Raw genomic sequence first — 241,419 nt, forward strand, 5'->3', positions numbered from 1 at the left:
AAGAGCCTTCACCATTTCAACGGTGGATATCACCTTCCATGCATTCCAGTCTCAAACTTTTGGTTTGCTAACAATACTTGAGTAGGTATAATCTGAATTTTAGGCCTTGCTTTCACTGACGGTGTAGCTGGGTTTCCTAACCTTTTGAGGGGGAGTAGCTCAGAGCCTGTTTCCTGTTCTGTTTGTTGACCCCAATTGTAGCAATTTCTTGAATAAGGCAGATATACATGAAAAATCATTAGAGAATAACAGAGGATTTGTTGATCAGTGCTATTGCCTAGATTTTTGACTAGTACAGGTGTAAGATATTAAATATAACAGTTGTGGGCTGGGAAGGTGGCTTAGTGGTAGAGCACTTGCCTTGCATGCATGAGGCCCTGAGTTCAATTCCTCAGCACCACATAAGCAGAAAAAAAAAAAGCTGGAAGTGGCGCTGTGGCTCAAGTGGTAGAGCGCTAGCCTTGAGCTGAAGAGCTGAGGGACAGTGCCCAGGCCCAGAGTTCAGGCCCCACGACAGGACCCCCCCCAAAAAAAAAATCAGCTGTGCTCAGAAATGTACCTGGTACTGTTCCACACCTATCATTGAAAGCACATGAAATCTTCATGAATTCCCTGAGCTTTTTGCTCAAGGCTGGTGCTCTATTACTTGAACCATTGCTCCACTTCCAGCTTTTTGATGATTAATTGGAGAAAAGAGTCTCATGACTTTCCTGCTGATGCTAGCTTAGACCTGAGATCCTCAGATCTCAGCCTCCTGAGTAGCTAGGATTACAGGCATGAGCCACCTGCATCTAATGATTCACATGTAATCTTATTTGAGGTCTATACTATTCCTATTTCAAAAATTAGGAAAGAAGCATTGAGAGAATCCCAATCTAAGGTGACATCCTTAACAAGTGGTGGAGCTGATGCTGGATTAGCATCTGGCCTCAAATGCACCTGCCTTGATGCTTGATATGACAGGGGTAGTTCATCAATCACTTCAGTCCTACAGATGAAGCGATAGTCCATTCACCCAGCAGGCATTTACTAAGCTTTTTTTTTCTGCCAGGCAAAAAGTAGTACACAGGTCAATTCAATGTGTCACCTTGCCTAATGAAGTGTAGGAAGTCTAGTTTTAGGTAGTTTCAAATTATGAGTGTCACTCATTCTAAAAGATGACCCAAAAATAAGAAAAAAAATATCAGATATCTTCAGAATGCAAAATGAGAGAACCAGGACCTAAAACCTTCTCCTAACTATCCTATTTCCTTAAGCTCTTTTCCTCCTCGCCCCCCTCTCTTTCTGTGTGCTGGTTCTGGGCTTGAACTCAGGGCCTGGGAACTGTCCTTGTGCTCAAGGCTAATGCTCTACCAGTTGAGGATTAGCTCTCTCTCTCTCTCTCTCTCTCTCTCTCTCTCTCTCTCTCTCTCTCTCTCTCTCTCTCTCTCTCTCTCTCTCTCTCTCTCTCTCTCTCTCTCTGTGTGTGTGTGTGTGTGTGTGTGTGTGTGTGTGTGTGTGTGTGTGCTGGTTCTGGGCTTGAACTCAGAGCCTGGGAACTATCCTCATGCTCAAGGCTAATGCTCTACCAATTGAGCCACTGCTCTGCTTCTGGCTCTTTTTGGTAGTTAGAGATAAGAGACTCACAGGCTTTCCTCCTACAATCCTCAGATCTCAGCCTCCTGAGTAGCTAGGAATACAGGCATGAGCCATCAGCACCCAGCTCTTCTACTCTTTTCTTCCCCCATCACTCTCTCACTGCAGATTGAATTTCTTCTGTTTTCTGGTTCATGTAATCTACCTTAAAACACAGCCAAACACCGAGCTGTAACTCATATCTTACAGTTCTGTACCATGAGAGGTGGGGGTCAATACTTCCATTGCATTTTCAGATGAAAGACAACAATGACAAAAAGTAAAGAAAGGAAAGAAAATCTTCAGCATCACTGCCATGCTATTAAGTATGCATTGTAGTTCAGTCTAAGAGGGAAGAAGAAGGAAGATAATTTTTCTCCCTTAAATCACACAAGCACAGCAAATAGCAGTAGAATCATTTTCTTCTCTTGCCTTGGCTAGATGGCATCCGTGGAGTGAAGTGAACAAATTATGTGCTTTCCTTCTTCATTTCCAAATACAAAAGAAAGGGAACATTACAATAGTCATTTTTATTTAATGTACCAAGCCAAGTGAACAGCCCCCAGTGTGACTTTTCTCCCATTCTTCGTGAGGAAATCTTCAGCTTTAGAGACAGACATGTTCTCTCTTAGACTCCACACAATTCAAGTTCTTATTCGCACAGCAGGGTTCAATTAGCATGACACAATTTCACACATTCTTTCCCAAAGCAAAGCAATGTTCTTTGTCAATTTTTCATTCTGCTACATCACTTTAAGCAAATTCAAGAAATGTATTTGAAGCTCCCAATGTATTTTCCAACACCAGAAAACACAGTTAATTTTGAGCAAGAAGAATATTGTCAAAATGGTTTCGATAGCTTTCATTTATGTTAGAACCTGAAGTTCTTTGGTTATTAATACTCCTTTTTCCAGATGGTAATCTTTCTTCCCCCCTCCCCCACATTTCTTGTGCTGCCAACTTTAACATGACTCTGTTTCATTTAGAAATTGATTTTTTTTTTACTTTGAGATGATGGTGGGTATGAGTAGAAGAGAAAAGGTAGATTCCATGGACTAAGTAGAAAGTTCTTCTTGCAGCAATTTCTTCTTGTAGAAATCGCCCTGTGGATGTAGAATGTCCTTTGATTCCAAAATAATTGCACCCTCTACCTTTTGTTAATGATAAATAATTACAGGACAACTAGATGTTTTCTTGCTGAAGTCTTAAAAAAAAAGATTCATTACAAAGCAATTCTGGGTACCCAAGCTCTGAACATTCTTAAAGAAGAAACATAGATATTAGAGTAAGATTTGGCGAAAGGCACATTCGGTATGGACCTGATTTACGGCTGTGGTCAAGATGGTCACTTCTGTTCTCCGCATTTGTGTGATTGTCCTGACTGTTTGAGGCCAGGGTGACTGATGGATAAAAAACATTCCTGGAAGATGGTTTGGCTGGAGTAGTGTTCTAGTTGGTAAGTACGATTGCTATTTATAAAAATTTAGTAGAGACTTCTCACCCATTCCACAAGTATTCAACGTGGCATCCAGATGTAAGCACGGCATTAGACATCTAGAACAAAGCAGTGAATCAGGCAAGTGAATAGTGATTCGGGTCCACAGGGCATGGCCCAGAATTTGGCACAATGTATACAATGTGCTACAGGGGTAGCAGAGAAGGATAGGAAAGACTAACAGATCCAGTATCAGGGAAGACTTCTGTGAGGCAGAGATATTCAAACAGCCAGGAGATTTAGGAATATAAAGCCAATTGAAGAAGTGGATAAAAAGAAAAACTATTTGCAAAAGAAAGCAGGCATTTGAGAAGGTCCTGTGACCGAACTAGAATTGTTTCTAGGGGAACCATGTGTATAGGATGTGTATAGGAATTTGGATTTCAATCAGCAAGCTAGAGAACTAAGCAGCCATTGATGAATTTTCATCGAGGAGGAAAGCAATCAGAGCTTCACTTTAATGCTGCATTGAGAAAAGCGAGGAACATTTATGGTAAGATTATCTGTGTCGTTGTTCCAATGAGTAATGTTGCCTAAATAAAAGCAGATGTGCCCTGATCCAGTGAGTTTGAAAAAATAGAAGAGAACTTGGATTGATTTGGATAAGCAGGGCTGAGTGAAAAGATGTCAAGGATGAACTGTAAAGTGATTACGGGGAAATGGAGATGTTTAAGAGGAGAAATTCACAAATTCCATCTTGGACAGGTTGGGTACACTCTTAGCATCCCTGCAGCAGTGAGCCCAAATTGGCTGGCATATCACAAGAGGCTGCAGCTTGTATGACTTGTCATTGCTATTTTGTTAAGTTGACAGTTCAAGTTGAAGTCCTAGAGCTTGGGTGGAGATCTGAATCCCCAATAAACATTTGGAATTCATTGGAGAGGAAAAGGTAATGAAAAGTAGGGAATCTACAAGAAATAAAGAAGGGATAAGAAGATGCCAAAGGATATGGTGCTGGTTATGTCACTGACAGAGACTACGAAATTCATGAGATGGAGACTCACCTGATTTTCCTTCCTGGCACCATGAATGGACTTTTTTGTGTGTCCAACACCTGAAGTTAAGCTAAAATGCTGGGACCTACCCTTTAAGAACCCTGAGTAGTTGTTTAAGGATACAGGTGGACCTGTTGCAACAATGAGAAGTACAAGTTGTCATGTCCAAAATGAGCTTTACAACGTCGGTGTGGGGGGGGGGTGAAGGGGGGAAGGAGAAGGATTGGGATGGGGGGGAGAGGGGAGGCTGGGAAGTGATGTGAAGGGTAAACAAAGGAGGAGGCTGCAATGCTTGGTAAGAAATGTACTCATTATCCTTATCCTGCCCATGCAATTGTAACCCCTCTGTACAGTATGTTCACAAATAAAATAAAATTAAATTAAAAAAAAAAAGAACCCTGAGTAGATTTCTATTGGCAGTCATCAGGATTTTCTCTCATGCGTTATTTCTGTGATAATTATTTCTGTGTTATATTCTGTGATAATTATAACAGGGAAATGATGTCCATTCATTCTGTTTGAGACACCACTCTAAGAGATTTTGTGTGTGTGTGTGTGTGTGTGTGTGTGTGTGTGTGTGTGCATGTGCGCGCGCACACACTTGTCCCAGGTTTGACTGAGTACTGTCCCTGATCTTCTTTTGCTCAAGGCTAGCATTCTACCACTTCAGCTACACCTCCATTTCCACCTTTGTGGTAGGTTGTTGAAGAGTCTTATGTTCCTTCCTGCCTGGGCTGGCTTTGAACTGCAATCCTCAGATCTCATCCTCCTGAGTTGCTAGGATTACAGTCATGAGCCACTGATACCTGGCAGAGATTTTATTAGTTTATCTCATGATCTTCATTACAACAATATACTAGGCTCTACTGTGACCCCAGGTCTATGTGAGAAAAGGCCACCATACCCAGTATCTCCTTCCTACATGCTCTGAGTGTAGAAGTTGTGTTTCCAATTACATATGGTATTTTTGGTGCAGCTTGTCAGAACCCAAATTTCATATCAACCCCAACCAGCTGTAACATCTTGAACATGTTGCTCCAGCACAGCGTTCACACAGGTTAAGTGTTCAGGAATGACATTGTTACTCTACCTTACTTCCCATCAGTGAGACTTACAGGACATTCTGATGAAGTGATGTTCACAAATGGTCCAACTTTCCAGTACCTTTATTTAAGAATCCCTGCCTAAGTGGTTTGTTGATTTTTCTAAATTCAATATAGATGTCATGGTTTGTCAGCATATCATTTGCATTTGAAGTTGGACAGGAAGGAAAAGTCAACCACAGCCGCCCATACTGCCATACTGCTCAACACAGCTGAGTCTCTGAGAACTCTGACTTGTCAGCCAGCATCCTTGCTCCTTCCTCATTCAGGGGCCCTCCTGACTATGCAAAAGTTCATAGTAGCCAGGTGCCGGTTGCTCACACCTGTAATCCAAGCTACACAGGAGGCTGAGATCTGAGGATGGTGGTTCAAAGCCAGCTCAGGCAGGAAATTTCCCCATGAGACTCATCTCCAATTAAACACCAGGAACCCAGAAGTGGTGCTGTGGCTCAAGTGGTAGAGTGCTTGCCTTGAGCTGAAGAGCTCAGGATCAGTGCCCAGGCCCAGAGTTTAAGCCTTACAACCGACAAAAAAAGTTCATAATTTTCCCACAAACTGTTGTGAGAAACACTTCACAAACACAAGCCTCCTATTTTATCTATTGATGTGTTAGGTGTGTGTATGTGTGTGTGTGTGTGTGTGTGTGTGTGTGTGTGTGTGTTTAATGTGTGTACTATTTCTTATTTGAAAAATTATTAGAAATAACAAGAGCCCTATAACCTTGAAAGTTTCAGTCTAGTAATGAGAGAGAGAAGAGAGAGATTAAACAAATACAACAATGTTTCATATGATTTGTTAGAAAGATGAACCTGGAGAAGTCTGACCCCAAAAGGGAGGAGTTGGTCAGGAAAGGTTTTGCTAGAGAGACTGGATTTGTGCAGAATGTTGAGGTTTGCTTGTAGCCATGAGCTGGAAGATTTTTATGAATGCGCGTGTCATCTTTCAATACTGCATAGAGCATTGTGATTTAGCTTTCTTACTGTGCACCATTCAGGTATTGCGCCTGCCCTTGACTCAACTGGGTATCACTAGCTCATGTCTGAACTCACCTCGCCCCAGGTGGATCACTCCAGCACCACCTTAGTCAAGCCTAGCCCAGTGCTATCTATTTCTTTACTCTCAACTACATGCCATGGATTCTGGGTGCATTTTGCCACTATCTGTCCATTTCACATGCTATACACATTGATTCTTTTGTCTCTCTATAGTCACCCCCGATGTCCCAAATCCAAACACCCAGTGCTTTCTGTTTTCAAGGTGTTAACTTTACAATCTTCATCAGTCATTCAGATAAATACTATTTATCTGAATACTGCAATGTTATCCCAGTTCATACTGTCTTATCATTAGTTTATTCTTAGCCTCAAGGAAGCACATTGTAAGTATTTTATTTCTTCAACTTGGACAAGGATTTTTCCCTACCATGCTCTCTTCCTCCTTACACCTGTTCCCTGTCGATCATGCCTTTGCCCAGCTCTGCTTCATGGCTTTTAAAACTGCCCCTGGCTTCCCTGAGCCTTGCTGACACGTCTCTGTCTTCTGTGACAGTTAGTTAGTTTCACATCTGTCTTAATTCGTTGTGTGTGCCATGGTGTTGACCATGACATTGGAGTCTGGTTTCCCTCAGAGGAGTCCACCCCCATAAAAGCAAACACAGATCTTGCTTATATTCCCTCTGAAAAGCCCTCGGCACTGAGTCCAGTACACATCTTCAAAGAGTTGTTCAATAACTATCTGATAGCTAGTCAGAGAATGACTCATTTGTAAGTAATTTTTGTGGGTGAAAATTTATATTAACCATATATATTTTATATTTATCACATGGTAGGCTGCTGTGATTTTAGTCACTCAGTATTCAATAAAGCAGACACTAAATCCAGCACATGTTGAATAGCTATAATCACAATGACAACCCTGTGTCATTATAGGCATACCATGTCAATTGTCCCTCAGTACTTACTCAATGCCTAGAACTAGAGTGCAGTGATAAGCGAAAGAACCCCTGATGACCTTTTAAACTTTCATTTCAACAGGGAAGATAACTTGAAGCAAAAATTTTAATTACAATTTTGGCCATATGTATCATGAAAAGGCACTTTCTATGGTGATCATATGTGCATCATGGGTCTTTCCGGGTTTGGAAGTCCAAGGAAGTTTCACAGCCAAATCATGTGAACAAGCCTAATTTTCACAACTATAAGCAGGGCATGGAAGTCTGTCCTTTATGCCTTCTGCTTCCCTGCCAGGCCCTGCAGGATGAGTGGAAACAGCAGAGAAGGGGAAGTAGCTGTTTCTGGGTAAGGCATACATTCTGCATTAGCCAGGGCCAGGTGAGATGTGCAGTTCAAGTTGGTTTGCAGAGAATCTGGATATAAAGATAGCACACACCTGTAATCACCATACTAGGAAGGCTGAGGTAGGTCATGAATCTGATACTAGCCTGGCCTAAATAGTAGGACTGTCTCAACAGAAGAAAGAGAAGGCAGAGAAAGAGGAGAAAACAAGGAGGAGAAGACATAAAGAATAAGTAAGAGAAGGAAGAGGAATTTACAGAAAACGAAACTTAAATCCCAGTTCATGTATTTATATTTTTGTATTTTATTTATTTTTATTTTAAAGGTGGTATACAAAGGGTTTACAGTTACATAGGTCAGGTAATAAATACATTTTTTTCAACAGTGCTAATCTTCCCTCATTTTCTCTCAGTTTTTCCCTCCCAACCACCCTCCCCCATAAGTTGTATAGTTCGTTTTCCGCATAGTATATAGTGAGTGTCATTGCTGAATTAATTCACCCTTTATCCCACCATTTCTGTACTTCCTCTTACCCTCCCCAAAACAGATAAACTTACATACAAGACAAAAAGTACACAAAGCAAAAACAGTGGCAAAAGGGAAAAAAACACAAAAAGTAAAATAAAAAGCTTCTTGTTTTCATTTCTTGGAGTCCATTTCCATAAATATTATTTTATATGATCATATGCACATAGCTATTGAGTCTTTGTGATCCTCTCCTAAGAATATCCTCCTTTAGTCTCTCTGTGTAAATGTTTAGAGTCCTGTTTAATTTATCATGCCCAAGTATAATTTTATATCTTTTACCATCCATTGTGCTTACTTGTGGATTAATAGTCACGTTCTAATTACAACAAATAAGGGAAACCATACAACTTACGCTTCTTTGGGTCTGGCTTACTTCACTTAATATAATTTTTCAAAGTCTTTTTATTTTCTTATAAATGGTATATCATCATTCTTTCTGATGGAAATGTAGAATTCTGTTGTGTGTATATATACCACATTTTCTTGACCCACTCATACACTGAGGGGCATCTGGGTTGATTCCATCTCTTGGCTATGTTAGACAATGCTACAATAAACATGGTTTTACTGGTAGCCTTAATGTGGCCTGGTTTGTGGTCTATTGGATAAATGTCCAGGAATGGAATTGTTGGGTCTTTTGAGTTGTTTAGTCTTTTGAGGAGCCTCGATACTGCTTTCCAGAGTGGTTGAATGAGTTTACATTCTCACCAACAGTGCAGTAGCATTCCCACATTCCTGCCTGCATCTGTTATTATTAGTTTTCTTGCTGATGGCCATTCTTACTGAAATGAGATAGAATTTCAATATTTGGCTTTGCATTTCTTTTATAGCCAGAGATGTTGAACATTTCTTCATATGTTTATTGGCCATTCTGACTTCTTCTGAGAAGTCTCTCTTTAAGTCTTTAGTGCATTTATTAATTGGGTTGTTGTTTCTTTGAGGATATGTTTTTGGGATGCTTAATTTTTTGAGCTCTAAATATATTTTAGATATGAGGCTCTTGCCTGATGCATAGCTAGTAAAGGTCATCTCCCATTCTATGGGCTTTCTATTTATCTTGCTAACTATGTCATTTGCCATACAGAAACTCTTCAGTCCAGTACAGTCCCATTTACCCAGTTTTTGATTTGTTATGATTCTAAATCTTACTTATGAAGTTTTGACCTGTGTCTAGGAGCCCAAGTGTTTCTCTTATGTCTTCCTGTAATATTTTCAGGGTATCTGGCCTTACATTGAGGTCTTTGATTTGGAATTGATGCTGGTGCATGGTGATATATAAGGATCTAGCTTCAGTTTTCTACCCATGAATGGCCAATTTTGCCAACACGATTTGTTGAAAAAGCTGTCTTTCTTCCATCCAGTGTTTTTAGCCCCTTTATTAAATATTAGGTGGCTATAGGTCTGTGGTTTCATTTCTTGGTCTTTTTTTTTCTATTCCATTGATCCTCAGGTCTGTTCTTGTGCCAGTACCAAGCTGTTTTTATTACTATGGCTTTGTAATAGAGTTTGAAGTTTAGTATTGATATTTCTCCAGCACTGTTCTTCCTGCTAAGGATTGTTTTTGCTATTCAGGGTCTTCTATTATTCTATATGAATTTGGGATTGCTTCTTCTATGCCATTGAAGACTGTTGTTGGGATTTTGATGGATATGAAGTTGAATTTGCAGGTAGTTTTGTTGTTGTTGTTGTTGTTTTTAGCAGTATTGCTATTTTCACAATTCTATTCCTTCCGATTCAGGAGCATGGAAGCTTTTCCATCTCCTTAAATCTGCTTTAATTTCTTTTTTTTTCTTTTTTGATTTTTAAAGTTTTCATTACAGAGGTCTTTCACATCTTTAGTTAAGATAAGTCCTAGATTTTTTTGAGGCTATTACAAATGGAGTTGCTTTCCTGATTTCATTCTCACTTTTCTCATTTGCATATAGAGAAGCTACTGATTTTTGTGGGTTAATTTTTTTTTTTTTTTTTTTTTTTTGTCGGTCGTGGGGATTGAACTCTGGGCCTGGACGCTGTCCCTCAGCTCTTCAGCTCAAGGCGAGCGCTCTACCACTTGAGCTACAGCGCCACTTCCGGTTTTCTGGTGGTTTATTGGAGATAGGAGTCTCACGGTTTCTCCTGCCCGGGCTGGCTTTGAACCGTGATCCTCAGATCTCAGCCTCCTGAGTAGCTAGGATTACAGGCGTGAGCCACCGGCGCCCGGCTTCTGGGTTAATTTTACACTCTATTACTTTGCCAAAGTCTCCATCAGCTCAAGTAATGGGGTTCTTTAAATACAGGATCTACAAAGAGAGAAAGTTTTACTTCTTTCCCTATTTGGATCCACTTTATGTTTTTCTCTTGCCTTATTGCTCTTGCTAGGAATTCCAGTACTATATTGAAAAGGAGTAGATAGAGTGGGCATCCTTGTCTCATTCCTGATTTTTAACTTTTCATCATTAAGTACAATGCTAACTGTAGGTTTGTCATATACAGCCTTTATTATATTGAGGAATGTTCCATGGATTCCTAGCTCTTCCAACCTTCATCTATTTAAATACATTAGAAAAACTCCTATCCTCAGGGATACACCATGGAATTATCTTTGGTATCACAAAGAATTTTGAAGTGTTTACTGGAAAAGCCATGACCTTCAGTGTTTATACCCAGCAGACAAGGTAACTTTGATGGGCCCCTAATATCTTTCCTAAATAGCAAGATCAACTACTCCTGACCACCCACCTCATTTTATAGATAGGCATTATGTAAGTTTCCTGTCTGCCACTTCTGATAATGGGAACCAACTGTGAAATGCTGCTCTCAAAAAATGCAAAATGTAGCTATATATTTTACATCCAGTCAAAAACAGTTCACAGCTAAAATTGTAAGACAGACATGGGAAGGTGTGAGATTTTCTGTCCTGCCATTATATTCTAGAATATCATGTTCATGGACATGGACATAACTTTAAGACACAATCTCTTATCAAAATGAAATAATTACAGCTCACCAGAAAAACTCTTTCATTTGTCCATGTAATTTCTTGGGGGTTTCACTTAAATTAAGCTTACACTTATAACTAGCGTTGTTGCAGGAGAGGCGAATATTGTCTTTTGTATTAGGTTGATTTTTCAAGCATGTCAAGTCATGGATGTCATTTTCTCAGGCAGAGCGGTGCTTTGTGTACACACTCCAAAGCCCACCAACAGGAAGTGCCCCTCAGACACTTCCCATGTGAGAAATCAGCCTGCATTGCCGGGTTCATTTCAACTCTCTAAGGCTCCATTCTGATATCCTCTAGGTAACTGGCTAATTCTAACTCTCCAAAACCTTTGTCTTACCATGTGTTGCTCATAAATAGGCATGTCAAAGGCCTCCTTACGTGTTTTCACAGCCATCGAGTTCTGTGCTATCAGATTGCCCCATACTCTGGGTTGAGAGTACATAGTCAAATTCATTGTTGATACTCCCTTTCACCCTTTCTGCTTCATTCACGTCCCTTACCAAATAGGGCACCATCTCCTTCCTTAATTACCTTTTCTAAATCCCACATGTCTGTTTGAATCACTTTTATCCTTTATGGGTCTGCCCAAATCCTATCTCCCTGCTACAGCTTTGCACAAATTTTTCACCTGCCATATTCTCTTTCTTCCATTGCCATTAGAGTCATTTACCCCCCGAACCACAACCTTACATCACCATTCTAATCATTTTCTCTGTTTAAAATTTTAAAACAGAGAAATGCAGTATGCTGAACTTGGACTGATTGATGGATTGATTGATCATGCTGACAGTGAACTCTGAGCTTATGTGCTACCCTGAGCTTTTTTGCTCAAGGCTGGTGCTCTACCACTTGAACCACTACTGGCTCAAGGGTCTCATAGAATTTCTTGCCCAGCTGACTTTGAACTGAGACCCTCAGAGCTCAACCTTATAAGTAGTGAGAATTAAAAGTGTGAGCCACCAGCACCTGGCTCGAACTTGGATATTTTAAGCAAAGATAACTATCCTATAGCTGTTTGAATGAATCACATAGGTGACCTAAGTATTTTGATGACTAAACTATAATTCATGCTTCACAGAACAAGTGTCATAATGTACTATTCAGACTGTATTACTCATAAAGATAAGCATATATTATATTACTCAAAATATTGTTCACTGCTTATTTCATAGGTGAATATTACAGAATTTGAATCTAGAGTTCTTAGTTATCATTTATTATAACCTTGACATTTCATTAGGAGAGTACTGGAACTAAAATGGCACAATTAAGAAATAGAGGTGCAGCCAATCCAACCTTATGGTAAACATCAAGTGGCGATTTTCACCTTCTTTTCATCTTTCTATCTATCCTTTAGCCTGTTTTCTATATAACAACATTTTCCTTAATTTTAATATACTATGTATGATATATCTGTGCAAAGTGGACAGATCATATTCTACTAAATGTTTGCTCTAAGAAATGTATGTGCTTTCTTTTCTTATTTTCCAAGATTACTAAATTTTGAAAGCCTACTAAAACTTGCAAAGGACTTGCTATATTACCTGGCCAGGTGTTTCTTAACATCTCAACATTTCCATGCTAATTTTAAAACATTTATACCTAGGCATAGTGGCTCATACCTGTAATCCTAACTACTTGGGAGGCTGGGAACAAAAGGATGATGGACCAAAGTCCAATCTAGACAGGAAAGTTTACAAGACCCCTTCTCAACCCATTGTTGGGCACAGTGGCCAAATCTGTCATTGCAAGCTATGAGAGCAACTAAAATTTGGATGTTTATGGACCTGCACAGGCCAAAGAGTTCATGAGACTCTGTTTCCATGGAGGAAAGCTAGATACACTAGTAGACCTGTGATCCAGCAGCTACTGGAAGCTAGGCAGACCTAGACAGATGCTGGTGGCTCATGTCTGTAATCCTAGCTATTCAGGAGGCTAAGATCTAAGGATGGTTCAAATCTACCACGGCAAGAAAGTTTGTGAGACTCTAAGCTTCAGTTAACCACCAGAAAACCAGAATTAGAACGGTGGCTCAAAATAGTAGAATGCTAACCTCAAACAGAAGAGCTCAGGGACAGTGCCCAGGCCCTGAGTTTAAGCCCTATGACCAACCAAAAAAAGAACAAAAAGAAAGAAAAAAAACAACAGAACATAAAAGTAGGCAGATCAAGACTCAATTTCATGCTAGGGTGGGATGCAAAATCTAATTTTTAAAACCACTAGTGAAAAGGAGGGCTGGAGGTGTGGCGCAGTAGTATTGTGCCAACCTAGCAAGCGTGCACACACACACACACACACACACACACACACACACACACACACACACACACACACACACACACAGAGTATTTTTCCATGTAATTACTGAGCTCTTCTTCCAAAAGTAGAAGGAGGTGAAGTGGTACATGTTATCCAATGCATGATGCTCAGTGAATCTGAGTGGAAGGAAATCACATATAATATCACCACATAACTTTTCCAAGTTTTGAAAAACAAAACTAGATAGTTATATATCTCAATGTACAATTCTGAAGTGATCAACTCGGTGTGGGACCAGATGAGCATTTTGAGAGGTTTTTGGGTTTTTTTCCTAATGAAACCATCCTTATAGGGTTGTTTCTCCAATTGAAATGTATGCAAAAGTGACAGAATACATTGTGCTATAATTAATTAATTAATCATAGGCATGAGTGCAACATGTCCAAACTTTTATGACGTTTCAGTCCATGTAATTATATATATGTAGCTTGAATACGCACTACATCATGTTATCTGAATGACAGGAAATGACCATGTATGGAACCTGTGTGTGGTGTCAGGTCTGTAGTATTACATAAGGCCTTTGATGCAAATCTTGTTAGCCTGGTTATTTTTCCATACTAAGGACAAAAACTGTGTCCCATGGAACACTTTGTCTTGCCCCATCTCACCCACATCTGGAAGAAGTAACGAGAAGTTTTTCTCACCTCACACCAGCTCATCTGCATGCTAGTCAGTCATTTGTACTACTAGTCACTATTTTTTTTAAGTTTGCTTATTTTAATGCTCTGGGCTGGATATTTGATATTCCATCCAATTTTCCCCTCCAATTATTCTATTTTTCAGGCTCTATTTCCTGTGAGTCCTGATGCAGCCATACAGATGTGCTGCAATGGTGACATGAACTCATGACTGAGCCTGGGAGAGTCACTGAGACGGCCATCTTCGCTGTGACTTCTTGGGGTGCTCCCGGTGGGATAATCAAAGAAGGGAAACCCAGCATGAGCTTTGTCATGAAGCTGCACCGGCACTTTCAAAGGACAGTCCTGCTGCTTGCCACCTTTTGCATGGTGAGCATTATTATTTCTGCTTACTACCTGTACAGCGGCTACAAACAGGACAGTGAGTTCTCTGAGATGGCTTCAGAAGTAGACTGTGGCGATCTCCAGCACCTTACAGACAGGCTGATGAGTGTGAAGACCTCAAAGCTTCTAGATGCCTCGAAGACAGAGCCCGTAGTCCTGGTCTTTGTGGAGAGCCAGTACTCATCTCTCGGTCAAGACATTATCATGATCCTAGAGTCTACCAGATTCCAATATCACATTGAAATTGCTCCTGGAAAAGGAGATCTCCCAGCACTTACGGACAAAGCAAAAGGCAAATATATTCTCATTATCTATGAGAATATCTTAAAGTATATGCACATGGACTCTTGGAATCGAAGCCTTTTAGATAAATACTGTCTGGAATATGGTGTGGGTGTCATCGGATTCCAAAAGTCTAGTGAGAAGGGACTACAGAGTTTTCAATGGAAAGGTTTCCCCCTTTCCATCTACGGAAATCTTGCAGTCAAAGATTGCTGTGTTAATCCTCATTCTCCATTGCTTCGTGTGACCAAATCGTCCAAGCTTGACAAAGGTTCTTTACCTGGAACTGACTGGACAGTTTTTCAGATTAATCACTCAGCCTACCAACCAGTTATATTTGCCAAAGTAAAGACCCCAGAAAACCTTCCTCCTCCCATCTCTAAAGGTGCTTTCTATGCGACCGTCATTCAGGACCTGGGCCTCCATGATGGAATTCAGAGGGTTCTTTTTGGCAACAACTTGAACTTCTGGCTGCACAAGTTGATCTTCATCGACGCCATCTCCTTCCTGTCGGGCAAGAGGCTGGCCTTGTCCTTGGACAGGTACATCCTGGTGGACATTGATGACATATTTGTGGGGAAGGAGGGGACGAGGATGAACACCAATGATGTGAAGGTAAGGCTTTCTTATCTAAATTTCATTTCATCTCTCACTAGGGACCTGGAACACTAGATTTGTATCTTATTGGGAAGTTGTAGGATAACCTGGGAAAATTGGCTACCGTATCTCTCACCAAAGATCACCCAAGCAGATAATTTCCCTCTAGATCCAGGTAACTGAAGGTTGTTTTACAAGACTGAGTAGGGCAGAATCTTGAGATGGTTGTCTGTAGGTATTCATATCTACAAAGTAAAACTATTCATTTAGATCCTTTCTAAGAGCCACCTAGTTTAGAAAAACATGAATATAAATCTTAGCCCATTTAAGTATGAAACCAAAGTGAATGTGTTTTATTGAAAATAAATGTTTAGGAATTACAGCTCTCATAAGTAGCACATTCAGGTATTTTGGGGAGTCTAGTGTGTGTCTCCTTTTTAGATAGGTAGATAGATAGATAGATAGATAGATAGATAGATAGATAGATAGATAGATAGATAGATAGTGTGTGTGTGTGTGTGTGTGTGTGTGTGTGTGTGTGTGTGAGCGCATGCGTACACATGCTGCTCCTGAGGCTTGACCTCAGGCTCTAGACACTGTCCCTGAGATTTTTGCTCAAGGCTAGCATCCACCACTTGAGCCATAGCTCTACTTCTGGCTTTTGCTGCTTAATTGAAGATAAGAATCTCCTGAACTTTCCCGCTTTGACTGGCTTTGAACCATAATCCTCAGATCTCAGCCACCTGAGTAGCTAGGATTACAAGCATGAGCCACTGGGACCCAGATCTCTTGTTGTATTTTTTTTTGTGGGGGCGGGGGGTCCAGTCGTGGGGCCTGAACTCTGGGCCTGGGCGCTGTCCCTCAGCTCTTCAGCTCAAGGCTAGCGCTCTACCACTTGAGCCACAGCACCACTTACAGTTTTTTTTTCTTATGTGGTGCTCAGGAATCAAACCCAGGGCCTCAGGCATGCAAGGCAAGCGCTCTACCACTGAGCCACCTTCCCAGCCCCTCTCGTTGTATTTTTGAAACTAGAAAAAATAGGGAATGACAACTATTCAAGCATATTTATTCATGTATAAGCTTATAGATTTAAGGTGAGTTCAGTGCGCATTTGTGCTACATATATGTACATGTTGAACTGTACTTAAATTGCATTATATTTGCTTATTGTATAAAATCCCTTCCCTTAAACTGAAAGCAATTAGTTAATGATTGTTATCATTATGAATTGGTTGTTACCTAAACAACTAGTTGTTTAATATTAATGAAAGTAAAAGCTATCTACATTTGTCTTAGTTTCCCATTCTAAATGCTATAGGATTCTATCTCTGCGTGCCTAAGTGTTACTTTCTCATAAAAGTGAAAAGATTTTGATATATGGTTTTATTCTCTACAGTTCTGACCTTTTGACAGAAATCTTGAACTAAATCAGATGCAAAAAAAAAATCATCTTGAAACTGTGTCTCTTTTCTCTAGCCCCTAAATATCTGTTAAATAATAGAAATGTTCAGTGAGCAGTTAGCTAAGCTAAGAACACTAGAAGGACCATTTAATGCTGCCTAGTTGTGAAAAAGAAAACATCCACATTCCTGGCATGATTTTAGCTCAATTGAAATTAACTAATAAAGAAGGCTATACTTAAATTTCCATTAAATCTTTTGCACTTTGCTTTGAAAGTACAGCTAAATTCAAAACAAGCTGGTAGTTTGAACATTCATTCTGTATTTATGAATTACAAACAACATATTGATCCTTTCCAACATTTCCATTTCAAAGTACTGTGATGAAAAATGTAGTCTGAGTGTATATTTCTGTTTGTGTATATATATGTATATGTATATGTATATAGGTATACCTGTATGTATATATGCATATAAGCATGTATGTATATATGTATATGTTTATATATACATACATAGTTGAATATGCATATATATGTAAGTTCTGTTGGAAAACTTTTACTGGCCTCAGATAGGATTTTATAATATTCTAGATCAATCTTAGTTTCAACTTTCTGTGTCCCCTAATGACAAAATAAGAAATGTCTTTTTTTTTTTTTTTTTTGCCAGTCCTGGGGCTTGACCTCAGGGCCTGGGCCCTGTCCCTGAGCTTCTTTTGCTCAAGGCAAGCACTTTATCACTTGATCCACAGCAGCACTTCAGGCTTTTGCTATTTATGTGGTGCTTCATGCGTGCTAGGCAAGCACTCTACCATAAAGCCACATTCCCATGCCCAAATAAGAAATATCTTTTGAGCTGGGTGTAGAGTGCATGCCTGAAATCTCAGCATGTGGGAGTCTGAGGCAGGAAAATAATGGATTTAAGGCAAGCCTGATTACTATTTAAACTCATTCTAGAAAGAAAGGAAGGAAGGAAGAAAGAAAGAAAGAAAGAAAGAAAGAAAGAAAGAAAGAAAGAAAGAAAGAAAGAAAGAAAGAAAGAAAGAAAGAAAGGAAGGAAGAAAGAAAGGAAGGAAGGAAGGAAGGAAGGAAGGAAGGAAGGAAGGAAGGAAGAAAGAAAGAAAGAAAGAAAGAAAGAAAGAAAGAAAGAAAGAAGGGACGGAGGGAGGGAGGGAGAGAGGGAGGGAAGGAAGGAACGAAGGAAGGAAGGAACGAAGGAACGAAGGAAGAAGGAAGGGGAGGGAGGGAAGGAAGGAAGGAAGGAAGGAGGGAGGGAAAGGAGGGAAAGGAGGGAAAGAAGGAAGAAAGAGAGGGGAGTGCCTTTTGTGCTCAAATGATTATGTTGTTGTGTAGGATTACAAAGGTTAAAGGCTTTCTGGGAACATTCAAGAGGAATAGAAGAATATAGTATATATACTGTATGTAATATTCATATTTGGATAGGAAAACATTTTCTAAACTGTTTGCAGGCTTTAATTTCTTTTTTGTTGGTCATGGGGCTTGAACTCTGGGCTTGGATGCTGTTCCTCAGCTCTTCAGCTCAAGGCTAGTGCTCTACCACTTGAACCACAGCACCACATCTGGTTTTCTAGTGGTTTATTGGAGATAAGAGTATCATGGACTTTCCTGCCCGGGCTGGCTTTGAACCACAATCCTCAGGTCTCAGCCTCCTCAGTAGCTAGGATTACAGGTGTGAGCCACTGGCACCCAGCTTGCTTACAGGCTTTAAAAACATGTTTTTAATTATTTGGGCTTCTCAGACTACTTCTAAATTGCATCTGTGAGTGAATCTCAAAACAATTTATTACAGACATTTGCCTGAGAATATCAACATTCCTTCCTTCCTTCTTTCATTCTGACCTAGTTATGTCCTTAAGTGTTATATGTATAGCACTTGAGCATATGTATATATACACATACACAGGTGTATATGCATATATACTATATCTTTGTTTATATATCATATATAGTGTATATATATATATAAATCATAAACCATGTTCTCGTCCTTTAGGAAAGAGGATGGGAGAGACAGCAGTCATAGAAACACTGTTCAATATGCAGTACTTTCTCTGGTTGTAATACATGCCAGGCCCAGGCTCTGGGATACAAAGATAAAGCTTGCGTAAAGCTCACTATTTTGTGAGGTAGGTAAACAGGCAGATAGCTTGTGATATGGCAAGGCATAGATGTCCAAATGAAAATGCTATGTTACCTGGTTCTAGTCCATGATATACTGGCTCTATCAAGTCCACCAAAACCACTTAGGGTTCAGGGAAGAGTTCAGAGGTAAAACTAGAATGTAGTGATGGTTGTCTTTATACAAAAGACAGCAAGGGCTTGAAATTAGGAAACAGAAGTAGGAATGAAGAAATAAAAGGAATATAGAATTGTCTAGGAGGTAAAACAGAACAGCTTAATAGTTGGCTAAGAGGAGATAAAAGAGCATGCAACAGAGATGAAGTTTGCATTTGCAGCACAGGTGAACAATGGCTGGTTCCAACCACAAAGAGGAAAAAGACCATGGTGAAGGCAATGATGGATTATAATAAAAATCTCAACTTTATTGAAGTGCAGAGAGGATGTGCAGATAATTCACAGGTGTTGACTTATGAGCATGGGTGAGAAGTATAGATTTCAAAGTCATCGTACAATAGGGACCAGTTCGCAGCCTGGAACTGTGTGAAATCAGCCAGAGAAAGGATTTATAGAGCAATAAGGGAAGATGATCAAGTGTAAAATCTGGAGGAAAATCACCTTTCAGAAAACAAATAGAGGGTGAGAATCCATGAACAAGAGTTCCAAGGAACAGGCAGAGTCTAGGCAAGCATGTGGCTCAGGATGACAGGAACACGAAGCTTCAGAGAAGGTGGTCAGCAGTGGAAAATCCACCAGCAGATCCCACTAAGAGGACGGCATCGACAAGTCTTATAAACCCCATGTGTAGGTAGTAATAGAGGCATGAACCCAGACTGCAGAAAGTTTGGGAATGAACCAATAGGCCAATAGGAAAAGTAAGAGAATCTAGAGTGTTCAGTGGAGACACTTTCATATCACAGACAGTTGCTGGAGGGTTGTCTGTTTGAAGGTGACCGAAATCCAGGTTTTCCCAGGACTTGAAGGTATTCACAACTTAGACAGTCCTAACAATAGTTGGGAGTAGCCTAACTAAAGAGAGGAAAGGAATATCAAAACTCATAAAGTTGCCAGGCTCTGATGGCTCACTCCTGTGGTCAAACTACTGAGGAGGTTGAGATCTGAAGATGCGTGTTCAACCCCAGCACAGACAGAAAAGTTCATGAGATTCTTATTTCCAATTAACCAGCAAAAAGCAAGAAGTAGAGCTATGGTTCAAGTGGTAGAGAGCCAGCCTTGAGGTTCACATGGTAGAGTGCTAGCCTTGAGTAAAGAGCCAAGTGAGGACACAAATAAGAGCAGCCAGGAGGATGCTTACCTGGGCTCAAAACCCAGGGTGACTGGTGGTCTGACCCAAGTAACCGCTAGAGGTCATCTTTCATATCACCCTTCATCTCCCTGGTCCACCTTCTCCTCCTGTCCTCTCATTCACTGATGCTTTGACGTGTGACTTAACTAAAATGTAATCCTCACCAAGACAATATTTTCTCTTCTGTTTGCCTCACTGAAATATCCCCAGCACCTAGAAATGCACCTACATATTTACAAAGACGTCAATCTCGTTCTGCCTGAGGTCTATCTTTTAGAATAAACTGAGTGAGAATCTGTTCACCAATGCAGTCTTCATTTACCTTAGTCCTTTAAACAATGTTTGGGTGGCTTTAAATGTTTGCTTTACAGTTCTTCCTGTGCAAATGTTTCTTCACCTACTGGGATAACTGAGACTTTCTAGCAATCACCTAAACGTCTGTAATAGCAAAGTATCTCCAACTCCACTGGTCCCTAATTGTTTTATAACTGTTAAACAATTTTGACTGCTCCTATGAATACACATGTGTGCGCGCACACACACACATATATAATGATTATGTTTTCTTAGTGGACCACCTAGTGTTTCATTTGATCCAGTACATCTAAACTATATCAAATATGATTGTAATACACTCAATATCACCTCACAAATAACCAGTGTTCTAGCAACTATTTGATTATTTTTAGAGAATACTTTTTTGGGGGGAGGTTGTGGGGGCTGAACTCTGGGCCTGGGTGCTGTCCCTCAGCTCTTCAGCTCAAGGCTAGCGCTCTACCACTTGAGCCACAGCACCACTTTTGGCTTTTTCTGCTTATGTGGTGCTGAGAAATCGAACCCAGGGCCTCATGCATGTAAGGCAAGCACTCTATCACTGAGCCAACTTCCCAGCTCCTTAGAGAATGCTTTTTAGGAAATCACCTTATAGAACAAAGTAAGACAAGAACACCATTTATCAAAGAAAGGACTTTATCTATATTCATAATCTGCTTTTTTTCATAGTACTAGAACTTAGTGTCTCCTGCTTACTAATCAGGTGCTTGTTCACCTGAGCCACACATCCAGCCTCTTTTTGCACTGGTTATTTTTGGTCTCCTTTTATGACCAGGCACACATAGGTTGCAATCCTTCCAACTTGTGTTCCCTCTTGTTGCTCTTAAAACAAACAGGAGTGCACCACTGCACCCTAGTTGGGATGGTCAGCCACTTGTTGAGATGGAGTTTCTTGAATTCCTTTGGCCTGGACTGACCTCCAACTACCGTCTCCTGATCTCTGCCTCCAGACTTGCTAGGATCACAGGCTTTTGCTAACCTTCTTACTATCACCTATTCATTCTTAATTCACATTATTAAAATTGTTGTTGCATTGTGTGGTAGAAGGCATCTTCGTTACCGTTAAGTAGTCATTTGTTATGCAATGACATTCTAAAAGAATGGGTTGTAGAGCTAAAAATTTAAAAGGCAAAATGCTGCTACAGCATGAACACATCATGTAGAAACAACATTTGGTGACTTGTTGCCCTTTTTAAAGCTCTGATGCACTGGATCCTGTTGGATCATGACAAAGACAAGGGTCATTATTAATGTACGTCATCACCTGGGCCAGCAACACTCATTCATTGACTCACTGGCTGGGTTAGGAGAGTTGAGGCAGAAATTTCTGAATGAGGATTTAAGGTCTATAGATGCTCAGTTCTCACAGAATTATGAACACTGGCTCTCTTAGTGAGCCATGATAGAAATTTGAGAAGACACATGGATAGATAGGGGATGTATTTTCATAAAAGAAAGTACCAAAAAAATCAAGGAGAATATTTTTTTTTTACTATTTTCCTGTTCCTGGGTTAAGTATTTCTACTCATTAAAAGAGTTTCTTTCTATGGACATGGATTCTAAAAATAGAAAATAGAAAAGGAATTTCTCCTGTATTTCTGCTCTGACAGTTTGTACTGTTAGATTTTATAAATGACACAATTAGGTATGCCCCATGACTTTAAGTGTTTTGCACAGATGACTTTAAGTGTTTGGCTTTCACCATCATTTAATTTTCACCAGAATGCTATACAACAAAGACTATGGCTAGGAAGCTGGTGCTACCAAGATTCAAAGAGCAGGTTCACCTGGCTCTAGAATCAGCTTTTCCATAGCATGGTTTATGATACCTGCAGCAATGCCTTCCCACCACACCGGATATCCGGAAATATGTTGATGCTTTTCTGAATCTCATTTGAGTCTTCATCATGAATTTGAAATTTGAAAAAAAAAAAAGAAGAATGGTCAATCACCTCTTCAAATGCCTTGAGCCAAGAACACTGTTTGGCCAAGTTAAATTTTAAGATTGGATTTCACAAGCTCATCTTCCTAGACAGAATTTTCTAGTCATTTTGCCTGTAATTCTACTATCACAAGTTTGGCAGTTTGGGACAAATTAATATGATGTAGCCACAAGACCCTATATGTGTAGAAACATCACAATGAAACACGTTTATGTAATTAATTTACACAGAAATAGCCCAGAAATGCCCATAATGCAGGTAACTTAACTTTTTCCCTTCTATATACATTTAGATTTAAAAATCTGCATGATGTTCTAAGGTCTTTCATACAGGTATTCCTAACAATTTTTTAGAGGCACACAAACAAAATAAGAGAGAAATTCTAGAATATTGTCACTTAGCCTCTGAGAAACATGAAAAAATAGTTCAAACAATTTTTTAAATTTAAATTTTATTATCAAGGTGATGTTCATAGGGGGTTACAGTTACATAGGGTAGTGAGTACGTTTCTTGTCGAACTTGTTACCCCCTCCTTCATTTTTCTCCCTCCTTCCCTATCCCAAACCCTCCCCAAGTTGTGCAGATCATTTCCAACATACTATCTTGTGAGCATTGATGCTGCACGGCTTCTCCTTCTGTCCTGGCTCACCATTGTTGTTCCCCTTCCCTTCTCTAATTCAGATAAATGTGTCTACAACACCCAGGGTATTGTATATACAATATACAAATACAGTGACCACAGGGGATAAATCATAGCGAGGCAAGCACAAAAGAAAAAAAAAGAAATCACATAGTACATCAAAAACAACAACAACAAAGAAAAACCTCTTATGTCCATGTCTTGGAGTTCACTTCATTTATGTGGTCATATGTACATAGCTATTGAGCTAGTCTGCTCATCTGCTAAGATTAACCTAGATGTATGCCATTTATTACAAATAAGGGAAACTATGGGACCTATGCTTTTTGGGGTCTGGCTGACTTCACTTTATATGATTTTTTCCAAGTCCTTCCATTTCCTTACAAGTAGGATGGCGTCATTTTTTTCTGATGGAAGCCCAGGATTCCACTGTGTGTGTGTGTGTGTGTGTGTGTGTGTGTGTGTGTGTGTGTGTGTGTGTGTGTGTGTGTGTGTGTGTGTGTGTGCATGTGTCTGTGTCTGTGTCTGTGTCTGTGTGTCTGTGTGTTTGTGTATCAGATTTTCTTGTTCCATTCATCTACTGAGGGGCATCTGGGTTGGTTCCATATCTGAGCTATGGTAAATAATGCTGAGATCAACATAGTTGTGTTGGTAGTTTTAGTATGGCCTTGTTTCTAGTCATTTAGGTAAATGCCCAGAAGTGGGATTGCTGGGTCATAGGGGAGCTCTATATGGAGTCTTTTGAGGAACCTCCATACTGCTTTCCAAAGTGGTTGAACAAGTTTACACTTCCACCAACAGTGCAGTAGGGTTCCCTTCTGGTCACATCCCTTCCAGCATCTGTTGTTATGAGATTTCTTGATAATGGCCATTCTAATTGGGATGAGGTGGAATCTCAATGTTGTTTTGATTTGTATTTCTTTTATGGCCAGAGAACTTGAGCATCTCTTCATGTGTCTATTGGCCATTCTTATTTCCTCTTCAGAGAAGTCTCTCTTTAAGTCTTTACCCCACTTATTAATGGGGCAGTTGTTTCTTTGAGGATTTGTTGTTGGGGGGTTTAATTTTTGAATTATAAGTATATTTTTGATATGAGCTACCTGTCTGTTGTATGGCTAGTGAAGATCTCCCAATCTGTGGGCTTCTACTGATCTTGCTAACGATATCCTTTGCCATGCAGAAACTCTGCAGTTTAATGCAATCCTATTTGCCCAATCTTTTTTTGATTTGTTGTGTTTCTGGGTCTTTATTAAGAAAATTTCGGCCTGTGCCAAGGAGCCCCAGTTTCCCCTATTCCTTCCTGCAATGTTTTCAGGGTGTCGGCTTTTACCTCGAGGTCTTTTATCCATTTGGAGTTGGTTCTGGTGCAGGGTGATATATAAGGATATAAGAATCTAACTTTAGTTTTCTACAGATGTTTAATCAATTTTTCCAGCACCATTTACTGAAGAGGCTATCTTTCTTCTATCTTATTTTTTTGGCTCCCTTATCAAAGATTAGGTAGCTAAGTTCATTTCTGGGTCTTCAGTTCTATTCCATTGGTCCTCAGGTCTGTTCTTTTGCCAGTACCAAGCTGCTTTGATTACGATAGCTTTGTAATAAAGTTTGAAGTTTGGTATTGATATTCCTCCAGCACTGATCCTTCTGCTAAGGATTGTTTTTGCTATTTGGAATTTTATATTGTTCCATATGAATCTGTGGATTGCTTCCTCTATTTTATTAAAGAATTAGGTTGGGATATTGATGGTTTTGCATTGAATTTATAGATAGCCTTTGGTAGTAATGCCATTTTCACAATGTTAATCTTCCCAATCCAGGAGCATGGGATCTTTTTCCATTTCCTTAGTTCTACTTTAATTTCCTTTTTAGGTTATTGAAGTTTTCATAATGGAGGTCCTTCACTTCTTTGTTTAATTCCTAGATATTCGGGAGGGGCATTACAAAAGGAGTTGCTTTCCTGATTTCAGCCTTGCTCTTCTCATTGTTGGCATATAGAAAAGCCATTTATTTTTAAGGGTTAATTTTATACCCTACAACTTTGCCAAAGTTTCAGATCAGCTCAAGTAACTTGGGAGTGGAATCTATGGGATTCTTTAAATACAGGATCATGTCATCTGCAAAGAGAAAGAGTGTTAGTTAATCTTTCCCTATTTGGATCAGCTTCATGTTTGTGTCTTATTTCTCTAGCTAGGCATTCTAATACTATATTGAAGAGGAGTGGAGAGAATAGATATTCTTGTCTCATTCCTGAATTTAGAGAAAATGATTTTAGCTTTTTGCCATTAAGTGTAATGCTAGCTGTAGGTTTGTTATACACAGCTTTTATTATATTGAGAAATGTTCCATGGATTCCTAGTTGTTAAATACTTTTTCTGTGTTTATTGAGATGATCCTGGAGTTCTTGTCCTTGCTCCTGTTGATGTGATGAATTACATTAATTGACTTGTAAATACTGAACCCCTGGAATGAATCCTGTTTGATCACAGTGTATTATTTTTTTGATGAATTGTTGAAGTCGATTGGCCAGAATTTTCTTGAGAATCAAACAACTTTTTGTGCTTAAATTTCTATGGGCTATCAGGTATAACAGAACTAGAGACTGAAATACAAAATAAATATTGAATCACAGCAGTATAAAAGACATTATGAAATCTTTTGGCCTAAAATCCTGCGGGTCAGAGGGGCCAACATGGGGTTTCCAATGCTAACCAGAAGGCAGTGATCGCTCTGGGCTGTAGGTGAGAACTCAATGTTCTGTGTTCTACTGTCTGCCCACATTCCTTCCTCCAAAGGCAGCCGAGTGGTGGTGTACCTCTGTGCCTCTTCTTTATAACCACTTCTCTTTCCATCACCAAGCTGTTCTCAAACTGAACCTCTGGAAAAGAGCCTCTGCTTCTAAGGAACCATAATTCAATATCAGTTTCTTAATCATATTTCAAGCAGTACATGTCCAAAGGTTCCAGAATTAGAATATGATTGCCTTGGCTGGGGAAATGGGAGAAATATTGTATGTTTCTCAGGTATCCTCTTCAAGAATTTTTATACAGCCGGGTGCCAGTGGCTCACACCTATAATCCTAGCTACTCAGTAGGCTGAGATTTGAGAATCATTATTTGAAACTAGTCCAGCAGGAAAGTCCTTGAGACCCTTATTTCCAATCAACCACCAGAAAACCAGAAGTGGAGCTGTGGCTCAAAGTGGTAGAGCACTAGCCTTGAGCTGAAAAGCTCAGGGACAGTATCCAGAGTTCAAGCACCACAACCAAAAGAAAGAAAGAAAAATTTATACAAGTAATTCCTATCACAGAAAAACTTTACTGTAGTTCTCCTTGCTGGAGACTGTAATTTTGATTAAATATAGTAAAACTTTGGTTTTATTTATACTGGTATGTATTTATATAAACATGAATGCACATGTATGTGTATATGTGTGTATATACATGTATATACACACTTGTATATATGATTAAATAATTTGGCTCCCAAAGTCATGACTCAACTGGAAAATTACACTGATTACTGAACATCTTAACCTTCTAAGGGACAACAGGAAGAACAAATAACCTTCTCTTCGTTTAGTTAACTATAAGATTACTGTCTAGAAGCAGGTGTGTGATTACTACCAGGGCACTACTGTCTTAGTTCCTACTGTTTATGTTGTATACTTGCGTTTATTGTGAGATTTGTTAAAAGGTAACATTAGAAGAAAATTTAAGGGGACTAACAGAGTTACTTAAACATTGGTCATTGTGGTCACTCTAGTTCAGTTCTATTCTCTTTGACTCATCAATGTGGTCCTGTGTCCACCTCAAGTTCTGTGCCCTGGTTTTATTTCCTCTTTGATCTGTGTCTTAACTTGTCCCAATCTAAAACTGAGCTCCCTTCCATCTGTTTATTCCTCCACCTCCAGTGCCTCAGCTTTGATTCCCTGGTGTCTGTATGACTATAAAAATGCTTCTTTTCTCATTATCATACGTGTGCCCTCATTCTTGCGTAATTACCTGTCTGTATTTTTTTCTCTGAATATATTCTATTCTACTGAAGAGAATCAGATTTCAAATAAATGAAAAGATTTTTATGTAGAAATTAAGCTAGCTCATTAAGACAATGAATGGTATTCTATTTAAATGAATGCCAATACTTTCTTCATTATTCCTCACCTGAGATTAAATAATCTATATAACACCAGAATGACATGCAGCCATGCCATTTCTTCTCTAAGAATCCTAGGAAGGCATTTGAATTTACATATAAACCTTTGGTACTCTGAATAAATAAGTTGAGTGGTTTTAGTAATTAACTGTTCAAGAGTTAGAATTGTGTCATCAGAATAGGTAATACTTGCATCCTGCCAGACTTGAATTTCTGATGCACTAAAAAAATTGCCTTTTGAGTAATTTTCTGTAACATTTAAACAAAATTATTTGATAATATTTTCAAGAGAAAGTAGGCATTATAATGAAAAGACATTTTTAACTCCGATGTAATTGCTTTGACAAAATGGCTTATGTTTATAGTCAAAGGATTTTTGCATACTCTTCTAATCTGATCTAGAAATGCATTAAACATTGCAAGGGAAAAAGGGAAACAACAGAAACAGACTCTGCTGTTGCTTCCCTGATATGGTGGCATTGTCGTTGCAGTGAGTAAAGGACAAATGAACAATAGAGAAAGGAAAGCATTATTTTTCCATTCTTGCAGGAACTCAGATCTCCAATGGTGGTGTCACTTGAAACTTTACAAGAACTAATTAACGCTCAATCGCTATTCTCAGAAAAGACCCATCTGCTTATTGTCCTTGAAAAAGCCCTAGTTCCCTAAATGGGATCTGTCTCTAATGGATGCCAGTGACAGGGGTCTGCTCGTCAGCCCTCTGAGTAATTCAGAGCCTCCACAGAGGCCTGGGAAGCCCATGTTCAATGCTCAGTATTTAGAGACTGACACAATGTCAATGCAACATCCTCAGGACCAGGCCACGGCGACGAGGGTGATTCACTGCACATCTTTGTTTTCAAGCCATCGATGCATTTCAGACTAGCTCTCTGTTATAACTGAAAGCTTCTAAAAAGCAAAATCATTCCTGAATTTAACAAACCTTTCAAGTCACTCCCATATGACACATCCAAGTATTCATAACTGCACTTTGATTGTTGACAAGCCTAAGACATAGACAAGCGCTAACATCACCAGTGAGGAATTGACTTGCAGTTTGTAAATGAACGTAAAGCAGGATGCTACAGTTTGTTAAAGAAACAGCCCACGAACCTGCCACTGATTTCATCTTCTATGTATTTATTACCTGGATATACAGGTATTTAATCATGTCTCCAGGAGTCTCTTTTCATGAATTTCCAAACCATAGAAAAGTCCTCCACGAAAAAGCTCACACTGAGATGCAACCGCACACTTACAGATTTTACTTGGTCAACTCAAGGGAGACCAGCACACCTGGATGATTCTAATACCAGTGGTGGCAGTGTACAGTTGAGTAAATAGTGATTGAAATGCATTACATTTCATATTATTGCAGCATATGAAGAGCCGGGTTCTTTTGGTTCTTCTATAGAAAGTATGTTAAAATGATGTTGTATGGAAACATTTAATTATATATAATATACATATATTATTACATTATTATATACTACTAATTATATTATATATTATATTATATTACATATGTATGTTATATGTATCTATGTACTATAAATATGTGTGTATATATATGTATATATATGTATATATATACATATATATGTATATATATACATATATATACATATATATGTATATATATATATATATATATACAGTAACTTCCTTCCACCGATGCTTGAAGTGATTGCTTTTGGTGGAGGCCTTATCACTGCTCAGAGACAGGACCCTGGATCATTCTGATCAAGTACAGGACAGTACTTTGCTTCTGTGAGCTCCCAGGAGCCCATCAGTTAGATCAGCCAGGAGAGATTCCAGAAGCAGACAAGAGTTCCAAAAGCAAACAGGAGACTAAGAAATTGATTTTTTTTTGTGGTCAGTTGTGGGGATTGACCTCTAGGCCTGAGCCTTGTCCCTCAGCTCTTCAGCTCAAGGCTAGTAGCGCTCTACCACTTGAGATACGGGGCCACTTCCGGTTTAATGGTGGTTTATTGGAGATAAAAGTCTCAAGAACTTCAGTGCCCAGGCTGGCTTTGAACCGTGATCCTCAGATCTCAGCCTCTTGAGTATCTAGGATTACAGATATGAATCACTGGTGCCCATCTAGAAATTAGTTTTTAAGGGACAAAGAGAGAGATAAATTATTTTTTAGGTCAAATATTACTCAGATGTATTTATAATGAAACATCAAGAAAAATTACAAATTTGAGTAGGGGTGAACCATAGGGGAGACAGTAATAGCACACAAATGTCACCAAGGATGATATTTAGTTTAATATGATCACATAGGTTGTTTGTCCACATTTATTCCTATCTTGAAAATTATTCTCATAGGATTTTAGTTTTTGTCACTGACTTGTATGCTACTATCTCTTCACAAAATAAAAAAAAAACATGTGCCACTTGGGGCACACAAAGCTTCTGATTCTCCCCCTTGCTAAGACTAACATGTCAGGAATTCTTTTCTTTTCTTTTAGATTATCTTTAAGTAGTTATACAAAGGAGTTGCCACTTAACAAAGCAGTTTATAAATACCATGTGGCTTGGTCAAAATCATCCCTTTCAATATTCTCACCCATCCCTCTCAAACCCCCCCCCACTCTTCTTCATTTCGTAGGCTATGCATTGAATTCGTGACTTCCTTCTCTCCCCATTTCTGTTCTTCATTCATTCACCTCTCTCCCTTTGAACCCATCCTGCCCCTTTCAAGTACTCATTTCTTGGTGTTTATTTTGTTAAACTTTAAATTAACCTTTCTAAGGAATTACACTGTTTTCTCCTTTGCATCTGCCCCATTTCCGTTAATACATTTTTGTACACTTGCCTATCACCAAAAGAATTTACTCATATATTTATAAATTAATTCTAACTTCCACTTATGAGAGAGAATATGTAACCTTTGACCCTCTGGACCTGACTTAATGTAATTTCCATATCATGGCAAATAAGGAAATTTCATTCTTCCTCCTGGATGTGTAGAATTCTATTGTTTGTATATACCACATTTTCTTGACCCCTATCTTTAAGGCGAAAACCTTAACTACTTCACAGCCCATCTCCTATGAGAATGACAATCTAAGTAAATTGCCTACAATTCAGTAGGTCCTGAAAAAATTGAAGTTATTTTTGCTTCGTTTGTTTTTTAAAAATTATGAATGCAACACGCAGTGAGAGAAAACATTTGAGCACTACTTCAGAAAGAATTCTAATATGAATAAACTGAATTCTACCAAAGGTTTCTGAGTTATAAAACCATATGGGAGAAAGGAGACTATTTGGGGTCACTCACTCAGAAATTATTCATTCATGTTTACTCAGCGGCAGGCATTTTTTTCAGGAAATTGGTGATATTGTGGTATTCACACACACACACACACACACACACACACACACACACACACAAATGAACAAATTCAATAATCTTAAAGATAAGAAACCTATAATGAGAAAATAAATAAATAAAGCAAGGGTCAGTAAAATGTGTTGGCTGAGCTGAAGGATGCATCTGGACTCAAGGGCCTTGCTGATTTGAAGAATTTGGGTATAGAAATCCTCTCTGTTGGAACCCGTTTACAGAGACCTGAAAGAGAGAGCCTACCATAAATACATGGGTCCTCTCTGAAGAAAGTCCAAGTGGAATGAGCCATCAGTCAGCTAGAGTGTGAAGTACAGGGGATCAGATCAGAGAGGCAGGCAGTGACCAGATGATGTGGGAATCTCACAGGCCATAGTGAGAGAGGTGTGTGTGTGTGTGTGTGTGTGTGTGTGTGTGTGTGTGTGTGTGTGTGTGTGTGTGTGTGTGTGTGTGTGTGGAGGAGGGACTACAGCAAAGCATGGAACATGAGAACCCAGTTGGGCGGCCATTGCAGTCATGGTGCAGGTAATCGTGGCAGTAAGCAATCAGGATGGGTTTGAGGAGAGTTGAGTACAGAGCTGGAAGACCTCTATGGATGGTGGAATCACAAATACCATCTTCTCAGGTTTTCACCTGTCGATGTGGGGAAGGGTAGAGGAGTGTGTGCAGAGGTGGACCTCCATGGGCTTACATCCCATGTTCATCATTTAGGAGTCTTGGCCAAGTACTTCATCTAAGTACTTCATCTCTTTCCCTCCATTTCCTGCTCTGTAAAGCAGGATCATAACAGCATCTACGTCCTCATTATGCCTTAATGTTTAATGTATAAACAGATGTAAAATATCTGAAGAGTGTCTGACCCATGGTGTTGATTAAACATAGAAAGAGCATCGGGTTCTGTATTACATTTGTCTTTTGGTTTGTGATACCTCTTAGACGTGTCCTGGAGTTATTCAGATAGTCATATATCTAAGTTTGGAGAAGTCAGGTGGAAAAGTGCACATTTGCACATACCTGCTAGCATCTGATGTGCTGAGTGTGGAGGAAGTAATCTAGGAGAAGACAAGAGAAAAGAGGATCAGCAAGTGCTACCTCTTCTTTAAAGGTCACAGCTCCAGACACGTTTACATGGCACAAGCATTGCTTGAGAATTGGAATGCATTCTTTATTTTCAATTAATTCAATGAATTCATGAAATTTAATTAAATTAACTCATGAAAGTCTTCTTTGAAGTTCTAGATCACAAGCTTCTCCATACTTAACACCTCCATATCTTTTTCCATCAGACAATAGTCTCTTGGCCATGGGGTGATGTGGGGTCCCCTTTTATGTCCACCTCTGCCCCCATCCCCATCACCAGCTCTCTCAATAAATATCTCTGAGGGAAGTTGCTGAAAGAAATTAGGGTGAATAATAATACATTGTTTTGTGGCTCCATATAAGGATGTGCTACAACTGAGGATAGGGAATATTTTGTTCTAGGGAAGAAAATTAACTGAACTCATTTTATGGGAAGAAAATGTCATACTTTTAGAAACGCAAAAATGAACACACAGTCATAAACTTGTCTTTCTAGATGAAAAGTGAAAAAAAGATAATGAGGTTTTAAACTTGAACAAACTTGTGTTAAAGCTCTCTGATTCTTACTCAACACTTCTGAAGCCATCTTTTGGTCGTTAGATCGAGTCAATATACTATTTATCTCATGACATTTAAAAGGGTTATCAACTCTTGCATTTGTGCTTTCCGTAAGTAAAAGGCTCACGTGTTGATTTCTTTATTATTCCCATAAATACACTGTATCTTGGCCAGACAGAGTGGGGCACACCTGTAATCTCAGCATTCAGGATGTGGTAGGAGGAGGATAGCAAGTCAAAGCTAGCCTAAGCTCCATAGTGAGTTCCAGGCCAGCAAGACCTCTTCCTGAAGCAAACTGCATCTTTTGGGAAAGCTTTTCACACTTATTAATCTATTATTCTCAGCATGCAGACTATATTTATATAATATGTATCAGTTAACGACAGGAATACATGCTGAGATGTGTTTTGTTTATGCAATTTCACTATTGTATGAACATCTTCAAGCTTAGTTACACAAACCTCGATGGGATAGGCCAATTTTTTTTTACCTGGTTTCTTGGTGCAATTGAGAGATGTGGTAAACACGAGATGTGTGAGGCTTTGGGCAATGTAATTGGGCATACTGTTTTAGTTAGCATTTTTTATTAGAAAAATAATAATAATAAAGAAATAGAATACTAGCTACATAAAACCAATAACAGTCAGTTGTTAGAAGTCAGTAGTAGTATACATCATGTATGTGCTATACTGTTGTATGACCTGCAGTGCAGTAGATTAACTCCAGCATCACATTTTGCTACGATGTGTTGCTACAATGTTACAATCACTATGTCTTCCTTAGGCAATTAAGGAATTTTGTCTCCCCTGTAATATTGGACCACCAACATATATGAGGTCTGCAGCTGACCCAAAAACCAGCACATGCAAAATTGCATGCATAAAACTCAGTTTTAAATGATACATATAACATGTAAGTAGTAGACACATGTGTGTGTTGTGTGTTTGTGTGCATGATCTATAGATGCAAAAGTCTGTTACACCATAAAAACATACCATTGAGTTTTGTAATGGGGGTGAGAATGTTTTGCACCAATGCCTGATATTGACCTCAGTGACTAGACACTGTTCTTTTTAGCTTTTTCTCTCAAGGCTGGTGCTTGATTGCTTGAGCCACACTTTCGCTTCTGGTTTTTGCTGCTTATTGAACATGAGAGTCTCATAGACTTTCCTGCCCAGCCTGATTTCCAATCTCAACTTACAGATCACAGCTCCTGAGTAGCTAGGATTACAGGCATTTGCCTGTGGCTTGGTTGAGTTTTATTTAAGTATTTTCACTGATTTCCAAATTGAAATGTGTGACAAGATCTTTCACCTGTGACTGCAAGGATTTGTTACATGGTGGCAATTTGTTGTTTTTGAACCGATTTAGCAACATCCACAGGCAAGAACTGTTGTCTCATTATTTCCTGCCTCCTAGAGGGTGAATTGTGTTAATTAAGTATATTTAAAGAGGAAAAAATGCCTCTTTGCTCTATCCCATTAGGCTACTGTCTCTTTTCTTACTGATGCTTGCTACAATTTATTAAGAATTATACCTCACAGTAAATTAACCCTTCTTTCACCACTCAATTTGCCAGGTAGACACATTGCACAGTTCTGGACCAGCCAGTTGGCTTCTGGAAATTACAGATGTGAAACGATTTCCTGCAGCATTGAGCCTCAGAAGATTTAACAGGTTTTGTGAAGCTAGTACCAATGTTCATTTTTAAGCCAGGAGCAAACTTATAAATCATGTTCAGCACTGTGTACCTGTCTTTAGAAAGCTGTTTAAAGCCATGTATATTTATTAGTTTTTCCTGGTTTCAAGCAATATGTTTTTTTCTCTCCTCATTTCTTTGCACACACATACCACACACACACACACACACACACACACACACACACACACACACACACACACACACACACACACACACACACACCTATCACAAAGCCTGCCTGATAGAACATAAAACACAACCTTTGTGGATGATTGCTTTTCCTGCTTACATCTTTGTGCTATTGCTCCAGAAAGTACTTTAAATAAATTAGACCTTTTGCTGTAGATTGTTTTCTGGTCTCCTTTCTCCACTTGTCAAGAAGCATGAAGAGCCTGGGGTTTCACTTACGAGTGAAGCTAAGCCATCAGTCCGAAGTGCCACCCTCCCACTTGAGAAAGGACTTCTTGCTCAGCATGACAGCGGAGCCACAACCTAGCTTTTGAGCTGCTTCTCCAATTGTTCTTTTCTATGGGATCAATGAACAGGCCTAGATGATACAGCCACATGCAATGGGTTACTATATGGGAAGAAAACCCCAAACTTTTAGGGACCCAAATTTTTTGCAATAAGCGTGAATAACCTTTGCCCCAAAAGAAAATATCTTTTTTTTTTTTTTTTAACTAGGACTGGGGCTTGAACTTAGGTCCTGAGCACTGTCCTTAAGCTTCTTTTGCTCAAGGCTAGCATTCTACCCATTGAACCAGAGCTCCACTTCTGACTTTTTTGGTAGTTTATTGGAGATAAGAGTCTCATGGACTTTCCTGCCCAGGTTGGCTTAGAACCATGATCCTCAGATCTCAGCCTCCTGAGTAGTAGGACTATAAGCATGAGCCAGCCCCCAGCTCATCTGTTTCTTCAATACTATAAAATAGGCAAAGTTGCCCTTTGCTCCAAAGGAAGACACTGTTTCTATCTTTCAAGGCTGTTGACAAATAACCTTGAAAAGACAGTTCAGATCAAAGGCAGCTGGTGCCTTTGTGGTAGCCTTGTTCATGGACGCACACTACAATTTCATGATGCTCTCACCATAGGAACTCCCACAGTCAACATGGACCTTGGAGTTAGGAACCTGTTATTATGCATAGTCCTCTTGCAAATAGTTTCTCAGACTACTTTTGGAAATGAACTCCAGGAGATGGAAACAAGGTGCTTTTTCTTCCCATTGTTGTTGTTTGGTTGTTTTCTTTTCTTTTTGTCTGATTCGTTCACTGTCTCTGGGAGGGCAAGGGGAGCACAGAAATGGAGGAACAGAAGGTGGACAAATGCAGCAGTGGTGCTCACTAGACACTATGTTGAAAATGAACTATACAACTTGTGAGTATGGACAGGAGGGGAAAACTGGGAGAGAGCAAGGGAAGGGGTGACATTGTCCAAAAGGAAATGTACGCTTTACAAGCTTATGTAACTGTAGCCGCCTCTGAATATCACCTTTATAATAACAATAAAAATAATAGGTTTTTTAAAAAGCATAATTTATCAAGAAAGTACAGACAGAATGAGATGATCATTCTGAACACCCATTGTGTATTTTAACTCACTTCTTTGATCTAGTATGCCTCTGTATTCGTTCATTCATTGCTAATAGCATTTTTATAAGAAGAAGTATTAGATGAATGAGCTGAGATTCAGGCATTACTAAAGGCTCTACAGTTGGTGAATGGAAAAACAAGAGCGAAACAGATTCCAGCAGGATTTTGTTCTTTATGAACCTTTAACTACTCAGTCTTCTCTCAACCACCTTTCTCGTCTTTTGACATTGGCTATAGGATTGTAATCAAATTGATGCTTCCAGCTGTCTTGGAATTTCACCACCTTCAGAAATTCTAAAATGAAATAATAACAATTATTATTATTATTAATTATTCCCAGAGAAGCGTTCAGACAATAGTCTCAATACTGCCTAAAGACGTTTAGAATTCATATCATAACCTTGACATAGGCATGAAAAGAGTACCCATGGAAATTCCTCTGGTTGTGTAGTTGAAAGTTATCACAGTATTCCTGAAAATATTTTTATTCTGTTTTGTAGGACTGCCATCTGTGGCAAGCTTTACTGTGTGACTCAGATGTGATTATGAGGAGGGTGTTTATTTATTTCAGAGGCATACTCTTTCCCCGTGGCTGTGTCTGAATAATTTCTTGAACTTTCTTTGTAACTTTTTCATACTCATAAAGTCTCTGTCCCTTTCTCCTAGTGTTCTTAGTATTTCAATTTTATATCTTGCAATATTGTTTCATTCCTAGCACTTGTTTAAGCCCAGAGCTGTTTTCATTTTATGAGCAATTTTGAAGATTTCTCTTTGCATTGAGTTATGAAGCAGAGATTATACTCCAACCGTGTAGTAAATCTTTCCAGAGTTTGCCTTTGATTCATTGATATGATCCAGACCTTCTTGCGTGCATCTCCTTTGAAATCTTCATCCTAGTGAATTTTTTTTCCAGTACCTCTAACATCATAAAACTTAGTCATTCAGACACCGCCCACTCGGCCTCTGCCACCTTCTTCCTGATTGAAAGAGGCATTTATGTAGATGAGTCACCTCCTGCCAGCTTCACAAGAATTACATAAAAGCAATCTGCCAACCAGCTTGGCCTAAGGACAGAAAATCACAGTGAGTGTCAGAAGTAAAAGTCATTCCAGCTTGTGGAGAATCACAAAACAGAGCTCAGGACCTTAGCTCTCAGGACATCACGCCTTAATCTACCATTTCATATTAGAAGTGAGGGAGCTCCTAAGAGCTACAGCTTCATCAGTTTGGATAAGCTTCTTGACCTAATAATACTAAATCTATTCTAAATGATCTTGGTTTGTGGTAGAAAAATGCAAGTTTAGTTTATATCTAAAGAAAGATTATTCATGGGTCTGGAGACAGAACATGGATTAAAAAATAAAATATCTGAGCTAGGTGGCTCAATGCCAGTAGTCCTAGTTACTCAGGAGCCTGAGATCTAAGAATTGAGATTCAGTGCCAACCCCAGTCAGGAAAAGCCATGTAACTCTTACTTCTAATTCATTACCAAGAAGCCAGAAGTAGAGCTAGTCTTGAGCAAAAGAGCTCAAGGACAGCACCAAGGCCCTGAGTTCAAGACCTAGGACTGGCACACATACACACACATACACACACACATACACACACCCACACACACATACCACCACCAACAACAACTGAGTGATTGTGTCATCTCTCCATGCTAACACAAAAATATGAATGTGGAAAGATACTTTAAAGAATTTGTAGCAAGAAAACTTATTTTGTGTTCTTTTTCAAAAATGAATTAAGCCAGGTACCAGTGGTTCCCACCTATAATCCTAGTTATTCCAGAGGCTAGATATGAAGGATAGGGGTTCGAAGCCAACTAGACAGAAAAGTCTATGAGACTCCATCTCCAATTAACCAGCTGAAGGTGGTTCAAGAGAGGAAAGAAGTCAAGCCAGTGCATAAGGCTCTGAGTTCAAGCTTAGAACCAAAAGAGAGGACAAGAGAGAGACAGAGACAGAGACAGAGAAACAGAGAAGAGACAGAAAGGCAGAGAGAAAGAAGCATATTTATATACATTATATCTACAAAGTATATGTATTAAGGTGTTTTATTACTTCAAAACATCATCTATCCTGACCTTTATATACTCTGTGGATTTAAACATGTCTCTTAAGTGCATCTGAGCCATCAACCTCCATAAATGTAGTTTTTTCAATACTGGGGACCAAACCCAGGGTCTAGTGCATGCTAGGCAAGTGCTTTACCATTGAGTTCTATCCCTAGCTTCCTTAATATAAAACAGGGGTTTTTTAAAGTTATTTTCTAGGATTGGGAAGGTGGCTCAGTGGTAGAGTGCTTGCCTAGCACTCATGAGGCCCTGGGTTCAATACCTCAGCACCACATAAACAGAAAGAGCTGGAAGTGGTGCTGTAGCTCAAATGGTAGAGCTATAGCCTTGAGCGGAAGAGCTGAGGGACTGTGCCCAGGCCTAGAGTTCAGGATCCACAACTGACAAAAAAATAAAATAAAATTCTTATCTTTCCTCTTAAATGATATATATGGGAGCTTTGCAGATATGAATTTGTAAAATCATAAGCAAATCTGAAGGCAGGATTCCTTTTAATCTCCGAATCAAAATTAGAGCTTTCTACTCCCCATCATCCTTCTCCTAGTAGTCCAGCCTATAACACACATGTGAAGTTCTGCTGGACCCTCTTGGAGTTCCTGGCATTTCTCAGAGGTGGCTGAGATCCTTGTGTTGACAGATCTCTAAAAGGCAAGGCGCGGCTTCGCTCTCTCTCTCTCATTAATAAAGAGGATCTTGTCAAGTCCCACAGTCTCTATTCGTTTCTTCTCGGCAGCTCACCCACACACAGGTTCACAGATTCATGGAATCTCCAAGCAAGTTCCCTAGTGTTTCTCCAGACTGCCTGCCACAGTCCCTCAGAGCTGTGGGGTCTCCTGCGGCCCAGAGGATGGCCAAGCATTTCCAGTCCATCCTGGAAATTCAACACACAGCATTACGGCCCATTACAACTGGGACTTTGGCCACCAAACTAAAACTTATGTGGCTGGGTATGATGGTGTGAATGAGAAAGAGGATCTCTGAATGTGCACGCATCAGTCATTGCCCCGAGGATCATAGCCTTTGAAAGATTTCCTTCCATTTGCACAAGGTCCTTCTGTACATTTAAAACCTGTGCTTCTCCCTGGAAAAGAGAGTTCCAAGCCCTGAAGTCAAATGGCAATGCACGAGAAATTGAACTCACAGGGCCACTAATGGGGCAGGCAACTCAAAGCAGTACCTGTGGCTTGCCAGACACAGTTTGAAGACCAGCTTCCGTAAGAATAGAAGAATGGAAGAATGGCTCTCACACGTTAGAGCGGAGTTACAGAGTGACACTATTCTTTTTTTCTTTCTTTGATTTCAATTCCCACCTTCAAGCAGCGAAGTGGAAAGTGAGTTGAACAGTTGGCAACACCACATTAATCACCAGCTTGGGTTTTCTGTGAAATTAGCAGTCAAACCACAGGAATGACAGGCATGTAGGTAAGCCCCAGAGGTGATAAATATTATAATATAAACATATATGTGTATATTTATATATAGTGAGTAAAAATAACAGCAATTAGAAAAAAATGAAAGAATAGGTTTCACCATTTATCCTCTCAGAGTACTCACGGTGAGCATCTGGGCTGGTAGGCTGGCTACCTGCAGTTCCACTCAGATAATTCTCTGTCACTCCAAACTTGGGTCAAAATTGAATTTGTAGATTTCTCCCTTCAGGTGATGACAGTGATAATAACTTCTCTAGAACCCCTCATAAAACCAGAACTTAGAAAATGATCAAGCAGACCAGTGGCCAGACCAAGGTGACCTGCTGTCCGCTCAACTGGCATGTGTCCCTCAGCTGGTACAGCTTGGAGAAATCTCCAAGTTCCTGTCAGATCTAGGGTCCCTGGTCTCTTTATCTGATCTTACCAATGGGATCATATTGAATAATCTTTTAATGATGGTAATAATAATAATAGGTATGCAATCCCCTCTACTGACCAGGATAGCTGAGTGAGAGCTAAATTCACAGAATACAGATGGCAGCCACTTTATGATGTCCTCAGAGCTACAAAAGTTATGCATATTAAGTAGAAACCATAATTCACATTCCATTTGTTTTTGTTATTGTTGTGCTTTGTTTTGACAATACTGGAGTTTGAACTCAGGGCCTTGCACTTGCTCAGCTTCAGCCACACCTCTGATCCTGCTTTTTGCTTGTTAATTTGGAAATGGCGTTATCATGAGTTTTTCTGCCCAGGCTGCCTTTATACCCCCATTCTCCATATCGCCACCCATTGAGTAGCTAGGATTACAGGCATGAGATACTAACACCTGGCTTCAGATTCCAAATTTTGATATTTTTCCCGGGTTAGTGATACAGAATAAGCATTGTGCTTTTCACTTAAACTACATGGGAAATTGCATGAGACATATTCTTATTATTACTTTTACTATTATTTATTATTACTTTTACTATTTTTTTTTTGTCGGTCGTGGGGCCTGAACTCTGGGCCTGGGCGCTGTCCCTCAGCTCTTCAGCTCAAGGCTAACGCTCTACCACTTGAGCCATAGCACCACTTCCGGCTTTTTTCTGCTTATGTGGTACTGAGGAATCAAACCCAGGGACTCATGCATGCAAGGCAAGCACTCTACCACTGAGCCACCTTCCCAGCCCTGTTACTTTTACTATTATTATACAGTTTTTGCATCTAAAACTATGATACAATATGTTTTGTGCTAGATGATTTTGTTTAACTCTCGGTGTCCTGAGCACACTAAAGATAGGCGAGAGTAAGCTGGGTTTGGTAGTCTGGCCTATTAATTACATTTCAACTTAGGACCTTCTCCATGGATGTACCCTGATATCAAGATCAAATGGAAAATTATCTGAGCCAATGCCCTTCTGTTCTTCTCAGCTGACCCCAAAATACATGTGGTGGCCATTTGTGATTTGCTGTCTGTGGTGCCGGCCACGACCCCGGCTCACCAGCAGAAACACTGCGTGTTTGTCCAGGTGGCGCCTTCACAATTGCTCCAGGAATGACATTGGTTTTCACACAACCTACGAAAATCAAGAAAGTGCAATTCAATTTTTGCCTTCCCACCTTTTTAATTAGCAACATTGCGTTGTGAAAGGGGGTGTCATTTTGACATGTCTGTACATGCATATATATAGACACACACACACATATGCGTATCATACCTTGATTAGAATTAGCGCTCTCTCACCCTCTCTCCTTCTTATTTAACCAGTCTGAGCAAGCTTCGTTGTTTCATTTCACACACATTTGGCCACAGTCATTTCCCTTCACCCTCTCCTTCACCCTCCTTCCTCTCACCCCCTCCCCAGGGCCTGCTTTACTGCCCTTCCCTCAAAATTTTTTAGCATATGTTAATTGATCAAAAGGGTTTCACTGTGTAGTCTACACATTCATATACAGCACTTTAATCAGATTCAACCTTCATTCCGTTTGCCAATTTAATTGGCTGCTGATTCTTTGGCAGTGTAGTATTTTGTGCTTGCTGAATTTCCTAGTCATTAATCTCTTGTCAGATTTGTAGCTGATGAAGATTTTCCCCATGCTTTAGTCTGGTGACTATTTTCTTTGCTGGGCAGAAGCTTTATAATTTGCAGCCATCTCCTTTGTCTGTCTTTGTGCTTATTTGCTAAGCTACTAGAGGTCTCTCCTTTTATCTCTGAAATGTTTTATTTAAATTACCAAAAAGACTCTCATTATTTTCATGGAAGGCCTTTCTCAATGCTGCATACCACAGTGCCTATTTTCAAATAGATAGGCAATGTAATAGTGTCTTTGCCCCTCAGTTGAGAAATTTAACTATTAACTAATGTCTCTAGGTCCAGACTATTGCTGGCTCTCTAGTAGTTGTGTGCCGTTATAATAATATTTTATTAGCTCCTACTTAAGACAAACAACAAGGGATTATGGATCGTTCTAGGTCTATTAAGACACTAGATTTTTCATTAATGCAAGGAATGAAGAGCCTAATTCTGCATTAGTCCATCCATCTTGGGTATTATCATGCAATACTGGAAACAGACTAACTTGATAAAGAATCTGTTCTTTGTGACACTGGCAGGGGCTTAGCTCTTGTGCCCTCCAGGATGACAATCTTCTGTCCCAGACACATCTTTTCATTCCTTTCTTGACCAGGCTGTGGATTTCCTAAATTTTTCTTCTCTGCCTGCTTTTACTCCTGAGTCTCACTATAATGCTGAAAGTGGCCATTAAACACCCATAGGAAAACCAGGTTGGTTTTTAAAATTTAAATCTCCTCTGCCCAATATACTAGTCTACTCTTTTTAGTTTTTCCCCCCAAATTATTAGGACACAGAAACAATGCAGACAGATTCTTCACTGCAGTGTAACCTGAACCAACATGGCCTTTTCTTCCCAGTTTCTTCTCATTGGCATCGCCAAAGCTCCAGCTTTGTCCTAGCCTGCTCCTCCAGCCTTTTTCAACCTCTGCCTGCCATCGATTGCAATGCTACCATCCCATTCTCTGGGCTGTGTACGGTAGTAGCTCTCTCCTCCAATGTCTGTATCACTCCATTTGTCAGAGTCAGACTAACTTCCTAAAGAAAATAGTTTGTCCTGCTCATCATTTTGGAGGCTGAAAAAAAAATCTAAACAGGATGGTGCCAGCTTGGGCAAGAGCCACTCCCCACCCAGCAAGGCTGGCGCCCCACAATTAGCCCATCCACCTCGGACTTTCAGATTCTGTCTACATCATCATTTCAACATGATAGCCTCTGAAGAACATGTAAATATAACCAAACCACAGCAAACTGCTATTTGAGATCTGTGATATTGAAAATATTGGCATAGTAAGAATGCATCCAAAGTCTCTTAAAAGATTTTTTTCTTTCCCTTTTTGTTCCTTGTGCTAGTACTGGGGTTTGGATTCAGGGCCTTATGCTCTTGAGAGGTTTTGGGGTTTTTTTTGTTTTGGTTTTGTTTTGTTGTTGCTGTTGTTGTTATTGTTGTTTTGGCTCACAGCTGGCGCTCTACCACTTGAGCTATGCCTCCAGTTTTTGCTATTTTGCTAGTTAATTGGAGATAAGAATTTCTTAGACCTGTCTGCCTGGGCTGGCTCCAAATTGCAATTAGATCCAAGCGTCCTTAGTAGCTAAGATTACAGGCATAAGCCACCAGTGCCTGGCATCTCTTAAAAGTTATTTAACTAAAACCATCACTCTACAATAAACCTAGAAGTGGACAAAGTGAACAGCTGAAGACTTGTTTCTATAAACAAGTTATTTGATGTGTGAATTCTGTCTTCCTTAGTAATGGCATATAGAGCTTCTTTTTATGCTTTAGGGAATTATGTAGAACCTATGGGACAGGACCAATTGTATCAATGGCTAAGTTTGAATTTTAGTTTTATTTGAGCCTCCCTTTCTAAGGAAAGTTAATTTTCTCCTTAGGAAAGTGGACCTGTGTCACACTAGACTCTCTCTAGAGCAGCTAAAGGGCACTGATGACAAGTGAACTGGGTCACTGAGAATAAATGACTGTTTGTGGATGAAATAGAATAACTAATGTAATAGTATTTATTCCAGTTTGAGAGTCACTTACCGTACCAATTATAACTCAAACTGCAAATCAAACTTACAACCTATGAGTAGCAAAATTACTGAGAAGGGCCTGAGTTTACAAAGTAAGCAAATATAAGCTTAACTATTCTCTTCAAAGACTAAAATATTGAAGTTTATGCTTTGTTTTTTATCTGTGTTTATATGAAAGTTCTACATCAGTTACACATAAATATCTACATGAACTTGTACTTTTATATATCACGCTCCTTCTCAAAATGAGAGATCTGTGACAAAGTATTTATTTATATATTTATTTATTTTTGTCAGTCATGGGGTTTGAACTCAGGGTCTGGGCACTGTCTCTGAGCTTTTTCGCCCAACTACTGTTGGGCTATACCACTTTGAACCACAGCACTACTTCCCATTTTCTGGTGGTTAATTGGAGATAAAAGTCTCACAAACTTTCCTTCCTTGGCTGGCTTTGAATTGTGATCCTTAGATCTCAGCCTCCTGAGTAGCTGGGATTGCGAAAGTGAGCCACTGGCACCCGGCTGACAGTATTTCATAAATGGTAACATATTTAGAGTGAGATCAGGTGCCAGGGCCTTTGTAGCTCAAAACAAACATGGAAAGCCATCTCATTTCTGTGAAGAAACTCCTGAGATCTCTTTCTTCTTCAGAGTCACAATACATAGCCTCCACCAGGCCCATTAAAGTACAGTCTCCACCAATTCACACTGCGTTGTTTTCTGCACCAGCATGGACACTTCTGGGTCCATGCACAGCTGTTATGCTGTGCTCTGCATTTGCCAGTGCTTGCCGATCCTGCCACCTAGGGGCTCACAGTCCTTACCTCCTCCATGGAGCTGGGAGAGTAGGCTGTGCTCAGCTAGACTTCTGGACCGCTATAGCATTTGTCTCGTGGCGGGGGGGGGGGGGGGGGGGGCGGGTTCTGGGATGGAGTTATGTGGATAAGCCCCTGCTGAAATTTCTCTCACCTGCCTTAAAGTCTGTGGGAAAGTCTGCACCACAGCTTGCATGTCGGGATGCGCAGGGTCCACTGATCCATGCTCTTCTCTGGCTGCTGTCCAGCTGATGGGATATGGATGGAATTCCAACTACCTTACCACAGGCACTAACTTCCTTAGGAGCTCTTCAAGGAGTTAAGCGTGGGGACAGTTCTTCAATAAGATGTGTATGCACAGGAAGATGCTAGGTGGTGTCACTCGGCATCTATCCTGGCAGGGACCTACTGGGTAGTTTTCTGTCTGTACTATAACTGACTATATTTTATATCTCTATCACTTCTTTTTTTCTCCATCAGTGTTATGTTACATTATCATAATTCATGTTATGCATACCAATGAATACGTTCATTCTTTCCTTAGATGAGAGGAGGGCTTCGAATTCCTTGTGATTATGTCTAGGCTCCCAGGCTTTACATAGATTATCTCATTAACACATAAAAACAAACAGAAAAGTATTGTTGCCTTTTGTTGTTGTTGTTGCTAGAACAAGGAAACTAAGGAAAGACATTTGTGAAAGTGAAAGGTTAGTGTCGTTGATCCAAGCCCAAGAACCATCCTCCAGGAGCACTACATGATTCATTATCTTCCTCCATCGTTTCTCAGTTCAAATACTGTCAGAAAGCCACAGAAAGCTTTTCTGTAGCTTGGCTTTGTCTGATGTTAGGCCATTTCTATTTCTGGACCCTTTGAGTCAGCTAGCCTTTTCTCTTTTCATCTTCAGTATCATGATACCTTTTCTTTTTCTACTGTCTCTCTACTGTCATTCTTAACATTAAGTCCAGAGAAGCCAGAATGGCACAAAGGGAATCTTTTCCTGCAATTTTAGTTCTGTTTTTTACCCTAGATCTGTCTTCAGACCTCCCCTGCCCTAAATTTTAAGTCAGGAGCATTTGTTTATTAAGTAAATATTTAAGAAGGTACTGCTTCGATCTGAGCAAGACTCAGTGATGAAACAGGAGCCCTCTTGTCTGATCTCTTACCTTCAGTAGGAGGAGATGGCATTGAACCAGGAAGTAGATAGCACAGCACCTTGTATATTGTCTGCTGTGGAGATAAGAACATAGAACCAAAAAGAGAAGAAGACTGAGGTGTAGACATGGTTCAAGGGGTAAAGTGCCTGCCTAGCAAGGACTCAGCTCTGAGTTGAAACTCCAATGCAAAGAAAGAAAGAAAGAAAGAAAGAAAGAAAGAAAGAAAGAAAGAAAGAAAGAAAGAAAGAAAGAAAGAAAGAAAGAAAGAAAGAAAGAAAGAAAGAAAGAAAGAAAGAAAGAAAGAAAGAAGAGAAAGAAAGAAAGAAAGAAAGAAGGTTGGGAGGGAGGGAGGGAGGGAGGGAGGGAGGGAGGGAGGGAGGGAGGGAGGGAGGAAGGAAGTCAAATTTATAATGATATTCTTTTGTCTTCAGGAAAGCACCTTTGATAAACAACTAGTTGAGGCAAGACAAATAAGAGAAGAAGAATTAAAATATGATGTTATGACAGAAAAGATTTAGAGGCAGTGAGAAAGTACAAGAAGAGCAAAAGCCTAGACACAGGAGTGAGCTGGTTGCTTCTCTAGCAGCAAGAAGGACTTAGGAGTAGAGCTAAGTGAGAAGGATGAATTGACACCTAACATTGCTTGTCACTAAGTCAGTCAAGAAGGGAATTAGCCTTTAAAATCTTGAACCATTTTCCTGAAAACATTGGACTATGTTAGTATTTTGATATAGTTGTTTAGGGCTTTACAGTTTAGAAAGATCTGCCCAATCTAATTTCTCATTTTCTTTTCTAAACATCTTATCCCTGAGTGATGCATAAAAATTGATTACTTCATCAGCTAACACAACAAGTTACATAGTAGATACTCAATAAATGTAAATTGAATTATCAGTCATTAAGTTATTAGTCTGATGGTGATGCTTTTGATTGATCAACTTTAACATGTTCATTCTTTATTTTAATTACATTTAATTTTTGGTGTTGGTTCTGGAGCTTGAATGCAGGGCCTGAACACTATCTCTGAGCTTTTATGCTCAAGGCTAACACTTTACCACATGAGCCACAGCTCCCCTTCCAGCTTTTTTATTTTATTTTATTTTATTTTATTTTAGGTGGTTAATTGAAGGTATAAGTCTCATGGCCTTTCAGGCTGGCATTGAACTGCAATCCTCAGATCTAAGCCTCCTGAGTAGTTAGGAGAACAGGTGTGAGCCACGGGCAGCCAGTTAACATGTTTGCTCTAACTGAGCAGCTGGGGTTAAGTTATAATGCAGTGATGACTCAGAAGGCCTGGAGAAGTCCAGGTCAAGTGATTCCACTCTAATTTGCATATGTGTGTAGGGTGACTTATATATTTTATACCCAACTCTTTTCCTAAGTTCTTCAGCCTCTTCCTTCTCAGTTTCTATCAGCTCCTAATTTATGTTACTTGTTCTATTCTCAGAAACTCGATGAAAACCTTGTGAGAACTACATGAATCTTGACTGCAAGTGACAGTAGGAAACACTTTCCTAAGGAATTAGTTGGTCTGGGGCTCAATGTCACTGTCTGGATAATGTATAAGCAACAGAATTTTGTTCTCACAATTCTGGAGAGTGAAAAGCCCTAGATAAAACCACCTGCACACTTGATGCTAGGGCCCAGTCTCTCTGCTTCCGAAGACAAATTTTGTTGCTGCAAACTTTGTTGTCCTCATATGTTTCTGAGGACAGAAAAGCCAAGCACACACTGTAGAACTTCTGTAAGGACCCAAATTCCTTTCTCAAATTCTCCCCTCTCCTGACTTAACTGTGTCCTGAAGGCCTCACCCGGATAGTGGCTAAGTTCCTAAGTATGAATTTGGAGATTTATTCAGGCTATCACAAAATCCAGCTGAGCTATTTTCTTTCTAACAGCTGTTCTGATCACATGTATTTCTCTATCTGCAATTAGGTCAAAGTTTCTCATCAGAGAAACTTATAAAGCATTTTGGCTTATCCAAAGCAGGTTTTACAATTGGATCTAAAGCAACATTAGGAGGTTATTCATTAGCTTGAACTTGACTTCATATATATTTAAAGCATTTATAGTCAACACCTTTCCTTCTTCAAAACAAAGGCTCCCATCTGACATTAAAGTTGTACCCACATAGAACAACATAATTAATAGGATACCTCCTGGTTGGGCATTATTGTGGCTTCACCATCCATCCATTCATTCATTTAGTCTTTATTAACATGTAGCAGTTAGGAACTACTGCCCTGAGCAAGATAGACCCTGCATCGCCTCCCTTGGAAATCTTAATGATTGATTATAAGGATATATACAGATGAAGCATGGTTTATGATGATTTGCCTTATGAATTTTTGGTTTTACAATTGTTTGAAAGTAAACTAGTCAACCATTCTGTTTTAATATTAAGTAAATCAATGAGACATTCAATACTTTCTTATAAAATATGCTTGTGTTAGATGATTTATGCCAAATATTAGGATACTGTAAGTAGGCAGAGCATAATCAAGATTGTCTAGTCTTTTTATTTTCAATTTAAAATGAAATACAGGTATACCAGTAGTAATAATCAAGATTATTAAATTTACTATTACATTAATTAAATGGTAATTTTTAGTAATAAATCTCTGTGATTAAATAAAGTAGAGAAATATATAGTCAGGATACTCATTTCAAAGAGGATGGTCCCCAAAAGAAATAAATATTTAAATGAGACTATCTGTTTTCATTGGTTCAACGGTCTCACAGTGTATACATTTATCAAACTATGACATTGTACACTATAAATATATGTTATTTTTTTGTCGGTAGTGGGGCCTGAACTCTGAACCTGGGCGCTGTCCTTCAGCTCTTCAGCTTAGGGCTAGCACTCTACCACTTGAGCCACAGCGCCACTTCCAGCTTTTTCTGCTTATGTGGTGCTGAAGAATTGAACCCAGGGTCTCATACATTCAAGGCAAGCACTCTACCACTGAGCCACCTTCTCAATCCCTAAATATATGTCATATTTTTTGTCAATTGCATCTTAATAAAGTTGGGGATTTTTTTTGTTAAAAACATAAAAAAGGACAGGCACCAGTGGCCCATGCCTGTAATTCTAGCTACTTGAGTGGCTGAGATCTGAAGATTGCTGTTTGAAGTCAGCCAGATAAGAAAGCCCAGGAGAATCTTATCTCCAATTAACCAGCAAAAATCTGGAAGTGGAGCTATGGATTAAGTGGTACAGCACTAGCCTTGAGCACAAAAGCTCAGAGACAGTGCCCAGGCCCTGAGAGTTCAAGCCCCAAGACCAGCATATCTCTCTCTCTCCCTCCCTCCTTCCCTCCCTCCATCTCTCTCCCTCCTCTCTCTCTCTCTCTCTCTCTCTCTCTCTCTCTCTCTCTCTCTCTCTCTCTCTCTCTCTCTCTCTCTCTCTCTCTCTCTCTGTCTCTCCCTCTCTCTTTAACACACACACACACAATCATAGAAAAGAGAAGAATAAAATAAAATAGTCAAGGGAATTTTCAGCAAGATTATACTAAAGCAAAGACGAGCAAATGAGTAATATAAATATGTGGAAGAGGCTCATCTTGCAAGAGCAAAGAGCAGAACTTAGAGCCTTGAGGAGAAAATGTTCTAGTAATCACATCTAGGCAACCATGCCTAAACTTGAATGATTAGGAAGATGAAAAATAGAAAACAGGACCTACGGCCAGGGCTAAACACTGTAGGGATAACAACATTAGCAGTCACTATTTCCCAGCAGCTCATGATGTGCTTCACTTGATACTGTTTCTGAGGAGTTGTCTTAAAACAATGGAAAGGTATAGACTAGCTATTGGAAATAATTTTTGCTGGATAATTCATAAGATACCTTTTAAGCAAAATTCAGGGAAAAAATAAAGTATGAAGATTCCAGTACTACCTGTGTAGCTTCTATTTGTTTTCATTTACTGAAGTGAAATTTACTTACATAAAATAAACCATTTTGTAGTACAAATAGGTTTTAATGTCACTCAGCACATGCATGCATGGTTTGCAACCACCATCTCCTCCAGTCCAGACCTCCTCTTCACTCCAGAAGAGATCCCATGACCACAGGGCACTTACGCCTGACTTTATGGTAAATGGAATCATAAATTCATAACTGTGTCTGATTTATTTTACTGCACATAAGACTGTAGCAATTCATCAACATTGCAAATGTATTAGTACAATTTTCTTTCATGCAGAATAATATCTCATTACATGTCCATGTCATAATAATTTCTTTTTGTCATTTATCTTTTGATAGATAGTTGGTTATTTCCATGTTTATCATGTATGAGCAAGTATTTGTCTGAGCAGTGTTTTGGGATCTTTTGTGTATACACCAAAGATAAATGAATTAGAAACTCCCTTAAAACATTTGAAATCAAGAAACAGTTCAGTGACTCTTAGAATGTAGTGTGATACCACCTTCCTTCGGCAATCCTGCTCAGAATCTAGATTCAAATCCAAGACTTTGCATGTTAGTAAGCTTCCCGGTTGACTTTCACATGCATGAGAAGTACTCTCCTAGGACAGGCTTTCCCAGAAGCAATTGAAATTCAGTATTTTATATTTCTTTTCCAATTTGAAATATGTTGACATTTTTATCAAGATTCAAAAAAATAAAGATAATATTCCAGATGAATGAATGGATGAGTAATATTCTACAGTGCCCACTTTCAATGTTCATGCTTTCATTTTACGACTGATCAATCTGAACTTCACCCGTGTCTGGAATTCAACAGCTCCTTAACTTGCCCGTGACCTTGCTCTTGCCCTTGCCCATGACCTTGCCCTTGCCCTTGCCCCTGACATCACACTGGGCTCTGGGAATGCACAGCGAACAGGACATGGAGGTTACAGTGAAGTTTTAAACTTACATTTCCGTTAATGTGTGATACAGACCTTTCTGGAAGGGTCACTGGCGAACACTATCAATGTGTGTGCTTTTCTCTTTTTTTGTTATTGTGATATCTTATTTGTTGTTTTTTGTATGTGTTTTATTGTAAAAATGCTGTACGGAGGGGTTACAGCTACATGAGCAAAGTGATGAGTACATTTCCTATTGAGCATTGTTGCCTCCTCCTTTGTTTCACTTTTTGTTTTTTGACATTTAATTTTATTGTAAAGGTGGTATACAGAGGGGTTACAGTCACATATATAAGGTAATGAGCACAGTTCTTGTCAAACATTGTTATCCCCTCCATTTTTCTCCCACCTTCCCTCTCCCCCATCTTCCTCCCCCCAAATTACAAAGCTCATTTTCAACATAGTGTTTTGTGACTATCACCATTGCACTGGGTCATCCTTTATCCCTTTCTTCCCATTTTGTTATACCTCTTCCCTTCCCCAAATCAGACATACAAGGTACCAAAACCAGAAACAGTGACAACAGGAGATAAACCAAAGGAAAAAAAATGAAAGTAAAAAGATATAACTTTACACAGTACATTAAAACAACAAAGAAAAACCTCTTGTTTCCATATCTTGGAGTTCATTTTGATTAGCATCATTTTATATGGCCATATGTATATAGCTATTGAGCTATTGTGATCTTCTGCTAGAACTATCTTAGACATATAGTAATTATTACAAATGAGGAAAACCATAGAGCTGTGTTTCCTTGGTTCTGACTTACTTCACTTAATATTACTTTTCCAAGTCTTTCCATTTTCTTATGAATGAGGGGTGTCATTCTGATGGAAGCATAGAATTCCATTGTGTATATATACTACATTTTCTTGACCCATTCATCTACTGAGGGGCTTCTGGATTGGTTCCATATCTTAGCTATGTTAAATAATGCCGCAATGAACATAGTTGTTATAGTGGATTTAGTGTGGCCTTGTTTATATTTGTTTGGATAAATGCCCAGGAGTGGGATTGCTGGATCATAGGGGAGCTCTATGTTTAGTCTTTTGAAGAACCTCCATACTGCTTTCCAGAGTGGTTGAACTAGACACAGCCAATGTTCAACATCTCTGGCCATAAAAGAAATACAAATCAAAACTGCATTGAGATTCCACCTCACCAGTTAAAATGGCCATTATCAAGAAAACAAATAATAGTAGATGCTGGCAGGGATTAGTCCAAAAGGGAACACCACTACACTGTTCGTGGGAATGCATGTGCTTTTCAAAGTGTTTGTCCCATTCACTTCTTGAGCAGGACAGATATGCTATGGAAGGGGTTGCCAGCACACCAGTGTAAGTATTAAAGGTAATCTTTTTGCCCTACAATAGAAGTAAAGAGACTGGCATGCCTCTCTGCTCTCATCTGAGACCTTGCTAAAAGCAAGGACTTTAAATTATTAAAATTGTTGTGGTTCCTTCTTTGGCACAACTGAATGAATGAGGTATAGCTAACAGTTTCCTAAAGATATAACATTGACAGTAATTATGAACTAAACTACTTTTTTTCATTTTTTCTTTTTTTAAGTATACCAGTATTTTTGATTCCGTAAGCATATCAACTACAAGCTAAATAAAATATACACAATTCAAAATATACACAATTCTCTCCTAGTGGGAATTGCATTTAATGGTTTTCTGTTTCCTGTTCACATATAATTTGCCAATTTCATTTCAACAAATGTTTTAGGTGAATTATCCCTTACTATTGAATTTAAAGTCTACGCAAAATGTACATTGAAGACCAGCTAAGGTTGGTAGAAGAAATAATTCAGAATTTCCATGTAAGTCTTTTCTTTTTAGGTTTCACATAAACATTTGTCCTAACTCTGTTAATACAATTCAAACATAAAATACATAAGCACCAAGTGGACAATAAAGTGTACCCTAGTGTCATCTAGGAAGACAAACAAAGCCCTTTGAAGGTTACTCTAATATAGTTGATGGATAATATTCTTCTTTAGTGCTGATTGGACAACTTTCAAAATGCTAAGCATCAATTTGAGAGTATAAAGTTTTAGGCATTTGTTTCTCTTTGTTTTTTCAGATGTGTAACAAAAAATAGGAGGTAGGATTTGTGACGGGACAAAAATAAATGAAAAAAATAAAAGGTCTGCAACTCTGTGTCCATGAGCTAGAAAGAGTTCATGGATATATACTTATTTTGCCATTTCACTTTCACACCAAACCTGTCATCAAGTTATTCCTATTTAATTTTCCAGAGAAGGGAACTGGGATTTGAAAAGTTCCAGTAACTTACTCAAGCCTGCCAAGAGACAGGAATCATTGTCAGAGTTCTAAGTCATTCCATTTCCAGATGTGTTGTTCATTTATCATGCCATGTTGATGAGGTCATATTCAAGGACTTGCATGCAGCAGGTGGTGACCTTGTCCAAAGACATTTTGACAAGAAAGATAATGTCTAGAACATTTCCCTGTTATTAGCAAACTTCTAGGTGAAAGCCCATGGAAAAACATAGATAATGCATTCTTACCTTTGGCTTTAACATCTTTGGTTTTAAGTTGGCAGAATGAGCATAGTTTTCCCTTTCTAATATGTAGATATTACACTTAGAATATGAAAGTGAGAGACTGTTTTACCATTAGGAATGGTAGAAATTAGGTAATACAGGCTGTGTTTATAGGTTTCTTGCTACTATAATTATGTTTAATTTTAATTTTTGTCTCTGATTTATGCTGTTGGGCATATTCACTGCTTTAACACAAATTGGATAAAGAATAAAGATACATAAAATTACCATTGTTTTTAATTTTCAGAGTGTGATTTCTTTGAATTAAGATTCTGTTTTGCCTTTAACTAGATTTTTAAAATGCTTTTAAATGTTCATGACTTTGGAGAATGAGCACTTGAGAAACTAAGAAACTAGTGGGGTAGCATACAGATACAAATTTATGAAAATTGTTAAAATTTTTGAGTTCAGTTATATTCAAAACAAAATCCTCTTGTGATTTGATTATTATATTCCTTTTTAAAGCCCTAATAAGTGCTTTCAAATTTATTTCAAAATGGTTTTGTTTGCCAAAGAATAAAGAGAATTATGTTGTGATATATAAATGGCTAATTCATTACTATATAAATATATATACTGGTAAAAGAGCAGTAAATGATATTTGATAAAAGTGAGCAAAGTAAATGTATAAGAATATATGAAGGGTCTGGGAAAGTGGCTCAGTGGTAGAGCATTTGCCTTGCATGCCTGAGGCCCTGGGTTCGAATCCTCAGCACCACATAAGCAAAAAGAAAAAATCTGGAAGTGGCGCTATGGCTCAAGTGGTAGAGCGCTAGCCTTGAGATGAAGAGCTGAGGGACAGCACCCAGGCCCAGAGTTCAGGCCCCACGACCGGACCCAAAAAAAAAAAAAGATATATGAAATGATTAATTGAATTAGTCTATACCCATTTTATATAAACAGTATTCTATCCAGATCCATTAGGAAATTTGGTTTGGAAGATGATAGGATAAAGCTTATAATATACAGTTAAATGAGAAATTTAACCCTGTATTTTTAATCCTAATTGGTATACTCTAAGTTTTATTTTATTTCTTTGTGGCTCTGACTTATCTATACCTCCATACACCTGAGTGTGTGTGTGTGTGTGTATAGTTTTATGCAGTTGCTGAAAAAAATGAGAATGAAACAGTAACATCCTTATTTATATGAGTTTAGTTTTCTTAGAAAAATGTGCTATTTTTTAAATAACTGATAAATGGAATTATAAGTACACACTATTATAGTGCATAGATAGTGTGTATATAGTGTGTATATACACACTATTATGCAATGTGTTGGAACACTTGAAATAGAATCACTATTTTCAACACGCAACTACTTTTTCATTTTTTGTGGTATCAGGGCTGAATTCCAACCTCATGCTTGCTCAGCTTGTTTATGGTTGGTGCTCTACTATTTGACTCACACCTCTAGCCCAGCTTTTTGCAGCTCAATTGGAAATGGAGTCTCATGGATTTTCTGCTTGTGCTGGCTTTGAACCATGATTCTCCAGATCTCAGCCCCTCACCACTTTTGAAACCAAACACCTGAGTCCTCAGAGGCTGCTGAATGCACCAGTGCAGATGTGATGACTGCTTACCCCCTCTCCCGTCAGAGTCCTCTGCCCATCAGAGATGGTCTGCCTGCCTAAAATACAACCTTTGAATGTGGTATTATAGCACCAATGTAACTGATTATGATTAGAGTTTCTATATTATCACATCAGTTAGGCACCGATTTAGTTTATGACTAGAATTTTATATATTATCACATCATTTAAGGATATTGCATTAGAGAATAAAGCAAAGTATCTTTATATTATTTTACAATATTTTGTTCATAGTACTGAAGACTATTTCAATTTAAAATAGATTGATGTGAAATAAAATCTCTGTAATAATGAGGAACTTAGAGAAAAGGATACAATCTAAGAGTAATACTGGTGTTTAACCTCCTTGCACAGAATTGACTAGTAATAAGCACATTTTTTTGAAAGGATGGAAATAATGGATAAATATGTACTATTTTTCTTATAACCACTCCAGAAATCTGAGTTAAGGAAGTACTACATCTTAAGTATATAAAAACATCTCTAGAAATAAATTTCTTTCTTTGCTATGCCTAAGCATAATTAATATCTGCTATCTGTTTCTATTATATTTTAGGTGTTTTGTGTTTGTTTTGAGTACAATAGTGTGTGTGTGTGTGTGTGTGTGTGTGTGTGTGTGCATATGTGTGTAATTGCCCAAGAGACAGAGAGAAAATATAAAAATCAAAATTAAAGAACAAGAGGGGAAAAGAAGAGAAATAAAGAGTCCATTAATTATTAATTACTCATAGGCTGGTAAATATTTTATAAGATATAACAGTTGAAATCTTGCTTCAAAATAGTTTAATTTGTAAGAATTTTGGTCTTGCATTAGCCTGTTTTGCAGCCCTGTGATAAAATGTCTCACATAACAACATCAAGGGAAGAAGTGCTTATTTTGGCTTCTGGCCTCAGAGGGTTCCATTTTCATGGGGGGCAGGGGGAGGGAGGCACAGAGGAGCGGCTCATCACAAAATAGAGCAACTCACATCATGGCAGCCAGGAAGCAGAAAGAGAATCTCTGAGCTAGTAGTCTTTTTTCTCTCCCCAACTTAGCACCCAGCCTACTTAGTGGTGTTGACCACATTCTGGACCTGTCCACTTTCATCCTCCCTGGAAACACCCAGAGGTGTGTGCTTTGCTAATCTCCTAGGTATTTTCATTCCAATCAAGTTAACAAGATGAACCATGAGTCAGCCATGGTAGTACAGTCCTGTAATACCACTTTGGTAAAGCTAGCATAAGACCCTAACTGAAAAACAAACTAAAGGCAAAAGGATCGCTAACTAGTAAAGTGCTTGTTTAATAATCAGGAGTCGTGAAGTCCAAACTATGGAACAGCATCAACAGGAAAAAGAAAAAGAAAAAATTAACCATCAAAGATATTTTGTTTAGGAAACAAAAGTGTAAATTACAGAACTATTCTACTATATTATATTCTCTTTTTTTGGGGGGGGGGTTCTGGTCGTGGGGCCTGAACTCTGGGCCTGAGCGCTGTCCCTCAGCTCTTCAGCTCAAGGCTAGCGCTCTACCACTTGAGCCACAGCGCCACTTCCGGCTTTTTTCTTTTTGCTTATGTGGTGCTGAGGAATCAAACCCAGGGCCTCAGGCATGCAAGGCAAGCGCTCTACCACTGAGCCACCTTCCCAGCCCCAATTATACTATATTCTTTTAATAACTATTATCTTTTGAGAATCTTATATTTAAGATTGAAAAGTCTTGTGTTTGGAAGACCAAAGGTATATCTGAGAAATCACAACCTTCTTTCTCCAAGTGTTCTTACATAGCTTCACTTACAATGAGAGAGCCGGGAATCTATGTCCCTAAGTCCTAACAGAGATAATGCTTTATGTACTAGATACATGTGCCTTTGTTGTACACAAATTAAACTTTTCCCAACTATTTGTTTTCTAGCCAATACTTTTTGCTGATTTATTGCAAATGAAAGACTAAATATATGTTATGCATTATGTGATCTCAGAATTATCTCAGTTTGTGAAGTTAACAAAGAAACTACTTTTCCTCATTGGATTTTCTCATGTACAAAGGAGTGGTTTTATCTTCTGAATGCAGAAGACAGCTATTGTTTTGAAACTTCCCAATTCCATTCTCAACCTGATAAATATATATATACATATATATATATTTCTTTTCTTAATTCTCTGTTTCAGGCTCTGCTTGATACTCAAAATCTTTTGCGAGCACAAATCACAAATTTCACATTCAACTTGGGATTTTCAGGGAAGTTTTACCATACAGGTAAGAAATGGGATTGGGAAAGGGATGAGATTGTCCAAAAAGAAATGTATTCATTTCCTGATTAGGTAACTGTAACCCCTTTGTGCATCACCTTTATAACAACAATTAAAATTAATTAAATAAAAAAGAAACAAGATTGGCTGTTCCCTCTAGAGTTGTATATCTTGCAATCACACGTTATTACATTCATTTTTTAAAATTTTTATTTATTTGTTTATTTTGTCAGTTCTTAGGCTTGAACTCTGGGCCTGGGGACTGTCTGTGAGCTTCTTTTGCTCAAGGCTTAAGCCATAGCACACTTCTGTGTTTTTTTTTAGTAGTTTATTGGGGATAAGAGTCTCAAGGACGTTTTCTAGCCAGGCTGGCTACGAACCTTGATCCTCAGGTCTCAGCCCCCTTAGTAGCTAGGATTGCAGGTGTGAGCCATCAGTACCTGGCACATTAATTACATTCTTTATGTTCTCCCCATCCGCATTTTTCTTTATATTAGTTAACTCCATTGAACGTACTATTTCTAATCTCTAGAAAATGTTAATGGTTTAAAAGCTTATGGCATTATATAATGAATGGGGGTTTTATTGAACTATAATTTACACATATAAAAAGGCCTACATAATAAAGATAATCTTCAGTGAATTATTTTTGTGTACCTGTATTAGAACTACTAGTGCCTGGCTTTCAGTGAGTTTTCATAAGCTGAACACAGCTGTGTTAACTCAAGAAGGAGATCATGAGAGAGAGAATTAACACAAATCCCTCCACTGTGTGTTACTTACACTCACTAGCCTGATCTCAAGACTGTCACTAACTTGACCTCTTATAGCTGCTTAGCTTGATTTACCCAAAGATATGTATAAGAATTCACCAGTATCCAGACTTTCTTGTTCAACATAACTTTTCATTTCATAGCCGATGTATAAACTATAGTTCTTTCATTTTTCATTTCTGTGTAGTATTTCATTGCCTGACTGCACCAATATTTCTTTATCCATTCCACTGCATTGGAAGCAGGTGGGCTGTTTCCATGCTCTGGCTTTTATTAATAGCTCTGCTGTGAACATTGTTGCTCTCATCCTCCAGAGCACTCTTCTTTGCTATTGGTTATCATCTGGGACTAGAACTGCTAGAGAGCACACATATGATATATGATAAGCTTTTCATAGAAAACACACAGGCAGTTTGTCAAGCTGATTTTACCAATTATATACCAAATACATACATGTATGTATTTACCACTACCATGAGTGGTATTCCCCTGCAGGGCAACCTGGCCAATAGCAATGTTTTTTTTTTTAATTTGAGCCTTTCTCATCCATAGGAAAATATCATCTGATGTTTTTATTGCCTATTTCTCTGATATGTATAAATAGTACATGAGCATCTTTCATATGTTCCTTAGCTCTTTGGAAATTCTCTTTTGAGGAACAGTTGTTTTTTTTGTTATTTTGTTATTATTAATTTGTAAAACTTTTTTTTTTTTTGGTCTGGTCATGGGGCCTGAACTCTGGGCCTGGGCGCTGTCCCTCAGCTCTTCAGCTCAAGGCTAGTGCTCTACCACTTGAGCCACAGCACCACTTCTGGCTTTTTTCTTTTTTGCTTATGTGGTGCTGGGGAATCGATCCCAGGGCCTCATGCATGCAAGGCAAGCGCTCTACCACTGAGCCACCTTCCCAGCCCTTGTAAAACATTTTGTGTGTGTGTGTTGGGGTTTAGACTCAGAGTCTTGAGTTCTCACTCAGCTTACTTGATCACTGCTGGCAATGTACCTCTGAGCCATGACACCAATCTGGCTTTTTGCTGGTTAACTAGGACATTTCTACCTAGCTAGCTGTAAACCCCAGTCCTCTAGATCTCAGTGTCCTAGGACTGGAGGTGTGAGCCACCAACACCTGGCTTGTTTTACTTTTTGAAGCAGGGTCTGGCTCTGTAGTCCAGGCTGGCCTCAAACTCACTGTGTATTCCGCTGTCATCCTGAACTCCCAATCCTCCTGCCTTAGACTCCCAAAGCAGGGATTACAGGCACTTGCCACCACACTCAGCTTCAGGCCAATTCTAAGTGAAACTGGTGCTGATGACACTCATGTCTCATTCTTGACTTCAGTGGGGAACTTCAATGTATGTGTTCTTGTTCTCAAAAGGAATCTTGCAATAACATATTTTTCAGCGACTCCTTATTAGTATAAGAGCTCCCTTTCCTACACTCCTCAGAGTTTATCATGAATGGATGTTGAAAGTACTTCAACAGTATAATTCCTTTGTCACTTCCAACACACAAAAAAATGAACAGTTGGAAGTTTCCACTGTATGAAAGCAGAAATTAAAAGTGTCTATTTTTAAAATGAATTAATGAATAAATGATGCAGTGACAGTAAAATCGCCTTTGTTTTAATATAACTAGTTATCAAGAACAAGGCCATGACATAAAATCTGACCCATTGTTTTGCAAAAGCCAACATTCTGACCTTTTGTTCTAGACTCGACATTTTGTCAGCAAGTGATACTATTGTCAACTGATGCTATCACTTGAATGTGGGGTGTATTAATCTTAATTAAATGTCACAATAAGTGACTTAGGGTAAGTTTTACTTATTGTCCTACAGATCAGGATTTTTAGCCCCTAAAGTGAGCTCTGTAGTGGCCCTCACTTGGTATCAGGTGCTAAGTACTGAACATAATGCTCGTTCAAGGTACAGCTTGGTTAATGATGATTTTTAGTATAATATCAAGAAGAAAATACTACAGAACAAATGCCCCAGAGGTAAATCATTTAAGTAGAAATACAATAAAATTTAGGAAGTTTTAGCCTGGTTCTGCAGTATATTAAGTAATTTAACTCCTTATTCTTCTTCTTATCTCCCATTCTGACAAAGAAGGCCAGGACAATACAATTGTGAATGACAACATTTCAACTGTGATTATATTTTCATCATAATTTTAAAATACTAAGCAACAGACACTTGCGCTCAATTTCATTAATTACGATTTAAAACATTCCCCAAAGTAGGATTAAAATGAAACAATAAATGAGGCTATGAAGAGAAAAGAAAAGGCATAAAATTATACCTACTATAAATTACGATAAGCTTGAACTCCTTTGTGATTCTGATATACCCACATTTTTCAGTGCAGATTTCGCCATGATATTGATGAAAGGATAATGTCTGCCTGACCTATTACCCTGAAGAGCCCTGAGGTCTGCTGCACTATCCCAAAAAATAAACTTCAGAAGGAAAAAAAGAGACATATAGCAAATGAATGAAGGAGAGAGGTCAGGACAGATGTAAGGGAAGACCGGAAGTCTATGTAGCAAGGAACAGAACTCAGGAGCAAGAAGAGGGAGACTTTAAAATCCAGAGACTTTCAGTACACTTTGTCCAGATTTTATGTGGGGAGGAGGTAGAAATCAGGACTGACTCAAATACTGGGAAAGCCCAAGAGACTATTGTCTATTTGCTATGTGAAGACTACCGCAAAATGACTGACTTAATGATAAGGTGTCCAAAGGAACACAAATGATGAAATTATTTTGTTGTAACTATACATAGAACCCATGTCAAAATGATTTCCACTAAGGCTCACACTGTTTCCATAGTCATTTCCCACAATTACCTTCTTTCCAAACTACAAATTGTTCAAAGATACTAAAGGTTCAGAGTTCTTGGGAATGGTTATATACTTCCGTCTGGCAGCAATGTTTATATTTCATGTTGAGCTTTCATTTGTTGCAGTTCTTTGGTTTGACGTCCAGGTCTTGCTCTTGCCTAAGCAGGTGCTCTATCACTTAAGCCACACCCTTTCCCCTTTTTGCTTTAGTGATTTCCAGGGGTGGTCAGGGAGGAGAAGGTCTCACCTTCTTGCCTGGGCTGGCCTGAACCACAGTCCTCCCGTTTAACCTTTTCACATAGCTAGAATGACACGTGTGCATCATCATAGACCGCTATTGGTTCAGATGAGGTCTTGCTAACTTTTCATCCAGGCTGTTGGTGAACAACGATCCTCTCAATCTCTGCTTCCTCAGGAGCTGGGATTACAGGAGTGAGCCACCATGCCCACAGAACATTTTTTTAAGGTTTATCAGAGTCTGTGGTTGTCTTCCAACAGATTTACCTTTGCTATATTTATGTACACATTTTAGAAGTATTAAGATAGTGTAAATGGTGTTTGCCAAATACCATATATGAGAGTACGTAATTAGCCAGATTAAATAGGTAGACAGATGATAGATCGATAGACAGATGGACAGATAGATAGATGTCATCTGAATTAATTGAGGGTTTAATTCCCCCTCCAGGGACACAGGAGGAAGATGAAGGTGACGACTGTCTGCTGGGGTCGGTGGATGAGTTCTGGTGGTTCCCACACATGTGGAGCCACATGCAGCCCCACCTCTTCCACAACGAGTCCTCTTTGGTGGAGCAGATGATTCTCAACAAAAAGTTTGCCTTAGTAAGTAGTCCTTCTGCTTGCTGCATTGAATTTGTGTAAACTAAGGAGAGAAATGACAAGGTTTTAATGTTCTTTGGACTTAATGGCCTATTGACCCTCTTCAAGCAGCCTTCCAGGGATCGTGAAGATCTTGGGCATACAGTCTTTGATCACTGGCTCCAGAGTTTGTACGGTGTGCTCCTCACTGGCTGACTCAGAGAGACTCCATAGCCCACCTGACTCAGTCACATAGGGATTATGTGCAGAGCTCATTGCACTTGTCTCCTGTCCAAAAGCAGCTTTTTGTTGCCCAGGAGATCCTGCCACAGAACAGTCCATGACTAGTGTCACATGACAAGAACACAAAACCTTTAGTTTCCCTTTAGAGAAACAAGCAATGTTGGGAGTGGTGAGGTCAAGTTCTTACACCCTGCAATATGAATAAGCCTTTCTAGTGGGATGAATTGAGTAAGCTGGGAAGGGCAAAAGACCAGGTAGGAGAACACAAAGTGGACACAAGGCACTGAGGCATCCATCTAGGCAGGCAATGGAAATGACAGGAAACCCACAGAACGTCATCCCAAACACACACATTCTATGGAGGGAGCTTTTGAAGGAAGGTAGTGTGAGCCTGCTGCAGCCATGGACGCATGATGCCCAGTTTTGACCAAGTGCAGTCAAAGAAGGATCAATACATAAAATCAAAAGAAATCTCACAAACAACCATTTTAAATGCGCACCTGCCCATTGCACAGCTCAGCTGGTGGAGAAAAGCACTCAGTCCTGTGTTTAAACCCTGGGATCTGCCTGCTGTTTCCCTGTCCCTAAACTTACGAGAATCTGCCATTCATGAAGCAATCGGTGCCCCAGAAGTAAAGTAAGTACTAATGCACGGCATTGGCGCGATAGAGTGAAAATTTTAGATTTGTTGAAACATGGTATGTCTTTAGCAGAAGTTGGGTGGTACTATGGGAGGAATGAATGGCACATTCAGAGTCCAGCACTGAATTAGGTCCTGAGTACCCCTGTTTTGTCCCTAATCATGACTCCTAGAAACCATCTGCTTATGGTTACTGAGGTTTGATTGTACTTGCAAACTCTAATAAGATGGGGAGAGTCACCTTATTTCTTGGGGAACCAAGAAATAAGTAAATAAAAATGGTAAGTTGCATGTGAAAGTAGAGTAAACATTACACAATTTGGAATTGTGTACTAAAGCGAAACATCAATTCTGTTCTCTTCAGAGGGCTAATTAGCAATGTTAATCAGCAAGCGGAGATGTGGAGGAGAAAATTACTTTCACACCACTTCATACCTCTCTAGAGAAAGGAATCTGTGAGAGAAGAAGGTGTGTAAACACAGTAAAGAAAGACAGCAGTAAAAGATGAAATACTGCGAAGTGGGGTTGTTGGTGGGGCAGCCTTCAAAGAGAGCGTATGAAGGCTAGCTAGATAAAAGGCAGAATGCTCACTGCCACAAGCCTTGAAATAAACACCAGGAACTGGGTACTGGAAAGGGGTGGGAGGGACAAAGGGGAAATGGGTAGATGAATGAAGAGGAGAAGATGGGAAGAGTGCAGTCCAGAATTCAATGTATATCCTACAAAATTAAGAAAAGTGAGGGAAGGGGTGGGTGGGCCAAGAATGGGTAAGAATGTTGAAAAGGGTAATGTTGATCAAGATGCATTGTATTCACAAACTGCTTTGTTAAATGGCAACTCTTAAACAACTACTTAAAGGCAATAAACTAAATTAATTAGTTAAAAAACTAGAACAGCATACAGAGCTCTGCTATTATTGAATGAATAAATGGATGCTTATACTGTGTTTATATTTGGAACAATCTGACATACTTGAAAGTAAACAGAGTAAGAGCAGGCATGCAGCACCTGAGTTATGGATGTGGTTTAGAATTGTTTCCTGAATTGAAAGAGTAATTCAAAATAGAGATTTGATCATTCTTACCTTCCAGATTTAAAAAGCATGCAGATGTGTCTTAGGAATGTCAATCATCGCTAATGACATGATGACAACCCAAATTATAATCCTTGATGCAGTGTAGAATAGTCATAAAAGACCTTCAGAAATAAGATCAAATAGATTTTAGTGTTTAAATGTAGATGTAGATCAGTGATTTTTTTTATTTGTCAGAGAAGGACAGATTAATCAGTCCCAAGCCATAATAATAGAAAATAAATATGTAAAGTATGTGAGCCATGCTTAACATATAACACTCAACAACAGCAGCTGGTGTTTTTTATCATCATTATATTCAATATCATAAAATTACCAGATTCAGTTTTTGTCTAGGCTCTTGAGGTGTTACAGTGACCAATAAAGGGGACAAGGTCTTTAAGCTTAAAAGTTTCTTTGTAGAGTGGGGCACCCAGGGCTCATGCCTGCAATCCTGGCCACTAAGGAGGCTGAGATATGCAGATCGCAGTTTGAAGCCAGTCCAGGCAGGAAAATTTGTGGGACTCTTATCTCCACTACACTACAAAGAAAAAAGAAAAGAAAAGAAAAGAAACATGGAAGTGGAGCTGTGGCTGGAGTAGTAGTGCACTAGCTTTGATCAAAAAGCAACTCAGGGACAGCATCCAGACCCAGAGTTTAAGCTCCAGGATGCGTGCGCACACACACACACACAAGTTACTTTTTATTAATATGACATTTGCTTAATATGAAGTTACACAATTTATAAATATATGTTAGCTCTTCACAATAAGGGATTCAAGTTCTGAAACTGCAAAGAAGCTGTTTCAACTGCACAGAAGATGTGATATGAAAAAGATCAAGGATTTCCATTTCAAACATGTTGTCTATTATTTCCTTTTTATTTCTCACAACAACTCTGAATGTAAGGCATGTATATTCTCCCTTTGTAGATCATAATCATAGCCTGGTGCCAGTACTAAGGCCTGTAATTCTAGCAAGAGGCTGAAATAACAAAAAAGACCATGATTCATAGCCAGCTCAGACAAAAAAACTGAGAGATTTCATTTCCAAATAAACAAAAATAGCAAAAAGCAGGACTGGATATATGACTGAAGTAGTAGAACACCAGCAAACCAAGCAAATGTGATAACCTGAGTTCAAACATTGGTACCAACAGAGAGAGAGAGAGAGAGAGAGAGAGAGAGAGAGAGAGAGAGAGAGAGAGAGAGTCAGTCATTTATTATTATAAAACTTACTAGTGGTAGACTTAAGACAAGAAATCCAAGTCTAAGTTGTCATGTCCAAAATGTCGGTGCGGGGCGGGGGGGAGGAGGGGGGAAGGAGAAGGATTGGGATTGGGGGGAAGGGGGGAGGCTGGGAAGGGATGTGAAGGGTAAACAAAGGAGGAGGCTGCAATGCTTGGTAAGAAATGTACACATTATCCTGCCCATGTAATTGTAATTCCTCTGTACAGTATGTTCACAAATAAAATTAAATTAAATTTAAAAAAAAAAGAAAAAGAAATCCAAGTCTATTATCACTGTATAAATTGTCTTTGCCAGCCTCGTCATTAGCCTTGCAGGTGTGTGATCTGAATTTCCCTTCTGATTGGAGTCCATGGCTATATCAGTACTCCTGGATACAGGGACATCGACAACTTCAGTTAGAAGTCACATGACAGCTTTTCCCTTGGGTTCTCTAAAGATCCCGAACATAGCCATGCTGTGTTAAATCACTCAGGAGATGAACAAGTGATTGTTCACATCCTTCCACATGACTGAATATTACTTACCAGTAGATAGAGAACTCACTTGATTTCAGGAGGAAACTAATCTAGACAAGATTCTGTCCTAACTCTGTACTCTAGATACATGGAGCAAATGATTCAGTTGTGTTGTAGCCTAAATTGGGTTAGATCCTGCTTTTATCTCTCTGCCTAGAAGCTGTTGAAAACGTTTATTTTAAAATAAATGTGGATGTTTCTCAATGAAAGCACTAAAAAGACATTCAAAGAAATATAAGACTGCCTTAAGAGCAATGGGCCTGTGATATTCAACTAGGTAGCTGAGCCAAAAGACACGGAAAGTATTCCTGCAACTAAGAATCTGAGAAGACATAAAAAAAAACTCCAGGCCCCACTTTCACTGTCTATAGCCAAATACCTGCCTGCTTTACTGGGCATAAGCAAAGGCATCTGGTCAACTGCACTACATACACAAGGTAAACTCTTCTCACTCACAAAGGACTTGATGTCCATTTTAATTTATGTTTCAAAGCTCTGTCTAATGGCTGATTGTGAAAGGTCGAGCAAATTCTTTATGCAAATTTGCATTTGATGATTGCAGCCATGCAGGGAAACTCTAGATCTTGATAAATTTGTAGTTAGAAAGTATGGTCTAGTCAGGAGCAGAGTCTTTGAAAGCTACTATGTCTGAGGTAAGGGCTCATGTAACAATAATAATTGGCCCATCACATGGCTTGAAGTATCTATTGTTTAGGTTTTCAAGTGAGAGAAAATGTCAATAGAAAAGTAAAATCACATTGCATTTATACCTCAAAAGATCACTGGCAACATATATTTTCAACTGAAAAGCTGGACCTAAGTTTTGACATACGGTAGTAGTTAAATTATTCAGGATAAAATAATTAATAGAAATGTTTATCATAGAACTCTTTCTCAATCCTAGATGATACCTAATATGGTTGTAGAAAATTTATGATGATTATTAGTAGTAGAACAATGTTCCTAACCATACAAACTCTTTTTATAAATTGTGAAAATACTGTACAGAGGGGTAACAATTACATGGGCAAGATAATGAGTACATTTCTTATCAAGCATTGTAGCCTCCTCCTTTGCACATAAACTCTTTTCAATGGATTATATCACTTTGGAATAATTTCTCTTTTCCTACTTTTCCAAGGTTAGCAGAACCTGCTCATTTACATTAGCTAGAATGTCTATTGTCAATGAATGTCTATTGTCAATGATATAACTTTTTAGATTAGTGAGCACATTAACTTTTCCAATACGGAAATAAAGATCATAGTACCAAATTATAATTTACAATATATTGAAAGACTTGCTGGCTTATGAAATATGTTATGCTCTTTCAACTAGTTTGCTTGCCAGGACAAGAAGAAATAAATCCGATCATTTCTATTTCTGTGAACCATTTTATTAAAAGGCACATTATATTTTCATTTTATTGATGTTGAACACAAGGTATAATTTTAACAGTCTTAATAGAAGTGGAGAATTCCTGCCAGCCTTCAGAGTCAAGTCTGAGCTGGTAAGCTGCTTCTAGAATCATCCAGGCAGCACCAATTAAAAGAGACATTGGCCGTTATTCAGAGATGAATGCACAAAATGTCTCATTTATTTCATAAAGTGGCTGGGGGAAGTTGAACAGGGCAAGAGAGAAGAGAAGAGTAAGAGATATATTATGAAGGCTAATATTCAATGTCAGTATTACCATGGTCAAGCATGTTAGTACAATGGGAAATAGTGTAATCCCTAACACCACAGCCTTCCTGGGATGCCTCAAACCTTGGACTTACCCAGCAGCTAAAGGAGACCCAGAATGTGTCTCCAGCATCCAGCCCCACTCAAGAGCTGGCAGCAGTCTTGATTGGGCAGTGATGTGGCAGGCTGCTTGGTAAACATTTTGAGTACCACTGAATATAGCCATTCACTCTCAAGATGTAGAAAAGACTGGGATTGGTGTATTAATAAAGGATGTCACACAAGAGAGAATAGAGTCCTGTAGGGCTGTAAATGTGGCTTAGTGGTAGAGTGCTTGCCTAGCATGCATGAAGCCCTTGGTTAGATTCCTCAGTACCACATACACAGAGAAAGCAGGAAGTGATGCTATGGCTCAAGTGGTAGAGAGCTAACCCTGAGCTAAAGAAGCTCAGGGTCCGTTTCCAGGCCCCGAGTTCAAGTCCCAGAATTGGCAAAAAAAAAAAAAAAATAGAGTCCTGTAGATCTAAGACATGTGTGCTTCTGATCTAAATAAGTATGTAAGCAGAATAGACCCTGACATCAGTTAGGGACACAGGAAATGCCTATAGGATGCAAATGTAAGTAAACATTTCTTCAAACTTTTAAGAATCTACTTATTATAGTCTTAAAATGTGACTTTCGTTACTAGTTGAGTATGGTGAGCCCACAGGTGAAAAGACCTTTGAGAAGGCTCTTTGTTATTCACAGCTCTCCAGAGGAAGAGGTGTCCTGTTGGCCTTCGGTGCTGCGTGGGGAAGTACTGGGGCAGGGCTGGGAGCAAGGGGGAAACGTGAATGAAGGTCTTGCTGCATAGCATCCATAGGGAAGGCAAGGCAACGCCTAGGATCAGGCTCAATGTCAGTTACTTTGGGTGATTTCAGTGGGCTCTGAGAATTAGAGTCATTATCTCCTTGCCACTGGCCATGGGGTGGTCAAACACAGGAATAATTCACTCAGCACACGAGCATCATAAGCAAGGAGGTGGCTGAGGGGAGAAGCTCTGAATGGGTTGACTTACATAAAGACTATGCTCTCAAAGGATGAACAGAGGCAGCAGTGATGCTCACTAGACACTATGTCAAAAATGAACTATACGACTTGTCGGGGAGGGGGGGAGGGTCAGGAAGGAAAAAATGGGAGAAAATGAGGGAAGAGGGGACATTGTTAAAAAAGACATGTACTGTTTACCTGACTTATATAACTGCAACCCCTCTGTATATCACCTTCACAATAACAATTTTAAAAACTTGAAAGCCATAGATAGATAGATAGATAGATAGATAGATAGATAGATAGATAGATAGATAGATAGATAGATAGAGAGATACAAAAATAAATAAATAAAGGGTATGCTCTCTGAAAGAGTTTGTTACTTCTGGAACTTGTCTAACCATGGGAGCAACGGTCTTTTGCAAAATCCTGGGTATCAGCAAATGATGATCAAAAAGAAAAAATATGACATAATGGAGTATTAGTCAACTATGAAGAAGAATAAAATTAGTTCATTTGCAGGGAAATAGAATAAGAGATCATATGTTACATGAAATAAGCCAAATTTTGAAGATACACATCGTATGTTCTGTCTCATATGTGGAAATTAGTCCTTAGACATGAATGACAGAGCTGGGTGCCAGTGGCGAATACCTGTAATCTTACAGCTGAGGCTGAAATCTGGAGGATCCAAATTTGAGGCCAACCTAGGCAGAAAAGTTCAAAGACTCCATCTCCAAGTAACCAACAAGAAGATGAACTGGAGGCATGACTCAAGTAATACAACACCAGCCTTTAGCAAGTAAGCTAGAAGACCATGAGACCCCCAAGTTCAAGCCCCAGTACTGGACAAAGGAAAAAGAAATGACAGGAGCTGGGAAATGGTGGCTATTACACCTGTAATAATAGCCTTTTGTAGTTCTAGACAAGATCAGGCAACATTTCAGAAAAGGCTGAGTGTGGTGATACATGCCTGTCGTCCCAGGAACAGCAGGAAGCATAAATAGGAAGATCATTGTCTAGGATGACCTGGTGATACCCTATCTCAAAAATATCCAGAGAAATTTTTTTAAGGCTGGAAGCAAGACTCAAGTAGTAGCAAGACTCAAGGGCCATAGCAAGTGCAAGACTCTGAGTTCAAATCCTCTACCACAAAACTAAAAGACCAAAAAGAATGACAGGATCTGTGTGTGAGTTGGTATCAGTGAAAAGAAGTGGAACAAAGGTAAATATGGTTGAAGTACTCTGTACAAGTACATGGAAGTAGAATGGCAAAACCTGTTGAAATCCTCTCAGGAAGCAGGCTTGAAGGGAGACAGGGAGGATGGAGGAGTACATTTGATCAGGATACAGTGCGTGCCTGTATGGGAATGTTACCAGGAACCTCCTGTGTACACTTAACACACGTCATAAAAATGGAGGAAGGAGAAGTGCAGGAGATCAAAAGGCACGCCTATGTGACGCTTGCACATGCATCTCTCCAGCTTCTATGTCTTGGAGCACTCCCTTCTGTTTTGAGACCTCCTTGTCATTCTGGCTACCATATTTGTAGCACTTCTAACTGGTCATACTCCTACCCACCCCCACCCCCAATCTGAGCATTGACTGTGCCTGTCACTGGGGAACAGATAATAATAAAATATCCTTCCTTCATTTGCACTTGGTTTTGTTATCATGCCTATATCTCCCAGCCCTTCAAGAGGCAGTTAGTTAAAGCCTCTGTCCAGTGGCTTTTATTAACTAAATGTAAGTTTGAGAATGCAGTTGGCCATTTAATATTTCATACTTATTGTCTGCTCAGTATTTACTATATAAATATCATATTTAAGATTTATTATATATCTGGACACAAGTGACTCACATCTGTAGTCCTAGCACTAAGGAGGCTGAAATCTGAAGATCATGGTTTGAAGCCAGCTGGGTTATAACAACTCAAAAGCCAGAAATGGAGGGGTAGCTCAAGGGGTAGAACACTAGCCTTGAGTGAAAAAGCTACATCCAGGCCCTGAGTTCAAGCCCAGTACTGGAATGCGCGCGCACGCGCGCGCGCACGCACACACACACACACACACACACACACACACAGAATGTTTTATTCTGTCACATAACAGGCTTTATATTTTTGCCAGCTTTGTGCCTTTCCTATATTTTATGGTGCCTGCAGTTTTATCAAGTTACTGGAAAAGCTGAACATAATAATATCATACTAGTAGATTTGTGCAAGAACAACACAGCCTTCATTCCAAATTTATATAGGCTCAATAATCACCATTATTTCAAAATAGTTCACATATCAACTACAAATCTCTCTAATTCAATAAGCATCCACAAGGAATATACAAAACATTTCAGGGAGCCTTTAGAAAGTCAAGAATGAAGATATGTGAGACATTTTTATGATAGCAATTTAGCACTTTTATTTTGAAAGGAATTTACAGGGGCCAGGCCTGGTGGCTCATGGATATGATCCCAGCCAAGTGGGACGTAGGTCTCAGGAGGATCAAGATTCCAGGCCAGCCTGGATAAAATGTTAGCAAGACCCTAACTGAAAAAAATAACTAAAACAAAGGATGTGGCTCAAGAAGTAGAGGATCCTCTGGATCCTAGTCTCCTGGGTAGCTAAGATCACAGGCATGAGCCACAAGTGCCCGACTCATACTTAACCCATCCTAGAGAAAGATTCCATGTTTTCTAACAATACCGAGGGTGTAGAGACTCATTTCTCAGTTCCTTTCCCCTTTTCCTCTTACAGAAATGCAAGCTTTCATCTCTAGCACATATATCTGGTGACAAACTGGTCTTGCGAAAAGAAAGACAAACTTAGCACATGTACTATATGAAAATAGCCCCTCGCTGTCCAAATTTATGTGGACATGAAGTGATCTAAAGCCTTTCAGAGTTCTCCTATAAATTCTTACTTGTGGGCTGAAGCGGGGTGTGCAGGAGGGGAAGGTCTATTTGCAGAGCCGTGATTGCTGCTCCTGAGTCTTGATTGCTTTGCCCATCCTTACGTTCACTTTCATTGGAGAGGTCATGTTTTCTGATCATTTTGTGTTTGCTGGTCATTAAACACAGCTGGGAGGTAAGGCCTAAGAGAAGGGAGAGTAAATTCTGTATAGCGCTAACCCTGGGCCTACTTTGATGTTTTCTCCCACTCTGCACTATCAACCATTTCACTGATTTCCAGGCAATGCTTTCTATTTATTAGTATTATTTTTAGTACTACTACTATTATTATCCTTAAGTAGTGTACAAAAGAGTTGCAATTTAACAATGCAGTTTACGAATAGAATATATTTTGATCCTATCACCCTTTTCAACATTGCTTTCTCTTTTGAGTTTTTTTTTATTGTCAAGGTGATACCCAGTGAGGTTACAGTTGCATAAATAAGGTGATAAGTACATTTCTTGTCAAATTTGTTAACCCCCTTCCCTCATTTTTCTCCTACTTTCTCTCCCCCCAAACCTCCCAAATTGTACATGTCACTTCCAACATATTGTCTTGTGAATATCGCTGTTGCGTTGGTTCCCCCCTGTCCTTTGACTCACCATTCTGTTGTTCCCCTTCACTTTTCTAATTCAAATAAATGTATTTACAATACCAGGGTACCAAAATCAAATATAGTGACAACAGGGGATACACCATAGGGGGAAGAATTTACAAAAGAAACAAAAAAAATCACATAGTACATTAAAAACAACAAAATAAAACCTCTTGTGTCCATGTCTTAGAGCTCATTTCGCTTAGTATCATCTTATATGGTTTGGGGTTTGTTAGTAGTGGGGCTTGAACTCTGCCTGGACACTGTCCCTGAGCTCTCTTGCTCAAGGCTAGCGATCTACCTCTTTGAGCCACAGCACCAACCTCAGATCTCAGCCTCCCTGAGTAGCTAGGATTATAATGTGAGCCACCAGCACCTGCCCACACTGCTTTCTTTGTATTGTTTAAGGTTCTTTTTTCAAATTTTCACCACCATTCCATTTTTCATTTTCCTTCCCACATCTGGACCATTATAACAGCCTCTCCCTACTCCCCCATTCTTTTCATTCACACTTGCATTGGGAATGTTGTCAAACTCAGATGGTTTTGCCTTCACCATGTGTGACAGATATCTGTATTTCAGGTAGGAAGATTCTTAACTCTCCTGGGTAAATGCTCAGCTCCCCCAGATTAACCAGACATTGTCTTAGTTCTTTCCACACATCTGCAAGTCCACCTGTAAGTCTGATTATTCTCATATTTGAAAGGTTGCAGAACTTAAGTTATTTTTCTAAGATTACACAGCCAGTGGCTGCTGGGAAAAGGGTTTTATTTCTTGTAAGTCAAACTCCAAATACTTAGTCACTACCATAATTTGCTCATTTGAAAGCTACCACATTATTGATACTGCTATTACACAAACCTCCTAAGAATGTGATTACTTCTCTAACAGGGAATACTTTTAAAACAGTCAGTACATGACCATAAGGTCTCGCTCTTCAATCATGGTTTATATGGTTTATATCATTTCTTTTTGGGCATTCATTTTACTTTATGTACTTATTTAGTCATTTTTTTGTTTTCCATTATTCATAAGTAGTTGCATAAAGGGGTTTCATTTCGACATTATGAGTACAATGTATATTGATCAATGGCACCCCTTCCATCATTCTCCCCAGCTCTCCAACCTCACCCATACACTTGATGATCCTACTTCCATTTTTACACATGTATATTGGATATTATGGCTGCATTCTTCCCTGCTCCTCTCTCCATTTGTCTCCCCTCTTCCTGTTGACCTCCCTCACTCCCAACAACAGCTTCTTGATATTCATTTGGTTAAACTGTTTGTTAGCCAGCTGCTTACCAGCTGTAATCGTAGCTACTCAAGGAGGCTGAGATCTGAGGATCGCAGTTCAAAGCCAGCCCAGACAGGAAAGGTCATGAGCCTCTTATCTCCAATTAACTACCAGAAAACCAGAAGTGGTGCTGGGGCTCAAAGTGGTAGAGCACTAGCCCTAAGTGAAAGAGCTCAGGAACAGTACCCAGGACCTGAGTTCAAGCCTCATAACCAACAACAACAACAATAACAATTATTTGTTAGTTGTTCAAAACAGCTATGCCATTGGAATCACCTCCTGCATATGGCACACTGTAGTCTATTTTCTTGTATACATATGCATATGGCCCTGTATATGTTTTCATATATATTTATAATTTATGTCTAATTTATAATTTAGATCTAATTTCCACATATGAGAGAAAACACTATATCCTTTGATTATCTGAGACTGATTTACTTTACTTAACATAATTATTCCAGCTTCATCCATTTTTCTCTACTATTCTTCCTGATGGATGAGAAAATATAACTCCATTGTATTACTCCATATGTATATATATACAATATATATACACAATATATACACAATACTACCTATATTATGATAATATATATAATAAATATATAGTATGTAATATAATATATGGATCTATCCATCCTTTATAGAGCATTTAGGCTGTTTCTATGACTTAGCTAAACAAACATTACCACCCCAATGTATTACAAATACCAAAGTGCATGCAATAGTTCTGACAAACAAACATCAGCCTATTGTTTTAGAAATACAAAGCTTCAATCAAAATTAGTACTGTGTTGACTTAAAGATTCCGAGTTTAATCAGCCTTGTATATTTTCAGAGAGACTACATATGTTTCAAAGAGTCTTGGAAATTTAAAACTGCTACTAAATTGTTTATAGCTTTATTAACTCTCAGAGACCTCAGGGGTCCAAATAAAATTCACTGCTTCAAACTCTGAGAAAGCTAGATTAAATTGACCCCACTAGTTCTTTCACTGTATCCCCAGATAATTTTCTTTTTGGTTATTTCACTACAATATAAAAAATAAAGCTTCATAAATTCTTTTTATTTTGTATTTCTGCAAGCTCTCCTTCTTGTGTTTACTTGAATAAATCATAGCAATTCAAACAAAAACCATCCTGGTGCATGCAGAGTACAAGTGTTTACATCAATCCTCTGGGTATTCTCAAAAAGCACATCCTTTAGTAGTGCCGTTACTCATATGGCACTCAGCAAATACATGATAGCCCTCCAACAGTTCTGAAGGGAACTTGAAGAGAAGAAGCCACACTGCACTGTGAAGTGGAAGTAGACACAAAGTTCACAGATGTGAGAGAAGACTGGAGGAGAATCTGTCACTTGACCCCCACTCCTGTACTTTTAGAGATCATAATTGAATATGAAGAGGATGTGCACATTGTGTAACCCTTCTCAGTTCTGCTACTGAATTTTTAGCTTAACTTTTATCTCTGGGATTTGTTCTCGAATTTGACCTGCTCAATTTCATTCTAACACATCAAGTAATTCACCTAGTGGCTTGCAGGTGCACCTGAGGGAAATGTGGGGTGTGTAGGAAGAGTTTCTGCTGATACTATTTCTACTATTGATGACACTTATTGATCCCTCACTTCCCATTTAATATACAATACTGAGTACTTTTGCCAGAAGATATTTATACTGCATATTCTTTTACTTTAATCATAATATTCACCTTTTTTTGTCAGTTAGGGGATTGAACTCAGGGTCTGGATGCAGTCCTGGAGCTCTTTTGCTCAAGGCTAGAATTCTACCACTTTAAGCCACAGCTCCACTTCCAGTTTTCTGGTGATTAATTGGAGATAAGAGTCTCACAGACTTTCCTGCCTGGACTGGTCTCAAACCATGATTTGCAGATCTCAACCTCCTGAGTGGCTAGGCTTACAGGCGCAAGCCACCAGCACCTGACTAATACTTCTGAGAGGACATTTATTCTATTGGAGAAAACTAGTTTTTTTAATTACATACAACACATGATGATAGTGCATGTTTTTGGAATGTCTGCTCTTAAGAATTCTGAGTTGTTTGGGGGAGAAGGAATGGTAGAAGAAGATACTTTAACCTACTTATTTCTTATTCTTAAAGGAAAGACAATAATGTTAACTTCATGAAAAGACATTAAATGACACCACCACTACCACTAGACTCTAACTTAGTTTAGTCTACCACATTGTGAAATCATTACTTTTATTATCCCAGCTTGGTAAAGAGTCTGAAATTTGGTAAAATTACACGACCTGTTCAAGACCCTATGATCCATGAAGTAGAGCATTGAGATTGAGCCTAGGACTCCTAAATCTTTGCTTTCTCCCTAACACTACACCATTCTCTGTCTCCAGGATTCCTAATTCACTGATAAAACGTTTAAGTATCATGGGTTTGGCTATCTTTGGATATGGAAATAATAAGATTCTTTCTTCATTATTTACTTAATTCAACACTGTATATACTCTTTTTTAGAAATAAGTAACTTCAAGTGATAAGTTCAGACTTCCATTTCACAAGTGACTATATTGCCATGCTATTGGCATCATCTGAAAGTAAATATATTCTTGTAGAAATAATACCTCAAATAGGCATCATTCTTAAGGAATCCATCTGAAGTCAAAATAAATGAAGTTTCTCTTGAAAACAACTCCAAAATATCAAATGCAAATAGACAAAAGCTTTATTTTAAACTCGTGTAAATTGTAAATGTAAACTTTCAATAGCATGAAACAGTTAACCAAAGCATGATCTTCTGTATACTAAGAAAATAAAACATTCCAACTGAACGAGAGAGAGAGAGAGAGAGAGAGAGGGAGAGAAAGCAGTTAGAAGTATTTGCAAATTGCCTCGTAGTATATTTTTCTCTGTGTAGATTGCAGCAGATCTGTTTAACTTCTCATCGTTGTGGGATTTTTAATTACATCAGTTTGCATACTTGCTAATCTGTGAAATATGGAGGAAAAAAGCAACAGATCTTTCAGTCATTAGCAGAAAATTAAAAGTTCTTCTATTGGAAAGATTAAAATAGAGATGAACATTAAAAATAAAGTGCCATTCTGAATAGCTAGCAAGAGTGTAAACAAAGAAATAATATCAAAAGGAGTACTAAATGAAAATTTCTTCAGTAATGAAGTTAATTATGTTGCTGGAGTACTTGAATTCTATTTTTTTTCTCTTTTCCTTTCGTTTTTATGAATTTTCTAAGGATTTTTAGCTGGATGAGTTGTAATATCTATACATTGTCTATCTGGAAGTATATGAATAATTTAAAAAGGTCTTATCATTTTACATTTTATACTGTATAACTCATATGATTCCAAAATAATAAATGTGTCTGTGTGGCAATGAAATTCTCATTTTCACTAGAGTTTCAAAGAGGTTTTTGGTATTACAAATGTTTTAAAACTTCCCCCATAAGATCATTTTTCAGATAAGCTGGATGTTTCCCTGAGACAATTAAGAAAGTAAAAAAACAAAAGGAAGAAGATGGTCAGGCTCAAGTCTGCACCCTTGTTCTCAGGGTGGTGCTTGCTGCTGCCCAGCACTAGGTAGCTAGCAGTGAGTAAACCAATCCAGAACTTTATACGTCTTATTGTTGAGTATGGAAGAGAGATAGTAGGTAATTAATTTTACAGAGATAGGTGTTTACCATGAAAAACAAAGGAAAGCCACTCTAAGAGATGTCTTAATATGTGCTTGATGTACACGGGGCTTGTCAGTAGAGGCTGTTTGAAGGCTGGACAGGATAGCCTACAGATCTTCTCAGGTAAAAGGGAAGAGCAGGAGCACACCAAGGTGGTGCAAACCACATGTGAGAGGGTGCTGAGGTAGGAACAAGTTCAGGGAGCTGGAGGAAAACATGAACATGACTACATGTGTGGGCGGGAGGTGGGGGGAGGTGGCGGTGATAGACTTTGAATGAGGCTGTATTTAAGAGGCAATGGTCAGGGGGCTGGGATGGTGGCTCAGTGGTAGAGCGCTTGCCTTGCATGCCTGAGGCCCTGGGTTCGATTCCTCAGCACCACATAAGCAAAAAGAAAAAAGCCGGAAGTGGCGCTATGGCTCAAGCGGTAGAGCGCTAGCTTTGAGCTGAATAGCTGAGGGGCAGCGCCCAGGCCCAGAGTTCAGGCCCCACGACCGGACCAAAAAAAAAAAAAAAAAGAGGCAATGGTCATACCTGCAGGGATGAAGATCATGTTAGAATTTTGCATTCTAAGTCCAAAGGAAAAACACGGAAATATTCTGGGTTTGGGTTTTTTTTTTTACTTTTTATTTTATATTTTGTCGGTCATGGGGCTTGAGCATTCTGCCACTTTGAATCACAGCACTACTTTCAGTTTTCTTGTGGCTCACTGGAGATAAGAGTCTCACAGACTTTCCTACCCAGGCCAGCTTTGAACCACCATCGTCAGATCTCAGTCTCCTGAGTAGCTAGGATTACAGATGTGAATCCCCAACACCTTGCAATCATGTAAATCTTTTGAATAGAGATTCATATGTTTATGTTTGTATCTTTAAAACAGTTCTTCCTCTGCTTTGTGGAGCATGGGATGCAAGAAGGTAAGGGAGGAAACTGTAGAGTACAAACCTATATTCGCAGGCCCTGGGGTTAAGTTGGTGTGTTGGTCTACAGTGATGCTGTTGAGAAAAGTGAAGCAGATACATTTAAGATACATACTGGAAATAGTACTGATGGGAAGCCATTATTGGAGTAAGATTAGGGAAGGATGAGGAAAAAGGAGTGTCAAAATAACATCTGTCTTTTTGGTACAGCATCTGGTTGGTTGTTAACTGATAGTGTCATTTAATGACACATCAGAATCGTAAAGGAAGAGCAGATCTGGGGCCAGGGCTGAGAATGGAGATTCAGAGTTCAGTTTGGACATGAATTAACCCCACTGGTTCTCTGAGTGTTTAATTTACATATTATAATAGCATAGCCATACTCCTCAGCCTTTATGATCCATATCTTCTCTTACTAGGAAAACAGAACGCAGAGTACCTGGAGTGAAGATGCTACTTTCATTATGTTTTTCATTGACCTTTGATTGAAAGTTAAACTTTTTAAAAGTAGAATTTTAATTTTAGACTTTCTGCTACAGATTGAAAAACAATATGTGCTTAATCTAAAATTGAAAGATTTGGATGGGAATAGTCAGCCAAGAACCTAGGTATAGCTAGCTCTTCCAAAACATGATAGTCTAAATTTTTCTATGATAGGTTTTTAGGTATTCTCATTCATATACAATGTTGGGAATGCAAATTTGTGTTGCCTTTATCCAAGTCATTTAAAAGAGGCTACAATCCTCTTTTAAACATGCTGGTGGCTCATACCTATAACCCTAGCTATTTAGGAAACAGAGATCTCAAAAAGCATTGTTCAAGGCCAGTTTTGGTTAAAAAGCTCATGAGACCTCATGTGGCATGCACCTGTCATCTCAAGCTATATTAGGAGACTCAAAACTGGAGGATCACGGTTCCTGGCTAGCCTGGGTAGAAAACCTGTGAGTCTACAGATCAACAGAAGAAGCTGCATGCGATGACCCGTTTGTTATCCCAGTACAGTAAGAAGCACAAATAGGAGAATCACAGTCCAAGCACAATATTTGTTGTTTGTTTCCTGGACAGTCATTTGGTCTGGCATGAAATGAACTCTCAATGTAGTTTTGATTTGCCTTTCTATTATGGTTAAGGATGTTGAACATTTCTTCATGCATCTATTGGTCTTTTGTATATCTTCTACAGTGGAGGAGGGTAGGGAACTGTCTCCTGTGTCTTTTGGCAAAGAGGGAAGGGTGGCACATAAGTGTCAACTATCCATAGTCGAATGTAACATAGCTTAGAAAAGCAACAAAGGGAGGGGAGGGTAGCAAGGGCAATAATAATGACCAGTGTTCACTAACCGTGTAGCATGTCTCAGGAGCCTCAGCTACTGTGCTCGGTACATCATTTAATTACTCTTACCCCTTTGTACGAAGTGCCCTAGTGACCAGCATTTTAAGAACAGAGCATGCAGCAAGCCTTTTGCCATACATCACACTGATGTTAATGGGTGAAATGGCCAGATGTGTCTGAGTCCAAAAGGGAACTTTTCTACCACTGTGCCACACTGCACTGGCACCCAAACAGCTCATGAAACTCTACTGCTGAAAGCCACAAGGAAAAATATCAACTGTGTATATTGCTTACAGAATATTGTTTGGCAACCCCAAACAAGGGAGACTCTTTTATTATTAAGACAGGATTCCTAAACACCTAGCAGGTTACTTGCAGGCATTTATAACTGTCCTGAGCAATTTTTTGTTCTATTTTTGCCAATCTTGGCATAAACTGGGCCTGGGAGCTGTCCCTGAGCTCTTTTTGCAAAGCTAGCACTCTATCATTTGAGCCACAGCTCTACTTCTGGCTTTTTTGTGTAATTAATTGGAGATAGGAGTTTCACAGACTTTCCTGCTCAAGTGGCTTGAAACCACAATTCTCAGATCTCAGCCTCCTGAGTAGCTAGGATTAGAGGCGTGAGCCACCAGTCTTGAGCTCTTAATCAACATGATTTCTTATAAAGTTGCCCTGTTTACAATGATTCCATCCTTGCTTTCATCCCAGGCTCTTCAAAAAGTTTTAAATTTGTGGCAGTTTTTTTTTTCTTGTCAAAAATCTGGTTTGTATTATCACATCCTTACTTTTAAATTGCTTTAATTAATCCTTTACAGACCTTTGTTGACAATAATTATGTGTTAATATACCAGGTTGTAATTGAAAAATTGCTTTGGGCCAGATGCTGGTGGCTTCAAGCCTTTAATCCTAGCTACTCAAGAGACTGAGATCTGAGAATCACATTTTGATGACATCCTAGGCAGGAAAGTCTGTGAGACTCTTAACTCCAATCAACCACCAGAAAACCAGAAGTGGAGCTGTAGCATAAGGTGGTAGCCTTGAGCAAAAATACTCAGGAACAATCCCTAGGCCCTAGGTTCAAATGCTACGACTGACCAAAACAAAATTGCTTTGAGTTTTTAAAAACTAATATAGACAAGGAGACATTTCAGCTCAGGTTTAGTGATGGAGTAAAGGACTAAGAGTTGCACAGTGAAGGAAATGTCTACGTGGGTTGCAGATGAAATGAAGAACACCAATCGCTTCTTCCCAGCCTTCATTAACCCGGGTGTGACTCACTCTACTTGTGGGTCCCCATATCATATCGTCCTCCTCATAGCAGCCATACATGGCTCTCACTACTAGAATCCTCATCTCCAAGTGAACCAGGCTTTGAGCAATGACCAAGAGAGAGGAGACTTTCCAGTGGAGGGGGCAAAATGTGTCCAATGTACAGCAAAGACATGGTGGCAGTCCTAAGGAAATGGGAAAGGAATGCTGGATGCCATAGGAGATCAGGCTATGTGTGTCAGGTTGGGATCAATTTTTGAGGGGCTTTTGTGTCACCAGAAGGAATCTGACAGGAGCTGAAGGAACTCTGCTTTTCTTCTGTGTTTGGGTGCTTTGCATACTTCCTTCCCCTTTTAGTTAGTATTTTGGTGGAGGGACAAAGCTTACTGCACGTCTTTTGCTCTTTGCACATCTGTTTGTAGCACATTTCCACAGCTCAATCCGCTTAGCAGCCTCATACTATGGTTCTCTGTGTGTGACATTGGTCCATGGCAAGCAGACAAGTATGACTAATTCAAAGGAAATCTACTTAAGTGGAACCTTTGAAGACTATCAAGTAATTAAAAATACAGAAAATAAATTAAGACTCATTCAGGAGAAAAATAATGTCTGTGCCCATAAAAACTGAACCATGTTTCATCATTTCTGCCTGTGTACCCTCCCTCTATGCCCTACAGCAATCCAGTCAGGGCTCAGGAACCACCTCAAGCAGAACACCGTTTACCATGATGCAAAATTGTCCTAAACCCCTTCAAAATTATCCAGTTTACTTTAGATTTCATTTGGGTTTTGAAAATAACCTAAGGAAATTATCCGGTTTCACTTTAGATTTCTTTTGGGTGCTGAAAATAACCTAAGGAGGACCACGCGAATAAGAAGTATTATGACATATGACTGCACCGTTGTGCACGTGTGATTCTGAGATCCCTTTATTGGGAGTGAGCATTACTAGGTTTGAAATTGGAGCTTCCTGCTTGCTCAGCCAGTATTCTACCCCTCAAGCCATGCTTTCAGTTGGCTTTTTGCTGGTTATATTTGCAGATGGACTTTGACTTTGATCTGTGATCCACTGGACCTTCCTGAGTTGGTAGGATTACAGACGTGAGCCACCAATGCCCAATAAAACCTTTTAAAAAATGTACCCATTTTATTTTATTTTTTTTTGTGTAGCAATAGAGTGTTTATTGGTGAAGCTTTTTTTTCTTTTTTTTTCTTTTTTTAAATTTTATTTTATTTTATTTGTGAACATACTGTACAGAGGGGTTACAATTACATGGGCAGGATAATGCGTACATTTCTTACCAAGCATTGCAGCCTCCTCCTTTTGTTTACCCTTCACATCCCTTCCCAGCCTCCCCCCTCCCCCCCAATCCCAATCCTTCTCCTTCCCCCCCTTCCTCCCCCCCCCCACCGACGTTGTAAAGCTCGTTTTGGACATGACAACTTGTACTTCTCATTGTTGCAACAGGAATGGACCCATTTTATGTATAAACATCAGATTTCAAGTCATCTAATTTTCCAGATTATTTGGCTCTTACAGTATATTCTGCTGTTGTTATGGGTCTATTTCCAAAAAATGCTCTATGTAATTTTCTACTTTCTACTTTGTTCTGATGTCTCAGAAGACAATTACTAGCCCACATACTAGGGGACAACAGATATGTACCAAACACTGCAGAAACTTCAGCCAACAAAAGAAAATCCTTTGAGCAGGACTGGTGAACTTGAAAGAGTCACTGTTCTTCTAATTCTTGGCTTTTGCTCTATGGAGAATGCTCAATACTGTTTGTAGCAAGCATTTGTTATTTAAATTGTTGGCATTGTGAGCAAGAGCCAGGTGCCCAGAGCTCACACCTGTAATCCTAACTACTCAGGAAACTGAGATCTAAAAGACTGCAACTTTAAGGCCAGTGAGGGCAGAAAAGTCTGCCTGACTCCATATCCTAAATAACCAGCAAGAAACTGGGCTAGTATTGTGGCTCAAGGGGAGGGAAAGGGAAGGAAGGGGAGGGGAGCAGAGGGGAAGGGAAGGAAAGGAAAGGGACGGGAGGGAGGGGAAGAGTAAGGAAGGGGAGGGAAAGGGAAGAAGGAAATAGGAAGGAAGAAAATGAGGGAATAAAGGAAATAAAAAAGAGGAGGGAGGGAAGGCTGAGGGAGAGAGAGGGAAGGGAATGGGAAGAAAGAAAAGGGAAGGAAGGAAGCAAGTGAGGAGGGAGGGAGGGAGGAAATTGAGAACAATAATAAACACAAAGATGTGTCTGACCTGTCACCTATCAAGCCCACCTACAACAAGATCAAAACTGGTAAAAGAGTTGCCTGACTTCATGCTGTCTAGAGGTCTACATGTCTATCACTCCTATTTTAATACACAGTGATGTATTTGAATACATTTATTTAGAGTATATTTCAAAATGCTGTGGTAAGAACCAGATTAGCCACAAATCTTGGCCCTGGCTCATCATGGTCTGCTTGGTCTTAGGAACACGGCATTCCCACTGACATGGGCTATGCAGTGGCCCCCCACCACTCAGGCGTCTACCCTGTGCACGTTCAGCTTTATGAGGCCTGGAAGAAGGTCTGGAATATTAAAATCACCAGCACAGAGGAATACCCACACCTGAAACCAGCCAGATACCGGAGGGGCTTCATCCACAAAAACATCATGGTGAGTCTGCTGCCCAACACAGGGCCTGCCACTAATTCCCCAGGACAGGAAGGAGAGAGAGAGACCAACCATGGGGAAGAATGACGGAAGGGGTGACATTGAGCCAGATGCATTGTATTCACAAACTGATAGGTTGAACTGATACCCCTGGGTACAGCTACCTAGCGATAATATTTTTCTAAAAATCAAACTGTGGTGAAAGCGCCTCTAAGCAGGACATGCATTTGCTCTTTCTAAGGGAAGGATGTTCTCTTTAAAGTCACTTCTTCACAGTTCTGCAAAGGCAACTTATAAAATGGTATATAGCCAGGCATCAGTGACTCACATTTGTAATACTAGCTACTCAGGAGGCTGAGATATGAGGATAGTGGTTCAAAGCCACCCTAGGCAGGAAAGTCCATGAGATGCCTATCTTCAATTAACCACCAGAAAATCTGAAGTAGAGCTGTGGCTTCAGTGTTAGAACACGCACTCGAGCTGAATTGCTGAGGGACAGCGCCCAGGCCCAGAGTTTAAGCCCCACAACTTACAGAAAAAAAAAAAAAAAACCAAAAAACAAAAAAGTAGTATATATTCCTGACATTAAATTGGGAAAACATTACAATGAATTTGCAGGTGATTTTAGAAGTCACTATTTCTCTCTCCCCCCCCCCAAAAAAAAACCACACAGTATGACATAGTATGTAAAACTAATGCCAACTCTATTAACTATGCTGCCCTTTTGTAAGCCAAACCATGCTTTTCTTCTTACACAGCAAGCTAAAAAATAAAAATTAAGCTACGCAGCAAGAAGCCACATGTGAAGACCTGAATAATTATTAACAGATAATAATACACAGTAATGATAGATAATGTTAATTAGATGATTACTATCCATTGACTAATTCTCTCCAGGGCTTCTGTTGGGTTTTGTTTTGTTTTGTTCTACTATGGTGATTAACAAATATTGCCAAAATATTACTGCCTAATAGTTTGTGAGACCTCCCAAAGTAAGTCATTAAACTTTAGTATTTTTCCTCCAAGTCATAAAATCCAAGGGAGGTACCTGGGAAGTTAGGAATGGACTAATTTAGACTCACACCCAAGGAAGAAACAACCCAAAAATCACTAGGCAATGAGCCACTTGAAACTTTGAATCCAACTGATACTTTTGAACAGATGTCTACCCTTAAGAATTAGGCATAAGTGGGGCTGGGAAGGTGGCTCAGTGGTAGAGCGCTTGCCTTGCATGCCTGAGGCCCTGGGTTCGATTCCTCAGCACCACATAAGCAAAAAGAAAAAAGCCAGAAGTGGCACTGTGGCTCAAGTGGTAGAGCGCTAGCCTTGAGCTGAAGAGCTGAGGGACAGCACCCAGGCCCAGAGTTCAGGTCCCACAACTGGGCCCAAAAAAAATAAAAAGAATTAGGCAAAAGTGACTTTTTTCAGACAATATCCTGAAGTCTACAAAAATTAGAGTGGGTAATGACATTCATCTTGGATCAACTCACATCTTGACTTGTCCCTCAATTTAAAAAAAGATATTATAAATGCTAGTTGTGAATATAATAGCCACATTTTATGTGAGTCTGCCCTTCCTCTGCCCTGAAAATAAATTTACCATGCCTCAAACTGCCAGGGTTCCGACCAGAGTTTAAAAGACCTAACTTGTCTCATAATTTAAAAGCACTCAGTGGTCTTCTGTCATTATGAACTCATAGGTAGTTTTAGGATAGTGAAGTTAAGTCTCTAAAATGATTTTATTCAATGTTGTTTTGTTTTGTCTCTGTTTCTTATGGCCAGGAAACTTGCTGGGTTATATCTCTTGAGATATGCTCATTTCTTCCTTTTTGAAAACACATTTTGCCTGTATTTTAAATACATGAATTTTGTAGCTACTAACAGGCCCCTAACAGATCCTGTTTTGATGGAATTGTCTCCCTGGTTCCACTTTCGCATAGAAAAGTTGGATGTGTGGTAGTCACCTGGGTGAGAATTTCCAAGTGAGAAATGTCTAGTAGGCCATGGATTATTCAAAAGGAGAGAGAACAGAGCAAGCGGCCATCCAAAGAAAGATACAAAGCAGACCACAGGAGCCAACACACTCTCTTAGTGAGAGACTGTAGCAAAAATAGGGCCAGTACCTGAGGAGTAAATTTTAGGTCAATGCATAGTTCGCTGTTTGAGATGAAGCAAACTCCAGAAATCAAACTCAAAAGCCTTTAACAGAAACTCATTGATTCCTCAATTCCTAATTCAGTTCTGTAGTTCAAGCATTAGCACTGCAGACAGACCTCACTTGCCCCTCCTCAGCCTTAGGAGTTCTAGTAGTTTCCACACTGCCAAATGAGCGTCAGGACCTCAATCACTCTGGCTTGCATCCTCTTTTGTATCTTCCTATCCCCGTGCAACTTAGACTCATCCAGCCCAGGAGGCCCACAACAGAACTGCTCCTCGGGCCTGTGGCCACTCTGCTACCTTGACTTTCTGCCTCTTTCTACTTCAGCATCAAGTGCCATGTCTTACAGTTCCCCCAAAAGAATGCTAATATACATGAGCTCTGTGCCAGTATGAGGCCCACGGTGATCTTACTCTCTTCTGAATTCCTGTACTCCTCTAGGCACACAAAAACTAAACAAGTTCAAAGTTCGTGAACTTTAAGCTGAGTCTTGCACTTTCAAATAGACAGTGTTTATCTTCATCCCATAAGGAGCTAATGGGAACCAGAGCTGTACTTAATCCTGGTTGTTAAACATGTGTGGAGAGACCCAACAACCTCTCAGCAAGACTACGCATGCTCCCTACTTACTGTGACCAACGCAGCTGCCCATGACAAAACCTGTCATTAACTCTGCAGGCCGTAGCCTCCTCCCTCCCCTCTCATGGTCTCTACTGATCAGAAATAATGTTGGGACCTTTGCCTGTTTTTAGTTATAGGAGTCTGGCTTAAGATACCATAGGATTCCTATCTATTCACTAAGGCTCTCATAACCATCTCCCAACTGAGAGTTGTCAGCGGCTGTAAGGTTTCCATCAGTGTCTCTTAAGTTCGAATCTGATGGTATTACACTCCCAGAACCAGATCTATAGGATACCTATCTAGAGGATATCTACAGGCTAGCCAAATATGTGGTAAAGGTCTCTTATTCCTGCTCTAGCACAGGAGGGCTGTTTCAAGGAATGTGTTGGGCCTCCTGTGCCATTGCCAAGAACCATCATCGCATCCTGAGAACCTCCTTACCCTCCTGTGGGGGCCATTGTGTTCCCAGGAGTTCTGGTGGTACCCAGACTCCCTGAAGCACTGCAGGGACGACCCTTCCTAGAGTTGCAGAGTCTTCACCATGCTCCAATTCAAATAATTCACAGAAGAGACAAATCTCAATGTTTTTCACTTCTTTTGCCATTTTAAATAGAACTCGCTGGGCAAACAAGGCGCATGGAGAGCTCTTTAGGTCTTGCATAATTTTCCAAGCAAGAACTCAAACTGAATCCAACGAGTGATTTACTTATAGTCACACATTTTTATAATGCTGCACTAACCGAGCATTTAATCAGATTTGGGCATTTTCTCGCTTCACTTTTGAATATCTCTCCTTACACTGATTTAACTCCTTCAAGTAAAAGTGAATATATTCAAAGAACATTATATGTATGCATGGAAACAACACAACTAAACCTCTTTGTAGGATCAATATAGGCCGACAAAAATATTTTTGAAAAGAAAACATTCTCCCCTTGGACAGGCATCAAGATTGGAATAAGTATCTGATAAATGGATGAAGGACTATTACATTCAAGTTTACTTTCCAATGGGCTGGGAAGGTGGCTCAGTGGTAGAGCACTTGCCTTGCATGCTCGAGGCCCTGGGTTCGATTCCTCAGCACCACATAAGAAAAAAGCCGGAAGTGGCGCTGTGGCTCAGGTGGTAGAGTGCTAGCCTTGAGCTGAAGAGCTGAGGGAAAGTGCCCAGGCCCAGAGTTCAGGCCCCACGATGGACCCAAAACAAAAAAACAAAAAAAAAAAACCAAGTTTACTTTCCAAGAAATGCCATTTCCAAGGATTGCTAGAAAAAAATATATTCTCATTTAGCATGTTTCTCTTATCCCTTTTTTGTTGTTAATTTTGTGCATAGTATTTGATAGTGAAGAATGCTTGCAAATGTAAACATCACCAGAGTTAATACTTTTTTATTTAAACTAACAGTCTTCCAAGTGCTTCAAGATAAAGGGGAGCTATAAGTCATATAGAGACATAGATATAAAACACAGAGATATGAACAAGGTAAAATTTTAACAAGTTTACAAAAGTAAATAGGAAATAGAAGCTTGATTTATTCAGCAATATATTGAGCTGGGAATTATGTTTCCTAAGAAAACTTTTCAGGAACTGGATTAAATAAAAAGTCAAACTAAAAGCAACAACAAAATCCTAGCATATTTGTAAAGGAATGCAAAATACAGGAAGTCTTAAGCAGTGTTTTCTGAACTAAATATGCTTTTAGAGTCAAGACAGTAGGAGGCAGCTTGTTTAGGAGCAGAAGCACAGCACCTGCTCAGGTAAGATGGTGCACAACTTACAACTCTCCAAAATATGTTCATTGATTTTCTGCACTTTAAATGTATAGAGATAAACACAGGTCATCCTGAGATCCTCCTATTAGATTTAATGAAAAACTGTTCCATCTCACATTGCCTCATCTTGTGATCTATCATTGCACTTGGACTTTTATCAGGAAATCTGTACAACTTTGAAAATAAAAATAATGTATAACAGAGACAGATAATCGCTGGCATTTATCATTCTGCTTATGACACTTTCAAATAGTTACTAACCAAATGGTTAACCTCTTATTTTAGAACTGGCAAGCTTCACACCTAGAATTCTGGTCACTCACGACACCCTGTGGTAATCTTTTCAAACTAGAGCAGATGCTATGATTTGTGTTTCAGGTTATTTGTTCTAATTTAAAATGTCATATCCAAAGCAGCACATTAACAGTTCACATCCTTTTCCAATGCATGTGCAGAATACAGCAGAAAGTGTCATCCTTTACATATTTGCCTACAGGGATTATAATGTAACACCAACAATTGAACTATTTGGAATGGTTTGTTCCTTTTTATTTGTTAAGAAGCTAATATATATTAGGCTTTATAGTAAAAGTACTGACCTTTACATTTGAAATAGAAAAGTAGCTAAAATAATGCGAAGTATATTTTAGTTTTAAATATTTCTTTAACTTTCCTCATGGTTCCATCAATATTATCCTATCTTTCCCAGAATGTTTCCAGGCCCTGGTTAGAGTTCAATTATATCACTTTTCATGAGGACAAAAGTGAAACACTTAGTTCAACTGAGTAATTTAAAGAGCTCTTCTCCTTACACGGGCATTTTCCTCCAGGTTCTTCCAAGACAGACCTGTGGACTTTTCACTCACACCATTTTCTACAAAGAATACCCAGGGGGTCCAAGGGAGCTGGACAAGAGCATCCAAGGAGGTGAACTTTTCTTCACTGTGGTACTCAACCCAGTAAGTACTTGGAGCTAATCTTCAAATACATAATGAAAAATGATACAGTGGGTGAAAGTCATCCTGAAAACCAGAGAGAGAGAGAAAGCTAGAGAGAAAAAAATCTAAGTCTAAACTCTAAATGATGTCTAAGTCTAATGAAGTCAAATGAAGCCTAAGCTCTAAAAGAGACCATAAAACCTAACTTGAAGCCTGGCACCAAGGGCTCACGCCCATAATTTTCGCTACTCAGGAGGCCGAGATCTGAGGATCAGTTTAAAGCCAGCCCAGGTAGAAAAGTCTGTGAGACTCTTATCTCCAATAAACTATTCAGCAAAAGCCAGAAGTAGCACTGTGGCTCAAGTGTTAGAGTGCTAACCTTGAGCACAAAGAGGCTCAGGGACAGTGCGTAGGCCCTTAGTTCAAGCCCCAGTACAAGGGGAGAAAAATCTGACTTGAATCACATCTACAAATGAAGACTCTTCAACTCTACTAACAACAGTGTCATGAGGAACTTAGGGCAGAGTAAGCAAAGTGAAGCACCAGACCCTTCTTTGTGTTGAAAAATGTGCTGATTTTAGACATTCTTGCTAGTGTGTATTAATTTTTCAACTAGAAGCTCCCCTTTCTCTATAAGGCATCAGTGTTGTTGTTTTTACTTAGGCAACTATTATACCCTTCTCTCTTTTCTCTTTTCTCTCACAAGTTCTCTCTGCCATCAAGGCAAAGAACTAAATGAGAAAATAAGGTCACTATTCTACCTTCATTCTCACCTTTCTGGGTTACAGAACAACCCTGTTTAATGGACCACTGTTCTGCTTCCTTCGTTTCTTAATACCTGAGTATCAGCAACATGAGGAACCATTCACACGTTTGCTTGAGGCAAGTCTTATAAATAGGGTAGTGAAAGAAGAACTAATTGAAGTAAGCTGTGCAAGGAAAAGCTGTTAGTGATTTTCCCTTGTGAGGGAACATAAAAAGGAAAGCTCAAGTTTATTTATTAGATGTGTGGGTTTGCCCCTAGCATTAGCAATATTCAAGATGAAAAACTGTAATTATCTCTAAATATGAACCAAAAAAATCCTATCAGGATAAAAGTTGGCTAAAATTAGAAATAAACAGAAAAACATTTGCAAGACTCCTATCTCAACCATAATTTTCCAGGTCCTGTGAATCAAAATGCACCTGGTTTTCACCATCTCGTTCTAGTCCACAGCTGGGTCTGTTTTTTAGCATCTTAGAAAAATACCATAGAAATTAAGGGTAACTCATCCTTGGGGAAAACCTGCTAGTATCCAGGTGGCTTAGAATTGTGTAGCATCTAGCCTTCTGGGAGTTTATCCCTTTGCAGATCCCTAACATACAAGTCATGAGTTAAACAGCAGCATAACTGGATTCTCCTGGATTATCTGTCTTTTACAAATGGCAGTATCTTATAAGTCGCAGCTTACGGCCTTCTCTTTTCTTTTAAATACAGCCACTAACCCATAGACCAAAGGAATTAAGCCAATATGTGATTACAGATGGGAGTCTTCATTAAAATATGCATGCTTACATTTTCATTAATAATATTAACCTATAAAATTCCGACATTTTACATTTCCTCTCATCATTGAGCCATAGAACTATAAACCGCTCTTCTGCGTTCTTCTAACTCTTGGTTGCATTGGTGCCTATAAAGTTCATTAAATATTGCTTCTTAAAATGCTTGTTATGGTTACTTATGCTCTGCAAAACACTGTCACAAATGTCCCTTTAATCGGCAACTATTTCCCATACATCCTGGCTACCAGGAAAGAACCTTCCAGTGGTACCGGTTTTTGAATTCAGTTTTTCCCTAGTTTATAACTCCTTATTTTAAACTAGATGAGGACTTGCTGTTCTTTTTTATTGGTTTCGTAGCTTTTGTCAATTTAATTCTACCACTGAGAAAAGCCGTCACTGTCAACGTGTGTTGACCCAGGTTTTGGAGCTTGCTGGGCTGAGGAACAGCCTTGGGGTGTTCTTGTTGTTCAGGATAGCACAAGACTAGGATTTACCCAGGGCGGAAGCTAGGAAAACCCCAGGCACTGTTGGCTGCATGAACACCACCACACGCTTTCTGTGAAGCACAAAACACTTGATCAGTTCACCTGCTGCAAAGGAAACTATATAAATAACCACTAGGCAGGCTCAGAGAACTGAAAATGATAAGGATGGCAAGAAGGACTCACTGACAAAGAACACCTACCCTTTCACATGCTTGTAGAAAAGAGACTGGTAGGGGTGCCTTTTAATGTCTCTAGTTCCATCTGTCTTAGGAAGATGTGGTCATCCTCCACGCAGCTTCCTGGATGTGAGGAGTGGAATCGCCACTCAGAGCCGTACTTTACCCCTAGCTGCTCTGATGACAATGTCATCTCCCAACTCCAGTGTTCTGGCTTCTGATCCCATGTTCGGAGTCACTGCTTCTGCTCAGTGACCCCATTCTCGGTGCTCACTCCCCATCAACGCATGTCCCACTCCAACATATCTTATAATAAAGCTTTGTTTGTTACTAATCCAGAAGCAAGTTGGGATTGCTAGAGGACTGTTGCCCTTCCCACTCTCAGGGGAAGCACATATTATTATATTTATATTATATAAGTTCACAGAACTAGTAATTAATACCTTTATGCCCACCTTTTATTAAATTTTGACTTTATATTCTGAGTTTCATATAGCACTCTTTCTCCATCTCTACCCAAATCTCTAAATATAAACCGGAAGTTGTGTCTTTCTTATCAAAGAAGCAGCATAAATATGGGTGTAAGTAGTGAATACCTTAAATTGGGATTAACAACAGAGACAAGGAGGTAAAATGAAAACCACAAAATGCACACAAGAATGTAAATAGAAATTAATCCACATTAAATTCAGACAGTATGATTTTCCTGGTCATATACAGCGTGTGCTTGTCTATAAAATTCATCTGAGGCTGGGAAGGTGGCTCAGTGGTTGAGTGCTGGCCTTGCATGCATGAGGCCCTGGGTTTGATTCCTCAGCACGACATAAGCAGAAAAAGCAGAAAGTGGCGCTATAGCTCAAGTGGTAGAGCGCTAGCCTTGAACTGAAGAGCTGAGGGACAGCGCCCAGGCCCAGAGTTCAGGCCCCATGACCGGCCAAAAAAAAAAAATTCATCTGAAAAGAAGCTGTTTATTCCTTTTGTTGTTTCTATTGTTGTATATTAATTGTATGAAGTATTATCTTCATTTATGCATATAGTGTACCTGATCACTTCACCCCATTTATCACTTTCATCCTCCTGCCTCTTGCTAGTTTTATAAAATGGACTTCCTATGAACTTTTCATACGTGTGTACAATGTATTTCCATGAGATTATTTCCCACCTCCATAATCTTTTCCACCCACCCACTCACCTCCCACTAGTTTGGCCCCAGACAGTTCCTTTTTGTTTACTTTTTCTATTGAAATGTAGATCCTTTGGGAGGAGCTAAGTTACATGTATCTAAACTTGCATGTGCTTTTTTCTTTACTAGTCTCACCTATTTTACTTAACATGTTGATCACCAGTTTCATTTGTGTTCCTGCAAAGGCCATAATTTTATTTGAAAACTGTCGAATCAATTCATTTGTCTGCTTATTAATTGCATTATTTATTCTCTAGTTGCTTAACCTCTAAAGTTATTTTTATATTCCATATATTATTCTCTTATCATATTGGAAGCTGGAAAACATTTTCCTCCCATTCTGTAGATGGTTTTCTTTGATGTGCAGACACCTTTTCATTTGATTCCATCCTAGCTGTCAATTCTTGCTGTTATTTCCTGAGCTACTACAGGCTTGTTAAATCTTTTTAACAAGCCTGTGCCTTGATCTTGAAGTATTTTCCCTGTGTTTTCCTCTAGTACAACTTTTTTATTCCTAGTGGAAAGGGTATATTTCTTCCTCTTTTTTCCATTAGGCCTCGAAAACATTCTGATAACAGAAAACTTTTATTGAAAAGCAAATGATCAAAACATCTTTACATCTTTACACTAGGAAAATAGCTCCTGAACATGCTCATTAGAAAGCTACCTAAGACACAGAATAAACAATTTATATAGAATACCAGAATCTCTGGAGAGGAGAGTGTATCTCATGTTTATCACATATTTAAGATGATTGTTTTCATACTTTCAGGGTAAAACAAAAATTAAAATGGGAACTATGATCAAGGTGTTAGAATTGAAGATGACCCTAAATGAGCAATAAAACAATGAAAACTAATGTTTTTTTCTAAGTGATTGGAGAATTCTAACATAAACTGTGGTTTAAAACTAAATGTAACTCCTAATCATGCTTTAAGGCTTTGCTTAGTGGCCACCTTCCTGCAGGAGCTGCCTCAGAGTCCCTACCTGGTATTATGATACTGTTTCCTGCAGACTCATTCAAAGTGCTTCCTACCCCATTGCACTCCAGAGTGCTAGGAGGCTATTCCTGCCTGGTAGCAAAGAATGGCTCTTCTTCCCTTTCCCAAAACCCTCTGGTGCCTAGCCAGGCTACCTTGTACCCAGTTTTTATGTAGGACACAGTGTCTTTTGTCAAGGAAGAAAACCTAGATTTTCTAATAACCTGGTATCCGAGTTAAATGAAGATCTGTGTATAGTGGCTCATGTCTATAATCCCAGATTCTCAAAAGGTGGGGATGGGAAGGATTGCAATTTGAGACCCAACTGGGCAAAAGTCCCTGAGACCAACATCCCAATAAACAATCTGGGCATGGTAGTTCATGACCGTATTCTCAGATCTACAATGAATGCCTATTATTCTTACAACCAGAAACAACATGCACACACACACACACACACACACACACACACACACACACACACACACACACACACACACACACTGCTACACTAAAAATCACAATAATAGTGATTTAGTAGCAAAAGATAGAAATGGAATTTCTATTTGTGTTATCAGTACACCTGAGACAGAATTATTACTTACTCAGTTCGAATTATGCTCTAGCTTTTACATGATTTGCCGAACACTCGCCTCATAGGGCTGTTTTTCGTGTATTTTTTCTACTGTTTGAGAGGGGAATCTGTCCTATCCGAAAAGTTTCTGTGTTTCGTCTTTGTGCTCCCCACTATGCTTCCTGGCACATTTTCAGTGCAGCGAGAGGTCACATAGTGTTTCTGATGATGGACTGAATGTATAGAGAGGCAAGTTGCAGGCCATGGCTTGATGGATGGTATATCCAACGACGGCTAATCACCAGTGTAATAAAACTGCCTCATAGCAGATGCCCTGCTTGCAATGAAAGGAAATTGGAGATTCAGAAATGTTTGTAAAGGGTCCCGAGTCTTTCACAGGTTTTCACAAGTAAAGTAGTTTGACATGTGACAACGAACCGTTAGAGGAGAAAGGTAATCTGATTGGTCTCCTGACTTCAGGGAACCGGCTGGTCTCCTCATGAGGTGGCCTGGGCTACGTTCTGTCAGCTCGGTATTTTTTATGATAAGAATTGCATTCTTCTTGGTTCTTACTCAGTGCTGTAAACCACCCTGTGTCACTTTTACACTCTGGGTGCTCCTAATGGGGTCTAGGTTACCAGTTCTGAGGCATTTGTAGATGTTTTGAAATGTGGGGCCATTATCTAGGAAAAGGCAACCCATGACTGTGTTAAATGTGTGTGTGTGTGGTGTGTGTGTGTGTGTGTGTGTGTGTGTGTGTGTGTGTGTGTGTGATGTGTGTGTGTGTGAGAGACAGTGCTCAGGGCCAGAATTCAAGCCCCATGAAAGAAAAAAAAACATTTGTTTCTAACATATTTATAAGATGATTTCTTTGTTGCTTTGTATGTCCCTCCCCCACGGTATAACCCCTGCTTTCATTGTATTTGATGTTGGTATAATTTGTGAAGGGGAAGGGAAAAAACAAGTCGTTTAACTAGGGATACAGGTGGACCCATTGCAACAATGATATGTACAAGTCATTATGTTGAAAAACGAACTTTACAACTTTGGTGGCGGGGGAGGATCTGCTAGGGGGGAGAGGGTGGGGGAGTATGGGAAGGGATGGGAAGGGGAAACAAAGGAGGAGGCAACAATGCTTGATAAGAAATGTACTCATTATCTTACCCATGTAATTTTAACCCCTCTATACAGTATTTTCACAATAAAAATAAATAAATAAATAAAACAATGGCAAGAAAAAAAAAAGAATTCAAGCCCCACCACTGACAAAAAGGAAAAAAGAGAGAAAGATTGTGATAAGGAAAACTGTCTTCTGTACTTTTAAAAAACTATAAATAAACACCTGTGTTCTTTATTTTTCAAATGATAAATTTTACTGATGTTGCTTATAAACTGACAAGATGTTTAAACTTGTAAAATCAAAATTGTTGCCAGGCACCAGTGCCTCATTCCTGTAATCCTAGCTACTCAGAAGACTGAGATCTGAGGATTGTAGTTCAAAGCCAGTCCATCAGAGTTCTATTTCTAATTAACCACAAAAAAAGTCAGAAGTAGAGCTGTTGCTCAAGTAGTAGGGCCTTTAGGGGGAAAAGCTAATAATAATAATAATAATAATAATAATAATAATAATAATAAGCTAAAGGAGAGTTCAAGCACCAGTAAATATATACACATATACATACATGCATGCATACATACATACATACACACATACCAGCACCCACATACACAAAGCCAAAACTGTTTCAGACATTTTCTATCCTCCATATTGGCTCTATTTTGCTACCAATAACACTCTTCCCTACTACAGTATTGTAATTAGTTGCCACTGAGTGATGATAGAACTGTAAGATTGCAAAGGTCAGTTTTGGGGCATCCACTCTTAAGAAAAACAGGACTCACTAGACTGGCTATTGTTAAGAAATATAACAAAGCAGGTAAATCCAAGTAATGGACTCAACTAGACAACCTATTTCTAAATTTTGTTTAGTTGAATAATTTGCCAAGGCCAAGGCCAAAAGTAAAAAATTAAAAAAGGCATATGGGGAAATTGTTCTCATATCAGCAATAGAAGCATTTGAAAGCATTTGTTCCAAATCAATCATGCCACATAAATTAATCCGTACATAAGTCCTATACATCACAATGAACATTCCCCTGATCTTCCCCTGTGCTTTGCCCTTGTTCCTGTAGGACTCAGTGTCTGAGGATGCATTCAAACAGGTGACAGGATACAGAAGTTGGAATTGTTTTGTTTTGGTTTGGTTTCAGAGGGAAGGGTAAAGCTATGCTACACACCATAGTTCAAAATGAGCAACAATGTTGGAGCTTTTGCCAACCATACCAAATAACCAATAGCTGGATGATGGGTAGAATCTAGGATAGCAAAAAGTTCTTCATTCCCTCCCAGGGACTTGGATTCTCAAGTTGAACCAAGCAAGGAATGCTGTAATTCCTTGCTTAATCCTCTCATAACTTCCCATACGCTTTCAGCATAAACAGAAAGTCCTTTAGATGGGGAAAAAAATAAGCAAACCAAGTCTGGCCACTTTAAATTTTTCTGGACATTTCTTTCACTAATCTGTATTTGCCATTCCCTTCCTGAGTAAAATTTACTATCTCATTCTGTGTCTTCAAGTCAGAATACTTTTGTGAAAATCTGAGCTCACACATCACTATTCCATAGACTTCTCCCAACACCCCAGTGTTTGATTGTGGATATGTCTCTTCTGTGTGGTTGCTGCTGAGTTTAACCCTAATATATAACTTTATCTGCTTACTATAACCTATTACCTTCATCTTCCAATAATTTGTGGGTTCCTTCATTTTAAAAAATCATGTCTAGTCCTATTTTGTATATAAAAAATAGAAATAGTAGGTTCTGAATGAATAATTCATTCACCTCCCATGCCTGCATGTGCACGATATCTTTTGAACTTGAAGGACAATCTGGTTGTCCTGAAGTACACTCTTCCAGAATTCATTTCTCCTCAAGAGGGCATGCCTAACAGAGCTTTTACTAGTTCCCAACACAGCATCTCCAGAGGCCTTTTGGAAGATGTTCAGTGTTACTAGCACTGACAAAAATGCAAAGTTAAATATACTGAAGCACCATTTCTGTTCTGCTGCATGTCAAGAACTGGGAGAAATAAATTAAATTAAATTAAATTAAAACGATAAAGTATTCTGTTAACAAGGCTATGAGAAAAAGGTACTCATACATTCTAGTAGGAATGCAAAAGGATATAATCCTTTCAGTGAGAAGCTCAACAAAAATCTACTTACGCATTTGACCTGTGGTGTGCCCATTCTACTTTCAGAACTCTGTTTCAAGGATCTATTTTTTTTACACATCACTTGAATGCACAATTTTTAAAGGTTTTTCATTACAGAATTATTTGTACTTCATGTAGTGGGAATAACTTGAATATCTACTTGTACAAGACTTGTTAAGTATCACACCAGAACTATGCATGTGAAAATAGACTAAGGGTTAGGTTCAAATTTTACATGTGTTCGTATATACTAGTTTGTGTAAAAGTAATAGGAAAACAACAGAATGATGAGATAAGGGATAAAGGGGGAACTAATGCAACAGTGACATATACAAGACAATATGTTGGAAATGATCTGTACAACTTAAGGGTGGAGTTTAAGGGGAGGGAAAGTAGGAAAAAATGAGGGAAGAGATAACAAGTTTGACAAAAAAATGTCCTTATTACCTTATTTATGTAACTGTAACCCCTCTGTAAAATACCTTGACAATAAAAAAGTAATTAAAAAAGTAAAAGGAAAGACACACCAAAAATACACCAAATTGTTATGTACAGGAAATGAGGAGAGGGCAATGGGAAGATAAAAGGGAGCAATATTTTACTAAGTATAGTTTTGGTTTTTCTCTATACAATGTTTTTGTCAGAAAAATAAACATAAAAAGATTGTCCTTATATCAAGTAGAGACAAATGTGAAAACTGACAACAAATGTATAAGTAACCCACTATTTGAGAAATTGCATCCATTGGATATGCTAAGGACAATAATTAATTAAGATAATTTCAAGATTGTATATATTTAGTAAATAAAAGACCAAGACCCAAAATAGAAATTTTACGCTTGTGTGTGTGTGTGTGTGTGTGTGTGTGTGTGTGTGTGTGTGTGTGTATGTGTGCCAGCCATGGGGCTTGAACTCAGGGCCTAAGTACTACATCTGAGGCTTTTGCCACTTGAGCCAAAGTACTACTTTTGGTGGTTGATTGGAGATAAGAGTCACATGGATTTTCGTGCCAGGAATTCCTTCAAATCACAATCCTCAGATCTCAGCCTCCTGAGTAGCTAGAATTACAGGCATGAACCTCTGGCATCTGGCTAAAATAAAAAAGGAGCACTAGAGACAAAGAAGGACATTGCCCAACAGTTACTAATAATAACATTTATTAATCTATATGTCAGGGCATGAGAACTTCGAAGTACATGAAATAAGTATTGACAGAAATGACTAAATAGCAACACAGGTAATAGACCATAATTACCTATTTTCAACAATAGAACATTCAGGATGAAGATCAGTAAAGAAACAGAAAACATGAACAAAGCTAAAGGGCAAATTGACTTAGAAGCTAGACTATTCCACTCAGCTGCAGCAGAATATGCTTTCCTCAGATGGTATTCAGCATAGAGTACGTGTGTGAGGGCACAAAAAAAATCCCTTAATGTTAAAATCATCCATTAATGTTAAAATCAGTTCTAACCACAGACAAACTAGAAATCAAGAACAGAAGGAAAAGTGGAGAGTCCACAAATAAGTACAGATAAACAAAACATTTTTAACAATCCAGAGAGCAAAGAGGAAATCAAAAGAGAAATTAGAAAATATCTTGATGTAAATGAAATCAGAAATGTATGCCAAAATTTATGCAATTTGGCAAAAGCAATATTATAAAGGAAGTTTATATCAATTAAGAAAATCTCAAATAACTTAATTCTACCTTAAGGAACCAGAAAAAGAAAAGCAAATGAGCCCAAAATTAGAAAGAAAAAGGAAATAATAACTATTAGAGCAAAAGTCAACAAAATAGAGGACAGAAAAGCAATGCAAAATAACAAAGTTACAGGTTGGGGGAGGGTGGGTTATATCAACTCTGGGCTCAGGGCTTGAGTGAGCACTGTCCCTGAGCCTCTTTGCTCAAAGTTAGCACTTGATCACTTGAGCTGCAGCCCCACTGCCAGCTTTTTCTGTTGTTTTATGGTTAAGTGAAGATAAGGGTCTCATGGACTTTTCCTGCTTGGGCTGGCTTCTAATTGCAATCCTCAAATCTCAGCCTTTTGTGTAGCTCAGGTTACAGGCATGAGCTGTAGCTGGCAAACAAAATTAAAAGTCATTTATGTTTTCATTTTTTGAAGATTAACAAAGATGACATCCCTTTAGCTAGTAATTAAGAAAAAAGAGAGAAAGGTCTCTAATAAAATCAGAAAGAGAAATCATTATACCAATCACAGAAATGAAATGATCTTCATATACTACTATAAACAACCACATACCAACAAAATAGATAACAGAAAAATAGTGGACTACCAAACACATACAATTTATAGGACTAGATTATTAATAAAATCTAAATTGACATATAACTAGTAAGGACATTAATTCAGTGGTGTACTGGATGGCTTTATTGATGAATAGATGATAGTCACTGATTTAAAGAATTACTGCCATGGAGCTGGGAAAGTGGCTTAGTGGTAGAGTGCTTGTCCAGGATGCATGAAGCCCTGGGATCAATTCCTCAGTACTACATAAACAGAAAAAGCCAGAAGTGGTGCTGTGGCTCAAGTGATGTGCTATGCTGGAGCAAAAAGCAGCCCAGGAACAATGCCTAGTCTCACAGGTCAAGCCCCGGGACTAGCAAAAACAAAAAAAAAAGTTACTGCTAATCTTTTTGTTGTCAATATTTGAAGAGAAATTATCACCTCCAACCCTATTCTATAAGGTCAACATAGTACCCTATCATGATACCAGACATCACTACCAAAAAAATGAAAAACAAATCAATACCTCAAATGAGCCTATGATTTTTAAATTCCTAAGAAAATACCAACAAACCAGAAAAATAATATACTAAACAGTCATTAACCAACACCAAGAAGCATATATCCTTGGTCTAAGGGAGATTTAATATACAAAAACTAATCCATGTGATACACATATTCGCAAAATTCATCATTCCTTCATGATACAAAGACTTTGGAATAGAAGGAAATCATCTCAACATAGCAAATAAAGACTATATAGGAAAGCATTAGTAGTAATTTCAGCTATTTCTAACTCCACTCTGTCCCTTTATTAAGTAGGTGAGCTGCAGTAGAGAATAAGAAAGCAGGCCAGCAAGGCTTTCAGAGGGGAAGGAAACCAAAGACCACACACTGTGCCGGGCAGTGCTCCACGTGCTTGTCCATATGACCTCATTTAATTATGAAATTGTTTTCTATGTACGTAATCTTATTTGACCTTGACAACATTCTGTGAGGTTTTTAGTTTGGTTGGTCTGAGGGTCTTTTTTTTGTTCTTTGTTTGCTTATGGGTCCTCAGGCTTGAACTTGGGTCCTGGGTACTGCCCCTCAACATTTTTGCTCAAGGATAGCATTCTACCACTTGAGCCACAGATCCACTTCCAGGTTTTTCTGGTAGGTTGTTGGAGATAAATCTCATGGACTTTCCATGACTCTCAGATCTCGGCCTCTTGGGATTACAGGCATGAGCCACGGGTGCCCAGCTCTGTGAGATATTTTACAGATGAGGAAAACTGCGGTTGAAAGAGAATATAACTTGACCAAAGGAAAGAAACAGAAAAAGTCCTGTGTTCATTTGTTCTTCTGTCACTGAGCTCTTTTGACAACATGACCCTTTCATTTTCAAGCAGAATTCTTAGTCTATTTTCTCATTCTATGGAATATATTCTATAGGCAGCGTTAGAACATGAGAGGAAGAATGACACAGTAGAAATGGGTAATGAAGGCTGATGAAAAAAATTTTAAGTAAAAAATAGTCAAAGCGGTCAAAAATCATGAAATTGTGTGATGACAAGACACAGAACCATAGGTAATGCTGAGGTAATTGTATTTTGGGTTTTATTTCCCATATACTCAATAGTACTGAGGGAATGCAGCACAATTACTTTGCACAAAGGACACCATAGCTCTCCGTTTCGAGGGCTCTTGATAGATGCGGTGCTTGTCTTGTTTTATTTATACAAGAGTTGAAAATCCAGTAGAAGAGGTACAAACAGCTAAACTGAGGCCTTTCAGGATTCAGAACCTACTCTTTGCTTTTCCTCCACTAAGCTGAAGAACTGTGTTGACAGCTACTTGGTTATTGAGATGTTTTGAAGTCTTTTGCTAGTACAACTTAAAACTGGGATGGAAGCATCAACTGAAGCTTTCTGTGCAACTGTGGTTTAAATTGAAGGCTGCGCTTTATATAAACATAATTTTTGTGGTTTAACTTAGACTGTTCTCTGTGGTCTTCCCATGGAGTGGGAACGCGTCAGCAGCGCTGGTTCGCTTCCTGTGTAGGTTGGAAACTGTTAACAGCAAAGTTTGGAGACAGTCTGAGTGAGTTCTTTGCCATATGTTAAACTAAACTTGATATGAAAAATCATATCAGTTTCCAGATTCTCAGAGCATTAAAAAGAAAAAAAAGCAGCAGCTCAAGCTTTATAAATATAAAAAGCATCTGTCTGCACAGGAAATCCTACTCTGTTATTTTGCAAATGATCCCTACTTTCCATTTACAAACGAAATCACATCCAATGAATTACATAGGAAGTGATGCACCATTTTGTTTAAAATTCTGAAAGCTGGATTTGTAATTCTGTATGACTAACTGAACTGTGAACTCCAGTGGTATAGTGATCTCAACAACCTAGCCCAGCATGGTCCTGACACATTCATGTTTCCAAATGAAAGGAGAGGGAACATTTCCATAGCGTGCTGCTAACTTAAACATTTCTATCAGATCTCATTTTTTTGTCTTTAAACGGTCCCACCTCCATTTCCAACTCAAAAAGTCTCATGAGTCTTCACACACACAAATGTCTGGCAAAGCTTCCCCCTAATTTTTATTTTTCCTTCTCCTTGACTCTGAGCCTCAAAAGAATGTTCCCCAGTCTTTCACCTAGAGGCCACTGTCCTTGAGTTAGTCTTCAGTAGTCCTTTTGAGGACTTGCTTTCTATGACTGCCTTTTGGCTAGCTTCCCGGATGTCAGCTATAATTTTGTAGTTTCTTTTGCTCTGAACCAACCAAGCCATCACTTTCTTTCCCACTGTACCATGACACTTGTCAGAGTCATAAAAGAAATGCATGATCAGATCTCTGGGCAGTCACTAGTCTGCAGAGGTCTTAATGCTACCTTTATAATCCCCATATTGTACCATTCGCCCTAAGCCTTTTCTTCCTTCATCAATTCAATACTCCAGAATTTATTCTTGATTTCATTGACTGTTTCTTTGTTTCCCAAACATACTTGAAGATTTTTCCAAACAGAATCTCTAATCCTCTATTCATGCTAGTATTCCCACTGAATTCCCTGTAGCTGTGGAAAATAAGCGTTCATTCCTCTTTCAGTTTCTTCTTTTTCTTCTCACCTTTATTTTCATTTTTTTAGAAACTTCTTGCTCTCCATTCCTTTATTTCCATTTTGTCTCTCCAGAGTCCTATTAACAACATGTATTAACAATTATTATTCATCAATTGCCAAGTAGTGACTATATTTACTCACTTCTCTTGTTTAAAAGATGTTAAAAGTTGTTTTCCCTTTTTCTGTGATGTGTGGACAGATTTATTACTGGAATTCACATCTGTGATGCTGGATTGATTCTCTGGCAAGAGGGTGCATATAGCAGCCTGATGATGACTGAAGGAGAAATTACCGTTGCAATAAAAGTCAACAATACAAGGGTGAAGAGGAAAGTTTACATGCAGAAATGACACCTTTAGCAGGATGCATAAGAAAATAAATAATGACTTGACATGAAAGGAAAAACTAAGCAAACTTAGAACCTTGATCTATGAAGGAACGTGTGCAGAAATCTGAGCAAATGAAAAAATTAAGATCTCTTGATCTGCAAGTTGTAAGAAAATGGTTTAAAAAGAATATGTACAGGGGCTGGGAAGGTGGCTCAGTGGTAGAGTGCTTGCCTTGCATGCATGAGGCCCTGCATTTGATTCCTCAGCACCATATAAGCCAAAAAAGGCAGAAGTGGCGCTGTGGCTCAAGTGGTAGAGCACTAGGCTTGGGCTGAAGAGCTGAAGGACAGTGCCCAGGCCCAGAGTTCAGGCCCCATGACCGACAAAAAAAAAAAGAATATGCACAGAAATTGTAAAGAACAATACATAGCAAAAGTGCCAACATAAAATAAACCAGAAAGTGAAAAGTATAGAATCTAACATACAAGATGTCTCTTTGTGAACCAAGGATGACATGTAATATTAGAGCACTTGTCTAGCAGGTATAAGGCCTTTGATTCCATCCACCACAGAACTAAGTGTTTTGCTCCTTGAAAATGCAAACATGACACATTGGATTGATATTAAGGGCCTGCCATAGGAAGCTAGCTCTTATGTTCTTTTCTTCACAAGACAAATCTGTGAGATAATACTTTTCTCCCTATCTTATCAGTGAAAGGATTGAAATGGTTTTCTCAGGTAAAACTTGCCCTCTCTTACCTCACATAGTAGGAGACCCAAACTATGGGGTCTCCTTTTGATCAATGTTCAGGCTAAGCTATACACCTGTGGCAACTGACAACAACCTCAGCTGTGTGGTTTTCCTCTGCCTGCTATGAGGATGTGTAGACAGACCAAAATTCTCTCCCAGCCTGGGATGAGACAGGAAAAGAGCCTGATATCTATTTATTTAATAATGCAGGCAATTCCACGGTGGATTGGAAAGCTTCGAGGGAAAGAACCCAATACGAATGTGGATTCTTAGTGTGAATGGGCTCTTCCACGTTTACACTTGTCTGTCTGTGTCATTTTGGCTCAATCTCAGGTGGGCGGAGACTGCACAACCCAACATCGCACATTGCTTCTTTGCAACTCTAGTAAATGTCATTGTAGCAAATTTTATAGTATCATCTGAAATATTTAGTTTAAAATGGTTACACTTACCATTGAATTTGAGTTTAGAAGAATAAAACCTATAAACAAGCCTACTGAAAGCAGAAAAAGGCGGTAAGGGCAAAAGTCCCCTCCGGTACAGGTTGTGCGTCCCTCACCTTGAGCAGCCATTCATGTGGTCCCCAGGGCATCTCATCATGGCCCATTGTCCCTGAAAGACTTGCAGGTGAACAGTGGACTGACTGGACCCCAATCAGAGGGGCTAAAGGATGCATGAAGCCTCTGATTGGGTCTGGGGACGGACGTGATCACAGGCTGACAAATGATCCTGAGGGTCACGTTAAGTCTTTCCTAGAGACGCCTTACTAACAGCCACACAACTCACACAGGCAGTGCGCTCACGGGAGACCCCTCCTGCCTGGAGGAGCTCTGCTTATTGCTCCCTTCAACAGGTCTTTGCCATTTCCCTTCTCCCGTTGTTTCTATGGACTCATTCTTCATGACGGTTGAGACAAACGGTGCAGTTTTTCAGTATTGCTGTCCCCTCTCTAATTTGTAAAATTTTTTATTCCTACATTTTATATGATACTTTCTTTTAAATGTCTCCTCACAAATTACTTCCTCTCAACTTCAGGGGAAAAAAAGAAACCTCAAGGAAGGCTTATAACTTTGGGGAGTCATGCTCATATAATGAAGGTCCTCAGGTCACTTTTGTAATGTAATGAATGGTCTCCCTATATCCAGTCTTGTACAAAAGCCAAAGTACTGAACTTCCTTCAAGGGTAAAGTGTCTCCTCCACTGTCATCCTTCAGCTTCAGTCTATTGGAAGAACAAACCCTGAGTAGGAAATGAAGACCCAGGCTCTGTCTCTTCTCTCTTCTGGATAACCAGTGTAGGGCTAAAGTGGGGAGAAAGTGGAGGACGAGGAGAAGTACAGGGCAAATAAACTTATATTCTCAAGCCCAATCTCCCAGACACTGCTTTCTAGCTTCCATGGCTCAGGGAACTGTGTCAGCTAGCCAAGGAGCTCATACCCATACTCTGCAGACCTTTTATCTGACAGCATCCCCAGCACCTACCTCCCTCCCCAGCAATGCAAAATGGTATCTGCCAATCTCATGTTGTGGTCTGGGATCTCCACTCATTGGTCTTGAGATGAGGAGACACTGCCACCTTCTCCCTAGGAAATTGAGGAGGACGTACACAAGATGCCAATAGCTCTTATTTGTTAAGCCTTCCATTTTCCAAACTCCTTTAGCTGTTTAGTGTTGCAAACACACATATCATGCTTATCAGAAATTCTACTTCCAAGACTATATCCTTGGAAATACTTGCAAACAAGTAAGGGGATATACAGGCAATGTTATTCTCAACAGCATAAAATCATAAGAGGGATCCATTGAGTAAACTACAGCCCACTATGAAGAATTAGACAACACTACACAATCAGTCTGAGCATTATTCTCTGTGTACAAATATGGAATGATCTCCAGTGCTTTTCAAGAAGGAAAGAGTTTTTAACTATTTGTACACTTTGCTTATATTTGTGTTCATACATTAAGAAGAGGAATGCATAAATGTAATGGCTCTTATGTTAATAAGACACTCCCAGAAAAGCAAGCACACACACACACACACACACACACACACACACACACACACACACACACACACACACACACACACACCATATAATATGGCTTCTTAGTAAGTCAACTAGGTGACTAGAGAACAGTAGTAAAAAGGAGGGTTTTTAGTATATACCTTCCTACACCTTCAGAATTTTATATGACAAAATGTTACCTGTCCAAAAGAACCTATAATCTTAGCTACTCTGGAGATGTAAGATATCAGATATAAGATGAATTATGGGCTGAGGCCAGGCAGGTAAAAGTTAGGAAAATCTCTATTTCAACAAAAATTCTAGACGCAGACTTGTAAACCTATAATCCCAGACCTGGGGAAGGCAGGACCACAGTCTACATTTGGCCTGGTCTAAGAGGACGAGCTCTAACCTTAAAATGGCACAGGAGGCTGGAAACATGGCTCAAATATTAGAGTTCTTGCCTATTAGGTGCAAAGTCCAGAGTTCAATCCCTATCTTCCTCCCAAGAAAGTAAAACTTTATGGAACAACTATTTAGAAAACTATGAAGTTGCCCTCTGAACTAGAAGGATATTCCTGTCCCCTACCTCAACCTCCAGTTACCCACTTATCCTCCTTAATATGGTGAATTTTCTTATTCAACAGGCATTGCTAGACTTTGGTCCTTAATATTAAAACCACTTATAAAAAGCCTTGTAGTTCTTTGAAAATCCTAGTGGAGTCAAGGCTGATTGTGATTGCGATGATGATGATGATGATGATGATGATGATGATGATGATGATGATGATGATGATGATGATGATGATGATGATTCAAAAGTTTTTCTATAAGTCACAATGCAATTTTGATGTTATTCAAGACTGAAACCACATTTCAATTTCAGAACCCCAAATTCCTCTACCTCTCCAGTGTAGTCCTTTTTCTAAAAAGAATGGAAACAATGAAAATGCTGATTCTAGCAAGCTGGTTTGCCAAGTTCCTACAATAATTTACTTTTACAAAGTATAACTCCTCATTAAAGAAGAATATGACTAATAGATCCATTTACAGATAAGTAAGTTATTTTTTAAAATTCATAATTCTGAGTGACAACAAGTTATGAACAAAACCTAGATACTTAATACAAATTACATTTAAAATCAGGTGCCTCATCTAGAAACACTCTCTTAGTGAACTTCTTACCTTTGATCCCAAGTTAGAAATGTCTACGATTGCACTTTCTCACCTGAGTATGTCCCTTCACCGGCAAGCAGCTTCAGGGCCAGATCAGCTCTGCTGACTCATGACACTTTTAATTTTTTTTATGCATCTGATCTTTCCACATCTTTGCAGAGATGCCTTTTTCTAGGTAACTTGGTTTTGGTTAAATCTTTTACGGTGCTTTAGCTAAATGTTTCACCTGGATTGGCCTCATCCCAGGAAAACCACTGAAAAACTTCTTCACTGTGGTATCTTAGTGCCAAGCGTTATTTTTTGAAACATCTTGTTTCAATCAAAACCCTGGTACATACACCAATCAAGCATGAGTATTTACAGTCACTGGGTTACCGTGCGATCTCCTGCAAATGTCTGTCCTTTTGTTTTGTTTTGTTTTTTCTTGTCTTTTGGGAATGTACTCTTTACTGGAGTAAGTTTCTGTACTTAATTAGTTCCCACAAAATCTCCCAACATTTTTATGAAACACTTGATTATAGGGACTGTATTAAAATAAATGCATGATTTTTGAATATTTATAAACTTAACAAGCAATCACCAGCTTTCAAAAACCTAACACTGTTTCTGTATCAGTGAACTTGAACTTGGAGCTTGAACTAAGGTCCCTCATGCTCTTAGCCCCAAGCTTTTTTGCTCAAGGCTAGTGCTCTATCACTTGAGCCACAGCTCTACTTTCAGATTTTTGATGGTTAATTGGATAAATATGTCACATATTTTCTTGCCTAGTGTGGCTTTGAACCATGATCCTCAGACCTCAACCTCCTGAGTATCTAGGATTACAGGTCTGAGCCACCAGCACCTAGCTAAGGACACCTTATTTAGTTTCCTTTCTCTGTTTCCATCAGGTTCTGTAATAAGTGCCTTAAAACTAAGAAGCAGAAATGGTTTTCCATTCAAAAATAAAAATATTTTCATGGCAAAATCCAATATAACTTTTGTATTGTGTTTCTGCTTTAAAAAGGAAAAGATTTCTCTCCATCACTTTTCAATCCCTCTTAAGCTGTAACTATACTCATTATTCTGTCACTTTGTGCGTCGAGGAGGAGAAGAGCAGCTGGTGTCTGGTCTCTAAATCACTGCAGAGAGGGCTTGCAGTTTCACGTAGAGACAATAGGAGAAGAGTACAAACCATGGACACAATGCAAAATTAATTGCAGATTGATGGTCTGAGAGTTGGAGACAGTTTCATGTGGCATGTAAACATTTGTTCAGAAGCTAAGGCAATAGTGAAGCATTAATCCAGTGGAATCACTCCTGGCACCTCGCAGAAATGTTAATTGATCATCCATCATTACCTTGTAATACAAAGACTAAGGTTGCAGTTCTGAATGTACAGCCAGGAAAATTACGTGAGAGATATAAATGTGATTTGTAAAAAAGCAAGAGCAAACCACTTTAGGCTAAATTGCTTTGAATTACATTGACCTCATCCTTATATCTTTGTAACCTGTCCCTAATTGAGAGCAATTGACTGACCCCTCCAACTTTCATTTAAAGCCTATCATCAGATCTCTAGCTCGAAATGGTTAGAGCTCTTTGCCAAATTATTCTGCAACTGAGCTTCCCTTAGAGATTTTTTAATGATGACTAAGGCACATGGCCAGGTAAATAAACCACTACTCAATGAATCTAACCCTTAAAAACAAAGTGACATCTCTTTGCTTCCCTTGGAGAAGGTGACAAAATCAATAAAAGTACTTGTTGGCATGCAACAATTGCAGCCCAGAACATGAAAGATGTGAACAACCAGAGAGGTCCCCTGCCAAAATTTCCCATCTATCGCCAGAATGTAAAGGTCAAGTTTTGGCAACACTTGGGAAAGAAGGGTGCTGCTACGTGGCCAGCATGACCCCAACATACACACACACACCCATGGAAGAGCAGAGGAACAAGGGCCTGCTGTGCTGGCTTGAGGCTTGCTGCGTGCATCAGAGCCTTGAAAGGTGTTCTCTGCAGAAACACAGTAGGTTGGTGTCTGCCTTGTATCGGACAAAATGAAAACCTGTGAGATGAACGAAAATGGTCTGAGGGAGAAACATTCGGAATTATATAACCTCTTTTTGTGGGAGGGAGGAGGATTTGAACTCAAGGCCTAGGCACTGTCCTTTTTGCTCTTTTGGTCAAGGCCCCTCTACAACTTGAGCCACATCTCCAGTTCTGGGTTTTTTTTTTAACTCTTACCTAAATGGATTAGAACTCATGGAGCTGAAAGCAGATAGGATGAAAAACACAGACAAATATACTAGTACTGGTTAAAAAAAATGGAATACTTCAACCTGACATTGCAGGTGTCAGGAGGAATTCTAAAAAGACGCAAGTGTGTAGATACGGGTGGGGCTTGAAAGAGCTCCTGCCCACTGAGCTCTGCTCTTCTGTGAGTTTTAGGGTGATTAGCTAAGGATATGAAAGACCGAGCCAAAGGGCCAGGACAGGAATGAAGGGGAATGGAGGGGAGAGGAGGGTTGGAGAATGAAGGGGAGAGGAAGGGAAGGGAAGGGAAGGGAAGGGAAGGGAAGGGAAGGGAACTCTCCAATAAAAAGCAGTTGAACAGTGAGGTAACAGAAACGAATAAGAAGAATATGCACTAGTACTGAGCATGCCATTGGAGGGGCGGGGGGGGGGAGGAGGAGACCATATGCTTTGCAATAGGAATAGCTTCCGTTGTGCATTCTCTGTATCTGTACCCCACCATCCATATGTGTTTGTGAAATAATTAGATGGAAAAAAAATTGGCTTGAAGTCTTAAATTTACAGGGCACTGAAAGCAGAGAGATGACAAAGGAATCTAAGGGTGATGGCTGGAGAGAAGTTCAAGTCACTGATGACAGGATTTTGCCTGACCGAGGAAGTGATCTGAAGACAGATGCAGGCACACATCTGTCTCATAATTCTCTGGGGAGTTGAGAGAATTAGGGGGGGATATGCTGATAAGGATGAGCTGATGAGCTGCTGGGAAGAAGCTATAAATGCACAGCATTTCTCCAAAATGACTGTGACGCAGATAACAGTAACAGCTATTATCTATTAGGCAATTACTACATGGCAGGCATTACTTTCACTCCTACCTAATTGTGACAACCCTCTGGGATAGGTATTGTTGTTAGATGGTTTGTTTGTTTTTCTTTTAGATAAGCAAGTTAAAGTACTGAAAGTTGAAATAGTTTGCAAAGATCACAGAACCAGTGAGTAGCTGAACCCACGTTTGTAACCACTGCACAGGACAAAGTCAAAGATATAAAGAGATGGCTTATTTCAAGGTTCTACGCTTGAAGGCTAAAGTTCAGTTCTTCTACAGAATTAAGTTCAGTCTTACAAGTACTCCTATAATTCTTGCAAATCAGGCTCAATATCAGCAAAAGCAATGCCATCAACTAGCTCACAACTCATTTTGAGTAGCCTGTCTTATCAGAGACATTAGCACTTTTTATTTTCTTTAGTCATGCAGGTAGGAAAGAAGTACTCTATCCCAGAGCAATATTTCTTGTGAGGTCAAATGGTGAGTTCAAATGGTTCAGGTATATTCATGTCACCGTCTATGGTATCTCTCATTTCCCATTTTTTGTTCAGTGCAGATGGTATTCAAGTAACTTCAATAGATTGACTAATAGATCATTCATAAAAAATAAAGCAAGAAATCTGAACTAGCAGCTAACTAGGGTCATACATATTTTAATCACGATTGTATTCGAATTTCTTAGAAGAAATATAATTTGAAGTATGATTTTACCATGTTATTATGCTACCTTGAAAAATGTGGCATATAAAATAAAGGCTGCCTCTTAAAACCCCTTGACAATAAATTAAAAATATATATATAAAATATATATATATATAAAATAGATACCAGGCATCAGTGGCTCATGGCTATAATCCTAGCTACTCAGGAGGCTGAGATTTGAGGATCATAGTTCAAAGCCAGCCCAGGCAGAAACCACTAGAAAACTGGAAGTGGTGCTGTGACTCAAGTGGTAGAGTGCTCGCCTTGAGCTGAAGAGCTGAGGGACAGCACCCAGGCCCAGAGTTTAGGCCCCATGACCAAAAAATAAATAATAATAATTATATATATATATATGAAAAAAGAACTTTACATGTAAGAATAATATTCATAAGTTTCTCAATTGCCACGGGCTTTGATAACTTTTCAAAGAATAAAAGAGGGATAATAAAAATCACAACAGCGAGGCATGATGGAACATACATCCTAGCATGGAAGGCTGAAGCAACAGGATTGTGAGTTCAAAGCCAGCTTGGACTACACAGCAAGGCTCTTAATATAATATCTCAGAATCACAGAATTGAAGCTACTTAGAAAAATTAGTCAGAAAGGTAAAAACTTGAAAGTCTCATGTTTCATAATTTTCTAAAAGGGTAAAAATTGTATTTATCAATTCCATGACTGCATCAATATTCTGGTAGCTGTTGAAAATGATCTTCCAAGTATCCTGTTTGTGAAAGTCCTGAGATTTCGTAAATTTTCTAGCAGAGTGAATAGAAATCAGTAAAATATTCTTGATCACAGCTGGCTTCAACTGAGAAAGCCTACGTGATTTATAGGATTTATTCCATTGAATACAGGATATTGCTATTTCCTCTTATTCTGAGTTTTAACCAATTATTTTCTTCTATATAATATCCACTCTTAATATAACTTTTTCCCCATGATCTCTACCAATTTATCTCAATGAATTTTTGACATTTCTCTCACCATTTTGATGTGACTGGTTATATTCATTATTATAATGAATCGAGTAACCATAATTACTATGCACTTATGTCTTTATATGTTTTAGAGAAGTACTACTATCATATGAATTATTTTTATTTTTAAAGCAGCATAAATACCACAGAAGTTGGCTCTGCTATTGAGAATCTCACACAGAAGAATTCTTTCCCCTTATCAACAGCTAACCAACAAGAACTATTTGCATTAGTTAAGGCAGTAACTCTAAAAACGTCCGTCCAACATTCTAAACCAAGTTGACTGAATTCAAATTTCTTTTATTATAAAATGTTCCCCATATTGTCTGTGCTTTTTTAATGCATAAATTAAATCTAGGTCTGCTGCTTCCATAGCAAGAGTCAATTTTATCTAGTCAAGCTTTGAAGACTTTTCTTAAAGGAGATATTTTGTATAAGGAATAATGGCAGATCCAGACTCAGTTAATGTGGGAAAGGGTTTGAGGGTGTTGCTGATGGAGCATAACATTCAGGCCCACATGTTGTTAGTCTAGCTTCTAAGAAATGTAAAGCACAGGACATACAGTGAATGCCAATAATAATTCATTGATTATTTATACTCTTTAGCTGGAAATATTACAGCATTAACCAAATTAAACGGGTTGAGTTTACAAAAAAAAATCTCAATCCGAGGAATGCCTGATGATCCAAATATTAATAGTTCACATTGCCAGGCACTGGTGGCTCACACCTGTAATCCTAGCTACTCGGGAGGCTGAGATCTAAGGATCATGGTTCAAGGCCAGCCTGGGCAGGAAACTCCGTGAAACTCTTATCTCCAATAAACCACTCAGAAAATTGGAAGTGGCGCTGGGCTCAAGTGGTAGAGCGCTAGCCTTGAGCTGAAGAGCTGAGGAACAGCACTCAGGCCCAGAGTTCAAGCCCCACTACTGACAAAAAAAAAAAAAGTTCATGTAACATAAGAGTACCATGCATTAATATCTAGGCTAGGCTATTAGTAATTGGTCTTACTGATCTTGAGTAAACAGGTATATGGCAGCTATTAAATTTAAAACTTAGTTTTTAGTTACAAAAACCTATTAAAATCCCAGGAAATAAATACTCATTAAAGCTAGCTATATTCTATATTGTGCCTTAATAAAAATTTTAGGGCATGTTTGACATCAAAAAACACATTATGGTTGGTAATTTTTAAGAAATCCTAACAGAAGAATTTGTAAGTAATTGTCAGGAACAAAAATAATCTCGCCTTCTTATACTGCCTTCTAGTTTATTTACTAAAGTTCACTTGTCTTTTTTAGATCAGTATTTTCATGACCCATTTGTCCAACTATGGGAATGACCGGCTGGGATTATATACCTTTGTTAACCTGGCCAACTTCGTGCAGACCTGGACCAACCTGCGCCTTCAGACTCTGCCTCCAGTACAACTAGCTCGAAAGTATTTTGAGCTCTTCCCTGATCAGAAAGACCCTCTCTGGCAGGTAAAACTGGCTCAATAATCAGTATGACTAATCTGAATTACAGACTCATTGCTACACATTGACCCAAATTCTCTGTTCTACACTCTGTTCTACACATTGCTACACATTGACCCAAATTGCCTGTAGAAATTATGGAGTTTTCACTGAAGGATTTAGTGATTGGGATGTTTTGAATCAAGAGTGAGAGATCAGTTTGCACACTGCAACAAGTTAAAAGTGTAGATGATAAACAGATAACCACGTGATCAGCCTGGAACACATCTCCCTTCCTCTAATTTCCAAACTACTATCAGACTGATAGTTTACATAACTTGCCAGTTGTTATAACAAGCATCTTTTCTTTTTAATTATCTTAATTACTAGAAATTATAAAATGTTAGCCATTGTAAAAATAGGCATTTTTCCTTCTCATTTAATACCTTAAAGTATTTGAAATTAAGTACTTGAAATTATTACTACTTAAGGGACAAGTTTAAAACAATCTTTTCCAAAACAGTAGTAAAATAACAAAAAATGCAGCTTTATTTTAGCTTCAACTATCTACAGTATTGAATATAAATAAAAAGTGATCCTGTTTACCTGTTCCTGGAACAGTATGACATTACTGTAATTCTCTCCCATCTCTCCGTAACACATACTTGGTAGTTAAAAATGAAAGGGTGTAGCCAGGCACTGGTGGCTCATGCCTGTAATCCTAGCTACTTAGGAGGCTGAAATCTGAAGATCACAGTTCGAAGCCATCCCAGGCAAGAAAGTCCATGAGGCTCTTATTTCCAAATCTACTCAGAAAAAAAAAAACAGAAGTGGCTTTGTGGCTCATGTTGTAGAGCACTAGCCTTGAGCACAAAGAGGCTCAGAGACAGCACCCAGGCCCTGCATTCAAGCCCCCAGACTGGCAAAAAAAAAAAGAAAGAAGAGAGAGGGAGGGGGGGAGAAAGAAAGAAAGAAAGAAAGAAAGAAAGAAAGAAAGAAAGAAAGAAAGAGAGAGAGAGAGAGAGAGAGAGAGGAAGGAAGGAAGGAAGGAAGGAAGGAAGGAAGGAAGGAAGGAAGGAAGGAAGGAAGGAAGGAAGGAAGGAAGGAAGGAAGGGGAAAAAAAGCTTTATAGGTACATCTTGCATAGTGGGTGTTGGTATTGTTTAAGTAGCACAGAACAAATGCAGATTCCTTAAAGTAGTAATTCACCTTCATTTTGCCCTTTTGCTAACATTTAGTCATTTTTACCATCACAGCCTCTAAAGTTGCATTTTTAGATATATTTTTATCCAGCTTTGCAAGCAGCTGAAAGGAATTGGGTATCTCTTAAACAGTATTATTCTGGCTAATCCCAATCCCTTTGAAGCACAGCAAGAAAGCTTAATATCACATAGAATAAAAATCTGACACTTTATATTTTGGTTAGTTCTTGAATATCGAGAGTATTATAGGATAGAAGGAGTGCAACCTCTTCTCAATACACTCATTATATTTTTTAAAGCAAAACATTTTAAAAGCTACCCACAATGGATCATGCCTATAATCTTAATGACTCAGAGTTTGAGTTCGTAGGATCACAGTTCAAAGCCAACCTGGGTAGGAAAGTCTGTGAGAGTCATTTCCAATTAATCATCAAAGAGCCAGTAGTTGGAGGTGTCCACTGAAGTGGTACAGTGCAAGCCTTGAGCAAAAAAGCCAAATGAGAGGTTGTAGCTCTGAGTTCAAGCCCCACTACTGGAATAAATAAATAAATAAGTGAAGCGTAAAACTGTCAGGAGTAGAAAAGAATTAAAACTTTCAGAGGTCATGAGGCTTTTTACCCAATATAGAAATGTCTCCCCTTTCACACCATCTCACTCTCAATGATAGGGAGCTATTCTAAAACTTCCATCATGCTACTTCTATGTTTTCAATTATTTTAATTTAAAAAAGAAAACTCTTTGTTTATTCCATTGTTTCCTGGGATTTCTTATAAGGACAAAAACTGGAAATGTTTGCACACAATAAACACACACACACACACACACACACACACACACACACACCACACACACACACACACACACACACACACACACACACTAATGGATCTCTGTATTCTCCACTTTAGAATCCTTGTGATGACAAACGCCACAGAGACATTTGGTCTAAAGAGAAAACCTGTGATCGCTTACCAAAATTTTTGGTAATAGGACCCCAGAAAACTGGTGAGACTTTTTAATGTTATGTTTAGCAAAACGGTATAAAAATACAGGTGTCTAGATAATGCTTGTCATAATAGGTCTTAAATTTTCTACAAAGCTGATGACTGAATATGTTATCCTCAGACACATTTTTTTTTTTGCTTCAACATACATTGTCCACATTTTTGTTGTTGTTGTTGTTTGTTTTTTGCCAGTCCTGTCTCTGAACTTATTTTGCTCAAGGATAGCACTCTACCATTTGAGCCACAGTGCCACTTCTGGCTTTTTCTGTTTATGTGGTAGTGAGGAATCAAACCTAGGCTTCATGCATGCTAGGGAAACATCTACCACTAAGCCACATTCCCAGCCTGCACATATTGTCATTGTTGTTTTAAAGTGAAAAGGATGAAATAGATATTACAGACTTTGAAAACCCAGCAGTCAGTTTGATGGCACAGTTTTCCAAAAATCTTAAGTGAGAAACTACCAATAACATTTCTAAAATCAAAACTGATTAGCTATTTACAAAGTGACTGACCAGAGGTGGTCAAAAGTCAATAGAGATACAGAAAAAGTTCCTAAAATGTTTTATAAGAAATCCCTTCACGAAATCATCTAATCTTCCTGATGTACTTTATTTGTAAAGTACTTTTTTGCAGAGATGACTATTTTTAAAAACAGTTGAAAAGGTGTATGGCAAGCAGAATTCCTAACTATAAACAAAATGTTATGCTAAGAAAGGTATTTATTCATGCCCAAGAGAAACCTTTTGTACCTTTTTCTTAAATTGCTGCTCATTTTTCCCCATAAACTCCTTGTTTTCCTGTAAGAATCAGGATTAAAATGAAGCCCAGAGGAAGCTTTAAAATGTCAGACACTTGAGCTGTATTCTACGTGATAAATCATTTGAGGGCCTTTGGATTCACAGAAAACAGCCATACTGCATGCTAAGGGGATGTGTTGCTCTCCTAGTCTCTCTGGAACTAACTGACAAGACTAAGCAAGCCTATTCACTTTTTTCATAGTGCCATTTGCAAATATCAATCTAAACACAATAGGTAAGACAAACATGTTTCTCCTCATTATTTATCTCACTTGTCATTATCTGTCTAATGTCAAAAAGGCAACCAGGAAAACACAGAAGCTGAAGTTTTTCAGTGAGCCTCCTGCCAACACATGAACTGTCACTGTCCATCACATCTCTCTGAAGCCTGGCTTACAAATTTGCCCAGAGATCTCTGTGGGATGCATTCCTCTCAGGCCGTGTTTGACCTAAAACCATCTGAACACCAGGGGTAGATGCAGAGTTACTATTTGCCATTCTAAACTCAAAACCCTAAATGTTTATGTTACTATTTGGATGTGGCTTTTGCCTTTTAAATGAAAACTAATTACAGAAAATGATTACTTTTTTATAGATGTTGATTTTTCCCCCAGACCTATGGAGGTATAATTTATATCCAATCAAATTCACCAATTTTAATTGCACTATTGGATACATTTTGGGGGTGGTACCCAGTTGTGTAACCAAACCATTCTGTTTTTTTTAAAAACAAAAACAAAAACAAAACAGTCCCTCTGTGGTCAATACCCCCAGACACAGGCAACCACTTCTTGCCATTGTAGCTTTACTTTTTCTAGAATGTCACATAAAAGAAGCATATGTTGTATAATCTTTTGTCTTTCATTAACATAATACTTTTCAGATTTCCCTATATATATTTATGACTCGATACCAGTATTTTCACAAATAGATTTTTTCTTTTTTTTTTAAATTTAATTTAATTTTATTTGTGAACATACTGTACAGAGGAGTTACAATTACATGGGCAGGATAATGCGTACATTTCTTACCAAGCATTGCAGCCTCCTCCTTTGTTTACCCTTCACATCACTTCCCGGCCTCCCCCCTCCCCCCCAATCCCAATCCTTCTCCTTCCCCCCCTTTCCCTCCCCCCCCACCGACGTTGTAAAGCTCGTTTTGGACATGACAACTTGTACTTCTCATTGTTGCAACAGGTCCACCTGTATCCTTAAACAACTGGTTTTTCCCCATCTCCTCCACAAGTTATACTGATCAAATATAGTGAAAACAGGGGTTATACTGTGGGGGAGGGACATACAAAGCAACAAAGAGATAATCTTATAAATGCGTTAGAAACACATGCATGAAAGAAAAAAACATTAAAATACACATCTAAGGGTTCATTTTCCTGACATCACATTATCTGACCTTTTCTGCTTGACTCATACATATACTAGATATTACAAATAAGGGAAACCATGGGACCTATGTTTCTTTGGGCCTGGACAAATAGATTTTTTCAATTTGACAAAAATAACTCCTCATCTAAAGTTCCATTGAGAATTAAATAGCCTTATTTTAACTTTAATTTTGTCAAAAGTATTTTTCTGGATAATTTTGCATTGATTTCTAATTACTTGGTTATTTAAATATTTTTTTCAATATGGAAACTAATAAAAAGTATAAAAACTGAAGCTTTATAGGTAGTTGGTTAAATAGATATGTCTGTAATTATGTAGTTGATTTACCACAGTCAAAATAGATAGATACAGAAGAGTTTTTTCAGATGAAAGAATATGTATAAAGATGGAATTTTTCAAAAATCACAATTTTATTTTTGACAACTAATTTTCTCACTGACTTTGCAAAATAATTAGATTATAATCATTTTTCCCTTTATCCTGAACTCTAGTCAAGGCTAGCATTCTACCACTTGAGCCACAGCACCACTTCCAGTTTTCTGTATTTTACTGTAACTAAGAGTCTCGTGGACTTTCCTGCCCAGGCTGGCCTTGATCTGTGATCCTCAGATCTCAGCCTCCTCAGTAGCTAGGATTTCAGGCACAAGCCAGAAGTGCCCAGCTTTGATATAATTCGTAAAGGTAGAATTCATAGAAGAATATTTCAGAATGCATTCTAAAAGCTCAGAAAAGTTTATTTTCTTTTTTCACATTACAACAATTGTGCATCTTATGCCCTTAAATATTTATCCTTTAAAGACCATATGCTTTTCTTCAGGGTTTATTTGTGTTTTACTTCTGTAGCTGAGAGATAGACATATTTCATGTATTTATTTTGTTCTAAATTTTATCTCAATAAAGTTCTTTTTAAAAGCATCTTGCAAATATTCAGGTATGGTACTACTTAGCTAGAACTTCCACATAACTTATTTACTCAGCCCTTAGAAAATCTTCATAGCTCAGAATTTTCTTCCTTATCACACAAATGAAAAAAGTTAAAGACTTAGAAAGGTTCAAGTTCACACACCTGATGAAGTACTGGAAATAAAACTCATCCCTAAAATTAACCTGCCTCTGAGAAAACATTCCTACTCTAATTTACTGTGAATTTCCAAGTAATGAAGAATTTTCCCCAAATAAGGTGTAAATATTTTTCCACAGTTCTAATTCTTTGATTTTCAAAAAGATGGCCACCATATCAGCAGCATGCTCATCACCAGAGAACTTACAAGAACTGTGAATTCTTGAGACACATCAGCCTGCTGAATCAGAAACTCTGGGCTAGGCAGGGCCTAGCTACCTACGTTCTAAAAGATTGTCTAGGCGACTCCAAAGTAAATACACAGTGAAGTCCAGCTTGTGAAGAACATTTTTACTCATACATCCTGGTGTTTCCTCTCATACCATTATCTATTATTGGAGACAAAGTCTCATGGAAGGCTCATATAACCCAGGAGCACTACCTCTTTCAATTCAGGTTTAGACAATATTGCTGTTAGCTGGGAGTCATTTTAACAAATTTCCTAGTGTATAGAGAGATCTAAATACATTACTAAAGAGAGCTTAACAGAATAATAAGAAAATTCTAAATTCTGTGCAAATGATATCATAACATTACTGTGAAATTAGGATGCTATATTTTCCAAGTGAGAGGAATATTACAAGGCCATGTCTGATTGCTATTGCTATTATATAATTATATAATTGAAGAGCCTGCTCTGTCAAATTGTAAAGTAGTGTAAATCACAACCGTGGAGCAGAAAATGAGACAGACCAAGCTACCTAGCAATTTAGGCTAATGAAAACACTGATTTTACAGCCTATGACATTGCTCACGTTATTCCTCAATAGTCACAAGTCTACATAGGCTCCAATAGCATGCCAGTCTCACTAATAAATGATAATGCTACATTATGTCTCTAAGGAGCCCTGCATCTTGAATATACATTTTTCTAATTTGGGGAGGGGAAGGGAAATAACAAAATGCTGAAATAAGCATACAGGCTGACCCATTGTAACAATGAGATGGACAAGACACTATGTTGAAAATGAACTTTACAACTTGGTGGGGGGGAGTTGGGAGATGGGGAGGGAAGGGATGGTAGGGAAAAAAACAAAGGAGGAGATAACAATGCTGTATAGGAAATGTAACCTTACTCATGTAACTTAACTCATTACAGTTACTCATGTAACTGTCACCCCTTCTATACAGTAGCTTTACAATAAAAAATATATATTTAAAAAAAGATGCTACTTTCCTTCAAATTTAACAATTTAAACTATTTTGACACTACTTCTTTTTTTTTTTTTTGGTCGGTCATGGGGCTTGAACTCTGGGCCTGAGCTCTTTCCCTCAGCTCTTCAGCTCAAGGCAAGCACTCTACCACTTGAGCCACAGCGCCATTTCCTTGACACTACTTCTTAAGTAGTGTTAAGTATACTCAAGTTTATGCGAATGTGTTAAAGGATTAAATTCAGTCTTGAGTCTAATTAGTTTTTTTCTTTTTTTGTATTTTTTTTTTTTTTGGTGGTTGTGGGGCTTGAACTCTGGGCCTGGGCGCTTGTCCCTCAGCTCTTCAGCTCAAGGCGAGCGCTCTACCACTTCCGGTTTTCTGGTGGTTTATTGGAGATAGGAGTCTCACGGTCTCTCCTGCCCGGGCTGGCTTTGAACCGCGATCCTCAGATCTCAGCCTCCTGAGTAGCTAGGATTACAGGCGTGAGCCACCGGCACCCGGCTTGTATGTTTTTTATTGTAAAAATATTGTACACAGGGGTTTCAGTTACATGAGTAAAGTAATGAGCACATCTCCTGTTGAGCATTGTTGCCTCCTCCTTTGTTGTGGAGGAAGGAGGGAAGTGAGGGGAAACAAAGGAGGAGGCAACAATGCTCTAATTAGTTTTGACAGGACTCAGTAAGAGCTTTACAGAGCATATGTATCAATTTTGATAATTTCATATATTAAATAGTGATATGTTTTATTGATATAGTGGTTTATTAGCATCACAACATCTTTTCGTACTTATATATTTTCATCTTCAGAGAAAACCTGTGAAATAAAAGAGGTGATTTTTCCATCTAGAAAACTAAAACAAAGAGAGAAGTGAAAACCCAAAGTCACAAGGCAAAGCCATGACTGAGCCAAGATCCCAAGTCAGTCCTAATTCCTGTACCAGGCCACACTGCACACTATTCAATCTCTATTTTTAACAACCTGTTATTTTTAAATCTCTGGTTATCTATTCAACTTAAGTCATGGAATACTCATAATAAATCTGTTTGGATCATGGTAACATTAACTTATTCATAACTTTAGAATGCTAATACTCGGCATTGTCTTTTCATTAATTTCTAAACCTCTCTTGTCTTTGCAGGTACTACTGCTTTGTATTTGTTCCTGGTTATGCATCCTTCCATCCTTAGTAACTCCCCCAGCCCAAAAACCTTTGAGGAGGTACAGTTCTTTAATAGAAATAACTACCACAGGGGGATTGATTGGTAAGATGGGTTATTAGTATAAATCTAAAAGTATATGTACTGTGTACACTATAAACCTAGTGATAATATTTAAAAGCACATAGTTTATAACTATGGATAAAATTTGTCCTCTATGCCCTGGAAATTCGTTGAGTGACATAAAGGAATACAAGAGTCATTCACTACCAGCCCTTCTCAGTTCATGAAAGGATTTATTGAGAGGCCCATGTGTAATTTCAATTGGCCTTAATTATCTTTGATGGTAATTATAGATGGGAAGTCAGAGGAATAGCCTAATACCAAAATTTCATTTTTCTCTACTCATAGAAATTCATTTCCTGCCTTGCCCCTGAGCACTTCTCATTTGATAATGCTGTGACCCACATGTATAATTTTTTATTACATAAAAGGCAATTAAGACAAAGTAAATAGAAACATAAGTATGTTTATATTTCATCAGTAATTCAAACTATTAAAAAGCTATTAGCAATGTGTAAAATTTAATTTTTGCCTTTCCACTGAATTAGAAATATATTAAGCATCCAAAGAAAATAGAGTAAAGAAAAAAATGAAGATATAGACAAATCATACAGTAGAAATGGATGTCACGAACCCACATACTTATCATAGTATGTGTGTAGAGGCATTCTATTAATCCAGAACAATGTGGCATAAAAAGGTTTGATTCTTACAATATCAACATATTTTGCATTCAGTTTTGCATAAGGAACATGTACATTACCCTCCATTGTCAAATAGCATGGTCTCAATTTTAGTAGAAGTACCAGACATTTCAAGAGTTACATGTGGATAGTCTGAGTTGAAAGAGAAAGAAATAGAATATAATTTGAATACCTACTAAGATTTATGTATATTTCAGTTGTTGTATAGTTTACAGTACTGCCAGTTCTTTCCTAGTGTGCTTGATATTGATTAACTGTGGGTTATTAAATAACAGTGGGGAGAATCAAGAAATCACCACTATTTGACTCTTGACTCTAATTTTAATATATATATATATAATTTTATCCTATCATATCTAAATATGTATATGTGTGTATATATAAAGGCATATAAAAACATATTTACACAATACATATATGTCTAAATACGTGCATATATTTAAATGTGTATATGTGTGTATAAGTACATATATATGTAATAGAATAAAATCTTAACATCCAGACTAGAAGAAATGATTAAAAACTTCTTTGGACATAGAAGCAAGTAAGTCTCTGGGACTTAATAATTATAGGCATAATCAATTTTTTTCATAAATTGTATCAAATAAGAACTTTTTGTTCACAAGCCAGGAATAGTATATATTCACTACAATAATAACAAGAAGTCCTTTAAGCAATTTATAGGAGATGGTATAAGTAAATATAAAGCAGAAGTTCAATAAGATTTTAAATATAGCTCACTAAAACTTCCCTAAGTCCTAACACTTTTGATTGACAAATTGCACATCTATAAAAGGCAGTTAATGCAGATAACAAATAATGGTAACTGCAAATGTCAATTTTCAGCAGTAATTGCTGCTTTGCTCTCAGTCACATTAAATGTATTCACAGCCAGACTGTGAATACAGCTTGGCCTCTCTGGGAAGCATCAGCCTTGTCTGCTTCCTTTTGAAAGCAAGATCCCACAGGGTTGAAGGTTAGGTGCCTCAGACGCTCTAGGGACATTTGAAGAATTACCTCAGGCATAGTTAATGTGGCTGCCTAAACTGATAAGCAGCCCTAAGCATGAACCAACCAGGAAACTGCATCTTTGACAAAAATCTCCAATATTTTGCAATCAGAAGCTCTCAGAAATAAAAGAATATTTGATTTATGTATGCATGTAAGTTTTATGTATCACTATTTTAATTGCACAGGAGTGTTGTAGATAGTTGGGTGGTCTATGGAAAGCTGTTAGATCCTGTTAACATTGAAGACTCTACAGTCATGACTGGATTATGAGTAAAAATCAATTAAAAATACTTAAGGCTAATGACAATCATGAATAAATTTTATATACCACAAAACTCCTTTCAACTTGAAAAATAAAGCTGAGTTGTTGTATGTTATGGAAGTAGCAAAGTTTAGGGGAGATCGCACTTACTTGTAACCCTCAAATGATATACCCACTCTATAGTGCTTGCATGGTTCTTTGCATACTTGAATATTCAATCTCCAAAACAAATATAAATAAACCTACTTAGGGAAATATCTGGTCCCATCCTGGAAATTCCTAAATTCCTTTTGTTTTCTTTCTTGTTGCTCAAACATTTTTCAAGTGTCTCTAAATTTCAACCCCCACGCTAGAAAAATGTGAACATACAAACAAAAATTGACATCAAGCCGGGCGCTGGTGGCTCACGCCTGTAATCCTAGCTACTCAGGAGACTGAGATCTGAGGATCACAGTTCAAAGCCAGCCGGGACAGGAAAGTCCGTGAGACTCTTATCTCCAATAAACCACTAAAAAACCGGAAGTGGCGCTGTAGCTCAAGCGGTAGAGTGTTTGCCTTGAGCTGAAGAGTGCAGGGACAGCACCTAAGCCCAGAGTTTAAGCCCCACAACCGACAAAAAAAAAAAAAAAAAACTGACCTCACATTCTCTGCAAGCCACTGAAGCCAGGCAAAAATCTACCGGCTACAGGTCCAACATCCAAACAACTTCTAGAGATCTTCACAGACAAAACTACTCTGGATATAAAAGACTTCTGGGATGTCAAGGCCACTTTTAGAAGCTGAAAGTTGTCTAATGTTTTAGCATACCTCTACTCTCTTTTTTGTGATTTTTGGGGGCCCTTCTCAGAATGTGGATCAACTAGGGTACCACTCCTGAACCCAGAATCAGCTCTTAAAGAAGAACCTGAAATGAGTCACAGAAATCTAGGAATAGAATGCACAGCAGAAGAGATAGCAAATCTAAGTCTTCCATCTGAAAGGATGTCAGAATGCCCTGTTACCAGTCATGCAATGCCCGGAGGACATATAAAAAGATTTCTTTACTTCTCTGAGTCTGAGACATCACCTTGTGGCAACAGTTCTATTTCACAATGTAGTAACAACTAGACTCCTACCAGGAGTTTTATAATGTGCAATGACAACATCTCACAGCTCAATACTGTGAAAATAGCCATGATCTTTTGGCCAAAAGCAAACATGCCATCAAAAGAAGTCATCCCATGAATTCTAATGATTGTCTTGGTTGCCTGAAGTCATGGTGGCTTAATAAACTGAAGGGGGAGGTGTTAGCATTATTATAAAGTCTAAAAATCCTTACAAGTGAAATTGTATAGTTCTTCTGTAACAAAGCAATTTTTTTTTTGCTCTAAAAGATAACTCTTCATGCTCCAGAAATGCATATTACAATATGCTGGTTTCGTTGTACCTGACAACTGTCCTGTAGGTGGAATGTTAAGCACAACACTTCATTTCAGGGCTTGAGCCTACAGGTGTCCGTGCCTGTGTGTTTACTGCCTGTGGTCTGAAGTCTCAGCACACTTAAGGATGGCCTTGGATTTTTGATAAGCTTTTATAATTTGAAATATATATGTACTTTTCAAAGCTTTCTGTAATTTTTCTGAGATATAAATAGCTCTGTATGAAAATATTTAAGCAAAGAGATATGCTCTGTTCTTTGACATTACATGATTAAATATAGAGTTAGCACAGCACACTCATTGAAATGAACTTGTTTTACTGTGACTTACAAAAACTGCTTAATTTTTTTTTAATTTGATTTGGGCACTGGTGGTTCACACCTATAATCCTAGCTACTCAGGAGGCTGAGATCTGAGAATCACAGTTCAAAGCCAACCATGGCAGGAAAGTCTATGAGACTCTTACCTCCAATGAACCACCAGAAAATCAAAAATGGAGCTGTGGCTTAAAGTGGTAGAGCCTTAGCCTTGAAAGGCTCAGGGACAGTGCCCAGACCCTGAGTTCAAGCCTTACAACTGTCAAAAAAACAAAAAGTTGAACTGAATATATTCTTTTTGTTTTTCTGTTGTTGGTGGTGGTAGTGTGTGTGTGTGTGTGTGTGTGTGTGTGTGTCTGCACGCGCACGCACGCGTGTAAGCGTGCGCATGCAGGAGCACCAGTATGATGGCTTGAACTCAGGACTTAGAGCTTTTGCTTAGCTTTTTCACTAAAAGCTAGCACTCTACCTCTTCAGCCACATCTCCACTTCTGTCTTTCTGCTAGTTAGTTGAGATAAGAATCTCATAGCTTTTCTGGTTAGCTTCAAACCACCATATTCAAACTTCAGATCTCAGCCTCCTGAGTAGCTAGGATTACAGGAGTGAGCCACCAGAGCCTACCTATGTCCTTTGTTGTGATCAATTTTTTTTATTTTTCTTGGAATACTTACATTTATGTCTGTATGGTATTTCTGAATTTAAACACATTTTATGGTTTGGCTATTATGGCAATTTTGATCACTGTGTCTATACTTTTGTTATCACGTATCTTTTTTCTGTTATTAAGAAAAATGAAAAATTATTTAGAAAAAGGATTTCCAAATGCATTATTAATGTTCTACACATGATTCCCTTGCTAACTATGGAGAAAAAACGTCTTTTAAAAAAAGGGTTTTATTTAGGAGATAAATGATTTTGTAGAATACCTAATGTCTTCAATTAGCAGGATAATGTCATCAGACTTAAAATGTCTTTAGTTAATCAGTCTTATTTTGAGAAAAATATTCGTTTTGTAGGTACATGGATTTCTTCCCAGTTCCATCCAATGTCACCACTGACTTTCTGTTTGAGAAGAGTGCCAATTATTTCCACTCAGAGGAAGCTCCTAAAAGAGCTGCTTCTTTGGTCCCCAAAGCCAAGATCATAACTATTCTCATTGACCCATCAGACAGAGCATACTCCTGGTACCAGGTAAGGAAAAGACAGAACCCATCAGGGGAAAGGAATGCACTCGAAGGGTTCCTTTTAGTTATACCCACCATCTTGAGTTTTAACAACAACAAATACACCTGTATAAGCCTTATCCCTGAATAAGCCCAATTTCTCTGTAGTTATAAAGTTTGTATTAATTTGGTCAATTTATTTAATAAATTATTCATGCAGTAAAGAAATTAAACTGACATGTTGAATTGAAACCCCTTTATACAGCTACTTTAAAATAATTTTAAAATTGTGTATAAAAAAAATAAAGCAATTGCAATACATAAAGTAGTAGTGTATTGCTGGGCACTGATAGCTCGCACCCATAATCTTAGCTACTCAGAAGACTGAGATCTGAGGATCATGGTTCAAAGTCAGCCCAGGCAGGAATGTCCTTGAAACTCCCTTCTCCAACTACACACACACACACACACACACACACACACACACACACACACACACACACACACACACACACACATTTTTGTGAAGGTATATGTCTACTTTAAAAAGTAAATGTTTTAATAATTTAAAGTCTTTTTATTAGTCAACTTTTTGTATGTGCCATAATGACATGACAGCAAAAATTCAGCAGCTGAGTGTTTTATGGTCCTTGTTGAAAGTCTGCCATTGTATTACAAAAGTGGCTGTGATGATCTGTGTCTCAGGGACTCTATAGAAACTGAGTGTAGACCACAGGATGCTGACCTCAGCTCTCAAAGAACTTAAGTAATGTTTGTACTGAAGAATCAATTTAGTAATAAAGCATATACAAAAATTATTCCATCCTGAAATCCCCTAACTTGTCTAAGCCTACTCTTTTCCTCATATATTTATTTTCATTATATTCCTGATGTTGGTTTGAACGTAGCATGGAAACCATCACTTTGATACAATAACAAACTAATTATACTCATAAAACATATTTTTTACTTTAATAAACCATGAATAATAACTAGGAAAAAAGAAAAACCTCTTCTAGTCATTTTTATTGTTGCTGTACTAAGGCTAGAACTCAGGGCCTACTTGTTGTTCTTTGAATTCCCTGTGTTCTTAGTGACTCATGCAGCTCAGATCTCCACACCGATGTGAATTTAAACAGCTAATTTCATGATCATTATGATAGTAGGGAATAAAGTTCCTCAGCATAGAGTTCTTCAGCCAGAGTAATAGTTCTCAAGTAAAAGAACAGAGGTTCTGTGTCAGGGACAGAGTGGAGACTGATCTCAATAAAATCCTAGATGGTACATAGGTGATAATCTAAATAATAGGAGTGGAGACATCCTAGAAAGCTAAGATCCAGAGAAACCAATAATTCCACCCCAGTTATTCATGCCAAACGTAAAGCCATCTTTTAAATAAAAATATACATCAACTTTCATTCTGGCAGATTTGATTTTTGTGCCTTTTACCTTTTCTGTCAAGTATCTCAGAGAAAAGAGAACGAAGGTCTAATTGACTCAAAAAGAGAAATAAAAATTGGAGCGTGGCAACCACTTAGCCCCTGAAAATTGGGAATTTACAGAAAAGGAGGTTTCAAGGCTAGAAACTAACAAAACAGCCTAAATATTAAAAATAAGTCACTCTCCAATGGTAAAATGCAAGCCTTAACAAATGTACTAGAGTTTGTAGTACAGTAATTTGAATCCCAATTGCAGCAAATTTGCTATTCAACTAGATGTGGTAAACATCCACAATCTCACCACTAAGCCTGAATGTTTATTGCTCAATTTAAGGAAAAAAGGTGATTTTTTTTTCTCTTAAACCCATGGGCCTGAGCCTGAGCCATTATGAGATACTTTCAGGTTTGGATTGCTGCTTTCTATATTTTCTGTATAATAAATTATTCTTATTCACCACAGAGGTTACCATTAGATAAAATAATCTTGGCTTTTAGATGCTAGGGTTTGATAAAAAGCTGTGGATTTTGGATAATGTACATGTCAAGAGTTTTCAGTAGTTTCTCCATTTATAATAGCTGGTAGGGCTTTTCTAATTTAAAACTGTGTTAGTAGGTAGAGCAAGAGCTAGTAGAGTGCTTGTGTATTGTGGATATTCGTGGAACATGATAAATGATTTGTTTCTGTGCCAAAAAGGAGAGAGCTAAGCAGCTTTCAAAAATTTACTTCCAGAATAAAATACAGACAGCAAGGAAACAACTCTGTGAAGTTGGTTAAAGAAGCTTATTTAAAAAAAAAAAGGCAGTCTCTAATATGTAAATTCTTTTAAAAAATATACTCCAAGTGTCATAACTTTAAATTTTGATGCTCCAAGCGAACAGTTTCACCCTTTATTAATTTCAAAACAAATAGCTCTCCAACAGAGAGGACTCCTTCCTTTCGCTCTGAGTCTTGTCACACACAAAAAAATTGGTTTTTCATTATTTATGCCTCTGGTTCAAGTCAGCTTAGTTTGCCGCCTTCTCCTCACAGCACCAGCGATCACACGAGGACCCTGCGGCTCTCAAGTTTAGCTTCTACCAAGTCATCACTGCTGGGCCCCGGGCACCGCTGGAACTCAGAATCCTGCAGAAGAGATGCTTGGTCCCTGGGTGGTATGCCAGCCACATCGAGAGATGGCTTGTTTATTTCCCCCCATTCCAGGTACGAGGCAGTAAGAATGTTCATCATGTAACAACCTCATTAAGTTGATGATTTTGCCTCAAGGACACAGGGAGTTTTAACTCACTAAACCATTACTCACTTCTACACATTAGTTGTAAATAATGAGACTGTGGCAAAGAAAAATAGACAGAGGGAAAAAAATGGTTTAATTTTCTTTCTAAGAGTATTTCAGGATAATTCTCCCTGCTCCATTTTCTAGTGCAAGTCTTTCCTTGTAGAGTTTCAGAAGTTTCTAATTTCTGATACTTATTCTGATGTGAATAAAGCTTGAAAGGGCAAGATAAATATTGTTTTGTTTAATTAAGTGCCATTATTTTCCTTCTGAACCAACTTTCTGAACTTTTCATAAATCCCAAGTTTTTGGGTTTTTTTTTTTCCCCCTCAGATTCCTAGCTTCTCTTCTACTCAAGATCAAGTTAGAATACAAACTCCGTCTGAAAGTGGCGCTGTGGCTCAAGTGGTAGAATGCCTTGAGAACGCGCCCAGGCCCAGAGTTCAAGCCCCACAACCAACTTAAAATAAAAACAAAACAAACACAATGGAATTCTATGCCTCCATCAGAAAGAATGACATTGCCCCATTTGTTAGGAAATGGAAAGGCTTGGAAAAAATTATATTAAGTGAAGTAAGCCAGGCCCAAAGAAACATAGGTCCCATGGTTTCCCTTATTTGCAATAACTAGTGTATGTCTGAGTCAAGCAGAAAAGGTCAGATAAGGTGAAGTTAGGAAAATGAACCCTTAGATATGTACTCAAATGTTTTTTTTTCTTTCTTGCGATTGTTTCTAACACATTTATAAGATTATTTCTTTGTTGCTTTGTATGTCCCTCCCCCACAGTATAACCCCTGCTTTCACTGTATTTGATGTTGGTATAATTTGTGGAAGGGAAGGGGAAAAACAAATCATTTAAATAGGGATACAGGTGGACCCATTGCAACAATGAGATGTACAAGTCGTTATGTCGAAAATGAACTTTACAACTTTCATGCAGGGGGGCGGGGCAGGGAGGATGGGGGGTGGGGGGGAGGATGGGAAGGAATGGGAAGGGGAAACAAAGGAGGAGGCTACAATGCTTGATAAGAAATATACTCATTATCTTGCCCATGTAATTGTAATTCCTCTGTACAGTATTTTCACAATAAAAAAAATAAAAACAAAAAACAAAAAATACAACTCAGTCCATACAATGGACTCTATAAGCAATCCAGTGACAGCAGATGTACTAAAGCTTTGTGTACTTACATCTAAAACCATGCTGTCCAGTATAACAGCTGCTACCACATATGGCTAATTAAACATATTAGAATTGAGTAAAAGTTAAGACGGCAATTTGTTGACATTAGTTATAGTTCATATGTTCACTAGCTATGTTAGCTATAGAAATTGCAGGATACATCCATTATTGAAAGGAATACTATGGTAGATTAGTTCTAGTGTAGATAAGGAGCAAATACTAGAAGAGAGGTATGAGGAAGAATTACATTACAGAGGGCTCCATTAGGGGACACTAACATTTTGCTGGGTCCACCATCACCAGAATCATAAATTCTTCCCACATTTCCTGAAGAATTTTCTTTTTTTGGCGGGGGGGTCTGGTCGTGGGGCCTGAACTCTGGGCCTGGGCGCTGTCCCTCAGCTCTTCAGCTCAAGGCTAGTGCTCTACCACTTGAGCCACAGCGCCACTTCCGGCTTTTTTTCTTTTTGCTTATGTGGTGCTGAGGAATCGAACCCAGGGCCTCATGCATGCAAGGCAAACACTCTACCACTGAGCCACCTTCCCAGCCCCTCCTGAAGAATTTTCTATCCCCATTAAGGTTCTCTTTGAATCTTGTCTTCTCCATGTGGTTTACTGAAGAATTTCTTCAAACTATGTAGAGTTTCTAAATTCATTTAGAATTTCTTCAAACTGTATTGGAAGTTCTAGGCTAGAGGCCCATCTCCAAGGGGTTACACATATCAGGTCTGGTCACTGGCTCGAATGTGCCAAACAGTACTACTTGAAGAGAAAGATTTATTATACAATAGAAGCACACTGTGTAAGCATGTCTAGTACAGACTTGAGTTTTAGGTTTAAATAGAGGAAGAACTGGGACACGGGAGAGAGAGATGCATTGCAGGTAAATAGCTCCAGTCACAGATGTCATCCCCTTGATCTGGTTGATCAGTATCTGAGGATGATTAGGCAGCCAGTGGCTGGTCCAGGACAAGAAAGACAATGTTGTGTATGGGCCAGTTTCAACACTTGTCACAAAGTATTTTTTGTCAGTCCTGCCTTCCTCAATTCCAAGGTGGTTGCAAAAGGGACTGCAGAGAGAGTACTCCAAGCACAGGCATATAAAATGGAGGCAGAGATGCCAAGCTGGTCTCCTGCTCTTAGTGATCATCATGGGCATTTGCAGGTACAAGTGAGGAGACAAAACGGTTCAAATACCCATCATATTCTTCCTGATTGAACTGTGAAGAAAGACAAGTTCTCTGTCTATTATAGTTAGGCTTATGATCCTTCTTTAATACTTTTTTATTGTAAAAATAGTGTACAGAGGGGTTACAGTTACATGAGTAAGGTAATGAGTACATTTCCTACTGAGCATGGTTACCCCCTCCTTTGTTTTTCCCCTACCATCCCTTTCCTCCCCACCTCCTCAACTACTCCCTCCCTCCCCCTCCCCACAAGTTGTAAAGTTTGTTTTCAACATAGTGTCCTGTACATCTCATTGTTACACTGGGTCAGCCTGCATATAATCCTTCTTTTCTTTAGCCCTCCTCCTCAACATGACTGAGGGAATTCATCGCTTTGTTTGTTTTCAAATTTGGTATCCATTTGTGATTTCTATAGTCACATTTCTAAGTACCCTTAGTCCTTACAGGAGGTGTTTGTTTTCATAGTGTCTGCTGACTTTTCAGACAACAAAACACACTAGTGTGCTTAATGAGCATGATTTATTTCTTGTTCCAGGTCATTAATGAGGATGACCTAGTTGCATCTAACGGCATGCAAATCCCCTCAAGACAGTGTCTGAATAAGTGCAGAGCATAGAGATTTTTTTCATTACAACTGACATATATTTCTTCAACATGTACCATCTCTTCCTTGTTATTATTCCTTTGGTAATTTAGTTGCTAATTATCGATGGGCAGCAGCTAAGAACAGACCCCGCCACAGTGATGGATGAAGTACAGAAGTTTCTAGGAGTCGCTCCTCATTATAATTACTCAGAAGCTTTAACGTAAGTTTATATTTTAATTAGCTTACAAAAGTTTTACCAGAGAACTTATTTGAAAGAAAATGTGACTTGGTGATATAATTGTCTGGTAAGCTGTTTCTTAGGTAGTAATTGTTTTCTAGATTGGCATTCATCCCTGGGAAAAGAACATTTAAACTGTGACCATGACATGTTCTGAGTCATCTTTTGATGCCTAACTACACGAAGATTTGCCCTGGAAAGAAAGTAGAGAAACAAAATAGTTGTGAAGCATCAAACCAACAACTAACCTTAAGAGAGGATGTATGTAATAAGTTGGTAAGGACCAAGCCTACTTAAAGGACAGCATTGGACCTTTCAGAAAAATAAAGAGTGATTCACTATGGATCTTCATGTGGGTTTCAGAAACAATGTCATGCATCAGGAAATGGCCCACTAGGTGACTGAATACACAAGAGTGGCCTACTTTCCTTTTGGGCTTCTTTACTCACTGTAAATCTGACTACATCATTCTGCCTTCAGAAACCTCAGGGGTTAACGGCACTAGCTTAATATGTGGAGTTTGCTCTTCTTGTTGTTTGTCTTGTTTTGTTTTGTTACTGGTTTCTTCTCCTTTGTTTAGGTAACTAAGTCTAAGGGCAGGTAAGAGAGGCATGAGAATGGTAGAAAGCACTCCTTGTAGGATGTGCCTACACCTGTGTGCCGCTTTACATTTTGTACCCTAGGGAGCCTCTCATAAGCCACCGTAGTCCTGAGTCTATTTTTTTAATTCCATTACTGGGCTCAAACTCAGGGCCTAGGCTCTATCCTTTAGCTCTTTTTTACTGAAAGCCAGCACTTTACCACTGGAGCCACTGCTGGCTTTTTTGATGGTTAATTGAAAGCAAGAGTTTCATAGACTTTCCTGCCCTGGCTGGCTTCAAACCTCAATCCTCAGATCTCAGCTTTCTGAGTAGCTAAGCTTACAGGCATGAGCCAACAGCTTCTGACTCTGAGTCTAGATTTTTAAATAGGATTTCTACTTGACACTGTCCTTTCGTAGAGGTTTACAATAAGACTTATGAGGGTCATGGTTCTCCCTAGCTTATGTGCCTAAAGCACAGTTGGATGAAAAGGACAAGGTTATAGAATCATTCTATTGTGCTTTTCAGTCTAAAATTCAGTTCCAGATATAAATGATTTTCCTTTCATTATACTCCTTACCATGTGTCAATTTAGAAAGTAGGAAGAAAGTGTCTTTTACCTCTAAGCATCCCTGACAGTGAGGAGTTGGAAAGAAAACCTCAAACGCTGCTTACCTGCAGTACAAGTTGTATGCTGAGACCTATAAAAGAGGCAGTTTGGTTTAGAGGACAACAGAGAAGTTTTGAGCTTCCTTCCAGAGAGTCGTTTACTTTTTTGTTACTAATAACCTACAGACTCTGTTTTATGTATTCCTAGTACTGCTAAAGTCTTGTAGAATTGAGTTTAAGTATTAACAGACACTAGCCTTAAGCATTTAACATCCAACTTAACCTTTGAGAAAGCCAAGTGATTTTTGCTACAGTTAGAAATTCAAGTCCACTTTCTGCCTTCTATCTTTTTAAGTATCTCTTTAGAAGAGAAAGCTTTTATTTTCTAAATAGTTTTCTATTTCAAGTTGGCTTATCTTTGGGTGTTTTCTTTTATAGAGCATATGGCAAGGCATTGTATTTTCAGAAAGAAAAAAAGAAGTGGAGTATTCTATAAAGACATAATCTCTTTCTTACAGAATGGCCCTTGACCTGCATGCTGTGTATTTGTCTCCTCTGTATCCAGCCCAGCAGCAAGTTTTTTTTTTTTATTCAACTCCACTGCTGAGAAAAGGCAATGTAAACTAAAAAGAAATTAATGCCAAAGCAATGTACTATATACAAAGAACTGTGGGTCATTTCACACCTGGGATGTATCTGCCTGAAATTCCCTATTATATGATTCTCTTTCCTGGTTGGGGGGCTCGGTGGGTAAGCAAGAGAGTGGGATCACAAGTAAAGAACAGAAATCACAGTTTCTGGTCCAGTGGGGATGCGCAGGCTTTCACCCTGCTGATAAAGATAATGCACTTGCAGTCAGTTTCTTTGTCTATTTTCTTGCCAATCATCAAGTTGGCCTGACAGAGCTTGTAAAAACCAGCAGTGCACTTGTAGAATATTTGGAAGTTTTGTGTCATTGTCTTGGGTCTCCAGTGGCCTTTCTTCACCCCCATGCCCTTTGCAGCTGCTTATCTGAGTCCTGTCTTCACAGTCTAGTTACTTTCAGTACAGCAGTGTACTCATAGCTGTTTGATGATGCTCTTGGAAATGACTGTAAGTACAAAATGTATATTCTCAGAAATGATAATTAGACAACTACCAAGAAACCCTTTGTTTACTTTAGCATTGCTTATTTCCCTACTTATGATAGGGAAGATTATTCAGTGCTTAACAAGGTTTTCTTTTGGTTAAAGACTTGTATGGATGCACTTAACTATAAACCAATAAAAATCCTCAAGTAACCACATAAATTTACACACAGTACCAGGCACCAGTGGCTCATGCTTGTAATCCTAGTTACTCAAGGGGCTGAGATCTGAGGATTGAGGTTCAAAGCCAGCCTGGGCGGAAAAGGCCATGAGACTCTTATCTCCAATAAACTAATCAGAAAGCCAGAAGTGGCTCTGTGGCTCCAGTGGTAGAGCACTAGCCTTGAGCTGAAGAGCTGAGGGACAGCGCCCAGGCCCAGAGTTCAAGCCCCACGACCAACAACAACAACAACAAAATGTACTCACAGTACAGAAATAGGTGAAAGAACTTGTATACTAAGGGTTTGCTATGCAATCTTGCCATGCTAGAATACTCTGAGTACCCTAAGAGATGTCTAAACTATTGGGATTTTTTGGTTTTGTTTTTTTATTGTGAAAATACTGTACAAAGGGGTTACAATTACGTGGTCAAGATAATGAGTACATTTCTTATCAAGCATTGTAGCCTCCTCCTTTGTTTCCCCTTCCCATCCCTTCCCATCCTTCCCCCACCCACCCTACCCAGACCTCCTCCCCCCCAAAGTTGTAATGTTCATTTTTCAACATAACGACTTGTACATCTCATTGTTGCAATGGGTCCACCTGTATCCCTATTTAAACGATTTGTTTTTTTCCCTTCCCTCCACAAATTATACCAACATCAAATACAGTGAAAGCAGGGGTTATACCATGGGGGAAGGACATACAAAGCAACAAAGATATCATTTTATAAATATGTTAGAAACAATCACATGAAAGAAAAAACATTTGAGTCCTTATCTTGGGGTTCATTTCATCTAACATCAACTTATCTGACCTTTTCTGCTTGTCTCAGATATCTACTAGTTATTGCAAATAAGGGAAACCATGGGACCTATGTTTCTCTGGGCCTGGCTTACTTCACTTAATATAATTTTAAGTAGCACAACGGATGTGTCATTTAACAAAGCAGTATATGAATGCAATGACACCTTGATCCATATCGCCTTCTTCAACAATCTCATCCCCCTTCCACCCACCCACCCCCTTGAGTCTTAATTTTGTGGTATACACAATGAATTTTTATCTGCATTTTCTCTCCCTTCCTGTCATTGTCTACCTTTCTCCCCGTGGCCCCACCCCCTCCTTATAAGTACCCATTTCTTGGTGTTTATTTTGTTGGACTTTGACTTAGTCTTTCTAACAAATTACACTATTTGAGCTCTCCATAACACCTGTTAAAATTCAGTTATTTTATTATACACAGATTGCAGTATTTTGCAGTATTTCAAAATAAACATATACTTAGGTATCATAAATGCTATAGGTTATAGGTTTAGCTACACACACATACACAGAGGAAGCAGAATTAGAACTCAGTCAATTATCTCTGGAACCCACAATGCCAATCCCTTAAGCTTTTCCCATTGGCACAAGATGTTAGAACAAGAGGAAAAAATTACTGTGAGTTTTTCCTAATCGATACTATGTCAACAAAAAAATACTTCTTTAAGAACTAGAATGTTAAACTAAGCTTTTTAAAGTGGTATCTGGCAGCAGGACAGAAACCATCTCTAGACACACTGAGTGTCACTTTACAAATAAATATGTAATCATTCTTATGCAAATTAAAACCACATTGAGATACCACTACAGGCCCATCAATATGGCTAGAATCCAAAAGACTAACCAAATAGTTATAAATCCAAAAGAAAATACTAAATGTTGGCAAGAATATAGAAAAACTGGAACCCTCATATTCTAGCCATGTTGGAAAGCAATTTTGCAATTTCTTAACAATCAAATAGAAACTCCCAAACTATCCAATTCTATTCCTAGGAATCAACCTCAAAATAAATAAAAACCTGAGACCATTAAAAACTGCTGGCAGCACTCTTCATTACAGCTAAAAACATGAAACAATCCAAATCTCCAGCAACTGGAGAATGATTTAACTTGGTGAATTTATACCAGAAGGTAAAAAGGAAATGTTCCTAAGTACCAAACTTACAGTTAAAAAGGTGTGTGTGTCTAGGATGGAGAAACAGAAGAGGATATTGACCATCAGTAGGCTCTCGTGATTTTTTTGAGGTGTTCTAAAATGATCATGGGAATAAATTAACTAAGTGTCCTTGAACTGTATACTTATAATAGTAAAGATTATGATATGTAAATTATGCCTTAACAGAATGCTGAAACAAGGACAGAGGATGAACCCTTGCAACAATGATACTCACAAAACACTATGTTGGAAATGAACTTTATAACTCTGCGGGGGGTGGGGGTAGGGGGAAAGTGGGGGGAGGTAGTGGAGAGAAGGAATAGTAGGAGAAAAACAAAGGAGGAAGTAACAATGCTCAACAAGAATGTACTCATCACCTTACTGATGTAACTGTAACCCTTCTGTACAGCATCTTTTTAAGAAAATAAAAAAAAAATTTAAGAATAAAATGTGGGACTGAAGGCATGGGTGTAGTGGTAAAGTGCTTGCCTAGAATGCACAAGGCCTTCAGTGGCTCGAAGGATGGAAGAACAAACTTTGCATTACTAAAACAATTCATTAGATCCTAAGAAGTAGGGTTGCTTTTGGAGAGAAAGGATGGGGGAGGAGGGCAGACCTACATTAATAACCACAATAATGGCATGTCATTTTTACAATTTATCTTCAATTTTTACATGGAAATATTACTTCAATTTAACAGCATTTCAGACATACTATAACCTTTTACGTGTTACCTCAATCTTGCTTCACTTTCATCTGCTTGAGGTAAATCATGTTTTAATGTAGGAATTAATATAGAAATGTCAATGGTTAAATGCTGACATCCCCTGGTAAGAATCTTGGTACTCAGCCCACAGATTTCTTCCAGTTCTTTCTAGATAGCCCCAGATTATATTCCATACACACATGTAAGCCCATGCAATGAAATCTTATGAATGACTACTATGTGCATGATTTGGGGGAAGCAGAGATGAACTATTATTACTACATCCAGGAGACGGGAGCAGTAAAGACAGACACTAGGTAACACATGATGCTTCTTCAGGAGGGGCTGAGCTATGGCTACAGCAGCCAATGCTTACCTAGAAAGCTTGTTTCCTTCCTATTCCTCAGACCTCAGCAGTTCTGAGGCCATTGTTAGTGGTCCAAAGGCTATTCTCCAAAGGCACAATGCTGTTCTTATGAGTAGATGTGGGAAGATCTTTACCTCTGCTAGACTTTCTCAGATGGGCTCTGACACAGTATGGTTTGTGGATTCAAAATCACAAGGCCCCTCATCAACAACAGGCCCTCATCTTCTGACTATGCTCTGTGAGGAACCAGACTTTCCCTCAGGCCACCTAGAAAATGATGAGCTACTTTCCCTCTGCTTTTCCATGCTGATACATCTATACTACCACCTGTGATCTTATGCATAGACATTTGTTCTTGGTCTCAGACACACACACACACACACACACACACACACACACACACACACGTACTTCAAAAAATCCGGAGTGATATCCTGTTGCATGGTATCTAATCAATTAGCAGAGATAAAAGAAAAGCCAGGGGCTGGGAAGGTGGTTCAGTGGTAGAGTGCTTGCCTTGTATGCATGAGGCCCTGGGTTCGATTCCTCAGCACCATAAGCAAAAAGAAAAAAGCCGGAAGTGGTGCTGTGGCTCAAGTGGTAGAGTGCTAGCCTTGAGTTGAACAGCTGAGAGACAGCACCCAGGCCCAGAGTTCAGGCCCCACGACCGGACCCCCCCCCCCCCAAAAAAAAAAAACCAAAGAAAAGAAAAGCCAATTTTTCTTTTATCCTTAATTTTGATACATGTGAAAATCAACATTTCTTAGAAAAGCCTGCCATAAGGCTGCTTAGTCTACACACAGGACATATATATCCAACCATGTACCTATAGCCAAATGTAGTAGCAAAACAATAGCAGCTGTTCTGGATTCTGAGTTTTGATCATGAATACTTAAAACATGTCAGAATTCAAATTCAGAAATTGATGATAGCAAACTATTAATGAAAAATACTACATCCAAGAAACCATGCTTATTAGAGTTTTCCAAAATCTTTTCTGCATAGATTTAAATAATAGTGTTTATTAATGCCCACTCCATTCAGCTGAACATAAAATTAATTAATTCAGTGGTTTTATCTATTGAAACAAGTACATACACTGCATGAAGATATGTCGTGTCATGATTTTATACTGTTTCTTTAATGATAACAAGGAATAAGTAGGATGTGATTCACTTACTGTGTCTAATAGCCAAAGCAAGACAGGCAGCAACCTGAATTTAGGCTCTCATTATAAATTACACAAGATTAGCTACATTTAGACACACACAAACACACATTAAATCAGACAGGAGTTGAAATGTTTTATTAAGACATAGTTTTATGTACAACAAAATTTTCCAAAGTTCAATTAATTTGATCAAACATACATAGTTGAATCCACCACAATGAAGTCACAGAACATTTCAGTTCATCTAGAGTTTTGTCATGTTCTTGTGCATTCAAAACTTCTCCCTTACTCTTGACTCTAGTAAACAGTCTATGTACTTTCCACCATTTAGCATATTTTTGACATTTTTCTGTTTCATCTCTAAGTAGTATTCCTTTCACCAACTGATGGACAGAAAAGCTGTATCCACTGTTGGCTATTATAGACAATTTTTCTTTTTCGTATATTTTTATTGTAAAAATACTGTACAGAGGGGTTACAGTTACATGAGTAAGGTAATGAGTACATTTCCTATTGAGCATTGTTACCTCCTTTGTTTTTCCCCTACCATTCCTTCTCTCCACACCTCCCCAGCTCCTCCCTCCTCCCACCCCAAAGTTGTAAAGTTCGTTCTCAACATAGTCTTGTACAGCTCATTGTTACAATGGGTCAATCTTTATTTCAGCATTTTGTTATTTCCCTTCCCCTCCCCAAATTAGAAAAAAATGTATATACAAGATGCAGGGCACCAGAATCAAATTCAGTGATAACAGGAGTTATACCAGGGGGGAAGAACATACAAAAGAAACAAAAAAAATCACATGGTACATTATAAAGACATTAAAAACAATAGCAAGAAAGATTTAAAAAAATACTTGTGTCTCTATCTTAGGGTTCATTTCGCTTAACATCATCTTATATGGTCATATGTACACAGCTTTTGACCTTTTCTTTTTTTTTTTTTTTGGGGTCCGGTCATGGGGCCTGAACTCTGGGCCTGGGCGCTGTCCCTCAGCTCTTCAGCTCAAGGCTAGCACTCTACCACTTGAGCCACAGCGCCACTTCCGGCTTTTTTCTTATGTGGTGCTGAGGAATCGAACCCAGGGCCTCGAGCATGCAAGGCAAGTGCTCTACCACTGAGCCACCTTCCCAGCCAGCTTTTGACCTTTTCTGCTTGTCCTAGATATATATTAGTTATTACAAATAAGGGAAACCATGGGAACTTATGTTTCTTTGGGCCTGGCTTACTTCATTTAATTTATTTTTTTCCAAGTTCCATTTCCTAACAAATGGGGCAATGTCCTTCTTTCTGATGGAGGAACAGAATTCCAGTGTGTGTGTGTGTGTGTGTGTGTGTGTGTGTGTGTGTGTGTGTGTGTGTGTGTGTGTGTGTGTTTGTGTGTGTGTGTGTGTGTGTGTGTGTGTGTGTGTGTGTGTGTATCACATTTATTATAGACAATTTCTACCAGCAGCATTTGATATTTCTACGTGTTTCACATATCACTCTTTAAATTTAGGCATGCCCATGAATTTTTAGTTTTAATTTTTATTTCCCTGATAACTGATGATGTTGAGTAAATTTGCATTTCGTTATTCATCATTCACATTCATTTTTTGGTTAAATGTCTCTTTCAGACAGGTATTGTTGGCTCACACCTGTACTCCTAGCTACTAGGGAAACTTAGATCTGATGACCACAGCTTTAAGCCAGCCTGAGCAGGAAAGTCCATGAGACTCTTATCTCTAATCAACTATGCAGAAAGACCCAAAAGTGGAGCTGTAGCTCAAGTGGTAGTGCAATTACCTTGAGCACAAAGAGGCTCAGGGACAGCACCCAGGCCCTGAGTTCAAGCTCCAGGACCATCAAGGAAAAAAAATTAAGTCTCTTTCAATGTTTTGCTCCCTTTTATTGGCATTGTTATCTTTAGGTTGAATTGTATATGCCAACTACAAGTCCCTTATTGGGTATTGTTTTACAAATATTATCCTCACAGTCTGTGGTTTACAGAGTTTTTCTCTAGTTTTGCCTTTTTAAAAGTGTCTTAGAAAAGCAAAGCTAAGAATTTTATTGAGTTCAAAATTATAAACATTTTAAATTCATCCAAAACTTTTTGCCTCATCAAAGGGTTGGAAATCTTTTCCTTTTGTGTTTTTAGAATTTTATTATAGTTTTATCTCCTAGGTTTAGATCAATGATCCATTTCATGTTAATTTTTATAGAGCATAACAATTAAGTTCTTTATTTCTATGTAATGTCCTGTGTTTTGTTTCTAGTGTAATTTGTCCAAAAGATGAATTCCTTCCCATTGAATTAGCTTGGAACTTATCTTTTAATTAGTTGGCTAATATATGTGTCAATCTAATTCTGGAGCATCTATTTTGATCCATGGATCCATTTGATCCATGGATCAAAATAGATCTGTTGATACAAATATAACATAGATTTGATGATTGTAGCATTACAGCAAATCTTGAAATCATCTAATATAAGACCTCCAGCTTTTGTTTTCAAATTGTTTTAAGTTGTTTTAGCTTGTCTAGGTCCTTCATATTATCATATATATTTTAAAATAATTTTCAGTTTCTACCGAACAAAGAGGCCAATTATATTTTTAGATGAAATCACTCTGAATCTGTAGATGAATTTGGATAGAGTTTACATTTTAGATAAATTTGGAGAGTTGACATTTTTTAAAGTATTAGTATTCTGATCTATGAGCATGGTATAGGTCCTCTGTTTCTTTTTTTTTTATTTTATTTTATTTGTGAACATACTGTACAGAGGGGTTACAATTACATGGGTAAGATAATGCATACATTTCTTACCAAGCATTTCAGCCTCCTCCTTTGTTTACCCTTCACCTCCCTTCCCAGCCTCCCCCCTCCTCCACACCCAATCCTTCCTCCCCCGGTCCTCTGTTTCTTTTAATAATGCTTTGCAGTTTTCAGTATGGCTATTTTTTTGTTGTTAACCTTATCCTCAGGTATTTTAGTGTTTTATGCTAACTTAAATGTTTTTATTTAAATTTCCAAAATTGTTCATGAAATTTTTGAAAAATGTTGGAAGTGCCATTCAGAGTAATATAAATTGAAGAGCAAAGTAGAAGTAATTATAAATGGTAATTCTAATGAAGAAGTAAGTATGATCATAGAACTATCAAACAAACACAATGTGAAAGAATTATCATTGCTATTATTTTTACTTTTATATCCAATCATGTTTATTATTCAAAGTTTAAAACTTACTCAGAGACCAATGAAAAGAAAAGGCCCTGAACCTAGAGTCTGGAAGCCAAACTTGTCATGACCAGAGTAGTGAAAAAGTATATAGTCCTAGAAAAACTCAACAAATATTTTCTTCCTTTTTACTTTTGATTAAATTTATATTTAGTGAGTGACAAGCTACGCTGAGCTCTATAGAATGGAAGGAACTATTCCTTAAGAGGTTATAATAAAGACACAAATGAGAGTAACAAAGTATGTTGGTAAACTGAAATGCAAATTTAACATGCTACTATTACTATTATCATTATGGCATAAAAATCTCACAAGCCCTGTTCCTTTCATATAAAGTTCATACCAAAAGATTATAGCTTTGGTGGGGAAAAAAGTTAAAAGAGCCAGATACTAGTGATTCAAGCCTGTAATCCTAGCTACTCAGGAAACTGAGATCTGAGATTTTGTTCAAAGCCAGCCAAGGAGGAAAGTCTATGAGATTTATTTCCAGTTAACCACCCAAAACCCGAAGTGGAGCATGGCTCAGTGGAAGAAAGCACTAGAGCACAAAAGCTCAGGGACAGTGCCTAGGCCCTAAGTTCAAGCCCCATGATTACCCAAAAAGAAAAAAAAATGTTAAATGGAAACCTTCTCTCTTACCTGACTCTGGAGTTGAGTGATATAAGTACTATCTAAATCCACTGACACTGATGAAGACTGATTTGTCATTTTTAAAGAGTATTAAAAAAAAGGCTGAAATTTCATTATTTTTTCCTTCCAGATAAAGGAGACAGCTTTATTAATTTCTATTAATAGGAGATCTTGTGCTGAATTTTTTCTATTAAGAATCTGGCAAAGTTACAAATATGACAGATGGACTGAGAATTCAGAAAGGTGCCAAAATATTTTATGGAAAGGGCTGAGCAGAAAATATTCTAGTTTCATTATAGACTGACATCCAAATTTAAGTATTTGTATTATTGGCCAATATATTGTGTAAACTGCTTAAAGTACTTCTCAAATTGTTTTTATGTTTGTTTGCTTGCTTGCTTTTTTGATTTTTCTAGATTTGATTCTCACAAAGGTTTCTGGTGTCAGCTACTGGAAGAAGGTAAAACAAAATGTCTTGGAAAGAGTAAAGGAAGAAAATACCCTCCAATGGATTCTGATGTGAGTATGGAGCTCACAAACCAAATGTACAGAATGATGAATAATAATACCATGTAGATTCTCTAGAAAAATGATCAAAATCAAAATTCAGTCTTCCTAAAAAGTAAAAATGACATTTGGGTTTTAATATATCTAAGTTGGATTGCTTTGATTTTTCCAGTTACATTTTATTACCTGCCATGTAAGAATAAAGAAAAGAATAATAAAATTTGCAATGGTGAATTAAACAAAAAGATAACCATCTCCCTGCAAAAATACTGGCACCTGCACAGAAATTTCAGCACAAAAATTGTTAACTAAAACCATGACAGGAAATATACTAACTTGAAATTGAAAAAAAGATTAAAATTAAATTTTACTGCTTAATCACTCTGTAATAGTAAGTTACTAGAATAATATTAATTACTTATTTAATATATTAAGCTTTGAACTGTCAAATGCTAGTAAAATAAAAAATTAATACATTTTTCAGCTATCAAACATTCCAGCAGACAATTTATGTCTTAAAGAAGAGAGGAGACATACCCACTGTGGCACCTGTGGCATTCTGTTTATTCTGTTCAGAATCATGGCATGGAGAGCACAATGCTGTAGCTCTTTCTTAGTTTGTATGGTCTGTATTTTTACATTAATGCTTAGTTCACATATAGGAAAATGTATTCATCTTTTTATTTCATAGTCAACCTAGATAGCTTATAAGAATATAAGAATGCAAGTGGATTATAAACTCAGAAATTTAAGTAAGAGTTAATAAATCTGGAGAATTTGTGGACCATTTGTTATGTCAGGCCTGTTTCTGCTCAATAAAATTCTGAACAGAAAGCATGGAAGAGGGAAGTTCTCTTGCTTTGATAAAGAAATTATATTCTCAGGACTCTAGTACCAAAATTCACCCTTGTAGCTATAAAACAATCCTTAGACATTAAAAGAAATTGAAGGGTGATTTTTATGAAGGCAATATTTGAAAAGTAGATACACATATAGGTGGTAGAGATATTGAAAGTAGTAGGATTTGGACTCAGGGTGCCTTGCTTGCCAGGCAGCCACTCTGCATTATGCCACACCTCTAGCTGTATTTTTGTACTGATCATTTTGAGATAGGGTCTCACTTCCTGCCTGAACCCAAAATCTGCCTATCGTAAGCTTCAGTCTAGAACTGGGATGACAGACATCTGTCTCTAGACACATCTTATTCCATTTGGATGAAGTCTTTTGAACTCCTCCAGGCAGGCCTGGATCCACAATCTACCTTAACTCACCCTCCCATATAGTGGGATGACAGAAGTACACCACCACACAATACCCAGCTATGTGGTTGAGGGATCTCACATATCTGCCCTAGCTGGCTTCATACTAGGACCCTCCCAATCTTAGCCTCCCAAGAAATTAGAACAACAGGCATGAGATCTCAGCACCTGGCTAAAATATATTATTTTTAGGTGAAAGCTAAAACATTTCTAAAACAGTACAGAATGTCTTCCTTAGCACTGAATTTCACTTTGGTTAATGTAAACATACTGATACATTACACACAAAAAAAATGGGTGGGACAAATAGGAAAAATAATGCTAGATCTCCATATAATACAGATTAGGCTTATCTAAAGGAGTATAGCAGCTGATTTTGTGAAAATAGTTTCCAGAGAGGAGGCAAAAACAAAGAAGCCAATAGAAACATGTAGATGGACTAGGAAAGGCAAGTGCTCACCTTGCTGTTTGCCTCTCCTAGTGTGCAGAGAAATGCCAGAATCCCTCACCCCAAGACTGTCAACAACACATTGCAAGATGTGCTAACTAAATAGTCTACCTCCTTGATAGAAATTTTAATCCAGGTCTGGGTTCTGATCCTTAAGCATACTCAAAGCGTGTAAAATATGCTTTAATAAACAAAATAAAATGTGTTTTTCTTCCTTCTGGCCCTCTCAGAGCAGAGCATTTCTATCAAGCTACTATCGCGACCACAACATAGAACTCTCAAAGCTGCTGCACAAACTGGGCCAGCCTCTACCATCCTGGCTGAGACAGGAGCTGCAGAAAGTGAGATAGCACTAAGCAAAAGAAAAAAAAACTTCCGGAGAAACCACCCTCCACGATATAACACATACCTTTTCCAAAGCTTCCAGAAGCTATCAAAAGGTTGTCAAAATATAATATATACCTCTTCAAATAAGAAAAATAAGAGTTCCTTCCATGTGCTGGCATGTGGATAATTAGGAATAAAAGGGAGGAAAAAAGGAGAAACAAAACTTTATTATAAGCCTTGAAGCCTATGGCCTTCCTCTTAACCCATATCTGAGCCTGTGGGATTATTGTAGACTACTGTGCACTCTTGTGGAAGTCAATAGCAACCAACATAAATAACAAACACAAATGCAGGACTGCTGCATTTCACAGTAATAGTTACACTTTTGTATAGCAAAGAAGATTGTGTCTCTGTAGATTTTTAGATCACTGTTTGCCTGTACAATGTTTTCTTATTCATGGATTCTATAAAGTATCCTGCAAAAACAAGAACCAAATAAATCACAATGTAACATAAAATTCCAAAACAATGCTAGCAAAAAAATGTCTCCCAAAAATCAAATTCACCGAAGTATTTAGAAAAAAGAATTGTGTATCATAATTTATACTACATCAGCAGGTGGAAAAGTCATCTATGGACTTTATTTGCATCAAAAATCAAAAAGAGAGATGTGCTATTGCAAAGATGAGGTAATGGCTTACATATATAATCTAGGGCATTTATACAAAAATTACTTATTCTTCCACCATAATGTTACTATCATAATAAAATATATAGTATTGCAAACCTGTTGGATGGGGACTAGAAACATAGTGTAAATGACATCAGTAAGCAATAATGCATTTGTGCTCCCCCTAAGGGGGAAACAGGATTGAGAAGTCTAGGACTGTAAGCTGAAAATCTATTCCAGTCCTCTAGTTCTATAGAAAGGCATGCATACAGTCTGAGGTATGTGTCATCACCAGAAGCAAGCTGACTTTTAAATGTGAATAGCTTGTTTTTGCTGTTCCCCAAAACACAACCCACTCAATGCAAACCAGGGAATTTCCCTAGATGCTATGTTTAGGGTATTTACATCTAAAATTTTGATAAAATGGCATGTTGCCAGGTAGTTCAAAATAAAATTGTACAATGTACAATTTTTAATTTAAAAAAATTAATGTCAGGCACTGGTGGCTCACACCTATAATCTTTTTTTTTTATTGTGAGAATAACGTACAGAGGAGTTAAAATTACATGGGCAAGATGAGTACATTTCTTATCAAGCATTGTTGCCTCCTCTTTGTTTCCCCTTCTCATCCTTTCCCATACTCCCCCCACATCTCCCCATCTGATCCTACCCCCCCCACCAAAGTTGTAAAGTTCGTTTTTCAATATAACAACTTGTACATCTCATTGTTGCAGTGGGTCCACCTGTATCCCTATTTAAACGATTTGTTTTTGCCCTTCCCCTCCACAAATTATACCAACATCAAATACAGTGAAAGCAGGGATTATACTGTGAGGGAGGGATATACAAAGCAACATAGAAATCATCTTATAAATATGTTAGAAACAATTGCATGAAAGAAAAAAACACCTATAATCTTAGCTACTCAGCAGACTGAGATCTAAGGATTGTGGTTTGAAGCCAGCCTGGGCAGTCGGTGAGACTCTTATCTCCAACTAACCAGCAAAAAGCTAGAAAGTGGCGCTGTGGCTAAAATGGTAGAGCACTAGCCTGAAGCATAAAAGCTCAGGGACTGCACCTAGGTCCTGAGTTCAAGCCTCAGGACTGGCACAAAAGAAAAAAATGTCTTAAAGCAAAAGCATTTGGGTAAAAAGTGAATCTTTATGTTTACTGCTGTCTCTTTTGAAGCAGCCTGTGGCAAATGTACTAAGAAAACTGTCATCATTTTTCACTAGGAGGCTCAAATATAGAAGAGCCTAGCAGTTATATCTAAGGTCACATTTTCCTTTGGCAACAATGTTTCTACTGATAAAAAAAGGAAAACTGATCCATCTATAACTTTAAATGAGACTGTACAACCGAACTTCTAAATAAAGTTACTAATGGCATCCTATAGCTTGGTAAATAAATCTACTCAACAACCAAGAGCTCATCCTTTAATATAAATGCTATAAACATGCTCAATTCTGTTTAAGCAAAGGAGAAAAAAGAAGAGATGGTACTACACTCAATAATTTGGGAGACAGCTTCACATTCTAGAAGTCATGATGATTTCTATACCATATACCCAAGCAGATTATATGTTAATCAGAAAGTAACATGAATAGGTGAGAAAAGAATGAGATGTAATGTCATTTAAAATTAGCTCTGTATAAAATTCCCTTTTCATTGCTTAAAATATAGAACTTCCTCAGGAAGAAATGAAATGGTGTTTATAGTGATAATACTCTTGTCATTCACATTGAATGAAAATTATTGGAAACATTTTTTTTCTCTGAGTTTTTTTAAAAGAAAAAAATCTGGATACAATTCTGATAATAGCATGGTACCTCATATGTATAACAATAAACTCTGATAAGAAAATGAAGATTTTGGATCTGGTGATTTTAAGTATTGAATAGCTTGTGAGTATGGGAGGGTGTGTGTGTGTGTTTGTGTGTTCTCCTTTTCTCTGGAGAAGCCTGATCAATACATGCAGCGTGGCATAGAGTCCATCAAAAAGAAAATCTACAAACTCTGTGTATGATTCTCACCAATAGCCAAGGATACTCAAAAGAATTAGAAAACAACTAATTCTTTTCTTGTATTGTATTTAATTTTTGCCCATAAGTGTTATTCATATACTCTGTGATATTAACTGTTTCAGAGCTCAATTAATTCACTTATTAATATAGTAAATTTATTTTAATCTCCTTATTGCAATGCCTTGTAATAATTGCATATATACACATATTTATACATATATGTGAAATGATACATAAAGCTTTGAGAGTACATAGCATTTTAAGCTTGCATATCTTCTATCTTCTATCTATCTATCTATCTATAGATATAGACATATAGTCCTTTTGGTGCTATTAATACTTAAAGTTAGTTCAACCCTCCTCCAACATTTATGTTCTTTTCACTTAGTAGATTGATGTTTGGATGTTGGATAACATAACAATTCAAATGTTAATCATATCTAGAAACACTCTTATCATCACACCTCAAAATGTTTAACCAGCTATCTGAGTATCCTGGGGCCCAATCTAGCTGACACATAAAATTAGCCATCATATTTACCAAGCAATTCCTTCCTTTCAAGGGTGTCAAAATAAATTTTACTGATTAAATGCTTACAGCATAAAGTCTCCAAATACTGTTAGGAAGAATATATTTATTTTTCCAATTTTACAATACAGAAAAATGATTTAAACTGAATGAAATGTGGGACCTTTCCAAAGCACACAGAATCTGTGACAAATTTACATGAAACTGTCTACATCAAGCTTCTTCTTGGTTATGAGGGAATAAATTAAATGTGGGAAATGCCTGCTGTCTACATTTCTGCTGCCAAAGTGTTCTATTCAAATCAATAACAGAAATAGAAACAGGGCCTGGCTCTCAAACATTATGCACAGTTTATACAGTTGGACCAGAAAGATGGGTTTTCTTTCTGTATTTGGTACACAACATTCTGAACCTGAATATTGTGTATGGCTCTGTGTGTGTGTGTGTGTGTGTGTGTGTGTGTGTGTGTGTGTGTGTGTGTGTGTGTGTGTGTGTGTGTGTGTGTGTGTGTGTGTGTGGTTTCACTACTTTAAACAGAAATGCAAGCGATATATGCTATATATTCCTAGGGTTTCAGTATGTTATTTGAAAATTTGACATTCTTCAATAAACAGAACTTTTTAAAGCCACAAGACAAATGTACAATAAAAAGTAAAGTTTCACTTCACATATAAATGAAGACTGATAAAGTTAAAAGAATTTAAAGATTATGGGCTAGAAGATGTGGCTCTAGTTGTAGAGTTCCTATCTTGCAAGTGTGAGACCCTGAGTTCAAACCCCAGTACCACCAAGAAGAAGAATTTAAAGATTACAAAGTGAAGCAAGAAAAAATAAAAATACTGATAAATTCTCACTCCCATTTTTAATCAACTTGAGAAAGCCCAATTGTTTTTAACCCCAATTAATGTCTATGGTACAATTTGAATAGCAATGAGGGTAAATTGGACTACAACCCAACATCTGTGATAAATAATTAATATGGGGGAAACAACTTTGGAGGTTCAGTTTCTCCAACAGAAGTAAAATACAATCATCAGTAACAAGAGGATACTGTTTGCTACTCTACTTTTATTTTACCATGTAGAGATACATCCATTTTACCATATTTCTCACCTACTCTGCCACAGAGACAGGACCATGATTGCCAAAGTAAGAAAAAAATGGAAGCAGAAATTAAGCTGAATAATTTCTTTCTGTAACTTACCCTATGGATCTACCATAAAAAAACAGTTATTTGGGTCTCTTCTCTCTTGTGTTAAGTTTAGCAAAAGCTGACATGTAGGTGTATATTCTATTCATGTGTGTGTGTATATATATATATATATATATATATATATATGAATAGAAATATATATATAGATACATAGTAAGGGGTTTTATCATAACCTTTCCCTATATGCACCTAATGTACTTGGATCATACGTACTCACTGCCTCTATTGCTCTAGTCTGGCTCTTCCCTTCCCCTTTCACCTCCCTAGTAGCCTCCCTTTACCTTCCTGATCTTTGCTTTATCCACTAATGATCCCTTATGATGATCCTTTTTCTGGAATACTGTGACTATTCAGTGATAATTATGGGTATGCAGTTATCTCTACTGAATGCTGACTACATTCTTTTGAGTAGGTACCCAGAACTGGTGTGACTGAATTGTATGGAAGTTATAATTTTATTTTTTTGAGGAACTTCCATATTGGCTAGACTAATTGACATTAATGTAGTGATTTATTGGTGCATAAGAATTTTTTTAATTTTATTGTCAAGGTGATATACAGAGGGGTTATCATTGCATACATAAGGTAGTGAGTACATTTCTTGTCGAACTTGTTACCCTCTCCATTTTTCTCCCACTTTCTCTTCCTCCCCAGAATGCCCCTCAAGTTGTACAGTTCATTTCCAACATACTGACTTGTGAGTATTGCTGTTGCATTGGTTCGCCCTTAGTCCTTTGTCTTACTATTTTGTTGTTCCCCTTCCCTTACTCAGATAAATGTATATACAAAAGGGTACCAAAATCAAATACAGTGACAATAGGGGATAAACCATAGTAAAAAGAAAAAAAACATCACATAGTACCTTAAAAACAACATCAACAAAGAAAACCTCTTGTTTCCATGTCTTGGAGTTATTTTCCTTCACATCATCTTATATGTATGGAGGTTCCTCAAAAAGCTAAACATAGAGCTCCCCTTATGACTTGGCAATCCCACTTCTGGGCATTTACCTAAATAACCACAAACAAGGCCATAATAAAGCTACCATAACCATGTTTATCCCAGCATTATTACCATAGCTAAGAGATGGAACCAACCCAGATGCCTCTCAATAGATGAATGGATCAAGAAAATGTGATACACACACACACACACACACACACACACACACACACACACACACACAATGGAATTTTATACTTCCATCAGAAAAAGTGATGCCACCCCATTTCATTTTCAAGGAAATGGAAAGACTTGGAAAAAAAATCACATTAAATGAAGTAAGCCAGACCCAAAGAAACATAGATCCCACGGTTTCCTTCATTTGTAAAAATTAGTATATGTCTAGGATAATCCTAGCAGATGAGCAGAATAACTCAACAGCTATGTGCATAAGAGTTTCTTCCCCACCTCCTCCACAGTATGTGTTGGTTTCATTTTATTTTATTTTATAATTTTAGGTGGCAGTACGTTTTGAACTCAAGGTTCTGTGCTTGATAGGCAGACACTCTACCATTTGAACAGCATTTTCAGATCTTTTTGCACTGGTTAGTTTTTGAAATAGCATCTCCTTTTTTGTTCAGGCTGGCTTAGGCCACAATCCTATTTACATTTCCTGAGTTGGGATAATAGGAACCACACAAGCTTTTCCCTAGGCCAGTTTTAAATCATACTCTTCCTGATTTCTACCTCCCTAGTAACAAAGATTATATGCATGATCCACCAGCACCCAAAAGTTATTATTGTTGTTGTTATTGTTGTTATTATTGTTGCTGCTATTGTTATTATTTTCTTGATGACAGACATTCTGATGGAGGTGAGGTAGAATATCGATGCAATTTCAGCTGACATTTCCTTGATGGCTAAGACTGTTGAATTTTTTCATGTATTTATCTAAAGCCACAACTATTACCAAAAGAAGAATCAGAACCAAAACTAAAAATATAAATACATTTTGAAAACATAAGTAAATGCACAAAAGTTTAAGGGAAGAAGAACAATATATATAAACTCAATATGTCTCATCTATCATGTGTGGAGCCCATAGACCCTGCTTAAAGTTGACAAATCAAGAAATTAATGTAAAAAAGTAATCGAAGTTGTGTTAATTAGCAGAATTTAACAGAAATGGTAAAAGATCTATTTTTGGCTAGTAGGACTACAGTACAGGAAGAGGGAGAAATAATAATGAAGTAAGTGTATTTCATTTTATAGAAACATCAGCAAAATGTTTTTGCCACTCCAAGTTAAGTCTGCAAGTATACAGGACCAATGGTGCCCATATTGGAAGAGAAACACAGATGTAAGAGATAGAAACGACAGCCGGCTGTTGGCTGTTATTCAAGAAAGTAATCAATACCTAGGCCTCTGCTGTGGTGTGATGTGAGAGCATGCAAGTATAGGACAAAGTACAGTTTGTAGACTCTTGGCCCACCTGAGTGCCTCAAAAAATATTAGATTAGCTTTCGTCTGTAACCTGCAATTTATTTTTCTTTGGAATATTATAGTTTCCCACAATTTTTTTCATTTTTATCATTCCAGTTTCCTCATTCATTAGACATTTGTTTGAGCCGATACTGATTGCAAAGTATTATAGAAGTAAGAAGGATACGGCCACACCTTCACTTCTAGTACACCAAACACTGCCAAGGAATCATTACCTTTTATCATGCATCCTATAGTAACAATGTATTAACTCAAAAACTTCAGACAACAGCAAATGAACTAGTTCTCTACTTGACTGATCTCATGTAATAAAAACACACATACCAAGTTTAAATGTAAACAAAAGATCTAGTGTGTTTCAACTGTACTAACAGACTATGTTTCTGGAGGAAGTTGGTTCTATCTAGTAGAATAAGTTTTCAATATTCTCTTTAGCTCTTTATTATTATAAAACTGAAGTGTGCAAGGTAAGGTGATAGAGCCATTAGGTGTATTAACATTTTCATGTCATCATTTACATGCACAGCAACTCATCAGGCATGTAATCCTAGAAAAACATTTATAAGGCAAATCCTTGTAGTGGCTTTAATGCTAAGTAATAGTACAATAGAGCCATCTAGTGGCCTCAAAAAATTGAGGTGTATATCATTTTATTCCATTCCATCAAGTTTTATTTACTTTTTATTTTATTATTGTTAAAATAGTGTACAAACGGTTTTCAATTCAACGGGTCAGTTTATGAGTATAATGCATCGTGATCAGTACCTGCCTTTCCATCTTCTCTCTTATCTGTCCCCACTCATCCTCTTTGTTATCCTTATAGATAATGACTCAAAGGTATTTTGAGATAGGTTACAGAAGAAAATGCCTCCCATCATGAAATATCTATAATGCACATGATCGGGAGAAAAAAGTAAACAAGTAATTTTAACAAGTGATTGCTAATCCTCTAAATTGTTTTAATATATCTAGTATTTTACAATTTTTTTTACAAATATCAGATTACAAATATTCCAGAACAGTAATAAGGTCTTCCTTCTTAATATGCCATATTTAATGTTAAGTAAACAATAAATCATCCCAAATGCATCTAAGTAAAAACCCTCCCAAAAAGCTTCATTAATCACCACAAATCCCCTGAAAAGGCCTGGAAAAAAAAAAAAATCAAGCATTTGAGGTGACAGAGCAAAGCATCTCCTCTCACTAAAGAACAGATTTCTACTGGCATTTACTCTTAAAGTGACAGGGGCCAGTTTGAGGTTGTGGAACTTCCAACTCAGGCTACTCTGTAAAGAGCTTAAGAATACTTCTTAGATGACTACACTACTGCTGGAGCTTCCATTTTCCCTGTTCTTGACGTTCTATCCCTTCTGCCACATAAGAACACAACACAGGTCCCCTCTGGAGGATGTAGCAACACGCCATAAGTGCTCATTAGACAGCAGATCTTGAACTTTCAAACCTTCAGAACTTTGAGAAACAACTTTGTATTCTTCAAATTTTTCCTATTTTGTAACTGTAGTATTAACAGAATAAGCCATAAGTATAGAGGGTTTGGAAAGATGAAACGAATTCTGGAGATAGGTAGTGATAAAGGTTAAACAACAATGTGAATATGCTTAATACCACTAAACTGTAACTCACCCTTTGTTAATATTGATAAATCTCATGTCATATAAATTTTACTGCAATTTAAAAAAAAAGAATGCTACTTTTTAAACTTCTCTAAATACATACATAATAGATGTTTCACTCAATAACACTGCATCCTGGGTCTGAAACTCCTTTATTTTGGCAGTGTGAGGTTTGAACTCAGGGCCTCAAGTTTCCTAGGCTGGCACAGGGCTATTCCTCTAGCCCTGTTTTTTACTGATTATTTTTAAGATAGGTTCTCACCTCCTACCCAAGCCTGAACTATGATCCACCTTCGTTAGGTTTCCCCTTCTTACTGGGATCACAGCTCACCACCATATCCGGCTTCCCTTTTATGGAAACAGAGCACCTCAAACTTTTCTGTCCCAGCTGTCCTGCAACTACAATCCTCCCCCTCTCAGCCTCTACACACACAGCCCAAGACAACAGCCACTGTGCCAGTGTACATGTTCTATCTGAGATGGCAAAGATATCTCAAATAGAAGTTCAAATCTACTCCTGACTGCTCACTCCTCCTCGGCCTGCTCTTCCTGTGGTCTCTACTGCTGCAGATAACAATAATAAAAAAAAAAGTTGTTTTTTTTCATAGCTTACATTTTTATATTTTATACAAAAAAAAATCAGCCAATACGGTGAGCTATACCATAAAAATATCTTCAGAAGTGACTCATTTTTTCTCCAAGTACTATTAAATCAATAACTTTCTCCCGGGCTGGGAAGGTGGCTCAGTGGTATAGCGCTTGTCTTGCATGCATGAGGCCCTGGGTTCGATTCCTTAGCACCACATAAGCAGAAAGAAAAAAGCCGGAAGTGGCGCTGTGGCTCAAGTGGTAGAGCGCTAGCCTTGAGCTGAAGAGCTGAGGGACAGCGCCCAGGCCCAGAGTTCAGGCCCCACAAACGGACCTAAATAAATAAATAAATAAATAAATAAATAACTTTCTCCCATCTTATTATATTGTACTAGCCCGCCTGGCTCCCCAAGACTATCCTAGAGTCCTTCCTAAGCAATACCTTAAAAGAAAAACTGTAAATCCTGAGTTCCATGTTGTCAAACTCCAGTGGCTCTCAATTTACTCCCGCCCCAAAAATCAATTGTGTAAAGACTGATCTGGCCAGATCATTATCTTTCTAACTTTGCTGCTATCTTGTCTACACCATTCTATTCAATCTAGGCTCATTTTTGTTCCTGGCACATGTCAAGTTATGAGTTACATATTGTTGCATAACTGAGTTATTCTGAAGTTCACTGGCTTAAAACTTCTCCTACAGTTTCATTTATTGTTATTGGCCTTCTTATTTATTTTAACTCACACACACAGTAACTGTACACACACAGGGTACCATGTGATCTTTTAATGTATGTATCGCAATCAAATCAGGGTAATTGACTTATCATCTCAAGCATTTCTTTGTGTTAGGAAAACTAAGACTCTTACCGCTATTTTTGAAATAGCAAATTATTAACAGCAATTACTCTCACTGTGCTCTAAAACTCTAGAACTTACTCATCCTATTTTCTCTGTAATTTTGTGCCCATTATACAACCTCTCCTTATCTCCCTTTCCTCTCTACAACAGTATGGCCTCTAATAATCACAGCTGTAGTTATTATTATCATCTCACATTAGTAGGAAATATTTCACTGTTACATCTCTATACATGTTAACACTGCATTCCAATAAATCTCACTACCTCTATATCTCTGGGTTTTTTTCCTTTTTATGTTAATGTCATACTATTGTGATTACTGTAGCTTTGTAGCATATTTTGAATTCAGGCAATAAAATGACTCCTGCTTTATTTTTACTCAGAATAGTTTGGACTATACAATCTTTCGTGGGTCCATGCAAACTTTAGGATTCTTAATCCTAATTCTATGGTGACTGTTGTTGGATTTTTGATAGGGACCGAATAAATCATTTGGGTATGAGCATTTAAACAAATACTTATTCTTCCAGTCCATGAACATGGACACTTCTCTCCTTCCTCCTCTCTCTGTTCTCTTCAATTTTTTTATCAGTGTTTTTTTTTAATTCTCAATGTAGATATCTTTTCATTTTTTGGTGAAATTATTCCTAAGGATTTTTATAGTTATTAAAAATGTGAAAGTCGTGGTTTTTTTTCAGATTGGTCTCTATTAGCAAACAAATTACTAATTTCTTACACTGAATTCTATAACATTGCTGAATTCATTTATCAGTTCAGATAAGATTTTTATAGAATCTATGGTTTTCTATAAATAAGATGTCTTCCTGTAAGCCACTAATCAATGTATAGCTAGGCCTCACAGCAACAAGCAACTATACTACCAATGGTTGCTGCTGTAATCACCTCAGGGCTGAAATGGTTAAAGATCAATTTCTAAGTTCATTCATAAGACTGTGAACAGGATTCATTTATGGTCTACTGGTCTGATAGTCTCTGTCCCTTACTAGATGTTGGCCAAAGGCTATCATCTCTTCTGGACATGGGGCCTCCCTAACTTATTTCATCAATTTAATCAATCCAAAAGGGCAATACAGAGTTGTTTTTTTTCAGTCATGGAGCTTAAACTCAGAGCCTGGATGCTGTCATTTAGCTTTTTTTGCTTAAGGCTAACTCTCTACCACTTTGAGCCACAGTTCCACTTCCAGTTTTTCGGTATTTAATTGATGAGTCTATTGATAGACTTTCCCACCCAGGCTGGTTTCCAACCACGATCCTCAGAATTCAACCTCCTGAGTAGCTAGAATTATAGGCATAAGCCACCAGCACCCAGCTAGAAGTCAATCTGTTAGGCTAATTTCAAAAGCAACATTTTGTCTCTATGCAATCAAATGGTTATCAAATGAAATAATGAGGTGGGAACCACAAGGAATCTGTAACCTACCATACCCAATATGGCCCCACTAAGGAACTAATACTATATGCTGAGTATATTCTAGATATCTGCATGTCTTCTCCCTCATTTTCAAGTCTTTCACCTAATAACATATTCTCAGTAAGACTGTCATTTTCTAAAACCAGAAACAGACTTTGTAATGTTCACTTCTTCCCCGACACAAACACTTCTCATTACCTCCCTTGTTTTCTTTTTCTCCATTCCATTTGCTGACATTAGCATTACATAGTATGGTTTAAAAGTGTGATTGATTTCTACTCTAACTTCACGAAGCTAATATTACATTTCCCTTTCCTCCTCTGAATTGTTTTAGACTATTATGGGCCACAGGAGACATAGGACTCAGTAAATAAAGTAATAGTCATATACTGAACTTTTTATATTTGGAAGGCTTGTGCTAGGCATAAGGCAATGTTGCAAATGGTTTAAGTTGTTATCTATCTGGTGACAAATCTTGTAAAAATCAGATACCAGCCAGTTATGTAGATTCCTCAATTCATGCCAGATCTCTCAAATTCAACAAAATTACAAGGAAGGTTATCACCCTCTTCAACATTTTTTTTAGCATATCCATCACTGATGATCAGTAGCCACTTAAGTAATTTGTTCAACTAGTCGTTAAAAGTGTACTAGATCTTCTGACATTTTTCTCTTAAATATTTTAATAACAGTTTAGACTACCCAACAGAAAATTTTTTAATGGTATGAGGTTTGTACTCACGATCTTGAATTTCTTAGGCAAATGGAAATCATGCTGCTAGCCCTTAAATTTATTTTTTGAGCAGATGTAAATACCTGTCATGTGTGTACACACACACACATACACACACACACACATATTTCAAGTTCTAAAGCTTGAAATCAGGGACTGGGGACTGTCCATGAGCTTTTTGCTCAAGGCTAACACTCTACCATTTGAGTCACAGCTTTTTAGCTTTTTGGTGGTTTAACTGAAGATAAGTTTCATAGACATTCCTGCCCAGGTTAGTTTTGAACCTCTATCCTCAGACCTCAAAGTCCTGAGTAGCTAGGATTACAGGGGTGAGCCACTGGCAGCCAACTAATAATTTTCATTTAAAGAGAGAGAGAGAGAGAGAGAGAGAGAGAGAGAGAGAGAGAGAGAGAGAGAGAGAGAGAGAGAGAGAGAGAGAGAGAGCAAAAGAATTCCATGCATTTATAGGCTTATTGATATACAGGAATATGAAAGGGGCATTACACAATTTAAGCTTGTTTTCCAAATACATCACTTACATGAAAACTAAACAGCAATGATTGTCCTGGTTTCATATAGGAGGCAAATTTAGGGACGTTAAAAAATTGTTTTGGCTTTTTTACCCTATTTCTTAAGAGTATAAAACTTACAGTCATTCTCATGAGATGCAAACCAGCAAGGCTAAAATTGTTAGAGGAAATAATAAGGTCTCTTCCTTAGTAACTTGTACAGTGATTTTTTTTTCAGATACCCAATATGTGGACATGATTTAAAAACAAAATTCTCAACAAACAACTAAATATGTATGAAGCTATCTTTAAGTTACCTGTTTCATTTGGGGGGAATGGGTTTGCATGTTTAAAGTGGTGACTTTTTATTTCCAAGATGTAGAAACATGTAAACGCTTCTATCTATCATCTTAACCTGTGGCGTGGTTTTTGGTGCTTACACGTTGAGTCTCTTTACTAAAAGTAGATACGTGCTCTACATTCTTTCCATTGCAAATCCAGATGTACTTTTTTTTTTTTTTAAATTGCACAACAACATGACATCCAATAATCCCATTGATTCAATATTCACCGTTGGCTGATTGATCCGTGATCTTTTCAGTTCACTCAGAAAATTGGCCAACATTTCACTGTAAAAAAAAAAAAAATGTGCAAAAAAAAAAGTTTAAAAATGTGGGGTGAAGCGTCAAAGCGTGAAACGCACTCATAACCAGACCTGGCGTTTTCTAAGCCTCACAGTTCAGCTGGAAGTTTCAAGTCTCCCCAGCCCCCCCCCCCCGCGGGATAACTGATCAAGCCAATGATTAGCCGCTGGCTCTCCCCGGTTCCATGGCCCGGGGGAGACAGGCCTAGAAACGTCCATGGCAGAAAGACCAAAACATGTTGCCTTGCTTTTATATAAGTCAACGTACCAAAAGGCTCAGCGTGTGAACCGTCGCGTGAAAACTGTCAGAGACGCGACTGAAAAGGAAACGGACATCCGCCCAGTCAGCCCGCGTCCGCCCGCCACGGCATCCCACAAATCTCGCGAGAGAACCATCGCTCCCCACCTAGGCGCATGCGCCCCGTGCAGGGTACGGGTAACCCGCCCCACTTTCCAGCCGGAGGAAAAAGCGGAAAAACCCCCGCGAGACGAGAAAGGCAATTGGCGAGAGCGGGAGGGTGAACGACGGAAGAGGCGGGGCCTTGACGGAAGGCGGGCCAGAACTGTGCTGGCCCCCGCCGTTCGCGGCATTTCCGCCGGAAGTTGTCATCGAGTCTATAAAAGAGCGTGCGCCGGGACCCTTGGCCTTTTCTGCCCGGGAGGTCTCGTCCTCGTCTCTGCTGTCAGCCGCTGAGTTCCCGAAATACGTTCTTGTGGAGTCACTGAAGTGGAGGAGACGCAGGAGTACTGCCGTAGTGGGAGATGGCGGTCAGCGTGAGGGCTGAGCCCACTCGGGGGTTCACCAGGGCCCGGGACGGGCCTGCGCAGGCCGGCGCCGGCAGGCCCGAGCCGGGACGGGTCGGCAGGCTGGGCACGGCCGGCCGGGATGGTAGTTGGGACGCCGTCGGGGGCCCGCCGTGAGCCCGTGCTCTAGGGGCGCAGCGCGCCCTCGGGTGTCCGCAGCGGCCCGTTCTGCGGGAGCCAGCGCCGAGCACGCGGAGGCCCGCCGCGGCCTCCTCGGACGGTGAGTACCGCCTTGGGCCGTCTCCCCATCTGAAACCTCCATGTATCTATGGGACCTGTCAGCCGTGGCAGGCTCCCTTCCTAGCCATGGAAGAGCATGAGCCTTGTTGATTGGCAAAGCTGGCACCATCTTGGTTGGTATCAGATTCTGACTTGCACAAGGAACACGGCGCCCGTTGTTTTTACAGACCTGCGAGATAACTTGGGTGTCCTGGGGCAAAAAGCTTTACTGAAAAACTATGTTCATGTTTCCCAGGAGCCCTGAACGCGTGGCTGATAAGGGTGACTGAAAGTGACGGCGTACGGTTTGCCTTGCGGTGAGTATTTTCAGTCAATCGGAAAACATCCGCAGCCTTTAGTTCCGCCAGATCGCTGGCACTTTGTAATCTTGCCGGTTGAGTGGAAATAACCGGGGCAAGTGCACAGCTAGCCGTTTTGTAATAGTTTTCTCTTTCGTTGCAGGCAAAGAAATCCAAATGATAATGGATGAAATACACAGCGTCTTCCAAAGGCTCGCCAAAGTTTCAAGCCTTGGGAATGGATATTTTGAATAATTTAGAAGGTATCAGCACTATTTTCAATGTAACCCTGCATTATTTTTTTGGTCCGGTCATGGGACCTGAACTCTGGGCCTGAGCACTGTCCCTCAGCTCAAGGCTAGCGCTCTACCACTTGAGCCACAGCGCCACTTCCGCTTTTTTTCTGCTCTTGTGTTCCTGAGGAATGGAATCCAGCGCCTCATGCATGCAAGGCAAGAGCTCTACCGCTGAGCCACATTCCTAGCCCTCATGAATTTTTTTATAAATAAAGTGGTTTAAAGATATATTGCTTTCTTGACTAAACCATGAAAAGAGAAAACTTCCGTTGAGGGACTGATGATTTGGAAGAATAGAGTTTGAGAAGGGGTTATGTATAATTAACCTTAAGGGGGAGAGAACAGGGTGTTCAATAACAAAAGAGATGCGACACAAATTGAGAAGTTATGCAATTTATTTACACAAATGCACACTGACCATTTGTGCCAGATAAGGGACTCTAAGTGTGTTTACTGGCCTTGAAACATTGCCTGCTGTACTTAAAACTTCATGATATTGTTGTTACCACTTTAGTTATTAAAAAGCAGCCAGTGATTTTGCAGAATGGTGTAAAATGTACAAATTGCACTTTTAGCCCTTGTGCAACTGGATGCCATGTTGCATGTGTGTGAATGCTGCTGGAAAGTAATGGAGGTGGTGGGCTTTCAGGAAAGCACACATGATGCTCTGCATGAAACATGGCTTGCACATTTGCAAAGTATAAAGCACCTCAAGGTTTGCACCAGTCTTTATCAAATAGGATTTAATGAGGGGATGTAATTAGATGCACTGGGAGTCAGGTAAACTACATTATAGAGACAGCCAAGTATAAGGAATATTTACACCCTTACTAAAAGTGCTGATACTTCCGAAGGTTTCATGGCATTAGCAATAATGGTTATGATTTGAGAGTATTAAGTTGTGCCATACACAGGACCAGAAAAAATTAAGCCACTTTGCTGACTTGCCCCTTCGAGAAGTCTAGGCTAAGCAGCTGAGGAACAAAGTCATCCTGAGCAAGAAAGTCAATGGTGTAGACTTAGCTGTTCATCTTCCCATGGCAATAATTCACTTGGGTATTCTGTCAAGAATACTGAGCTTAAAAAGGAGTTGCCATGAGCAATCGTGCAATGATATTTATCTCCATCTAACCACCAAAAAGAAGTGGTGCTTTTGCTCAAGTATAAGTGAAGTATAAGCCTTCAGTGAAAGCTAAGGAAAGCAGCCTGGAAGTGGAGGTTGTCCTTTGCCTTGGAATCATCTTTCATCAGCCATATAGTTTACTCAGTCAGAAATGAAGCAACTCTAAAATCCTACTGACCTTTAGTTGCACAGACTTTACAAGGAAGAAACTGATTTGTCAGGGTGGATTTTATAAGGTTAGTGTTAGGAAAACCTGTGAGTCAGTTACTGGGACATTCCAGTAGATGGCACACTTGTCATGGGCCATGAAACTATTAAGTTAGATAATGAAGGTTGTAAATGTTACTGGAAATCCTCCAAATTACAAAGTGGCTTAACTTTTCTGAAAAATACATTTGGAACTTAACTAGGAGGAAGTAAGTAGCAAGTAACAAGGTATTTATGGGAATGTTGGGACAAGCACATCCTGTAGCTTAGTGATTATTGCTGCTACAGGTGTATAATGGAATACCCTTTAGGCCTTTGATTACCTCATTAGAGAGGTTACAACGGTTAAAAAAAAAAGCCAAAATAGGTAATGATCCCGTTCTTGATTTAAGGTAACTTTTTATCAAATGTGGACACTTAAATATGAATCCAAGTACCATATTGCATTAAAGTAAGAACAGTTACTGCAAAGTCAATGTGGGAAGTGCATGCAGAAGAGATGAGACTTAAATGAGCATTTTGTTTCTCCTGTAAACTTGGTAGCTAGCAATGCTAGTTTAAAAGCAACCAGTATTGAGGTATATAACCAAAAGAGTTCACAGGTTTTCAAAAGCAGCAAGTGCTGCATAGCTTTTACCACAACAAAAAGGAGGAACACAGAACTCAGTCTCCTGTAGTTGTCACTTCTAGGTTAGTGCTAGTAGTGGAGGCTGATAGCTTTCTATTCCCACCCCCCCTCGGGTTTCAAGGAGCTAAAGTGGTGATACTTTTAATCCAAGGTACAAAGGCTGAGACTTTGGTATAAACACCAGGGGAATCCTTAAGTCCACAACCATATCCCCAAGATGTCACTCCATACACAACCCAGCTGTCTCCAGACCGCTGGCACACAAGTGGTCCTCCACTGTCACCCTGGCAGCTGTCCACACTCGTGTGTTCATGGAGGGTTCCAGCACACAGCATTCTCCTTGTAAACCGGCCCTTATAACGTTCTTCACAAAATCTCTTGGGAAGTAGGGGGATGGCTGCTTGTTGGAGTGTTCTTGAATAGGCTCGTCCTAGTCAAACCAAATTAATTGATGAACTTCCAGCTAATGATAACATGTCAACAGTTAAACATTTAGTATTTGTGAAAATGAAATCACGGCATTCATGTAATTCAAATAAGTTTAACTATAAGTGAACTATGTAGTGCTACCTACATTTTTTTGTTGTTGGAACTTCCAGTTGGAATACAAGTTTACAGGGACTTTTTGTGCCAGTACTGGAGCTTGAAGTCTACCTGGGCACTGTCTTAGCCTTTTTACTGAAGGCTGGCACTCAGCCATTGAGACCACAACTTCATTTCTGGATTTTTTGTGGTTAAGTGGAGTCTTAGCTTTGCCTGGGCTAGCTTTGAACTGTGATCCTCAGATCTCAGTCCCCTGAGTAGTTAGGAGTACAGGTAACAAGTTCGTTTCTCAATATTGAAATTTTCAAGAAATAATGAGTAACGCAGGCTCTGAGCTTAAAAGGAAAGGTACAGAAAGCACAATTCCTGCAGGTTTTACTACAGTCTTTATATTATTTCAGTCTTGTATATTAAAAAGCCAGAAGTGTATTTGTGCTGGTTTTGAATTAGCACACTAACTACATTGAATTTCAGGATTAAAAAAATGATGCTCCTGACTCATGCCTGTAATCCTACCTACTTAGGCTGAAATCTGAGAATTACAGTTCAAAGCCAGCCAAGACAATTTTAAAAGTCCTTGAGATGCTTAATCTCCAATTAGTCAGAAAGAGCCAGAGCCAGAAGTAGAGGCCTAGCTCAAGTGATAGAACACCAATCTTGAGTAAAAAAGCCAAGTGTGAGCTCAAGGCCCCTGAGTTCAAACCCACATATGAGCAAAGCATATATACATAAATACCTAAATAGGTATGTGGTAGTGTACAAAATGGTTCAGAAATCAAGCATTGGCCCTGCTTTGCTGTATCGACATAGTCTTCATTTTTACCACCAAGTGCAAGTATTCTCTAACTTTAGTTGCTGAGCCATTCAGTACTTACTTGTTCCCATGTATGAAATGTACAACTGACATGTTCTCCATGATTACATTTTCTTGTATATAGACCCATTAGAATCTCCACTAAATCGGGATAACTAGGCTATTTAAAAATTCTGTAATTTACTTACTTGGTCATTTTATATTCAGATATGGTGTCATTTTCCCATGTAAAATCATTCTAACAAACTAGCTTCTGAGAGCATCCATTTTTCACATGGGCCAACATACTGTATTTTGAGATGGCATACTTTGATTTTATGAACTTTACCTCAGGATCATTTCCAGTGTTTTCTTGATACTCTGTTATCTAGAGTAAATGTTCTACATCTTGCTACTGCAGAGGTCTCTAAATCTAGTTTTAGTCCACCTAATCCAGGTAAAATCTAAGCCTGCTTTGACACCTAACCTGAGCAAGTACTTCCTGATAAAAATGCTCACACATAAACCTTGCTACTTGGGAGGCTGAGATCTGAGATCTGAAGACAGCTAGGAAAGTCCTGAGACTCTTACCTCCAATTATGCACCAAAAAAGCCAGACGTGGCTCAAGTGGCAGAGCACTAGCCTTGAGCAACAAAGCTCAGGAACAGCTTTCATGCTGTCCTTTAACTTGGCCCTAAGTTCAAGCCCAAAAAAGAAAAAAGAGATTGGTTTAACTAGAGCAAGATGATTAAAAAACAAGAACAAACTAAGCACTCTTTCTGCTTAAGGTTTGCAAGAATGGGAAGGGAGAATGAAGGAGAAACTTTTTGTGGGTTTCACTTCAACCTCCACCTGTGTTCTATGTTAAGGAAGTCTCTATAAAAATTTAATTTGAGGGGCTGGGAAAGTGGCTCAGTGGTAGAGCGTTTGCCTTGCATGCCTGAGGCCCTGGGTTCGATTCCTCAGCACCACATAAGCAAAAAGAAAAAAGCCAGAAGTGGCACTGTGGCTCAAGTGGTAGAGTGCTAGCCTTGAGCTGAAGAGATGAGGGACAGCGCCCAGGCCCAGAGTTCAAGCCCCCCGACCGGACCCCCCAAAAAAAAAAAATTTAACTTGATTATGGGCTCTATAGGAAAAAGACAAATCATAGAATATTTAAGCCCTTTGCAGGGCCAACTACATTAAATTCATCCGAAGAAGCTTTGTGTGTGTTTGTGTGTATGTGTGAATGCCTCCTCTGGGACTTGAACTCAGGCCCTGGGTGCTGTCCCTGAGCTTTTGTGCTCAAGGCTAGTGCTCTCCCAGTTGGAGCCACAGGTCCATTTCTGTGGATTGAGTCTTTTGCTATGTGGACTGACTTTGAACCATGATCCTCAGATCTCATTAGGATTATAGGTATGAGCCACTGGCACCAGGCTTGGAAAAGCTGTTTAAAATACACACTGTCAGATCCAAGGGTATGGAGTAGTCTTAAAAATCTTTCCCAGTCCTCTATACTAGGGAATTCAAAGTTAATAGAACATTCTCCACTAGCAGTTTGGTTCTCTCAGCTGGTGCTAATGTTGCAGCTGGACCCACAATCAACTCATGATGTGAATCTAGATTTAAGCTTGGCAGAATCTCCAAACATCTAAGCCTGAAACAATTTAAGATCTCAATACCTGCTGTACAACCAAATGTGGCTAATGGCAGACACTGAAAGGTACCCAACTTTGCTCATTTGTTCTATTGTATTAGATTACCTGTGTCTCCCCATCCTGTTATATAACAATTGGAAGCAGTTTTGTGTGGCCTCTCTCTCCGAAGGGGTAAACAAGCTGGCAATACATGACTACTGAATCGGGCACATTGCTCCTCTGGTCCTTGTAACCTCACCAGGGCGATGTCATAGTCACTGCTATCTGGCCGATAGTCCCTGTGAATCACAATCTGTTGAACTCCAATTTCTTCTTCAAATTCCTCCGGCACCAGAGTATGATAATCCCCAACACGAACAGCATAGTTCCTGGTATTGTTACCGTACCTGAGAGAGAAAGCTGATGAGAAGCTTGTTCCAGATACTGAAAATTGGTGACTGACAGCCAAGGATGCTAGCAGAGATCATGGAAGGCTCAGTTCCAACTTATTGGACACTTGGTAAATATAAACTATCTTTGTCTTTCTCTGACCCAGTGCTCACTGTCTCCTCCTGGGAACCTGTTGCAATTACCTCTTATTTCCATTTCACTATGAAGTCTAGATTACCAATTAATCTTTATTTTCTGCAGAGCAAATTCGGAAAATAAGTGGAAACAAAGATCAACAACCTATCAGATTCTCCAAAGGGGAAAAAAATAAAAAAGGATCAGAACAGGAACAAATAACTCAGGGCAGGATTATTGTCCTACATTTTTCATTTCTTTTTTTTTTTTAACCAAGGTTTTTAGTTCATCCTGAAAGACAGTATTATTCATCTCATTCCTAGCATGGACCAAATGCAAACCCTGTTTTCAGGTCAGCATATACACATTCTCCTCTCTCTCTCTCTCTCTCTCTCTCTCTCTCTCTCTCTCTCTCTCTCTCTCTCTCTCTCTCTCTCTCTCTCTCTCTCTCTCTCCCCTCTCTCCCTCTCTCCCCCCCCTCTCTCTCTCTCTCTCTCTCTCTCCCTCCCTCCTTCATCTCAACTACTAAGCACCAAATACTTCACACTTCCAAAATTTTGATTTCAAAACCCTCATACTTTGCCACCTTGTATTTGTGTAGCTCTATAACTCTTGAATTCTTTGACTCCAGTGATTTTTCCATTCCACCCCTCTACTTATGGCCGCCCTTCTTATCTGCCTTGGACTCAGCTGTCTATGGCCACAATTAGTTTGGCAAAATGCTCCATCCTTTTGCCTGCTCAAAATGGATTCTGGTTTTATCACCTCTTCTCATACTCGGTGCTGGCATCTGAATGTTAAAAGGGAAAGCACATAGGTAACAGCTCTCACCTTAACGGTGGGACCAAAACTTGAGAGTCATCTACACTTTACAAGACCTCTACTTGAATGTGAGCTTAAAGTTAGCCTCCTGCTAGACTCAGTGTCTTAGGTTTATAATCACAATACTTGAGAGAAGATCCCAAATTCAATATAGCCTGAGCTACATAAAAGACTCTCCCAATACATTTCCACAGACAGGAAAATAGACAAAAAGATAGATTCCTAGATATATAGAAAGATAAATACATAGATATATAGATAGACATAGCTAGATAGAAAGATGGATAAATAGGTAGAGGTAGATTGATAGATAGGGTTCTAAGTATGTCTCTGACTTTCTGTAATTACTGACTTACATGGCCATTTACTATTGTTCCATTAATTGTAATAAATTCTATGACCTTGAAACTCCATGTTCAACCTTAAATCACCACCTCTCTTTAAAGTGCAGAGGCTTTTCAATTGTGCCTAAAGAACAGATTCTTACAGGTTCCACTTCAAAAATTAAGTAAAAAGTTTAGAAGTATGAAAAATCATCAAGTTTTCAAAACAACCCTCACTTCTGCTTTCTGCATAGTATCACAACAATTTAGTATAGTTGTGCCTAAAGAAGAGGTTCTCAGGTTCCATTTCAACTGTTAGGTAAAAGTTTAGGAGTCTAAAAAATAATTAAGTGTTTCAATAACCCTCACTTCCACTTTCTGTGAAATATCATAAAAATTTAACTTATTAACAGAATACTCTGGCTTTTAAAGGCAGGCTGGGACTCCTGCCCCTGAATACTGCAAATCACTGGGGAGTAAGCACCCAAAGACATTACGAATAGGTATCAAAGTGCCAAGTATTGTGTTCATATAATATGTTCTGAGATCAACTCTATTTTAGGCAGGTGTCCCCTAGAATTAGTATGCTTACCAATCTGGCTTTCAGCGATTATAAACTGAAACCATTTATCTTAATAAGAAGGAAAAAAACACCATTTTTGTCAAAATGAAAAGCTTAGCACCTACACTTATTTATTTTATTTTATTTTTATTGTTCTGTCAGTCATGGGCCCTGAACTCAGGGCCTGGGTGCTGTCCCTGAGCTCCTTTTGCTCAAGGGTAGTTACTCTACCACATTGAACCATAGCTCCACTTCCAGTTTTCTGGTGGTTAATTGGAGATGAGTCTATAGGCATGAGTTCCCAGCATCCAGCTGTACCTACACTTTTCAAGTGGTCCTAATCTAAAGAAATAGATCCTGTAAACCTAAGCATGGACTCCCCAACTCCTTTAACCCATTATTAGTGAGAGTGGATTCACACTTGAGATTTGAAGAGCAGCCTACAGAACTCTGGATTCATTTCCCAGTAATTCGTCTTCTACAGTCACTTCTCCTAGTTGATGTAATTTTAAGTTTCAGGGATAAAACTCTGGCCAAAATTCCCAATATGCTAGTAGATTTTGATACATATACTGTGGTTCTTAGATTCTCAAGAGAGCATAAAAAGAAGCGTCTTTTTCTATGTATAGAGTCTATTTCTATGTATTTGAGTTGAACTTTGGGTATCTTTCTAGGATTTGTTTTTGTCCTGAGTTCAAACTTAGGACCTTGTACTTGCTAGGCTGACACTCTACCACTTGAGGCCCACTTCAAGCTGGCTTTTTACTGGTCTCACTGACTTTTCTGCGAAGGCTCGGCTTTGAACCATGATCTTCCAGCCTCCTAAGAAGCTAGGATTACAAGGGTGAGCCACTGACGCCCCATAGGCTGTTTATTATATTCAAAAATGCTTCTAAAGTAAACATTGCTAATTTTGACTGACACTTCATCCCGTTGTTTGCTTTGCTGAAATGCTTTCCACTCCCCCTCAAACAAAACTTGGATGAAATTCTCAGACAAGTTTGAGCAAGAGGGAAGCTGAGACCCAGCAGTTTAGTAAAACTATATGTCCCAGTTTATCTGGGATTCTAGGGTTCGAGAAGACAGTTCACCACCCCCCCCCAAAAAAAAAAAAACATTAAAAATTCAAGCCAGGCGCCAGTGGCTCACACTTATAAACCTAGCTTTTCAGGAGGCTGAGATCTGAGGATCACATTTCTAAGCCAGCCGGGGCAGAAAGTTCCTGTGAGACTCTTACCTCCAATTAACCACTCAAAAAAATAAAAAGGAAGTGTCACTGGGACTCTAAATGGTAGAGCATGAGCCCCGAGCGAAAGAGCTCAGAGATAAGAGCCAGGCACTGAGTTCAAGCCCCATAACCAAAACAAAAGAATAAAAATTGAAGAAATAGTTGAGGTTTTAAGGTCATTTGCGCGTGTGTGTGTGTTTGTGTGTGTGTGTGTGTGTGTGTGTGAAGTGTGTGTGTGTGTGTGTTCTGTCTGAACACACATATCTGCTATTACTAGAATCTGTTCTTTTCTGGAGGACACTCAAAAAAAAGTTCACTAAAGTTGTTTATGAGAACAGTTCCAGCTGCTGGGACAGAAGTAACCTCCTCAGTAGAATCTTGCATTGAGCTTTACAGAGAAACGTGAACACAGGAAGTGGTTTTAGTGTGACCTGGGATTGTGTACATGTCAGCAAAGACCTTGTCCTTTAGGGCTTTGTTCTATCATACAGATGATGATGGATTATGTCAGCCATCTGATACACTGTGTTCCTAAAAAGTAAGTTCTCATTACCTCTGGGGCTTATCTTTCTAATTAGAAAGATCTACACATTCCTGATTTTTCCAAAGCAATAATCGCTTGACCATTTCCAGCTGCTATGGCATTCCTAGGCAAAAAGTCAAAAAGATAAAAATCAGGTAAAGTTATATTCTTGAGCAAACCAAATTTGGAGTAGAATTTCTCTCTCTCTCTCTCTCTCTCTCTCTCTCTCTCTCTCTCTCTCTCTCTCTCTCTCTCTCTCTCTCTCTCTCTCTCACACACACACACACACACACACACACACACACACACAAACAAATAAAGGAGTCCTTGTGTCAGGTATGGACATTCCTCTAAAATAGTGTTTGTTATCCAAATGAGCAATTAAAAAGAATGAATTTCTTGCTCAGGTTTTTTTTGTTTTTTTTTTCTTTTTTGTGGTTGTTGGGCTTGCACTCTGGGCTTGGGCGCTGTCCCTCAGCTCTTTAGCTCAAAGCAAGCGCTCTACCACTTGAGCCACAGCTCAAGACTGTGATTTGAGAGAGGGCATGTCTCATGAGGTAGGGCTGCTTGTTTAGCATGCTTGAGGCCCTGGGTTCAATCCCCTGTACTGCAGAACAAAAAACAAAAACAAATCATTTATGTTTTCTTTAGTACTCATTATATATACTACCATTGTTAGTTTCCAATAAAATGTTTCCCTTAATCAAATAATAAAAACAAATAAAATAAAAAACAAAAACAAAAAAAAGAGTCTCATGGATTTTCTTGCTGGGGCTGGCTTTGAACCGCCATCCTCAGATCTCAATCTCCTGAGTAGCTAGGATTACAGGCGTGAGCCACCGGCACCTGGCTTCAGGTTCTTTTCAGTTAGAAATAGAAGGTCATTCCCTGGTACTTTGTAGAAATTATTCCGCACACAAAAGAGCAAGAACAAACAATGTATGTTGTGAAGGATTAATAAGATTACCACCAAAAAAACATGTTTCCCTTGAATCTGATAAAAAAAAAAAGGATATGACATTCCAAATATGCTATGGCTTTAACAATGGAGAAAATGTAAAAACAAAATGGCAGCAGGCCTTTAAAGTCGTTACTGGATGGATGCACAGGTGTGGGCAGATTTCACACTGCTTTGCCCTATGAAAGCTATGAAAGAATGACTGGGATCACCCACAAGAGGGCACCCAGTTTGAGGTGTGGGCACCCTATATGAAACGTGTGTTCCCTGTATGAAATAGCAGTGTACTGTATAAACTCAGGTGACTAAGGCTAGGCATGGGACATAGTGGCATTCTGACTTCATCCTCTATAAGCCATTGTTTCCACCCTAACTTGATTTGAGGATTGTATAAAGTAGACATGACTATGGGAAAAAAAGAGAAACATCCAGGGGTCTCATTCTACATCACAAAACAATTCAGCAGGTAATAACCTGTGAGTCTTACTGTTCAGAAACCACTGCTCAAGAGCACTAATCTGAAGACAGGCACTACTTGGTGGTTCCCATCTGTAATCCTAAGGACTCAGGAGGTTGAGATCTAAGGACTGTGACTCCAAGCCAGCCTAGGCAGGAACGTCTGTGAGTTTCCTATCTCCAATTAACCACCAAAAAGCAGAAGTGGCACTGTGGCTCACATGGTAAAGCCTTGTGCAAAGAAAAAGGGGGGACATTTCCCAGGCCCTGAATTCCACCCCCCCCCCAAATAAGAGCACTGGCCTATATCAGCACTCAAGATACAACTATCAGACAGTGCCTGGTGCACACACACACACACACACACACACACACACAGAAATACACATGTATACACAGGCCCCAGGCTTGACAAATAGAGGAAATGTAAATGGAAAGAATAAGGAGATAAAGGAACTAATTTCAAATACAAAGTTCAGACACACACACACCCTACCCAGCTAGTAAGCATTAAATTAGACTAACACCATTTACATATGCCCTGCAAGAAATCTGAAAGGAGTAGCCTCTCAACATACCACACAGTCTCTATTTTACAAACTTCGCTGTTTCTTGTGATTAAAGGAGGATTGTTAGAAACCAAAGTCCCTGAATCTAGATTTGAAAACAAAACAAACAAAAAATAAAAACACCTGGGACTTGTTCTAATCACTAGGACCTGGCTCTATGCCTTTTCATAAACTCGGTGCAATAAGGATTGGAGTTGTAGCTGTAGGCACTTCAAACAGGAAGCCCAGAAAACCCAGCAGATTACTGACCCATCAGATGTAACACATTTGCTATGCAGTGTTCCCCCTGATATCATTAAATAAATCTTGCGTTGTAGCCAAAGCATATGAAAACGCTGTATACCATAATCTGCTCTTTAATCAATGGTCCTTACCTTACACTGAGCAGATAACAGAAGGAAATTCCAGATGACATATGGAAAGAGTTAAACACTGATTCAGGTTTAAAATAACCACCACCCCCTAACTAAAAGCTCAACATTATTAAACACAGCCACTATTTGCCAACAGAACCCCCATTTTTAGTGTGCAGCAATCATTTAGGAAGACCTACTATGTACCAAGTTACATTGTAGACACCTGATGTATAAACACCAATGAGACAGATACTGAGTCTAGGCAACATCTAAGAGGAACTGGCCAAGGGAGGAAAAACAAATCCAACCTGCTCCCACACCTCACTCCACACCAAACCAAAAAAAACCAAAATGCCTTCAGCAGAGCCCAAAATCATATCGAAGTTTTCAAACTAAGTGAACTTTTTTGAGCTATCTTCCTACTTCAGTTCTTCAGTCCTTGAACCCCTACCCCAAGACAATAACTTAGCTAAACTGAAAGGCCAGGAATCTTGAATAAGTGGAGGAAAATCTAAACAAAACATGCTGATGACTTTGTCTAAGCCCTAAGCCCCTAAACAGACTTTTTCAAAAGGTTCTCTTCTTTGTGTCTTATTCTTCTCCTCTAGTAAGTGAAAAGGAACACATTTTCAGTCTTTCCTTTTGTTAACATATTTACTCTTCCCTGCCTCCCTTTCATCCTGACCTCAATAATCACCAAAGTTGGTTTTGAATTTCACACTTAATAAAATACTCACATAATAACTTGCAGATTATTTGTGCAATGATCTTCACTTTACAACGGAGTAAGATGAGGGTCTAACAGGAGAAACAATTTCTAAAAAGTCAAACCTTTAACCAAAAAGCTGGAACTAGAACCCGAGTCTTCATAGCCAAATTCAAATCTTCTGTGACACTGTCCTGACTTCTACTGATTTGCGTTGCCATGTCCCAAGACCTTCTTTCTTTTTTCACCTCTCTTTCTCTGTCTCTCTTATTACAATGTTATAACTAGTCGCCCTCTTATAGAAGAATATAAAATAAGAGCCCTTATAGCCCTGCTGGAGAGTTTTAAAACTTAAGTCACTCCAGAAAAAGACATGAAAACACATATGCAAAGATTTTTCTATTTACAACCTCCTTAATACACCCTTATCTGTTTTGCCATTCCCCTTCAGATCTCTCCCACACAGCTCCAAATGACTCATCTCCTAAAACTCTCTTTGATCATATTTCAAGGTTCAAAAACCTTTGGTGTCTCTCACTACTTAGAGAGTAGAACAGAAATCCACAGCTCCAGCATTCCGGGCCTGACTTAATTCTTCTAAGTCTACTACACAAATCCTAGATTTGATAACCCAACAAATAATACTAATGCTATACTCTGCTCTCCTTCAAAGGAGGCTCATCCCTTCTGCGCACTGCCCTCTCAAACAGCCATTCTCTGCCTAAACCGACTGCATTACTAATCTCTTCCCCACACTTGTAATCTAGCTCATCTTTGTCCTAGTGTGAAAGAAACAATAACCACAAAAAAAAAGAAATAAGCCTCCTCAAAAATTTATGTTAAAAAGCATCCCACCTCTCTCTAACATTGGCAGTATTTGAAGCAACAGGTAATTGCCACTATATCTCCTTCTGCTTGCCCTTTGAGGTGCGCCATATTGTTTCTTGGTGGCATGGCACTCAGAACTAAGCATGGTTCTCTCTGATCACATGAGTGTACTTTCAGCCAGGTGATGGTGGCTCACACCTGTAATCCTGGTTGCTCAGGAGGCTAAAATCTAAGGATCGCAGTTCAAAATCAGCCCAGACAGGGAAGTCGGTGAGACTCTTAGCACACCAGAAAACCAGAAGTGGGGCTGTGGCTCAAGTGGTAGAGCACTAAAAGAAAAAAAGTGAGTGTGTGCCTTACAGTAGCCTGAGCATAGGAAGACAGGACAGCAGATTCTTCGCTGCTTTTTCTGGACACTGTGCTATCATTCATTGTTAGCTAAGACTGAATTAATGTGGTGGGAAACCACATGATGCAAGTGGTGTGAAATAAAATGGTGGGCCACTAAAATCTATGAGCCTTTCTCACATGTGCTCTGTGTAAGCCTCCTTTCCTGGAATTAAAGACAGCAGTTTGCTTTATCTTTCTGCTGTCTTACTAGAATCAGCCTGTCTTTTGCTATCATGGTCTCAGCTCAGTTCTTAAGAGAAGCCCTAACCATAACTCCCATCCCTCCAAAAATCTACCTTCTCTTCTCCCTAGATCCAGAGTTCCTTTTGCAACTAGGGTAGCAAGTGGCTTCCCAGGAGAGGTGTGTGTGGGGAGAGGGGGAGCTGGGGATGGGGGGGGGGGTTGTTCTTTAGATGTCACCTCCCTCACTTCCCCCAAGTGTTGTCTAGCAGCACAGGGCTGGACAATCCCAGGAGTCCACGCTGATGGTGACATGGGAAGGTGGACACGTACCTCTTGAAACAGTGTGCCGCCGTCAGCACCCAGCAGCTACTCAGCAGCGTCGCTCCGCAAAGGAGCCGGCCATCTCCGTGCCATGACTTCAGCCGGAGGGCCACCTGCCAAGGCCAGCCTCCCCTGCGAAGAAAGCAAGCTGCATATCCATGAAAGGAAAACAAAGTAAAGACAAACACGGGTGAGAACAATGACTTTCAGGACTTGTGGATGGTGAGAGGCTCAAAGGTATTCCATGACTGAAGGGCCCTTCCTACATTCGACTTTGAACACATCCCACACGAGCAACTCTAAAGACGAGCTTGTAGACCTTTACAGGCATCACCACAGCAATCACTGACATATTTAGAAATGAGCCAAGTCTTCTCCATTTTGTGTGATTTGAATGGGATTTGTCTCCTTATCTACTAACCTGAAGAAGTCACTGGTATGGCTCATTTCTGTCACCCTAGCTATTCAGGAGGCTGAGATCTGACAATCAACATTCAAAACCAGCGCAGGAAAGAAAGTCTGTAAGACTCTTTTCTCCAATTAGCAACCCAAAAAAAAGAGCCAAAAGTAGAACTGTGGCTTAAGTCATAGAGCCCCAGCCATGAGTGTAAAAAGCAAAGGAACAGCAAATGCCCAGACCCCAATACCAATAAATAAGTGCCCCAAAAGGTATTGAATAAACAAAGTGCCAGCTTCCTATTAGTAAATTCAAATAAAACATTCTATTACAATGAGTCAAATCAAAAATATATATATTCAAGCCGGGCACTGGTGGCTCATACCTGTAATCCTAGCTACTCAAGAGGCTGAGATCTGAGGATCACGGTTCAAAGCCAGCCCAGGCAGGAAAATAGGTGAAACTCTTATCTCCAATAAACCACCAGAAAACCAGAAGTGGCGCTGTAGCTCAATTGGAAGAGCACTAGACTTGAGCTGAAGAGCTGAGAGACAGCACCCAGGCTCAGAGTTCAAGCCTCACGACCGACAAAAAAAAAGTATATATTCTAGACTAAATGGGTCTGTACAATTATACATTTTTGAGGTCTCCTGTTAAAATTATTTTGTCCCTGCCACATCATATTTAGCTCATCTACATGGGCTAGAGACATATAACTATGATCTATGTAAAATAAATGGAGGTTAAAAAAACCCATGATATAATCACTGTGATCTGTATTTGATTTAGGAAATGAAATAGATGAAACAAATTGCTTATGTAATAACAGGCAATGCCAAGTGTGTAGCATTATATGGACACAAATAACAGTCCAATGGAAAAATTACTTTGCAATACATTTTTACCTTAAGGAATTTTTCCCACCAATGATCCGCTTCTGTCGATGGTGCAATAATCTCAACCCACAAACAGAGGACAAGGTGTCTGAAGCAGAAATGAATGAGGCATGTCACACTGTCAATAGAGGACTAAACACATGAGAGACACCTATCTTCTGATGAGCTCCTCCATATTTTAAATGCCCATTCTTTTCATAGGATAGGATCATTTTTTTACAATTAAAAATAACTTTTTCATTGAACTTTTTATTGAGGTAATAATGGTACAAGCAGATGACAAACTGTATGGAGCATTCCATTACTCAACTCAGAAGCATTTCATGGGCTGCTGAATGGTTTGACCCTGTGCAGTCTCTGGTAGCCACCCAGGCCTCCTTCTGCTGGTTATAAAAGTTGTTCTGCCATTCAAGAAATGTTAAGACAGAGAATCGCAAAGACAGTAGTGGTCTAGATCACTTCTTAGCTACAACCTTCTTCAAGCCATAGATAAAAGTGTAACTCAGAGGAACAAAGCACACTCACTTCTCAAAATAGAATTTTGATCTGAATTTACATTTACTTGCTCATATACTATAGTAACATACAAAAGCCAGCATCCCAAGATCACAGATTTCTGTCAAGGATATACAAAAAAAAGTTATATTAAAAAACATAAAGAGGGGGCTGAGGGAGGGCATTACTCAAGTGGTAAGAGTGCTTGCTTAGCATGTGCAAGGCTTGGTGTTTGATTTCTTGGATTCAGTCCTCAGCAGCACACACACACACACACACACACACACACACACACACGTACACACACTCACATGCACACACATAACACGTATTATATATAATGTGCATATAAGTATCATATATACTATAGTATTTATAATGTATATAAATTATTATATATAATATATATATAATATAAAATATTATAATGTCTATATGCTACAGAATAACAATGCATAGTGACATACATTATATTACATATCAGGTATACATACATATGTCATATATATGAAGAGGTGATATACAAAAGATAGGTAAATATACAAAATAGATTTTATATAGGGATAGTTTTTTGCCTAAATATATATGCACAAAATGTTTGCTGTCTGTATAAGAAGGGAATTGTGCCAAATGTATGAAGACTGAATCCTCATAATAACTAAGTTGAAGGGAATCAACTGTAGTTCACTCTCCTTCCTTCCTTCCTTCTTTCCTTCCTTCCTTCTTTCCTTCCTTCCTTCCTTCCTTCCTACCTTCTTTCCTTCTTCCTTTCTTCTTTCCTTCCTTCCTTTCACTAGGGTTTGAACTCAGAATCTCAAAGTTGCTACACAGGGACTTTACCACTTGAGCCACTTCAATAGCCCCAAAGTAGTTAGTTCTTGACAGAGAAAGTATTTCAACAATGTGTTAATTTGCCAAATGATCTCAGAAGTATAGTGTCCAAAGCTGAACTTTCATCACTTAGGATATGAGTCATCTAGGTGACACTGCAAATTATAAGCTATTAGAAAAACAAAAATTTCCAACCATATCCAAATCATGTCAATGTATATAATTGCCAAGAAAAGGACTGATATAATACTGAGAAAGCAAAACTTTAAGTTTACATCATTCTGGGACAAAGAGTTCCTAATCACAGGGAAGGGAAATCTTTTAAAGCTATACACTGGAATAAAATATTTAATAAACCAGATCGAGGTCTTTTGGGAAAGGATTATGAAAACAATGAGTTGCATCTGTTCATATTATACAAGTCACCAACTCTTGAACAACATAAGACTATTTTGTGTTGGTAAACCATAATCAGTTTTGTAACTAGCCTGAGATGACATCTTTTTGTTGAGGTATGGTAGCATTGCAAGCCATGAAAAATATCAAGATAAGGTGCAATTCGGTGAAGGTATGAAGAAATGGTAAAACAAATCCATGATATCTCATATTTTATGCTTTTCAGCTGCTTAAGAAATTTGACTGAATCTAAAGAATTAGCTACAATTAATTCATAAGTATAATGTAAATTATTAAAAGAAATTTATTTAATTGTCATCAGCATTCAGGGAAAACTGGGTTACTACCTTGTTTTTCCATATTTAGAGGCTCTCTGATATGAAGAATCCTATTATCAATATTCAAATAATTTATTACATTGCCTTTGACAGTAATTATAAGGTGTTGAAAACAAAAGAGAGAGCCTGGCATGGTGGAACTGTATTCCCTGCACTTAGACTGGGACAGGAGGATCTAAAGTTGGAGGACACTTTGGGCTACATAGGGAATTCTAGGCCCCCTGGGTGTTCATAGCAAGTCCCTGAAAGGACGAGGAGGAGAAGCGGGTGTGTGTGTGTGTGTGTGTGTGTGTGTGTGTGTGTGTGTGTGTGTGTGTGTGTGTGTGTGTGTGTGTGTGTGTGTGTGTGTGTGTGTGTCTGTCTGTGTGTGTGTGTCTGTGTGTGTGTGTGTGTCTGTGTGTCTGTGTGTGTGTGTCTGTGTGTCTGTGTGTAAGAAGTGGAGGTGGGAGAGAGTAGAGACACAAACACCGACAGAAGCAAGAGCCATAGAAACAGAGACAGAGAATGCTCAGGTGCAACACGTGCATTCAATTATGGACTTTCAGGCTGGGCACCAGTGGCTCACATTTGTAATCCTAGCTATTCAGGAGGCTGAGATTTGATGAACCAGGTTTTAAGCCAGCTCAGGAAGACAAATACAGGAGACTCGTATGTCCAGTTAACCACCCCAAAAAAAGCTAGAAATGGAGGTGTGGTTCGAGTGGTAGAGGGCCAGTTTTGAGCAACAAAACCTAAGCAAAAAGCACAAATTTCAAGCCCCAGTACTGACACTATAGATTTTCAATCTGGATCAAGAGATAACTAGTTGTCTTTTTCATAAAGCATAACCATACACTATTCTAAAGTAGCTAATTCCCCCACTCATTCATTCAAAGCAATATTTACTTCATAACACTTGAATTTCCTCAGAGAACTCTAAGGAATACCAACTTATTAACCTGTACAAAGAGTCTACTATATTTTCCCTTCCCTTAAGTTACACATTTCAGAGAATAAAAGCTTACAAAAGGTAATTTTTAGTTTTGAAATATATTTATTCTTGCTTGTTTAAAATATCAGGAACTAGGGGCTGGGAAGGTGGCTCAGTGGTAGAGCGCTTGCCTTGCATGCCTGAGGCCCTGAGTTTGAGTCCTCAGCACCACATAAGCAAAAAGAAAAAAGCCGGAAGTGGCGCTGTGGCTCAAGTGGTAGAGCGCTAGCCTTGAGCTGAAGAGTTGAGGGACAGCACCCAGGCCCAGAGTTCAGGCCCCACGACTGGACCCAAAAAATAAACCAAAAAACAACAAACAAACAAACAAAAACATCAGGAACTGGGTGAAGAAGTGCCTGATTTTTTGGAGACATCCCTGTTTGCATTTCTTTGCTTTTTGTGAAGTAGATGGCAATTCTGAATTGTCAAGCCTGACAGCTCTATGATACTCAAAGTAGAAACACACTGAAATGACAAAGAATGTAAAAGGATCTCAGAGATGACAAGGTCCTAGAAAGACATCAACCAAGAACTTTGCCATCCTGGTCAGCCTCAAGTAAGCACATTTTTCCAAAAACCTAGCACTGGTTCTAAACATTGACACAAGTAACACTGTATACATTCTCTTTGCACAGGATTTTCATGACCAGGGCACCATGTGTGGAAATGAATGAAGTGGGAATGAGTAGTCTTTTATGTGTTCAGGGCCTGTGAAGGAGACTTACCTTTATTACTATTTCCTGATGCTTTCTTGCCAAAATAATCACAAATAACTCCTGCATCTTCACTATGGCGGCAGTTGTGTCTTCCAATCTCTTGTTTGATGCAATCGGCCAGAGACCTCTCGTTTCCTGTGCACTTCACATTGTCCATGTGGATGGGGCCTTTTCCTTCCCCAAAATAAGCCACGGTTCTTGCTCTGGCAGGACCCCTGGAAGCAAAGCATTCTTTAGGGATGTAGAGACTCAGTCAAGCACCCATGCGACTAGAGCACAGAGATCTTCTCGCCTGTTCATTAACGTTGACATAGTAAAATTAATTAGCCTGTACATGTCCAGAAGACCCTTTATTTTTCCATGACTGTCCATAAATTGAAATAAGAACTGTACCCTCTTCAGTGTCATGCCCCATAGATGTTTCCTGTCATTTAACTTTTGCTTAGAAAGTCACACTAAATGGCATTTCAAAAGAAGAAAGAAAGCTAGTTTTAAACTCTAAACTGGAGGGGGGGAAATAAAAACAATTTTCAACCCTCTTAAGGTATAACAGTAAGCCAGATGTTGGGGGCTCATACCTGTAATCCTAGCTACTCAGGAAGCTAAGATCTGATGTTCAAAGCCAGCCCAAGCAAAAAGTTCATAAGATTCTTATCTCCAATTTACCAAGCTAAAAGTTCATAAGATTCTTATCTCCAATTAATCACCCCTTCCTCCTCCCCCAAAATAGCCAGAAGTGGAGCTCAAGTGGTAGAGTGCTTTTGTACCTTGAGCACAAAAGCTCAGGGATAACACCTAGGCACTAGTTCAAGCCCCAGGACTGGCAAACACACACACACACACACACACACACACACACACACACACACACACACGCATGCATGCACACACGCAAGCACGCACACACGCACGCACACACACACTAGAATATTACTAAGGAAATTTTGATATTAAATAATTCTCAGAGTCTTAAGAACTGATTTTTTTTTCTTCTAAAGGATGCAAATGTACCATTCTTAATAGAGAACACAGGAATTAAAAATAGAAGGCAGACTTACTTTTGACATATTTCTCTTTCTCTTTCTACTAGCACACTACTTTTTTTGTTTGTTTGTTTTGTTTTGTTTTTTGGGTCCGGTCGTGGGGCCTGAACTCTGGGCCTGGGTGCTGTCCCTCAGCTCTTCAGCTCAAGGCTAGCGCTCTACCACTTGAGCCACAGCGCCACTTCCGGCTTTTTTTCTTTTTGCTTATGTGGTGCTGAGGAATCGAACCCAGGGCCTCAGGCATGCAAGGCAAATGCTCTACCACTGAGCCACCTTCCCAGCCCAACACACTACTTTTTTAAATGTGCAAATTAGTAGGGCACTCAAATTAGTGACTCAAATCTGTAACGGTAGGTGCTGGGGAGCTGGAGATTGGAAAATCATGATTCAAAGCCAGTCTGGGCATAAACATTCATGAGACTCCATGTCAACCCCATGGCTTAGCACAGCGGTGTACCCCTGTCATTCCTAGCAACATGGAAAAGCACAATGGAGGATTACAGTCCAGGTGAGCCTAGCATAAACAAAGTGAGACCCTACCTCGAAAATAACCAGCCAACACTAAAAGGTGCTGGTGTGACTCAAGTGGTACAGTAACTGCTTACCAAATTGTCAGTCCTCACATTTAATCCCCATTGTACCATTACACAGAAAAAATGTATATGCAAATTCAAAAACTTTTAATGCAATAAAATATTTCAACCAACCTCAAATTTAAAACTCTACTAATAAATTAACAAATGTAATTACAAAAGACAAAGCTTCAAAGTTTGAGTTATAGGGGCTGGGTGCACACAGATCAAGTGCTAGAACACTTGCCTAACATGCACGAAGCCCTGGGTTCAATCCTTAGCACCACCCAAAAATGTACATATATGTATATGTGTATACATGCATATATATAAACACATGCCTACATATATATATATATATATATATTTACAATATTTGAAGAGTAGAAAATTATCCTGCTGTTCAAGTATTTATTAAAGAGGGTAAAAACTATAAACAAAAAGAAAAATTCAATAAATATTAAATGAAGAACATCACTTTACTAAAAATCACCCTAAGGTACAACCAAAAGATGGTTGTAATAAGTATTTACAAGGCTGAAGGTGTGGCTCAAGTACTAGAACTCCATCTGTGAAGAAAGTAAACAGCTGAACAATAGCACTAGGCCCTGATTTCAAGTCCCAATATCGATATACACACACAAAATTTACAAATATATTCATTGGTAAATATTTTCTAATACACAAAATGGCGTATATTATATAATTAATATCCAGATTTGTGTGTGTGCGTGTGTATGCACACATGCTAGTTCTAAGGCTTGAACTCAGGGCCCAGACACTGTCCCTGAGTTTTTTGCTCAAGGCTAGCACTCTATTACTCTGAGCCACAAAATCTACTTCTGAGTTTTTTGGTGCTAACTGGAGATAAAAGTCTCACAGACTTTCCTGTCTGGGCTGACTTTGAACTGTGATCCTCAGATCTCATCTTTCTGAGTAGCTAGGATTGCAGGGATAGCAGGCGTGAGCCACACCAGTGCCGGGCTCCCAGAAATAATACAAGAATAAAATGTACCAGACAGATACAACAACTTTGTATTTTATACCAAAGGAAATATCAATGGCCAAGAAACAAATGGAAGCATGTCGATCATTAGTAAGCAGGGAGATGTACTAAGTAAAACACTACCCCAGCTGCCCACGGATTAAATCTGTTTGTAAATTAAACAGAGTTTGTTATATAAGAAAGTGAAAAGTAATCTTACATCTCTTGATAAAACCGAGGCAACACAATGCCTACAAGGCAGAAGTTCTACTCTTAATTATATTTTTGAAAAAAACAAACCTTAAGAATACCATCAGAAAATCCTAAGAATGTTCTTAGCAGTCATGATATCTTTAATTAATTTTTTTTTTTTGAGTCTAGTCGTGGGGCCTGAACTCTGGGCCTGGGCACTGTCCCTCAGCTCTTCAGCTCAAGGCTAGCGCTCTACCACTTGAGCCATAGCGCCACTTCCAGCTTTTTTCTTTTTGCTTATGTGGTGCTGAGGAATTGAACCCAGGGCCTCATGCATGCAAGGCAAGCACTCTACCACTGAGCCACCTTCCCAGCCCCAACAGTCATGATATTTTTAAAAGCAAGACTAGAAATGATGTTATGATGATTTGAATGCCCTCCTCAAAACTCATGTTCAAGTTTAATAGGATTGTCTAAGAGTGGGACCAGATGGGGCTTTCAAAGGATGAGACAGAGCCTCATGAATAGGTGCATCCATCCATGGATTAGTAGATCCGAGCATTCATGGATGGTCTCAATACTGATCTGGTCCACTAGAAAAGCCAGTTCAGTTTGGTCCCTTGTCGGTACCCTTCTCATCATTTGCTGCCGTGAGCCACCTTGGAATGCCAATCTCAAAAGGTCAGCTCATAGACCTAGAGGGTGCGGGGTAAACAGCCTACATTTTGTTTAAGGATTGTTCACTTAATTTTTTTCTGTTATCTTTAAGGATTTCGACATGTCAGCTGATGAATATAAGACATCATGACTAGTGTCACCCTGTCTTGCAGTATTCAGTTAAAGCAATGGGAAATGAATTAATAAAGATAAATAACCCAGCATCAACACCATAAATAAATAAATTGGATAGTTAACACAATTTAATACTATAGAGAAAAATGCATATGAGTGGATTATAGTCACTTGGATCAACAGAGATAAATCTCAAAAGTAAATCTAAGAATAGTGATAAGAAAGTGAAGGACCTAAAGTAGTATGGTTTAACTTTTGAAAAACAGATTGTTTTTAATAGCTAAAGCTACGGCTTAAGGATGTCACTAGTTTTAAGGTTATGAAGATTCAATGAAATGACACTGACATTTGAGACAGTGGTCACTTTGGGATGGTAAAGTAAGAATGTCGGATTGGCCCACAAGGAGCTTAAAAGTACAATAACATTCTTTTTTCCAAGCTTGGTTATAGAAGCCAAGGTTTGTGTAATGTCCTCCAGACTGTGTATATATGTTCTGTGTGTGTGTGCACATACACAAATACACACAGACACTTATACGCACATACGTATACATGTTCTGCTAAGGAAGAAAATTTTAAATTTCAAAGATAAAATAACTACACTTTCTATAGGTCTAAGAAGTATTTTCTCTTCATATATTTTTAATAGATGACAAGATCAAATCTACTTATGAAAATGATTTAATTTTTTTTTGTCAGTCGTGGGACTTGAACTCAGGGCCTGGGCTCTGTCCCTGAGCTCTTTCAATCAAGGCTAATGCTCTACCACTTTGAACAACAGCACCACTTCTGGTTTTTGAGTGGTTAAGTGGAGATAAGAGTCTCACGGGCTTTTCTGCCTGGGCTGGCTTTGAACCATGATTCTCAGATCTCAGCCTCCTTAATAGCTAGGATTACAGGAATGAGCCACCAACACCAGCTCTGATTTGACTTTTAAATGTCATATACAAAATATGAAACTTAACTCTTTGCAGGTACTTCAATGTAAACACAAATTAGATATACTTTAATTTTGATTGTTAATAAAACAGTGTTACACCAATTTTTAAAAGAAATTATTTAAACCAGACACTGGTGGCTCACGTCTATAATCCTAGCAATTCATGAAGCTGAGATCTGAGGATTGCATTTGGAACCTAGCCTGGGCACGAAAATATATGAGACTCTGATCTCCAATTAGTTACCAAAAATGGTAGTTAACTGAAGATCAAAATATCACAGACTTTACTGCCTAGGCTAGCTTTGGATTGTGATCCTCAGATTTCGATTTTCTGGGTAGCTACAATTATAGGCATGAGCCACCACTGTCTGTTTTATTAGACTCTTAGATTTTTTAAGCTTTTTTATGTGCTATACTGTATATTTCAAGAGGGGAAAAAAGAAAAGTTTAGCAAGATACTATTTGTTACTTCTTTATAATTCTGAATTAAGTCAATAAGCTGACTACATTTTCAACTGAGAGGCATTATTAGATTTAGGGAGCTAGGGGCATGGTTCAAGGCGCTGCGTTTGAACACCAGGGCTGTCTCTAAAAAAAGAGGCACTGATGAGAACAAACCTCAAAACAAATCAGAAATGTTCAGCAAGAAACCAATCCAAATAATGAGCGTCCTTACTTATAGCCAAGCTGCCGGCAGGTCACAGTGGCGTCCTTGTCCGTCCATCCATCATCACAGATTGTTCCCCACTGGCCATTGATAAAGACCTCCACTCGTCCTTCTTTCTTATTTTCTCCATCCATCAGTCTGATAGGAAAACCTAACCATGATTCAAAAGTATTAGAAAAGCCAAACCAGCAAACTTATGCTAAGGCATGAGACTTTACAGAACACATTTTTTTTTTAAAGATCAGATATAAAATCAATTGGGCAATTTGTTTGAGGGAGAAAAGGAAGAGATATCAATAAAACCCTATATCTACATCTATGTATTTTGAAACACCAACGTCAAAGTGCTCACATTGCTCAACCTTGTATCCCCAGCATTCAGAATTTTGCCTGGTATCTATAGAAAAACCAATAGCTGTTCGTTAAATGAATGAATGGCACTATAGAAGTGAGAGGGTTTTTTAAATTACAACTAATTTCTAAATATTAAAAGAACATGAATCTAGACTTGTGTTTACTTCTTATCTTTAAAAAAAATCTATGAACCAAGCCAGGCATCAGTGATTCATACCTATAATCCTGGCTACTCAGGAGGCTGACATTTGAAGTTTGAAGCCAATCTTGGGCAGAGAAATTTGAGAGACTCCTAACTCCAACTAGCCAGCAAACAGCCCAAAGTGAAGGTCTGACTTACATGGTAGCCTTGAGCATAAAAGCTATTCAAGAGCATAAGGCCATGAGTTCAAGCTCCCAGGGCTAGCATCAATCAATCAACAAATAAATAAATGAAAAGATGATTCAATCATGAGGTTAAAGTCAAGGCCTACCTATGTCTATTTTAACATCTATTCACACACGCAGGGATGTATACCATAGCTGCACAGACTTTTCTTCCCAGCTTCAAACCACAATCCTCCAAATCTCAGCCTCCTGCATATCTAGGATTACAGGCATGAGCCACCAGCACCTGACTTCCATATATATATTTTTTTTTTGGGGGGGGGGTCTGGTCGTGGGGCCTGAACTCTGGGCCTGGGCGCTGTCCCTCAGCTCTTCAGCTCAAGGCTAGTGCTCTATCACTTGAGCCACAGCACCACTTCGGCTTTTTTCTTTTTGCTTATGTGGTGCTGAGGAATCGAACCCAGGGCCTCTGGCTTGCAAAGCAAGCGCTCTACCACTGAGCCATCTTCCCAGCCCCACCTCTATATTTTTCATTCATGTTTATTCTGCCCTTTTCACCAGACATTGAGAATTTGTCTAGAATGCTTAATTGTTGTTTGAAGATCTTTATCTAAATTATTTCAGGACTGTGAGAGAACCTAGTTACCTGTTATCCAAACAGGAGACAGAAAAAATATATATAATTGGGGAACAGGAAAGATACTTGATAGGGAACTTTCTAGAAAATTGCATTTTAGAAAGGTGGGAAAGAGGGTCTATTAAATGAGTCCACTTAGAACACCACTGAGATCGCTGAAGAAGCAACAGATAGCTAGTGACAAAGCACTGAACAGGATGGGGGAAGGAAACAATCTTTGTTTTTACATAAAATCATGTCCTAGCCTCTTGTCTGTAATCCTCGCCACCCAGGAGACTAAGATTTGAGGCTCGTAGTTTGAAGCCAGCCTGGGCAAACAAATCACTGAGACTCTTCTCTCCAATTTAACCAGTAAAAAGCTGAAAGTGCAGACATGGCACAAAGTGGCAGGACACTAGCCCTGAGTGAAAAAGTCAAGAAAGAGTGAGAGGCCAGGAGTTCAAGTCCCAGGATTGGCAAAGACTTAGGAGTCAAGATCAATGAATATTGAAATAAGTGATGGAGGGATCGATGAATGGATAATTTTGGTTTTTCTACCTTTCAGACACATGCGATTATAAGCACATTCCATGAGAAAGATTTCCATGTCACATACATGCAAAAATTGAGGAGAAACAAATTTCATCCGTGGAAAGACCCAAGGATTGTTTTTCTTGGGAAACCCACTTGTAAGCAGAGTACCAATGATGAGACATGTTTCCCGTGCAGGCCCGTGGTTTGAGCTGGGGTAAATCTCAAGCGCAGCAGCAAATGCTCACCTTGGGAAAGTCTGCGCATATCGCTGCCAGGATAGCAGGCGATGCCCACGTCTTCTCGGTGGCTGCAGTCATGCCGGCCCCACGGCTTCCTGGGACACTGTAGGAAATGGCTTTCCTTCCCAGAGCAGCTGACATCATCCAGCCATATGGGCCCTGAGCTCTCTTCAATATGGTTTGCAGAGACTTGTTTGCCATATCTGTGGCAATGAAATAAACATTCTGCACACGACTGCTGCCTTACATTTCAGGGAACCATAAAACAAACAAGCTAATTAAGCGTCATGACTTCAGAGGGCAGGCATTTGGTCTTTCTCTTACCTTGGAGACTCAGAGTGGTGTTTGCTTTCATCGTACGTTTTAATCCTCTTAATAATTTCTGATTGATTCCATAAGTAACTAAAGGGGAATTCGTTCTTGTGTCTGTCTACAGTTTAACCTTCCAACCGAGGGGATTAACTTCCAATTCCCAATTTTGTGAGAATCCCTGGGAACTGTCTGTCTGACTTTGGCCTTTGCTGAGCTTTCTGAGCTCATGTGATTTTTATCCTATCCCCTACAGCTCTTTGGTATTCTCCTCTCCAAAATAAAATGCAGTGACTGCTCAAGCCTGGTGCCCCACCCAGAATAAAGTTCTGATGTCAGCCCATGAAAATCATAATAATGCTTTACATGTAAGTTTAATTTTTATCAATTTTGACACTGGCATTCCAATTGACTTTCTAGTTTATATTATATCATACGTATTTGTAAGGAATTATATTTCCTATAAAATAGGAAATACCTGTGAAATTCATCCTCCTTTCAATCTTCCTTTGGTTCCAAAAATATCCAAGTTTCCAGAAATCAGTGTGCTTAAAAGATTTTTATGGTGTCATTATGTTCTAAAAGTCGATGAAATTCAACTCTAATTCATAAGGTTTGTGTCAATCATTTTCTCACTTAATGTTTCTTATTTTTGACATTAAGAATATAAAAAGTGCCAGGCACTGGTGGCTCATGCTGTAACCCTAGCTACTCAGGAGGTTGAGGTCTGAGGATCATAGTTTGAAGCCAGCCTGGGCAGGAAAGTCTATGAGACTCTTATCCCAATTAACTACCAGAAAGCTGGAAATGGAGCTATAGCTCAAAATAGTAGAGCACTAGCTTTAAGCAGAAAAGCTCATGGACAGTGCTCAGGCCCTGAGTTCAAGCCCATGACTGAGCCAAAAAGAAGGAGGAGGAGGAGGGGGGAAGAGGAACAGGAGGAGGAAGAGAAGAAGGAGGAAGAAGGCTCTTTTAATTCGCCATGAATTTCTCTAGTTGTTTAACTGTATTTAACCACCTGGCATTTAAAAAATTAAAACAATGCACTTTTTCATTTATCTTAATTTTCTCCCATCATCTTTCTAACTCATCAGTTGTAAATCTTGTATTGCTATCACTTTCAACTTACCCCTTCCTCCTAAAAAGAATGCATCAGTCTGTCATCCTCAACTATATACATGACATACATATACCAGGAAGTTGTTTTGTGCCAATGCTAAATCTTGAACTGAGAACCCTCATGTACTTGCATGGCCACTTGAGCCATACCTTCATTCCCAGCTTTTTGCTGGTTAGTTAGAGATAAGAATCTCCTGGTTTTGGACAGCAATCTTACAATCTTAGCTTCTCTTAGGTAGGATTACAGGCATGAGTCACTGGTACCCAACTCCAGGAAGTTATTTTAGTTCAATATTTTACTACTATCAAGAAACACAAGGTTTTCTCTTTTCCTCATTCCAAATGAGTTTTCTTTCAAAAATTCCTCAGTAAACTACATGTAGCACATGCTCACACCAACACATTAAGAGAACACTTTTAGAACCAGTGAGTATTCTATCTATGAATGAAAGAAAAGCTGGATTGATTTACGAATGAAAGTAATAAAACATGGAGGAGAAAGTTACTATTACAATTCTTTAATGAGGAAAATGGTGAAAATATATGGAAAACAATAGGGTTTATGAATCTCTCTGAATTTGTGAAAGCAGATCACAGTTTTCTGTGTAACAGATTCACAAACATAAAATGACATGTGCTAAGTAATTCCTAGTAATTGTCAGTAATTATTTGGCTGATACATCATACCCTCTGACCTAGTAATTTTATAAATGTCCTGTCTGGGTGCTGAGTCAAGCCTGTAATTCTAGCTACTCAGGAGGCTGAGACCTGAGGGTCATAGTTCAAAGCCAGACCTAGGAGGAAAGTGTGAGATTCTTATCTCCAATTAAACACCAAAAAGCCAGAAATGAAGCTATGGCTCAAATGGTAGAGCACTAGCCTTGAGCACAAAAGCCCAGGGATAGCACCCAGTTCAAGCCCAGTACTGGCAAAACAAAACAAAACTGCTCTGCCCAATAAATTTCAAAATATGAGGTAATTATACGTATTTATACGTATAATGAAATATTGTTTACAGCTAATCTAATATGAAATTAATATCTACCTAAAATTAACTTGAATATTACATAAATTATGACATGACTATCATGACTATTTAGTGTATATGAGGTTACCATGAAAACTTGTGACTTATGTAGACATATAAAGTAAAAAAAATGCAGACAAAGCTCCAATGTTCATTATTAGAGGAGATATAGCTATATGTACAAGTTATAATAACAAGAGTATAAAAAGAAAAAAAGTATAGTATTTTATTTATTTCTTTTCCAAACTTCCTTTTATATTGTTTTTATAAGTTTATATATATTAATTTGTAATGTAAATATATATTTAAACAGTATTTTTTCTTCCTTTTCCAAACTTTCTCTTTTCTATTGTTTTTATAAATTCATATGCACATTAATTTATAATACATTGTTTATTTATATATTTTAACACGATTTATCCCAGCATACAGTTTTTAAGGTTTAGTGCACATTTGCAATTAGCTTCAGCTCAAGCTGAAAGGAAAGAATTTTGTCAATCATTTAAGCATGAAAACACCACTTCAAGCATGACAGAAATATGGAAAACAAAGAATGGTCATTCATGGGTTTTGTCCAAGTATTTGCTCAAAGGCACCATTACTGCAGCCATTACTGCAGTCAATATAAGTCCTCACACTAGAATGCATTGTGCATATGACACGACATGGAATACATGGCCCAAAGTGTGAGACTCAGCCAAGGCGAGTTCTAAAGGTCATCTCATGACACAGTGCTGTTTTCCTCAAATAACAGTGATCATTATCACAGCATTCTGACATGTCACTGGGCTGCACTGAAATGTTAGACACCATGATGTCAAAACTAACCACATCCAGTGGTAGAGAATGTCTGAGGACATGATGCCTTCAGTATTACTTGCAGAGAATCAAAGGGATTTAGAAGTCACCACTGACGTCAACTGATTTGTTTAAGGAGAGAGGGGGCAGGAAAGTTGACTGACGCAAATGGCAAGGAGTGGTTATTTGTCATCTTAGAAGTTGTTGTGTTTTATTGTTGTGTGCCCATCAGTAAGCAGGCAGACAGATGATAGATAGATAGATAGACAGACAGACAGACAGACAGACAGATAGACAGACAGATAGATGGATAGACAAACAGACAAACAGATTTCATAGATTGGATGGATGGATAGATGGACAGATGGATGGAAGATTGATATATATATATATATATATATGATAGAAAATAAATAATGGAATGGATAGATCAAGGGATAGAGCGAGCGCTCTACCACTTGAGCTATAGCGCCACTTCCGGTTTTCTGGTGGTTTATTGGAGATAGGAGTCTCACGGTCTTTCCTGCCCGGGCTGGCTTTGAACTGTGATCCTCAGATCTCAGCCTCCTGAGTAGCTAGGATTACAGGCGTGAGCCACCAGCGCCCGGCTTCACAAGAAGACTTTTAAAGATACAACTTGGCATTTAGCTGCTTCATAGTGACAGGTCTTACTTAAATCCCAGCTGTCGACAAGCCACATATGTGTTCGACTCTGTCCAGCCATCGTCACAGACGGTCCCCCACTGGCCCCTATAGTACACCTCCAGGCGGCCCTCATGGCTCCCTTTCCCACCTGCAAGTCGGATGGCTCCATCTATGACAAGAAAGAGACACAGGGTCTAAGCAAATCAATTCTCCAAAAGTGAAAAGGCAAAACAACCCTTGGATATCACCATAAATATCACCATACTCAGGCCTCCCTCTATGTTTTTCATTAAGCGTACAGTCCCATTCCCTCAGTGGTGACTGACACCGTCACGTTGCTTCTGACAACATCACGTTGTTTCTGACGTCTGACACAACACACATCTCTTCCTAGTAACAGCCCACCTGTTCTGTGAGTAGAAAAATAGTTCAAAGTACATATTCTGATTTCTCTAGATGAAATATTGTTTGGGAAAATTTTTGATGATCAAGTTGTGCTTATGCCTAACCAATACCGTTTGCTGATATTTTAAAAGCCAGAAAACACTGTAACTTGGAATTAGTTCAAACTTTCAACTGCAAACCAAAAAATACAGAACGATGAAGACCGAAAAAATTATTCTGGAATAAGGAAAATTGTATCCTGTCCATATCTTTATTATTCCATGTGCAGGCTCTAAACTGGAGCTTGAACTCAGGGCCTCATGCTCTTGCTTGGTGTTTTCACTCAAGGCTGGTGATCAACCATGTGGGCCATACTTCTACTGGCATGTGGCTGGTTAATCAAAATTAAGAGTCTCTCAGATTTTTCTGCTGGGGCTGGCTTTGAACCTGGATCCTCTGGCCTCTTCCATGTGCTTCCTCTATCATGGACCCAGAAACAACAGAGCTAAGGATTATGAACTAAAATCTCTGAAATGTAGAGCCAAACGACAAAGTTTCCTCCTTGAAGCTCATGTAAGGTATTTTGTTACAGCAACTTAAAAACTAACACATTATAAATGGTAACCCCTCTGTACAACACCTTAATAATAATAGTTATTGTTTATAATAGCAATAATAGTTCTTAAAAATAACAAATAATAGTTTTTAACACATCATAGAAACAATAGATTTATGACAAACCAAATTATCCTCATTTCTGTTTTTTCTTCTTCCCTCCAAACTCATAAGAATGTATGCCAAGGGTAACTCTACTCTGACATGACATTCTTATAACACATGACCTATTTGGACAGGCACACTGCCATGTGGCATACTCTGAAAAAGAGCTCACCCAAGTTAATCTGGTTTCTTTAGCCATGTGCTTTAAGCAACAATCACATCAGTACAGTTTTATATCAGCTAGAAACGTGCTCAGAGAGCCAAACTGGTGCATCAAGGAATAAACTAAAAACATGAGTGAATTTATCACTGCACATTTATTTTGATTATTGGGTTTCTGTGATGCAACAAAGTTATATTTTTTGACCTGGCCTTCTGAAACTTTAAATGGAAAATTTCAGAAATAAATAATGAGCTGGGCGTGAAGAGCACACATCTGTAACTCTAGATATTCAGGAGGCTGAGATCTGAGGATCGTTGTTCAAAGCCAGGCCAGGGCAGGAGAGTCCCTAAGACTCTTCTCTCCAGTTAATCACTAGAAAAATGGAAGTGGAGCTGTGGCTCAAAGTGGTAAGGTGCTAGCCTTGTGGGAAAAAAAAGACAATGAATATAAAGCTTGAATTTTAATACATAGTTTGTATTATGTTCATTTAATAGTAATATTCAAATAAAGGAGTAAGGAAGCTGTGGGCTGCAAAGATGGTACTAGGGGTCAGGGTAAGCCTCTTACCAGTTAGAGGGGTACAGGACACCCCAGCATCTTCTTTATGGAGACAGTTATGCTCTCCCCAGGGGCTCTTTGGACACTGATCGATTGAAAATTCATTCCCAGTACATCGGACTTCATCCAACAATATTGGGCCAGACCCTTCCCCAAAAGATGCTTGGTTCCAGGCCTTGGCGATGCCACTGAGAAAACATAAGGACATAAGAATTCTGGGCTGGACAACAAAACTTGTATGACTTTTCCTTTGCCTCTGGTTAAAGATTATCATCAGTTCACTGAATGGGTGATTCATGATTTTCTGTATTTCTTTTTTTCTGTTCATTTGTTGTATTTCTTTACATTTTCTATGATCACATCTACCTCAAAGACTGGTAGCTATTCTCATATGTTTACCCTACTTTGCTTTTGGAGGAGGGTGAGAAAATGGCTGTCCAAAATAAAGACCAGGTCCCTCTCCTTCTAGAGGACTTTGTTCATTTCGTAACATCAGATCTATCTCTCTGTCTACTTTTAGTGTACAGGGCATCAATTATGCTGCGTAAGTGTAAGTACATCCATTACAGAACTTTTGTCAGTATCCCCAATACAACACCAGCATGACAGTGCTACCAATGATAGTTGAAGAAGCGTGTATCAATGATCATTTCTAGGAAGTGTCCTTGTCTCACACCCTTCTTCCTGCTCACTACAAAGCAAGGGTGATGGCTGGAGCTTGAGAAGGTACTGACCTTGGTCCCTAAGGTGCTATTTTAAGGATGACAGATGTGACTCAAGTGGTAGAGTGCCAGCCTTGAATAAAAAAGCCAAGCCAGCTGCTGGTGGTTCACACCTGTAATCCAAGTTACTCAGAAGACTGAGATCTGAGGATTGAGGTCTAAAGCTAGCCTGGGTAGGAAAGCTTGTAATATTCTTATCTCCAATTAACCACCAAAGAAGCCAGAAGTTGAACTCTGGCTCAAAGTTTAGGTCACTAGCCTTAAGCAAGAAGAAGCTGAGGGACAGTACCCAAGTCCCTAGTTCAAGCCCTAGGACCAGCACAAACAAAAGCCAAGTGAAAGTGCAAGATCTTGAGTTTAAGCTACACTACTGGCAAATAAACAAACAAAAAAGGAAACTTTTTAAAAGAAAGAAAAAGGTTAACATTAGCCAGGTGCTGATGGCTTATGCCTGTAATTCTAGCTATTCCAGAAACTGAGATTTGAGAATTGCTGGTTCAAAGTCAATCTAGGAAAACAAAAACAAAAACAAAAACAAAGAAAGCTAATGAGACTCTTATCTCTAATTAACCAGCAAAAAGCCAGAAGTAGAGATGTAGCTCAAGTAATATGGTGCTAACCTTGAGTGAAAGAAAGTTAAGCAAGAATGCAAGGCCCTAAGTTCAAGCCCTAGTATGGGCACACAAAAAAAATAATATATGAATAAAAGGATATTAGAAAGTAAGAAAGAAAGGTCTAGAGCCTTGAAAAGTATACAACTCAGCAAATTAGCATTGTACCTGCCATCTCTGGTCTTTTCTTTCTTGTCCTTTTTTTGGGGGTGGGGGGGCTGTGGAGTTTGAACTCAGGAACTTACGTTTGTCAAGCTGGCACTCTACTTCTGTGCCATATCTCATGCCAAACTTTTTGCTGGATATTTTTAGGATAAAGTCTTGTTTTCCTCCAGAACACGCCTGGACTGTGATCCACTTACTTCTGTTACACTCCACCATATCCCCAAGGCTTCTCTGTGGAGCTGGAACTCTTATCAGGCTTCCCAGTTTAGGCTGACCTTGAACTGAGATCCTCCTGAGCTCTACCTCCAGATCACTAAGAGGTGTGAGCCACTGGCTTCTGACTCTTTTTTTTTTTTTTCTTTTATCAGTCATGAGGCTTGAACTCTGGGCCTGGGTGCTGCCCCTGAGCTCTTCAGCTCAAGGTGAGCACTCTACCACTGAGTCACAATGCCACTTTCCGTTTTCTGGTGGTTTACTGGAGATGAGTCTCACAGACTTTCCTGCTCAGGCTGGCTTTGAACCCTAATCCTCAGATCTCAGCCTCCTGAGTAGCTAGAATTATAGGCGTGAGCCACCGGCACCTGGCTATGGCTTCTGACTCTTGAAAGAGAAATAAACTTTAGCCTAACGTTGTTTAAGCTACTACTACAATTATGTCTTGGTGATAGACAGCTAAACTGATCCCTAAGGAAAACACCTTCAGCCAAATATAGTGGTAGAAAGTTTACTTTTCTCACAATTCAAAGTCCTATCATAACCTTGAATCCAAGAGTTGGATGAAGATTGTGATAATCTGTCAAAATAACTAATGACTTTAGAAATTGCATTTTCACCCCCAGTTAGTCTTTTAATTTTTAGACTTGTATATGTTGTTTGCTTATAACATTGTCTCTAATCTCTATTGTTTTTGTTCTCTATTATTTTGAGAATCTACAACCAAAATATCAAGGAAAAGTGTGTTAAATGGTCTTGATAGTCCCATAATGGTAAAATCTTAGAGTCAATTTTGTGGTTGAAGAAAATCTTGTTTGACTACTTTAATAGGTATTGTGGAGTGGCTTTTAAGAGTACATATATTTTTAAAAAATTAACAAAAATATTTAGTCGTTAAGCACATCTTGACCAGTAAAACAAATAAGATGAATTTATTTGTTCCTTTATCACCTGACCAACTTTTTGTTTAAAATTCACAGAGTCTAACTAAAGGAAGAATAAAAGAGTATTTACAGTAATGGGGGCACAGGGAAAGCTGGAGAAAGAAAACAATCATTAATTTTCCCATTGAAATAGCATATTTTTATTTGTGTGCTGTTAAAAATATTAAATTGGAGCAAGGGAAGGGGTAGCATTGTCCAAAAATAAATATACTCTTTCACCTGCCTTATGGAACTGTAAGCCCTCTGTACATCACCTTTAGAGTAACAATAAAATTTTTAATTTAAAATTGGAGATCCTGACACTTGAATTTCTCTCTGATGTTTGCAGAACTGCAGGGTCGGGGTAACCCTTCTTCCCCAACAAATATCAAAGAGTAATATCTGGTACTCAGGGGACAAATGTGAGAACACAACAAAGAGGTCCTAACACAGATGATGTGGTCCAAATGACCATTTCCTGAATGAGTGTTTTGTTTTGCTATGGGAAATGTAACAACCAAACAGAAAAATCTAAATGCTCCATTGATGGGATTGTCTTTAGTGAAACTTTCAGTTGTTTCAGAGAACTTTCACACGCCTTACAAAAGGCTACAGAAGGCAGGCGTATATAAAATCTTTAATTGTATAAAGGAGTTGCTATTCACCGAATCAGTTTGTAAATACAGTGCCATCTTAATCAATGTCACTGCTTTCAACATTCTCACCCACCCCTCCCAATATACCCCTTCCCTCCCCCGTTTATCTTAAAGTTATGTGTTGAATTTTTTGCCTTTTAAGCAATTGATATGTGCAATGCATCTTGATCTGTGTCATCACTTCAACATCTTCACCTCCTTCCACTCACCCCTTCCTTTATATTTCTCAGATCTGTGGTTATATACAATGAATTCTTGCCTGCATTCCCCCCACCCATTCACTTTCATTCTTCTACCCCTCCCCCTTGGCCCCACCCTCCACTCTAGCAATTATCCTAGTACTTACTTTGTTGGGCTTTGACTTACTCTTTTTTTTTTTTTTTTTTAAAGAATTATGCTATTTGCACTCTCCATAGAGTCTTTTACACTTCAGTTAATTCAGTTAATGAGGGAAACCATGCAACATATGTCTCTCTGGCTTACTTTACTTAATATAATTTTTCTTAAGTCTTTCATTTCTTTTTTTTAGGGGGAGGGTCTGGTTGTGGGGCCTGAACTCTGGGCCTGGTCACTGTCCCTTAGCTCTTAAGCTCAAGGCAAGTGCTCCACCACTTAAGCCACAGCGCCACTTCCGGCTTTTTCTTTTCTGCTTATGTGGTGCTGAGGAATCGAACCCAGGGCCTCATGCATGCAAGGCAAGCGCTCTACCACTGAGCCACCTTTCCAGCCCCAAGTCTTTCCATTTCTTTACAAATGATACAATATCATTCTTTCTGATGGGTGAGTAGAATTCCACGTGTATATATACCATATTTTCTTGACCCATTTGTCCATTGAAGGGCATCTGGGCTGATTCTATATATTGGCTATAGTAGACAATGCTGTAATGAACATGGTTGTGCTGGTAGCTTTAGTGTGGCCTTCTTTGTGCTCTATTGGGTAAATGTCCAGGTGTAGAACTGCTGGGTCACAGAGTAGTTTTATGTTTAATTTTTTGAGGAATCTCCATATCTCCATATTGCTTTCCACCCACCCCCCCCCAAAAAAAATATATATATATATCAAATAGTCCCTCTGTATCTCTCTGTGTCTGGGGAATATGTTCCAAGGTATCTAGCAGATACCTGAATGGGCAGATACTACCAAATCCTGTGCATATATCATAGATGCCTATGATAAAGTTTCATTTATCAATTTTGCATAGTAAGAAATTGATGAGCTGGGCATGGGTGGCTCATACCTGTAATCCTAGATACTCAGGAGGCTAAGATCTGAGGATCACAGTTCAAAGCCAGCCCAGGCAGGAAAGTCTGTGAGACTCTTATCTCCAATTAACCACCAGAAAACCAGAAGTGGCACTGTGGCTCAAGGATTAGAGGGCTCACCTTGAGCTTAAGAGCTCAGAGACAGCACCCAGGCCTAGAGTTCAAGTCCCACAACCAACACAAACAAAACCAAAAAAGAAAGAAAGAGAGAGAGAGAGAGAGAGAGAGAGAGAGAGAGAGAGAGAGAGAGAGAGAGAGAGAGAGAGAGAGAGCAAGCAAGCAAGAAAGAAAGCAAGAAAGCAAGAAAGCAAGCAAGCAAGCAAGCAAGAAAGAAAGTTTATAATAACTTTTACCAAAATAGACTGGTTCTAATAACATACTGAAATAAAAGTGATCTGGATGTCTCATTTCACAATGTATCTTACTATACTATGCTCATCTTTTTCTTATGAAGACGTGAGATGACATACAGTTTTACACAAAAATAGGGTGAAAGGAAGGACAAAGACACCAAGAGACAGTGTTAGGACAACTGAACACAGCACTGTGATACCAAAACAACCAGAGATGGAGAGGAAGCTGGGGGACTGTGAACACACACCAGGGCTGAATGGAACAGGATGGACTGAGATTCAGCCAACTACTAACAACAACTCAAAACTCATGCCTATAATCCTAGCTCCTCAGGAGGCTGAGGTCTGAAGATCCTGGTCCAAAGCCAGCCTAGACAAGTAAGTCTACAACTTATCTCCAATTAACCTTTAAAAAGCCAGAAGTGGAGCTGTGGCTCAAGTGTTAGAGCACTAGCCTTGAGCACAAAAGCTCAGAGACATCACCCACACCCTGTGTTCAGGCCACAGAACCAGCACACACACACACACACACACACACACACACACACACACACACACACACACACAAAGCCTTATGAATTACTAGCATGTCTAAGGAGGCCTGAGTTTGATCCCAGTCCAAAAAATTAGATAAATGACATAGATAATATATAGCCAGCTAGCTACATGGTAAATACGTACATGCATATATACATAAATGATACAGAGATACAAAGATAGTTGCATAAATACATGGATACATGGATAGATAGATGATTGGTAGACATGATATAAAGTATTTCTAAAAACTTTCACACCATAGTTTCTAGCTCCAGATAACTGAAAGTAGGCACAATGAAATCACAGGTCAGGAGAACTGTTATACTGCTGTCCATGTTCAAAAGCTCATTTTTTTCTAAGCTGATTCCTTGAAGAGAAGTAGTTGTGGGCATAGAGTCTCTGAAGTCTGGGCTCTACTCTAACCAAGCTTGACCATCTTTGGAAAGGACTAGGGTACCGTATCTTAACAAGGAAAAGCAATGGCTGCTATGCAGAAGTGTAGCAAATCAGCAGATCAATAATGGTGGCTCTCTCTCTCTTCTAGCACTGTTAACAGTTTTCTTCGTAACATTTAGTGAACATGTTTTTTTTTTACTGCTAAGCAATTCACCTAAGACTATAGGTATTTAGTCATATTATATTCATAAACTACTTTGTTTAATGGCAACTCTAAGGGCTGGGATGTAGCTCAGTGGCAAAGCACTTGCCCAGCAAGTGCAACATCCTGGTTCAATCCCTAGTACCAAAAAAAAAAAAAAAAAAAAAAGACAAAATAAACACAATTAAAATCAAACAACAACAAAAAGAAACCAAACTAAATGGCAGCTCCTTTGTACAACTACTTAAAGATGATCCTAAAAAAAAAAAAAAAAAAAAAAAAAGATGACCCTAAAACTTTAAAAAAAAAAAAAAAAACAAACACTTTCACCACTCCTAAACAGAGCTGAGTATTTTAATATTTTCTGGTCCTCCTGTTGTAAATTTGTTTTGTTTATTTTGAAGTCATCTTTAAAATAACACATACAAAATTAAGACACTAAATAAGTGTATGTGTTATGTTTATTATACATTATAAGGTGAGAGCCTAAAATCCATCCATTTTTGACCTTTTTTTCTGAGACTCTACTCAAAGCTGGTATCTAATGCTTTTGCTCATCGGCTGGTCCTCTACTACCTGAACCATGCCTCCAACTCCTCAATTTATGATTTGTGCCATTTCATACTCATGTGGTAGAGACATACATCATCAGAGGTAAACACTTTTAAGTATTCGAATGCACAAGAATTATTTGACAAAGAAAAGCTAAGCACAGTTCTGTACCCTTGTTACCCCAGCATTTGGGTGGTAACAAGACTGAGAGCTCACAGGCAGCCTGACATACATACTGAAACTGTCAAAATGACAACAGGCACAACCACAAAACTTCACAAAAGAAAAGACTGTAGTAGAGTAAACAAAACTTCTTTGTGCGCAGAAGAGGCTGATGCTTCTAGGCAAATATCTCCTAATCAAAATGATACTTTAGTAGTCATCTATCATGCTGTGAAAAAAAATCAAAATGTTTTAAATGGTGCTGGTACCAGAAGGGATCTTTTCTCTCATAAGAAAATGCATTCGGCCAGGCGCCGGTGGCTCACGCCTGTAATCTTAGCTACTCAGGAGGCTGAGATCTGAAAATCGCGGTTCAAAGCCAGCCCGGGTAGGAAAGACCGTGAGACTCCTATCTCCAATAAACCACTAGAAAACCGGAAGTGGCACTGTGGCTCAAGTGGTAGAGCGCTCGCCTTGAGCTGAAGAGCTGAGGGACAGCGCCCAGGCCCAGAGTTCAGGCCCCATGACCGACAAAAAAAAAAAAGAAAGAAAAAAGAAAAGAAAATGCATTCGCATGACCTTTACACCATATTAAACAGAAGAACATTTCAACACCCACCAAAAATGAAATTCAAAGTTGATGGAAAGGCTGCAAGTAATGTCCAGAATTTGGAGGGGGAGGATCGAGTGACAAAAATGTATTGTTCTAAATATGTGAATATACACACTAATATTGGTACAGAGGAGAAGGGAACTGTGGAGCTGTGTGCCAGAGGCCAGTGACCCCTTTTTTAGAGGGAGAGCAGGGTAGCAGAAAAGAGAACAGAAGCCAGCAATCTGTGGCTGCTGGACAAATCTGGAATGCTACCTGGGTGAATACTGGCCTGGGAGCTGTTGTTTTCAAGAGTTGTTCTCACATTTTATTCATGGCTAGAGAAAAAAGAAAATGAGAATACAATTTATAGGAGTCAAAAATCAAATGCAATGCAGTTTTGACTATCCCAAATCAGAATGAAGCCACACTAAGTTATAGTCTAAGGCTGCTTTTCATATGGCACAGCTGAGTGGCTAGAAAATCTAAAATCCTTATCCTCAGGCTTTTTACCTAAAGAGTTTGCAGACCACACTGCTCTCTAGAAGACAGAGATTAATGAAAGCTAACATGGACTCTGATATACACAACACTGAGGGTTGGAGATCAGAAAAGGAGAAACAGGATGACAGGATGACAGATGCAGGTCACAGGCAAGCCAGATGGGGGACCTCAGAGAAGCAGATCAAGTATCCTCTTGGGTCTTTGCCCTGAGATAAACACCAGGAAGGAAAAGAAGCTCTATTCACGGAAATTTCAGTAGGTACAATTCATTGAGCCATGATTACGTGTACCAAGTAAATCTGGAAGCAGAATGGGATCATCGAAAATGTGATCAGACAGAATTTGAGCAGACAGAAAAAAATGAAATCCAGATGTTTTAAAGATGAAAGATGGGACACAACTACTTAAAGATAATAAAAATATAATTAAAAAGCAAAAGATTCGAACTCGTTTTTAAAAATGAGAGGCCCAGGCTCAGGCAGCTCACACTTATGACCCTAGCTATTCAGGAGGCTGAGATTTGAGAATCACAGTTCAAAGCCAGCCTGGGCAAGAAAGGCACTGAGGCTTATCTCCAATTAACCACCAGAAAACCGGAAGTGGCACGGTGGTAAGAGTGCTAGCCTTAAGCAAAAGAGCTTAGGGATATCATCCAAACCCTGAGTCAAAGCCCCATGACCTAACAAAAAAAAAAAGGAGGAGAAGGGGAAGAGAAAATAAAAAGATGGATGGAAAGTAGGAAGAAGGACAGAACAAAACACTAAAATTTTCCTAGACTAAAATAATAGGAACACAGTCCTTACAATGTTGGCTAAAAAAGATTTCCCAAGCAAGAGAAGAAAGCCAAAGCAAGGAAACAAAGATGAAAAAACAAGTTCAATTCTACGCCATACAAATTAAAAATACTCATATGGCAAACACATCAAAATCAGATTTGAAAGACAAACCAACAGACAGAAATATGTAGCAACAGTCAAACAAATCTCCTAAGAATGAGACATGATAACGTTATCATTACAGCTTAGTAAACTACAAAATGATCACTTTGGTAGGAAAAAAAAATAGCATAAGGAAGAGAATCAATATAGTCACAAAAAAGAGAATGAGCTGTGACCACTGACCTTCTAAGATGCTCAATGTCACCCCTGGTCAGATTAAAACAGTAATAAAGCAGTTGTACCTGGCACATTTCTGGAGATCTAAAAGATATATGGCATTTTTTGTACACCTCATGGGCTAATGGGGAAAAAATTAAATGTTTTTTATTCCCAAGAGAAAGCATAATCTATGGGTGGTGATTAAATTCAAATAGACTGGGACAAGGTACCTGAACTAAATGCTGTTTCAAATATATTTTAGGAAAAAGCAAATGGCCTAATTACCTCCAAATAGGGTCTCAGCCATGACACAGAACACACGATGGGTCATTAGAACTTCTAATTAGGGTCTGCAGGGAAAGTCACCTCATGAAATCCACTCATAAACACCACTTCTGAATTACCTCTTCTTCCTGACACAGTTCTCTACATTTTCCACCTAAACATCATCTTAATTATCATAAAAAATGTTTTCTGAAAATAAGATACAACGAATTGTAAATATAGATGCATATATAAATGCATTTAAGTATATGCACATAGATTCTATACATGTATGCATTTATATATGTATATACACTATATTTCCTTATACCTTATTATATAGCACACATGCAAGCACGTGCGTGCACACACAAACACATAGTGAAGTACTATTCAGCAGTAAAGAGGAATGAAATTATATCAGTTGCAAAAAAAAAAAAAAACTAGGGAATTCAGCCTGGCACAGTAGCTCACACCTGTAATCCTAGGCTAAGATCTGAAAATTATGGTTGAAAGCCAGCCTGGCTAAAAAAGTATTACCTCCAATTAACCTCCAAAAAAGATGGAAGTGGAGGGCTGAGAAGGTGGCTCAGTGGTAGAGCACTTGCCTTGCATGCATGAGGCCCTGGGTTCGATTCCTCAGCACCACATAAGCAAAAAGAAAAAAGCCAGAAGTGGCATTGTGGCTCAAGTGGTAGAGCGCTAGCCTTGAGCTGGAGAGCTGAGGGACAGCGCCCAGGCCCAGAGTTCAGGCCCCACTACAGAAGCCCCCCCAAAAAAGATGGAAGTGAAGCTGTGGCTCAAGTGGTAGAGCACTAGCCATGAGCACAAAAGCTCAGGGACAGCACCCAGGCCCTGAGTTCAAGCCCCACAACCAGCCAACATAAAAGACAGAATTAGATATTAGAATGTTATGTGAAATAAGCCAAACTGAAAAAGATAAACATCACATGTTCTCTCTCATATGCAAAATTCAGGCCTAAGAAAGAATGGCAGAAGTGTAAAACCAGGGAGCTATTTGGGGGTGAGAATTAGGAGGGGGCTAGTGAGGGGACAGTGAGGGGAGGTGAATATGATTAGAATACTTTATATTTACATATGAAAGTAGTATAATGAAACCCACTAAAACGATTTTAGGGTGAATTTGATCAAAAAGCATTATACTCATAAACTGACATGTTGAAATGAAACCCCTAGATACAACTACTTAAGATAAAAACTTTTTTAAAAGAGAGTAGGAAAGCCAGGCACTGATGGCTGTAAAACTAACTCCTCAGGAAGTTGAGATCTAAGGATCACAGTTTGAAGCCAGCCAGGGCAGAAAAGTCCTTGAGACTTAGCTCCAGTGAACTTTCAAAAAGTCAGAAGTAGAATTATAGCTCAAATGATAGAGCATTAGCCTTGAGCACAAAAAGCTTAGGAACAATGACCAGCCCTGATTTCAAGACCAGCACAAAGAGAGCAAGCAAGCAAGCAAAGAAGAGGGAGAGGGAGAAGGAGAGGGAGAGAGTGAGGGGGGGGAGAAATCAAAAGGGGTGAATGTTATCAATGCATATTATACATAGATATGAAAAGGTCACAATGAAATTCCTTTGTACAAATTAATATATGTTAAAACTAAACTAACCAAGAATAATTAATAGAATAAAGCTGAAGGGAAAGTATGTAATATCAACTAGATTTTCTGGCTAATACGGAGGGTTACTAAATTTAAGAAAAGTTCATTTGTGATTAAAAAAATAATGTCCCAGCACTGCCTATGTTCTTACTCCCTGACCACTGAATAAATTTATGAGCAGTGCGCTCTGACTTAACACACTGAGTTCTCACTTCCTGTGAAAAGCTATTTGACCTACATAACAGCAATTCACAATGAAAAGTTACTGGATTGACTCTATGTCTGATCCTTACTTAAGACATTCTTAAACTGATTAAGCCAATCCGATTGTGTTGGTATAAAGTTCTTTTGTTTTTCCCTTTTCCCAAAGAAAAAGCCTAAATAGCCATCCAGCCAACTCAGTTCCCAAATTTTGATACTATTTGTAGGCAGACAGAATAATTAAACAATAACTTATGGGTTAACAATGATTAAAAACAAATGTACTTATTGCTTTACTTATGTAACTGTTCTCCCACTCATCACTTTTCAATAATTTAATAATTAATATTCAATAATAAAAATTAGTAATTTATAATAATAAATCTAAACAGGCTAGGTAATTGTGTAAGGAAATAATTCATTAAGTTATAAAAAATTGGCTCTTGAGTATCACTTGTGACACTTGTGATCTATGTGTTGAAAAAGCTCATCTTTAATGATTCACATACTAGATTTTTCACTCAAATGAGAACAATCCCCTTCATTTCAATAATAAGACTTTGTAAATGTCAAATGCTTACAGTGTGCTGAGCTCCTGCCTTACAGCTCTTTATACACTAACTCATTGAATTCTCCCTCTAACCTCATCAGGTTTTTATCCTCAGTTTACAGATAGGAAAACCAAGGCTTAGCTGAGCACTGGTGGCTCACACCTGGGCAGGAAAGTCTCTTATATCCAATTATCCACCAGAAAAGCTAGAGGTTAAACTGTGGCTCAAGTGGGAGAACACTAACCTTGAACACAAAAGCTCAGAGACAGTGCCCAGGCAGGGCCTGAGTTCAAGCTCAAGACCAGCATATGAAGAAGGAAGGAAGGAAGGGAGGGAGGGAGGGAGGGAGGGAGGGAGGGAGGGAGGGAGGGAGGGAGGGAGAGAAGGGAGGAAGGAAGAAAGGAAGGAACCCAAATTTAAAGATGTATAATTCTTGACTCTGCTTTCAAATAGCATTTGACTCCAGGACCCACTCCCTCATCTGTAAGTAAGAACTGTTTCCTGCAGAGTAGCTCCATCTGCCAGCATTCTGTGCAGTAAAGTTTATAAAACATTAAAAAAATTCTCAAGCAACAGTGAAATAAAAGATCAAAGACCATCAGTGGCTCATGCAACTAATCCTAGCCACTAAGGAGGCTGAGGTCTGAGGATCAAGGTTTATGTAGGAACATTAACCTTAATATCCAGTTAACCAGCAAAATCTGGAAGCAGAAGTGCAGCCGAAGTGGTCGAGCACCAACCTGAGCCAAAAAAACTAAGGAAGAACACAAGGCTGTGAGTTCAAGCCCCAGTGCTGGCACACACACACACAAACACACACACACAAATAAGAACAAAGAAAATGTTAAGCAGTTTATAGCAGAAATATATATATATATCACTTTATATAATTTTATTCAGCAGAAAAAGGAAAGGGAAGGGGGAAACAGGGGTGGAGAGGGAAAAAGAGGAGGAAGGGGAGAGGAGGGGAGAAGAAGAGAACAATTAAGAAGAAAAAAGTATGCAGGATTTACAAAAAAAAATCCCTATGTAAATTACAGCACATGAACACAACAAAATATGATGTCACTAGGGTTTTGAAAGACACAGAGAAAGCACATGGGAAGGATTTTTAAAAGGTCTCTACCTCCCACTTCACTGGGTACATGTGATTTCTCAGATTATCTAATTTTCTAATGTCTGGATGTCTCTTTCCTTCTCCTCCTCTTTCTTCAAGTGCTAGACTAATCAAATTTAAGCCTCTTAAGTACAGTCATTCCTTTTGTGTTTGGAAAGCTTGCCAGCTACCAAAATACGTAGACACAATTAAGAGATGAGGGTCAACGAAAACTGTCTCACAAGAAATGGTACCCACCACTTTGGGGAGGTGGGGGCCTGATGTATTTCCTGTTGGGAATTCAACAAAGCAAGTGTGACTGAGATGGAGTTTGCTTCAGAATAAATCATAAATCAAGACAAGCAACAATTATACTGTCTGCTATTGACCATGTGCCACTGGAAAAATGATTTCATCTGAAAGCACTTAGCCTTCCAATAAGCCAAACAAACTGCAAAGGAAGAAGAGTTGTGGAATATTGCTTTAATGCAAACTTATGAAAGAAAACTAAAAAATTAAGCAGAGGAAAAGTACACAAACAATGTGGGCTCAGAGCATTAGAGTATATAATGGAAAGCAAATCTAAGGCTTGTGGGAAATCTTTATTGCCTTTTGCTATTGCTTGGATGTGTCCCCCAAACATGGGTGTTAAAAGCTTGGTCCTCAGACTGTGGTACTCTGAAGACAAACCATTAAAGGGTGGAAATTAATGGAGATGTCAGACCATGCCCTGGACTGTGGGACCCTGGCATTTTCCTCTTCTTTCTCTCTTCATGCTCCAGCCTGAGGCAAGCATGTTGTTTTGTGTCCCTCAGGCCCAAAAAGCAAAGGGACTAACAAACCCTGAACTGAAACCCTCACAGCTGTGAGGGTAAATGAACCTTTCCTATTCAAGCTCACTATCTCACCATCTCACTATCTCAGCAACACAAGCTGATTGATACACTTACACAAACTTACTGCTATGATGAATTCCCAGAGGAAACCTTCGCCCTGACTGAGGCCTTTTAATCATCGCTCCAAATATGAATCTTTTACAGAAAGATAGCAATGAGTGAATGCTTGAGAATAAACATTAAGATCCTGGGCTGGGAAGGTGGCTCAGTGGTAGAGCGCTTGCCTTGCATGCTCAAGGCCCTGGGTTTGATTCCTCAGCACCACATAAGAAAAAAGCTGGAAGTGGCCCTGTGGCTCAAGTGGTAGAGCGCTAGCCTTAAGCTGAAGAGCTGAGGGACAGCGCCCAGGCCCAGAGTTCAGGCCCCACGACCGGACCCAAAAAAAAAGATCCTTCTCAACCCACCTGAGTGTTTAACATTAATGGTCTTCCTCTGCTTTCTGTTGACACTATTGTCGTCAATATGGTCTTTAACTGTGTGTATGTGTGTGTGTATTGGGGGAGGGGGGAAGCGTGTATTTGGTCATGGAGCTTGAACTCAGAGCCTAGGCACTGCCCTGAGCTCTTCTGCTCATGCCTAGCAATCTATCACTTTAAGCCATAGCTCCACTTCTGGTTCCTTGGAGATGAGAGCATTCTGTCCAGGGCTGGTTTTGAACTGTGATCCTCAGATCTCAGCCTCCTGAATAACCAGGATTACAGGGATGAGGCACCAGCACCCCAACTTTAATAATTATTATTATTTTGTACCAGTACTTGGGCTTAAACACAGGGCCTTCTGACTATTTTGTTCAAGCCTAGCACTCTGTCACTTGAGCCACACCTCCACTTCCAGCTTTTTGGTGGTTAATTGGAGATAAGAGACTTTCCTACCCAGGCTGGCTTCCAACTTTGATCCTCAGATCTCAGCCTCCTGATTAGCCAGATTTACAGGCATGCGCCACCATCGCATAGTTCAACGTAAGCCTGAAGAGCTGTTTATACAACTGGAAAAAAAAAGTTTTTGACTCTTATGAAAAAGTGAAATTGTATAATCATTTTGATAACTGCAAATATAATTAATATTCAGTCTATCATTTAAAGTCATATGCAATTTCCTTTAAAAAACAAAAGCTTGTCTTCACAGAAATATACTAATCATAGAATGAAATCTGAGGAGCAACCTAACTCTCAATTTTAGGAACTACAAGAACCCAAGGAATAAACTAAATGACATGAATGAGAAGATATGGGACAAATTCAGCAGATAGAACTTCTTTACAACTAGCTTAGTTTCATATCATTAAAAATTATATTAAAAGAGTCTTTAGAAACAGAAGATCCAGAGGCATTGCATTAGTCCCACAGTAAATTCTGCTTTGGATAAACCACCCGTCAAGGGCACTGTGGGGCCAAAAAGGAAAATTCAAATGTCATGAGGAATCAGCTACTATCAAGAATGATTACCAATTGCATTTGTCATGATAATGGCAATTTGCTTATATAGGACAATGTTCTCTTTTTTAAAAGATGCACATTAGAGTTCTTAAAGATAAAATGTTAATAAGTACATATTTTGAAATATTTCAGTGTAAACATTAGGTTTGGGAAAAGAGATGAGACAATAAAAAATAATTCTAAAACAATGAACATACATGGTTCAAGGCTCATTCTCTGGTGTCAAGGAAAATAGTTCATAGGACAAAATGATACATTAACAAAGAAACTTTCATAGTAAGGGGGCTCTCACAAAGTATAAGATGTAACTTTTTAAATATGCATATTAAATTATTGGCCTTACAAAATGTACTAATATAATATTAGATTAAATATTTAGTTTTGGCAAGGTGCTGGGGGCTCACATCTGTAATCCTAGCTACTCGAGAGGCTGAGATCTGAGGATTATGGTTCAGAGCCAGCCCTGGCAGGAAAGTCCATGAGATTCTTATCTCCAAATAAACACCAGAAAACCCAAAGTCAAGCTATGGCTCAAGTGGTAGAACACTAGCCTTGAGTGAAAAAGCTAACGGACACCATCCAGGCCATGAGTTCAAGCTCCAGTAAAAGCAAAGTAAACAATAACAAAAAAAGTTTAGCTTTGTTATTCTAGTGTCAAGAATCACAAGAGTAGAAATTTCGGAACTGTAACAATATTCCAGAATAATCGCAACTTAGAAAACATGCCTTGTTGATAGTCACCTTATTGTTTTTCCTGAAGGCCTCCCTTCTATTTCCTATATGAAAATACTTCCTTTGTACATTAATAAATATCTTTTGTTCTAAGTACATACCTAACAACTAAGTAAGCAAAGTTCACAAGTTTAGACAGTATTGTGTGGGCTAAACAATATATATATATGCACATACATATGTATATATAGTGTATATCTCTGTACACACAGTATGTGTGTGTGAGTGTGTGTGTGTGTGTGTGTGTGTGTGTGTGTGTGTGTATAATTTAGCCACTGGCTAAATGCTAAATTATAATAAATACAATAAATATAATATAATAAATGCTAAATTATAATAAAAATAGGGAACCCTCCCTCTCAAAAAAGAAAACATCGTTCTCATTCAGACAGATTATAGACAGGTCAAATCTACAGAGGGCTTGCTCTTCAAGGAAGCTGCTGCTTTTGGACAAGGTCAAAGCAGCCTTTTCTATTTGGTCAAGGAAATGCACAATTTAAACACACAGCATCTGCCTTTTCGGTATGGAAATAATAGACTCAAAAGTTTAACCAAAGTAAAAGGAGGAGCAGGAAAAACAAACCTGAGGCCGAGCTGCCTGCAGACCACCTCCGCATCAGCGTCGTCCCATTGGTCATCACAGACAGTGCCCCACTGGCCAGCGCGGTACAACTCCACTCGCCCCTCATGCCCGCTGCTCCCTCCAACCAGGCGAATGGCAGGCAACGCTGGGCCTGAGCAATGAGGAGTTTACAACCAGTTAAGTATGTTTGTACATTGATCCACGAGAGCTGGTGAACTTCACTCCTTCCCCTTTTCACTAATATTCAGTAATGGCAGAAACATGTGCACACAGCTATCTACCTAGTATTACTACAGTAATATTGACCACTTAAAATACTGCAAGCCAGATGCTGGTGGTTCATGCCTCTAATCCTAGCCACTCAGGAGACTGAGTTGTTGAGGATTGCGGTTTGAAGCCAGCCCAAGTAGAAAAGTCTGTAAGACTCTGATCTCCAATTAACCAGCAGAAAAAGCCAGACAGAAATGGATCTGTGGTTTAAGTGATAAAAGTGCTAGCCTTGAACAACAAAGCTTAGGGACAGCGCGCAGGCCCTGAGTTGAACTCCCAGGATTGCGTGCACGCATGCACGCGTGAGCATGCACACACACACACACACACACACACACACACACACACACACACACACACACACAATTAGTTCATCTCTTCCCCTTCCCAACAAATATAACGATTTTTCATTTGAAAGACAATTAGCAAAGAAGTTGACTTATATTTTATTTTATAGATAAAAATTCTCCATGTATTTTCATTTACCATTGCTACTATTTTCTATAACTAATATTTACACACATGATACTTGACTTTGTATGTTTTGGAAAAGCTCCAAGTTCTGGATGACAAGATACTCTTCGTCAATGTAATTCTCAAACTAAAAAGATGTATTAAAGAATTACTGTTGTGTCCTAACGTAGAATTAGTGTTTGCTGATGTCATGTTCCCTTTTAATTGACCAGAAAGAGTCTTTTTTGGGGGGAGGGGGTCCGGTCGTGGGGCCTGAACTCTGGGCCTGGGCGCTGTCCCTCAGCTCTTCACCTCAAGGCTAGCACTCTACCACTTGAGCCACAGTGCCACTTCCGGCTTTTTTCTTTTTTGCTTATGTGGTGCTGAGGAATCGAACCCAGGGCCTCATGCATGCAAGGCAAGTGCTCTACCACTGAGCCACCTTCCCAGCCCAAGAAGTCTTTTTTTATGCTTATTTCTAGGTCATCACAGCTTCCTGTGTTTGGTATATGTTACAAATGACCTGAAAATCATCTTCTTAACACGATTATGAACAAATGAATAGATTACAGTAGGTAAAAGGAAAAGAAGAGAAAAGAGAAAAAGGTGGGCATAGTGGTACACATCTGTAATTTCAGCACTCAAGCTGAGGCAGAAGGCGCAGAAGAAAGAGAAGGGGTGGGTAAGAACACACACAAAAAAAGCAAAACTGAAGTCAAAGCAGATGGGCATATAACTATGGATAACTTTTAGAATGTTAGACGTTTTTATCAATGAAGGTGAACAAAGAGTAAAAACAATAATCCACAAAAAAAGCAGTGCATTTCTATACCTGATTCATGTCATCTTGTAACAATACTGCGTGAACACAAACTTGGCAAAGGATCGTTAAGCAGAAGGATGAGAGTAAAAGAAGAACACAGGAAAAGTAGAAGATATAGTGATTTAACCTGCATCCCATGCATCCCAAAAGGATTATGGCTTTCAGAGATCACATGCATTCCCTCTCCTGCCCATTAATGGGGATTCCTCTAAACAAAGTCTCTATCTTGTGGTAGAATCTTTGTGATAGATGCCCGCCTTCTAGATAATTATATTCCAGCAGAAACCATTGTCCTGCACTGGCATTTCAGATCCTAGAACATCTGGCTAGGTCGCTCTTTTCCAAAAAAAATGCAAAGAACAATATTGTAAGTTGGGGTAGCCTCAGATTGTGGTCACATCTTAAAATATACTGTGATTTACCCAGACAACCCATGCACCTATCTTAAAAGACAGCTATCCATTCCTCTACTTACATTCAAATAAATACCTGGATGCTTAAATCATATTAATCACCACACAGTTAATAAGAAGCTTGAAAGAATTCCTATGTCAAGCTAATGATTCATTTTTAGGAAATGTGCTACCTACCATCCAAAGACGGGGAATGTAATTATATTTCATTATACAAAGTTGTATTTTGCCTTTCTTTTTAGCTTTCATCATGATTTTCCTCCTACCAAAATAGGTGTTTATTACTGAGTGCATATTTCCATAACCAAATCATATTAAAATGTTTTAAAATGAGTCACTATTTGAAAATTAAATGGAATTCAAAGAGTCAGATGCACTTGCAATGAGAATTCTTTTCTTCTTTCTTTTCTCTCTCTCTCTTTTTCATGTGTTGGTGTATGCCAATACTAGGGATTGAACTCAGGCCCTCAAGCTCTTTCTTAGAGTGTTCTCTTAAGGCTGTGCTCTACTGCTTGAGACACACCTCCAATTCTAGTTTTTTCCTGGTTAATTAGAAATGAAGAGTCTCACACACTTTTTCCTTTGGCTGGCTTTGAACTGTGATCCTCAGATCTCAGTCGCCAGCGATTACAGATATATGCCACCAGTACCAGTTGTTTTTTTTTTTTTTTTTAATTTAAGTTTTTTTCATTTGGGTACTAGGGATTAGATACAACGTGGCATTATACATGATGAGCAAGTGCTCCACCACTGAACCATTCCCCTAGTCTGAAAGATAATTTAACTGTCAAATATGATTAGTTCGATTTATTTCTTATTTAACCCAACAGCGTTTTTTAAAAACCTGTGTAACTGAAACCAGAGAATTTCATGTTAAGTATGGAAAAAGCTCCCCATGACAGCAGCTGCCATCTCCAAGGTCACACCGCCCTCCAGATGTCTCCCTCACCCAGCAGCATATTTTCTTCATCTCCTTGACAACAGATACTGTTCAATCATGGGAATCCAATCCAATCCAGAAAACAGGCTTTGCTTTGTGTATTCTTTTACCTCTGGAAATATGAGATCCATCTTAAGATTTATCAAATGGAAGAAAAATTTCTTATCGGAGCACTTGGACTTACAAGGATGGAAGAAATCAACAAAGATGGATGTGGAAAGGAAGGAAATGGAACAGACTGGACTATATAAACTTCCAGGGAATCAAAACATCAGATTAGAACTCGGATTGGTTACCTGGCAACGTCATCAATCCTGAAGAGTTTTTGTATGATGCCTTTACAACGAACAATTTACTTCATGGGAGTCCAAGACTAGGGGATTGTGATTTAAGGCCAGCTCAAGGAAAAACAAGTGCATGATTTCATTTCAAGCCATTACTGGGCATGGCATCATGTTCCTGATCCAGCAAAATGGCTGAATCCAATGTCCTAAACCTGTCATCCCAATGGACTCTGAGAAGCATAAGAAGAAGGATCACCATCCAGGCCCACCCATACATAAGACTGCAAAAACAATCAATAGAAAAAGCAATTGGGGGCTGGGAAGGTGGCTCAGTGGTAGAGTGCTTGCCTTGCATGCATGAGGCCCAGGGTTCAATTCCTCAGCACCACAGAAAAAGCTGGATGTGACACTGTGGCTCAAGTGGTAGAGCACTAGCCTTGAGCTAACGAGCTGAGGGACAGCGCCGAGGCCCAGAGTTCAGGCCCCACAACCGACCAAAAAGAAAAAGCAGTTGGAAGGGTGGTTCAAGTGGTAAAGCACCTGTCTAGCAATCACACGGCCCAAATTCAATCCCCAATCCCCTCAGAAAGGGGGAAGGGAGATATGAATAGCTATGTACAAGAAGTATGCCACAGGCCCTGTAAGGCTTAGATTATATTCTGAACTTAACTAAAATCACTCTGAGCTATAAGTCTCTCTAATTCTGTGATTTCTATTATGTAGGAAGAGAAATTTGCATGCTTCAAGATTCCAGCTCAATACTGTAGATTAACACTTTCAAACAGATGAGTCTTACTTCCAACAATGGTGATAGAGAGAGAAGAAATCATTTGCAATGTTTAAAACCATATGTTCCAACAAGTATGAAATTAATAAACAAAATAATAACATGCAGATGGGATCTGCTTTCAGCTCATCTAATCCACATATTTTTATAGATAAGCTCTGATGTGTACAAACTGATACTAAATTTTTAAACAGCCTCCACACTTAGCTGATTAACATGGTAATCTCTGTAATTGTCCCCTTGTTACAGTTTCCTCAAACAAATAGCAAGTACTTGGGAGCTACCCAAAATATCAGTGGGTCCCCATGACAACAAAGTTGTGTTGTTCAACTTCTATTGTGCAATTTCTTGTATGTTAAAAAGGAAAGTCACTAAAAGATATTATTACCAACCATATTGGTTTATCTAAAGTTTATGTTTGCAGGGATAATAGTTCATATCCTTTCATCCATCAAAAGACTGCAAAGCCAGGAGCTGGTGGCTCACACCTGTAAGCCTAGCTATTCAAGAGGCTGAGATCTGAGGATTGCTTCATAGCCAGCCTGAGCAGAAAGAAAAGTCCTTGCGCCTCTTACCTCTAACTAACTACCAAAAAAGCCAAAAGTAGAGCTGTGGCTCAAGTGGTAGAGTGTTAACCTTTGAGAAAAATCAAGAGTGTGAGGCCCTAAGTTCAAGTACTCTAAGGGCATGTATATGCACACACACACACACATACACACACACACACACACACACACACACACACAACAGGATAGGTAAACACACTGTAATTATACTGAGTGTTCTTATTCTCATTATGTCATATAAAAAAACTTTATTCTTTTCTGATTTTCAAGGGCAATAAAAGCATCTCTGTTTATGCACACAAAACATGGCATCAACACCAAGAAATGAATTCATTACATTGGCTGGCTCTCAAAGGAAAATACATCCTATCTGTGTGAAGGATTCAATATTCATTAATAAAAAATCAACCATGAAAGACAGATGCTGATGGCTAATGCCTGTAATCCGCACTACTAAGGAGGCTGAGATGTGAGGATGGAGATTTGAAGCCAGCCCACTCAGAAAAGTCCAAGAGATTGTTGTTTCTAATAAACCATACCAAAAAACTGGAAGTGGAAGTATGGTTCATGTGACTGAGCACCAGTCTTTTTGTTTGCTTGTTTGTGAAGCACAAATAAAGGCTGGGTTTCTCCACAGACAAAGTAGCTCACATTGTCCATAATCATTGTATGATAGCATCAGCCTTGAGTGAAAAAAACAAGAAAGAGTGAGAGGGTCTGAGTTCAAGCCCCACTACTGGCACACATAGCAATAAGCAATTCCAGGCACATTGCTTTTAGATTCTGAACTTAATTCCTTCTCCCACCAATTTATCCTTGGCTCTCATTAAAGGAAAAATCATTCATTTTAATGTAATGTATTAACCTTCTTTGTGGCTCTATGAGCACCAAAACTCTGAACAAACCTTAGGCCTTTTTAATTTTTATTTACACTTTTATTTACATTCTTAAATTGTGAATATCTCATAAAAACATCTTGAGTGAAACTGTACAACTGAATAAATGATTTCATGACAAAACTGAAGTGCATTTGGATGCCATTTGTTTACAATATTAAGAAAAATATTAAGATCATGCCTACCAAATACCAAATTATCATTTCAAATGACTAGACTCCTTTAGTCAAATTCCAAGCAGCGTGGTAGAGCTAGTAAAGAAATTCTCTGGATGTTCTAAATAGAAAACATTGTGCTTAAATTCTCTTTGGCTCCAAGAAAAGTCTGCCATGGAAAACAATGTTTTCAAGTAGAGTGCCAAGTGAAAGAGTGGAGGGAGATGGGAGAGGTAGGCAGGAAAGAAAAGGCAAACAGGCATTTATGTGTTCTAGAATTTAGGGGAAAGCTACAATTCTAAAATTCAGACTGAGAAGGGAACCCTACTGCATTGTTGATGGGAGTGTAAACTTGTTCAACCACTTTGGAAAGCAGTATGGAGGTTCCTCAAAAGACTCCACATAGAGATCCCCTATGACCCAGCAATCCCACTTATGGGCATTTACCCAAATGATCACAAACAAGACCATACTCAAGCTACCAGCACAACTATGTTTATCACAGCATTGTTTACCATAGCTAAGATATGGAACCAACCCAGATGCCCCTCAGTAGATGAATGGACCAAGAAAATGTGGTATACACACACACACACACACACACACACACACACACACAATGGAATTCTATGCCTCCATCAGAAAGAATGACATTGCCTCATTTGTTAGGAAATGGAAAGACTTGGAAAAAATTATATTAAGTGAAGTAAGCCAGGCCCAAAGAAACATAGATCCCATGGTTTCCCTTATTTGCAATAACTAGTACATGCGTAGGACAAGCAGAAAAGGCCAAAAGCTATGTACATATGACCACATAAGATGATGTTAAGTGAAATGAACCTCAAGATAGGGACACAAATATCTTTTTCTTTCTTGCTATCATTTCTAACGTATTTATAATGTACCATATGATTATTTTGTTGCTTTGTATGTTCCTCCCCCACAGTATAACCCCTATTTTCACTGTAATTGATGTTGGTGCCCAGCAACTTGTATATACACTTCTCTAATTCAGGGAGGGGAAGGGAAAAAACAATCCTTAAATAAGGATACAGGTTGACCCATTGTAACAATGAGATGTCCAAAACACTATGTTGAAAACAAAGGAGGAAGCAACAATGTTCAATAGGAAATGTACTCATTACCTTGCTCATGTAACTGTAACCCCTCTGTACAGCATTTTTTCACTGTTGTTTAGTTTTTATTCATAATCATAAACTAAACTCTACAATCCAGCTAGAAAAACATGGAACCCAAAGAACTGCAGTGAGGGTACAAAGATGACAGGACATTGCAAGCAGATGGGGTGGAAGGGTGCGCTCCTGAGCTGCAGAAGGAATGGTCTGGTGGTTATGATAAACCAAATCAAACGTATAAGAGTTGTCCGCAGTCGGTAATGGTGACCTTTTTGCTGGTCTTGCCATTCCCAGACCCAAAGCCCTGCATCGCTTCCACGACTTCCATGCCCTCTTTCACCTTTCCAAAAACCACATGCCTGCTGTCCAACCAATCAGCCTTGACAGTGCAGATGAAAAACTGGGAACCATGTGTGTTTGGTCCAGCATTTGCCATGGACAACATGCCAGGACCTGTATGCTTCAGGATGACATTCTCATCCTCCAATTTCTCTCCATAGATGGCCTTGCCACCAGTGCCATTATGGCATGTGAAGTCACCACCCTGGCACATGAATCCTGGGATAATCTTGTGAAAGCAGGAATCCTTATAACCAAATCCTTTCTCTCCAGTGCTCAGAGCATAAAAGTTTTCTGTCGTCTTTGGAACTTTGTCTGCAAACAGCTCAAAGCAGACACGGCCCAAGGCCTTGCCATCGGTGGCAATGTCGAAGAACACGGTGGGGTTGACTGTGGCTGCCAGCTGGTAACCACAAGCGACAGTGGCGTCTGCAAAGCCCTGTATAGCATTATTTTTAATGTACAAAAAAAAGATTTGTCTTTACTACATATGCATCCTCCATCTTCTCACTGAGAGGACAGGAATCTTGGATGAGACTGCTTCCTTTGTGTGTTCACACAAGCTGCCACAATTCATTGAGGATGACTATGAAATATTAATAAAGCACAAAGCCCCTTTCCCCACCAAGGTATTTTTCCATACTTTCTGTTCCATGCCAAGAAAAACATATGGAAACGTATGCAGTTAGGAAACATAAGTAAGACCTAAAATCGTTAGAACAGCTAGAAGAAAACCTTTTGTTCTAAACCTGAGCCTTGGCAAAATCCTAGAGTACAAAGTATAAAGATGTTAGGATCAGTCACCACTGACCATTTTGTTTTAGTTATTTATTATAATTATATTTTTATTCTGTGAATGTGTGCCTGCCCTAAGGCTTGACTTTAGGTCCTGGGTGCTGTCCCTAAGCTTTTTAGTGCTCAAGACTCTGCCACTTGAGCCACAGAACCACTTTCCACTTTTTGCTGGTTAATTGGAGATATGAGTCTTTTAGATTTTTTTTTCTGCCCAGGCTGGCTTCAAACCAGGATCCTCTGATCTTATCCTCCCAAGTAGCTAGAATTACAGAACCATTGGCACATGTCTCCATGCTTTTTTTTTTTTTTTAATGAGTAATTATCACAATCTATTTTGGGGGAGGAAGGGTAATTAACAACCTGATATCAGTGCTAAATAAAACTTTCTCTTTCCTCATGCCTCTCCTTTTACTTTATCAAAGTGCTGGGATTGAACTTACGACCTTGAGAATTCTAACCAAACATTCTACATCCCAGTCTTTATGCTATTCCTTTCTAACTGAAGCTACCAGAGCCCAATTACAACTTTTAGAGGAGTAAAGTAGAAGCATTTGACTAATATCTTGCATCTGAAACATGAGATTACATCACACAGGAAGTTTTCATCATAATGATTTATCATTCCATTTTCACATGAGGTCACCCACAAGAAACAAAGTTAAAGTCTCTTCCTTATACATCAGCTGCAATTAGTCTTGTTATATCTTCCCTCTGTTTGATTTGTTCAACCACTAAAGAAGAAATAAAGTGTTTGCCCAATAGGAGCCTCAAGCAACAGTCATGAAAATTCTACAGATTATGTCTCAAATGTCAAGGAGTTAGTTTGTAAATGTGGATTAGGTAAGTATTGAATGCTCTGGGAAATTCACTTCTTACTGACTATTCCTACTAAGCTGTCCCATCGTTTACAGTCTTGAGACATTCTTATCATTGTTTGGGAGAGTCAAAATTTAAACAAGAAAGGTAAGAGTTCAGGGTGAATTGTGGCCCTACATTTCTCTTTCCAGTAGAACCTGTAGAGAAATGATTGGGAAACAGCAACTGGAAAAACTAGGTAGAGATTAAATGAAATGCAAACTTAGCCTGCACCCGTGGCTCACACCTGTAAGCCTAGCTACTCCAGAGGCTGAGATCTGAGGATTAGGATTTGAAGCCAGGCTGGGAGGAAAAAAAATCATGAGACTATCTCCAATTAACCATCAAAAAGCAAAAAGCTGAGAATGGAGCTTTTGCTTAAGTAGTAAGTAGAATGGCAACTTTGAGCAAAAAAAAATGCCAAATGAGAGCTTGAGACACTTGAGTCCAAGCCCCAGTATGGGAATAAATAATAATAATAACAGCAATAATGATAATAATAAATGCAAACATAACCATTTTGTAAAATTCTTCTCAAAATACCTACAATGTCCTTTATTCTGTAGATAAGGAACTCAAGAAATAAGAGAAAAACTAAGTCTTACCAAAAAATTCTGAGGTGATTTGCCTATTTCCAGCTACAATGTACAGTTTTATGAGGATTTTCTAAAAGCATTATAATTATACTGTACTGGCTTAGTGGATCATCACTATTAATACGCCCATTATCATCTTTAAAATACAGAAGAATTTAAGAAAAGCATATCATATTTCTTGGGATAAAACCAAAATCCAATTTCATTCAAATAAAAGGCAGGATGGGACAAGCATTTGATCGCCAAATTCTGATTATTCAGGAGAAAACCTCAGATGGGTGATTCATATGATAGGTCACCTTAAAATCACTCTCAAAACCTAAACCTTTGTAACCCAGACCAAGCAAGAGAAGATGTTGGGAGAAGTATAAGTGCAGAATATTTTTAAAGAAGCACATCTGAAGAGTTCAGATGCATTTTAATAGCTGTTTTAAAACCACAAAAACCACATAATATTATGCATATCACAAATACCAGCAGTTTCTTTTTCTTTCTTTTTTTTTTTTACATATCCAAGGGTTTACTTCAATGAAAGAATCAATTTGTTTGCCTCCAGCATTATTTGAAAATTCACTTAAGATTATATTATCCTCTCAATCTCATTACTTAACCGCTTTTTATTTCTAGTCCTAGGGCTTGACTCTGGGCCTGTGCGCTGTCCCTGGGCTCCTTTTCCTCAAGGTTAGTGCTCAAGACTAGCACTCTACGACTTAAGCCACAGCACCACTTCAGGCTTTTTCTGCTTATGTGGTGCTAAGGAATTGAACCTTGGTCCTCATGCATGCGAGGCAAGCACTCTACCACTGAGCCACCTTCCCAGCCCCTACTTCCAACCTCTTAATTTTATATATATTTTTAAAAATGTCGTTTGTGTGTGGCAAGCTTCTTTCTCTCAAGGCTGGTGCTCTACCACTTGAGCCAAAGCACCACTTCTATCTTTTTGCTGGTTAACTGGAGGTAAAAGTCTCACAGACTTTTCTGCATGGGCTGGCTGGAAACTGCCATTCTTAGATCTCAGCCTCTGAGTAGTTAACATTGCAGGCATGAGCCACTGACACCCAGCTGTGATTTTCTTTATTACTACTTTAACCTACTTGTTCACCCCACCACCACCACCACCAAATAACTTATGTCACAGGGTTAGAAGAAAGTTCTAGCAATCAAAACACACTGAGAATCCACTTATGCATAATAAGGAATTCAAGTGTTTATAGTGTTATACCAAAGTCTCTCCAGCAGCAATGATGTGCACCCATCATCTAAATGACTGAAGAACTTGTAGACTGAGTAAAATAGAATGAAGATGATGCACCGGTGGCTCACACCTGTCATCCAAGCTGCTCAGGAGGCTGAGATCTGATGATCTTAGTTCAGAGCCAGCCTGGGCAGAAAAGGCTGTGAGACTTATCTCCAATTAACCATCAAAAAGCCAAAATGGAGCTGTAGTTGAAAGTGGTAAGTGCTAGCCTTGAGCAAAAAAGCTCAGAAATAGTGCCCAGGCCCTGAGTGTAAGCCCCAGGCCTAGCAGTAAAATAAATAAATAAATAAATAAATAAATAAATAAATAAATAAATAAATAAATAAATAAAATGTAGAATGATGGCCACCGCCCTCAATGATAAAGAGCTCACTGGAGATGGTTTCCAAATCAGCTGCACAGTCAGATCTGAAACATGCTGTGAAAACCAAGGTTCACTTAGCTGTGTCTGCCTGATGGTGAGAAATACAGAGCACATAGCCAGATTCCTTTTCACAAATGCCCACAAATATCTTAGGGTTCTGAAAAAGCAATTCACAGCTCACTGACTAATGAATTCTCTGGCAGATTACACTCAGCACACCCAGCCTAACACACACAAACACACACACACACACAAACACACACACACACACACACACACACACACACACACACACACACACACACACACACACACACACACACACACCCCTTCTAAGCAATTCCCCTCTACAAAGGTGGTTTTTTTTCCCCCTTCCCCGGGGGCCATAAAAATGCTCAAGTATTCCAACAAAACCATCCACCTTGGATTCATGGCTTTTTTCTCTCTCTCTCTCTTTCAGACAGTCTATGTAACCCAGACTGACCTCACACTCCAATCTCTGTGTGACAGCTTCTTGAATGTTGGGGTTGCAGAGTTCCACCACTATGCCCAGCCATAGTATTTCTTAAGGGCATATAATTCTATGAAATTCTCCATTCTTCTAATGATTAACTGAAGCATCTTAAAGAAAAACAATAAAAAGTCCTAACACAAAACAAGAGTGTAGTGCATCTGAAATTCCAGTACTCACAAGGCACAGGGAAGAGAATCACAAACACAGAGGCAAAGTGTGACTTGGGTGGCAGAGCACAGTGCCTGGCAAGTCATAAACTGCTCAAATCAATCCTCAGTCCATGGATAAAGTTTAGATACACCACTACTAGGCCAGGCAGGATGGATCATGCTTGGCATCCTTGCTACTCAGGAGGCTGAAATCTGAGGAGTGCAGGTCAAAGCCAGTGAAGCAGAAAAGTCCCTGAGATTAGTATCCCCAGCTGATGAGCAAAAAGCTGTAAATGGAGTTGTGGCTCAAGTGGTAAAACGTCAGCTTAGAGCAATAAAAGCGAAATGAGAGTCTAGGCTATGAGTTCAAGTTCCAGTAATCAGCTGCCCCCCCCCAAAGCAATCATAGTCATTAGAAATTTGCAATCTCAGAATTTTAGGTCAATTATAGTAGTCATTTAAAATATATAGGCCAGGGCTGGGAATGTGGCTTGGTGGTAGGGTGCTTGCCTAGCATGCATGAAGCCCTGGGTTCGATTCCTCAGTACCACATACAGAAAAAAACAGAAGTGGCACTGTGGCTCAAGTGGTAGAGTGCTAGCTTTGAGCAAAAGCAGCTCAGGGACAGGGCCCAAGGGCCCTCAGTTCAAGCCCCAGGACTGTAAAAAATAAACTAAAATAAAAAATAAAAATGAAATGAAATAAAATATATAGACCAAACTAGTTATGAAAGGAAGATAGAACTTGGGCATGATGGCATGTCAAGAGAAAAGTGCCCAGAGTCCATGAAAGGAATTGTTAAAACAAATAAGGAAGTCAACACATCCCTGGTATTATGATTCTTTCAAGGTAGAATGTTACAATTTGTAAAAATGCTTAGAATTCTACTTTCTTAATTCCTTGGCAAAAATGTTTAATTTACTGTCATTTCAGTTAATACGTTACTTCTAGGTAAATATAGATCATGGTACAAAAATTTGCTTGATGGACAACTTTGCTAGAAAATAGAATTCCAAAGACTGAGGGACATGCTAACCATTTTATCCACCTCAGTCAATATACGGCAAACCAGAGAACAGCTAAGGCATTGAGATTCCTTTTGTATTTCCTAAGTTTTTTATCTCTTTGTGTGTAGGTATATATGCATGCCATTCCTGGGGCTTGAGCTCAGGGAACTGGATGCTGTTTCTGAGCTTTGTTTTGCTCAAAGCTAGCAGTCTACCATTTGAGCCACAGCTCCACTTCTGACATTTTTTTGGTGATAATTGGTGGTAAGAGATTCATGGACTGTCCTGCTCAAGCTGGCTTTGAACTATAGTCCTTAGAACTCAGTCTCCTGAGTAGCTGGGACTACAGGCAAGAGTCACTAGCACCAGGCCAGGTTTTCCATCTTTAAGGCTGTTGTCTCTCAATGGTGCAGGTCTACAAGATGCAGCAGTGCTGATCCCCAGTACCTAGAAATGTGATCTGATTTGTCAAAAGGGTCTTTGCAGATGATCAAGTTAAGATGAGGTCATTGGGGTAAACCCTAATCCTATATGACATTGTTCTTCTGCAAAGGAGAAATCCGAGGAGGAAAACATATGAGCCTAAATCCTTAATGACTGTGGGAGCTTTATTCTCAGAATCCAAGCAACGAGCAGAAGCTATGATAAAGTCCAGGACCAGATGCCTCCCTAGTGCATTCCAAGAGAGCATGCTCTAGTCCATTCAGTGACAATGAAGTTTCTGTTGTGGGTTTTTTTGTTTGTTTGTTTGTTTGTTTTTTGCCAGTCCCAAGCTTGAACTCTGGGTCTGGGTGCTGTCTTTGAGCCTCTTGGTGCTCAAGGCAAGCACTCAACTACTTAAGCCACAATGCCACTTCTGGTTTTTTCTGAGATAAGAGACTCGTGGACTTTCCTGACCCCGCTGACTTCAAACCACAATCCTCAGATCTCAGCTTCCTGAGTAACTAGGATGCCAGATGTGAGCCACCAGTGCCCCAGCTTGAGCTTCTGCTTTTTAAGCCATTCCACACTGTGGTATTTACAACAACTCTAGAGGAAGAATGGAGCCATTTTCCCCTTACTTTGAACATCTTAGATTCCCTTCTTCTCCTATTTCATATATCAAGGAGGCCCACTCCAGCATCAGTGGCTCACAACTATAACCCTCATGGCTTAAGAGGCTAAGATTTAAGGATCATAGAAACCAGCCCAGGACGAAAAGCCCATAAGACTTATGTCCAATGAACCAGAAATAAAAGCCAAAAGTTGGATGTGGTTAGAGTGGTAGAGCAGGAGACTTGAGCAAAAAGAGCTAAGAGATTGAGGCCCTGAGTTCAAGCCCCAATACTTACACAAAGAAGAAAAAGCAGACCCAAAAGAAATACTAGAAAAGGAACCAAACAGGTCAGCTCTTCCTGAAACAAAGCAAAGGAATGATAAGTCCATGCAGTTAACTACTTACAATGCACTTATAATATAAAGTAATTTGAAAAGAAACAAACCAGCCAAGAGAGAGACATATCCAAGTAGTTTTCTGGTAAGAATTAGTAGTAAATATTGAAAAATATTAGAATCACAGTGTGGTAAAGAGGGGGAAAAAACACATATATCTTGCTACAGCTGAGCATGGGAACTCATGTCTTTAATCCTAGCTTCTTTAATCCTAGCAGAGATCAGGAAGATCATTCACATAACCCCATCTCATCTCAGCTATACAAGAGCCATAAACAGGAGGATCAAATTCCAGGCCAATTTGGGACATAGAGGCAAGATCCTATTAGACAAATAGCTAATGCAAAAGGAGCTAAGGGTGTAGCTCAAATGATAGAGTACTTGCCTAGTCCTGAGTTCAAGCCCTAGTACTGCCAAAAATAAACCCTCAAATCATCTACTACCACAAAAAAATCTTTCCTCATTCTTATTGTTCTTGGAGATAATACAAGTTGGCACTAGCAAGCCATTGTTCGGATACTTGACCAAAAATGTGAGTTATATAAACAACATCTTCAATTTATGAACTACAGAAAAAAATTAAAGCTTTACTTTTTACTGCTGGTGGCTCACGCCTATAATCCTAGCTATTCATGGTTTGAAGCCAGCTGAAGCTTAAAAGTCCTTGAGACTCTTATCTCCAATTAATCAGGAAAAAGATGGAAGTGGAGCTATTGCTCAAGTGGTAGAGTGACAGCCTTGAGTGAAAACACCTAGTGGGAGCCCTGAGGCCCTGAGTTCAAGGCCCAGTACCAACACAAACATGAATAAATCCATAAACCCATTACTTGTTAGGCAATTTGGTACATATACTTGACATTAGATGATTAAATATATTACCAAGTCTTATACAAAATACAACAGTGGAAAATGTACTAAATAGCCATTTTATGATTTTATGTCTTCATGAATTATACCCCAAAATAATCACAATATCTGAAAACAACTGAATTGGGCCATTGCATGTTAATGTTTCAAATCCAGTAGAGGGGGCTACGTAAATTATTTGTTTTAGCTCTTCTTAAAACTTTTTTTAATTGTTATTATAAAAGTGATATACTGAGGGGTTACAGTTACCAAAGTCAGGTAGAGCACATATCTTTTTGGATAATGTCACCCCTTCCCTCACTCCCAGGCAAGGTAAATTTTGATCGCTTCTTTTTACAGACTATCTGGTAGCATTAGGCTTAGCTATAATTATGCTGACCATTGACCCATAATTTAAATCTATTTTGGCACTGTAAAATAGTAGGTTTTATTCATATTACCCTAAGTTAAAATGAAATCAAATCATCTCAACACACTGGGCTTTTCCTTGGGCTAATATCCAACTGAACTATATTTTCATCCATTAGTTCTCATCTATAATTCATAATAATTGTTCATTTATTATTCATGTAACTACCTTTAATGCCAAGAATAGAATCGGAATTGGTCTACTTCAAAATGAGAGAACATCCTCTCCGTAATCAATTCTATCCGTTTACATTGCTCTTGTTAGACATTTATAAATCTCATAAATTATTCCTTAGTTTGAAACATTAGATGCTGCCATACAAAGGAAGAAGGTTCGACCCATGTTTGAGTTATTGTCTAAAAATAATATATACGTATAGCATTGGCAAGAAGCTTCACTTCAAACAGCAGATGGACGTCAAAGCAGACAGACTGTAACCAACAATATTTTGCCCACATGCCCATCTGCTCTGTTGAATCAAGAGACTAAAGGTGGGCAGGAACATGTGAGCAGATTAACATGACATGACTTTTAGAAGGAGCAGAGTGCAGATCTGGGCGTCATTCTTTAAGGTTTGGGTTGCTACTGTTCCCCAAAGGCTATGTGTTGGAGGCTTGACTGCCAGCCATAGTAACTATTAGGAGGTGGTGGATCCTCAAGCGATGCCCGGCCTAATGAGAGGACATCGTGTCATTGGAGTCATGACCTTGAAGGGGATATTGGGACCCACCCCAGGCTCTTGCTCTTCCTTGTTCCTTCCTGGCTACCATGAGATAGCATAGCTCCCATCACATGCCTCATCCCAGACCTCAACACAACCGAGACAGGTGACCCACGAATGGACTGACATTTCTGAAACTCTGAGCTACAAGCAATCTTTCCTCCTTTCAAGTTGACTATATCAGGGATTTTGGGCATAATGGGCAGCTAATAGATTCTTTTATGGTAAAAGTCTCACTTATTAGAGTGCTACCATTTATTCTATTTGTGTCACTCCTCAATCATCAATCACCTAAAATGTATTGGTTGTTGGTATAAAAGAGGAGTTCTATTCATAGCATCATTCCGAGACTTGAGAGGTGAGTAGCTTTTCTCCGCAGGACGCAGTAACTTATTACAGTGATTGTGTGGGAGATAAGTTGGTTTCCAGTTATATCTTTCTGTAGAAATGTGACCACAACTTGACATGCCTTCAGTTCATAATCCTATTCTAGCAAATTTGGTTGCCATTATGTTAGAATGGTCACACGGACATTAATGGTGCCATTTTGTAAAAATATATAGGGAGTGAGCCAATGGTGTCCCATCTGCCTGCTCCTGCTAGCTGAGATCAGACACAAGAATGGTGAGCTCATTCACTCTACCCACTACTCTAACATTCTAGGAGAATTGACGCTCTCCCACCGCTGTCTTTTTATCTGATCAAATCAACTTGAATGCCCCTTAGAAAGGCACATTCCATTCTTGATCGAGTTGTGACAATTACTGAAGACTCTGAGGCTAGAATTCAGGAAGTTATATTTTAACAAGTCCTTAGGTGATTCTTATCCCAAGAACTAAATCCCTAAGCTGAGGTAAGATACTACAATCTCCAGAGAGAAATTGATTACGAATTTGCAAGTTTCATAAAGCCAGAGTTTAGGCCTTACTGGTTTTGCTCTTTGAGATTTGAACCACTGGAAATCCACACCCTGCCCCGCTCACCTGAATTCCTACTCAGCCCCTTCAACTTAGATTCAACCAACTCTCTCCACCTGGGAGGAACCAACTTCCTTACTTTTCTGGATGCAACTAGAACCCTGACTCTAGACACCTGTTTATTTTTTGAGGATCACTTTACCATATATTGTTCTTTTCTTTTGTCCTGGTTTTCTGTAAAGGAAACAAAAATGAAAACCTGGAGACTGGAAATAATGTCCTTTCTATTAACATCTTTCCTATTAACATAATTTCCTTCCTTTCTTTCCTTCCTTCCTCTCTTACACTTTCCTTTTTCCTTTCTTCTCTCCTCCCTCCTTCCTTCCTTCCTCCTTTTTTTAACCTTCCTTCTTTCTTTCTCCCTCTTTCCTTTTCCTCTCTTTCTTCTCTTTATTTATTTATTCATTTATTCACTTATGTATTTATTTATTGCCAGTCATGGGGATTGAACTAGGGACCTGGGCACTGTCCCTGAGCCCACTAGTGCTCTACCACTATGAGCCACAACTCCACTTCCGGTTTTCTAGTGGTTAATTGGAGTTCAAAGTCTCATGTACTTTCTTGCCGGGGATGGCTTTGAACTGTATCTCAGATCTTTGAACTCAGATCTCAGCCCCCTAAGTAGCTAGGATAGTAAGCATGAACCACCTCTGCCCAGCTATTTCTCTCTTTCTTTCCTTCTTTCTTTTCTTTCTCTCTTTTTTTCCTTTTAGGCCACTCTATAAGCTACCAAATGAGTACTACTACACAGAATAGATATTTCTACATGATCTATAAGTGAAAAAAAAGGGCTTTTGAAGTGAAAATGCATATACCCAACCCTATTTACACCTACATTCCTGTTTTTAAACCTTTGGTATTTTTGACAGTAAAATACTAGAACTCTTTCATAAGATTGTGAAAATTAAATGAGAAAACAAACATAAGATGCTTAGTCCAGCATCCTGCACAAAATGAATGCACAATGGATCTTACCCATTGTTATTAAACAGGGTTATTTTGTGTACATAGCCAGAGCTGGAGAAGTCCTGTGAGTTAACCTGTTCAAAACCTGCTTTCTTGCAGCGGAGAAAAACCAAAGCTCTCAGGGTTAAGATTGTCTTCCTCTACATTGAAGCAGCAAGGTTTTCTAAACCAAAATTTAATATTCTTTCAACTCTCCATTTTTTTGTTTGAATTCCTAACTGAAATGACTGAAATAACAGAAAAGCTGTGAGGCCAGTTGTTTCCCAGGGATGAGTTTTATCTAACCAGACTTGTAAATGACAGAATGAGAAGTCTGTGAAAATAATTCAATAACAATATAGCATTTATCTCTTCTTGGGTGGTTTCTTTTGTTTCACTTGTATTCAATTACCTTATGCTCAAAGATTACACAATGCTCAAGGGTTTTGTCTGGTAAGAGTTAGCCATGAACTGAAGGGCACTGGAAAAATTTAAATTTCTATCCAATTAAAGGGGGGGGGAGGGGAGAGGTGATAGGAAATCAAAGAACAAGTTATCCTCGTCAGGAAAATTAAACTATGTGTCTGAAACAAAGCAATAGATGTGTGTCCATTTTGCATTCCTTTTAAGTATATCTTTATATAATTTAAGGAGAAACAGTATCTTGCATCCTATGCATTTACTTTTTTCTAACAATTCATCCTTATCTACTTATAAGAGTAATTAGAAGATTTTTCGTTTAAACTGCCCATTTTTGCTAGCCATGATTAGATTCTCTCTCTTCAAATAATCTCTTATGGTAAACAATGAGGTAATGCTATGTGGCTTTTTGCTTGATATCACCTCAATTTATTTTTTTTTATAGTCACATTGGCATTCTGACCATGGAACATGAGGATAGCGATGACTTCATTCTCGGGGATGAAGGCAGAATGATCTTAACCTTTCTATCATGTTCCTTTAACTCAGAGCACTAATGAAATTGAAGGGACTGATAAATAAAATTTCTGTAGAAAAAAGATGACATTGTAAAAGGCCACTTCCAAATTACCTCTAAAAAGGACAAAATACATGTCTTAGGATCCCAGTTCACAAACTCCTGCCTCACAGCTCAAGGAAAAGCTGCCAATTTTGTTATTGTTGTTGTTTTAGGAGAAACTCAAACTTTAAAGGACATAAGAATTTTCTACCTTAGTTGTTACAGAAAGGAAAAAAGAACTAATATTAAACAAAACTCCAGCAATTCAAAATGAAGCTCTGCTTAGAGGCAGATTATTCATTTTATTGTTTAGTAATGGGATGCTGGGATGCTTCTATTAGCACAAACCTAAGTGGCACTGTGGCTCAAGTGGTAGAGCAGAGCGTTTGCCTTGAGCTGAAGAGCTGAGGGACAGCGCCCAGGCCCAGAGTTCAAGCCCCAAAACCAACAAAATAATACTTAAACATACAAAAAGGTTTGAAAAATAATAGGTGTGCTGATACTGAGGCTTGAACTCAGGACTTTGAGTCTCATTCTGCTTTTTCACTCAAGGCTGGTTCTACCACTTGAGACACAAATTCCTCTTTCTTTTTCACTCCCTGATTTTTGTTGTTGTTGCTATTGGATTTTGGACAGTTTTATTGTTGTTTTGGGGTGTTGTTGTTATTTTTACCGTATTGTGTCTCAGAACTGATCATATTTTGAAGTCTGTATTTTTATCTTTTTCATATACAGGCCAACATTGGGAGCAAAGAAAAAAAAATCAGCACCATTTTGCTAAACCTGATTCACAGGAAGGAGGAAAAGTTTGTTAAGTTATATTCAGTATTTCCCTTTCCAAAATAAGTAATGAAGAGCTGGGGCTGCGGCTCAAGTGATAGAGCACCAGGCTGGATGAAAAAGCCAAGGGAGAGCTCCAGAGCCCTGAGTTCAAACCCAGTACAGAACAAACACACACACACACACACACACACACACACACACACACACACACACACACACACACACACACGCACGCACAGAGCACACCTTGCTACAGCCAACCACTACACCTGGCAATGCCAAGCCATCACCCAAATCCCTGCTCCCTGTCCTCCAGAAACTCCCCTCTTCTCTGCTCTCCTCCCCCTCCCTTCCTCTCCCTTCTCCTCTCCTGAACCTTCCCTTCACCTCCCTTCTCCTTCCCTGCCCCTCTCCCCTCCCTCTCTCCCCTCCCCTCCCTACTCCTCTTCTGTGCTCTCCTCTTCCTTCTCCTTCCCCCTTCCCTTCTCTCCCTACCCCACTCCCCAGTCCTCCCCTCCTTTCTCCTTGGTCTCCACTTTCCCTCTCCTCCCTTCCCTTCTCCTCTCCCCTCTCCTCTCCCTTCTCCTCTCCCCCCCCTTCCCTCCCCACTCCCTTGTCTTCCCCTCCTGTTCCCCTTGGCTTCCACTTTCCCTCCCGTCCCTTCCCTTCTCCCCTCACCTCTCTTCTCCCCTCCCCTCCCCTCTCCACTCCCCTGTCCTCCCTCCTTTCTTCTCGGCCTCCACTTGCCCTGCCCTGCCCTCCCTGCGGCCCGGGCCGGCCCCGGCCCCCGCGGGCGCGCTCTCACCGCGTCCGCAGTCGCAGTAGCCCCAGTCCACCTGGCCGCGCGCGTTGCGGTGGAAGCACCAGGCTCTGCCCGCGCCGTCGGGGCTCCGGCACCGGTTGTGGCGCCGGGCCCGCAGCCGATGCCAGCCGGCGGGGGGCGCCCGCAGCAGGAGAGGCGGCACGTCGGCCCAGCGCAGGCACGGGGCGCCCCGGTCGGTGGCGTTGAGCCTCGGGTCGGCCGGGGGACAGCGGGCGGCGGGGATGGCGCGCGGGGGGCGCGGGGCGCGCGGCGGGGCGGCCGCGGAGGGAGAGGGCGGGCGGCGCGGGCGGTGCTGGCGGGGAGAAGCGGGGGCCGGGTCAGCGCCCACCACTTCGGGGAGCACCCCGAGCACCAGCGCCAGCACCAGGCGGGCGGGCGTCATGCTGCCGGCGCGCCGGGGTTTGGTCCATGCTCGCCGGGCGCCTCGGATTCCGAAGGGGAGGAGAAGGGGGCGGGGCGCGGCCGCGGCGTCCCGGGGACCCCCCCTCCCAGCCCTTCCCCGCCCCCTCCCCGCCCCCTCCCCGGTCCCCGCGGACCCCAGCCCCCTCCCACCCACCGGGGGACCACGCGATCCCGAGCGCTCCGAGACCCGCTGCGGGGAGGACCCGCGAGGAGAGGGCGGCGGGGCGGCCGCGAGTGGCCGGGCTTGGGGTGCAGGTGGCGGGCAGAGGCTCCAGCTCGGGCACGGGGCGCGGTGTCACCGCCAGCCCGACCTCCGATCGAGGCCCGGCTGCCTGGATCCCCCGCGCCAGCTGCGGTGCGGCGCCCGAGCCGGAGCCGGAGCTTGCCCAGGCGGGGGACGAGCCCTCTGCCCTTCGCCAGCGGGCAACACCGGCGTCTGGCGGCGCCCCAGGCTGGCCCGGGGCCCACTGGTCATCTCTCCTCCACCCTCGGGCTGCGTGTTGTTTTCTGTGTTTTGAAATAGTTGGAGAAGTGTGCGGAGACTTCCAAACAACGCCCTCCCCGCGCCTCTGCCAGAGTTCCCCCGCGCCCATCGGGAAGGTGGAGGGGACGGGTCATGTCAAGGACAAGTCCGAGTCTCACTCAGCCGCCGTGGCATCCCCTCCCAGAGCCAGCTTAACACTGACCTCCATCCACACGGGCTGATATTAAATTCCTGAACCGACCCTGGCAAAGGAGCCCTGAGCCTTTCTGCTTCCTGCCTCCCACTCTCCGCCCGCTGCCCCGGACCACACCAGGTGTGTGGTTATTATTGGGATTCGGTGAGGGAGGCTCTCTTAATACCAAATTTCCTCTCCATCCGTCCTGCTCTCCACCCCATCCAAAAAGTCCATCCTTCCAGCACCTGCCTCGCTTTTTTACAGAGCAGGGGACTCGAGTTAACCTTCTGCGTGTATTTGCCACAGGAAAGTGGAACTCTGCCCGTGGGTAGTTTGGTAGCTACTGTTGGCTTGGCTCTTGCTTACTATAGTCCTTCCAACTCCAAAATATATGTTTGCTTAGATCCTTTTTTTTCTTTTAAATTGATCCCATACCAGGCATTAGTGGCTCATGCTTGTAATCCCAGCTACTCAAAGATGCTGAGATCTTCAGATCTCAACCCTAGGAAGCCGGCCAAGCAAAGTCCAGGAGACTTTTCTCTCCAGTTAACCAGCCAAAAGCCAGAGGTGGAGCTATGGCTCAAGTGCTGCTAGTTTTGAGGGGGAAAAGCTCAAGAACAGTGCCCAAGCCCTGGGTGCAATCCTCAGTACCAACACATAGGCGCACACACAGCTGGGTGGAGAGGGAGAAGACAGTAATATGATTTCCTGGTAGGTCTCTTTGAATGATAACTAATTGCCTTTTCTTCCCTCAACAAGTTATGTCCCTGAAAAGCCAGTGGAATACTCACCATGGGAGTTTGGGTAAGCATAATGGATAGTTTCAAACCTCAGCCTTGCCTGGGCCTTGGCTACACTGAACAAGCAAACAGTGGGAAAAGAAGCAATACCAGATTGCTTGCAAGTGACTTGGGAATCACAGAATTCTTGTTGAAAGGACTTGGGAGTTGTAACTTCCTGTCACATAGAGCAATCCTATCCAGAACTTGCTGACAAGTGGACTTCCATCTATTCCTTGAAAACTAATCAGGGGGAAAGTCCAGCTAGGAAGCCAGCATACTTCATCTCTAGGAAGTACAAACTCTCTGAAAAAATGTTCCCTTCCACTGAGCCAGAAGTTTCCTATAGGTTAGAAACCCACTTCATCTAGCTGGGATACTGTGTCTACCTCCAAATTGATTTGATTGGAAGGTAATAGCTATGGACTCCAGCAGACCTGGGTTCGAAATCCTGTCATTTATTTGCTTCTTGTCTTTCAAAGGATGTGAATGATTACTTTTTCCCCTCTTCCTCTTCAAATGCTGACATGGAGGGAGAGGTCAGGAAGCACTGACTCCACGGTAGTATTTATTGAGGGAGATGTAAATGAATTAGTAATGAGGATGAACTCCTCAGTTCACCTTTTTGTTTTGCTCTGGGCCTAGGCCCTGCCCTCAGCTCTTCAGCTCAAGGCTAGCACCCTACCACTTGAGCCACAGCACCACTTCCAGCTTTTTTCTGCTTATGTGGTGCTGAGGAATCCAACCCAGGGCCTCATGCATGCGAGGAAAGCACTCTACCAATGAGCCACCTTCCCAGCCCCCTCAGTTCACGTTTTATTGTGTGTTTTCCCCTGCTTCATCTGAGGAGTGTGTGTGTGTGTGTGTGTGTGTGTGTGTGTGTGTGTGTGTGTGTGTGTCTGTCTGTCTGTCTGTCTGTCTGTCTGTCTGTCTGTCTGTCTGTCTGTCCCTGGCCTAGGGCTTTAAGGTAGAGCCTGGGCACTGTCCATGAGCTTTTGTACTCAAGGCTAGCATTCTACCACTTGAGCGACAGCTCCATTTCGGATTTTGGGGGGATTCATTGGAGATAAGAGTATCACTGTCTTTCTTTCACTGCTGACTTCAAATCACAATCCTCAGATCTCAGCCTCCTGAGATTAGCTAGGATTACAGGTAGGCATGAGCCACCCTGCTTGCTCAGCTCATCTGAGCAATCTTAAAACCCATTAAAAAGCTAAATTTAGGAGAGGTCACAGTGAAAGGAAGAGAAACAGCTTGCTGTTTTGGCCTGACAACTAGGAAGCCATTTCAGAGTCAGGGCCAAAGCCCAGACTATTGCCAGTTTGCATTTGCCTGGGGAACTCACAGAATGGAGATAGAAAACATGGAGACAGGACTTAGAGATTGAAACTTTTTTTGGGGGGGGGGGTCCGGTCGTGGGTCCTGAACTCTGGGCCTGGGCGCTGTCCCTCAGCTCTTCAGCTCAAGGCTAGCGCTCTACCACTTGAGCCACAGCGCCACTTCCGGCTTTTTTCTTTTTGCTTATGTGGTGCTGAGGAATCAAACCCAGGGCCTCAGGCATGCAAGGCAAGCACTCTACCACTGAGCCATCTTCCCAGCCCCTAGAAATTGAAACTTCTTCACACCCATCACTCACTGCTAACCTCTCTGAATATAATATAATGTAATCTCTTGCTTGCTTGTCGGAGATAAGGAGATGACAATTCAAGTTCACAAACTTGTAAGTATTAAAACTTTTATTTCAGGTGCTAGGCACCGAGAAAATGTCTAATGTCTATACATACAAAGAAAATTATCAGAGTTCTGCTTTTCTAGAATAGACCATCATTCTTCTTACCATTTTTCAGTTTTTGTGCCATGTACTAGAATTGTTTCTCTGATTAAACACAAACATAAACTGTAGCTCATAGAACTAACAACAATATCTCTGTATAGATTGTAATGGAGAAATGTTGGCCATATTTCAAATGTCATGTTCTCATTGTAACCATATAACATTGTGCATCTAATAGATGGACTTTATACAATAAGCACAAAGTAACCTAAAAATTCATCAACTTCAGTGGTACTCACTAAACACTATGTTGAAAGTGAACTATACAGCTTGTGGGTAGAGACTAGGAGAGAGCCAGGGAAGGGGTGACATTGTCCAAAAATACAGGTACTCATGACCCATATGCAAGTGTAACTTCCTTTGTACAACTCCTTTATAATAATAAAATCAAAATTCAAAAACTGCATCAGTGGTCTTGACAAAACTCCTCACATCCTTTAAAGCCCTGTTCAAACTGTGAAATTTCCTCAAAATTCTGCTCTCAAAATACATGCTAGTACACACTGAAATAGGGAGTTCGGGTCTGGCTCTGACCCATCTTGGCCATGAGATAGATGGAAGATGGTGGAGTCTGGCATCTTGTCTTTATGGGGGGAGGGGGGGAGATGAAGCATGGCTGAATCCCTGGAGGCTGGGCTGTGCACCTTGGCTGATAGGTTACTAAACCTGTCAGTCCAGTGCGTGGGAATGGGAGTTTCCAGTGACCCTCCCCCTAACCTGACCCTATTTCGGCTGGGACCACTTCAGGCACCTTTATGCCATGCCACGTGTATGCATGTGTCCTGTCTCCTCTCTCCTGTCTCTTCCCTGGTCACTATGGCTTCTCAATTCAGCTCTCTGTTGGAGCTGAATTGGTTTGTTGGTATTCGTTTTGTTCTTTCTTTCCTCTCCAGCCATCATGGTTCAGTTTCCTAACAGTGTTAAGTGTATTTGCTGGCTGCTGATCATTGAGACAAGAGTCCACCATACAGTCACCGGCCTTTTAATAAAGACTCCAAGATTCTGCCTCTCAAAATGTGGCTTCTCCATTTTTTTCACCTTACAACATATGGATACAGTTTCACAACAATCACATTGTTCCAGAGTGCTCTTCATTGTAACTCTTTAGATAGAAACAACTGTGCATCCCAGTGATTGACCCTAAAGTGAATGGCCACAGTCATTGAAGAGTGACATTTTCCAGCAAAATGTTAATGAACCCTTGACTTATTTGGGAGAGGAAAAGTGTCAATGGTGGGGCTTAAATGCAGGCCTGAGCACTGTCTCTGAGCACTTTTTGCTCAAGGCTATTGTTCTACTACTTGAGCCATAGCTCCACTTCTGGTTTTTGAGTGGTTAATTGGAGATCCGAGTTTTACAGGGACTTTTCTACCTTGGCTGGCTTCAACCAACATCCTGAGATTCTCAGCCTCCTTGAATTTTTGTTACCCTTGAAGTTTTGGCTGCACCCTTGTCTTTTGAAAGTTTCATGGTATCATATCTACAAAAACAAACAACAACAAATAAAACATACAAATCAGCAGTCTGCAAGCTGGATATGCAATCCAGATACATTGTATTTAGGACAAAATCATTTTAGAACCAGAATTTCAAGCATGGCTTAAGAACAAATCAGCAGCTTATCTAAAAATTTCTAGATCACTAACTTTTCTTGTGTTACAATGCTTTGGGCTGCACATAAAATAACCCTCAATTCAAATCCAGAGTTTTAAATTTTTTTTAGTTCTTACTGTAAAACCCAATCTGATCTCAAACTCAGACACTTCAACGCAGCCTAAGCTAGCCTTGAACCCCGGATCCTCCTGTCTCTGCTTCCCAAGTGCTACAATTACAAGTCTATGCTTTCATGTCAGGCTCAAAATCAGATACTTTAAATGACTTATATGCTTTTGTACCACAAAGAATACCAAGTTTCACTGGTGTGGTGGCTTTAGTATCTAAGTATGCTAATGCAATCTTGATACTTGTTTCGTTTTTTCAGATCTAGATATTGCACATGACAAAGAAGTTCTCTGTCACTTTTTGTTTGTTCATTTGTTCACTGTCGTGGAGACAGTATCATGCTACCCTGTGGAGGCTGGCCTGGAACTCATCATCCTTCTGCCTACATTTTCTGAGTACCTGGATTACAGGTATGTACTGAACTGATGCCCTCCCCTCCCCCTGCTCTGTATTTGACTATCTTAATGTTGGCTTCATCTTCAAACTGCCAGGAACAACAGCACTCACAAATAAAACCCTTGTTTAGAGGAAGAAAAGAAAGTTGTTCTTTTGTCTGTCTTTTCTTTTTTAGGACCAAACAACAACAACAAATCTTTTTCCAGAATCATCCTAGATTTCCTTCCAAAGTGTGTGGGTCCAAAATGGAGTCCCGTGCTTCTTCATAAAAAAAAATTCACTCTCAGAGAAAACAGATTGCTCTGATTAGTCTGGATTCGCTCCTGAGGGTGTGACAGATTCTTGGAAAGAAACCAATTTATGTGTGCTACATCTTGAAAAATCACCAGCCCTGGCAACATGATAAACTACATTCTATATGACACAGTATCTGTGGCTGTTTCCACCCTTAGCCCTGAAAGAGAGTCCCCTCCCATCTATCTGGCCTTTGCCAGCATTTGAATAACCCTCACCTTATCTAGGCTTCTATATCTGGCAGGAATCTATCTCATGCTGGAGAGATGTTTCTTGGGTTTTTTAGCCTATAGCTTCTGGAGACTAAGGGTGAACAAATAGCAGGTTTTCTCACAATTTAGTGGCTTACAACAAGTTCATTGTTCACAAAGTGTCTAGTTGTCAGGAATCTAGGAGTGGCTAATCTGGTGGTTCTGACTCAAGGTCTTGAAGTAGCAGTCGAGACATGACAGAAGCTTGATAGACCAAGAAGGTCTGCTGCTACGATTTTCATGTGGCCATGAGCTGGAGGCCACTGCTCCTTACGGACTTCTTCATAGTGACCCTTGAAAGGAATGAACCAAGATACCCAGAGAAATAACCAAGATAAAAGCCACAAACACTTCCATAGATCAATCTCAGAAGAGACATCCAATTGCTTCTGCCATATTCTATTGCTTTCACAGCAAAGTAATTCTGGAATACAGCAGGGGGGAATTACACAGGATCTGAATTCCAGAAGATGGGGATTATTGGGATTTGGCTTTGGTTATGTTTTGTAAAATTTCCCTAAAACAGAATATTTAAAGATACTGTGTTTAGCCAGGCACTGATGGCTCATGCCTATATTCCTAGCTACACAAGAGACTGAGATTTGCAGATCGTGGTTCAAAGACAGCTCAGACAGAAAATTCCATGAGACTCTTACCTCCAATTAGCCACCAAAAAGCCAGAAGTAGAGGTGTGGTTCAAGTGGTAGAGTGCCAGCAGCCTTGAATGAAAAAGTTAGGGATAGCACCCAGGCCCTGAGTTCAAGTCCCAGTATTAACACACACACATACACACACACACACACACACACACACATACACACACACACACACACACACACACACACACAATAGGATACTGTATTTATCTGAGTTTTCCAAATGTAAATAGCTGTCTAGTTGAAAGGAAACAAAATATTCTATCAATTAAATCATGTATTCAACCTCTAGTAGCAGACTACAGAATGTACCAGGTGCCTGATGAGACTTAATGTGTCTGGGGTTATTAAGATTTTCAAAGAGAAAGAAGAATGCAAAGAACAGGAATTGTGAGATTTCAAGAATCTCCTGTAGTTCCAAGGGAACAAGAATTTGGATAAGGAAGATGATATCACTTGAAAGGTTATCCATGTTACAGCATTGCTAAAGATAAAGAAACATAAAAATGGCTAAGGCTTTCTGGGTGCCAGTGGCTCATGCCTGTAATCCTAGGTACTCAGGAGGCTAAAACCTGAAGATCGAGGTTCAAAGCCAACTAGGCCAAGAAAGTCTGAGAGCCTTAACCACAAAAAGCTATGGCTCAAGTGATAGAGTGCTAGCCTTGAGATGTCAGAGCTCAGGCTCTGAGTTCAAGAACTAGCGCAAAAAAGAAAGAAAGAAGGAAAGAAGGGAGGGAGGGAAAGGAGGAAAGGAAGGAAGGAAGGAAAGAGGAAGGGCTGGGAATGTGGCTTAGTGGTAGAATGCTTGTCTAGAATTCCATTCTTCAGCACCATAGAAACAGGAAAAAGCTGGAAGTGGTACTGTGGCTCAAAGGGTAGAGCACTAGCCTTGGGCACAGATATAGGTTCAGGGACAGAGCCCAGGCCCTGAGTTCAAGCTCCAGAGCTGGCAAAAAAGAAGGAAGGCAGGCAGGCAGACAGGCAAGCAAGCAAGCTATAGTTTGATTCCACAAGATTGCCACTTTTTCAATTAAATTATATTCACTATAAAACAAATCGCTGAGCATTTTCAAATACAAGTGTATTTTCTGCACAACAAATAGTGCTGCACACGTTTCTTTTACTTTGCTGTTACTCCCCAAAACAAAACTCCCGAAGCATTGAAAGTCTTGTATTTATGCATAAGGAAACAATAACTAGACAAAAATCATTCTAGTAGAGCTGAAATCAGAATTCCTTTTTTCTCCCTCTTGCACAAAGAAAAGCTACATTGTGAATGACATATGCTTTCATTTTTAGTACTCAAAGATTGATAGAGATTTCAAATAGGGATTCATTGGCAGTATTTATAGCTGAGTTGGGTAATAAAGCAAACTCAGAGTATAAACAATTTGACACTGCCCTAGACAAGTCTTTATTTTTAGAAGGCTTAGAAATCTCTACCCAGTATAAAACCCCTCTGCATCTAGCTTAATGATTTTTATTATCACTGGTAGTAATTAGTCATTACAAAGATGAAATATGATGGCAGTCAGAACTGGCATTTGTTCTGTTGGAAACCTCAGATGACACTGAGCCGATGACACTGACACAGAATTGAAAGTAACAAACAGTCACTAAAAATACTTTTTTTCTAGGAAAAAAATAGCTATGAATGTCATGCCTGGGCCTTGTGGAACTCTTGTCTTCAGAAATATTTTATTTTATTGTTCATTCTTGTTGTTGTTCATGGTGCTTGAATTCAGGGCCTATGCACTGTCCCTGAGCTTTTTTGCTCAAGGCTAGTACCCTTCCACGTTGAGCCACAGCTCCAGTTCCTGTTTTCTGGTGAATAATTGGAGATAAAAGTCTCTTGGAATTTCCTGCCTGGGCTGGTTTCAAACCACAATCCTCAGATCCCAGCCTCCTAAGTAGCTAGGATTATAGACATAAGCCACCAGTACCTGGCCTTCAGAAGTATTTTAAGTTATTTATTTATTAATTTATTAATTTATTTATTGCCAGTCCTGGGACTTGAACTCAGGACTTGGGCATTGTGTCTGAGCTTCTTCTACTATTTTTTGTGGGAGGTAATTTATTGGGGATAAGAGTCTCATGAACTTTCCTGCCCCATCTGGCTTAGAACTTCAATCCTCAGATCTTAGCTTCCTGAGAACCTAGGATTACAGGTACCAGCCACTGGCAGCTGGCTAAGTGAATTATTTTAAATAACCATGAAAGACATTTACCTTCAGACATTACATGGCTCAGTAGGGTAGATGATTAAAGCAGAAAGGGAAAGATATAAGAAATAGATCTGAAGTGAGGATTTTAAAGTGCTGAAGGGTTGAAAACCCACACAAATGCTGAACAGTGAATGACATGAACTTTAAAAGGATAATGATATAAATCTTATTTTATTTTCGTACTGGGGTTTGAACTCAGGGCCTGGGCAATGTTCCTTGATTTTATTTATTTATTTTAATGTAGATATATTTTTATTGTTATTGTAAAGGTGATGTTCAGAGGGGTTACAGTTACATAAGTCAGGTAATGAGGACATTTCTTTATGGACAATGTTACTCTTTCCCTTGCTCTCTCCCAGTTTTCCCCATCCACATGACACCAACATAGTGTCTAGTGAGCACCACTGCTGCATTTGTTCATCCTTTGTCCCTCCATTTCTGTGCCTCCCCTTTTATCCTCTGTTCCTTAGTTTTAATTGGAGATACAATCTCACAGACCAACTGTGATCCTCAGATCTCAGCGTCCTGAATAACAGGATTACAGGCTTGAGCTACCAGTGCCTAGCCAATTTTCACCTTTGAATATTGCAAATTACATACGTAGGTTTCATTAGGTAGCCAGTAAAGAGACGGCCATGGAGTATTCAGACAGGAAAAGAAGTTTATTTTACCGAATTGCTTGCCCCCTCCCCTTGCTCCCAGCTCCTAAAGGGGCCAGGAGGTCACACCCGGGGTTCACTAGGGAAGGGGTGGAGAGCAGTTGTGGCCAGGTGAGGAAAGGTGTGGCCATGCCCTGGATGCAGATGTGACCTCAGGACCTGGAACCCTCCCCTTCCCCGCCCCCCATCTGAGGGGAGGCGGGACATGGCACATGGCCACCCAGGATGTTACCTTGGAGATGAGGGTGACTGCCCACCTGTGCCAGTTACCTAGGGACAAAAGTACTGGGTGGAGACTTAGCCAAGAGGAGGGAGGAGTCTGGCCTGCCTTCTCAGAGTGGACCTTACAAACAGGATATATGATTGTCTTTGGAAGCTATGATACTGTGGTTTTTCTGATAGTGTTATGTTCAGAATAGTTTGGTAAATGTAAGGTGTGCCCTGGCCATGTAGACACCTCCCTACCTCTTGGCTGAGTTTCCCGCCCAGTATCTGTGTTACGAGGTAACTGGTACACCTGGAAGCAGTCACCTCCCCTTCCTGATAGGTCACATCCTGGGCCGACCCTGGTCACGCCTCCCATCTGACCCAGGATAGTCCTAGACCCTGAGGTCACCTTTCCCCCACCTCTTCCCGTCCCTGGCCCAGGTAAGGCCTGGCTTCGGGGTGGGTCACCCCTTTTGGCTGTGCCTCTCCACCATGCATGGTGAAGTGGGGTTGGGGGGCAGCAGTTCAGTTAATGAACTTCTTTTCCTGCCTGAATACCAGGTGGTGGTCTCTTCACTGGCTAACTAATGAAACCTACCTATTTAATATACCTTACAGTCAAGATCACTAAAGAATGGCTATGCACAGTAACACATTTCTGAAAGCTCAACTGCTCAAGGGACAAAGATAGGAGGATCAAGCGCTGAGGCTAGCTCAGGGAAACAATGCAAGACCTTGTCTGAAAAATAACTAAAGCCCTAAAGGGGCATGGCATGGCTTAAGTGGCAGAGCATCTGCTTAACTAGCAATAGGCTAGTAGCATCTTTTGATCACTTAAGGATGTACTTATATTTTCAGAACAAAGAATTTTGCCCCAGAGGTTGGATGAATTGATGTTATTTAACTGTAAGTAAAGCATTTTAGGGTACTATTTGATCTTGATCTAGGGATCGTTATTTAGTGCTATTTAATGCAAGAGTTTCAAATATATTTTCACTGGCTCTTCCTTTACTTAGTTCTCTGGATGGCCTATGGGTTAATTACCGTTGTGAGTGGGTGAAATGCAGAGTAGTTTAGTTTCCCCTGCAAATTAGATATTCCTGGGAAATGGTAATAAAAACAAAGAACACTGTCTTTGGCTAGAGTCCTTTGTTTTGGTACATGTACAGCTTTTCCATTGCATTGTTTTTCCAGCTCCCACAGAAAGAGGATTAGATTTTTCGGCTCTATGACCACCGAAGTAAAGGGACTGGGACCTACACAATTTGTATAAGGGAAATGTCGAGCAACAACTTGCAAGGTACTTATTATTTTGGAGGGGCCAAAACTGGGGCTTGAACTCAGATCCCTTGACCTCTTGTGTAGTTTTTTTGCTCAAGGTGGGCACTCTACCACTTGAGCCACAGCTCCACTTCTAGCTTTTTGCTGGTCAATTGGAGATTAAAAAAAGAAAACAAAACCATTCAGATTAACCATCCCTTTGGTGTGTCACCAAAAGGGAGGTTTAAAATCTAGATCAGGTAGGAGGTAAAAGCAAGTAACAGGGTGAGCAGCTCTGATAAACAGCGTAAGTAATTTGGGGTGTGTAGACAGCAAATTTTTCCATTTTTTTCCTTGGGTGTGGGAGAAGAGGTGATGGTACTGGGGCTTGAACTCAGAGTGTAGGTGTTGTTCTTGAGGTTTTTCACTCATGGTTAGTGATCTACCACTTGAACCACAGCTCTGCTTTCAGTGTTTTAGGGGTTCATTGGAGATCAGAGTCTCACAGGGTGGCTTCAAATTGGAATCCTCAGACCTCAGCCTTCCAAGTAGCTAGGATCACTAACACAAATCGCTGGAATCCAGCTTTATAGCCAGGGACTTCTATGGCTCTCCAGAGTTTGAGGCACAATCACCTTGAACAAGACCTTGGGGGGAGGGGGAATTAAAGTTATACAACAGCTGGTTTGTTGTTTTTCTGTCAATACTGTTTATGGTGATTTGTAAACATCTTAATTCCCCTGGCTTTTCTGTCATTTTCCCAGCCAGCCTCTCCCCCTTGCTTGCTTTGTCTCTCTCCACAGGATATCTTTTCTGACTCACACAGCCCAATATTGCTACCTTCCCTTCTCTTGCTGTCCTCCCTTCTTGTTCCTGCTTTCTTCTCTGTATGCAAGCTCTATCATTAAAAATCTCGTTTTTGGAATCTGCTTACTTGCACAATGGATGAACAAACTCTGAAACCGCTCAAACATGGAAAAAATGGGTAGTCACTGGTGGATCATGCCTATAACACCAAGGAATCCACTTCCAACATCTATAAATGAGCTCTGAAGAACACTGGTACATTTCTTCAAACTATTAAGAATTCAGCTTGTGGCAGAGCTGATGCCTCTCACCTGTGATCCTAGCTACCCAGAAGGCTAGTTCTGAGGATCCAGGTTCAGTGCCAACCACGGCAGAAAAGTCTGTGAAACTCTTATCTCCAATTAACCAACAAAAAATTGGAAATGGAGCTATGGCTCCAGTGGTAGGGCATTAACCTTGAGTAGAAAAAGTTTGAAGACAGTGCCTGGGACTGAGTTCAAGCCCCCAGTACTTGTGTGTGCACAGTGGTGCACAGTGCACACACACACACACACACACACACACACACACACACACACACACACACAGAGCCACCTGTTTGCTGAGAGCAGGTGACTCATGCTTATAATCCCAGCTACTCAGGAGGATGAGACCTGATGATCCTGATGCTAAGCCAGTGGGAGCAGGCAAATCCAAAAGGTTCTTATTTCCAATTAATTAGTAATAAATAAAGTGAAACTGGAGGCATAGTTCAAGCAGTAGAGCACCATCCATAAGCATAAAGGTGGGAGAATCAGCTGTTGCTAAAAAGACATCAGAACTGCATGGTTGGGTTTAGTTTATGTGATAAGGAAGCACAAGGGAGAAAAAAATGTAAATAGTTGGATATTCAATAAACAATATGACCTTAGCTAGAAGAGATGTAACCATAAAGTAACCATAAAGACCAAAAAAACAAAAGGTAAATCTTTGTCTCAATTCACCGTAATTCACCATGGTGAAGGGGAACAGGAAATTGGTAAGCAAATGTGAAATAATTCAGTCCAAAGAGCAGAAATTATATTCAACCTTCTTTATTTAATTAAAAAAGAAGATGTGGAGTCACCATTACTATAAGGAATCACTTACTTTTCAGGAAAGCACTTTTCAGGATTGTAAATACATAGTAGATAGATTTTAATAGTGTCATCAGAGGGCTCCATTCTGAGCAGTGGTTTTGTTTTGTGCCATGTTGGATTAACACCAGTGCCCAGCACTTGGTGAGTTTCCAGCAATGATAACATGAACTTAATTAATCAGCCCTGCAGAATAGCCATTTAACATGGTAATGCCAAGGTTTAGTGGGATTGTGTGATGAGCTGCACCTTGGCCATCATCCTCTGTCCTCCACTGCATTAAAGCAGTGATGAAGTCATGTCCTTTCCTAAAATAGATTAATCCAGTAATATGGGAGCCCACTAGAGGAAACCTAAATGAATCAAAAAGAGGAGTGCACTGAGGTTAAAACACCGCCCCCCCCCCAAACAAGAAACTAAACAAAGCCAATGGCTTTCAGAATCTGAGCTGTGTCTCAGACAGTGATGAAATGCAGTTGAACTAATAATGATCCTCACAGAAAAAAAATGGAGACATTTGTGGGGAGGGGGAGGTATGTAAAACATGATCATCCCTCAGACGGTTGTTCTTATAAATTATAGTTGTCTTTCTCAGACAGCAACATTAGTCATGACCTATGCATTCTTTTAGAAATACATCATTGAATCCATTTAAAGTTTCAAAATGTTACTCAGTACAGAAATAGGCTAACAGTTGTTATTCCAAATTAAAAGCTTCTCTCAGAAATCTCTTTCCTTGGCAGTGGGTTAGTAGAGAGTAACATGCCAGCCTTCGAAGGCCTGCGTTCTCAACTTTCAGGCTCTGGTGAGAAATGGCTTCTGAAATTGGCACTGTACCAAAAAAAGAAACTTTCTGGTTACTTTTAGAAGTTTCCTGAATGTTATATCTATATGGCATCACCTATAATTTATTACGTTTCTGCCACTTCGGTTACATCTTTATCCCTTTCTAAACCATGAGCCACCAGAGTGTAAGGCTAGAGCTCTCTTTATAGAACCATATCCAACATGTACAAATAACCCACAGGCTTTAAGGGATATTTTAAAAAAGCAATGAGAATTGGAGAGAGAGAGAAATAGAGAGAGAGAGAGAGAGAGAGAGAGAGAGAGAGAGAGAGAGAGAGAGGCTACTTCTTTGGGAGAAAACCAGGTAATGTATACAAAGGGAAGGAAAGAATTGGGAAATCAACATTTTCTAAGCACTAATGCAATAATTACATTCAGGAAGGATCATCGATGGATGCTAAAACTACCGGGCAGTTAAAATCTTGTTGGAGACAGGGTACTCACCATCACAACATTTTTTGTGTGCCAATCTTGGGGCTTGGACTAAGTTTTTGTGCTCAAGATTAGTACTCTACCACTTGAGCCACAGCTCCACTTCCAGCTTCTTGGTGGTTAATTGGAAATAAGAGTCATAGGGACTTTCCTGCCCTGCCTGGCTTCAAGTCTCAGTCCTCAGATCTCAGCCTCCTGAGTAGCTAGCATTACAGTCATGATTCACCAATGTTTAGCTAAACTACATATCTGTTATAAATTATTCAGAACAAAAGTGATCTCTTAGCAATTGGAGAGATCTGGCAGACACAAGCTTAACCAAGTCAT

The 241,419-nt window shown here is 39.3% G+C and overlaps 3 protein-coding genes, 1 long non-coding RNA gene and 1 other non-coding gene across 5 annotated transcripts; 3 read left to right on the forward strand and 2 right to left on the reverse strand.

Moving 5' to 3' along the window:
* Positions 1–14,112: 14,112 nt before the first annotated feature.
* Positions 14,113–145,589, forward strand: LOC138827008 (bifunctional heparan sulfate N-deacetylase/N-sulfotransferase 3). The gene is made up of 13 exons (XM_070022502.1): positions 14,113–15,250; positions 56,177–56,264; positions 60,556–60,710; positions 81,628–81,813; positions 87,191–87,319; positions 111,175–111,357; positions 113,441–113,537; positions 119,151–119,274; positions 123,962–124,136; positions 126,578–126,748; positions 129,888–129,997; positions 140,979–141,081; positions 143,007–145,589. Exons 1-13 carry the CDS (start codon positions 14,177–14,179, stop codon positions 143,124–143,126), a joined length of 2,715 nt encoding a protein of 904 aa, XP_069878603.1. The 5' UTR covers positions 14,113–14,176; the 3' UTR covers positions 143,127–145,589.
* Positions 145,590–157,010: 11,421 nt separating this feature from the next.
* LOC138827009 (uncharacterized) lies at positions 157,011–158,227 on the forward strand. Its single transcript, XR_011371922.1, has 3 exons — positions 157,011–157,405; positions 157,661–157,721; positions 157,867–158,227. It is a non-coding gene; the product is annotated as an uncharacterized lncRNA (long non-coding RNA).
* LOC138827069 (small nucleolar RNA SNORA24) lies at positions 157,442–157,574 on the forward strand. The gene has a single exon (XR_011371941.1). It is a non-coding gene; the product is annotated as a small nucleolar RNA SNORA24 (small nucleolar RNA).
* Positions 158,228–158,378: 151 nt separating the features above from the next.
* Prss12 (serine protease 12) lies at positions 158,379–226,930 on the reverse strand. The gene is made up of 11 exons (XM_070021979.1): positions 226,531–226,930; positions 206,014–206,164; positions 189,693–189,871; positions 187,886–188,027; positions 183,967–184,163; positions 181,900–182,041; positions 176,709–176,914; positions 172,963–173,041; positions 171,670–171,792; positions 163,037–163,317; positions 158,379–160,387 (listed from the first exon to the last, which is right to left on the reverse strand). The coding sequence occupies exons 1-11, from the start codon at positions 226,928–226,930 to the stop codon at positions 160,074–160,076; spliced, it is 2,214 nt and encodes a 737-aa protein (XP_069878080.1). The 3' UTR covers positions 158,379–160,073.
* On the reverse strand, positions 212,966–213,578 carry LOC138827040 (peptidyl-prolyl cis-trans isomerase A-like). Its single transcript, XM_070022563.1, has 2 exons — positions 213,561–213,578; positions 212,966–213,478 (listed from the first exon to the last, which is right to left on the reverse strand). The coding sequence occupies exons 1-2, from the start codon at positions 213,576–213,578 to the stop codon at positions 212,966–212,968; spliced, it is 531 nt and encodes a 176-aa protein (XP_069878664.1).
* Positions 226,931–241,419: the final 14,489 nt, after the last annotated feature.

This window comes from Dipodomys merriami, unplaced genomic scaffold (assembly GCF_024711535.1).
Source record: "Dipodomys merriami isolate MVZ:Mamm:240054 unplaced genomic scaffold, mDipMer1.0.p SCAF_15, whole genome shotgun sequence".
Lineage (NCBI taxonomy): Eukaryota > Metazoa > Chordata > Mammalia > Rodentia > Heteromyidae > Dipodomys > Dipodomys merriami.

Coding starts and splice junctions, on each gene's coding strand:
- LOC138827008 (XM_070022502.1), top strand. CDS start 14,177: ATGACTGAGCCTGGGAGAGTCACTGAGACGGCCATCTTCGCTGTGACT. Junction 124,137..126,577: donor GAGCATACTCCTGGTACCAG/GTAAGGAAAAGA, acceptor TTCTCCTCACAG/CACCAGCGATCACACGAGGA. Junction 129,998..140,978: donor AATTACTCAGAAGCTTTAAC/GTAAGTTTATAT, acceptor TGATTTTTCTAG/ATTTGATTCTCACAAAGGTT.
- Prss12 (XM_070021979.1), bottom strand. CDS start 226,930: ATGACGCCCGCCCGCCTGGTGCTGGCGCTGGTGCTCGGGGTGCTCCCC. Junction 206,165..226,530: donor CTACTGCGACTGCGGACGCG/GTGAGAGCGCGC, acceptor CTCATTGCTCAG/GCCCAGCGTTGCCTGCCATT. Junction 163,318..171,669: donor GCGGCACACTGTTTCAAGAG/GTACGTGTCCAC, acceptor TTTCTCTCTCAG/GTACGGTAACAATACCAGGA.